Below are 288,358 nucleotides of genomic sequence, written 5' to 3' on the forward strand. Positions count from 1 at the left end.
GAAACATGACAGACCGCGGTGCAACTACGGTTCGAGAGAAACCGCTTGCCAGTAAAATTATATTCTTCTTGACAGAAAAAGTTTGGTATAGGCAACACCAAGTGACTAAAATTGTGCGTGATATCTACAATTTCTATTCGACTACAATGCCGCTTAGTCGACGAGAAATTTCATGTATGAGCCCTGTGATCGTGCTTCATTTCCAAAGGTGCATATACTGTCATTTACTCGCTCGGCGCAATGTTTTATGACTGAGTCACGAGTTTTGTTGCATTCGCTGCCCACTAGGGCTGTGGTTATAAGAAAAGAAATCTATTTACATTAAAGAAATCAATTCTGGGGTTTTACGTGCCAAAACCATGATATGAATATATGAGCTGCGGCGTATTGGAGGACTGTGGAATAATTTTGGCCACCTGGTTTCTTCAACGTGCATCTAAATCTAACTATACACGAGCGCTTTTGCATTTCGGCCCCATTGAAACGCCGCCAGGATCGAATCAGCGACCTGGAACTTGGAAGCGCGACACGATAGCCACTAAGCTAACACATCTGGTGGTCGCGTAGAAGATACATTAAATATATAACGTCTGTTGCCCTCCTAATGCTGGCATCAATAAATCTAACACTAGCATGAAAAACACATAGTAATGGTACAGCGCCGTGCCAAGCGAGCACGCAGTCTCAGCGCGAGTAAATTCGTGAAAAAAATAAGCTATTTTAGCCGGAGCGTTGCAGACGACAAAGGCCAGTGCGCCGTCTGACGTCACCGGAGCGCCGTTCGCAGCTCCGCCATCGGTCGCGCACGAGGCCAATAGCGAATGTGCTCGCCATCGCGCAAACCTCGGACGCCGCGCATTCGCTTTCCGTTCATCCACCTGGCGCCACGTTTAGAGAACATTGCCACCTCTCCAACGTCCTTCTCTGTACCGCAGTACTGAAATATCGCAGAAAAACGAAATTTGCACGCCGCGAGCAGTGAAAATCAAACACCTGCGACTTCGGGAACACGGCCACTTCCATCTGTCGACTGCTGCAGTCTGGCTGCCACAGAACATTGAGTCTGAAAGCTCGCAGGTAAGCGCCGAACTGCTTCGGCCAATCTCAGTACACGTTCATAGTTTCCGTATAACTGACCGCCCTTACATGAAATTAGAGGCTAGAGGGCACTTTACCAATACCAACAGGTGTCACTGGCAACCATCTTAATTTGTTTCAGCAACCGCTTATCAAGCGCATTGTTTACAATGGATGCAGCGACTCGTGCGCACAAGCAGCGTAACTGCCTAATGCGTCCATGTTAAGCACTAACGACGCACTAACTGCAGCACTATCGCTGCAGTTTTATTCGCTAATACTCGTTCGTCTTCCTTCTTTCTGGGGTTTTACGCGCCAAAACCAGTTCTGATTAAGAGGCACGCCGCAGTGGAGGGCTCCGCATTAATTTTGACCACTTGGGGTTCTTTAACGTGCACTACAACGCTAGCACACGGGCGTTTTTGCATTTGGTCTCCATCGCAGTGCGACCGCCGCGGCCGGGATTCGATCCCGCAACCTCGTGCTCAGCAGCGCAACGCCTTAGCTAACTGAGAAACCGCGGTGGGTTTACTCGTTTGTCCTTGAAGTGCAAACTATATAAGCGTAGGGTGTTTTTCTCCTTTTATTTTTATACCATACAGATTTTTTTATGAAAGGCTATAAGCGCAGCTAACGTGGAGCTTTTGCAGAGGTGTTCCTAGAGGGGTGGACATACTTTACCGCTAATAACGTAAGCTTCAGGAAACCAATTAACGAAAGTTTGCTAATTACCTTTTTTGTTAGTGCCTTAGGGGCAGTTGTATAGGTACATGGCGAATTTGAAGGCAGTCACATTTTGATGCACACTCATTCTTTTTTTAAGATCTTGAATATTGCACCTAGTTCGAAATATTTATCATCGAATTTCAACGGTGAATCCCGGCAATATCCAAACCGGGTGCCGCGGCGGCCCCGCTATCATATTAGACCAAAACGTCCCGTCACGACAAGCGTGAGAAAGTTGGAAACAACGTCTCGGCAAGTCGCGGCACCTACTGATGCGGCACGCCTTATACTTGGGGCTCTATTCTGCACATTCCGCCATTTACTTCGAGGCGTGACGTAGGCGCGACGCTTACAAAATGGCGCTGATGGCCCCGATTTGCTTTCGTAACCTGACGCAAATTTGACGTTTTGCCTAAGAAAGTGAATTGAAGGCACTGAACCTAACATTCCTGATAAAGCAAAACAGTTTTCGTCCCCAGTAAAAATAAAGCATCTGACTCAAAACGTACTATTATTCCGTCAAAAACTCTTCTCGCTTCCATCGTCTACTGCGTCCAAGCCATCGTCTGCTTCTTTAGGTATGATGCGTGTCCCACGAGAAACGGAGTGAGTCGTCGTATATTGGCGCCCACGCGCTTGTTTTCTACCTTGAGACAACATACGCGACCAGCCAGCGCTGATGAGCACACCCTCTAGGCCGCGTTATCGCTATCTCGTGAAACGCAAGCGACTCAGTTCGACTCGTCTGGCTGAGAGGCGGCCGAATATCATCGATAGCGTTGCAAGCGCCAGCGAATATCATCCGCTTGCGCGACGCAAGCGCCGGCACTGCATCTCTTGTTCCCTTCGCTGCTTACTCGTACCGCGAGAGGATACGACAGGAAACTTCAAGGCGCCGCCTTGCGTACATTTCTTTTTATAAATTAAAAATCCGCCGTTGTCAGCCTCTGATGACCCGAAAAGTCGATAATCTTCATTACGCTACAAACCCAGCAGTGTAAAGTGCAAAAAGTCGCAGAAAGCTTGCTATGTTCCACCAATACTATTTCAACTCAACGAGTTTTTAATAAAAATAATGGTCCAAAACACAAATGTCAACACCTCCCAAGAGCTATGCAAATGCTATGAGCGCGCGTTATGAACAAAAGATTTTCACGGCCACAAACGACGGGGAAATTGCGGCAGTACGCATGCCTCTCTGCCGCCATTGCATATGGCCGCTCATTAGCATAATTCGCGCGGCACGTCGCACCACAAATTATGGCGGAAAATCTCTGCAATGGCGGCCCAGCGCAACGTCACGCAAACGTCAAATTGACGATTACGACACAGCTCTTCCTGTGACGCTCCTCACGCCATATTCCTTCAGCCAATTAGCAAGCCGACATGGTGGCTATCTTGGACCGCCAACACATATTCGAGAAATTGCACATGCTTTGCACGGGCTTCTGCACGCAACCGTCCACTTTCCTTTTAAAGCGCTAAAGTCGCAATATTATAGTTGCCAAGGGCCAGAAAAAAACTATTAGTCGATAAAATTTGCAGCTCCACGTCACGTTTCGTCATTTTGATGAAAACGCAAAATTGCATTTTGCAAAACTTCCGTATTCCGGCACAAATTTCAAAGCTCGTGACCTCTCGACCGCCAATCAGATAGTCAACATGGCGGATAATGGCGGCCGTGCAGCCGCGCCGTGCGCGTCGAGAATAGAGTAATTGACAAGCATATCCCGCTCTGTGTCGGCTCAGGATTTGCCGCGGCATTTTATCACTCAAACTTCACCCCGCACTTTATTACAGGGCGTTTCCGTCTGACGCGCAGCAGGACGCGCTCAGTCTCGATATTGCCTGGATTTGATCTTCAATTTCGATGATCATCATCTCAAGTTATGGGCGCGATATTTTTTATTTCTAAAAAAATGGGTAGGCCATAAATTGTGATGCCCTACAAGTTTTCGATATAAACAACTGCCTTCAAAATAATAATAAAGAGTTAATTAACAAGTTTTATTTATATTAGTCTTTTCAGAGGAACCTAAACAGCGGCAAAGCGTTTTCGCCTCGCTGTAGAACTCGTATGCGAAGACGACACGTGTCGTATAGTCATTGCCTTTTTATTAAAAAAATGTGTATTGTCTAAGAAAAAACTGCCTGTATGCTACTCGTGGCCTCCACCGAACAAAGAGATTACTTCACGTGATATACCCAACTCTGAATCAACAGTTTTTTTTTTTTTTTCATATCTCCTAGACGATTCCAAATTTTCTTCATTTGCCTCCTGTTTTAGTGTCGCACACCATCTCCACCGGGTCCTCCCCATTCAAAAACCACCCTCTTCAGCGAGCAGTGTCTTTTTGCGTATACATTTAGCAATTTGGAGGACGCTTAAACTTCGCCTTTAAGAGTGGAACGCGATAGCTTTCAAAGATCCCCGACTACTTCTCACACTTCCCGGCAACTTCAGCTTATGTAATCATAATATTTACCGGGAAGCGCTGGCGGCGAACGCTATGCACGAAGGCGAGATTTCTAGTAGAAACACGGCTTCTTGCGTGGGCCGATCTTCTATTCTTGTTTCGCACTTTTAATATTTCAGTCTGAGAAGATTACACATAAAAGGCGTACGCTGTCGGTGTTTTGTTTCATGACATTTGTTTGTGGGCTGTCATTCTCAAAATTCCGAGGAATGATATTGTAAAGAATGTAAGACAAGGTGTGAGCAACTTTAGTGATAGAAGAGCTTTAGTGCCGTATGGAATATATATATAGGGCAATTTTCGCTCACGGGACGCCAACGCCAGCTACGGCACCGACACCATAACGCCGACACCATATTTTCTGCGACATGGGGCCCTTAACGCTACGTCGCGTTAATACGCCATTAACATTTCATCGGCTCAAGCGCACCAGGTGTAATGCGTGTCTTTCACTCAATGAATTATGGTGCGTGCGCAAGGTGAACTACCTCGTATTCGCGAGAATGTCTTACCCTGGAATTGTCCGTGCGATTAATATACAGTAATGAGAACGCAGCCTCGACCAACAGCCACCGCCCGCGTTGACGGGCCACGCTGATCAGCTCAGCCCTGGACGAACAACCCTGGGCAATCCAGCGAGCCGAGGAGGCGGCTATAGGAGGCAAGACCTCCTGGCCGACACCTAGGCGGGAGCCCAGTCCACAAACACGCCGGATATGAAATAAAGTTTTTCTGTCTGTCTGCAATTGCCTGTAAGAGCAAATACCAACCAATCTTGATGCTGAACATATAATTAGCGAAGGCCACCAAGCAACGACAAAGATCACTTACGAACTAAAAGCTTTGTGGATTCGGCCACTGGGAGAATAGCTTACAACATGTGAGGCTAGACATGCCTGCAAAAAAAATTAAATTATGGGGTTTTACGTGCCAAAACCACGATCTGATTATGAGGCACGCCGTAATGGGGGACTCCGGAAATTTTGACCACCTGGGGTTCTTTAACGTGCACCTAAATCTAAGTACACGGGTGTTCTCGCATTTCGCCCCCATCGAAATGCGGCCGCCGTGGCCGGGATTCGATCCCGCGACCTCACATGCCTGCAATAACGACCGCCTGTGATAAGAGTACACAATTACTAAACGCGGCGTTGGCCCCCAAAACGTTTACATTGAGAAATTCACAGGCTCCCGGTGAAGAGGTGGCTTCTATTCGGGCTACCCACCGCGGTGAAGTAATGCTACCCACCTCATGTTAACTAGCCCTTTCATTTTGTTAACTAAAGCGATGTCTCAATCGCGTCTTTTTCAATTGTACCCTTGCTGCACTGCTGTTTCTGCACCTCAATAATAAGCCAACATGTCGTTGGTGCAGATTCATATCTCGAATGACTCCGCACGGCGCAATGCCAGCTCACATTGTAGTGATCGTACTACCGCTAAATACACGTGACGTCGCCAAATAACCGCCGCGAATATTGCCTCATGAAGAGCAATTGGAAAATTGTTAATGGAAATGGGGTACCATCGTCAAAGATGTCGACGAAAGCATGGGCGAATACAAGCGCTGGCTGCAGGCGCTGCACCACCGATGCAATTCCGCTGCGGTCGTCGAAGAACTGCCCCTCCCGCTAGTGCTTTCTCAATTTTAAATTATCTTATATAGTGACCTGCTTGGTGAACGTACAAAGCTAAAGTCTTGCCAACATTCGATTATTTCTTTTTCTCGAATGTTACTGAGGAGGGCAGCCACGTGATATATTTGAAGGCGGAGCAGTGCCGCCCAAGGTAGATGGCCACTGGCGGCAAAGGCAGATTTAGTCGTCTGCGGCGTAAACATTGCCCACATACGCTGCAAAAGAAAATAACAAAAATAAAATTACTACGAAATGCACACTGCAAAGGAATTCAGTTGGCAATCAAAAATTCGGCAGACACACTTAAGAGTGCTTAAGTGTGGGAATGCGGAAGCATATTACAGTCCTTTAGTGCAATAGGCCACACCTTTGGTCACGCAGATAGCTGCAACGTGACGTGTGCAATGACGCACGCACTAGGCACACCTTTAGTCAGCCAGAACCATATGAGAGCCACCGTGGCGTCGGCGAAGCGTCTAGCAACCCGGATGCTCGGGTTAGATTCCCAGACCGAAATGTACCAAATTTTCTTTTCGGAGCCATCAAGTTGCATTGTTTACAGGAACCTCCCTGTGAAATGTGACGTCAATCTGACCATTTCTGATGTGTTTTTACTCTTTGCGCAGTCGGCCATTTTTGGTAGTATATACATCGATCGGTCACGAGGCCGCCGGCGACTGATTTTTGCATAATGGGGCAGATATTGCTTTCGCATTGAACAGTACTCTGCGTGGTTAGTCTGTTTAGACCGCAGCAAGCTTTAATGACTTCACAAACATGAGTCAAATTATTCTGCGAGAATCCAACAGCAATACCATATGCAGCAGCTAACAGAATTCCTTGCGCCGAACTTTTTTTGTTTTTCAGTAACCACAGTCTGTAGGCGACAGCGTGCTCGGCGCAAACATTTAATTTTTCGTTCAGTGTCGTAATACGTTGCTAATTAAGGGAGTGTTCAGCTGTGTGAGTAAAATGCGTATGAAAAAAAAAACGTTCAGTGAGGTCCCATATCAATTGCTAAGACAACTTTGATGGCGAAAGCTTTAATGCGTTGACGTCATTTCATTTGCGATTGTTTGCTTATGTTGATTAATTTATTTAATAACTAATAAGTTAGTTGTAATTTGGTTTAATTGTATTGTCACTTGCTGTTACGGAGTACTTGATCATTATTAGTATGTACTGCTCTTTGGAACTCCTAATTAGTCTTAATTTGGCGTGACCAGTCTTATCACGGAGTCTCGAATTGATGTTAAGTAGTCTATTACTGTTCGCAACCATTAATTACATTTAAATATTCTTAATTGTTCTTAGTTACTTTGTAATTCACCTTAGCACGCTTTAATAAAGGTGTCATATGATGTCCGTGTATTGGTCTTGTTAATTACCCTAATTACTTTTAATTAGTCGTTGGGACTCTTGAATTACTCTTAATTATTTTTAGCTACTTGGTGCTGAATTCACTTTTACATGCTTTTTTGAACGGTAGAGGTGTAGTATGCCGCTTTTTGCTACCGCAAGTGTTATCGACGACGGTCACATTCCGCGACTAATGAGCCATTTAAGCCTTTCGCTTAAATAGGCGCCGATGCCCATTAACGCGCACACACGAGCGCTTATGCTCCATCGCGTGCACACACGCGCACACAGCGTTTCAGAGACCGCATCTGCACAGCTCCGCATATGACAACGCTAAAAGGCACCCAATGCTATTTTTTCGGAACAAGGCAACACCTATTTAGATGCACTGGGGAGCGAGGCGAGCTTGCTAGGGAGACCGCGCATGCGCAGACCCTGGCACTACTTTCTCACTGGCGCGCTACGCCGACGAAAGGCCACCGGTCCGGCGTTCCGAGTTATTGTGTGGGCACGTGTACATAAAACCTGAAATAAAGGCGCGCAGGAATATTTTTAAGCCCTACATGCAGTTACTTTCAACAGGCGCATCATCTCAATTCCTTAGGACCGGTAGCAGAAGGGCCGGGCGTCGGTGTGCACAGATCTAGTGAATTTTTTTCGAAAAAATTCACCGACGATTACAATACTCCCTATTGTGAAATTTGAGCGCAGCTATGTACGTGTTTTCATTTCGCGATATACTGAGGCAAAGAATTTTAGAGACATGTAGCACATGTAGACACGTAGACATGTAGACATGTAGACATCGGCAATCATCGAAGATCGGATCGGCGGGTCAAGCGCGTCGGCTTTTATACATGACTCGTCGAAGGTTCAAGTGTAATCGCTGGCGCTGCTTGACTTCCAGAAAGTCGCGCATACAATCAGATTACAAAACAATCGCAAACCATCACAATCGAAACAAGCGCGAACGAGACCAAACCAAGCAAACCAAACAAACACGAGCGAGAGCTGACGCGAGCAGACGATAGTACGAAACGAGCGGTCCGGCTGACACAAGATACGAGTACGCATCGAGCGGTCGGGCGAGTCCGCATGAAGCCAGTTTCCCGCGAGCACGTCCCTGAAGGGGCCGCTCTCATTGGTCTCCGCCGTTCGCGGCTCGCGTCTTTCATCTTTCGCTGTTGTGCTCGTTCGCTCGGTTACGCCGCCGACGCTAGCCGCCGGAACGGGCCATTAGGAGCTGCGCTCTAATAATACAAGGCCGCTCCACCACTGTCATATCAACAAACGTATGGGTTAAAAAAAAGTTATAATCACCTAAAGCGGTCGTTGCGGGTTTTGTTGAAATATTTGAGATCGTTATTCCACGAGAAATGCTATAATACATTTCTTTAGACACGGTATTTCTTGAGCGCTTTCATGGCCTTAATTATTGACCCTTTTCGCGGCAATCCCGTGGGCGCTGCCATGTTTGATCACGTGGCCACGCGTCCATTGCTTGACTCAACTGCCTCCGTTGCCTCCTTGTTTACAATGGAAGTGTATGACACCGGCGCGGCTTAGAAAACCTCTGTTTTCAGAGATATCATAGACGGTGACTAGGTGGACGACATGAAGCTTTGATCACAGCTTCAGAGAACATGCAAAAGGCACTTTCGGAGCTGATTAAGCTATGTCCAAAGGGCGCAAGCAGCGTATATGGTGCTTGTTCTAAAAGCAGGGCTAAAAATGTATTCCAAGCTATCCAAACATTCCGCTCATGAATTCAGTCAGGATTAGTGTGTTCTTTAGTTTGTAGGATTAGTTTGTTCTTTATTCGGCAAGTATTTTGAAGCAGTGGCTTGTCAGTTTCTGACTCAGTGAAGTTCTTCGGTGCGGCCACTGGTTACTTTCTGCCTAATCGCTCGCGGTTGTGCTCAGTTCCTATAGATTTGTTCTTGCTGCGCACAAGGATTGAAACGTAGCTGTTTTGTACATTGTAACACCTTGTAGCAAATATATATATATATATATATATATATATATATATATATATATATATTACAGCTAGTAACTCGCTTACTCTTGTGGATCGTCACGAAACATTCATCTTCGAGCATTCATGCGCCATCGGTGTAGTCCGTCATTTATTATGCGTATACAGTGCACATATATTCAAGTGTGCGCCCATTCACTTATTCTTGATAAGTCGGCGATTGGGACAGATGTGTATAGATAACGTGCGCGAAACTTACTATGACAGGAAGCGGCGCTACTCCCTTTATCATTGTTTAACGAGTGGTACTCACTCTTGCCGACGTTCTGGGAATGAAGCCCTTTCTTTGAAGGTTAGCGATACAAGGCTGGCGGATGAGCAAATTTCCGCATCCTCGAGGAAAGCCGTACATCTCGAAGTGCCGGTAACGCGTTCGGACAGTTGCAGCAGCGGTCCGCGAACTTGGCCACACAGATTCATTCCATTCCTTAACATACCAGTCACTATTTTTGCAGCCAACTACTGCACACGTCTTCAATCCACATGATTCAATCTAGCATGATTGAAGCACAGCGTGTTAGCGAAAACTCAGTTGCATTTCCGACAGCTGATCGCGCAGAAGCAAGGTAGAAGCGGTAATGGTTTCGTATTCGTGCGAGGTCGCTGAGGAGAGGTATGGCGCGCCGCCGTGAGCGCCATCTCGTTTCTCTAAAACAAACTGCTCCGCGAAAAGGGTCAATAACAAGCGAAGAGGGGATAAATAACTATATCCTTGAGGGGGGTTTTTTTAATGCTCTATGACTCGTAAACGTGATCCCCAACAATCCCTAGATTCCGACATGCCTACAGCACTCCACTTTCCAGCGAATGGAGGCCGCGATGGCGAAGTGGCTCTGTAGTGTACTGCGGCCGCACCGAAGAAGAGGAGGGCTGTCCTCGAGCGGTTCCACCACAGCCGTGTAAACCTTCAGACGCCCCACAGATATCGCGTGACAGCACGCACCCTGCAGCTCGGTGTCGCGAGAGCACACGCCCTTTGAATCGGCGGTGAAGGTCTGACCGCCACCGGCCGCCACGAAAGCGGGTGAAAGAGCCAAAGAAGATGTTGCCTTTAACGCGTATCGCGTGCAGGTATAGTGCACCAATCTACAAACCGTTCAATAAAGTTTCACAGAACCTGTTTCCTCACAGCTGCAGTACCTTTCACGGTTACGAACTCCGCAAAAGGTTACGCACGTCTAGTACCAATATTTTGGGGTTTTTTGATGGAGAAATAAGTTTCTGCTATGCCGGATGTGGGCCTCGAATGATTCATTATCGTTGCCGTATCCAGCCCATGCTAAAAGCTGCCAGACTCACTAAATGAAAGGCCCCATGACAGAAGCAGCTGCTATCCGCAGGAACTGTTGTGAAAATAGCCGCGTCTAGCTGACGTGAACAAAAATTCCTCCCTGATTATCGCGCGAATGTCGCTGCGTTTCATCCTCGCAGTGGCCTAGCCACGCGATGAAGAATCCGCAAATGGGACAGCGGATGCATTTGCGCAGCTGTGACATTTTGAGTTTTTCCAGGGACACTACAGTCGCCTGCCATGCTCTAGATATCGCCCCAAGGCGCGCTGAACTACCATTCAACAAGCTCTTTGTGAGAGTTGCTTAGCAAGATCAAAACTAAAATCGACGTTTCAGAGTTTCTACTATAATGTCCATACAGAAATTTCTGTTTCGGTTGCAGCACATGGGTGTAAAGCTGCCGAACATTGAGAGGGGACATTTTTTTAGAGCACTAGACACAATTAAACTGCTAATTATGTGTGTATGTTTGCTTCTTAGCAAACGTCCTTAGTGTGCTCTATCAGCGTCTCTAGTATCCTTGTCATCCGCCAAAAGGGACTGCGGAGAGAAGCCTCGGGGTGGCGTGTCCACCTGGATGAATTAACGGGCCGGTGTTGCAGGAAAAGGGCTGTTTTACTGCACCATCCTGGTGGTGGTAAGCCGCGCCAACTCCTATCAAACAAATTCTGCAGTCATTGTTATAAACTGGGACAATATATCCTTCTCGAAGAATCACATTCGCGCATATGACATCACGTTCCGCGGCTAGCCTGGCTACTTGACTAAGCTAGCCTAAGCGTTTGAGGCGAAAGACATGCTCATCATGAACAAAAAAAACAAAAACAATACGGTAGACCCCATTGTCACAATGACTGTGAACGGTAATGCGTTTAGCATTGAATCGACATGGCGGCACAGCATAATTCCACCGCTGAAACAAGTTATGTGGGACGTGTGTATACGGTAGCAGAACTCCTTTCGCGCCTCGATGATGGTGACGACTATGTTGATAATTTATTGGCATCGCAGTGGGAACCTGGCGGTGACAAATAGTCACCTAGCCTGCTTGTTTTAATCAGATATACTGCACATTTTTTTTCGTTCTAGCAGTTTTGTATACATCTTCATAATGTTTTCTTTTTCCTCCGAACTTCTCTATCTACCTTATATCGCTACCTATGCCTGTAACGGTTCCGATCGTATCAATTTCTTCCCTGCTTTACTTCCACCAATACCCTAAACGTGTCTTGCTTATCTCGACAGCTGACCGGTTGATGCTTCCGTCCACTTTAAATCAAAGCGCATCTGTAAGGTGCACGTTACCTCCGGATTTCACCGGGTAAATACTTCGCATTCCAGTAGGGCGGTGCTGAGGGGTCTCCGGATTTTTGCTGCAGCATACACATCCCTCAACTTGTTGCGAATATTTGCTCCGGTATGCTTTAAATGCGTAAACTTTTCTATTCTTACCCAACGAGAAAGCGTCCGTCCGTCCCTCCCGTTAAACGATCGCTTCCAAGATTGCACCCGCAGCAGCGAGCGACTGTACCTTCGCGCTGCCTGTCGCTTCGACGCGAACGAGGCGGCGAGAACACAGCGCTCACGGAGCTCTCCGCAAATGCCGCACTCTGCCCGCTTTGGAGATCGCTTTCAATACATGGACCCGCGCGTCTCTCTCGAACTCCCCGCCACGGCTACTGGAGGTGGGGAGTTCGATCCCCGCCGCCGGACACCCACTGGTATTCAAATGGGTACAAGCAGCCCTCAGGCCTGGCGTCCGGCAGTGGAGAGGTGCGTGTGCTTGGGAAGAGGCCTGCAACCCCGCTGAGGGTGTACATATGTACATACGTTGCCTTGGGTCTGCGATAAGCCAACCTGACTGCCTGCGAGCGCCAGTCTGCGAGCGCACCTGACTGACTGAGCGGCTGATGGCGACTCCCCCTATAAAAATGGGCCGGTTCTCACTTAAATCCTTTCGGCGACTCCTCGTCGGCAGCAACCAGGTGGGGGCGGGCGCTGACGTCGAGGAGCCCACATTCATCTTTCGTTGCGGAGAAGGATTGGCGCTGCACGACGTCACCCGCGTCGCATTGCTGTTTCGTCGCGGGATAAGTCTAGGTGCTCAGAAGAACGCAAGGAGGGGGGGGGGGGGGGGGGGTGAAAGCGTGAAAGAAGCCCGCGAATACACGCAAAATTTCCGCGCGGCTGGCCGCTCGAGGCATTTAGCGTGTATTCGCGGGCTCCTTTCACGCTCGGAAAAAAAAAACACTTTTACGCAGCACGTATTGCGCAACAGAAAGCTGTATCGGGAGCTTGGGCCATTACGTATGTGCTTGTTGAATTCTCACCTAGCGAATATCATGGGCCAGTGGTTATGTGCACGAGTTGGCATCTTGCTGCTGGTTGCTGGCCGGCCTAGTAGACAACTTCAGTCACTGGGAATATGCCACTATAGGTATGTGCCAGAACCGACATCTTCGGCGCTGCGTATGTGATATTGGTATGTGCGCATTCTTGGGAAATCCCCCAGAAATAATGTTCTAAGTTGACACAGGGGCTATATAACCTTACGTATATTAGAGCGATAGCGCCCCACGCACAACAACCTACTCGTGTCGAGTGCGTTCGCTTGATGGAGAGCTATTGCAACGAAGCTGCAGCTGCAGGATACTATGGAGTGTAAACTGGGGCACCCGTGGAAAAATCATATTCCAGAGAGGCGAATTACATGTCGCTTAACAGCGCCCATTTTATTGTGAGAAGAACAGACCTCCGCCGTAGCTAAAGCGTTGTCCTCCTGAGCGCATGGTCTCGGGTTCGAATGCATACAGCGACTACATCGGAATGTGGCAGCAGAATAAATGAGCCCAGGTAATTGAAATTCGGACCAGTCAACCACTGTGTCTCTCATAGCCCAATGTGCTACTTTGGGATGCTAAACCCATCGACACGGATAGATGTAACAGAAGATACCAACTCGCCCAACTATCCAGTCTTATGAAGATGTAGAGCACGATTAAATACGGCGCGAATAACGAAAAAATAAGAAGCCCATAGAAAGAGCGCGCCGATCACTCTGCTGTCTGCTCTCGTCCTCATTGACAGCGAGTGACAGCGAGTGTCCGCAGTCATCGAGTGAGATGTGATCATGTTTGCCTGTGCGCGCGTGACACCATGCTTCTTAGTGTAGTTAGTAAGCGAATGTTTTCAAGTTTATACGGCCAATAAAACTACTATCCTTACATCGTGTCATCATCATCATCATCAGCCTATTCATGTCCACTGCAGGACGAAGGCCTCTCCATATGATCTCCACTTACCCCTGTCTTGCGCTAGAGGATTCCAACTAGCGCCTGCAAATTTCCTAACTTCATCACCCCACCTAGTTTTCTGCCGTTCTAGACTGCGCTTCCCTTCTCTTGGTATCCATTCTGTGACTCTAATGGTCCACCGGTTATCCATCCTGCGCATTACATGGCATTACGTGGTTGGCTGAAGTCAAGTGTTGCCCTGATTTTATTGGATATTATCTTGGTGAATATCTTATGCAATACCGAAAGCAAGCTAACGGGCCTATAATTCTTCAATTCTTTAACGTCTCCCTTCTTATCAATGAGTATAATGTTGGCGTTCTTCCAGTTTTCTGGTACATTTGAAGTCGTGAGGCATTGCGTATAAAGGGCCTCAAACTTTTCAAGCATGTTATCTCCTCCATCTTTTATTAAATCGACTGTTATTCAATCTTCTCCAGCAGCTTTTCCCCTGGTCATGTCTTGCAAGGCCCTTCTAACTTCATCGCTAGTTATAGAAGGAGCCTCCGTATCCTGTTCATCACTACTTCGAATGAAAGTAGCTTGGCTGCTCTGGGTACTGTACAGGTCAGTATAGGATTCTTCCACTGTTTTTACTATGTCATCGAAATTGCTGATGATATTACCCTGCTTATCTTCCAGAGCATACATTTTGCCTTGTCCTATGCCAAGTTTTCTTTTCACTGATTTCATGCTGCGTCCATATTTTACTGCTTCCTCAATCTTTTCCACGTTATAATTTCGGATATCCCTTACTTTCTTTTTATTGATCAGTTTCGACAGTTCTGCGAATTCTATCTGATCTCTTGAGTTAGACACTTTCATATTTTGCCGTTTCTTTATTAGGTCCTTTGTTACTTGGAAGAGCTAAACTACTGGTTGCCTTGGTGCCTTACCTCCCACTTCAATTGCTGCTTCCGAGATCAGCCTACTTGCGGTTTCATTCATTACATCTATGTTGTCCTCATCTTCCTGTTCTAAAGCTGCATATTTGTTTGCGAGAACCAGCCTGAATTGGTCTGCTTTTACCCTAACTGCGTCTAGGTTGACCTGTTTCTTCTTGACTAATTTTATTCTTTCTTTCTTCAAATTGAGGGAAATCCTAGACCTTACTAACCTATGGTCACTGCACTTTACCCTGCCTAACACTTCTACATCATGAACTATGCTGGGATCGGCAGAGAGTATGAAATCTATTTCATTCTTTGTTTCTCCATTAGGGCTTTTCCAGGTCCACTTCCTGTTGCTGCGCTTCTTGAAGAAGGTATTCATTATTCGGAGCCTATTCCTTTCCGCCAATTCGACCAACATCTCTCCTCTAGTGTTCCTCGAACCGATGCCGTAGTTGCTAAATGCTTGCTCACCAGCCTGCTTTTTCCCTACTTTTGCACTGAAGTCGCCCATGACTTCAGTGTACTGAGTTTGCACCTTTCTCATTGCTAATTCAACATCTTCATAAAACTGTTCTATTTCTTCATCATCGTGACTAGAGGTTGGGGCGTAGGCTTGTACTACCTTCATTCTATACCTCCTATTCAGCTTTATTACGACGATTGCTACCTTCTCATTAATCCTGTAGAATTCATCAATGTTACCCGCTATGTCGTTATGGATTAGGAATCCTACTCCAAATTCTCTCTTATCTGGAAGACCTCTGTAGCAAAGGACGTGGCCGTTAGTCAGCACTGTATAAGCCTCACCATTCTCCTAACCTCACTAAGGCCAATAATATCCCAGGCAATACCTGATAATTCTTCAAATAGCCCTGCTATGCTAGCCTCACTCGATAGGGTGCGCGTGTTAAACGTTGCCAGGGTCATTTTCCAGTGGCGACCTGTCCGGACCCAGACATTCTTAGCACCCTCTGCCGCGTCGCAGATCTGACCACTACCTTGGCCAGTTGCTTCACGGCAGCTGGGGACTGAGGGCCATGGATTAATTATTAGAGTCATGGGCCGACTTCGTGCAGCTGTCTTTTAATTTGCTATCGCAATCGATGTTTCTCATTTCGGGTGAAACTGTGACTTTTTTTTTTCCTAATTTATATTCGACGTGCCAATTCAGCTCGTCTGACAACAATGCTGACGGCAATATGGGTTCAACTGTGCCAACTAAACTGGACTATACCCCAAATATAAAGTGTTTTTGGTCGTGATTTGAACTTTTGAGGCATTTTATTGACCCTGGTACGAGGTGAGGCATAAAGGGCATCTTCGTTCTGTGTGTCGAAAATTTTCACTAGCTTCATGAGATTTTTTTTTTCAAATGTCGTAAACGAATCGAAAAAAGTAATTAATTATAAGTGCGTGTGGCCTGATGTCCAAAGTAGTTGTAATGACTTTCTGGGAAATGACAGCGACAGGACAAGCGCTTGCCTTATGACAGTTACTTAAGCACGGTCTGTTCTTACACTTTAGAATACACTCCCGATGAGTTCAATGTTTATCACGGCGAAAGCTAAATAATTTAACCGCCAATGCTGTTATCAGCGGGCAGATGACATTTGCTGTGGTTCTGCACGTGTTCCGGGTTCTCCGTCAATAAGCACTCTTGTTGAACCCTAGGCATGTGTTTGTCTACAACCGTTTGTTCTCTCTCTGCTTTGTTTCAGAAATGGAGTGGTCTGACCTAATCATTCCGACTTTAGTTAGCCTCGTATTGTACTTCGTCTGGTATTCCCAACTCGGCAAGAAGCGCATTCCGCCTGGTTCCCGGCTACCCCCTTCTCCGCCAGCTAAACCGCTGATCGGTCACATCGAGTACCTCCGGCCCGACTTCTGCGCTACGACGGCAATCGAATGGGCTCGAATGTACGGTTCTACCTACAGGTGAGCAGAGAACGCATCATGACCCGCCGCTGTAGCTCAGTGGCTGTGGCGCTGGCTGCAGAGCGCAAGGTCGCGGGTACGAACCCTGCCACGGTAGCCGCATTCCGATAGGGGCACAATGCCAAAATGCTCGTGTACCGTAATCCAGAGTTCCAGCTACGGCATGCCTCAAAAAGTTAGGTCGGGGTTTTGGTTATGGGCACATTCGTAATTCATACTGAAAACTATTGACAGTGCGAAACGACACGAACGACACAGAAAACATACACGGACAAGCGCCGACTATCAACAGATAACTTTATTGAAAGTACACATATAAATAAGCCATGATGGACGCGACAAGAAACGAAAGATGACGCTGTAAAGACACACCTGGCAGGAAATGATCATATCAATCCATTGTATCATATCAAACACTAAAGAAAGATGGCAAGGTAATCTATCTCCGACTTAGTCAGCGCTTGTCGGTGTATCTTTTATGTGTCGTTCGTATCCTTTCGTGCTGTCAATAGTCTCAGTGTGGTTATCGTATGCAAAACCCCAGATTTCAATTTTTTTTAACTAGAACTTGCTAGAACTTGCAAGTTCCGGGGGAGAAGGAAAAGACGAAATAGGTTAAGTGAAGGTGAATTGTTTATTACATCACAGTAGAGATGAAACAGTCAATTAGTCTTAGACACCAGGATTTGCATAATTATTAATCATTCAATTAAATTACATTCTGTAATCGACTTCTCAGTTACCAGCCGAAGTCCCCATGTGCATGTCTAATGACCGATTCAAGCTGATCATCGAACACGCCATCAAATAATCACTAATTCATGTACGCATCGCATGTATTGCCCTGACATGGAGCCTTTGAGATACGAAAGAAATTATGTAAGGGAGCATGTTCCAAGTGCAGAATCATTGCCAGGAAGCGCTCAAAGCAGTTGAGAATTCTTGGAACATTGAGAATACAAACAGTTTCGGGGCATCTCAATCCAAAGGGTGTCAAAAAAATTAGCAGTGGCTTAGCTCGGCTATGCCAGGATATACGTAGCGTGAGCTAAGTTGGCCACATCGTTCAGAAACGGTAGACGTGGTGGCATGGGTGGGTAACGATACGCATTGGTAACGCTAAAGAGTGAAATCTTCTGCTTAACGAAAAAGTTCTTGCATATTGTACAAACCCGCGCCACGGTTTCACCCCACTCAGGCGGCGCCGCTAAACTCAACGCTTCACGCATGGCACTACTTACCGGCGTCAAGTCTTTCATGTGCCACAGTCTTTCACACACGTCGCACACATATCCAAACGGATTGTTTACGAAGTCCGTCTCGAAGGTCCGAGTCGCACTGGCGCTTTCGCTAAGTTTCACCGTATGGCAAGTCAACCGGCGATCCTTGACGTCATCGACGGCGTCTTGTTGCTGCTGCTGAGATGGTAGGGCACGTCGCTCGGCCTCCTGGCGACGCCGCTTTGCTAGACGTTCCTCCCTTTGCTCCGGTGTCTCCGCAGCACGTTTAGCCTTCTCCTGTCCATTCTTCCTACGCTCAACCGCTACTTGCCAGGCAACTACTTCGGGATCCGATGGGTTAAGCTTCTCCGCTCTTCTGCGCCGCTGAGCAGCAATTTCGCTCTCCTTCTCCATGGCTATACCACACTGGCAAACGCCCAGCGCAGACGCCGGGCCCAGCGCCAACGCCGGGCAAACGCCCGGCGCGCCAGCTGTGCGCTGTGTGACGTCACTGCTCCGCGCACATGCGCACCATGGCTCTCCACGAGCCGCGCGAAACTGCTCAACTTCAGCCAGTGTAGCTCACGCCACAAAATACATTGGTTTTCCACATATTCACCCTGTGGTGCGGAAAGGCAATGAATCAAGAAAATTATGAGCGGAACGCCGATGCTCTTCGCAGCAATTTCCCACAGAGGCATCTCAAACCTAGTGCGTTTTTACTGATACCTATTAGGTGTACGTGCGATGAACAGCCAGTGACTTCTGTTCCACATTTGTAGCAAGTTTCTGAAGCAAACAGTTTTAAAATTTGCTAACTTCAGTCAGATAAACAATTAATCAATGATTATTAGGAGTGCTCGCATAGCAAAATTTCTGAATCGAATTGGATACGAATATTCGAGAGAAATGACCTCTAAGCGTCGAATCGCATGTTGAATATTTACAAGTCCTAAACAAAGTGAAATTTAAAGGTACCATGGAGTCTGGCAAAAAAAGAAGGCTTCTTTAGATTATTTCATGCAGGTATAATGCCGTTATCAGCTTTCAGCTCAATCGAGAAGCTTGAAAACAATAAACAAGGGAAGGTTGTAGCATCTGGTGCACAATGACAGTAATAAAACAAAGCAACAGCACGCAACTAGATGCACGTATTAGAGTGTAGTGCTCGTTTAAAGGAGCTATGTGCAATACTACAGCACCACACATCGTTTTAGAGGAATTCATACGTGGTAAGACTGGCCAAACAATAAATTGATTTGCCTAAATCGAGGCAGCAAACCTGTAGGCTGACTGAGGTGATACACGCATTATTTAACAAGTGGAAATGATTGCCCATAAGCGCACATACGTTTGCGCGGGGACTGGTGCGTCTACACAACACCGGTTCTCCTAAATTCTTTCTTCCTTTAGACTGCAAGAGCTGCTGTTTTTCCTTTATAGCGTTCGAACGAAACAAATATACGAAAACTTCGAATAATGAGTTCTTCAATAGAATACGAATCGAAAAGCGACGACTCTTCAGTTTGTATTCAAAATTTCATATATTCGCAAACCCCTTGTGACTATCGAAATTGTTTTCAGTGTTCACCGACGCAAATTACAAGCCACCGTAGAAAATTACCTTTTTATTTCTGCTTTACTGGTGTTTTACGAAATACTTAAAGCCTTCGCGTAGGCATCTAGTACTTTGAGAAAATTGTCAGGATGAAAACGACTTGGCACCAGAAAGCATCGATTCTGTGGAAGCCCATGTTTACCCCTGCACTCATCACTCTGCGATTGAATTAATTAGAGCACAAAACTGTATCTCTGTGACTATACTCGCGCGGGTACGACGCTTTAATGCCGTGTCTTATGCCCTATGTTGCTCCAGTTCGCGTTGACCGTGGCAGTGTCACGCCCCATCCAAAGCTAACATATTCTCATCTACTTATAACGTTCTCGTGCGGTTCGGGCTGCAACTAGACCATAGCTTTCAGCCATGTGGTAGAGTCAGATATCAATCGCACCCACCTATGAAGTAGACAAGAGAATCATTAACTTCACTCAAGCTGGTATTTATACCCGCACCTCATTCTGTATGCTGATTTCCTTAAAATTTAATTCAGTTAAAGAAAAAGCTCAAAAAAATATGCGGAACGTGTTATATCGCAAGACTCTAATGTGGGTGTTGTTGATGATGAATCGTTTTAGCAATATTCGAGCTTTCAAATGATAGCAAAGATAAGAAATTACGAGACGTTTTGCCTGTTAAGATGTCTAAGAGACAGAGAGATGCTTTCTCTGCGCGCTGTCTATGCAGAGAAGTGCGAAGATTGGCTTAAGAGACGTGCCTGTAACCAGCTGTTCCATGCTGAGGATGGCGTTAGGCATGAACTGGAGAAACAGGGAAGATAAGGCGACTTAAGCACATTCTTCCAGGCAGGTTGTGGTTGTCTACATTATTTTCAGAACCGTAACATTAACATGAACAAATTTCGGACAAGAGTGTACACTGTGATGAAAAAAAATTTGCGCAGCTTCACTGACCTAACGCCGTGGAGCTGGTGGCTTCAATTTGGCTTTTACTTCCCGATGAGTCTCTTCGCACCGTTGCCGCGACGCCGCCTCCCTCAATCGAAACTCGGGGTCTTCGGATCTTCGCCGTCGCTTAGCCTCGGCTTCCCTTGCTCGGAACTCTGGGTCGGCACGTCGTCGTTGGGCCCAAGCTCGAGCAGCTTTTCGTTGTCTTTCCTGCCGCGCCGCTTCTTCTTCCCGATACAGTTGCTTCTTCGTCCTCACCATACGCGTCGCCGAACGTCGGAATGCTCTGCGCCGACAGTACACGCTTCTATACTGCTCGGTAGACCCCCCCTCCAACCCCTCCAACCCCCCCCCCCCCCCCCCCCGCTATCTCTCCCCGGAAAGCGTCGCGCCGCCGCTACGCCGCTGTCTTTCTCTCTCCTTGGCTACTCACACCTGTCGCTCGGCACGCGCTCTCCCTCTCTCATCCTCGCCACTCTCCGACCACCTGTGGCTGGCGCGCGCTTCGCAAAACTGATCAACGCTAGGCACGGTTCAACCTCGGCCTTAAACAGCGCCGCTGTTAAAAGTCCAGAACCCCACTTACTGCATGATGTTCAGGAAGATAATTCAGCATGAAATAACGCGGTAATTACAACGACGTGGTGAACTTCGTCTTCACACCTCCAAACAATCTCTACTCACAGAAACGATTCATATTATTCTGCGGCATAATTTCAGGCGATTACCAAGGCACTATTGAAGATAATCCCCTAAATGAATCAAAGCAACACCCGCCGCGGTGGCTCAGTCAGCTAAGGCGTTGCGCTGCTGAGCACGAGATCGCGGGATCGAATCCCAGCCGCGGCGGCCGCATGTATATGGAGGAGAAACGCAAAAACGCCCGTGTGCTTGCGTTGTAGTCAACGTTAAAGAACCCCGGGTGGTAAAAATTAATCTGGAGCCCTCCACTACGGCGTGCCTCCTAATCAGAACTGGTTTTGGCACGTAAAACCCCAGAAAGAAGAAGAATCAAAGCGACCGTATAGCAGGTATACAGGGTGTCCCAGCTAACGTTAGCTAAGCTCTTAAAATTAAAGTGTAGACTATACGAGGACGCAACCAAGGATATTGTGTCAGCAGTGACGTACTAGCACCAGGAGGATGTTTTTTTTTTCATAATTGAACTGTCGATAATTAGATTAGAACAATTAACGAACTTTCTTATTACTAAATTGAGGACGCGAATTTTGATAGAAAAGTAATAATTGTGTTTTAAAACAGCCCATTCAGATGTTTTCAGTGTCCAATGTCTCGCGTAATTTTTTATTTCCCCCGCGTTTATAAGAAAAGGCGCGAAATACGAAAATAGCGGTATGACTGCGCGTCCGCGCACCGCGACACCAGTTGTCCCGGGCGTTACTCGGAAGAACTAACTCTGCTCAATGCCTGGCTCGGCTGACACGTGAACGTGGTGAGGCAGCGGTATTGGCGTTGGTCATCGCGTACTGCGAGGTGCTTTTCCACGTGAAGCGCGAAGCCAATTCACTGTGCAGCGGCATTGAAGAGGAGCGCAAAGGCATTGAGCGGAGTTAATTCTTCCGAATAACGTCTCGGACCGCTGGTGTCGCGGCGCGCATACACCTAATCATGCGGCCTATTTTCATATTTCGCGTGTTTTTCTTATAACGCGGAAAAATATTTTCGTGAGGCATAGCACACTCAAAACATCTGAATAGAGGGTTTTATAACGCAGTTATTAGTTTTCTATAAAAATTCTTGCCCTAAATTCAGTAATTAAGAGTTCGTTAAATAATCTGATTTAAATATCGATAGTTCCATTATGAAAACAATTATCCTGGTGTGGTACGCCACTGCTGACAAAATACCATTGGTTGCGTCCTCGTATATTTTGTAGCGAGAGCTACATTGGCCGTATTCTCGCCGGGTGGTGGCTGCACCGCGAGCTGAGCCATTGCCTAGCAACCGCCGCAGCTGGCAGCACCACTGGCCGCACCATCTGGCATGACGTCAGAAGAGGAGCCGCTGAAACCGCGTTGCAACAACAGAGGAGGAGCCGGCGTTGCATCGTATATATAGTAGGGGCAGCTCGGTGGGATTCGGCGGCAGATAAAGAAAGTCGGCAGATATATATAGATATGGAAAGGAGAGACTGAAAGAAGCCAGGCTTCGTCGTCGGAACGAAACCAAGAGGAGGCAGCGAGCCGAGGAGACGGAGGAAGAACGAGCCGCACGCCTCGAGAAGCGTCGTAAGTACGAAGCGGCCAGGCGAGTGGATTCAGATGAGGATAGCACCCGAAACGTGTTCAAGTCACTGATGACAACCCCTTATCCTCCCGCCTTACCGACCATCGGGCCGTCTTTGTGGCAATTGAGAAACAAGAAGATGAAGACTTTCAAAATAAATGCGTTACACTTTAGAAATGTCTAGTCTTTAATGTAACCATAACTTAACGAGAGGTAACAACCAAACCAAAACACTCAGACGTACGAAGCTAAACTATAAAGATGTAACCGTAGAGAGAACCAAGCTAAATAATAAGATTAACCGTACCTCTCACTACGCACACCCAGGCATAACTGAGTTAAGCCACAGCCAATTTTTATATCTTATATTTATGAGTTGGCTAACGTTGGCTGGGACACCCTGTATTATTAGCTGACTTAGTCTTACGAGTGAACGATGCTTGAACAAAGAAGCAATAAAGGTGACACCTGCTCCATCTTTCAGGATCAGAACGGGATTGACCGAGATGGTCATCGTGAATGACTTTGATGCCATAGTGAAACTCTTTGCTAAGGATGAGCTCCTGTACCGCTCCAAGGACTGGCGCCTCTACGGACTTTCTGTCGGATGTAAGTAAACGCAAACTATTTCGACACAAAATTAATTTGCACTAGCATAGCTACAATTCTAAATCCGCAAGGTGGGGAACGTTTCGAGAAGGGGAAATATCGTAATCCATGCGAAATTTGCACGAAGCTGCCAAGAAAACCGCGAGTTTCTCAGAAACAACATTACCTTGATTTTGTCCAGCTACGTGTCATTTGCACATTTTAATATCTTGGTGCATGACATTTGGGACACCCTGTATACATATCGAACAAGGGGAAGGGGAAGGGCCCGATTTTTGTTAGTGACAATCGCATGAAACCAACAGCTAGACAAGGAAACGAAGGAGAGCATAGTCTGAGTTCTTCGTTCTAAATTGAAATCTAGAAATGATAAAGTAAAAAAAATGAAAGTTTAGAAGAAAGAAACTTGCTGCAGGCGGGATCCGAACCCACGTCCTCGCGTTATATTCTACATTGTTTTGCTTCATTACGTCAGTGTTTGCTGTGGACCAGCTTTCTCGCGGTGTACACAAGGCTTTCGTCACTCGTATCCCGTGCAGATCCGATCTCGCTGGAGGGAGACGAGTGGGTCGAAAACCGCAGGTTCTGCCTCCAGGCGCTCAGAGATATCGGCTTCGCGAAGCCCACCATACAGAACGACATTCTGGTAAGGACAGACCCTTGCTCACGCTGATTTCGAATCAACAAAAAAAAATACGGCAGGAATTCCCTACTGGGAAATTGTCATATACTGCGTAGCATTTTTTGCAATCATGACTTATGAAGCCTATATGCTATAACCCTTGAAACCAAGACTGCCGTATTTTCAGAAATAAGCAACTGCAAAGAATACCACGCACACTGTGACGATCTCTCCAGTAAACTCATCTTTACTACCAATCTTGTGTTTGCTAAATGAAAGCAATGTTGCTGTAGTACTTTTTTTTTCTCGCAAAATTTGTCCGCCGACACGCTCGCCTTAGTTCCAACGCGTCCTCTCCAGAAGCTTCTCCCCGTTGTTGTGTACGTAATTCTCTGATGACTTGCGTTATTCGCTCGTTCCTTGTCCGCGCAAGCTGTCGCCTGCGTTCTAAATGCGACTCGGCAAGGCCAATTCGAAACGCGCCAAGCGTCTCAACGCGCTGGCTTGCGCGCGAGGAATTCATGAGGGTGTTCTACGCCGCTTGTCGATGCGTGCCTCCTTGGCGTATATGTTTTGATTATGCACAATGCAAAATTCTCGAAAGAACACTTAAAAAAGATTTAGACATCACACAATACACAATTCGTTTCTTACATTTTAAAGATCCCTGTGACCCACCATATGGCATGTTCATAGTACTTGGTCTACATAGTCTTTGGCGCAGTAGAATGTGTGACAGGCACGCTGAACCACCGCGAAGCACTCGGTCGTTTTTTCGGGAGTCTGCTGCCTACGTTCGTAGTGTGTACGCTGCTCAAGAAACAGCGCCGGACTGGATGCCTTTATTGGACGCGTGCACATGCTTGCCTGACTTTTGAATATATACCTGTAGCGCCTTGTTTCTTGTGTTGCTGAAGATGCTGCTCCCATGTAATAAAGAAAAAAAAAAGCCTCCGTGGCGTAATGGTTTCAATGCAGGTTTCAATATCGTGCTTCTGTACTTGACGTCGTGTGTTGATGGGGCTTCACACCCTCCCCCCCCCCCCCCCCCCCGGAATTTTTCCGTGCTGGCATGCACCGCCGACTAAAACAACCAACGGCACGGGGAATCATTCTGGATTTTGTCTACAATGTTTTTTTCACGCTCGAAAAGACATTTCGGCACGAACATTGCGAACTGGGGCTCGATTTCGTGGCAACTGCCTTGCACCTGGAGTCGCATAACGCAAGGAGCCCCATCCGAGCACAAACTTTCAACAGCTTTTCGATAGCGAGCGGGCGCATTGTGGCACCTCGCAGCGGCCGCCGAATCCTCAGAGCGCATGGATTTCAATTCCGAAACTTTATGGGTATAAAGTTCTCATAATCTTTTGACGCGAATGGTGCACTGACATTTGCAAAGGCGTGCTTTAGATTTTCAATTCTGGAACTTTATGGGTTTAATGTTCTTATTAACTTGGGCCAACATGCGCGCAATGGAGCCCTCTTGTCCTAGCCGTTCCAGAAATAGAAGCATGCGTTCGCAATCTTCCACAGAGACGAAAATACTAAATATCACCGTGACTGTCAGCTGGCAGCTGATAATTTTCTCCAAAAATTTTCAGGAAGCGCGCCCAATGTGATCGATCAGCTGAACCAGGGCAGGAAAAGTAAAATAAGAGAGAACAGAAGAAAGTTAACGGCCCATTATTGAGGCAGTTCTTTTTTGCGGGCGACAAGGTCTGGCTCTCAGTGGCTATAGGGACAGTGGATTTAAACAAAGCCCCCGCTGAAAATACTGGTATTTTCAGAGCGCATCTTCGCATACAAGCTTATTGTGGACATACATATCCGAAGAGCCATTTGGAAAGTTGCCCCAGTAATGCCTCGTATTTAAGCCTGCAGATGTATACAAAACCAAATTATAGAAATTTGTAGTCAAGTTATCAAAGAAAGCCTAGATGCAAAAGTAAAGGCTGCAGGCTGCTCCACCATACTTGCTCGCGAAACGACACATATTGCTGGAATCGAACAGCTTACTGCCTGTGCAAGGTACCTAAACAAGGATGCCAACGTCATCGAAGGAGTGCTTTTAGGTTTTAGCACCGTAATAGATGCCCTCTCTCATTCCGACTGCAGGTTCTATGTAATTGTGTACAAACTGCTGCAGATTCTAGTCACCCTTCCAGTGACGACTGCCAGCGCAGAGAGAAAATTTTTAACATGAGAAGACTAAAAAACTACTTGCGCTCTAGAATGTCTGAGGAACGTACGGTTAGGCTGGCGCTTCTTACGCCCAGAGAGGTCGGCATCAACGTGTCCGAAGTCATTGACCGCTTCGCTAAACTTCCCCGCCTAGTGAAGTTTGTCCTTTAGCTAGAGAAGCAGCAAATATCAATGCAAGCAAAAAACTCTGCTCCTTCAGGTCCATAAACTCGTAATTATGAAAACGTATGACTGTTCATTAGCTTTTAAAACCGCAGAAATTTTCACCGTTTATTTTAACAGTTAGCATCATGATCAAAATTATCGTGTGAATACGAAAATTACGAGGACATCAATAACCAATTTTGACCGACCTTGCTCACTGAAAGCCCGGCCCACGCGGCGTTTCCCAATACACTCGGATATTGGGTAGTTCAACTTGCCGCATCATCTGTGGCTTTCGTTTGGCCTTTTCTTTCCTTTTTAGCTACCTGTTTTTACTTATTTTTTGAACCGAAGCAATACCCTTCTTTAATTTCGGGTGCAGAATATTTGTTGCTGCTCTGCAGGCAGTTAAAAAATTACACATTTTCGTACTGATTTCTGCATTATTCTTCTATTATTCTACCCATATGGTGCTGTCGAGACCGCCGCATGCCCCAAGTACATACCACGATTTCTGCGATCATAGTTTTGTTCTCGCCTGGATCGTCTGTCTTTCTATGCGTAAAGTTTACTATCCGTAACTGCGCAACATGTTTATTTGTTTTGTTTGACGCATTATATTTATATACAGTGACGTCTGCTTAAATACGTAGATTTATTGTTCACTTATACGTATATTTAAATATCTTATAGCGAGGTTTTATGTATATAAGCAGTGAACTTTGTTTCCAGCGACACTTTTGCTATCCTCTATCAAGTTGTATATTCGCATTTGAATATTCCATTCTATCTTCGCATTTCGAATGTATATTTTGCAGAACACCTGCTTTTTAGATGTACTCACTGTTGCGACTATAATCATCGTGTAATTACAATACACGACTGGTAACAGCTGCTCCAGCGCAATCTATTGCAAGGAAGGGCAGCGTCATTGAGGTTTTTCCCTGGGCGTTGCATATGTACTAAAATGTAAACAAGATTCCTGAATGACAAATATTCATCAAAACATTTGTCCTAACTTGTTCATTTCATGGCCTTTACGTTTTTCATATCAGCTGCATGCACTGCTTTGCTGGTTTCGAACTGATATAGTTCTAAAGTTGTGTAACATTTTCTTTACTTAATAAATAGACAGAAAAAACGCGCAAGCAATGATACCAGTTACTTTGTGCCATTATTTTTGGTCATTTACGAATATATTCTTTTATGAAAAAATAAGAACTTTACTTGACAGTAATGCGTTTGCAGCATCTAATATACAATGGCAATGGCAATGCAGTTATTATTCATGTAATTGATCCCTCGACAAATTCTATAAGGAGGAGGCCTTGCTGGAACGTGAGCCCCCCCCCCCCCCCCCCCCGAACAAAATTTCTGGCTACGCCACTGATATATGCGCTAGCCATCACTACCATGCTGGCTGAGCAAATTCGCGTCGGAGCTTCGTGCGCCCACAAGTAGGCGGCTGTAAGCGTACATAAGTTAGTGTATTCACCGAAATTAAAGCCTAGATGCCGGTACGAGTTTTTTTTTTTTCTGGGGGGGGGGGGGGGGGGGGGAGGGGGTGCGGAACGGAAGGACAAACGGAACGGAGCAGAAAATTACTCCGGGCACCAAGCCAAAGAACGCTACGCATTAAAAACGTTGAACTTACAGCGCATATGGGGTGTGTGTCAGACAAGGTTGAACCGAAATTTCTGAATGTGGCGCAGCGATACAGATGCGCTTACCGTGACTAGGGGGTTTCCCTCTCATCTGATTTCTAAGCGAGCGTCATGTACTAGACCATTACAACAAACTCTTTCAGGCTCTAGGTCTTCTACCATGGACACAAAATTGCTGCACACCATAAACAAACAAAAAAAAACTTGCGATTTCCTCTTTTGTTTTCCTTTTGTCGAAACATTCTGTCTTATACCGGGCGCTTTGCGGTACTAGCGGCTAGAAGTTGGAGTGGCGCCCACTCGTAAGTGACGTCAAGAGGATACCGCTCGCTTTGCTGCTGCGTGCGCTCGTTCGCACGTAGTATTGAGTGCGCCAGTCATAAATCCTGAAGAAAGTTACAGCGTTTTTCTGTTGACACGCCTAAACTTCAGTTTGCTTTTCGGAACCATGTGACTCGTGACAATTTGTGGCCTGGACATCGCTAGTTACGTATAGTTGAAGGAGTCTGCTGCTCTTGCAATGCGGAGATGTGCCATGTCTGTCCATACATATTGTCGGAATAGAGTGCTTGAGAATTAGGCGTGCAAAATTTTGTTTGATGTGGCGCTCAAAACATAAGCATTCCCATATTACTTATTTATGGCAAACACTGAACTTTATAAAGAGCAAGAATCTTGATAATTAGTGTCAACATCACAAACTCGTATGTAAGATGGATACTGCATGCGAAGCTTTAATCAAATTTCTTATTGCCTTGGTGAGTTTCTTTAGTCACTGAAATAATGCGTAAAAAGAATCGCTAGTCACACATTTCTATAAACGAATTTGCTCCCTTTGACGGTTCTCCATAACATTCAATCACAAAAAAAAACATTGTTCGTGGCTATTAACACGGCTGCGCGGCGTATACAATATATACTCCACAAATTTCTTAAAAGTAATCGCTTGAAAGAAACGTTTTGTGATTAAGATCAAAAGCCAAGCCGGTAAAGCGATGCCATGTTTCATTGTGGCCTGCAGCAGCCTTCATTCGATGACATGGCACACTCCTGCCGCCAGGAACCAAGTGATTGTCCGTACGCTAGCGAAATCTACTCGTAAGCTACAACTTCGAATTGAAACCATCAAACGGCCTTTTAAATACGCCTATTAGAGTGCCTACAATTTACTCGAGGCACTACAGCGCAGCCTATGCTGCCTCTAACAGTAAACTAAATTGTCTTGTGCAGCTAGGTATCTCGAGGTAGCGGGATCGAATCCCGGCCGCGGCGGACCGCACTTCGATGGAGGCGAAATGCAAAAACGCCCGTGTGCTTGCGTTGTAGTGCACGTTAAAGAACCCCAGGTGGTGAAAATTGTCCACTACCCCAGGTGGTGAGTCCTCCACTACGGCGTGCCTCATACTCAGAACTGGTTTTGGCACGTAAAACCCCAGAAAGAAGAAGAAGAAGAAGAACATACATGGTTCAAATGCAAAGTTAGAGCCCTTCGTCACTACATCAAATCAGTACGTGCAGCGTCGCGCCGAGCTTTTCTTTCTCGTTTGTTTATTTAAACATTTACTTTTACCCTTGACTCACGAATTATCTGTCGCCGTCGGGACGTCACACAGTCAATCACGGCTGTGCGGCCTCGTTCAAACATATTGCACATACAAAGTGCTTCATCTAAGACCACGTCCACAGCCTGGTCAAACTTGGAGAGTGGCGTTATCGCGACAATATTACTGAAACGACGCTCACTCACCGATTTCTGGCAGTGTAGCACGGTGTACGTCAATGTCGTGATTAACGTGGCTCTTCTAACGCATTGTTTTGTTCATTATCGGTAGTTTGGAGGCGCAGTCCAATTATAACAAACTCCTTGCAATATAGCGTACACATTGCGTGCAACAAAGGTGTTCGTTATATCCAGGCTCCACTGTATAGTGTATCAGCTTCACCTTGTTCAGCTCATTGCTCATTCCTCAGTGGCTCCAAATGAATTTAATTGTAGGGCATCTTTATTATAGCTAACGCTGAACAAAGCAAGCTAGCAGCGAGTATTGCTTCAAACAGTTTGCCACGTTTCTTTTCCCGGTTCAACCAGGACGAGTGTCATCGCCTCATTGAGCGCATATCGGAATCGAACGGCCGTCCGATCGCCATCGAAGAGCTGATTTTGCCCAGCGTTTCGAACAATGCCGTCGCGCCCGTCTTTGGAGAGAGTTACCCCTTCGACCACCCGAAACGCAAGTGGCTGGACGACACGCTGCGGAAGCTCGCTGTCGCCGTCAACACGACCCGCCGAATCACGCCCTTGGGCTTCCTCAAGGGCCCATTCCTGAACACACTTGCGTTTCCCGGAAGAAAGAACATCGAGAAGCACTTTCGAGCTTTGGGTGACTTTACGAGGTGCGTATGTGGGTTGCAAGCCATCTTTAAACGTTGCCGAAACTGCTCAGAAACGTTGGCGACTATGGTCTGTCTTATTAGAATGTGCAGCTTATCAAGATGAAAATGAAACTCACATGGACAAAATTTGTCTTATACCACTTTAGGGTACCGTGGGTTATTCTTCTGTGCAGCGTCAGCCTTTCAACTTATTGTTTGCTTATCTTCGGAACGTTCACTTGTTCGACAAGCTCTAGGAAATGCTTCAAACGCATTACAATAAGGGAAACGTTCCACCTTTTGGTTCCCTCCTTTTTTTTCTGTCCTCTTTACTTTTCTTTCACCCTCTCTCTCTTTCTATCTCTCCCTCTGAAAGCAATTTTCAATCTCTCATCCCTTTTCTCACGCAGAGTAACATGTAGAGCATGGCGGCACACACGCCGGCAGAAATCTCTGTGTTTCGATAAAGGGTTTTGTGTTTCACTCACTCGAATGCATCAACACGACACTCCAATACATTATTATGTATTGTCTGGAAGAGATATATCTTATTTCTATTAAAGAATGACGTAGGTGGAAGCCCCCAGGCCAGAACCTCGCTGGGGCAGTTTTTCAGGCCAGAGCTGGTGAAACGATGGAATAGAGTGATGAAGAGGTAAGGTAAAATAATGTGGAGGAACAGGCGAGGGGAACCACTGTCATATAGGATGAGCTGGTAGTTGGGTTAGACCCCCCAATGACAGACAGGTGGAGGTTCATCGGCGAAAGTGCGGAAGTGTAGGCGGTTTGAAGAGTGTCAAAAGCTCAGCTAAGCCTTAGAACGTCATGGCACGCGGGAGAAAAAGAGATAAAAAGAGGTGCATTTATTGGATTCCACCCCCTGTCCGAGGCCTCTGAGTATTGGGGACGTTGTAAAGGACAACTGGAGAAGGCACTGAGGGTACAAGGTTGATGGCATCGTCTCTTCACTGGGGTGGATCCAATTCTTTTTGTAAAGTCGGTTGGGGCAGGGGGGTCTATCCCGCCTCAGGAAGCTGGATAGTCCTACACTGAAGGGTGTAAAGTATGAAGTGTACGCAGTTGGTTCCGAGATGTGGGCAACCTGGCGTAATGTTTCACAGGCGAAATGATTACCCTGTTATTTCCCTTCAAGGAAAGCAAAGCAGACGACGGTACTCTCAGAGAGATAGACACGAGATCTGCGCCCATGTGGCATCTTTTTCTTTTTTTTCTTTTTTTTTTGTGCGTTCTTCAATAACTGCACATCGATGGAAAGTGTCGTGCTCTTGTGTCCTTTTTGTTTCCGTTCCTTGAGCTCTTTTACCAAATATGTTCAGGCAACAACTAAACCGTGGCTAAAAACCATTTTCATGTACATCCTTTCATTATGTTATTAGATCCTCGGATTGCACGGCACTTAATAACTACTAAGAGTGCCGCTATCTCCAATGAATAGATGTACCATCTGTTCCAAAAACGTACAACCCAGGGCAGCTCTTGTCGCTTTGTAATCGGTCTAATGTGGCCGCTAACAGCCTTTCTTGGCACATTATCAACTTGCTCGGCGGGCCTTTCCGCTACCACATCCTAAACTCACCAGACCACAATCGTCGGCCTTTCGCATGCACCAAACGGGGTCGTTCCCCTCCAGGGGCCGATTCAGTCACTTCGCGCCTAATGTAGAACCCCACTGTCCAGACTGTGGGGAGGCATACTGCTCTTTATCTCATATTATCTGGCAATGCCCTGCGTTACGCAGCTTATCGCTTACAACTCTAACGGACTGGGATGCAGCCCTTAAGAGCGGCGACCTCTCAGAGCAACTACGGGCTGTCCAGAGGGCCTGCGACAGGGCGGAGGACCACGATCTTCCGACCCCGACGTGGGTGCGGCCCGCAACGGCTACGGGGACTCTCTGAAAAGGGAGGTACCCTAAAGCGGTTCCTCGGGACCACCAATAAAGTTCTTTGTCTGTCTGTCAGCCTTTATGGTACAATATACATATGCTCAGATGCAGCCGCAGACCTCTAAATTCAATAGACAAGCTGCAGAGCGTGACGTCACGAAGATGTGACGGTATCGCCGCCGCATCCGTGCAGGTAAGAAAAAAAAGAAAGTCACTGTAATTTATTTGTCTGAGCTTTCTCCGAAGGCAAGATTAATATGCCTGGCCGAGTTCTCAATAGTTCCTCGGCAAATATTATTGCTCAAAACGACGAGCAATGAAGAAGCATAGTCGTGTCAACGCATATACTAGTCATCGAATCATTTTGCCTATGATGGCTGTTTGTTTAGAAGCGCGCAGCTTGCCTATACAAGCACGTCAATGCTGGCCGCCGTAGCTTCGACACAAGACCGTAACTGAAATTCGATCATCAGCAAACTACACCTATCCCTCCCTCCTCCCCCCGCTCCCTCTTTCTTTTCTTTTTTGTTGTCGTTGTCTCTTTTTTAACAGACCTACACGATAGCTCACGCTTAGCAGGTAGCGTCATAAGCAAAACGTTACTCGCAGTCATGCCTTGTTGTGCCGATGTATTTATTTCTGAAATAAAGAAAAGACAGTAACTGTTCCGTTTTTCTTCCCTTAGAAATGAGATCTATGCTCGGAAACACTCCATTAATAAACCATCGTCCAAGACGCTTATCGACGCATACCTGGCAAAGATGGAAGAACGGAAAAGCGATCCGGAATCTAAGTTCAGTGGTGAGTGGCGATGATCATTTAAGTGTACCCATGTCTGCGTTATCGACTCCTCCTTTATTTATTTATTTTTTTCATGCTTGCGTGCGACTCGATCACCAAGCGACACACAAAATGTACGACTTAATGTCGCACACGAAACCGGCCACCCAGTGCAGTTTTCTTCTTTAGTCCGGCAACACTATTCTGATGACTAGACCTCATGACAAGAACATTCTCCTAATACACTCACCTATATTGTGTATGTTTTTATCGTAGAATTCAAATTCTTCTCACATCAACATTTCGGAATGCAAAGGCACTTGCTAACAGTTATAAATGAAGTCAACTGCGTTGAGAAATACGAAGATTCTTGCAACAGCTACACTCTTTAACAAACCCAGAAGCAATTACTAACGTAAGTTGGTAACTGTCAATCATGCACGTATATCTGGGGCCCGTGTTAGCAAAAAAACTGTTGCGCTACCGTTGCTCGCAAGAGCATTTGTCGGCCAATCCTGATTCTGCACATATTATTAGCGAAGGCGATCAGCCAATGGTAAGGAGCACTCAAGAACGAAAATGTTTGGGAATTCGGGCCTCTAGGTTATCAGTAATGTTCAGACAATAACGGTAAGATAAGGTTAGTTGAAAAAACTAGGTTGGCAAGCTCGTTGCACGAACACGGAGCGGCTTCGCTAAAACTCGTAGCAAGTGCAATGCGCATATACTGCGCAATTCTTCATCAAAATATAACCGAACCACGCCTGAGCGCACAAAATACGATGTAAAGGGTCGACCACATCTAAGGTGAACACCTCATTAGTATTCACGCCGGTAAAACTACCGCGTTTATTTTACTTCACGAGTGAAATGTTCGTTATACGATGTGTAATCATAGTGTCAATAAACACAATAACGATTTTTTCGAATTATGTACTGAACATCAGCTTCCATAATGTCTTGAATACTAATGAGGCGTTCACCTTAGATGTGGTCGACCCTGTACGTCATCGCAATACATCATCGTGGGTCACCACAGCAACCATCGAAACAGTGATTGGGATAGTCTGTCCATTGTATTGTATTTAGTCTGCACATTGTATTTGTCGGACGAATTATGCACATTTCTTGTGTTCACGAAAACGGCACAGAGCTTTTTAACTCCCCATAAATAACGAAATAGTACGTTAAAACAAAGCGCCCTAAAATTACCATTTTACGGAATAAGCGACCGTAGTCGTACCGGTTAGCTGCATTTAGGAACTGAACATCCAAATTGATTATGGGTATCTTGTGCTTTCCTGGAGGTTATTGTAAAGTTAGTTGGATAGAAAGAGGTATGAAACAAAGAAGTTTCTACACTTTCATTACCCTTTTTTTTTCTTTACTAGGGTATGCGCTTCGATACCGTTCCAGCTCTTTTATTTCCTAGCACGCAAAAACTAGCTTACCTTGGTTAGTTCTAGTGGGGTATGCGTCCTCTGCATATGTTTTAGGAGTATCGCTGTGTACTTATTTTGTTCGCCTTTTACAGCGAAGCTGTTAAGGGCTAGGTTCCAGGACATCGCGTCCGCGTGTAGAAAAAAAGCTATCATCATCAGCATTTCGGCTACATGTGCGTCGCAGTTTGGCTCCATGTGCCTGGCGGTTTCCCGCCAGTTGTGCCTCAGCACAGGTTTCAAAACGGATGACTAACATGACTGATAAGTCATGACATCAATAACATCACACGCTCGTCAGTTACGTCACGATTAACGATATTAAAATCACGTGTGGCGCGTGCCCGCATTCGATATGCTGGTATATATGCCAGGGATATGCGGGTATGAGCCTGGTACAAGTACGAAAGAAAGAAGGAAGGAAGGAAAGAAAGAAAGAAAAAATTAGTAGTCCTATCTATCCCCACACCATCATTGGATTTCGCCCTCACCTTTCTACTCAAGACGCTATGTTGCAGCTCAAACATAAAGTACTAAACGACCGTTCCCGTAACACGAAAGCCATCCTCGGACTCGACCTCACTCAAGCCTTTGACAGCATTTCCCATGAAGCTATCCTTGACCAGGTCACCCACCTCCACCTGGGAGAACGATCCTACAATTACATCCGTGACTTCCTCTGCAATCGCACAGCCACCCTCTCGGCCGGGGATTTACGATCAGACCAGCTTCCCCTTGGCAGCAAAGGCTCAGTTATCTCTCCCATGCTTTTTAACTTAGTCATAATTGGCCTTGCCCAGCAACTACAACGAGTCGACAATATCAACCATACCATCTACGCCGATGACATTACCATCTGGGCGTACCGAGGCAGCGATGGTCAAGTGGAGTCAGCCCTACAAACGGCGATTGACACGGTTGAAGCCTATCTCCAAGGGACCGGACTGCGCTGTTCGCCGGCTAAATCAGAGCTTCTTCTCTACAAGCCCATTCAGCGGGGACGCCCTCCAAAACACCAATCTGAGCACCGACCCTGTGACTCTTATCACCTTACGCCTTCAAGATGGCAGTCCTATACCACACGTCCCTAGTATCCGGGTCCTCGGTCTCACCATCTGTATACCAACGGCTCCAATGCCTTGGCTCTCAACAAGATCTGCGCCCAAACTCAAAACACCCTACGGCTTCTTAAACGCATCTCCAACCGACGAGGAGGACTCAAAGAAGAAAGCCTTCTCCGCCTCGTGCAGTCCTTTGTCATATGCCACATCACCTACGTTGCTGCGTACCTCAACTGGTACCGGGCTGAACAAAACAAGCTCGACACCCTCATACGAGGAGTCTACAAGCAAGCACTTGGCCTCCCGTATTACACCAGTACTGAACTCTTCAACCAACTAGGAGTTCACAACACCCTTGCCGAACTCATTGAAGCACAACAACGCTCTCAGCTTGAACGGCTCACTCTTACTGAAACGGGACGCTTTATTCTATCTACGCTTGGCTTTACTTACCATCAGCAGCAGGGCCCCAAACAATCGATCCCGACTGACATCCGTAGCTGGATCCCTACAGACCCTATTCCTAGAAATATGCACCCTGAATATAACAGGGCCCGGCGCCAAGCTCGGGCCGGAGCAATCATAAAAGTCTTTGCTCGTGTACCTGGCGTTACATTTGTTGATGCAGCCCAATATTCCCATGGCACACGATTTGTGGCCGTCGCTACACGCGATGGAGTCCTACACCACGCCTCCAGCGTCATTACCCCCACTGCCGAAACGGCTGAAGAAGTGGCCATCGCCCTGGCCACTCTAGATCCCGCCTGTCACACCATCGTGTGTGACTCTCGCTCAGCCGTCACTAACTTCAGCAAAGGCCGTATTTCTCCTCAAGCTCTTCGTATCCTCCGCCAGGCACCACACTCTAAAGAAAGCATGATCTCCCTGACATGGATCCCGGCCCACGCGGGCACTGTCCACCCACACCTCCCCAACCTTAACGAGGTAACCCACTCCATTGCGCGAGGACTCCATTGCGCGAGGACGCCGGAGACAATGGAGACGAGTTGGACACCAGGGACAGTCTGACTACTTACAACGATCTCGTTAAGGCATTTTACCTTAGTCGCCGAACCTTCCCCCCACCTCACCCCAAGTTCAGCCGGGCGCAGGCTACCACCCTGCGTCTGCTACAAACAAATACGTACCCTTCACCCGCCCGCCTCCACCTTATATTCCCTGAAGTTTACAATACCCCCAACTGCCGGTGCTGTGGCACTCACCCGGCTACGCTTCCGCATATGCTGTGGGAGTGCCCAGCACAGTACACACAAATTAACACCACGACCCTCTCGTCGAGGTTGCGTGAGGCTCTGCGGAGCTCCGCCCTCGACGACCAAACCTGGGCGACCCAGCACGCCCGTGAGGCGGCGGCGAGGCAAGCCCTCGACGTCCCCTCATCGGAGGCTTAGGCCCGGCCATCTTAAAGTACTGGTTCCGAAATAAATGTTTATTCCTCCTCCTCCTCCTTCCCCTGTCGAGGAAATGGGGGTAAGCGAAGCTTGTCTAGAGCTTTTTGGGTGTTCCTCCGAACGAATTGCACTGACGAGTACACGTTGTGCTCGAACTATAGCCGGTCACACGCACTGCTGCTGGCTTCGAAGTTCCGGTTGACAAACTCGCATTGAAACCTGGCCGTCGCACCGCGGAAGTTGGCGCAAGCGTTGCCGAGGCGTGCACCATCGTTGTCGGGTTCCTGGAGCGCTAGACGACGCTGATGTTAGGCCTCAACATCGCGCTCCCTCAACTCGGGGTCCACGGCTCTTCGCATACGTTTCGCCTGTGCTTCGGAAGCCCTCACGCCAGAATCGGCACGTCGACGACGAGCCCTTTCCCGAACGCGTTCATTCTGAATATATTTTCATGGAATTTCTTCAAAATTAATCCTGTCCGTTACGTAAGACAACAAATGGCTCATACCCCCTTAAGCAATGGCTCATACCCCCGTAAACGCGTCCTCCCCATTACGACGACAGAAGTGAAATTCTACGCTGGAATGATTAGCGGCAACGCAGCCAGCTGTGGAAGCAGACGACGACGACAAACGTGGGAGCAGTGGCACGAGCGCGTGCCGACCACCTGTGCAGCTCTGAGAGCAGCTGGTTTATTTAGCGTTACATCGCCAGCGCAGGCTAGTGAAATTCTACGCTGGAATGATTAGCGGCAACGCAGCCAGCTGTGGAAGCAGACGACGACGACAAACGTGGGAGCAGTGGCACGAGCGCGTGCCGACATCCTGTGCAGCTCTGAGAGCAGCTGGTTTATTTAGCGTTACATCGCCAGCGCAGGCTAGCGTATACAAGCTTCGCTTGGAAAAGAAAGAAGGAAGGTAAGAAATAAATCATGTGTGGCTCATACCCGCGTTGGATATGTGGGTATGAGCCGCCGAGACCAGCAGCGGGAGAGATCTCACAGGATCCTGACGCTGTCATGTAGTGTGCCGCGGCTATGAACGCTGTGGCTCATACGCTAGTCTATGACGATGGGGCGGACTTGGCGCAGCAAACGCACTACTTGGCCATCGCGCCTGGTGAAAACAAGACGCCAGTGTCCTTGCTCTTTGACGAACATGCCGAAGACGCTCAATATAGTCAACAATGATAATATATAAATTCACTACATCAATTTTCACTATAGTGAAAATTATAGTGTTACAGTGCTAAACTATCGTGCTGTATACAGCAGACCCACCATAGTCACAGCTTCGCTGGCTTCCATCTTCACAGTAGTGGATGGGCTCTGAATTTTTTTTTCAGTTTCTACATTATATTAACACGAAAGTGTTTTATGCCGGGGTCCACCAAGACTTCACTGACGTATTTCCGTCACGGAAATACGTCATAGAACATAATACAAAGAAAGAAACCAGAAGAAAAAGTTCCACAAACATGCAAAATTTGGAAATCGAACCCACGACCTCTCGGTCCGCGACGATAGATCGCCGAGCGTTTAACCCATTGCGCCACAAACGCATTTGCAGAGAGCTACACAGACGCGCCTTATATATCTAACACTCCTCCGTGTACCCGCGCTCTTGCTCGGGGCGGTGCCGCCGCCTACGAGCAGAAAAGAGAAGTACTGCATTATGACACTAACGCGCACCGACAGTGAACACTTCGGTGGTCTCAGCACTACGACGCCTCGATGCCAGCATTCGAAGGGACGCTGGCATCAAGAAGCACTACCAACGCCACCTAGGTGGCGTTCACCGTACTCAGCACAGTGGAGGCGTCTGTGGCGTCTGTAGTTTTGTTGCTTCATGTTTCATCCCGACCAGACGGGCTTCCGTCGAACCCTCGATTTCATCAGCACAGCGGAGCGTGGCCTCCGCAATTAGCTCTGAAAATGTTTCTGAAGTTGATCGCGGAGGCTGCAATTACGACGCGCTGTACGCGCTGATTTGACTCGGTGACGATTCAGTTACGTGCTTTGTCTTGCGCGTTGTATTAGTGTGTCAGTTACGTGCTTCGTCTTTCGCGTTGTGCTAGCGTGTGCAGCGTAGTGCAGCTTCCCTATGCACGACGGTTGCTCATGGTCATCGACGTTGGTAGTCGTGATGGAGGAGACGTGCCACCAGGCGTCAGCGTGGGTGCATCAACGCCTAAGGGCGCTTTAGCCACAAAACACCAATAGACATTATATATCAATGTGCAATAAACATTACACTACTTCTGTGAAGACACGTTTCACTTTCGTGTTCTATACCGATTCCTATATAAGAGGGATCAACCACATTTTTTGTGTGTGTGTGTGTGTGTGTGTGTGTGTGTGTGTGTGTGTGTGTGTGTGTGTGTGTGTGTGTGTGTGTGTGTGTGCGTGTGTGCGTGTGTGCGTGTGCGTGTGCGTGTGCGTGTGTGTGTGTGTGTGTGTGTGTGTGTGTGTGTGTGTGTGTGTGTGTGTGTGTGTGTGTGTGTGTGTGTGTGTGTGTGTGTGTGTGTGTGTGTGTGTGTGTTTAATAGACTCGATAACCAGAAAGCATACTAAAATTTGCAGTGTTCGTTCAGCACAATAATTGTAGGTTGGGAATCCTTACTCGTACAGTATCCTCACTGTATAGCGTTCATCCACTTACACTGTGCTTTAGTTTACGCCGCTCCTCCTTAACCTAGATCGATGTATTCTAACCCTTTGTGCCCTTGTACATTCGGTTTCGTGCAGTGGAGAACCTGATGAGCACCGCGATCGGCTTCTTCCAGGCCGGATCGGCGGGTGTCCCAACGTACATGCATTGGCACATGATCAATTTCGCTCTGCGAGCCGACACGCTACAGGCGCAGGTGCAGGCCGAGATCGATCACGTGGTCGGCTCGCTCAGGCGTCCCACGTGGGAAGATAGGCACAAGATGCCCCTCACCATGGCCGTCATATGGGAGATGCTGCGTTGGAAGAGCATCACGCCGCTCAGCGCACCAAGGAGGTATACAAAGCGAGTGCGCCTTGCTTACATAGGTATATGCTGAATTCGAATGGAAGATTCGGAGCTCGTCCGGGTCAAAACGCTCTGCTCATTTTGGAGCAAATATGTCCCAATGGTAGATCAAGAGCGAATCTTGATCTGAGACTGCCCGGCCGAGCAGCCCAGAGCGCTCCGCCGAAATCGACGGATTCGACCGTGAGTCTGCGTGATAGTTCCTTGAGCGGCTCTTGACTGAAATCGTCCCTGTAGCATAGAGTAATATGCCTGTAGCAGAAGATACCACACAGCACACGAGCGCTTCTTCGTTTTGCTGCAGCGATGGACAATGATTCAGGTCATTGTATTTCTATACTAAAGTCGCGACTCGCGAAGAAGCCTAGTTAGTGTAAACATTTAAGCGCGCAGTGTTGTAAGGCAAGCTCTGTGCGTGTTATAGGTTTTGATGCCGCGCGTTTAAGAACTACATGGTAACAAAATGGCGAGTCGGGCGAATTGGTAAGAATGCATGACTGAAAAAGAACTGAAAGGAAAACAAAGATGTGAGAACGCAAGTAGGCCATCCGAGCGCAGCCGGCTCGACTACACCATTATTGGCCGGGGAGGAGAGAGAGAGAAATTTATTTACAGAAAGGTAGAGAGGTCAGAGGATTATATGTAACAGTTTAGATATTGCAGATATTGTTGCTGTGCATTCGACCCACGGAGAGTAACGTTTCGGTTAAGCGACAAGGCAACATGGTTTTCGCAGTCGTTGAAGGGTACAGCCAGAATGCGTAGAGCGTTGAAACGCCTACCTTAGGATTTGTGATAAAATTCTGTTAGAGTTTGACAACACAATACGGCTAACGTTTCAAATTTTTACAATGGAAGAGGCCTTTTTCAAGCTTTTCGTTACCATTCTCTTTTTTGTGCGTGTGTGTGTGCGTAGAAAAATGAAAAGGCAGGCTTCTTCGGGGAAGGCTTTTCGGAAACCCCATATGCACAGGCAAAAGTAATGAAAAAAAAATTATGCATTTCTATTGTAGTTGTTGTTTAAGTAAGCTTTGTGTCTAACTGTTCGCTTATTAGTAGCAATTTCTTGCACAGGGCCGAAGTGGATTTCACCTGCGACGGCTTTTTCTATCCTGCTGGAATCACGGTGATGGCAAATTACTGGGCCGTTCAAAACGATCCCAGCGTGTATCCTAACCCGGAGAAATTCGACCCGAGTCGCTTTATGAACGACGACGGTTCAGCGACTTGTGAGCTGCCTAAGCGCCTTCTTTCATTTTCGTTGGGTACGTATCACTTGAGCGCGGAAATTACGTACGTTTCACAGGGACAGAAATATGACGACGGATTGACGACGGCTGCCGTCAGCGTACACAGAATCGGCAGCACAATATGATCTGGGTTTCGTAATTGCCGGAGTTCGTTTGACACATTCTGGCAGTCGTTGGGCAGTCGGCGCTAGCCTGCTTTGTTACTATTGAGGCCTCTACACCCTCTGCGTTTTCTGCAGTGACAAGAACAACCGGTTAACTGCATCTTCAACATGAGGCCTCAAGCACGCTCCGAATGTGTTCGCAGTGGGCTACAGATGTCCTTTTTCTTTCGTACATGTTACTTTGCTGCTCCATCGATTTTCACAATCTATATAGCAACGTCAGCACTATATACCGAGCAGTACCTTATATGTGGCCGTTGCAAAGGTCCATAAATTCTAAAGATTTCGTAAGTGCGATAACCTTAGCTTTTACCAAACTCGAGAACACAGAAAGGAGCGCGCAACGACCAATTGAACAAAGGATGGTGGGTGCAACGTTAAAGAGAGAGTTAACGCATTACAGACTTGACAACGAACCAGGTGTTGTTGATATTGTAGGTGGGATTAAGACAAAAACGTTGAGCTGGGCTGGCCGTATGATGCATCCGGTCTATTATAGCAATGAGTGCGAAGGAAAGGGAAACGCAGTAGATGACGGCAGGGGATTAAGTATAGCAAGATAATATTCGGAAATTTGCAGGCGCCGGGATAATCCCACTGACGCACGACAGCGGTAATGGAGACCACTGCAGGGGCATTTTCCCTGCAGAGAAGATGAAAGGTGATGATGGTGATATTTTAAAATGATAAAGCACGTTAACAGCAGTTCCACGTTGTTTCTATGTACTATACATCAGGCTAAATCAGCAGTTGCATGTCATTCTCTCATCGTTGCATCTATTAGCTGCGAAATCTTGCTTTCTTTAGACGTTGCAACTTCGCAGTCCCTGACTGGTGTAAACAAGAAGTATATGAGCCTTAGATAAGTGAATTACCTTAGTGCTTATTCTCAGACTTCCTTTTTGACGGGCACGGCTCCCTTACTACATTCCCACTAACAAATCGCTACGTCTTTCTGGTGCCCTTCTATAAACCTTGCTACCAACAGTTATAACGCCGACATTATAATCGACCTCGTAACATATTACTCGTATTTTTTAGAATAATAATGAAAAAATACGCTACAAGCTCTTAACAATTGCTTATCTTGGATATGCCCACATCATCATCATCATCATCAGCCTGTATTTATGTCCACTGCAGGACGAAGGCCTCTTCCTGTGATCTCCAATTACCCCTGTCATGCGCTAGCCCGACTCCAACTTGCGCCACCCAAATTTCCTAACTTCACCTCACCTAGTTATCTGCCGTCCTCGACTGCGCTTCCCTTCTCTTGGTATCCATTCCGTAACTCTAATGGTCCACCGGTTATCAATCCTACGCATTACATGGCCTGCCCAGCTCCATTTCTTCCGCTCATTGTCAACTAGAATATCGGCTATCCCCACATAACCTACGCTAAAGGCAAATTCACATTTCCGACGGGGTTATGGTCCTTTTCGCGTTTTTGCTGACACGCTGTCGGCATTGTAAGTTCTGTCTATGCTTTCATTACCGGCTTTTATAAAATAAATACGGTTGTTTGTGTCACTGCTGCTGTTTTTATTTCATGCAGTGTACGAGATTGATAGCCTACCAATCTCTTTATCTTTTTTTTTAATGTTCTTCACCTTCCAGGAAAGCGCAAGTGTCCCGCGGAGACGCAAGCCATCATGGTGATATTCCTGTACATCGCTTACATACTGCAGCGCTTCCGAGTGCTGCCCGAAGAAGGAGTCACTATTGACCTGGGTGATGCAAACAATCGCCTTCCCACCAAGACTAAATACCGGCTCCGATTTATTCCCAGGAGACAGTAACTCACCGTGACATAAAAAAAAAGAACTACAGCTTTATCAATCCGGCACTCCTGAATTGTTGTGCAGCACCGTTCCACGTTGCCAGCAAACTTACCAGGCCCTTTTAGAAGCAGCCGCGTGCGTGTACTCATATGAAACCAGCGCGTGTAACTTGTACGTGCTTTCCTTTCCCTTCCTTCCACTTTGCGGGTGCAGGCTGCCACTGCCTCGCCGAGTATTCAGCAACTTGGGCCACTGAGCATGTGCCCGAACAGACAACTTGGGACCCTGGATATGTGAACATCCTCGCCCAATCCTCAAGAATGCGTATGCAGCACCTGGGTAGACACGCCCCAATAAACATCCAGACCAAGAGGCAATAAGTGAAGAAGTCGGCAAAAGAAGGAGCCGAATGTGGAAACGCAAGCTAATTGAACGAAATGGAACAAGAGGAATCAACATCAACATCCAGAGTGTGCATTGAGCGAGGAGCGCTAAACGACATGGAAGTGATGAAGAAGCACAAGTGAACGAAGACAGTTCAGTAAACATCAAAGAAAGCTTCGCTTATCGCTGATTGTCCACATATGCGTAGGATCCATTCATTTGTTTCTTTGTTCGTTCCTTTTTTTCTTTTATTCCTTAGCTTTGTATCCTCTGTATCCCCTGTATAATTCTGGGGCCGAATTCACAAAGCTTTTCGTTCGCAAGTGCTGCTTGCCATTGGCCACCCGCCTTCGCTAATGATATGTCCAACGCCACGATTGGCTGACACCTGCTTATTCCGCCACAGTTTTAGCGTAAGAACGTTTTTGTGAATCCAACCCCTGTGTCCTAAAGCGAAAAAATAGCAGTCATTGCCACTCTGGGGTCATTAGGCCTCGATTTTATATTTTAACATGGGTATTAATTGGGCGAGGGTACTGAACAAGGGTACTGGGCGCATGACCAGAGCTGACTCCTCCTTGTCCAGCTGGCACCCAGTTGCTATGTTCTTCTCGAAAGCTTTCTAGAAAGAGGACAACTTTCGTCCGCAAGGTCCGGAGCATTCTAGCACCGGGAGTAGTACTGGCACGACACACTCTACCCAGCGTTCAACAACACTAGTGCTCCTATTCGTTTAGTTATTTATGACAAAGGCTGCATACTGCTCCATTGCCGCGCTATGCTTAATGTTCAGATATGCTTCGTACAAAACTACGGTGTCTGTTTCCATTCAACTTTGCGTAGCAAGCATTTCGTGCCTGTGTTGACGAAGTTCCTTAGTAAGGTAGAAGAAAAAAAAAGTTACCATGTCTAAATGTACTATGGGCAGTGCTCTAGTACATTAACGTGATAACAGTAAAGTTTCACATCGTCAGCAGATGATTATGATGATGTTAGCTAATGGCGGGCCCTTTGAATAAGCAGTGAGGACCAATAATAACCTAGCTGCATGAGCTGAATATGTGTTAATATACATATAGTAATCTTGCATGATATCTACGTCTGCTTTATCTTGTTAAGTTAGCCATGCCTCTAACGATCCTGTTCCCAACCCTTCCATGACATTTCTTATTACCATTATTCCTATTAACTCTTGCTGAACTCCATAGCTGGCCAACTTCTAGAAGAAGGACGTTCTCATCAGCTTCAGCAACTATTGAAGTTCCTCCTGGAGTTTTGTATTGTCGTAAGTTCGTAGTGTGGAACAAGGTCAGGGGCAATCTGATGCCGAGCCCAACTGTTTTATGAAACTGCGCTGTTTGTCTTACTGAACTTCGTGATTACAAATGTGATAAGCCGATGAAAAGGAATTCACCTATTGGAGTGGGTAAACAGCTGAAAGGGGAGCTTTTCAGGTGTCCACAAATGCCGAAGAACATGGACGATAGGAAACAAAGGAATCCATGGAAGAACATTCAAATGGTGGTTAGCACCGGAGAGAGTATGTACGGTTTCTATCATTCCCATAACGGTTCCCCATATAACCTCTATAACCATAAAGGTTATCGCCGTAACAATGCTGAAGACCATCATCATTAGTGACCAGCACTACGAGAGCAAGCTTGGGGTTCCTATTGTTATTCAGTTATATGTCAATACATTTATTTTCGTAATCCCTGCCACACTGCATTGTGTACTTCTCGCTGAAATGATAATGTTACTGCATTATGTGTTTACGAATGTTGTTATATTCCTGTACGTATATGGCTGGCAGTCGTATATCATGTGTCGGCTTCGCTAATAGGTCTTACCAACGTTCAAAATGGCTCTCTTGGAACTCAACTAAATCTGATTAGAAAGCTCACCACGGGTCCTATTTTCAAATTACGAGTACATTGTAACGTTCGCGTATAATTCGTTTCGAAATGAATGACATCGCCGAATATCCACCATTTTACCTTTTGTATGGTTGCTAACCCACGTTGCCCATTGGCACCGTCCTGCCTTCCGCGCCGTGTATAGTGCTACTGAACACGGTCATGACGTCATCGATCGGGCTCACATGGCTCACCAGATCGCCCGATATCGTCTCTCCACGCAGCAGGATTTGCAAAAAGTCCGTTGTGACCACCCGCATCGAAACGTTGAGTTCTTTTCAGGCTCTTGGGTACTTCTTTGGTCACCATGTCGCCGTGTCGGCCTGTCCCAGAAACTTCTGTCGCACTACATAGGAGCCTACAAAATCTTGCGCTAAGTTGAAAGCGTTAATAAGTTCAATCTCACCAAGTTTTCGCCGAGACGGCGATTCGGCTTTCGGGGGTTCTGTTACCGGTTGATGAAGGAAGAAGACAAGGCCCTTGGGGTACGGCCTGGTGTGCGTACGTTTTGGTGAGCCATCTTAACTTTGTCTGTACGTTGCCTCTAAGTACACCGTATATATTTTCTGCATCCCCGTAATAATACTGAATATTTATTTAGCCATTCTTGTACAATTCCGTTCCTCTCTTTTGTCATTGCTTTCCAACCGTGTACTTGTTTTTACTACTTACTTATAGGATATTTTACCATATACCAGATCTCATCCCAATCATTGTTTAAATTCATTTTGTTTGGTGTTCTGAATAAAACTATCTATAAAAAGCCAATTTTCTCCTTGTTTTCATATTTCCGTTATTTGTAATCTGCAGGTGATTTTGTCAATACTTACCATGTTCTTTGCTATTTGAATGATTTGATATTGTACTTAGCGTAAAATTTGTAAAAAAAATCTGTTTATTAAGTTGAATAAATACGTTGGTATTGTCTGTGCTTTGACACATTGTTAACAAACTGTCACTTAAGATTTGAGAAAGTCGCATTTTTCACTAATAACGCTTTGCACTGATCCCCCTCAAAACTTTTGCCGCACTCTAGCCGTACTTAACAGCATTACTTCTGCTATATTTGTCTACGTACTAGGAACAGCATAAACTGCTCTTTATTTATTTATTTATTTATTTATTTATTTATTTATTTATTTATTTATTTATTTATTTATTTATTTATTTATTTATTTATTATTTATTTATTTATTTATTTATTTATTTATTTATTTATTTATTTATTTATTTAGAAAATACTGCCAGTCTGTATGTGAGACTTTAGGCAGGAGGGGGCGATACATTAGAGGAAACAGTACAGAAAATTTAGGTGCCTAAAAGGAGCACTGTGAAATGAGAACAAAACGCAATTGAAAAGGGACCAGTCCTTTAGCACAAAAAGCCCTAATAAGATACAAAGTAAAATAAATTAATAAAATACTACAGCAACAGAAAATACAACTTACATAGTACAATAAGTAGTGGCGAAACAGATATAGGTACCGTACAGAAACAATACCTCGAATAGCGGGTACAAAATTGCTTCAGATTATGATGAGAAACAAAATGGGCGGCAAATGTCACCTAAAACGATAATAAGGCAGAGTGAAATAGGGAAAACGTGCACGATGGCAGGTCTATCACACAAAACTCACAACAAAATCTAATCACGAATGAAATATTCTAGTGTAAGAATGACATTTCATAATTTCTGAACCATTAATGCATAAGCTGCAGCGTATTGTTTCCTTCCCCTTCGTTACGTGATACGCTTGATTTTTTTCGAAGGGTGGTACGACGACATGCCGCATATATTACCCGGCGGCTGCGTGTATTTGAAACATTCACGACTAAATAGGCACAGGGGCACACTGCGTAATAAAAAGTACTATACGCTTTTTTTTTTGCCCGAGCTTCCCCACACTTAATTAAAAGTAAATCAAAGTCTGAGTTTCCACGGGCCATATAACCACGATCTCAGTAAGAAACACGCCTTGGCGGAGGACCCCGGAAACATTTTGACCAACCGGTGTTCTTTAACGTCACCGAATACTCGATACACGATGTTCTTGCCCTCCTCCGCCCCCATCGGAATGCGGCAGGTGGGCTCGGGATTGAACCCCTGACCTCGTAACCAGCAGCGCAACGCCATAACCACTCAGCCACCGAAGTGAGTCCACAACACGTCAAGAAAGAAACATCTATTAAGGTAGTAAGGATTACAATCCCTGGATATGACTGCTTTCTTTACCAGGTAGCCACATTGTCCTCTTGACGTTCGTCCGCCATGTTCTTCCAGACTGCCTCGGGAAGAGCGTTAAAGTACACACGTTCGGGTCGTCCACAGCCGTATCACGTGGAGCAATATATATATATATATATATATATATATATTGTAATGAAGACTAATGCCCGGCGCTGCAGCCACATCGACAGTCATCCGGGAAGCACGAGCTAGAGATTGCCTGAGCTGCTCTGGTTGAGACACGCTGCATGCGAATGCTGCCCGCTGCTCTCTTGTCCTGTGTTCGCATTAGATTCTGGTGGAGTTGTTGCGGTTTCCCCCAAACTAGAATTACGCACCCGAACTCTGCCGTCCGTCATGCCTGACGACCCCAGCCCGACATCCCCACCGGTTACTCCAGCCATCGTATGTATGTGCCGGTGCCCAGCGTCAGCGGGATCCTGACATCTTCAGCGGTACCGATGAGAAAGACGTTGAAGATTGGCTGGAATCGTATGAACGCGCCAGCAACACTAACAAATAGGACGACACCCACAAGCTCAACAACGCGATGTTCTATCTATCGGGCGTCGCCAAGCTGTGGTTTCGAAACCACGAAGCCGATCTCCGCACGTGGGCTCGCTTCAAAACCAGCATCGCAGACGTTTTCGGCCGCCCTGGCGTGCGCAAGCTTCGCGCTGAACAACGCCTACGCAGCCGATCCCAGCAAACTGGTGAAACGTTCACCAGCTACATAGAGGACATCGTCGACCTCTGCCGGCGTGTCAACCCGACGATGGCGGAGGTGGACAAGGTACGTCACATCATGAAGGGCATTTCCGACGATGCCTTTCATATGCTGCTGTCAAAAAGCCCTGACACAGTTTCTCAGGTCATTGAGCTTTGCCAGAGTTTCGAAGAGCTCTGCAGGCAACGTCTTCTCACACGGCGCCCACCTGTGTCCGATGACAGCCTCGCGAGCGTGGCCGTGGCTCCTGACATGGACTCCCTGCTTTGTCAGATTAAAGAGTTCGTCCGTGCTGAGGTCGCTCGCCAGCTTTCTCTGCTATCCTCAGCCACGTCACCACCCTCGCCTTTGCCGACCAACCTTCGCCAGGTCATCCAAGAGCAATTAAGTTTGCGCAGCTCTCCCTTCTGCCCGCGAGACTCCACCGGCGCCGACTCCCGTTGCTTTTCCCCGAGGTGACTGCACCTCTAAGCTATGCCGAGGCTCTCGCGCGGCCACCACCTCAGACCTTTGCGCCATTCCTATCAGCCGTGCCACTGCGTCCAGCCCCTCACTTCGTTCAGCCGCGGTACCCACACAGCAGTGGACAATGGCGCACTCTTGACAACCGCCCAATATGTTTTGCGTGTGGTCTACCTGGCCACATTGCACAATTTTGCCGTCGCCGCCCAACATCCTACCACCGTAGCTTCGACACCGAACCATACGGTTCACCAAACACGTCGTCCTCCGTGCCTCAGAACCCTGGCCAGATGTCTTCTTACTCGGACCACCGCCCTCTTGTTGACCGGCGTTCGCCATCGCCCCGACGTCGCTCGCTTTCGCCGATGCGTCGTCGTCCTTCTACGCCGCAACGGGAAAACTAATCGCCGCAGTTCCAGAGGCGAGAACTGCGTCACCCCGAACTTCTCCGACGAATGTTATTGATGTATATGTGGACGGCGTCGCTGCACTCGCCCTCGTTGACACTGGTGCCGCAGTTTCAGTTATTAGTGCCACACTTTGCCGTTTGCTCAGGAAAGTTACGACGCCACTGTCAAACGTATCCCTTCTGTACTGCCAGCGCAGACCGCATCACGCCTGCAGCTGCGTGTACTGCTCGTGTTGTGATCAACGGCCTCCTCTACATCGTCGAATTTTTGGTGCTGTGTTCTTGTTCCCACGATCTTATTTTGGGCTGGGACTTCCTTTCCGCTAATAAGGCCATCATCGACTGTTCTCGTGCTGAGGTGGAATTTCACACGCTGTGCGACACCCCGCTCCTTGACGCTCGTGAATCTGAAGATAAAGTTTTTGTTGCCGAAGACGTTACAATTCCACCGCACTCTTCTGCCCTAGCCACAGTGTCATGCAACATTGTTGCTGATGCCAGCGCACTTTTTACGCCATCCGCCATTTTCGCTCGTCGCAAATGTTCCCCGCTGCCTTTTGCTGTTTTGGACGTTCATGCCGGCGCCAGCAGACTGCTCGTCTCCAACCGATTGTCCTGTCCTCTCACTTTGCTTCGTGGGGATTGCGTTGGCCGCGTTCAGTGTGTCGACCCTGCTGCCATCATTGACATGCCAACTGGTTCCATCGCCACTCATGAGGTCGCCGGAATGACCTGTAACCCCGCGCAGGAGCCGACTTCACCCGATGTTCTACATAGCTCCATCGCCGACACGTTGACCGTTTCCCAACGCGCCCAGCTTCTACGCCTTCTGGACAAGTTCCGTTCGTCTTTCGACTGCCAGCACGTTCCCTTGTGCCGCACGTCAACTGTTTGTCATCAGCATCGACACGGGTACTAGTGCGCCACTGCGACAAAGACCCTATCGTGTATCCGCGACAGAGCGCCGTGTCATCGACGACCAAGTAGCTAACATGCTGAAGCGTGGCGTCATTCAGCCTTCGGATAGCACCTGGGCATCTCCCGTTGTCCTTGTTAAGAAGAAGGACGGGTCGATTCGATTCTGTGTCGATTACCGTCGTCTTAACAAAATAACTCGTAAAGATGTTTACCCTCTTCCGATAATTGACGACGCCCTTGAGTGTCTCCAAGGCGCGGAGTTCTTCTCTTCTATCGACTAACGTAGCGGCTATTGGCAAGTCCCCATGGCACCCGAAGACCAACCTAAAACGGCATTTGTAACACCAGATGGCCTATATGAGTTTCGTGTCATGCCTTTCGGGCTTTGCAACACCCCAGCCACATTTGAGCGTATGATGGACTACCTTTTGCGTGGTCTCAAGTGGAAAACGGGCCTGTGCTACTTAGATGATGTGGTTATTTTTTCGCCCGATTTTCCCACCCATCTCTGTAGGCTGGAGGAAGTGTTACAGTGCCTAACTGCCGCCGGCCTTCAGCTCAACCTGAAGAAATGCCACTTTGGCGCAAGTCAGCTCACCATCCTTGGCCATGTCGTATCTAGACACGGTATTCTTCCTGACGCCGCCAAGCTACGTGCAGTTGCTGATTTTCCCAAACCTTCCTCCGTACGAGAACTTCGAAGCTTCCTTGGCCTCTGTTCTTACTTTCGCCGCTTCATTCGGAATTTTGCGTCCATCACCGCTCCCTTGAATCAGCGTCTACGGAGCGACTTGAACAATTACGCCTGGTCCCCTGCCGGTGACGATGCCTTCTAAGAGTTGCGTCGTCTATTAACATCGCCGCCTATACTGCGTCACTTCGACCCGAGTGCTCCGATCGAAGTACACGCCGACGCCAGCGGTGTTGGGCTCGACGCTGTGCTCGCGCAGCGCAAATCTGGGTTCAACGAGTACGTCGTTGGGAGGGAGGGGAGCGTTGCTGGTGCTGCTGCATGTCCAAGTTTATACAGCTGATAAAACTACTATCCTTACTTCATACAGCTCTCTACTAATTTGCTATTGTAATTGATGCTTCGCCCTTCGGGTGAAACTGTTTGACACGTGCGTCTTCCAGAGACGCCGGCCACGCGCTCTCAGCGTGGCTGTAAAACGACAAAGCAAGCAGTATAGTTGCACCCTAACGCTCCGCTCAAACGGCTTCGTAGCGGAGCGTGGGCAGCGCTCTTCGTTCCGCTGCCGATGTGAGCGTTGTGCGCAGGCGTTTCACATGCGCCTTGTCGTGGTCATCGAGTCTCTCTCCATGTCGGTCTGCCTACGCCGCAGCACACCTGCTTACTTACTAAGCTCTTGTTTACTACAATTCATATTGCTACCAAAGCCACTCACCTTACTTCATAACAGATTGCTATGTGTTGCTATCGCATTCATTGCTTCGCCCTTAGGGCGAAACTGTGACAATTTTTTTTAACGCGATAGCGTTTAGGGCCCCGTGTCGCAGAAAATCCGGCGTCGGCAACCGGCGTGTGACCGCGGGTGGCGGAGAAAATCATCCAACCACATCGACCGCGCAGGCCCTCCACGTGGTGCAAGGTTTTGATGAACAAAAATTGAATTTATCACAGTGAAATCCGTCAAAAAAATTGCAAAGTACGACTTTACCATTCGGCATCGGATTCGCCGTCGGATTTTTTACCAATCGGCGTCCGATTTTAATTTGAATGTACGAGAAAACTTAATTCTGCTGCGAGTAAACTCAAACACAAACCCCTTTTCCCACATTTCTACCAGACCTGCGCGCGTCGGGGTAATAGCAAACAATTAATAAAAAATGGAGGAAAGGGAGGCGACGTTTAGCTGCGGCACCAAGTGCCTATTTATATCAGAGGCTCCGGCAACAGTCACCAGCGCCGCACGCATTTTGTGCGAACGCGGGCAAAACGCCGGCGGCGTCGACAACAGTTCTGCGTGTTGCCGGTGCTGCTGCATGTCCAAGTTTATACAGCTGATAAAGCTACTATCATTACTCCGTATAGCTCTCTACAAATTTGCTATCGCAATTGATGCTTCGCCTTCAAGGTGAAACTGCGACAACTTTTTTGTTTTAACAGCGGAGCTGTTTAAGCTCTTCATTGCGCTGCGTAGTGCGAAAAAAACTGCTCCTGGCGATGACGTCACGGTGCGTTACCTAGCAACCACCTCGCGGAGCGGCGTGTGCTTCACCTCCTCTCCGTGCCGTGCACGCGTTGCTTGACATGGGACGTTAAGGAGAGGGATAGAGAGCATATACGCGTGGCGCGCGCTATGCTCGGGAGAGAGAAAGAGAAAATGAGAACGAGAGAGAGAAATTGTAGCAGCACCAACGAGGCAACGCGCAGAGCTGCTGCCGACGCCGTCCGCGTTTCCCCGTTTCCCCACGTTCACGTCGAACGCGCGCGGTGTCCGTGACTGCAGCAGGCGCCTCTGGAACGCGGCTCGGCAGGTTTCGACCAGCCACGCCCCTGCAAGTGTGGAGGCGCAGCTTGGCCGTGACGTTACCAGGGAGATAAAGTTCGGAGCCGCCGTGACCAGCAACAACTGGTGCGGCGGGCCCGGGAGACAGCAAGAGCCGCAGGAGCCCTGGACTCAGGGCACCTCCCAACACAAGCAGGAAGACGCCTGCTTGTTGTTGTTTTTTTTTTCTTAATAAACGTTTTTCCTCCTCCTCTCATCCTCGGAGCCGCCGCGATGGCGGCAGAACTCTCGTTGACTCTGTGGCGAGTACATGTAGCCTTGACATGGGACGACCAAAGAAGATCCGGACACCCGAAGAAGAAGCCGCTCATCTTGAAGCGCGTCCCGCGGCTAAGCGAGAATGAGCGCGTCGGCGGCGAGCTGGTTCGGAATACCGTACCTAGCAGCATTTAGCATTTCCTAGCAAAACTTACCCAAGCCTAGTAAAACCTGAAAGAAGCTAAGTCAATCAGCTCCGCTGTTTACTCCAGCCTTACACCACTAGTGCAAGCTGCCCACATTTTTGGGTATAGATAGGCGTATATGAACGCTTATTCTACAGCTTTGGAATGGCCGATAAGAGAGAGAGAGCTGATTGTGAAGAGGAAGAGGCGCCATTTTCTGCAACTCTTTAGGGAGCACAACTCAGCATCTTGGGGAAAGGGACGGGGATATAAGGAAGAAAGAAGAGAGAAGGTCGAGGCGGTCACAGAGCCCTTGGCTGTTAGCGGTATCCAGACGGCTCATTCACAAGTTACACGACAGCCCCGTGTCCTCCAGGAACGTGAGAAGGTGTCTGAAGGCGGAGCTATGGTGCCGGCCGGGGAACAGCAGTTGCGATGCCGAGACCGAAGGGAGCCCCAGGCGTCGAAATTACGCGTAGAGAGAAGCCCTCTCTTTGGAGAAAGCGGGGCAGAAATAAAGTAAATGCTGGATTGTTTCGGTCTCACCGCGCGCTGAGCAAACCGGGGATAGAGTCGGGACTTTGCTGTACCTCGGGAATGCCGTCCAGGAGCCGCCAATAGAGAGTCACAGCACGAGAGACCACTCCTGCCTTCTGAGGACGGGGGAGGGGGTTGAATCAACCGCTGGGGACGCGTCGATCCGGGTGAAGCACAGTGAGGTGCCGCTGTGACAGTCGTAAACGCCAGGCAACCACCGAACGCCGGCTATGCACCCGCACTTAATGAGACGTGCAGCGCCAGTCAAACAAAAGCAGAGTGATAAAAGCTTTAAACTACCAACAAAGGTGCTCAATCCATACACGTTTTACCCGCCGCAGTGACTGAGTGGTTATGGCGTTCTGCTGCTAAGGAGGTCGCCAGTTGAATTCGCATGGAGCAACGACTGTGTTCCGACGGGCACGAAATGAAAAAAAAAAAAAAAAAAACAGTGGTGTATTTGTGCTAGGTGCGCACTCAAAAACTACAAGTGGTCTGCAAAACAACTCGCACTCACCCACCCCGTTTTTTTTTTTTTTTTTTTTTTTTTTTTTTGTCTAAGGTGTCTCCACCCCCCCTCCCCCCCCCCCCCCCCAGGTGCTGCTTTATGGCGTTAACTGCACCCACAATAGTCCGAATCTCGATGTTCGAATACTTTTGTGCAGCTGCAATGTTTGCAAAAGATCTGTTTCATTGTCGCTAAGCAAATTTAATAAAAAAAGAAGTTCAACAATATACTGTCTTCGCTAGTGGCACAGTCGCTAAGCTTGGCTCTAAGAGCGGCGCCGGGCTTCGGACAAACACGCTGTCCCGAAGCACGCTGCAAGATGTTTCTCAAAGAGGCATCGTCCCCAGTTACACTCACGTTAGGCATAGAAGCGAAGCACAAGACTTACATAGATTGCTACGAAGAGCCTTTGCTAAGACCTAACCATTTCGTCTATATGTATAGGACGCGCCGCATGTCAGTTCACTTGCAGTAAAGTTTCACCACATTTCTTTGTCCAACGTACCTAAATGTACATACAAACGCTGTAATACGCAAACTTATCCCAATCCCGAAGAAGAAATGAATGTGGCTGCTATTTTTCTTCTCGCCTATATAAATTCAGAATGCTGAGACAACCGCTCAACAACCAATTTGGTCTTCGCGACAACCATTGGCAATTTCAAGCAACGGGGCTTCAGCTAGAGTACGCAAAGAAGTGATACAAGTAACGCTCAGAACCATTCAACATTTTGACATCTTCACTTTACCGACCTTATGCAAGTGCTATCTGGGTACATTATGCCATTGTTCGCGCGCTAATATAGAGGAGCGCTTATTGGTCCGTCTGTTGGGCACTGTCTCGAGTTACCACTCTGGTCGGCGAAAAAAGGAAGGCACCGGAACGCCGGACCGTCCACATCGTCGACGCCTGAGGGCGGACGAAAGGCTGTGTTTCTCGTCGACCCATTATCGGCTGGGAATCCGAAACTATGGCCCTCTTTTCAGCCTCCAAAGAGCTAGTTTCCATAGAGGTTGCGGCAGCGCTTGCCGACGCTGCGGCTCCTCCGGGATCGTTTGGCTGAAGTTCGTTAGCGCCATTGGTCGTCCGATCCCGGCCACAAGCTTCTTGTGCTGGCGAGGAACGGCCCTGCAGCTCAGCCACGTTTGCTGCTTCGTTTGTCCCGTCAGAGCGTGGTAGAGTGGCGGCATCTGCAATAGCGACATCGAAGTTGACTCGTCTTGGTTCGAGAACAACGGGTCGTTCCGATGGCACTGACAACAGGCAAGGTGAAGGCTGGTCAGACGGCGTGGTTCTAGAGCTAGTGGAGTCCTGAGGGACGCGTTCGTGCCATCCGCCGAGCAGGGACATCATCTTTGATTTCACAGTGCGTTTCCCCGATGTGGCCATCACGGTTTGTTCGTCTGAGCCGCCGGTCTGATCCAAGCCGTCAGGGGGCAAGAAGAGTGGCCTCGACGAATTGAACAGGACACCTCGGGTCGGCTTTCCCGCCGAAATCTCGATTGGGCTGACTTTTTGGGCCACTGCGATGAAAACATGCTCTCGTAAGAGAATTTTTCTCTCAAAAATGTTGGAATCACCTACTCAAACAAAAAGAGCAATTATTAGCTGCACGCGTTACGAGGGAGAAAAAAAAGTTCTTGCAGAACTCACATGCTCTAGGAATTTATTTAAGCGAAACTTCTATTTGCGTCTGCAAAAAAAAAAAAAAAGCTGTTCTTGTCCATTTGCAACTATAGAGTTTACAAAACGCCTCGCCCGGTATAAACTTGTGGTGTTCAAAAATACAAATCCCATGCATAATGACGCAGGAATGACGATGATCCCAAGCAACCACGTATATCCGTGGGACGTCCGCCACAAGTCCGAATGTCCATCCTTCTAAATATCCATCACGGATGTCCATCGGACGTACAAGAAATGTTCATATCCCGTTCGGATGGCTAGAGAACATCCGATCCGGATGTCCGGGGGATGCATATGCTGTTTTGAACGTCCCCTGGCTGTACATAAATGGGCATGCCTAGGACTTAAGTCAGGACATGGATCAATGTCCTCATATGAAGAGAATATAGGTGGAAATTTTAAAGGTTCGTACTTCATTTTACATTTTCATGTTTCTGCACTCTATCGAACACATAATCTGAGATATTTTGCAACGCAAAATGAGTAGCTGACACATCCTTGCAACTCAAGGTGACAGTTATGAGCAGATTTTAATATTTGGGCAAACCCACTGTAGCATGAAGCAGAAAAGATCTCAAAGGCTATGCTTTCACTGGCTGCATGAGCGATAAATCATAAACGCCGTGTAGTGGTAGACAATCTCTAAGTCTATACTTTTGCTATAATATTGTTATTTGAATTCAGCGGGAGTGATTTCTCAGCCCTAAACACGTCATAGACGTTTGGTTTTCAGGCACCACTTATTCTCAAAACAAGTAGTTATTTCACTGCCTAATTTTGATGTGTTAGAAAGCATTGGCAACGCATGCTGTTCGACGACAGTGTCCTGCAGCGATCCAATCCAAGTTGCAGCCATCGTCCCATTATTTTAATGGCGGCGAAGCGCCGGCGCACTGTCGGTTTGTTTCCCATCTTCACAGCCTGCCCGAAGTCACCTACTCAGCTATTGAGGTATGACAGCGACATCTTTCTCTATTTGAGCAATTGGAGTATTTGTACGTGTTTTGTTAACAGGTGCCAACAAGCCCTAAAGTGAGGGGAAAGCCATCCACGCGAAAGACTTCAGATCTCGGATCTTCGGATCTCGCACCGGCAACTAGTAGTCAATAGCCGGAGAAATGGCAAATCCGGGATGGTGCAGCGGTGCATGTACAGTCAACCACAAAAGTTTGCGAACCACGCGAGCGCGTGGCCAAGAGCCTCTTCGCGACACTTCCGCTACGTCACCAGCGATCGACAGCAGCGCTACGTTGAAGACGCATCCCTCCTTAAATCTATGGCCTGTCTATTTTCGCACTGTGCGCAAATATTTTCTACCTATCTCTTTCAACGTGACGCGCTCTTTGTTAGCCAGGGCTACTTGCTTATATTTTGAGAGCAGAATATCAGTACAAGTAATCAGACAGCGTATTCTTCGGCTGTTATCAGTTCTATTTTCGCGTAGCCACGCTGTTTTTTTTTTTTTTGTTTTGTTTTCGTGAGTGCGTGAGTGAGCGGTGAGGCAGCCATGGGACACAGATGCTCAGTCAGTAGGCAGAATTTTTCCGTTCCTCCCCCATCGCTAAGTGACAGTAGCGGCCGGGATTTGATCGCCTGCGCCCAGGTTTTGCTGCGCAAAGCCCGAACCACCGCGCTGCTATAGTGGTTACATTTAGAAAAATAAGAAATAATCGGGTGCGATGACTCTTTTTATAACCCTTTGCGACACGGCGTCCTCGTTTGGGGACTCGAACTTCGGAGGCGCGTCCCACGCCACGTGTTTCTTCAAATGACCTAAAACTCAGTGTGCACATTCGTGTCCGCTTCCTGATGGGACAACTAGCGGTCAGTTAACTTCATTGTCCTGCGTATTGCTGCAGATGATCACTTTGCTGGAGACACTACCATGTTAGACAATCGTTCGACGTGCCGCGTTCCAAGACCAACGTCAAGAGTATTTTTTTTTCTCCGGTCGACACGAATACAACCGAAAAAGCAAGTGTGCATGCGTTTCGGGCCTAATAGTTGATTCTTTTTATGCAAGCATTGAAGCTGACGGATTTCAGAATAATTAGATAATGAGTTATACGCTAATTAATTTTTTTTACTGAAACTCGCACAAAACAGCACATTGCTTCGTCTTCTTTCTTGGAATGTAATAGTGAGCGTCTTGAAATGATGCCATGCGCATTTGACGCATTTGCAGACAGTGCATCATAATTCGTGTCTGAAGGGGATGAATTTATTCACAAGACAATTACAGAAGTGTCATGAAACATAGGTCTCTCAATGATCTAGTAGGAAGTGAAATGTCCGCCGTTTTCTAGCACCTTATTGATGCGTGTGGGCATCGACTCGTACAAAGATTCAGTAATCTCCGGTCGACCGCGCAGGCTTTCCCATTCTTGTGCGATCGCTTGCCACAGCGTATCGGCCGTGCGGCCGCGGTTGGCTCGTGTGGACAGCCGTTTCTTCAACATGCCCCAGACATTTTCTATGGGATTCAAGTCGGCGCCACATGGAGGCCACTCAAGCTGGCAAACAGCATGTTCTTCTAGCAATGACTGGACGATACGTGCTTTATGGATCGGGTTGCGGTCGTGTTGAAAAAAATAGCAGCCGTCGCTGAAGGGACCGTCCAGCGCATACGGAACGAGGTGGCTAGTGATGACGTCGCAGTACCGTGACGCAGTGAAGGGCCCTTCCAGACGCACAAGGGGACCAAGGCCATCTTTGCTGATTGCTCCCCACACGCTCACGGAACACCGTCCACTGGATAGAACACTCTGTGTGTAATTAGGCAGATATCTGCAAGAAATAGCATACAATTGGGTTCCAGCGGCGCGTCTAAAAATGTTGTGATTCCTCTTGCGTATGAACTTTATAATGCTGTTATAGAGTTGCAATAGAAAACGTGCAAACATCATTAGATAGTACTGAAAGACCCACTGGCAGCTTTTAATTAGCTTCAGAGTAAGTAGTACTATGAAACAATCGTTAATGTTTTCAACATAATACCACTACAGAAAAATCTCGTAATGTCCAAAAGCTCATTTTACGTGAAACATGTTGTGATGCAGAATTAGCTTCGTGAATTAACTGCCAATACACTGTAACCACACCTGCAGTTTAGTGGACGCCAAACCCGCTTCCGTTGGTCCCAGCGCGTGGAAAAAGTTGACTCGTCGCTAAAGATGACATCGCCCCATTTCTCTGTTGTCCAATCTTTCATTGCTGTAGCGAACATGAGTCGTTCTTGTAGCTGGCTGTCTGAGAGGCAGGGCTTCTGTGCTGCTACGAAAGACTGCAGGCCAAGCTCACTCAGCCTTCTTCTTACAGTCTCAGACGATACCGTGAGCGAGAGCGCTTCTCGGATATACTCTGCACTTTGAAAAGGATCAGCCACGATGGCGGCCGTAATCAGGCCGTCCTCTTCCTCAGTCGTGGCCCTTGGACGCCCACTGCGCTCCATATCTGTGAATCTGTCATCGTCGCGGAAAGCTTGAATAATCCTATTCACGGCAGTCCGGCTCCTGTTGGTTCGGCGGCAGATTTCGCGCTGAGGTATTCCCTCTATAAATAAACGCACAATGTGCCTTCTTTCGTCAAGTGGAACACGCAGCGGCATCTTTCTAAATAGGCAATCACCACGTGGCCTGAAGCAAGTCTACTACGTTTTCAGCGACTGATGCGAAGATGCGCCTATGTGTGAAAGAAAATTTTCTATGCATCCGCTTTTTCTTTATTTTTGATGACAGTGAAACACCTCCCTACCCTTTCTCTCAAGACGCAGAAGCAGCAACACTCATTGGACCAAGATGCTGCCAACCAAAGTGCGCCAGTAAACGTCGCGTAAAAAAATCGTCGCAGCGCTTCGTGAAACTTATCTACCCACTGGCACACCAGTCGACAAAGGTTGCAGTGATTGCTCCGATACTGCTATCAAGCCAGATATGTGGCGGTCTTATCGCAGACAGCGCTCTGCGTCAACACAACGAACTAACAATGTCATGCACGGGAATAAAAAATTAACAGGCAGGCGAGTACCAAGAGGGCTCATATCCGGGAGAGCGCCCCTGTCGCCGCTAGGTGGCGTACCGCTAGGTGGCGCGGATAGGCAGTCTGGCACGCGCTCGCGTGGTCCGCAAACTTTTGTGGTTGACTGTACGCCACACACATGCGTTAACATGTGTTGTCGTCCTATCCGTGCGAATGTTTGTATGCCTTGCGATGTTTGCCGTTGTACAGAGGCTACATCAGAATTCAATGCGGATGATTCTAGCATGACGTGAACCCCGACCTCGGGCTCGGCAGCAGTGTGCTGTAGTCGCTCACTAGCGCAGTGGGTTTTAAAGATCCTTATGGGATTAACTTGGAATATATTTATGTTTAAACAGGTAAAAATCACTCACTATTCTGCTTCACTAATCGCAAGTACTGGCTATACTGTTATAAAAATTCAATTGTGGTGGACGTTTCTGCGATAATTATGGATATGTGTAATGGTTGTTTAAAGATATTGTACTTGCAGCCAAATCACTCAAAGTTCGCCAGTCAAGTGTAATGTACCTAATGCTTTTCTTTCCAAGCTGCTAAGTGAAAAAAAAAATTCCTGTATGCATAATAATAAATATTAAATATTGGTAAACAATACATGTATTCCTCGAACTAGCTGAAGTGGCAGTGCTTTCTGTGTTGAAACTTTCCATTTCAAAGAGTTCGCAGGTGCGTCACATTTTATCTTTTTCACATCTTTGCAAATGCATTCTATTTTTGACATGTTGTATACAACTGTGTTTGAATGATATCTTACATTATTTTGTGTAGACTATTGTTTATGTCTGTATTAAGTAATCTGGTTTAATCAGCGCAAAACGAGACTAAGGACGGCAAAGAAGTTGGGATGAAGACAGTGTTCGTTTTCGTCCCACCTTTTTTGCCGTCCTCTGTCTAGCCCGTTCTCAAAGCTTGCTGTAATAGATAAGCCTTGATGCTTCCACTTCGACTACGCATTTTGCTGTCTCTTTGTGGTTTCCGCTGCACGTCTTTTTCTTGCTTGTGAGTTTTTTTTTTATTCTAAAGCATGTGACTATAATGAATCCTCGTATGGTTTGACAGTACGAAAAAGTAAAATAATTATTATTATCACATGAGACTTCATTTAGTTGTCTTTCACACCTTTGTTAGACTGTTTATAACATGTTGAAATGGGTTTCTGTTCTTGCTTTTTGTCTTCGCGCTGTTCTAACTTCAGTCATATCTAGATCTGCAAGTTTCCTTTATATCCGCATATATATTTGTTGCTATGAGCAGTATTCATCTGTGCTTTGTAGACTTTTTAACATAAGGTGGCAGTATATGATTTGTCTTTTGCAGCTGGTGTGGGCACTTTTTTTTTTTTTTGCAGCAGCAGCAGCAGCAAGAGCGGCTGCAGTAGAATGCATTGAAGCACCCGACCGGTTGTTATATAACATTGGTTGGGTGCTTGAATGCATTCCACTATGCTGATTCAAGGTGTACCTTTGACTTAAAAATCTTCTTTCACTTTTGCTGACGGAAAGTGGCCCATCGAGCTACAGTGCTTTTACTGAAGTCGTCGTGGGTCCAAAATGGTCGTGTGTAGCAATACTTTCCAGTTCGAAGTGAATGAGAATGACGTCGAGTATAAGCAGATGGTTCAATTAAAATGCATATCAGCGTCCGCGTTTAACTTTTATTCACTTTTTTCCTTTACCGCTGCGGGACACAATAGACCAGACAAAAAAAAAAGCGCGTACGAAATTTGGACAACGTCCCTGAAGCGGTTGCGCTGAAACACTCTGTGCTACAAATACTGCATAGCGCTGGAGAAAAGTAGCCGCTTACACTGCTCCGGCTGGCGCTCAGCTGGCCACTCGAGATCGTGGCCTTCGTCGGCAACCATGGGTTCTGGGGGAAGGACCAGGCGGCGCGGATCGTAACTGGCAGTGTCTTCGAAGTGTTTCATGTGCCGCCGGCCCGATCCGACTCCGAGCTCTGCAATCTGCATCGCCTCGAAGCTGACTGAGGAGGGGAACCGCTGCGAGCGTGAGCTGCTTGCCGCTGGTATCTCAGCGTTCGACGAAGACTGGTGCCAGATGTACGAGACGCGCCCCAGGTTGGGCACCATGTGCATGGCGCAGCCGGTCTGCAAACGGGGCAGGAGGTAGGAGGGAGATTTCAATGAGAGCTGGAGACGTTAGGCTGGCGAAATGCCTGGCATGATACTCCAGATGATTAGGGCGAAGGATGAAATTAAGAATTTCCGGTTAAGTTAAGCGCGAAAACAATTATTTATGAAAGAAGAAACAAGACAAGCGAGAAAGAAAGAAAACGACACACTCTAATAAAGGTACTTGTGCTTCAGTAACACTAACTTCTGCTTCATTAACAAAGGTGAAGTCAGTTCCGTCATGTAGTATGGACAAGCACTACACTGACACATATTTTTTTTTCCGGCGAATGAAGTCCCAGGCCCTCTATAACCATAGGAAAAAAGAATGTTTCCAGCATCTGAACGCCCTAAATACTTTACTGTAATACTTTATTTTTTTAACGAGTATCGCTTTCAATAGCGGCCTGGAGGGTTTATTAATCATGGCGTCACGATGCAAGTTAGTTCGCACCGTGCCTGCGATTCTTATGGCTGCCACACACAAGCGCAGCCAATAGATATGCGTGCTGCACTATTCTTAGATCTTTCTATGAACAACGTTATCACGCATAGCCTTATTGTTACAGGACGTCAGTAAATTTAACTCTCTCATGACGTCGCGACGATGTCGATGATGCCAGACCTGGCATTTTGAGAAAAAATATAGTGTCACATTAAAGTATCTTGTAAGTGCTTCCCAAACGTCACACTTGCTAAGTATCATCCTTCTACATGCGAGACGCGTGTAGTAAAGTATCTGCAACTTCGAAAATACGTGTCAGTACTCCTTCGAGCCCTGTGTCTCGAAAAAAAAAAGGCATACGCGTCTTTGTCGCTCGCAGAACAAGGACGGTGTTTCACCTATGGTCAAAAACCATCCGGGAGTTCATGGCCTGTTACTCGACGGATGCTTAACGAACTTTTTCAGTTATTTCTTGAGGTAATAAACCACTTGCATGTGCACATTACCGGTGTCCAATGTATTAATGTACATATTACAGGTATTACAGGTGTCCAAGTGCATGTGTGGCACATATGGGAGGACATATGGCTTGAATGGTCATATTGGTGGCCATTGCGCTGGTTCTTTCCAAACCTTAATTTCCATACCTAAGAATGAGTTCTTGTGGCTCCCGAGGCATTTTGTAAATTTCTTGCGACTCTCAAGCTACCCCATGGCAAACATGTTCTTCAATATGCGCATTCTATTCCTACAAAATTTTATCGCCGCCCCATATATCTTTGGCAACAAATGTATTAAATTTTCCAGAAGCTCTGCTATGAGCGTCCGTTAGCACGACTTTATAATTCTGTGTCGATCCACTACATCAGTAAGTTTTTCAAGGAGCGTAAACCTACAGACCTAATCTGCATATAATCTTGCAACATTTGAAGTCTGTCTGCCCATTCGTGATTTCGCGGTGCTTCTTTGAACCCTACAAAATGCTTCTACAAGATATTAACAAAGATTTTATCATTTCCCGCAGATAACCAAATTAACCCACATACTCATCACTTTCCCTTCACATCACCCACAATGCACCAATCAACGAGCAGCAGTTCTCCAGCTATCAATGCAGACGCTTGGCAGACGTGCTGAGAAGCCTTTAGTGGGACACTTTTCAAGGCATCTATAGTTGTTAACAACTAGGTCGTAACACCTGTACCCAGTTGTCTGCATCTGCATGCGAATGCATCTAGTCTTAACATCGAGCAGAATCTGTTGAGACAACTAGATGTTATGCAATGGATTAATCACCATGCGGACCACATCACAACTATTACGTCAGGAAATGACACAAGCACGGCTGACACACCAGTGTCCTGTCTTTTGGATACTCAACAACTATGTCCTTTGCCGCCTCGTCACTATTATGTCATATTTCTTCCGGTGCATGTGTCTCGTGTTCACTTTTTGTACGCCTTTGTTTTACGTGCCCTTTATGGTGCCGAGAGAAAGTGTTTCGCTGCCCGGAAAGAACGTCACCATTTAAAATGATGAGGCTTAGCCTCTGAAAGCTACACCCTGACAGTAAGGGACGTTCTACAGTCGCAGAGATAGAGAGTATATTACGCGGGCTTTCGGCTGGGCTTGTCACCAGGTGTTTGCAACTCTGTACGCCAAGCGGAGAATGTGCTCTAACCGTGGTCGAAATATCTTTCAGGCTGCTAGGGGCCAAAATGATTCCCCCACTCTCCACCAATGGTGACGAGTTGAAAGGGCGAGCAGTCCCAAGGGCGGCTGAAGCAAAAGAAAAAGAAAATCAGTTGACAGTCGGGATTCACGCCATCGAGACGTCTCTCTCTCTCCTCCGTGCGTACTCGCGTCCCAACAGTGGGGACCCGGACGAGGCTTAACGACAACCACATATCGACGCCATGGAGACTACACCCGACGCACCAGCCATCTCCGCCGTCGACATTAAGCTACCGCCATTTTGGACAGCCGACTCGGAACTCTGGTTCCTGCAAATGGAATTGCAATTCGCCGCCCGACGCATTACTGCCGACCAGACAAAGTACCACCACGTGGTCGGCAGCCTTCCACCTACAACAGCGAGCGAAGTACGAGATCTACTGGTCGCTCCGCCTGCAGTGAACGCGTACACAACGCTCAAGCAACTGCTCATCAGCCGCCTCACGCCATCAGAGCCTCAGTGACTGAAACAGCTGCTACACGGCGCTGAGCTCGGCGACCGGACCCCTAGCCAATTGTTGCGCCACATGCAACAGCTGCTCGGCACGACGACCACCGACGTGGACAGCAGGCTGCTTCGGGAGCTCTTCCTGCAACGGCTCCCCACAAACGTGCGGATGGTCCTCGCCTCGGCATGCCGACAAACAGCTTTCTCAGCTCGCATTCCGCAGTGTGTTATGGTCGATGCCTCCGACACAGCCGTCGGGGCTGTCTTACAGCAGCTCGTCGATGGAATCTGGCGCCCGACATCGTTTTTCTCGAGGAAGCTAACCCCGCCTGAGCGCCGCTACAGTACTTCCGGGAGAGAACTGCTGGCCATGTACGCGGCCATCCGACATTTTCGCCACTTCCTGGAAGGCGGAGAATTCTTCGTCCTTACTGACCACAAACCGCTTACCTACGCCCTACGTTCGCTAAGCTCCGACGGTGGCATGCACACAGCGCGGGAATTGCGCCACATGTCATATATATCTGAATTCACGACAGACATCCGCCACGTCAAGGGGGGCGACAACGAGGTGGCAGATGCGCTTTCCCGGAACCCTATAAATGTCATTGTATCCACACAGCAGGTTGCTCTCTCCACTTTGGCAGCAGCTCAACGTGAAGACGACGAGCTAAAGAGCCTGTTGACCGCAACCACTGCCCTGAAGCTGCAGTGGCTGCCAATTCCAGGATCCCAAGACAGAATTTGCTGTCTTGGGATCCTGGAATTGGCAGCCACATAAGTATCGGCAATGCTCGCCCGTTTGTGCCTTCCAACCTCCGTCGCCACGTGTTTCAATCGCTGCACAGACTCTCTCATCCAGGGATTAGAGCCACACAGAGACTGGTGACAGCAAAGTTTGTCTGGCTATGCATTAATCGTGACTTCCGGCTCTGGGCACGTGAATGTGTAGCCTGCCAGCGTTCCAAGATACAGCGACATACCTTGACAGCACTAGGAGCACTCCCAACCCCGGACTCCCGATTTGATCATCTTCACCTGGACATTGTTGGCCCACTACCACCCTGCCACGGACAAACTTATCTGCTGACATGCGTGGATAGATTCACCCGTTAGGTGGAGGCCATCCCTATCGTGGACATCACCACTGAAACGGTTGCCAGTGCCTTCCTGTACCATTGGGTTGCCCGCTTCAGGGTGCCTTCCACGATCACAACGGACCGTGGCCGGCAGTTCGAATCCGCCCTCTTCACTAGCATCACTCAGCTCATCGGTGCCACTCGCATACGTACAACGGCGTACCAACCCATGAGTAATGGCATGGTGGAACGTTTTCACCGTCAGCTTAAGGCAGCGTTCACAGCAACCGAACAACACAGCTGGGTAGAGGCGCTCCCGCTCGTCCTTTTCGGCATACGGTCCACTCTAAAAGCAGACATTGGCTGCAGGGCCGCTGAGCTGGTCTATGGCATGACACTCAGGCTGCCAGGGGAGTTCTTTGTGCACGGCTCAGACGAGACACCTACGGCGTAAAGTGGTTGCGCACTTCGTCTACGCGATATGATGAGTAAACTTCGTGCTGTGCCCCCGCGGTATCCAGGGACGCGGGCTGTACATGTCGACCCGCGTCTCACATCGTACCCATACGTGTTTGTGCGACATGACACTGTCCACCACCATATGATGGACCGTTTAAGGTCCTCCGCCGTGGGGACAAGCATGTCACCATCGATAAATGCGGCCGCCAAGAGGTTGTGTCGCTTGACCGTGTCAAGCCAGCACACATGGACAGTGACGCCGCCGCGGTGTCTCCGCCAAGAGAGCCGCCGCCTTCGCCAGGGCCCCCAGCTGCAGCGCAAGCTCCAGAGGTGCCCACGCGACGTACGCAAAGTGGACGGTGCTCAAGAGCCCCTACTCGCCTGGACCTTTGATCACTCCGTTCGGCAACTCACTAAGGGGGGAGTGCTGTAGTGGCCGCGAGAGGGCCACAACGTGCAGGCAACGGTGAGCAGCGAGCGCAGCTCCGAAACCTTTCTAACCACCATGCCGGTTGCACCCCGCGCCCCCGTGTCCTCCACTCTCCGCCAATGGTGATGAGTGGAAAGGGTGAGCAGCCCCAAGGGTGGCTGAAGCAAAAGAAAAATAAAATCAGTTGACAGTTGGGATTCACGCCGTCGAGACGTCTCTCTCCTCCGCGCGTACTCGCGTCCCAACAGTACAGATTTCGACCATGATAGCAGTGTGTTTATCACGCGCAGTGGACCCGCCACGGTGAAGATCCCGTATAGTCGCAGAGGGCTGAGGATTAACCTCGACCTTGCGTGGTTGTTGAACATACATCTATGGCGTTTTACAGCGTAAGCTGTCATGGGCTCATTCCAATAGCCGTTCCGGTTTGCGATGTCGCCGCCGCCACCACCATTGGACGACCCAAGCCTCCGCCAGTATGGTGGCGCCATCTAGTTAAGGTGCCTGCAAACGTAGCGTGCGCAGGCGCAGACGATGAGATGCGATTCAGACAAAGCGCGCAATCAACGCGATTCCGATGGGAGACTTGCGCCACGTATTCTGGATACCTCTTCCAGCGGCAGTGCCTCTTCGATACAGGTTATGGCGTCTCCTCGCTAGGTACGAACCGCTGCTGAAGAAGCAAATCGTACAGCTACGTGCGCGGCTACAACCAGGCATCATCGGGCTCAGCAGACTGCTGTACAGAGAGCATTGCAAGCCGCAGCTCACCATCGACGCCGGGTGGACAGTTCAGATCATTCTCGTTAAAAGGAGGCGAAGAGACTTTGTCGCGAAGACCCTGGTGTGTGCTGAAATCGGAGCTACCCTTGAGCCGCTCCACCAGCTTACGCTGTGACTATGCTGCGTGTGCCGCGCAGGCCTATGACTTTTTGCATTCAGCTCCTGTTGAAACATGGTAGCCACAGCGCGGAAGCGAATCCGCTTACTGGCGTCGTAACCCACCACTTACTTTCTCGTCGGTCGCAGGAAAAACTAACTCGTACTGTCAAAACAAAGGTCGCCCGCCGTTTACTCTGTCAGAATTATTGTCCGTACATCTAACTCACTTTAATAGTTTGTTTTCGAATCCATTTAATAAAGTGTGTCCCACCGGCATATTTCCAGTCTCGTTTGAAAACCCATACTTGTTTGTTTAGCTGGTTGGGAATGTAACATTTTGCGGGTTGGGAATGAAACAGCACATCGCAAACTTCTGTGGGTCATGTGGCACCACTTAAGCTGTGTAATTAACATATAAGTGCTCCTGAGTTGAATAATTAACTACAAGACATAGTTTCAGTAATACGAGTGTCTGTCCGCCATTTAAGGGTATCCTTCGCGAACATTTCTTCTTCTCCTTTTTACTATATGTCTACCTATTCCTTCGTGTACTGCAGATGCCGTTTGCATCAATGAAAAAAAGCCGGCAGACCCCACCCACGCCCTGTGGAAATCGATGTTACGCGAAGAAGAGTGCGGGGACCCTACCAAGTTAACAAAACGACCATGAGAGCACCAAGACGTGGGCGGCTGTTTCATGACATTCACGTTATCAGTCCTCAGAAATCCCTTTAGCAACGCCTAGGAGACCTTAAGGCGAAAGCCTTAGCCGTGTTCATGACTATGACTTCGACCATTAGCATTTAGCCTTTTCCTTCACTTAGTACCACATCCGAACCCATTCCATTGGTTTTTGAGTTTTAATCTTTTTCGCTGAGTCATTGTCATTTTGCTGAGTCATGCTCATGTCTGTGACTTCTACCACCATCCTTTAGTGATTCCTTCACTTAGTAGCTACGTCCAACCCCATTTCAGTGGTTTTTGAGTGTTAATTTTTTTTTGCTGAGTCATTGTCATTTTGCTGAGTCATGTTCATGTCTGTGACTTCTACCATTATCCTTTAGTGTTTCCTTCACTTAGTACCGACGTCAGAACCCATTTCAGTGGTTTTTGAGTGTTGATTTTTTTTCGGTGAGTCATTGTCATTTTTGCTGAGTCATGCTTATGACTATGACTTCTACCATTATCCTTTAGTGTTTCTTTCACTTAGTACCCACGTCAGAAGCCATTTCAGTGGTTTTCGAGTGTTAATGTTTTTCTCACTGGGTCATTGTCATTTTTGCTGAGTCATGCTCGTGACTATGACTTCTAGCATCCTCAAGTGTGTCCTTCACATTGTACCCACGTCAGAACCCATTTCAGTGGTTTTTGAGTGTTAATCTTTTTTTTCGCTGGGTCATTGTCATTTTAAGCGGCTGTTTCATGACCTAGATGACACGCACGTCACGACATTCATGTCATGTCCTATCATTTATGTTCGTCATGCACTGTTGTCATACTAGGCCAATTTTGGCACCAACCAAGTTAACGAAACGGCCATGAGAGCACCAAGATGTAGGCAGATGTTTCATGACCTACATGACACACGTGTCATGATATTCATGTCATGACCTATCATTTATGTTCGTCATTCACTCTTGTCACACTATGCCAATTTTGATAAATACCAAGTTAACGAAACGACCATGAGAGCACCAAGACGTAGGCGGCTAGATAGATAGATAGATAGATAGATAGATAGATAGATAGATAGATAGATAGATAGATAGATAGATAGATAGATAGATAGATAGATAGATAGATAGATAGATAGATAGATAGATAGATAGATAGATAGATAGATAGATAGATAGATAGATAGATAGATAGATAGATAGATAGAAACTGTCAAAGTGGCAAATGTTCGCCAAGAAATGCTTCGCATTTAATAACACACCTAGCATTTCTGACACCAAATTACCCACAGAGTAGTCCACACTCCAACTGATCTCAATATTAAAGCCAAGACAACGCCGATACTTTATCCTCAAGCTTTACATGAGACGAAGCGATCATTGATTTTACTATTTATTTTTAGCTGTCTCGCCAGAAAGCAAGTTGCGCGAGTGAATTGAGATGCAAGCGGGCGGACTAGTTGCTGCCATGTTGCTGCACAATCACGCTGTCACCGGCGGAGGTACCAGTATAGAGGCTCAGCGCGGATTTCCGGGTGACAAGCGAAATTTTCTTTGTGGCCAAAACCAGTGACGCGACAAGCGACAGTGACGTGTACATGGCCCTCCGCGACGACAAAAGTTGTCGCTCATCGCCTTAAAATCGCGTGCCACGCCAGGTGGTCGAAATTTGAAGCTCCCCGCTGCGGCGCCTTTCATTAGCCCGTGCGTTGCTTCGCGACGTCAAACTCCGTAGCTTTAGTTGCATAGAACAGCGGGAATGCGCCTGCCATATGCCGAAACCAAAATATCTGAGGAGGTCTAGGCACCTGTCAGTAGGTGCACCTCATTGTGCACATGAGTGTAAGTGAGGGCATAGCCTGCAAAAATATTGGTGGATTAATATGCGTGAGTTATCCATTGGTACTGCCGATCTATGAGGTCATATTGAAAACGAATACCTCGTGCTATCGCTCCACGGTGAGGTAAGAAAAACTATTAGGAAGGAGCGCGCCTAGCGTTCATAAGCCAACCACCTCTGAAGCCGCTCCCTCATCATTTCACTTTTCCGGAAACTCTGTGCTGTGTTCTACTCGCTGGCCGCTGAGTCGTGCTCCCTAAAGTGCTGCAGAAAATAGCGACTCTTCCTCTTCACAACCACAATCCCCCTATCTATACTCGCTGGAGTGAATCGAGGAAGGTCATTTCTATTTTTATTAGTCGAGAACCACTAAGGAGGAGGCAATATCACCTGCACGTGTGGGTCCTCGTGGCCCGTCGGGGCACATAGCTCTGCCGGGTCGTACAGCGCGGCCGGTTGCACGCCCCCGCTGGCCACTGATGAGGCACCACAGGTACTGCCTAGACTTCGAGACTTGGCGCGTCCGCTGGCGCGCTGGCGCCCGGGACCGGGGGTGGGCTCTGCGGTGCGAGCATCAGAGCGAGTCCTCGCCAGGCGACTCAAAGCACTAACATCGGCTAGTACCACGTTCACCATCATTGCAATGAACTGTTTTAAAGCACGGAGCTGCATAAAGTTTCGTACCGAAATTACCAGAGGGTAATCTGGCGGTTTAGTATACAGCACAAGCTCCACCCACAAAAACGCAGTGCATCCGCTCTTCGCCTCTGAAAGAGAGCAGAGTCAGCTAGAATCCGATCACAGCTTAATGCATTTGCTCTGCTATTCTACATGCTAGGCTATAATCATAAAATAAAGGTTTTTTTGTTTCAAGCTAAGATATTTACTTTGGCAGAGCAATGATGTCAGATTCACCCACAAAATATGCAAGGACGCTCATGTTAACTCCTAAAACCAGTGACACACACAGATCTTCATGCGAAAACATCCTTTTAACGCCAGGGCATTAGGTGAGTCTAATTGACTGACGCATCTATGCGAGCTTTAGTTCTTAATATTGTCACCGACTGTTGGTCCTCGAGGACACGCCATGGCTCCTGGAGATCTGCTGAAATCTCTCCGTGACGTAGAAAGCGACACCACGCGATACCGGCTCCTAAGGGCTCGGCAACTCCAGCGGTTCAGCCACGGTTAATTCTGAGTGCTTGCATGTTCTGAGTGTTGTATGTGTGGCGTCTTGGCTGCAAAACAACCTAGCGCGTACATCCCAGTCTGGTGTGCAGGGAAGCGAAGGCTGTTGGCGAGCGAGCGACCTGATGCTTTAATATTGGCTATTCAGTTCGCATGATCTTTCGTAAAAGTAGTTAGAGTACTTTTGCCGCAATAACAGTACTGTTCATATATCATTCGTCCAGGAAGTGCGGTTTGCCAATTTTGCCAGAATTATCGCGGGGCGATGATTTATCATAGCTGTCAGATGGGCATGTAGGTAAACGTTCATGGTGGAAAAAGTGCTACTAAAACGTATACTTACCAAAAACACAGGACAAAGCGCTTTTTTTTTTTCTGAGGAGAAGGCGTTCTTAACAAATGGAAAAGGGCGCTTTGTCCCGGGTTCTTGCTAAGTCTCCGTTTCGGTAGTGCTTTTTTCCATCGCGATTATTTATGATTGGTCTATTATATTGCTACACGCGTGTGGTATTTGATTGTTTGACCGAGGCGCGCGGGCGCCATCACTCGAGAAAAGAAGAGGAAGAACGAGCTGGGCTCGCGCGGTGAACCTAACCGGTCAGCGCTGCAACCGCTGTTGTAAATACAACCTGTAAATAGTTGCCCGTCTTACTGACTCGTTCTTCGCGTAACATCGTGGTGGAGGTGGAACGTTCCCCGTCCTCGCCACGGAGCTCCTAAGCGGCCGCACCGTCGTCTTCTCAGCCATGGCTTCCGATGGAAACACCCCGTCGCCACCTACACCTGCGGCGCCTACCACAACGTACGTTACGGTTCCTAGTCTCCGTGATCCTGGGACATTCTCCGCCCAAAATGGCGTTGACGTCGACGACTGGCTCAGCATGTATGAGCGTGTTAGCCGAAGCCACCACTGGGACCCTACCATCATGCTTGCCAATGTGATATATTATCTGGACGGGACATCGCTTGTCTGGTTTCGCACCCATGAGGTTGAGATATCCAGCTGGGACCCTTTCAAAGAGAGGCTTCGCGACCTCTTTGGCAACCCGTCAGGTCGCCTGGAAATTCAACTGCTTACATTTTTGTCTCCTCAATCCGCGCTTCCGCCGTGGGCGCGCATTCAATTAGCATAAATCTGTGCGCAGGGTATTTTGACGGATGTAATCTCAAACGAGCGCGCTGCAAGCCGTGTGTACATTGCTTGCTCGACCCTTACGCTCATCATATTGTTACGTTTTCGGTGACTTCATCAGCCAAGCATCTCGCTGCCGCTTTGTTTTGAGGTACGCGTGAAAACTCACGCCGGGCTCGGCTGAATACGTCCGGCACTGCGACTCCGAGCACTAAACCATGCTGTAAGAGTGGGCAAGTAAATTGATGCCTTTGGAATGAAACAAGTTACCTAAATGCATAAATGCATAATTCATGTTTAACCAATTACCCACTCCCCTCTGTAATTCGATTGGCCCTGAGGGAATAATAAGTAAGTAAATAAATAAATAAATAAATAAATAAATAAATAAATAAATAAATAAATAAATAAATAAATAAATAAAACCCTATAATCAAGGTTTCAATCGCCCTGCCAGAGAGCTGCGTTGACTGTGGCAAAGGCAGCAAAGGTGGAGAAGGCGCGAACGCGAGTCACGTGATGTCACTTTCTACGTCACAGCAATGGCAGCGCCGGTCTCTCCAGTGGCCAATAGTGTTTCTGGGAGCTGCAAGCATGGCGGTTCAGCTAGCATGGCAATGGATGACGATTGACTTGCCCTAAACTTCGTCCTTCTGGCTTGAAACGACGTTGTGGCTTAAAAAGTGATCACTTTCTACGAAATATTGCGCTATGCACGCGACAATTCGCGTGCATAGCGAATGCCTTCGCGTAGAGTCTTACTGCCTTCTGCGTTCAGAAAAATACTATTGCTTAGACATTTAGGCCAATAAAGGCAGGTAAAGCGTAGTAAGTAAATCCGCAAGAACGTCTGCAGCCACAAGCACGAAGATTAGACAAATCTATACACTGGCCATCATTTCCAGGGTGGTTGAACGACCGCAACGCCGGAGTTCGCTCTAGGGAATTTAGTATGTAACTCTGTGGAGCAGTATAAGGGGCTTCCCAGCCGTGTGGCACCCGCCCCGCGTGCCACATTCGAGGAGAGGACGAGGGGATTGCATCGAGTTGCTATTGAAGACGATCGAAAATCCAGATGCTCGTCACGGCACTAAGGCGGCAGCTTGGGTTGGTGATGCATTGCAAGCAGTAGACGTAGCACGATGCACGTGAGCACAAAAGAAGTGGGTCGTGTCGATTCTCTTTTTAACACGAAAGAGTTTTATGCAGGGGTCCACCATCAACTTGCTGTAGCGGATATGACGTCGGCGCGAACGCGTAAGATAAGCTCTCTCTTGACTAGGGACCCTACATGCAAAACAGCGTTGCATGTAGGCTCCCTACTCTTGACAGGATGGCGCAGCCATCTAGAAAAGGTGAAGCGAATTACCGCATCACGACACTAACGAGCGCCGACAGGGAGCGCTTCAGTAGACTCAGCGCAGCGGAGGCTCCGACGCAGTGTAGGCCTTCTGCTGAGGTGACGACGCAGTTTCCGCACATGGTTTGCGTTTCGCGTCCGATTAGCGCGTGACACCTCGTCGCCTACGGAGTGCAACTTCAACATACATCAGCAGTGACCACACGCCGCCTACTGCTTCTCTTGCGATGGCATCAACTAAGAAAACTGCTGCGCTAAGCGGCGCAGAAAGGCAAGCGACGTCGACGGGCGAATCTCGCTTCGGTCCGGCAAGAGGCACGCCAGCGTGAAGCAGAACGCCTTCGCGCGTTTGCGACGCACGCTGCGAACTCTGCCTCTTGCATTCCTGAAGCTGAGCACGTCGCAACTGCACTGGCTGCCCAAGACACTACGGAGCCAGACCAGAATGCTCGGACCTTCTCCGAAGCGACTCGGCAGCAGGACGCCACGCGCCAAGCAAACCTGCAACACCGTCGCCGACCCACAAATCGTGCGCCTTTTGCGGCAGCGGACCGTGAGTTCACGAAACAAACATGCAACATCTTCTGCGAAAGCGCGTTTCACTTTCGTGTTCTACCGATTCCTTGAAACAGGGATCCACCATATCTCTTTTGTCATCTTCAGCATCGCGCTATCTATAGTGCTCTTCCAAAAATCGCACTTCCAACTTGGTGTCATCATTCAATTCCTCTGGCACTCTTTAAAGATACCTGGAATCCAAAATGAAACTACCCGCACCTTGTGGCGGAAACATTTTGTGGGGAAGTCCTGGGTTCAAGCTCTGGCTCTCCTGCCTCCTGTTAGTCCAGTATACGCCGCATTCCGGCCTCTTTTTTGACCACAATGTCGCCGCTATCGTCCTACATAGCGCGCTTCGCGGCAACAGTTCTCGTAATTTCGACATTTTCTTTGCAATACAAAAACGCTCATTTAAATCGTTTACAGCGCTTGCCTATTGAGAACACTTGTGTTTCTCTCGTACTTGAATAGGTTCTATCATACTGGGTAACCGCTGAAGCTCGCTCAGAGCCGGGACGTCATGATGTTGAGCAGAAAACCCAAACATTCAAGCGGGAGGCAGGCGATAGGCAAGGACCAGTTGTTTAGTTATGGCTTCCATGTTCCTATCACTCTGCGCGTTGCAACAGAAGCAAAGATCCCACTACATAGCTCCGAGCTTACAAGCTCTGTCCTGATATCTAGCAACTATCCATTTCATTTTCTATTGTTCGTTCTTTATTGTCACGTCATCCAGAGTGGCTGATCCCAAAAATAACGGCCTCGGGAGACGATGATCTGGCTATAACCCATTATGTCGAACTTGATACGCAAGAACACCCGATGTACTCGCTGATTGGCTGACGGCAGGTGCGGCTTCCACTGCAGTGCCACGTTGTGCAACACAGTGCAGATATCTTCTAGAGCCTTGCGTCACACGACATGCTATCAGCTATAAGCAGGCGGATTCTCCATGTTAAACCTATTCGGTGCAGAAAAAAAGCGGGCATGGGCCAAGCGTCGCCGCCGCACCGGGGGTCTTACTCTCAGAATGCGAGACTGTGGACCATCCTTGAGTACGCGATTTGGTCATAAGCTCTGCGTGAGTTGAGCATCACTGTCACACCCTCTCCCTTTCGGTACATCAGAAATGAAACCCACCGTTCGACGTGGCAATGGATCGCCGGGTGTTCGGAGTGAACCACCCGAGAAGCGAGCGTGACTCGGCACCGCTGCGTCGACTCTGGCGACCGTCGCTGGGCGCGTGGTGCGACCGGGGTCTGCTCGCGGGGCGCCTTTTGAACTGGAACCACCGCCACGGGTTGCGCGGATCCAACACCGAGTTGGTTGACAGGTCGGGCGACAGCACCGGGGTGGCCTCGGCCTCCTCCTCCAGCTTCGACAGGTAGCTCAGGTAGAAGCACACCAGCACCAGCGCCTGCCCCATCCCGAAAAGTCACTGTTCATTGGGGACATGCTCTATTCTTGCACCTGTGGCAACAGTAGAGCCTGCCAGTACGTCGAAAACATCAGTTCAAGCAATTGAACAAATATATGCACAATTATTGCGGCCATGCAGTGGTCCTGTAGGCGTAGTGCGCGCCGACGGACGTGCCGCTGGTGACGGATTTGCTAAGTGGAATCGGGAAAGGAGGCAGCCGTCCGCCGTAGTTTTCTGCGTTGTCGCTCATATTTCTCTGTTTGAGCCACATTTTTCGAGCAAAATAGGCAACAGCCGTCGCATAAGTGTGGTGGCGTAATCGTCAAGTATACCGAAGAACAATTCTTGCATAGTGAGGTGCTCAAATACTTGCAAAAACTTCCCGGAGACACGGTTCTAATCATTTCATCCGAGGCCGCATGGACGGCAGCAACCACATTAATGAATCGCAATAGTACGGCGGGAAATTTCTTGGTCTCACGGTTTCTTTTGTCATTACACAGCTAAGCAACGACGTTGATCACGGCAACCCATGTTTCAGTTCGGTTTGTCGGCATCCAACATTCAGGTTATAGGTATTTCGCTTAGCTTCTGAATGCCGTTTGCCTCATTTACCGTTTGCCACTTCTTTACCGTGGTGTTCTAGCTATGGTGCACGACCGTGCGAGTGCATCGTGTTGTGTGTTAAAGCTGCTAAGCCTTGCTAGGACAGATTGTATTTACTTTATGCGGCTCGGTAAATCGTCGCACCAGCTGTCACGCAGATCATGTTTCTGTATCTGTTTTATGCGTGTCTTCGTGCTTGTCATATACATATATTCTAAGGAAGTAGCCTCAGGGGGGGGGGGGGGGGGGTTTAACCCCCCCCCCCTTTTGGTTAACCCTCTTTTTTTTCCTTGCGCCTTTGAGTACTGCAACGAAGATGTACGTAAGACGGGCAACCGTCTGCACACTCGCAAACTTGCGCAGAAAGCGCATTTTTTGACAATATCCTGTGAAGAAATTGAAATTAGTGCTGTTTAGATGGTATTGACAAACTAAGGCAAAAGCTCAACATCCCCCCCCCCCCCCCCTGGCAGAGATCCTGGGTGCGCTACTGCCCCAGCTGGTCAAAATTAAACCGGAGTCCTCACTATAGCATGCCTCATAATCAGATTGTGGTTCTGAAACGTAACCCCCCCCCCCCCAAAAAAAAAAAAAACATTTTTTTTTCTTTTGCTCACTAGCTCAAAATTGCCGCGAGACTGGCCGCTCGAGGCACTTTGCGTGCATTCGCGGGCTTCTTTCACGCTCGGAAAAACACTTTTACGTAACACGTATGTGCAACGGAAAGCTGTATCGAAAGTTTTTTATGTTGCTCTACAATTTTCTCATTTAAAGTTTTCATCTAATTATACTATTCGAGAAGTTGAATAATTCATTAAGGCTGATTATGTAATTAGGCGGAATGCAAAAATAATCTGAGTATCTCCAAGCGACGTCAACCATTACCTTGGTTCTGTCCAGCTACGTGGCATTTGCATATTTTAAATCTTCGTGCATGATAGTTGGGACACCCTGTAAATATTATAGAAAGTAGAAAGTTATCTATCAAGAAAGGGGTCAGGCAAGGAGACACAATCTCTCCAATGCTATTCACTGCATGCTTAGAAGTATTCAAGCTCTTAGACTGGGAAGGCTTAGGAGTGAGGATCAACGGCGAATATCTCAGCAACCTTCGGTTTGCAGATGACATTGTCCTATTCAGCAACAATGGGGACGAAATAGAACAAATGATTGAGGACCTTAACCGAGAAAGTGAAAGAGTGGGGTTGAAGATTAATATGCAGAAGACAAAAGATAATACTCAATAGCCTGTCAAGGAAACAAGAATTCAGAATCGCCAGTCAGCCTCTAGAGTCTGTGAAGGAGTACGTATATCTAGTTCAATTACTAACAGGGGACCCTGATCATGAGAAAGAATTTTACAGAATAAAATTGGGTTGGAGTGCATACGGCAGGCATTGCCAAATCCTGACTGGGAGCTTACCACTGTCGTTGAAAAGAAAGGTGTACAATCATTGCATTCTACCGGTGCTAGCATATGGGGCGCAAACTTGGGGGTTAACAAAGAAGCTCGAGAACAAGTTGGGGACCGCACGAAGAGCGATGGAACGAAAAATGTTAGGCCTAACGTTAAGAGACAGGAAGAGATCGGTGTGGGTTAGAGAGCCACCGGGGATAGCCGATATTCTAGTTGACATTAAGCGGAAGAAATGGGGCTGGGCAGGCCATGTAATGCGTAGGATGGATAACCGGTGGACCATTAGAGTTACAGAATGTATTCCAAGAAAAGGGAAGCGCACTCGAGGACGACAGAAAACTAGGTGGGGTGATGAAGTTAGGAAATTTGCAGGCGCAAGTTGGAATAGGCTAGCGCAAGACAGGGGTAATTGGAGATGGCAGGCAGAGGCCTTCGTCCTGCAGTAGACTTAAATACAGGCTTATTATGATGATGATGATGACGATATATATATATATATATATATATATATATATATATATAGTGCAACTGATAGTGGTTTGCTCTGGACCTACATCCGTTTCTCTTCCCACCTCGAACAGGCAGGACGTGTGTCGAGTAAGCTTCTGAACAACACTTCGCAATGGGGTTCAATATCGTGCATCCGGGACCTCATAGAGGTGCGACCTAATGGTAAAGTATTTCTGTCGTATGTACTGCTAAATCTTCTCTGATTTGTTTTAAGTACGGGGTTATCACCGCACCTCGTGTTTGTGGAGCTTAAAGCACTCTGTGTTTTATCACAATTACTAGGCAAGTTCATTATAACAGCTTTATTCTTTCCGCCCGAGGGAATAGTCCATATAGTGTGGTTGCTTGGGAAATGTGTTATAAAAGAGATAACTCAAAGCAAGGATTGCTGTTGGCTGCTGCATATAGTATTGCTGTTCCACTTTTGCTGAAAAATTCGCGTCATGTTTGCGAAAGCTTTATACCTTGATGCTTATAAAATAATATATTATAAAATGATGCTTATATGATTGTAAAATAAAAGTTACCTCGCGTAAATACCTCGTTCGACAAGGCTTACGACGTCATCGAAGCTGTTTTTCTAGGCTGTAATTCGTATTTGTTGGTTCACTAGTGACGTTTTACCGGCTCGATCCATGTTGAGGACCGCTCAATGTTTCTACCGGCGGCGGCAGTGAAAGCTTTCGGCGTGGTTCTGCAGAGCAGCCTCTGTGAGTGATGAATCATAACTAAGAACAGCCAGCAAACAGACCCCTAGTACTTTCGATCAATGGTGTGCGAACTCTCTTACACAGCTACGGCTATCTTTGATGTATCAGTTGCTCAGGCTGGCATACCTCTGCAGATTATTTTCCTATGATTTTTTTTTAGGTTGACAGCGTGTTTAGCCTCTGCAGACGGCTCACCTGGAGAAACTGTCGTTGCTTGCGCAAGAAACCAAACTGTCGACGTAGATAGTGTTTATGTGTCACATGACTGTGGCTCGCTGCATTATTGTAAACACCATGATGTAGGGGGTTAAAGGTCCTTCAAGCCGCTCCTGTGGCTTTTCTTTCTTAGCTCCCCCATTTTTATGGAAACAAGAAAACAAGGAACAAAGAAAGACATAAAGAAACAACAAGAATTTAACGGCCCCAGTGATCATCCCAGGTTTCGCAAGTGTACGCTGTGGCTGGATTTTCCCCTGTAACTGAGCGTAACTGCGGTCCATCTCAAATGCGATATAGAGTCAGGGACGAAAGTTTCCAGCACATAGTGTTTCGCGACAAATGCAAATATCTGCTGTGTTGGAGCATGACTCTTCTAATCTAAGGTATCAATATACACTCCCATGATCAAAGCTATATATACGGATCACAGGATCGCCGAAAAAAACAGAATTTTTAGTAATCAACTTACATAAACTGAAAGTGACGAATGCACTAGAAAGTTCGCAATGCAGTCCTCTATTTGAAGTTACGTTTACAGGCAGAGAAAAAAAAATCAGCATTGTCGCGCAATTTCTGTTCTGCATGTTTTTGCTCATTGGTGGACGTCTCCAGAACTATATTACAGATTGAAACATTCCATTCAAGTTTACGTGCGGCTTCACAGGGATGCAGCTTTTTCGCAAATCCCCCCTGCTCTGTAACGTTTTGTGGCCGACTGTTAAAGATATCACCGAAGGAACACACCGTACGAGGTCACTTGTTTTTTGCGTTCACGTCGTAGTTTTCATGTGCATTTCCTTTCGTAAACACACACAATTCACAAACCATGAACTCAGACTTTACTTAGGCACTGTTCTATACTTACCCTCACGCTTGCTACCGCTGTGACGAACACGAGAACACTCCAAACATACCGGTCCTGTAACGATGTAACAGGCAGGTTATGTTAGGTTAGGTTAGTTAGGTTGGTTTAGGTTAGGCTAGGTTAGGAAGCACGCAGTGTTTCCTCTTTCGTCAGTGCATCTGCATTTTGATGTCACACTATAATTATTCGGCTGAAAGGTGGTGCTGCAAGCAAAACAAGTTTAACGCACTCGTGCCTCGACACCGCTCGCTTTCTGGATCGAGATAAGGGAACACTGTCAACTTCCTCCACGTTGGCCTTGGAGCCAATCAGAGAGGACGTGGCCGCCTGTGAGCCATCAGAACTGACAATCAGACGGAATTTGACAATGTCCATAACACTGCTCCTCGTTGATTACGCAGTTGCATGTGCGCCACATAAAGAAAAGAAAAAAGAGAGAGAAAGGAGAGGGGGGGGGGGGGGGGGCAGGTGAGACTGTCGTGGACAATTCCGCCATATTGTCAGGTCTGATTGGCTTTCAGGGTGGTTGAACCTGTTCTGATTGGCTGAAACTTCAAACATCGCGGACCATAAAAATAACATACAGCAGTTTCCTAAAACATTACTAGAGGAAACTCTAAGTGTTTGCAGGAACCGCAAACATGGAACTTCTTCCAGCATGAGAATGATGTGTTTGCTAAATTTTGTCCATTTTGGCTTCAAATGGCTTTGCGAATTTGCAAACGGATCATATTCAACACAATGTTATAGAGTTGGATAACTCTGCGAGTCGATGTGAGCATTGAAAGTTGTTTTAGAAAAATGCAATTATTTACTTAAGCTCATTTATCAGAGTGGCGTGGAATCGGTGGCTTCGTCGGCGGAAAAGCAGAAGTCGCTTGAGTGACCGTGTCGTTGAGAACGATAGCGTCCAAGGGCGCGGTTCGTAGCGGTGGCATGATCCCCTCAGGAGCGGGGAAGTTAAACTTGCCTTTGATCAGAAATTCGGCAAATTCATGTATATAAACGTCTTAAGATGAAGCTTTCTTCCCCCCCCCCCTCCCCGCTTCTCCACCCGCCCTTATTTACGTGGATGGCTGTCGGACAGAGCAAGCAGGACCAATTTGCGAGGCAGTGTAATCAAAGGTGGTCATTTGGTGGGCCGATCCTGATAACAGTCCACGATATGCGTCCTCGAAAAAGTTTCATTGAGGTTTGTAGTGGACGCCAATCTTTAAGGCAGGGCGACGCTACTTCATCCATATGCATCATAGCACTGACCAACAGAGCTAACCAAAGCGTGTCCCAAGCAGCATGTCCGTAGAGACGTGAGGGCTCGAAAAAATGTATTTATAATTTGGGGGGGTGGGGGCGAAACAGTTTTTCGTTGTTTTTTCCTAGGCCGTATAGACCTACACAATGTTTGTAAACAGCGGTAGGCACCGTCGATATATTTTAGGCTCTATAGCGACGTCGCGTAGGCTCCGCCCACGTTCGCCGCCATCGCTTGGACGCGCAGATGGCGCATTTTTTTAATGCGAAGCATTTCTTGCCGGCGGCTCTGTCCGTCATTCCCGCGGCGTCCCACACCCCCACAGCGCATGCGCGTCCCCTCCCCCTCTCTCTCCTCTCCCACGCTCCCCCCCCTTTCTCTCCTCTAGGAATCCGGAGCGGCGCGCACGACAGGTGGTGCGACAGCTGCATACTCCGCTGGGGGCGCCACGGTAGTTCCGCGGTATGAAAATGACGGAGCGCACGTGCCTCATTCTCTCTCCTGTGCAGCGCCGCAATGAGCGCTCGGGCCGCTGCCGCGAAACCATCTCCCGCTCAAGCTAACCATCTCCCCGCTGCTTCGCATCCACACAAAGTTCCCTTTAGCGGGAGATGGAGTAATTTTTAATGGGGTGGGGGTGGGGGAGCTAAAACAACGATTTCATTGTGAAGCACACAGTAGTGGGGGCACCGGATTAAGTTTGACTACGTCGAGGTTCTTTACTGTGCACCCAGTGCATGTTCTTGCATTTCACCCCCATCGGGATACGGCCGAACGAGACGCTAGGCCTAGCTCGCTGGCCGCCGCAGTGACGGCCGACAGCGCTTGCGACCTGGCCTGCTGCTCATCATCATAGTGCACTTATTTTTGACAACACGATTAACGTGGGCTTAAACGAATTGGTTTTGTCGGTGTCGTTGGTGCGAATAGCAAACGAAACGTAGTACTTGCAAGCCAGCCGAGCCGCCTCGCTGAGACGGCCGGTGCTTGGTTTCCGTCTGCGAGACGAAATGCCGTCGTATTGTTGCTCCCAATCGCGCCAGTGGTTTAGTACTGGGCGCTGCTCTACGAAACACGCGCAAATTCGAGATATTTTTTTCTATTAAGCACTATTTCATGTTGAGAACAAGCTGTAGCCGATTTCTACGTCGCCGTGAGCGATGATAGAAGCGATCGCCTCGGTGATGGGACCGGCGAGGTACCGGCCCTACGGCGACGCCGCCTGTGTAGGCCCGCGCAATGTGAGCTAGCTGTTGTACGCGGCCGTCCGATCGCTCGAACTCTGTACTAACACTGTAGATTTTGTTTCGCGCTCGAAATTTAATTGACACGTTTAGGCGCGTTTATGACATACACACTGCAATAAACGCAGCTGTGACCATGCTGCCTGCGTATGTGAACGTGTGATAGGATATATACACTGCTGGTGGCTCAATTCTTTGAGATGAAAACGAATTCGAATGTGACGCGCTTTGTGGGGCATCTGCTCGCTCGACCTACATTCAAGGCTAATCCTAATATAGTTTTCCCACAGTGCGGCAAGAAATTTCAATGACACGCTAATAACGATCCTAAGATCGTATATATAGGTTGACTAATGCCCGCCAATCAAAATAAAAGAGGAACTTAACGGTTACGAAATGTTTTGCGCATAATGGATGATCTGGTATCAGAATCCAACTTTCGCTTTTTACCGCGGCGCCCATTGCTTGCGACGGTTTTCATCAACAGGAAACCTATGAAAACTTCAGCCTCTTGCGTATTTCGACGCAACTCAGCTCGTCCACATACTGCGTTTCTTTCATTGTAAAATCATAAAATAAAGACCTCACAAATGGAACCGCACAACAACCCGCGAAAACCAGCGGCTGCTGTGGTAGGCGCTACACGGGCGGCGGCTCGGCGGCGGAATGCCTACCAAGCGAAACTAAATTCCGACGACAGCGCCACCGCATTTTCGTGACGTAGCGCCGTGGTGTAGGTCTATAAAGTAAAAAAAAAAAGATTGATGTTTACCCAATAAAATGGAGTGCATTGACGTAAATCGTGCGAAAGTAACCTCTCACATTGTGTGACATATTCAGGTGCCATGTTTCCTTCAGTTTGTGTAACATTTTCACTGACGGTGGGGGGCTGCATTTCCATCGTATGCTGCTCAGCAAGGCAACCTCGACATGCTTACATATCGAGGAATACAGGGTCCGACCTTTTACTAATGAAAAACGACACTTACCAGTCTAGGTAAGGCTTTCATTCGCAATAAACAGGAAAAACCGACCTTCCAATCTACGTCAGATGCCTTGCCTGGTCTGTCTGAGTGAGTGCGCAGAACGGAATATGCCGTTGTCTTAACCTACCGCTAAAGTGCACGCCAGCCGAGAGCTTGGCAATTCAGTGCAGCATTCTTGAATAGCTGCTCTGTGCTTGTGTTTCTTGGTCCAGAGTAAGCGCACTATCCTATAGTAATTCCAACTGATTTTCCCAGTGATGTCACGAAAGCGCCATCCCACTCCTGCCGCCGCCCCTGTGTCTTTAAAAATTATTCTGCCAGTAGCTTTTGTCGGCAACAAAACAGCTTGACTTGGCTATCTGTTTCATCCAAACAAGAAAAGCATCCACAGAAATTGCTTCTTTTCCTAGTCTCTAAATTTCGATGCAAGCCTTGGTGCTGGCGTATTCCAAGATGGTGGGCTGTCCGCCAGAACAGCTCAAACTGACGCTGTTTTCTAGAGCAACAATATGGAGGTGTTGCTTCCGACAAATTCATTCACCAAATTTTCTATCAGGAGGGCAATTTCAACTCTTAAATATACATTAAAGAGAAATGTTAGGCAGTATTAGTACATTGCGATTCGCAAATGGCAAGAGGTCCCCTTTTTTTTCCGCGGGAAGTAAGGCAGAAAGAACGCAAAAACTAAATCTGGAGGGCGCCTTAAATTCCCCGAACTGGCTCGCCAAGATGTCACGGATTTTGAGAACGTTTGCATAAATTTGTAGTTAACTGTTTTTCACTAAAAAGTACTACAATATACATGGTACCTTTGAATAAAACAAAGGCTGAACCTAGAATCTTTGGCGAATTCATCTGATGCCGAAAACGGCCCATATACTAGAACAAACTTTGAGCTCGTCGCGTCACATTTACATGCGCCTCTGTGACTCGACATAAATTCAGAAAAGGAAGTTTGCCATCCATTTCTTTCCATTATTTACCAAACATTTTCGCACTAAATGAATAAAAGTTGTTTTATAAGAATAGCGCATCATTGTGAACTGGTCTCAAGTCAGTCGCACAAGAGAATCTATATTTATATCTGTTCTATTCCCACTATTTCCGTACGTCTAAATGCACCCACATAGTTGACCTATAGTTCTTGCCATAGCGAGCCCGCAACATGTAATTGAGCTCGTGGCGTCTGCAATTCCAAAAACTCAACTTCCAGAAGTGTATAGACAGTACACCAGCCTACCCTCCCTAATAGGGTAAGAAAGCGCATAGATTCCATGGTCGGTATATAGATGAGAATTCTGAAAGCTACTACGAATCTCCGAGCAAATAAAAAAGGTGTTCATTTCTTATTAAATCTTAACATCCTGCCGCAACTTTCGAAAATGTGTCCTTGCGTGCACTCTCGTCTACTGTTAATATTACTTCCGTGTGTTAAAACATTCTAGGATATTTTTGCTGTCTTTCCAACATTTCTGGGCAAAATAACTGTTCTTTAAGTTTTTCCTTTTTTTGTGCGCTCAAAATTTCCGCAAAATTACTTCTCTAAACACAGCAGAGCTACCGAGAAGCTATTGCTTGACTTTGGCAATCATCCTGCGATGGTTCCTGCTCAATTTCCTTTCTTGTCCCCTTCTCTCCTCTTTGTGGATGTTGGCTGCTGCTGCTTTGCCAACAACTCGGCACTGAAACTCGGCATTGACACGAGGTATATGAGCATCCTCTGTCAACCCCCCAGAATGGTTATATGTCACCGGGTGCTCGAACAGACATACAAAACAAGAGGCACGGAATGAAGACGTCGCCAACGTTAATTAATGCGAAGCATGCTTTGCACATTCTTGGCACTTTGCGGTAAGTAGGTAGGTAAACAGGTGGGTTTCTTGATTGATGTGTAGTTTTTATTGGCGCAAGGGCCAGATATGGCCAAAGAGCGCCATGTACGTAGTGATGAGTAATCAATGAATGGTTTGTTAATAGATTAAGAAATTAGTTAAGAATGGTGGATAAATGGGGCTGTAAAGGGGCCTAAAATCAATCACTAAGATGTTTAGAATATAAATATACTAAAATTATCGCAATGATTTGTGATGTGCGCTATGATCATAAAATATTTGCGATGAAGAATAGTTAGCAGGACCTGGAGGTGACAGCAGCACTAGTACCTCACAGAGCCCTTGGGGGCAAGGACTGGTAGGCACGTGCTTACAATTGTGCTTGTATTGCAGCTGCAACCTCCAAGAGGAGGTCGTGCTACAAGTATCCGGGCCAAATGACTTTTAAGATGTTGGTTTCAGCTAAAAATTTCAGTACTGTTTGAAATTCAAAAAGCGGTTCATTGCTCAGAAAAAATGCAGGGTGTAAAGGTAAGTGGTGACGATATGCGAAACGGAAGTACTTTTTCCTCTCTGCTTCTACTTCAGGGCACTCAAGAAGAACATGGAGGACTGTAAGACTATCGCCACACTTTGTACATGACGGAGGATCACTTCCATTCAGTAGGAAAGAGTGAGTGCCGTAAGTATGCCCTATTCTTAATCTACAGAGCTAGGAGCACTTCTTTGTGTCTTGCTGTTCTCTCAGATATCCAGTTTCCTAATTTTGGTTTTATGGTGTGCAGTTTATTTAATACTTCATCATCCCACTGGCTTTGCCAATACTTCCTCAACTTATGGCGTAAGAAGGGCTTGAGGTCTGTAGCTGGTATGGGTTTATTTACGTCTGTCTCACTAAAAGTAACTAACGAAGCATTTTCATCAGCAGCTACATTGCCTTTTATTCCTCTGTGGCCAGGTATCCAACATAAGACAATGCTTTGGTTTTGCACATATGCTGAGCATATTGAGGTGTATATCTCATTAAATACAGAGTTTGTGTGTCTTCGGAAGCTCATTAGGGCTTTTACAACACATAATGAGTCTGTGAATATGATAGCCTTATTGAGATTAGTCTGCTTGATATGCTTTACCGCTGAAAGTATTGCGTAAGCTTCAGCTGTGAAAATACAGGTGGGTTTCTCTCTCACCTCGTTTTAATAAAAAAAAATCAAAGCCCCTTTTTAAAGAAAGGTGGTTGAACGCGAAGCTTTCTCTCATGCAAACTGAATCAAAGTCAAAGCCCAAAGCCACCGAACACGCAACGAACCCAAGAAGTGCTGAGCGACCAGATGCGATCCATACGTGATTTGATTGCTTGTTTATAATTGTATTTTTTGAACTTTGAAGTTTAATGAAGACACATTTCGTTAAGTTGCGTAACCTTTATTTTAGATCCTGTAGCCGTTGATTGCGCGCACACACTCATACTTTCACGGACGACTCTACACTTGCACAGTACTGCCTTGTGACCGCTGTGGTAGACGGTCAGAGGCTCTGCCGTTGCCGATACACGGGATCGGTCCTTACGGCCGGGCACGATCGCGCTCGCGCTTACGTTCGCGCACGGCAGCCTCTTCTGCCGTGCGCTGCACCCGCGGCCTACCCATGGTGACGGCCGGGAATGCATTGCGTGACGCGCGTCTACAGTTCGTCTGGGTAGCGTGGCGTTGCAGTTCTCATTGTTCTTATCGGTACAACTGCGAATGTAAACTGTAGTGTTCTACGATACTTATGTCATGCACCATTGTTCTATTGTGTGCGCAGATGCGCAGCCGTTGTTCTGTTGCTTGCGCAGATGCGCAGATAGTTCCATTGTGTAGGTTGGCTTTCCTGCAGTGCGTTTTCGGCGCTCTCGGACGAATCAGTGAGAAATAGAAAGCTTCGCTTTAAAAGAACATAATGTGTGAGCTACGAAGAAATCAAACCTCTCCCACGGAGCACAGCAGCCCGGTGCTGTAAACTCTAGACCATGATCGCACGCATACTTTACTCGTTCCAAAAGGCAGCCAGCTCTTCAAACGGACAGTGTGTGCACCATCGTGCCACTTTCTCGTCTAATTTCTTTGTGACAGCTCGCGGTTTGAGGCGGTGTGCTAGATTGCACTACCTCCGAAACGGGCCCACTTTCTCCAGCCCTTTCCTCGTATCACTTTACGCACTTTCGCAGCTTCCTCGTAGCAGTCACGGACACGTTTGCGCTCGCCACACACACACACACGCACACGCACACACACACACACACGCACACGCACACACACACACACACACACACACACACACACACACACACACACACACACACACACACACGGCGCACACGCACGCACACACGCACGCACGCACACATACACACACACACACACACACACACACACACACACACACACACACACAACAATTCAATTTACAAAAACGCGTTGGTTCATTTGGTAACAGTTTGCAGTGCCCCAAGCAATGCTGGATAGCCAGGTACCTGCAAAATGCTTCGCAAAACAGTGCGTGAGATCTGTACATTTTGTTTCTCTCCTTTTTGGTGCGTCTGTGATCATCACTCACCTGCTCGTGCGGTTTATGAGCATCGTTGACCGCAAACACACTTGGTCCCCTCACAGTGCCGTTGGTCGAATCACCAGCGTCACGAAGTTCCTGAGAATAAGATCGCAGAGTGCATTGAGGAGTGAATTCAAATTGCACATAATGAAGGCGGATAGCATGTACTCACAGCGCTGTATCTGTAATACACTTGAATGCACGCAGCGATCCAGCAGAGGAAGATGGTGACGGCGTTCCAGGCGATGAACATTTTCAATATTCCGATGATACTCTGTGCAAGAAGTGTTAATGTGGTTACACGCAACTCATTTGAAGACAAAGGAGTTGCGAAGGGTGCACGTGAAAGCAGAAAAGTCTTATCAAAGACCGGACAAACACTAAAGACAAGCACTGAATGCTGCTGACGATTAAACACTTCCACGCCGTGTACTATGTGTTTTAATGACATTTTTCATCAATTGAGTGTTTTGTTTGGCTTCAGTACACTGGCGCATCGAGAACGCAAGGGGTGGGGTTGGAGGGAAAGGGGGGGGGGGGGGGGGTCAGATTAACTATAGTATAACAGATTAACTATAGCTATAGCTTTCTCCCATATAAGAAAAGAGTGTTCACCTCCTCGGCAACATCATCAATGAAGACGTGGCCTCACGGTCACGTTCAGTGCACTGAAGGGATGTGCCTTCTCTTTTGCAACGACACCCTGCCACGCCTTTCTTATTATACTTTTTTCCACAAGATTAGCATTCTCTTCCTACTTCAGCCGTTTTGAACCTATCTATCTACTGTCTCTCTATCAGTATCTCTCTATCTATCAGTCTATCTGTCTATCTAGTCTGTTGCGCCGACCCAAAGCAATGCCGTCGTGGTCGTTTCATAGTCGTCCTTCCAGTTTCGTGATTTGACTAGTCATGCCATCGTCGCCGTACCTTCCACGCCAATGCAGTGGTCTAATAGCTTTCTAATAGCTCGGGCCTAGATGTAAGTGCTCGCGGTCGAGATGTCCTTATGGTCTTTACATCGTCGTCATTCGTGCTTCGTCATCCGACTCTCGTCACGCCAGCATCATCATACATTCGTCGTCATCCCACTGCCCTCATGTCGTCGTTATACGATCGTCACCATTCGGGAATCGTCTTCTCATTATCTTCATACCATCGTAGTAATACCGCCTTTGTCGTTCCATCGACGTCACTGCATTATCGTCATAAAGTGGTCGTCATGCCACCATACTCACGAAAGCCCTTGGCAAGTGAACGCCACGGCAAAGTGGGACAATACCCAAGTATGTCGCATGTAGCCGAAGCAATCAAAATTTCAGAATGACAACTACGGATGTTAAATAAACTTAACTTCAGAAATACCATGCGTAGCTGTATAGCTCGAGTGCTAATCACATTACCATCGACAGTCATCATGAGATGAGTTCTGCCGTAATTTGTTTTGTAATTGGTTCACAGAAAATGACGTAATATGTCCATCACATTTCCAAGTCAACCTGCAAAGAGTTTGTTAACATGATGGCAGGTAATTAATGCATAGGAGATGGATTGTTATGAAGATAAGATAAACTCAATGTTGATCTTTCATTGTTGATTCCACACCTCATATTGGCTAGCTTTCCGTAATTCGCCGGTGCATGTTGCATGGTGATGTCCACCAAAGATTCATTGGGTTTGTTCCAAGTGAATCTCAGACTTGTGAATATCTGGTAACAACCGTGTGTTCTCTTCGAGATAACGCCATTTCAATCGACAGCTGCCGAGGCTAATCCTACGATAATGCCAGCACCATGGCTAGAGTGTACTAAACTCTAAACATGTTAGGAAACACAAGGGCCTACAGGCGCAAATAAAGAAGGACCCATTGGATATTTATGTACCCTGCTGCGGTCACTCTTTAAACCTGGTTGGTGCTTGGAGTGTAAACTGTTGTGTGGAGAAAGTCAATCTTCGTTAACCTCTGTTTGAAGTGGTATGTGTTCTTTTCCGCCTCGCCAAAGCTATGGAACTCGTTTTTGAAGAGCCTCTAACAACATAGAAAGCTTTCTGTTCTGAAATGTTTGTCAAATACAAGGCGGTCCCGCAATGCCGAGTTGTGCATTTCCGACGCATAGAAGATTTTGTTCATACTATCTGGCTCAACATGAACGAGAAACTGGGAACACCCGTGTCGAGGCACGATCTCTCCTCAAAAGTTGTGGAAGCTCGAAAGTGCTTCATCGCAACTTTGTGAACCAATATTTCGGAGCGGTTTGACAACATCAGGCAGTGTCGCGATTCAGAAGCCTGGCTTAGATGTTTCCACGGCTGTTGCCTTCCTAAATTTTATAGACACCCATGTCGGCTATAACAGCCCATGCTTTCATACCTTCGCGCTGAGTAACATTTTTTTTAATAAAGGGCAAAGGCACTGAGTGTCCATAAGCGTTATCAGTCCTTTGCTAGAAAGTTCAGTTTTTGTAAGCTCAGTGCTTCGCAGTGTTCAGCAAGCAGGCTGACGAATTAGTCGAAATGCACAGAGTCAACCTTGCGTCGACATTTTCTGCGGAGGTCGCACACTTTTATCACTACCTCCTCCTCGTGACCTCATGAAAATGTAGAAACAAACACACATTTAAGGCAATTTTTTTTCTAATGCCTTTATTGTGCTTGTAATATAGTTGAGTATTCTAGTCTGGAACTGTGAGCCCGAAAGCCCATTTTCAAAGCTTTGCGTGATTCAGAATCACCTGTGCTCCACCCTCGGCGGGAGGAAGCTGCACTCTCTAGACATTATAATATATATGCACGTCGAAAGCCCCCTCCCTATGCGCATTTTTCGAAGTTAAATTTGTTTGTGCTTCCCGATATTCTGATAACCTTATTTTTCGTATGTGAATAAAATCAAGTGCCACGAGGCTGCTGTTTATTCTGGGATTCTTAAGCGCTAAAAACACAGGTACGGACATAAGAACGACAACACATAGCGCCATGTGTTTTCAGATATGGCCTTGTCTTTTTAGTGCTATTTATGATCCAAGTCTGGGGGCCCATCCCCTCCTCCCCAGAGACATGCCGGCACTTCAGCGGCTGACAGTATTGTGTGTGCAGTGGTAGTGTTTTTTTAAGACGCGAAAGTATATGCTTCACGGCGGAAGAATGAAGTGCTTCGTCTGTCCCTGCTTGATTCTTACTTCAAGTATTTGTTTCATCCCATAAAAACAATGTTAAGTACGCCATTTAAATGTTTCGCTACTAGCATCTGTCTGGTCACCCAAAAATATTTCAGAAGAGGGCCACTTTTTTTTATATACTTACGCGACCTTCGGAATCTGCATGCGTGCACTCTTTCTGAAAGTTGAAAACAAAGTAAACCTTTTTGGACCTGTCTCTCCACTGAATGAATACCGTGCTCATGTTCAATAGCATCTGAGCCAAACCCCCAACAACTGAATTAGTTGTACAAGATGAATCGGACATTTATAATATCACCTCCCAAGAAAGTATTGAGGCAAAAGTACCCCTGCAGTATCACTAAAAATTCAAGAAAGTAGCTCGTTAATTTTGAGAAACTCCAACGTTACGAGTGAAATTGATAAACACATAGTGAAAACAAAAGTTCACTTACCAATAACTAAATTTGTAAGTATTACAGTAGTTATTGTTACAATAATCTTGTGACACCTGAGACAGATTTCGGTTGTCGCCCGCTGCTTAGCTGGATACTATTTTCAGTTTTTTCTGTCGCACTGGCCATTAATTAACCGTATAGTTATCTTACGTGCACTTTCCTCCCAATAGGTGACGTGCTTCGACTCGATAGCATATTTACGATGCCAAATTTCTTCAAAGTGCGCTTGAAATATAGCATCTTGTGCAGAGTGCATAAGTGAGCGGGTTACATTAACGTGTTGGACAAGTGCTTTGTTTACAGCACGTCAATCCGTTATGTAATCGTCTTTCTTGTAGAGAAGGAGAAGCAGTTTCGACACACAAAAAAAGAGGGAAAGGCGTACGCACAAAATAAATGCTGAATATGAGGATGACGTCACTGGCTGCGTTTGTGAAGACCACGATGTTGTACACAGTGTTGACCGCCTGTTCTCCTGCAAGAGCGGAGAGAAAGCGAGGGTTGCGAATACCAGACAATGGGGTTTGACATCCCACAGCAACTCGCGGACAATGAGTGCTAATTTTGACTAGTTGATTTGAAGATTGCATTCTGAAAAACATTCTGGCAGTCACAGCTCCAAGTTGAGTGCGACGGGACGCGGGGCATTGTTGTTGGGTGACAAGAAGGGTTCTCCAGAATCGTGATAATTTGCTTGAGTGAAACAGCGACCGCAATTGTGACGTGTGCGCGAACTGGTAGTATGTGCAGCGGCAATGACACAATGATGTTGAATATTATTTTTGATTACATTGAAGTGAAATTCGTTTGCTCCGTTTGGGTGGCGTAGGGTTCACGTTCGGAGAACCGTTTTCATTCCAGTATAGACAGCATGCACTTCAGGCGTTTGAGGCGCGCAACGACGACAAACGGCGTCGGCACACTTACGCTCACATTCCTCGCATTCGGCTGGGGTCAGAAGCTTCTTAGGACGAGGCATTCGTGGGGCAGTACACTGGAACATCTGGCTGCTCTGCTTGAGGAAACGAAACCTTGTGGCGTGGCTTCAATTCCGCCCAGCAGCGGATAAATTCTAAATGATTTTTTTATTAATTTAAGAGCGCCGTGAGATATGTCACAATAGAACGGGTCAGACAGATGTCAGACGGTCAGAGAGATGGCAGGAACAATCAATACTCGTCGAAGGACCTGCCGCGCTTTTCAGGGAAGCCGAGAGCGGAGAGAAGCGGAGACTGCACAACCTCCGAGGTCGTCCCACATTTCTTTTTTTTTTTTTAGACAGCACAATCTTCGGGATCAGCCCACGAAATGGGCTAGACAGATGGCAGATGATAGGAAACACCGCGCTACACTGCTACAATCGACAAGAATGCTTCGCTGTAAAAACATCGCAGTAAAGAGGATACTGGAAGATAACGCCCGTGTTGTCATCTATACCGTAGTCCTATTCGTCGGCTCTGTTTTTACAAAATGTCAATAAGACACGTTGTAGTGAGGGCATTCGGATTAATTTTGAGCACCTAGGGTTCTTAATTATGCCCCCGAAGTAGGACACAAATGCGCTTTTGCATTCCTCCTCCCTCTGAATTCAGGTGCCGCGGCCAGGAATCGAACTAGAGTTTTTTTTTTTTTTTTTTTTTTTTTATGGAATTTTGGGGATCGATGAGCTAGAACCATAATATGACTATAAGGCACGCCGTATAGTGGGGGACTCCTAATTAATTTGACCACCTGTAGTTCTTTAACGTGAACCTAAATATAAGTGCACGAGCGTCTTTCTTTTTCTTCTTTCTTTTTTTTCGCCCCTATCGAAATGCGGCCGCCACGGCCGGTGTCGCACCCACGACCACGAGATCAGCAGTTCGACGCTATAGCCACTGGGCTACATACCATGGTGAGTATCCAACATGAGACTTCTTTCTCAGCAACACAACGCCACCGCCGTTGAGCCAAACAGTTCAGTTAACTGAGAAAAGTATCACAAAAGCAGCTTGATCCAACTGTGTAGAAAGCGCTGATGTCTTAGCGCTCACACTTCGTCGATGCGCTTACGGCGCATTTCGTTGGAGTGCTAGTTTTACGCGTACCAAGTAGGCATTGCGTACATATTGGTGAAAGTCGTAACGACAGCATGGTAAACTCCCAAAGCTTGCAATTATTGCCAAAATTTTAATAAACTGTAGTGAAGCCGAATGCCCGGCGCTGCATCCACATCGCCAGTCATCCAGGAAGCGCGAGCTAGAGATTGCCTGAGCTGCTCTGGTTGAGACACGCTGCGAACGCTGCCCGCGGCTCTCTTGTCCTGTGTTCGCATTAGATTCTGGTGGAGGTGCTGCGGTTTCCCCCAACCTGGAATTACGCACCCGAACTCTGCCGTCCGTCATGCGTGACGACCCCAGCCCGACATCCCCACCGGTTACTCCAGCCATCGTATGTGCCGGTGCCCAGCGTCAGCGGGATCCTGATATCTTCAGCGGCACCGATGAGAAAGACGTTGAAGATTGGCTGGAATCGTATGAACGCGCCAGCAACACTAACAAATGGGACGACACCCACAAGCTCAACAACGCGATATTCTATCTATCGGGCGTCGCCAAGCTGTGGTTTCGAAACCACGAAGCCGATCTCCGCACGTGGGCTCACTTCAAAACCAGCATCGTAGACGTTTTCGGACGCCCTGGCGTGCGCAAGCTTCGCGCTGAACAACGCCTACGCAGCCGATCCCAGCAAACTGGTGAAACGTTCACCAGCTACATAGAGGACATCGTCGACCTCTGCCGGCGTGTCAACCCGACGATGGCGGAGGTGGACAAGGTACGTCACATCATGAAGGGCCTTTCCGACGATGCTTTTCGTATGCTGCTGTCAAAAAGCCCTGACACAGTTTCTCAGATCATTGAGCTTTGCCAGAGTTTCGAAGAGCTCTGCAGGCAGCGTCTTCTCACACGGCGCCCACCTGTGTCCGATGACAGCCTCGCGAGCGTGGCCGTGGATCCTGACATGGACTCCCTGCTTTGCCAGATTAAAGAGTTCGTCCGTGCCGAGGTCGCTCGCCAGCTTTCGCTGCTGTCCTCAGCCACGTCACCACCCTCGCCTTTGCAGGCCAACCTTCGCCAGGTCATCCAAGAGCAAGTTTGCGCAGCTCTCCCTTCTGCCCGCGAGACTCCACCGACCGCATCACCGACCGCATCACGCCTGCAGCTGCGTGTACTGCTCGTGTTGTGATCAACGGCCTCCTCTACATTGTCGAATTTTTGGTGCTGTGTTCTTGTTCCCACGATCTTATTTTGGGCTGGGACTTCCTTTCCGCTAATAAGGCCCTCATCGACTGTTCTCGTGCTGAGGTGGAATTTTAAACGCTGTGTGACGCCCCACTCCTTGACGCTCGTGAACCTGAACATAAAGTTTTTGTTGCCGAAGACGTTACAATTCCACCGCACTCTTCTGCCCTAGCCACAGTGTCATGCAACATTGTTGCTGATGCCAGCGCACTTTTTACGCCATCCGCCATTTTCGCTCGTCCCAAATGTTCCCCGCTGCCTTTTGCTGTTTTGGACGTTCATGCCGGCGTCAGCAGACTGCTCGTCTCCAACCGATTGTCCTGTCCTCTCACTTTGCTTCGCGGGGAGTGCGGTGGCCGCGTCCAGTGTGTCGACCCTGCTGCCATCATTGACATGACAACTGGTTCCATCGCCACTCATGAGGTCGCTGGAATGACCTGTAACCCCGCGCAGGAGCCGTGTACATGTTTGTACATTGACACGTGTACATGGTTATCTTTTACCGGTGACCGCTTTTCACCGACTAAAGTTTCCGAAGTTTCTCGGACGTTATCGAGGCTTCTATCCGTTGTCTGTTGTCACCGACGCTTACGTAATCTGATTGTATGACCACCGCAAATTGTCTAGAACTTTATGGAAGACACGCGGGCACCAGGGAATAGTCTAGAACCTTCGATGACTCATGTATAAAAGCCGACGCGTTTCGCCGCTGGTCAGATTTTCAACGATCGCCGACTGTGTTCGCCGCTATCGTTGTGCTTCGAGTGCAACTTGCTTTTGTGGGCACAGGTTCGCCCAATAAAGAATCAGTTTCGTCATTCACAGTTTTACGACTGTTTTCTTCACTGTCACTACTACGTGACACTATGGTATAGCGGGGGCCACTACCGCAGCAGACAGCAGAGAGAGCGCTCCTTCTGGAAGTTTATCCAGTCTCCATGTACACTTCTGCGCTTCAGTGACCCTTGTGTATCCTACAGTATCACCTAACTATTGCATATGGGGATCCTTAAGAGCTCTTAGGCGTTCGTTTTCAGCTGATGTTCTTGATGCATGCTTACAAAAAGTTTGCGCAGACCTGCGAATGTTCATGAAAACGAACGTTTCTTTTTGGGCGGTGGCTGAGAGGCTTTAATATCTTCAATCATTTATTTTATTTTATCGCTGGCCTGTGGAGGGGATGAGAACAATTATAGTCACTATTTGTGAGCTACAAACGACGCTGTGAATGTAGCTGAAAGTCTGTAACAGCTACAACCGCTGTAAAGAGCATTCACTCGTTAATATGAGACGCAACAGGAACAAGAAGTCTTACCTTGTGCTTGATGCCGCCCGATTTTATCGAATCCCCAATCGTTGGACACCGCGAAGAGGACGGCGCAGTTGTAGCACTGGAAATAAGTGAGATGCACACAGCGCACAAGTTGCGGGAGCGCTGTTATATGATTTTCCGAAATGCGGTTGGTTGACGTCGATTAACCTTCACGTCTATAGGCTTCATATTCCTACATAAGTAAAACGGGAGCAGGAGGAGGAGCTCGCTTTCAGCGATTATGGTGAGTGACAGATCAATAGAGAGAAAGAACGAAAGGCAGTGAGGTCAACTAGACATTGTTCGATTACACTACACGTGGGGAATAGGACAGTGGTGAACAGTGTCTACAGACTACTGCAGAAGACATCATGTGGCTTTATGTGAAATTAATAGATAGATAGATAGATAGATAGATAGATAGATAGATAGATAGATAGATAGATAGATAGATAGATAGATAGATAGATAGATAGATAGATAGATAGATAGATAGATAGATAGATAGATAGATAGATAGATAGATAGATAGATAGATAGATAGATAGATAGATAGATAGATAGATAGATAGATAGATAGATAGATAGATAGATAGATAGATAGATAGATAGATAGATAGATAGATAGATAGATAGATTTTCAAAGCGATGCCTCCCGCGCAAGCAGGTCGTACGTACTTACCAAGCAGCCACTGGTGACCAGTAAAACCACCCTCGAACTCCGACCGACTTTTCTTGACGACATCCTCTCCTCTGGAGTGACAGCCATGCAGCTTGATGGGCTGCCGATGCTTGCCCGATGCATCATCCCGTAAATGTTCCGTAGGTACACCTTGTCCTTGATCCTGAGTGAAATGGCGCACCGCGACGGCAATATATAGCTTCTTCTTCTACTTCTTCCTCAGAACAGCCGCCGCTTGCCTGCAACACAGTCGATTTTTGCTTCGGTTTCACGCCTATATGGCATTCACCTCGACCAGGTTATGGGACTCCATCATCGAAAAAGTGTTTTTACTTGTTTCGCGCGCTTTTCCGCGGGCATGGAAAAAAAAAACTTTTGTATAGCACGTATTGAGCAACAGAAAGGTGGATCGGGAACTTTTCAGGATGGTCTATCATTTTTTTTTCATTGACACCTTTGTAGAATATTTCTGTAGTTGATTAATTAATAATAACTAATGATGTGATTAAGCAAACACAAAAAAGTAGCCTGAGAGAGAGAGAGAGAGAAACAACTTTTTTTTAAATAAAAATCGTGCTTGGTTACTGTGGGTGGAGCCCCTCTGCCAGGGCCCCACTGGCTATTGCGGCGCGCCGGGCCTGGTCGAGGGTCGCCAATTGGCTTCCCAAGTCCAGTTCGGAGAGTCGCGCCTGAGTGTGTCGTTAAGTAGCGGCGAGACGGCGTCTGCCGGACGCTGCGTGCATTGGTAAGGGATGTGTTCTAGTGTCGGGGTGGAGTCGTATACCACGGACATCTGTCACTGTGTTTGTGGGGAAACATTGTGTGGAGTCTATGTAAGTGCGGATAGGTGTTTGTCTGTATTCGGCGCCAGTCCCTCGCCTGTCGCCTGTTGAGCTTGGGGTGAGGTGGAGCTTTGGTTCGTCTTCCTAGTCGTTGTGCCTCAAGTATGTCTCTCGGTGTGGCGTCCGTTAGAGCGGTGTATGTATCGCGGCTCGGCCTGTTATACTTCGAGCCTGGCGATCCGCCCGATCGTTGCCTTCCACTCCGGTGTGCGCGGGCCACCAGTTTATCCCGTGGTATAGTAGCCTGACTTGCTCCAGTCCAGGCGACAGCAAACATTACCTTGGTTCTATCCTGCTACGTGGCAATCGCATATTTTGGGTGCACCTATAAATACGAGTACACGAGCGTTTTTGCATTTCGCCTTCGTCAAAACGCGGCTGCGGTCAGGATCGAACCCGCGACCTCGAGCAACGCTATGGCCACAAAACTACCGTGGCGGGTACGAAAGTTGATTTGATGGGCGGCCGATTCCATAGTGTCGTCTAGACGCTGCGGTGCTTTATTGTGGCTTTGCGTCCGCACGCCGTATACGTCAGTTGTCCGCTTGACAAATTTGCACCGTGTTTATTATTTTTTTTTCTTAGAAATAGTAGAACCCTGCCGTAGTGTACGTACCTTGAATTTAAATGTATCCCTACAGTTGGGCCGCAACTGCTTCCGTGTCTGGTAGTAGCGTTTGCTTGCCTTCTTATACGTCGCCTTACCCCCCCCCCCCCCCTCCCTTATGTAGGCGAGCTGCGAGCGAAGAGTGGTTAGGTTGTTATTCACTCGTTTCATGACTGTGTCGGTTCCACCTGCCTCCTCTCTATCATTCTATCTACCTACCCTCTGGACTGCTGCACGTTAGTACAAGGGTAAGCGCTGCAGTTTCTGCAATGTTTGTGTGGGAGCTAGGTCACGGATAATTACAGTGGCGACGGGATGAAAAGGTCCAAACGAGTTTCTCGCGTCGCCTTTCCTCTCTCCGCGCTCCTGTCATGCATATGCACGTTCTGAACCAGATCACAACGTGGTGTGCAAGACCGCGACAGCAGCGGCAGTGGGAAGCCGTAGGAAGAGGCAAATAAATCTTCGATTTAAAAACACCGTGCAAGATACAAAGTTAAGACCTGCGGTGTTCGGTAGTCGGGCTCTGACGACCGAACACCATAGGTCTTAAAATTGTTCTTGCACCGTGCTTTTCTTCTTATTTTTTTGAACCGATTGGCTAACGTTAGCTGGGACGCAGGGTATATGCACCTTGCATCGTTCTTTTGTGTCTGATCTCGTTCGCTATCGTCAACATGCATTTCTTTCGTGACCGCGGCTAGCCTGCCGAATGCCTATCCGCCCAACTCCGTCCAGCACATGCAGTGGCTCGAACCAAGCAAGTCGGTGAAGCTGTAATCAAAGGCTATTTTCGCATTCACCTGGAAGACTGCTCTTGTTTAACGACTCGATCGATCCTCGTGACCACGGCGCAGTATATTTCCTTCCCTTCGGTCCCTTATCTAAAACAGGCGAATGAGCCACTGCCATTTGAATAAACATAAAACACTACTTTATTATTTTTTATGAGTAGATAATTTTTAGTCTGTTATGGTTGTTCACAACGTCGCAAGCCATCGCCACCAGTGGATTGAAAAGGAGGTTCGTGATGTTGCAGGACGCCAGCTAGATGACAGGGACACATCTTCTCCCTTTGTCTCTTGAACATACAAGACTACTAACCATGCCTGCAAGACTAATACCGCCTAATAACATTACCGTTGTCATCACCGCCACCACCAATACTTTCAGTTGCACATTCTTGCGCAATTTCGCCACTACTGCCGCGCATGTTTTATGACGCCTCCGTTGCTAGACATTGCAGTCATAAACGGCGTTCAGCAAGCGGCGCTCACATGACAGTTCATCGGGAGAAATTAGATCACACTGGCGTATCCGATGGTCTGACGCGGTGACATTAGTCCCGCAATGGTAAGGACCAACATGTGATCACGGCTCGAGTGCTTAATTAATTTCACTTTATCATGTATTCTTTATCATGAATATATCTCGGGATCGTATGAGGCACAGGGTAGGAAGAACTAGATGAAAACCGCTCTTTGGGAAGAGGAGGCAAAAAAAATGTCACAGTTTCGCCCTAAGGGCGAAGCAATGAATGCGATAGCAACACAGCAATGTCATACGAAGTAAGGTGAGCGGCTTTGGTATAGCAATATGAATTGTAGTAAACATGAGCTGATTAAGTAAGCAGGTGTGCTGCGGCGTAAGTAGACCGACACGAAGAGAGACTCGATGACCACGAGAAGGCGCGTGTGAAACGGTGGTGTTGATGAGAAGCGCTTCCCGTGGGCAGCGCGTGCGAAGGGACACACCTGTAGCGCTGCACTGCCGATCCGGGCAGCATTGCATGTGTAGCGTGCGTTGGAAAATGTGGCCCGACAATATATTACTAACTGAATGAACAAGCGTGGTGTGAGCGCGCACAAACAAACACGAGTAGATCACACTGAATGACTGCAGACAACGACTGTCAAAACGCTGGCAGCAAGCATACGCCGCAGCGGGCGAAGGTACGTGCGGTCTATCGCTTCAACGGAAACTGAGCGGCGAATGCACGGCGCATAAAGGTCAGAGCCGTGTGGAGATAAGAGACGGTGCGGACGAGCGACGAGCGCGGTTGTTGGCAGAGTAGAAGTGCCCCCCCCCCCCCGCTCCCTCCGGCGCTGGCTTCCTGCTTCCTTGCTTGCGCGTGGGAGATGAGTGCGTTCGCTCTCCGTGATAGGGCGCGTCCCCGCACGCTGCCTCTGGGGCACACGGCGCGCGGCGAAGATTTTATCTATAGGGAACCTCACGGCGACGACGACGGCGACGCCGACGGCAGAAATCCGGTTGAAGTGTCCATACAATTGCTATCGCAATAATATATGAAAGCGATAGCGTTCCATCCGCGTCGAGCGCGACCGCTTGATAGATAGCCATTGCGACGACGAATATATCCATCGCAGCGTCGTCGCCAGGCGACACAGGGTGTCCAAAGAGAAGCGCAAGGAGCCCGAGTGCACTACACACCTCATGCGTTATGTCACTCCCCGTGCCTCGTGGCTTCGTTCAGTGAGCCCTCTTACCATCTCCATGCCTCGCCTAAAGAAACTGCTTACCGCTCATGAGTTCGAAGAACGCAAGCACCACTGCGTGCCGCTTCGCTTGGAGCTTGCAGCACCGGGCCGGCGAAAACGGACAAAGATCACAATTATCATCTTATCGTATCAACATATACCATCACAAATTGATGACCGTCGCTAGAGCACAATTTTCCGGAGTCCCCCACTACGGCGTGCTTCATAATCAGATCGTGGTCTTGGCACGTACAATCCCACAAATTTTTTTCGCTAGAGCACAATTAGTACCGCAACGCACGCCTAATGCGGAGGTTGTGGGTTCGTCTCCCATCAGTGAAAAGTTATCTTTTCGTCCACTTTCATTGTCCATTTTCTTCACTACTCTGTACAATTTCAATTTCAACCACAGCTCATTACCCTATGCTTTCCTTGGCTTCACTGCCTGTTGGCTTTATGTGGTCGTGACACCCATAATACTAAAGATTTCCAATCGCATTAACGTCGCCAATTTAATTTTTTAATGAAGGCTTTCCCAATCGCCGAGATGAAGCGAGTGAAATGTGGTGAGGCTATGGGGCGAGGAGGCAAGCCACTTTCCCGCAGTAGGGTGCCTCGATGTCCCCCTCGCCCGCCGCGGAGCGGCGGGCGAGGTGGACATCGAGGCACCCTATCCTGCCTAAGGTCCCTCCATAATTTAATCCCGCCGTAGGGTGCCTCGATGCCAGCGCCGCCGTTCAGGGTGGTGCCAACCTTTGACCGCCCCCGCGCCGCCGCTTTCTCGCTGCGACGCCATATTGTGTCACAGCGAGCCGTTGCGATTGCTTGGTGCCGGTGCTGAGTTCGAGGCACAGTGCGCGCGGATGCTTCGCGGACGCTTCTACTTGCTAGACAGTGTTCAGCCGCATGACTGACAAGCTATCAAGTGCATCATGTCGACATGACGGGCTGTTGTGTTCTCAAGTGCGCCGGATCGACGCGTAAAGGACTGCGTTGTTTTCGCTTCCCCCGGGACCCAGAGCGACGGAAGAGATGGGAAGCCCAAGTAAAGCGCGATCACTGGAAGGCAACGGATAACTCCTGCATTTGCGAGGTAAGTGTCAAGAATGTTTAGACTACCGCACCGTGTTTTTCATTTAAATAAGAAAGTATTCTCTGATCCTCGCTCACGTGCCTACGTTCGCTCACGAACTAAGTAAGGACTGCACCGATGCTGTCTGAGTAGCGTATGGTTTGCGAGCGCGCGTCGCATAGGCTTTTTTCGTTTTGATGGGCGCAGTCTGTACCCTACATTAGCTACGAATCGTCACGTAAGCCACCTATTTTCCTTTTTCACGGGAAGCACACATCGTGTGTGTCTCTTGTTTCTTTTCTTTTTTTGCTTTTTTCGGTACTGGTGATTTGGGACTAAATAACGCAGTGCTCCGTCTGGGGAGAGCGGCTGTTTTGTACGTGGTAAGCGAAACATTGTGATTTTCTCTGATTTCTCAGGAGATATCTTGCGGACCTCAGGGTGTTACGTTACATAGCTGATTTTTTAGACTTGTACATATTTGTAGCGTGGTGATCGTAAGCCGATGGTCATTCGTGCTCATTCCCGATCGTAGTGGGTACTGTGACGGTCTTTAAATGCCTGTGCACGGTATGCCCAGGTGTAGTAGAGATAAGGGGCATCATGGGACCAAAATGTTTCGGCGCTTTCTGGCATGGTGTCTGTTGTAGCCTGTGCATTTCTTCGAAACGTGTGAAGCGAGGTAATACAGCATTGCTTCTGCTAAAATTTATTTTTAAGCACTGTAATGGGTTCTCTGTATTTACAAGGCAACTTTTCATATCAATAATCACTTTTGTTGTTTTACCTGTACTTAGAAACACTTTGAAGAGGACCAGTACGAGGGAAATCGACAGGATGGGCGCCGTCTGTTAAAGTCAACAGCCCTACATCATCATGGACTATATTTTCGAAGTGAAAAACATTGCTAATCTGTATTTGACTGTCTTAGTTTCATTTACGGTTTTTGTACGTGATATGTATGCAGTGTTGTTTATTTTTTCAATGTAGTTATCAGTGTTCTAATGGTTATTTATGAAATGTTCTGTACTCGCCATCGATGTGTTTGGCTGATGCGACGTATTCGATGGTACCTGATGTATGTATTCTGGCTGGATATCTTGATTAATATTACCCGCGGTTGCGTTTTCTTGTTTGCATTCTTGTTTTCGATTTATATTGTGTGTAATAAGGTTGATGTACTCACTTGAACACACCCCCCCCCCCCATGTAATGAATAAATAAAAAAAAAAAACTCTCTTTATCCCGAATTGTGTGTCGAGCCTACCTTGCGAATTAATTTTTTTATCTCGTCTTTCAACATAACCTTCAGGCGCCACACAGTACATATAATTTTTCATGTACATATCTCTTTCATGATTGATTGTACTAGACATTATAAGTAAATGTATTTTGTGCATCGTTTGATTTCTTGTGTGTACTACGCAAGATTGACAAAGACAAGTTACGTTACATTTTTCTCTACAGCACTAACTAAACCTTATTTTCACATCGCAGTTACTTTTACACCAGCTTAATCCTGTCAGCACACAGTTTTGTGGGCAAAAAAAGCAAGAATTGCGCGTAGATATCGTCAAATAATTGCAACGAACGCGAAGAGCACGCGCAACGCAAGGGAAACTAACCGCCGTGCGCGAGTGGCTGGCTACGGTAAAGGAGGCGTGACGTGTAAACCAAAATACAACAGCGAAAAAGAAAAACTTCCACAAACAGGGGGTCGCAAACCTTATATACCAAGCATCGAAGCGCAAAAAAAAAAAAAATAGTGCGTATTTTAAACATACACACGGCATATTAAATGTGATTGAATTAGGCAACTTGGGGCATGTTCCCGGCGCCATACATTTACGTCTTCGACCTTCGACGAGTTAACGGCTATTGGTTATAAAGATATGCAGATTGGACACCGATAAAAAAATCCTCATCAAGGCAAAGCACTTGGAAGCGCGCCGCGAGTAACACTTTATGAACGCAAGCGTAGCTGAGTCTCAGCTCGTGTGACACAATATGGCGGCGCCAGCGGGGTTGTCTCCACCCTGGACGGCGGCGCTGGGCATCGAGGCACCCTAATCCCGCCGCCTCGCCGAGCGCCCTCAAGCGACATTCCTACCCCGCCTTCTTCCATAAGAGCATGGAAGAAGAGAGCCGAGGCCCACGTGACGTTTACGTCACCACTCACACCGGCTCCATTTTAGCACCCCTTTTCAATACACCTCTCCTGGGGCACGTCACACCGCACCGGCGACGTCACAGAGTGACGTCATCGGCGCACGTGCGGTGACCCTGGTTGGCAAAAAACTGCCGTTTCTGCGTGGTGCAGTTGCGCAGTAGTTGGGCGCCGCGTGTTTTTATTTATTCTATTTTTTTTTTTTTTTATTTTTTTACGTGAACCTCCACAATTCTCTTGCCAGCCAGATTAGCAGTAATGTGTCGGAGAACATCAGCGTATGGTAAACTGCGTGATGAAAATGTGGCGACGCTGGCCTTTTTTACTTGCGAGCGTGAACCACGTGGTGGTGGTCTGTGGTGGATTGTGCGATGAAGAATATCGGCTTTGGCATCGATGTGTGCCACATTTGTTGCGGTAAAGTGTGCGGCGAGAACAGCGACGGTATCGGCTTACCTTTGCGTAGGGAAACGGGCCACAGTGTGTGTGTGTGTGCGTGCGTGCGTGCGTGCTACTCGATCAGCAATACATCTCGCTTACGAGACTGTGGAGGCGTGTTGCGTGTAATAAGGCCAGTCGTAGTGATCAGGCTCCGATAGAACTTCATGACCCATAATTATTGAACGGGTGAGAATGAATGAGACACGATGATTAGTGAGCGCATGTATTTAGGGACCATCCGCGCTGTGTGCAGAAAAAGAAGTTTGAAAAAAACAAAACTTCGTTTGAGCATAATTTATCGACTGAGAGGTATGAATACAAATGAGCTCCTACGATGTTATGACCACTGCCGAAGCTGCGTGTATACATTTAACCACGGAGAATGCCCAAAAGGCAAACCACTGAAATTATCGCGATTTAACGCAGATCTCACGGGTGCTAATAAAATTGACCTTTTTTTTCACTATTGGTGTATCGTCCTTCATGGTATGGACATTATGCCGTGATGATGCACATAAACATGCAAAAGTTGGATTTTGTAAAGTTGAGAGCCGCAAAGGAGGCAGCCGACACACAGCGAAGTTAGCGCGCAACGAATTATGTACTTCTGTAAGATTTTGCTTTGTACATTCACCTGACCGAGACTAATAATTAAAATTAAATTATGGTGTTTCCTAAGCTGCACAGTGCCTTATGGGGGACAGTGTAACGAAAGGCCCCGGATTAATTTTGTTCACCTCGGGTATCTTATCATGCTCCTAAAGCAGGGTAATACATTTTTCTGCATTTCTCCCTCATCTGAGTTTAGGTGGCGCTACTTTGTACGACTCCACTAAGCTGTCGTGTAGTTGTAGACGAAGTTCATTTTGTATATCGTTTAAAGCTACAGTGTAAATGGGGCGCAAATCAGTGCATTCACGACAATGTTCGAAGACCAAATTTGTGTTCGAAGACCAGTCATTTATCCTAGTATCACTTTGCCACCACGAAAATGTGCATCATCTGTGATAAAATGTTCGTTTTCGAGGAGTAATACATTTTTGTGGATGTTTGATCTACGGAAGAGGCGCACTTTTACGAAATCACCACACGCTGACTTAAGGGAACCATGCACTCGGCAACAACGCTACGTTGTTGAACTGGTGAAACGGGGACGATTATACTTCCTAAGCACAGTTCATAAATGCTGTCACTTCGAAAAATCGCAATTTGCCGGACTTACGATCGCGGCAGTTGATATACAAGCAGCGCTCTTATGGAGAGAGAACCGGTCGCACGAACGTTTTTTGCCAACCAGCGCCCGCTTTGGCGGCGTGGCAGAGGGGGGGGGTCCCTGCAGCGACGTCACGCTGTTTGCAAACGGGAAGAGGTCTATTGCTGCGCGACGCATTTCCAGAAGCAGTTTTGCACGCTCTGCGTTTCACGGGAGTCCTTCACACTGCTGCTGGCTATTTGTGTGCAGTAGGCGCTGTGTCATCTCTGCAGGCGGGAGGAATGACTCCTCCATGAAAACATGAAAGGCGCAAAGGCTTTTGTTTGAATTTCCAGTTGTACCCACGGCGTACATAGGCTGTAATACTTTGCAGACACGATTGTCACCGCCTATCTGTTCACAGTGCCGAATGTTAGTGGGAAGTGCGTTTCAGTGAGCAATGCATGTAGTGCATGTATGCAACCGGAACTTTTCGGTGCATCTCTCCCTAGATATGCTACCGCATGTAAAATTGTATCCTGCTTGATCCCTTTGTATGGATTAGGTTTGGACATCAGTGGAATCTTTCCGGGAAAACGATACGAATGCTGTTGCCATAGTCTCCTATAATCTTTACCAATGCATTCCTCTAACCCTTGCATCCTCTTTCACCTCCCCCCAGCTTTAAATTCATCGCAGTTTCCAATGCATAAGTGCTGTTTCTGTTTACTGTAGATTGTGATGGCATGTGTTTGTTACATAAAATTTAGGAAAAATATAATCGGTGCATATCAGCCTTCTTGGCTACTTAAAAGCACCATCCAAATGTGATGAATGACCTGCTACATTCCCATAGCCAAAGTTCAAGCCACAGTTTTCAATCCCAGGTTGCATGCCTTAGCTCCAAAATATTTCAACCTTCCTGCGGAAACTGGCATCCTTGTACCCTTGCTCAGAAGCATACTGCTAAACATTATGCAGTACATTGAAGGCCAAGGCTCGTGTCAGTAATGAGAGCTCGCTACATGTTCCAGAGAAGGGCACACCCAATGTACATTACTAAACCTTCTATGAAACATTCAGTCAGCGTTGGATGACAGGGCAGAATCAGCGGCAGACAACGAAGGAGCGCTTCTTCTGGTACACCATTCTGGTTGGCTGACACAACCCATAGCTTTTATTTTAGTAGAACATTAGAAGCTACAGGCATACGTAGTACATCCCACCACGTCCATAAACAGTTACATGTTCTCTGATGCCTGGTGAGGTCGGCCATTGCGAGGACAACTACAGCGTGTTACTGTGTGTAACTTACCAAATGTGTGGAGATGAGCGAAATACTACATTGCAGCAATTTGCCATTCCACTGCCTAAGAGTAGGATATGTGAATGAAAATAGCCTGCCTGCATTATAGTTAATCTAGAAATGGACAGCTGTGAGGAACTGTGATCACAAGAGCCAATGACACAACCTATTTCAATGCAAGGGTCCACTGCCTTGGCTAAGGACAGACACCAGGATGTATCACGGTAGTGATTTGGATTTGAAAAGGCTATGCTGTTACATAAAATGCAGCAATTGTCACTCGCACACACAAGGCTGTCTTCCTTCATCCTGTATTTGAGTGCCACAATTTTGTGACCATGAATTACTAAACCGATAGTATATTTCACATCTGCTCATTTGCAAGATTACTGAATGGATGGTCAAAATGAAATAAAGCATGGCATGCATACTAATGTATCTATCAGTGTGACATGAAGAAGGGTGATGATGAGCAAGCCGGTCTAACACAAGACAGTAGTTTTCAAGACAGTCATATTTTTTTAGAAATGTATGTTGCACCCCCAAAACCCCTAATCTTCTCAGAAGCCTGGTACAATGTGCCCCTTTTTCTTTAGCCGCTTCATCTTGGTCTGAAGCTTGGCTTGCTTGCGTGCCTTGATGTTGTCCCGACGTTTCTGCTGGCGTTCTTCCTGACGTTGCTTGACGTGCTCAGTGCGAGACTCCCACTTCTTGCGGCTCTGCTGCCGGCGCTTCTCGTGCCGTTTCAGCGTCGCCTTCAGCAGCTCAGGGTCATCCCTCACCTGCAAATGCAGAGAGACCTTTTTTTTAGGTTCCTGATATAGGTGGAGCAGTGCCATGCACACCAACATACTGGACCGCTAAATAGTACTGTTTAGCATAGAGGAATAACCATTTATTCGCACAATGTCCGTCAACAGCATACAGTATTTTCAAGAATTCAACCCGAGATAAATCATCGCCTTTAACAATGTAATGCCGACATTCTTTTCTAAAAATGTTATGTACAGTATTTATCCAAAAAGTCGCAAAATAAGGAAATGAAGTGGAATCTACAAGCATTAACCTTATGCTAGCGTGGCTTGTGCTAGTATGTAGCCAAACGTGTAAAAGCTGGTGCCTACATTCTAAATGTCTGTGTCATTTTCCCCCAGTCAAAGCCTGATCAGTTTTGTTTGAAGTACCAGACAGGCATTGCCTGCCACACTTATTGACCAGGTATTGCTCTCTCGCAGTCTGCCTCTACAAGTCTGATTCTTTTACATTTGTTTACTATTGTTCAATGAACCGATTTTTAAGGTAAATAATGTTCCATTCAACTGAAAGGCACCCATGCATGTTTAAACACTTTACAAATTCAAATTAATTTTGCATGATGTTTCACTGGGACTGAATATACAGAAGACAGGTGCTCTAGGCTATTTAGGTGTCTACATTATTAGACTCTAAAATAATTTCTAGAAGTTGTAATAAAATGTTCAGTGCACCCCTAAGGCATTTAATGCACTAAAGCATCATGAACTGAGGCAAAGCAGAGGCCCGATTGAGCCAGGAAAGACAGCAAGATGATTCTTTCAAACATGCAAAAAGTCGAGAGCTATCTTTGCTAGTTCTGTACTGTGGAAGTAAGCTATGTACAATCCTACAACATGCATGCAAGATGAAACAATTTTTTTCCTCAAATAACTGTCAAGTGTGAAAAAAGTATGTGTTTAGAATTGGCAACTGAAGGCGAAGGCCAGAAAAACTAGGAATTATGGCTATAGTGGTGAAGTTAGATGCTGCCACTGTAACAGCACGTTTCTCTATGGCCTGCTAATATGTACATTATTAAACACAGAAAATAGCCCTAATCTGATTTTTTACAGTGAAGCTGTTAAGGGCTAGGTTCCCCAGGATCTTGTCCACGTGTAGAAAAAAACTATCATCAACATTTCCTTGAGCGTCGTAGTCTTCCACAGATGGTTCGTTGGCGCCCTTCCGTTTGCACTCATGCCGTTGGGATGCCGTGCCGAGCACGTGATCCAAAGGAACGCAGAACAACAAAATGACACGTAGAACAATTTCAGCTCCATGTGCATGGCAGTTTCCCGCCAGTTGTGCCTTAGCACAGGTGTCAACACGGATGATGGATGAGCCATTGTTACACTTCTCGCCACCGCCGAATGCCTCTTTCACAAGTGTCGCATTACTCGACAGTGGCACATCCCACCAATCATTGTGCCCCTTTGTCTCGTGACGTAGAGATTGCGGTAGCGCTGTTATCAGCAGTTGCCCTTTGGACTCACTATGGGACGCACGCTCGTTTAACAACATCTTCCAGGATCCTGACGATGACGTGCAGTGTGCCGTGGCTATGAATGCTGTCGCTCATACACTAGTCTATGACAGTGGGGCGGACTTGTCACAGCAAATGTACTACTTGGCCATTGCACCGGGCAAAAACAAGACACCGGTGTCGTTGCTCTTTGACGAACATGCCAAGACGCTCAATATAGTCAATAATGATAATATATAAATTCACTATAGAAATATTCACTATAACAGACCCACCATAGACACAGCTTCGCTAGCTTCCATCTTCATAGTAGTGGAAGGCCCCCGATTTTTTTTTAGATTGGTATTATGGCTCTGGCATTGAAACCATACACTTAGTCTGAAAACAACTTCTAATTGTTTGCTTTTAAACCTTTTAGGCTGCACATAACATTTTCATCTAATGTCATTGAATTTTCATACATAGCAGCTGACAAAGGACACAGAAATTGTCATTTATTGGAAGATACTGAAAAAGGCCACTTATAATACGAACCCAGACATGCTATTATAAAGGGCAATATTTGGTCTGTGAAAATGAGCTCAAAATGGCCTTAATTGCGAGTGGTAACTGGAACTGAGCATGCAGTCTCTGCTATTACAGTCAGACTGCACCACATTCAAGTTCACTGTACACCGCTGTTGCAAGTGGAGATGGCCTAGCGTGCACTGTGAGCCTTTACTTTCAGCAGCCTTCATCAGCACCACTCTATGCACTTCATTCGTTGTTAGTTTTGCTGCCCTAAACCGGCCATGAAAAAATACAGCTGCACACATGTCAGAAAATGGTGCCAGTTTTGTGCTCAGTGACACTGACGACAGGCTTCTCTCACTCCGCAATGTCTTGAATTTGAAACTGCCACTGGATGAATAAAAACAAGACTTCAATAAGTTTAGGACCCAAATATAACATGAGAAGCAAATGTAATGAGCCAACATCTCGAAAAGAAACTTGCAGTAATATGCAGGTTTTTACAGCGTAGTAAATTACTTCTGCCACGTGAGCGAAGTATGCAAGATGTTGTTCAAGCCGATGGACCCCCTTTGACCCCTAAAATAAAAGTTTCTAGAGGCTGAGCCACTAGGCTCGCAGAAACCGGTCTTAATGAAGTTTTTGGAAGCAAGAGATCAACTGGGGCAATATTCTCAGTCGATCCCTCTAGGGGATATAGGTAAACACTTTGGTGAGATTTCACGAGACCAGCACTGGGCGTGTCAACATATCTGGCACAGTGCCAGGAATGCGCAGAGCCAAGAACACTGTCACCTGTAGATGCCGATGCATTAAGTGCTAGTGATGTGAAATCACATGAAAGTGATTGTATTTCTGAAAGTGACAGATAAGAAAACTGCACACGGAGACACCTGCCACATCACTGATAATAAAAAACAAACATTTAGCCACCCACCTTGATCCCCTCAGCCCTGTCCAGAGCCCTGTGCCACTTCTGCTTCTCCTGCGCCTTTTTCGCACGCTCTGGGTCAAGTTCCTCAAGGTTCTTCATCTTTTCTGCCTTCACCTCCAGTTGATGGACGAGCTTTTTCTTCTCAACTTTGGGACGCGCATCGGTCCCTGCTGCTGAGCCTGCCAGCTCAAACTTGCTGTACACCATGTGGCTGTCGCGGTTGAAGACTGGCGCTGCCTGGGGGGTCTTTTCTGCTTTCTTGTTGCTCGCAGCGGGTAGGGTGTCTTGAGTTGGCTTGTGTCGCTTGTTCTGGGTTGGCTTGGCAGCTGGCTTGGCAGCTGGTTTGGTGGCTTTGCGCTCCCCTCCTGCTGGTCTTTTTCCTGTGACAATGACCACCATGCAAACATGTCAAGCCATTATGCAAGTAGACACATGGTGTGTTTCGTGAAAGCGTGGGTGGCTGCTTTCATCAAAGAGAAGATTGTAAGCTTTAGGAGAGTTTGCCGTTGGGCTAGTTAGTACTACATGATGCTACGTAAGAACAAAACAGCGCAAAAAGTGAGACAAGCACAAGCATGTCTAGTCACATATGCACAGCCTATTGCGAAAAAGTAAAAGCCATTTGGACATTGCCAGCAATCATCAAGAGGCCTTTGGCTTTTTTCAATAGCTTGTACCGTTCTCAATGAATGAAATGTTATATAAGAGCACATGGCTATCAGTACACTTTGTGCTCTTCTTTCAAATGCTGGGAATATTTTTCTTCTTTCTGGGGTTGTACGTGCCAAAACCAGTTCTGATTATGAGGCACGATGTAGTGGAGGGCTCCGGATTAATTTTGACCACCTGGGGTTCTTTAACGTGCACTACAATGCAAGCACACGGGCTTTTGGCAAGCATTTTACACAAATGTGAACGTTGCTGTGATAATAACATTTTTCATTATGTATGTCCTGAAGCATAAAGTATTCCCTGAAAATCAAGCAATAATCTGAGAGTCGGATGTTTACTGCATTTTGACATGCTGAGTGTCCAAAGCTAAAATTATTCCACTTAATTTGTTCAGCAGAGTACATACATGGCCACACATTTTATTACACTACATTTCTGGTTTAAATGAGTAGAGTTCCAATTCAATGTTCAAGTTTCAATTGATTCAATGTTTGTCCTTTAAGGCATGGAGGACATGACATACCACATGTTATGTGCCTTCCTGACTCCATGTCCAACCCTACTGCTATTTCTAGGACAGTCTTTCTTCTAACCTATACATCACACAATGGCAACAACAAGAGTGATCTCCTCACCTCTTAGAGCCTCAATCTTGTGGCTGAGCCGCTGTCGGAGCTCATCCAGAGAACTGGCCCGATCCAGTGCAGCCGAATGTAGGCTCGATTCTGCAAGAGAGTGTTGTGTATACACACATTGATCAGGGCACACACTTTAACTAAAGGCACTTGGTGTCACCCATAAAGGACGAGAGAGAGAGAGAAATAACTTTATCTTGCCCAAAATGTGGTTAGAGGAGGGGGTAATGACTAGAAGCCTCCCCCGTGCCCCCTTTAGACGGCGGCCGGCAGCCCCTGGGCCGCGGTGGTGTCTTCAGCCATTTGGACAACTCTTGCTTGAACATCCGGGTTCGAGCTGAGCAGCACGATCTCCCATTGCTCCTCATCGCTTATTATTAAACTTGGTTGTTGTGTTTTTGACCAGTTATTGTTATTATATTGTTTCTTTGGGCATGCCCAGATTATGTGTTGAAGATCTGCTCGGTTGTTACGCTTACATATGTCTGTGAATACGTCTGGGTGATAGTGACTGAAGTCAATGGGGTTGGGGAATGTGTTGGTTTGTATTAGCCGCCAAGCCACCGATTGCCACTTATTTAACGAGCAATGTGCTGCCGGGTATCTAGGCCTGGCTAGCCTGTAATGATCTATGATTTGCCTAAAGGAACCAGCCTATTTCTGCCCGACCGGCAGATTGTGAATGCATCTGTGTTGGTGACGTCGTCTCGGTCTGCGAAATCTCGATCCGCATCATGCGCATTCACGTTGCCTGGCAGGCCAGGGTATTTAGGAGGAGAAACTTCACACTAGCAGCAGTGTGAACAGACACCAAGAAAACATCTTGGGATGGGAAATGTGGAGAGCTGCATAAGCGGGGCATTTCAGAAAATATTTCCATGAAAACTCGGCCACACAAAGATCTGCCATCTTGTATCTCTCATGATTGAAAGCCTTTCCTTTTGCATGAAGAAGCCCCGACTCAAAACTACGACTACAATTTTCAGCAACTTATTATTCATGCTGATTACTACTTTATTTGGCACGAGGTAGGTTGCCACCAAAAACTGCTTTACATAAGATGCGTGCCTCAGTGAATAAAGCATGGCGTGAATGAGTGGCTGATGGTACATTTTGCGCTATCCACAGCTCTCCACTACAGTATCTCACATAGACTGTGCGTTGTTTTGAAATATCAAACTACATTAATCAATCTCTTTTCATATGCCAAGAACCTTTTTGTTCACAAGAATTTCAAAGCTAGAGGTGGGAGTGTCATTGTGGCAAGTATGTTTCTTACTATGCACATCCAGGGCTTAAAGGTTCCCTTCAGTGGAGTGGAGGCCCTCATAGAGTGGCCACTAGTATAGCGTGCACACGCACACACACGCTCATATATACAGTTAAATCTCGTTATTTTGAACACGCTTAATTTGAACTTCTGGTTTATTCGAACTGATGCTGTGGTCCCATCAAAGTTGTGTGTGTTCCTATGGGCGAGAACGCCCGATAATTCGAACGCAAAAGCATTTGCGATGGTTAATTCGAACATACGGCGCACCGACAATGCTCTCAGTGGCGCGCCAAATCACGCGGCGGCGCCTCCGACCCGCATTGCTCCGACACCGCCGCAGAGCGAAATCTTAGGAGAGACCCCACAACACTGTGTGGAAATAAAGAAAACGAAAAAAAAAATTATGTGGTGGAAATTTCACTCTCAAATGGCAAGGTTACCGTTTCACCGTCGCGCCGGAACACGCGTGTACGTGCCCACGTCTCAGCCAACGCAGCGGCTGCGGCCAACTTCCCGATAATGGCAGAAAACGAAACTTCAGGGAGCAGGCTAAGCTGGCGTCAGGCTGGCGGGAGCGACGGCGCCGGGCGCGCACTGAGACAGTCGAAGGTGAGGGAGCTTCGAGGGAGTTGCGAGGGGAGCCACCGAAGCCACTGCCACCGAGCGACGGCGCTGCCAAGGCCAAATCCGCTTCTCTGCCACCCTCCTCCCTCACCTTCGACGTTCTCTGTGCAGGCCCGTCGCCGTGCCGTCCACTCCCTGAAGTTTCATTTTCTGCCGTTATCGGGAAGCGAGCGTTGGCCGGCGTGGGCAGTTTCGTGGCCCTCGCTCGCGATGTGCTTGCGCGCCGCATTTTACGACTCGCACCGTTCATACATCGTGCATGAATACTTCAAAAATAAGACCTTTTTTTAATACGAACTTCTTTTAATTCGAACAAATTTTCGGGCCCCTTCGTGTTAAAATTATCGAGATTCGACTGTATATATATATATATTCGATTCTGGAATGCCCTTCCTGATTCCATCGTCGCCGAAAAAAATTCTGACAATTTTTGCCAGCTCACCATCTCACATTTCATTGCGTAATCTCAACAAAAAGGCGTGTCCCCTACTTCTCATGTTTCCTCATGATATGCCTTCTGTTAGCTTTCTCGTTTATGGGATCACTTTGCTCTTTTTCTTGTATTACTATGTTTCTTTTTTTTTTCTCTGATTATAATGTCACCAGTCCAATATATTTTTATGCAATACTGATGTAATCCTTCCGTTTATGGGTCCATTGTCATTTTTTTGTTGTAGTTGCTATTTTGGATTCTTATATATACAACATTGAATTGCCTATTGTGATGCGAACTGTAGTATTTGTTTTATACTTCAATAAGCCTGTCACTTCTACAATTATTTTTGTGTAATCATCCAGCATACAAAGGAAATCATGAATATCCATTATTATTATGCCAATTAATCGTGTATGTACATTATGTACCAATTATGCATGCTGTTTTCCTTTTGTGATGCCCCTCTTACCCAATGCCTCTCACGAGGCCTGTGAGGACTTTTTAAATAAATAAATGAACATATTGTCTTACAACATTGTTTGTAAATAGCCCAGGATAAATAGCCCAGAAAGTGGATGGGAAAACGGTGCTGCAGTAGCTCAATTGGTAAAAGCATCCCACGTGTAATGCGAACATGTGGGATCGTTCCCCACGTGCGACAAGTTGTTTTTTCATCCACTTTCATTTCCATTAGTTTATCATTTTCTCCAATTCAATTAGTGAGTACAAGTAATTTCCCTTATGTTGTCCTTGGTGTCTGTGTTTGTTGGCTTCTTATGATATATATATATACACACCAATGAAGCATTGAATCACAGGATCCGGCAGGGAAACAGGCCCACAAATAGAAGCACGTAGGAAAAACACCAGGATTTTACTGACATTTTGGCCGGGAACCAGCCTTCACTCCGACGGAGGACGGTCCCGACTCGCTGTCAGAACAATGGCAGAGCAGCAGCAGCGGCGAACGAATGCTTGATGCAGCCTTAATGCATCTTCGAAACTTGAGATTATGCAAATTTCTACACAAGGCATGCGAGACCAGAGTAATGTGAAGCGAGAACATGACTGAATGTGATTCTATGTGGCAGTTGGTTTCGTCACAACTCTCACAGGCCACAGAAGTTACGTTTGGGACATTCACTTTTTGTTTACGTCATTGGCGCTGAAAAGGCCCCCTTCAAGCAATGTAGTGAAGCAAACTTTGTCTAGAATGAAATAAATTTCTATGCGTGTTCTGCAAATAAATACATTATTCTGGGCGTATATTGGGCATTTATGTAATGTGCTAATTCAATCAAGCACTTAAATAAAATTGCATTTTGGAAACGTTTTGTTCATAAATAGCTCAGGGCGCAAAGGATTAAATATTTGTGATCGCAAAGCAAACAAGTGTAGCAGCAACACAGAACATTAGTTGCCTTGCTTCATAGACAACCTCAGGCAATGTTGTGGTTTCGCACCTACTTACCTACAAAAGTGAACAAAATGCATGCGTCTTTGGTATACCATAGCACTCATATTGCACAACTAAACGAATGATAATTAACTGGCAACATAAGGAAACCAAGGTGAACCTCCACAATTCACGAGCAGGTAGCTTCACACTCGGGTGACTCATTAAAACAGTATGCTGTGCCAAGAATCTTAGTCGAACAAGGGTGGTAACCGTCATGTGCAGTGCCTTGGGGAAATGCATGCAGCAGTACGACAATACCTGCTTTCCTGTTTTTGCTCTTGTCACATCAATCAATTATTTGCAATTAAATCATTAATCAAAAAATTTGGATTGACTCGCACAGTGCACTACTGGTAATAAAATCACCTTCAGCACTTATCGAATGGGTTACGCAGTGCTACAGTTGACCTACCGAGGGGGGGCCGAGCCCCTCAAAAAATGGAGAAGGGGCCAGCCCCCCCTGACTTGACACCCTGTATGTCCCAGAACTAAATGTTTTGTAGTAGAGACCCCATGAAAGAAAGGGATGAAAGACAACGAAATGGTTGGCTGTAGTCAGGGGGATGTGTCATTCTGCTTAAAATACAATGGTGGATTTGCAAACATGAGAGAATTAAAATGTCATGCAACACTCAAAATCTAAAGAGAAGTTCTGCAAAATCAGCGAGTAATTGATCACTCACTGGCTTTCCGGGGTTTCTTGCTTTTCGGTTCACCAGCCTGCAGTAGCTGACTGACAGTCTGGAAAAGGCCTGGGTCCAGCCGCGCCATTTTGTGTGCCTTCTTGACGCCCGAGCCTTGAAAGGAACACCCAGTCAATGCTTGCATTAATTCAGGCTCCGGAGGCTCACACGACTTTGTTTCAATTATTACAAGTCCGGTTAATCAAAATTCGAACGAGATACAACCCATGACAAACCTGTGACATACATAAACACGTGTACACCCATGATTAAAAGTATGCGAACCAGGTGTTCTAAGAAAAAAAAATTGTTGAAGAGGCACTTAGCTTGCTACAGTGCTTTGCATGTGAAGTTTCCGCAGTAAGTCACACTTAGCCCGATCTGCTTTCCCCGTATACCCATTCCCCCAAGTAGGACTCCAGTCATCCCAGTATTTTCTATATCTCTTTCCTAAGAGTGGCTTGTTGGGTGAGTTGATACTTTGTAAGGGTGTGCCAGCAAACGGAAAGGATAACTGGAAAAATTTGTGAGGCAAGACACAGAAAAAGGAACTGGAAGAGTGCTGATACACTTCCTGTTCCTTTTTCTGTCTTTCCTCATTTTATTCTAGATATCCTTTCCGTCTGCTGGCACACCCATACAAAATCTCCTTTTCCTTAAACCCTGGCATGTAACCTGAAGTTCAAGCTTAGCACTGCAAATATTGCAGGACACTTGTTAGTTTTAGGCTGTCAGTGCCAAGTTGTCAAGAAATATTTTGTTTTTCTGTGGAACTCCGGGCATACATACTGTTGATTGTGCTTGCATATGCAAGACATTCTTGTACATTTTCTTTAATACGAAATCTTAAATATAATTTTGTGCACGCACATGCACACACATGTGTCACATCATGCTGGGGCAAACTACACAAAACATGTTTTATAGTGAAAGCTACATGGGATGTAGCTCTAAGCATTGGAATGTTATCAATGGTATCGAGATATATTGTCCTGTCTGCAAAACATTGTTAGTTGCACTTGGAACGCACATTCCAGGATCAATATACACAACGGTTCACATGGTTCAGCAGCAGCATTTTTTGTCTTTTTGACATTAGAAGCATGTCACAATTTGGAAGCAGCTCATCAATCTATCCACAATTAGAAGTGTTGTGCTTATTGCGCTACACAAATAATAACGTGAAATGAAGCTTGATAAAGTTGTCACAAATATTTGCTGAAGATGAACAAGCCCATTCTGTCTGCTCATTTTTGGCGATCACTGTTTCGTTTCCATGGCTGTACATTACAGGGACACTAAAGAGAAAAATTACTTTACCTGTGTTAGTAAATTACCCTCCTACAATATCAAAAGTGCCACTCTAACCATGAGAAGAGGCTTGGTAAGCCAGTAAAGGCGCAAGAAGGAAAGACAGGTGGCGACGCCACCTCGAAGTTCTCGCACTTGCTCGCGGTGACGTCACGGATATTTACGGCGCCCACTAGGTCTAATTAATTGTTTATGGATTAAAATTAACTGTATACATGATATTCTAAAGGAGGCAAAGATTTAACATGACAAGTTTCGGAAACCTTTACTGAGCCTGCGCGGCCCTAATACGGATAAGCACTGACATCTGTGACGTCACATTGACGTATCGGCGTTGGAGTTTCGGCGCGAAATTGAAAAAAAAAAATGAGACATTAACCTCATTTTCGCGAAATTAACGAAAATAGGTTTCAAAGACTGGCTGAGATGCGGCGTACCCGCAAGTGGCAGACCCACGAGTGTAATACTACTCTAAAGTGCTTTACTGTCCCTTTAAATTTAAATTCGATTTCACTGCTTACACCACCTCATACGGACGAATGGCGCGTCCAGGTGCGCTCCGAAGAACGGTTGGACTGCGGCAGCACTCACAATTGGTTCGTTGCGCTGCTGAGCACGAGATCGCGGGACCAAATCCCGGCCGCGGCGGCCGCATTTCGATGGAGGCGAAATGCAAAAACGCCCGTGTGCTTGCGTTGTAGTGCACGTTAAAGAACCCCAGGTGGTCAAAATTAATCCGGAGCCCTCCACTACAGCGTGCCTCATAATAAGAACTGGTTTTGGCACGTAAAACCACAGAAAGAAGAACACAATTGGTTGATAACAAACCGCTCAATGCGCGACAATGCAGGAATTTAGAAACCAGATGTCGAATTTCGTAACGGCACCTGCGTCAATTTAGCAACATTCGATCTCCTCAGCACTCCGACTGCTAATTAAGAACGTCATCGGTAAATATCGTGAGAGCTGCAAAATGACAGCACAGTAAGCATCTCCGCAAGTGAGGAAAACCCGACAGGGCGCGCGAAAACGATGTGCCTTTCTCCGATACCAGTTTACGTTTCCTCCAGGGTGGATCTTAGAAAAAACATCGCAACACAACAAACAAGTCACGCTAGCGAAACACTACCTTGTACCCGGTTGGCCACTTTCGAGTTGATCTCTTCGGTCAATGCCTCCACGGTGTCAGAGTCGAAGTAGTACTTCGGAGGCACCGTGTCAATCAGCCGAAGCATGTAATCGTCCTCGGCCATCAGTCGGCTGCGCAATGAATCTCCACGCGATCGCTCAGATTCGTTCATGGTCGGTTCGATTACCGCGTCGTGGAGACCACCACCACGCGTAAATTTCAATCAATGGGCCGCGCCATCTTGCAATAGGCTCGCAGATAAATAGTAACAGTTTTTGTTTCAATTACTTAAATATAAAAGGTATTGTTAGTGCTATAAATGTTTGAACTATAAAATTATTATTTATTTTGTATTACTCGAAGCTTCTTATTTTTTATTTAATTGGGCAGCCTCTTATTTTGTCATTATGATTGGCTGCGATCCGAAAATTAAATGCCGACTCTTTTGTCAGCTGTGCGGCTGTCCTGCGCTAGCCTGGTACCTCTAACACTTGTTGCCGCCTGAGCACCGTCCCGACGCCTGCCAGCAAGGTAAATACGGCGGAATGTCATCTATTAAGGTGCGACATATCGAGGACGATGGTCAGGCGTGACAAAGCGTTGCCACGTTTGAGAGAGGCAGGAATTTGCGACGAGTTGGGAGTCGTACGGCGCTAGCTCTCACCCATTTCGTGAGCGTGTCGTCGTGGAAACCTCGTTACCGGGTATTTTCAGGCCGCGGCGAATTTACACGCTTAAATAAAGGAATCAGTGGTTATGTGTGGTCGCTGTCTCCCGTGGTTGTCGGGCGAAGCTGACGACGAAAGCCGTGCTTTGCACGCAAAGCCGAGCAGGTTTTTTTTCTTAGTTTTTTTTCGTAAAATAAGTAGATCTCGGTGGTCATTTAGCGAGTTGGCAGCTTGATTTCTCCGTTGAATTCTCTGTGTTCACGGCGCGATCTTGTTTTTTTTTTTTTATTAATTTCACGAAAAAAGAAGTGTTGCGGGCATGCTTCCCCCTACATGCTTGTAACAGCGGGGAAAAAAAGACGAAAAAAAAAAAAAAAACTCGTGGGCGTGTCGTCAGGCTGTGGACACCGTCTACCTGTGTGGCCAATCCCCTTCGTGGGTATGTGCAATGTTCTACAGGACTCCTCATCGCCCATGTGCCTGGTCGATGCTTAGAGGGAGCGCTGTGTTGGGACAAATGCCCTCGCGCGTCACTTTTCCTACTCTAGAAAACCATATTTCGGGATCTCGGCGTGTCACAGCTAGACATAACCACGATCCTATAATTTGTCCAGGGGTATGCTATGAAAGGAGTGATAAAGCAACTTATTTTATGTACTATGTCTTGGCTCAGGAACTGGTGACCCTACGCAACAACCGCGGCTATTCGAAACGGTCCTATCCATTATTATCTCTCCCTCAAGACTTATCTCAGTGTTTTTATTCCTCTCATATTGACGCGTGTGCTCTAGGCAGACGACAACGACGATGGGGACATTAACGGACTCTGTCTAGTGGGTCAGTGAGATTTTGGCTGACGACGAAGAAGACGCGTCTCTGTTCTGTTTTGCTTGCGCGGGTTGTCCTGCTGTTCTTCAAGAACGTCTCCCTGACTTCTCTTGGCATTGTACCGCAACAGTGGTGGAGGTGCTGGGTATTGACCATGCCTGATGCTCCAGACTCCCTCTGGGAGCCATTCATCTACGTCGGATGCATTGTCACCAGTTACAACCCCCGTACATCGCTTCAGTCGTCGACTGCTAGGCCTTGCCCCGGAGTTCTCCCCTCTTCAACCACCTCTTTCCAGGAGCTCCACACATCTGGCAATGGCTGAAACCAGCCCACCGCAAGCACCCCAATGTAGTCGGTCTCCAACTCAACCACAGGTAACCGTTCTTCATCCGTTGGTTCCCGGTCACCATCGCGGTGCGGCCTTCAAGGACATTGAAGACTGGCTTGACAAGTACGAGCGCGTCGCACAGATGAACCAGTGGACTGAGCAGCAAAAGCTCTCGCATGTCTATTTCGCACTTGACGACAGTGGCCGTACTTGGTACGAGAACCGCGAAGCTAGCCTGATGACATGGCATGACTTTCGGCAGAAAACCACCGATACGTTTGCAAGTGCTGACCGACGCGGCCGCGCCCAGCAGTTGATGGAGCTACAGGTGCAACAACCCAATGAGTCGGTCACAATGTTTGCCGAAGACATGGCCCATCTCTTTCGTAGAGCCGACCCGAACATGACCGAGTATAGGAAGTTATGCTACCTCATGCGAGGTGTAAAAGAGCAGTTGTTCGCAGGGCTTGTGCGGAATCCACCAGTCACCATCGCTGATTTTATCAAAGAGGCTACGGCTATTGAGCGGGCCCTTCATCAACGATGCAGGCAGTACGATCGCCTGCCCACCAGCGCTGCAATTAATGATGCCGCATTGACTCCAGAGTATCAGAGCTTCTTGTGTGTATTGATCAGAGAGCTCGTCAGAGTAGTTCACCGGATCCTGACACCACACTGGATAGCCCCGTTGCATGAATTGCCGAAGTGGTGCGCGACGAAATCAGGCAGGCGTTACCGGCAGCCGATCTTCCCGACCACCAGCGTCCCATGAGTTACGCCGCCGCTGTCCGATGTTCCCCACCCGTTACAACCAGCCTCCGAGAGCCCCTTCTTGGTCACCGCCGCAAGAGGAGACATTGAGGCGCGCGCTCGTGATGCCGATGCAGTCATACCACCAGCCGTCATTCGCTGCGCCTTGGACCACGTCGCAAAACGACCCTACGAGACGGCCACAATTTCGGAGATCCGACTCGTGGCGCACCACCAATACCCACCCTCTCTGTTTTAACTGCTAGAGCGCTGGCCATATTTCGTGCCATTGCTGGCATCGTGACACATCATTTTGACCTCTTCGTCCGTGGTCTGATGGTCGACGTGCAAAGGGTGAATCCTTGCTACGCCACGAAAATGCTGCTTTTCAGGGACCTCCCATAGTGCACCCGCATGACGAATCCGTGCCCAATGATCGGACCGATTTCAGCCGTCGGGCGCGCTCTCCAACCCCTCCATGCTAGATGCCTGCTGGGCGTAGTTTTGTTGACCTTCAAGGCCGAAGGTCGCCCAGCCCTCACCGGGAAAACTGAAGATGGTGACCTCTGGGGGTAAAGTTGCAGGCCCGCCGCAAGACAATAAAAAGCCCCCAACTCGCCTGCTGCAGAACGCCGAGAAGCCGATAACCACCGACCTCGAAGAAATTGTGAGTGCCGACCTTGATGTTTTCGTGGATGGGCAGCCAGGGGATGTATTCAAAAACGTTCCACTTCGGCAATATCTCTTTTTCGCTTTCAGGTGCGCGATGATTGGCTGTTTTAGCAAAATTGTATGAGCTGATTGGCTGGTTGAGCCCGACGTCAGTTCAATTTTGCTCAGCCAGCCAATCGGCGCCCGCCTGAAAGCGACAAAGAAATATTGCCGGGGGAAGTGGAATGTTTCAGAATACGGCCCCAGTGACAGCATTAGTCGACACTGGTTCTGACTTCTCTATAATAAGTCAGGAACTCGCCCTCCACCTACGGAAAGTAAAGACGCCATGGACGGGGCCTCACATAAGGACAGCAGGTGGCCAATTACTGACGCCTACTGGAAGATGTACTGCAAGAATTAACATTGAAGATTCTTCTTTCGTGGCCACTTTCATCGTTCTTCCTGCGTGCTGTAAAGATTTGATTTTTGGAATGGATTTCCTAAGGCAATATGGCGCCGTAATTAATGTACAGGGTCGTCCACTCTTGGGGTGAACACGGCTCCGCGTGGCCGTGCTCCGCGCAGCGCCGGTGCCTCCGGCGCGGCCGCGCATCGAAGCAAATCGGCGCAGGCGCACGGGGGCCTAGGGGAGGTGCTTCGCGTCGTCTGCTACAACGCTGGCACGCGCCGCTCTGGCTTTGCAGTGGAATACACGGCGCAACATTTGAAGAACACCTCGAACGGCTTGAAGTGGTTCTGCAGTCCATAAGATCCGCCGGCCTCACCCTGAAGCCAGAGACGTGCCACTTTGGCTTTGCGTAACTGCAGTTTCTTGGTCACGTCGTCAGCCACGCCAGTTTCTGCTCGGATCCTGAAAAAATTACCGCCGTCGCACAGTTTCTCGTACCGTCTGACAAAAAGGCTGTCCGGAGGTTTCTCGGCCTCCGCGCCTATTACCGGCAGTTTATTGCACTTTGCTTGCATTGCGTCACCGTTAACTCTCCTCACGAGAGACGATGCTGCTTTTGTATGAAGAGCAAGGTGCATTTAACGTCTTGCGGCAACGTCTCCATACACCTCCAGTGCTTGCCCACTTTGATGGGACCATTCCTACATTGCTTCACACAGGTTGCCAGCAATGTTGGCTTGGGAGCTGTTCTTGTGCAGTGGCAGGAGGACACGGAAAGAGTGATTGCCTACGCAAGCAGAACACTCTCACGCACAGAGGCTAATTATTCCACGACTGAGAAAGGTGGCCTTGCCGTGGTATGGGCGGTTATGAAATTTCGCCCATATTTGTATGGCCGCCCTTTCAATGTTCTCAGCGAGCATCATTCATCTTGGTTGACGAACCTTAAAGATCCGTCTGAACGATTGGCACGTTGGAGCCTAAGGCTACTAGAGTTTGACATGACGGTCATGTACAAGTCGGGAAAGCGACATACGGATTTTGACTGCCTGTCTCGATCGCCGATAGAGTCTGCTTCTCCATTGGGGGGGGGGGGGGGGGGGGAAGAAGAAGATATAGCATTTCTTTGTGTTCTGAACACAGCTGCCATCAACAATGGGACGACACAGAGTTGCTTGTACTAATCAATTACTTAGAGGGAAGGTCTGCGAAAGCACCTAGAGTGTTCCCAAGAGGACTGTCATCATTTTGTTTACAGGCCAAAGTCCTTTAGAAAAGAAACTTTTCTTCGACCGGGTCCCCCTATCTGCTCATCATTCCTGCAGCTCTTTGCTCGGCAGTACTTCAAACCTGTCACAACGAGGTGACTTCTGGTCACTTAGGCTGCACGCAAACATTGAGCAGAGTGCGGCAAAGCTACTACTGGCCGAGACTTGCCACGGCCGTGAAACATCACGTTCGCACTTGTCTCGACTGCCAGAGGTGCAAGTCACCTCCAACGAAACCAGCCGGCCTCCTACAACCTGTCCAGGTTCCTCGAACACCGTTTGATCAAATTGGAATGGATATCTTGGACCTACTTCTACTGCAGGGAATCGCTTTGTTCTCGTTGCAACCTACTATCTGACACATTATGCTGAAACAAAGGCCATCCAGATAGGCACAGCAGCCGAGGTGGCGCGCTTTTTCATTGACAATGTCGTGTTGCGACACGGAGCCACAAGCATCATAATCACCAACAGAGGAACCGCATTCACGGCTGCACTTTTAGATATATCTTGTGCTGCTAAGTTTAACTGCTCATTGGAAGTCGACCGCCTACCATTCACAAACCAACGGACTGAGAGAGCGCCTAAACAAAACGATTGAAGACATGCTTTCAATGTACGTGGATGTCGAACATAAAAATTGGGAGGATGCTTAAGCTTCGCTTTTAAGAGTGGAACGCGATAGCATTCAAAGATCCCTGACTGCTACTCATGGTTCTCGACGACTGCAGCTTATGCAACCGTAATGGTTACTGGCAAACACTGGTGGCGAACGCTATGCACATAGGCAAGCTTTCTGGTGGAAACACAGCCTCTTGCAGGGGCCGATCCCGGAAATAATGCACAACCGCGCCAAAGAAATTACATCATTTTTGAGGTTTCCGTATTTGTTTCGCACTTTTAATATTTCAGTCTTAGAAGATTTAACATAAAAGGCATGCGCTGTGGGTGTTTTGTTTTATGACATTTGTTTGTGGATTGTCATTCTCAAAATTCTGAGGAATAGCTTTGCCAAGAATGCAAGACAAGGTATGAGCAACATTAATGATAGAATGGTGTGACATACCTAAATGTGGTTGGGGACGATTTTCTCGGCCGCGGGCGCCAATGCCGACACCGAATTTTCTGCGACACGGGGCCCCAAACGCTATCACGTTAAAATTGGGATGACATCCTCCCTTATATCACGTTTGCGTACAACCCGGTGAAACAAGAGACAACGCGCATGACTCCGTTCACCCTTGTTCATGGCTGGGATGTACGAACGATGTTGGATGCAATGCTTCCACACGAATTTGACGACATGGACGCCAGGGGGGGGGTGTGTTTACGCAACGCACCGAAGAGGCTCGGCAGCTCGCGCGCTTGCAGATCTGCCAGCAGCAAGACTATGACGCAGGCCGCTATGATGCTCACTGTAGAACCGTAACCTATGAAGTCAGTGACGGAGTGTAGGTTTGGACACCCATACGGAAACGAGGCCTCTCCGAGAAGCTGTTACAGCGATACTTCGGCCCATATCGAGTATTGCGGCGACTCAGTGATGTCACCTACGAGGTCGTCCCCGATAGTCCGAACTGTACGCGGCGCCGTCCACACCGTCCTGAACTTGTGCATGTTGTACACATGAAATCATTGAGCGAATGACTATGTGAGAGACCCTCACTTCCGGAAGTGACATTTCTGGGATAGCATCGGGACGATGCTCTTCTTGGGAGGGACAAATGACGCGTGTGCTCTAGGCAGACAACAACAACGATGGGAACATTAACGGACTCCGTCTAGTGGGTCAGTGGGATTTTGGCTGACGGCGAAGGAGACATGTCTCTGTTCTGTTTTGCTTGAACATGTTGTCCTGCTGTTCTTGAAGAATGTCTCCCTGTCTTCTCTTGGTGCTGTACCACGACAATATTCAAAATAAACAAATATTCGTCGACCTCGAATACCGAATTCTCGAATCTAATCGCAAGGGACTATTCGGTTCGTATTCGAAATTTTGAATATTTGCACCCCCCCAAAATAAAGGTGATCCTAGTGAGTGAACCAGTGGATGATGCCAGGATTATTGTACCTGCGATCCAGTTTAATACAAATCAAACATCTTGTAAATAATGAGACTATATATTACAGTCAACTATTAGGACACACATGCATGCATTCAGCTGCTAGAAAACAAATATCATTTGAAGCTAGGTCACAAAAATAGAGAACCTTGCTGCCAGTGTCAACATGGAAGCTGTTTCCACGCTTGTATTTTGTGACAACTTAAGTGTTCTTCATGCATGCCACATTTACATGACACCATGACCACATTGTTGCTATAATGACCCTTACCTCTGATGAGAATTATATGGAATAAACAATAAGGTCACTCCTGCTGTGAGAAGCTCCTGCAGAGAGAATGTTGAAGGAATACCTTATAGATTGAAACAGATTAAAGGGGCCCTGAACCAATTTTTATCAAAGTGAAGAAAGACATTTGAAGTGAAAATAGGCTATTTCAGAAATACTTTGCCGCAAAGGGTACTTCAATGCGTTCAGCAGAAGTGCAGTTATTGGCAATCAAACACGGCCTCCGCTGTGCTCCCCTTCCTCCTTCAATGCCTTGCGCTGCGAAGGCTATGAACGGGGCCACGGTCACATTTCGAAGGCTCCGTCTTCGAAATGTCACCGTGGCGCACAGTTCAAATTTAATTTTGGATGTTAACGTAGACGCCAGGACTTCCGACTTTGATGCCTACGATGCACTAAATGTAAGCCAAATGTGATTGTCCGCAGCGAGTTAGCGTAAACGCCACGACTTCAAATTTTGGTGCCTTCGACGCACTGAACGTAAGCAAAACGCGGTTGTCTTCAGCGAGCCGCAGTGCGCTTAGCCAGTAGACTCCTGGCGGCACCCCGCGGTGGCCACGGTATAGCCGACCGCAGTGACCAATAGCAGCCGCGTATTGGAATGTGCTTTATTACGTAATAAACCACACAGACTCATCCTGGCTTCTGTTGAAACGAGAGCATTTGAGAGAAAGGTAACTTCGCGCTCCGCTTGCAAGCTCCACGTACCGCCTACAACAGCAAAACTTTACTGAGATGTTCACAGCAGCGTATGCTACCCGCGGACTAAGCCTGAAGGGTGGTTCAAGGCCCCTTTAATGGTTGGTCATTAGTATCCCTTCATTGCAGTGCCAGATGTTTTCGGGCTCATGAGAAAGAAATATCAAATGCTGTAAAAAACGTATGCATTTGCAGTACTCTTGAAAATGCTCAATTGTTGCACTTCTTCCCTTGAATATTGTTGGTGACCTCAATACGTTTGGAATCTAGTTACAGATTAAAGCTTTAACGCTTTGCGGTCCGTTGTCGGGCCCGACAACGCAACACGGCCGTAGCATTCCGCTGTCGGGCACCGCCCGACAAGGGTGTTCGGGGGTTAAATTTCGCGGTTTTTCTCACGGCGATTCATGCGCATTCTTTGTACACATGATGCACCATCTCTTGAGGGATAATAAACTTTGTTGAAGTTTACTTCTTTTTGCACTAGGCACGGCTTCTGGATATCAGAGCGTCCTCACTTGCGCGCACAACCACACGTTCGCGCGGTTCGCTGACAAGCATGACCGCATTTTCACCACGTGCGTTTTACGTTGCTGCACTTAGTGAAAGCTTCTAGGGGTTTCCATTGTCAATAGCTTTATTTTGAGGCGCACACAGCTGCAGAATCATGGTGAGAAAGAACAGCAACACCTGCAGTACCGCCGCAACCTCATCCTACAGCCGGTGGGTGACGTGAGGGCTAGAGCCAAAAAGCGAGGCCTGTCTGCGCGGAAGGAGTGCGACGAAAGGCTAGATAGGAGGAGCCATTTCATCTACAAGATCCCAGGCCGAAGCAGTAAGGACTGTGCCACTTGTAGCGATCTAAAAACAAACGGAGGCAGGAGGGAAACTGTTTTTCTGCAAAACCTGCAGTAACAACACTGGCCTGCACCCAGGAGAATGCTTCGAGCGGTATCACACGCTGCTCAAATATCGGTAGAGGAGTTGCCTGCAGAATGCAAGAGAAAAAAATAAATATCCTGTGAGTTTTTCTTCCCCAGTTGGTGGTTTTGTTAGCGGCGCCACAAACTGGCAAAATAGTTTCAGACCGGAACAGCCGGAAAGTGGGTAAAAGTTTCGGACTGCAAAGGGTTAAAAGTCCGCAAGCCAATAGTATTCAGACCTACAGTGTGTGTTCATAATATCTCGAATAGAATGTGCTATTTCCAAGCTAGCATTGGAAGCTAATACTTGTGGCTTCTTCCTGGCATGCTCCTTTTTATAATACTGCATGCTCCTGACATGCATATTGATTCCTTCTCGATATCATGTGAGCAATTCAGTGGCATAAATGTAAACCTTCCTTGTAATGTTTGTGCTGTAATTTTGCATCTGTCGCTCTTCTGGAGCTGACATTCATTCTATAATTAAGAACATTAGTATAGGTGAGGATGGTTTTTATTGGAGGAAGGCAATTAGGCTGCTTAATTGCGAGCATGCAGGAGTATTAATTTGCCCAGGAATTGATGACTTTTCTAAACGGCTTGCTGAACAAGATCATTCTGCAAGATTTCTTCTTTAACGACTGCACGATTACATTTTCTTTTATGTAGGGATGCGGAACTTCCCTTTTACTGTGGTCTGAGAAAAAAATCCAACGAACAACTGTTGGCTTTTACGAGAGCTTAGTTTTTCATCCGTTAGGCGAGAAATCATTGCATTGCTTTCACCCTCAATCACCTTAAAAGCATTTATCGTCAGGAATCCCATCTGTACGCTGTTAGCACGACGTAAAACTTAATTTGCGTTGAATGAAACACCCCCAGCATTTGAATATTTAAGCTAATCAAGCCTTGGTTGGTTGTTGATTGAAATGCTATTGAAATATCTATGGATGAAGGGCAAGGGTTCCTCTAATTGGCTGCCTTAGAGAATGTTACTGTTGCAACCCACGCTGCAGGCATTTTGCATTCTCTTAAATGTGCTTGCCATTCGCTCAACTGTTCACTTGCTACTGATTCAAATGTTTGATTTGATGGTTATTTGACAGTGTTTTCGAGATGTCTGGGAGCCATCCCTGTATCGAAATTTGGAGAGCTTCAAAATACTATAGACAAAGCAAGGGACGCACAACATAAGTGCCCCCTTGTGATGTGCACGCACGGCTGCAAGTTAGCAAAAAAAAAAAAGCTGCATCGCTTTTATTTTTTCTCTTCACCTAAAATTTACTTATTCTTAAACTTTGTCTTCACAAATTGAGACCTTAGAGGAAAAAGATTGTTTGTAGACAGTGCAGACAAAAATGGGACCAAATGTATGCATAGGGGTGTGACAGTAAATGCCACCTGCTCTAGTGAAGACAAATTCTTTATGGATTGAAGAAATGGTCGAAGAAAGGGGCACTTTTTCTTGGCGACACATTAGTAGCTGTGGCAGATTATCAGGAAGTATTTATATAGCAATATGCTTTTTCAAGTTTAACTGATGGGCTATCCCATTGGTAACATTAGGATGCATGTTGTGATTGTGAAGTTGAAGCAGTTCTCCGAGCATATAAGCCTTGTTGTGGGAATCCTGAGGCTAGCATGAGTTTCTGTATATATTTGTCTCCAAAATGTGCTATATGATGAATACATCAGTGTTCCTCTTGACTTTGTTCTCCAGTGTACGAGAAAGGCCTTCTTGGGAAATGTTGTTTGGTACAATTTATTTCACCAGACACTTCAGCAACATTTCAGAAATTTTTAAGCTTTGTTGCAGTGCTAGAATTTGTTTGTAAATTATTTGTACAGTTCACGCAATTCCGGCAAGGCAGGTGGATTTCTCTAATGCCAAAATGTTTGGGAACCCCTGCTTTAACAAATGCAGTTTGCAAGAACTGCGATATCTGTTCTTGGCGCAGAGTTACGGATGTCAACTTCGTGCTTCAATTTTTTTTTTTTTTAACTTGCCAATTTTGGAGAATTCTTTGTTAAAAAATTTTTCAGGCACTAAATAAAAAAAATTCTGTTTCTTAGAGTCACTGTAATTTAACTTTTCCTCTCAAATATGACAAACTTCATTCACGTTGGTTTAGCAGTTGTTTCATTAAAGCATTTCTGCTTTTTACTTGTGTTTGAATACTCAGTAGAGAAACTGAGTAAATTGAATTTTTTGGTTGCCTAATGTGGCTTCAATTCCCTGCAGTGTGCAGAGTATTGCTACACACACGACTACTTTACTGTAGACAATACCATGTTTGACGGAAGGTTCGACATGCCATGTTCTGTCAGAACAGTGGTGAAGCAATAGTTTTCTTCATCCTAATGCCTGTGGCCTCTATTTCACTTTTGCATGTTTTTTGAGCTGGTACATCATTGACTTTTATGGTGAAATGTGGCATAAATTACTGTGCATTAAATCAAGGTTTAATTGCTCTGTAGTTATGAGTACTCACAAGAAAATGCACAGGGGATAATCCTACCACTTTGACATTTTTTCAGTTGAGTCGGCAGTTCCTTGGAATAAGATTATGTAACTTGTGGGGTCTCACACGTGCTCTTGGGACAAAGGAACGACAACACAGTAGTGCAAACAATGAAAAGGGCATGTATTGCACCTTTCATACACTTTGGCATGCTAGCCGAATTACTACCCATAGAACATTCACGTGGGCGCGCGACAAATCAAGGAAGTCCGACTCACCGCGACTGGATAGTGAGCGAATATGTTCGCCCCATGCTATGACACCATCGCCTAGTCGTTCACGTGTATGGTCACGCAAACGGTGGCGCGTTCGAACAATCCGTGTTCGTCCATACCGGTGTCCTGCTCCTAGCCTCGCTAGACGGTCCCGCAAAGCGGGCTGGCACACGTGCGAAGCGTTGGTGCATGTCCGTCGCCGATCCCAACCCGAAGAGGCAGCGCCTTCGACCTTTTGCTCCCAAGTCACCCCGCCGTTCAGTAGCGTTAGCATCGCGACACTCGTGCTATCTGTCGCAATACGCCGCAACCACTACGACCGCCGCCGGCGCTTGGCCACGCGGAGAAGCCGGATTACAGGAGACGCGAGCTATGCGGGGAAAACATCAGGGGACGGGTGAGAGTTGCGCATCCCACAAACTTTGGCACCTTCATCGACATTCTATCATAGTTTGTGACTGAAGGAGATATGGAAATAGTAGTCAAACCTTGATATAACAAACACAGACATAACAAAGTAAATATAAAATATTTCTCACTAATATCGGTGTGTAGCGAATATATGCTTATAATGAATGCCGAATATATAGCAAATTATTGAACCTTGTTGTAACCAGGTTCAACTGTTAAAATAAAAATTAAAAGATAACCACTCTGTCCAGCCCTGCAGTTCGCCTCAGAAACAAGCAGTCTGCGGTCAATGTTCACTGTTGCGTGCAGGTCTCCTTGGCAATGGGCAGCAGCCTCAGCGACAGCCTGATTCGGCTTCGGCGCTTCCTTCGCACGGGCCTTGAGGGCGGCCGCTACCACGCCGGCGGAGTGGGCGGAGCTGGGGCCAAGTTTTCGAGCGAGTCTGCACCGACAGTTCATGCGATGGTTGAGGGACCGATGGCCTACTTGGTGATAGAGCAGCTGCGCCTCGTTCTGCAATCCAATCAGAATTCTCATTGGCAGTCAGCATGCCCGGAGGCCATAGCATATTCGCTGGCACTCTGTGCAGCCTCGGACCATCGACCGACCAAGGCAGCTGCTTACACGTTTTTCCCGGAGGCAAGCACTCTCTGCAAAATCCTTGTTCTTTCAAAAATGTGTTTGTAGGCAGCTGCGGAGGACCAAGCTGGCTACTGCTTCAGTGTGTGTGTTTCCGTTACATCGTTATCACGAAGGAGCATCGTAGAAAAAGAAGTAAAGTAGTTTTTGCAACTAGAATTTGGCAGCTGGGGGGGTACTTGCGTATGTTTTGATATACTTGGTATGCTGGCCTCATAGTAATACAAGGTTCAATGGCCTCTCCAGTAGTTCCAAGCTTAGATAAGAGAGAGGGAACTAGTATGGTTCCATCGGAGAAGTGCGAAGCAGGGCCATAATTTGCCTCATTTGCATGCCTTGTAATCAGATCGTGGTTCTGGAACAGAAAACCAGAGAATTTATTTTATACCTCGCACTAAAACCTTGCTGTCCACTGAAAAGATGAAACGAAATCTCTTAATTCAGCTGTAATAAATGTACTTCTTGTTTAAAAAGGAACGCTACTTTGTTGTCTGTTATATTAGCATTACTGCTGTTTTCATTGCAGGTTACATGTGAAGAAAGTAATGTCAAAAGCAGAACTACCTTTTCACCAGCAAGGTTGAATGGTGAAACAGCTAGAAGCCGCTCTCATTGAATGGTAGCATATGCAAGTACTTTAACAGAGCAGCTGTTAAGTTCCAATGCGGTTCTTGTGTGGTGGTGGCAGTAAAGACCAGTGAAAGCCAATGAAAGCCTGCAATCGCTATAAAGTGTCAATCAAAAAACTACCAGTGATGCAGCCTGCATCAGAGCCCAGAGGCGGCCATAGGACCAGCGCATCGGCGAATATGCGCATCCGGATGCTGGCGTCGCTAATGAGCTATCGCTAAGAGCATCCAGCAACACAGCCCTTCCAGGAAATTGGAATGGACATACTAGACGCCGGCATTAGTAGAGCTGGTGCAGCATAAATCTTGGGTGTAGTGAAGGAATTTGACCGGATATAGCAAAGCGGGGGTGTTTGCGAAGTCTTGTGTAGATGTTTGGGCACTGGCGAAACAGACCGCTAGTATTTCCTCGGGGTGGGTGGGAGGACTCTCTCATACTGATTCTCTATGTTTGATGTGTGAGTGGCTAAGATTGGCATACAAGTGCAAAAGTTTTTTTTTTCATACTTGTTTGCTAAAAGTGCCATCAGCTCATGCTGGGAAGTAGTACCAGTACTGCCTGAATAGGAACTGCACAGAAATTGAATTGGAAATTTGGCTTGGTCAGTAAAAGGATCAGAGTGTATAAAACTGGTCGGCACATGCTTGTCTACATTATGCACAAACATTTGAGCAGTGCTGAATGCCTGACCAGCACGACTATTGTGTCGACAAAGCTGATTTCGGCTTCTCTCATATGCTTCCTTACATTCGGTATTACGCTCGCATATCTTGGTTTCGAACGTATGACTCACAAACACTGATGTGGCCACAGTTCTCCAAAAACTTTTTTTTTTTTGCAGTTTTCCAAAAGTTTATCTCTGTCCATTTAAAGGGACACTTAGTAAATCGCCCTTCTACAATGCCAGTAAAGCCACACTTGCCGTGAGAAGAGGCCTAATAAGCCAGTAAAGAACAAAAACTAAAGGCGTGTGGCAACACCGCCTTGAAATTCCCACATCGTAGATTTTGATGCCGATGGCTCAGCCTCCATTAACGTTTTATCAGTAAAGATAAATATTGACTATAGTGTATTCTAAGAGACAAAGACAGAGCTTGGCAAGTTCCAAGAACTTCCACTGAGCTCCAACATCCCAAATACGGAAAAAATACTTTCAAATCTGTGGCAAAACACTGACGCACTGTTGCTGGTGTTTCGGTGTGAAATTTTAAAAAAATTGAACTTTGACCTTCATTTTATTTTCTAACAATTGGCTTATCACCTGTGAAGTTCACAAAAATAGTTCTAGAAGAAGACTGTTGTCATAAAATTATTAAGAGTTTCTCTTTAGTGTGCCTTTTATTCTTTGCACTTGGCGGTGTTATTCCAAGCTCTGTCATATTCCATCATGTTGACATTTTGAATGAGGCATAGCTGCCCTCTGAGCCAATCAGAGCTGGGAAAATGGCTCACTGGACAATATAGCAGAATTCGGCAATGTCCGGAATAGCCATAGAATTTCTTACGAAAATTGCTAAACGGATCTCAAGTGTGGCAGTTCAGGCACCATGTGAATATTGCACAGTGTGATACATGGATTTGTCTGAACTTTATTCTTCTTGCTTCAAACAGCTTTGTGACTTTGCGAATTCACCATTTTGAACAAAGTATTGCATTGGACATGCAATGAATCACGATGATTATGCAAATGTCCAGAAACTTACTGCCGTCATGCATTTAGAGGAATACAATTGCATGATAACTTAGAAAGATAGAGCGTAATAAGTAATGCCGCAAGCTTGAAGATTCAAGAAATCTATGTACTACCCAGAATTCCCAAGGTAGTGGAACAAACAATTGCAGTGCCAAAGTTCTCTTTTCGAATTCTTGTAGGAAACTTTACGAGAATACCTGCCACGTGAGATCTCGGCTCATTGGCCTCTTTACGTCCCACCTCTGCTGGAACATGGCCATCGCATCTGAGAACTAAACATGTGATTTTCTGCTCAGCAACAGTCTGCACTGCCCCAGTGATGATGTGGCAGGTGGTGCAAGAGCCACATAGGCTGCAGTCATGAGCCTGTTACTTACCCTGTACTCACAAACCGGTCCAGACTGGTATCTGACAGCCACTTGTTCACCTGCAGGTGTGCAAGCCCCCTACTCTGCTTTTTGCGGTTACCCGCTATCTGGAGCAGGTGAGCGAGGGGACGGGCTGGGGCCGCGCCCACCGCCGAGCTGTGGCCCACTGGTACTCGGCTATAGAGTACAGCAATGCCCGGGAGCTGGCAGTGCAGACAACGCGTGTAGTGCGGCGCCACCGGTGGACGCACGCCGATCTGCTGCGGCTTGCACATGTAAGACCAACCCAGCAGAAGCCAGGTATGCAGCTCGCCCTTCATTTTCTTTTGAGCCAAAATGGGCTACATTTGACAAATTTGGTGGTCTGCATCACTGGCACACTCAAGTTTCAAAGAGCATGGTGTTGTCTCGTTTCAACTAGCTCATTTCGACTAGCTCATTTCGTTTCGATGAGTAACAGGTTGCATATGGGGTTTTTCAGTCCATTGGTTTTTGACGGTTCGCCTGCGGTTGTCACAAACTTGGATTGACCTTATTCCACTGCCGCAATGTACAGTCGCAGTCTTGACGCACTAAACGCTGAGCTTATGCAACTCCTGTGCTTCAGTTTCTGTGGTGATTTTAGTGCATGCTATATGTACTCTGAGCAAAAATCAAAATCTTTGATGAGAGATGGCATCTCCTTAACCCTTTAAGTTGGCGCCAAGAAAAAAATCCCAAAATGCATTCAGAAAATGAATTTCTTTTATGTTGCACGTATGGATAGCAATTGTTTTGAAGATTCAAAATATATATAACATGGGTGTAGTGAATTCACAACTTGTATCTGAGAATACGAAATGTTGACCAGAAATTCAGTTGATAGGATTTCAGTTCTGTCTTAACCGCTCAATGCTACAGGTACATTTTAGAGCGAACATTTGTTGACAAAGGGTTGCAAATGCGAAAAGTCGAAGTTCTTGGGTAGTGGTATTGGAGGATTAGAATGTTGCTTTCGTATGAGAGATCTGAAAACAGTACAAGTCAGTCTCGCACGACACTCCTTGCACCGGAAAAGCGTATTTCTTTGCAGACTTTATTGCTAGTGTTGCTCCAACCTTTGAAACAGACAGCACACCGCTTTGTAGGACGTTATTTACCTGCCGTGTATGGGATAAAGTTTATAATTTGCGGTGCCCTCAGATGAGTAATGTCTGCTTTTAAAGAATGTGCATCTTTTAGGGGGCAGCAACACGCGACTGACAGCTGTCATTTTTTAAATCTCTGCCGAACGAACAAAGTCCATAGGCCCCCTAGCAGCCAGACTGAGAACTCGCCAGAATGTCAAAATGGATCGGACGAACACGGCCGGTTACTGCCACTTAGAATGAGCGCCCAAACGCGTGGACGAGACACTCATCCTTGGCACTTTCTGGAAGAAAAAGTGTAACAGAGTAGCACTTGTCCACGGCACTTAAGGCCCAACCGCATGCACGCGATATTCAAGCGACAGCGACAAGCGACGCGACAGGCACACCCTGTCGCGCTGTCGTGTCGCGGTGTGGAGCAACCACATGAACGCGACATCGCGAAAAAGAGTAGCGACGGATTTACATTGTTGTGCGAATAATTGTTATCTTGCGCGCATAAAGAAATCTCAATTTTATCAAAAGGTCAATGTTTTTTATCTAGACCTAGCTAAAATATGCTATCATCCCCAGTGAAAATCCGTCCCATGCATCCCCAGTGGAGCTCCGTCCCATGCCGCCAGTGTAAGGTGCCGTGGCGCCATCTGTTGAGTAAAACTTAAAACACTTTCTCGGCTCTCGGTGGTGTCTCAGGCCTAACAGCGTCAAAACAAAACAACCGATCTCAATAATAACGACAAGAGAGCGCCGATACTTAGTCTTCAGCTAGCGATGAGGTGAAGCGATGACTGATTGTACTATTTATTTTTTGCTGTCACAGCAGAGAGCAAGTTGCAAGAGCGAATTCAGATCGAAGCGGGCAGACTGATTGCTGCCATGTTGTTGTGCAATCGCTGTCCCCAGCGGATGTCGTCGCGCTGACTTCCGGGCGACAAGCGATATTTTCTGGCTGGCCAGAAACCGGCGACACGACCAGCGACAGCGACGGATAGCCCTCCGCGACGACAAAACCTGTCGCTCGTCGCCGTCGCTTGTCGCTGTCGCTCGAAAATCGCGTGCATGCGGTTGGGCCTTTAAAGGGTTACACGACAACCCTGGAAATTTTTTCATCATGTCAGAAAAGTTTTCATTATAGATTATTCTACTCCTGCTTAAGACAGACAGCTTATTTCTTGTGAAGATGCAGAAGTAACTTGAAATAAGCAGACACCACCATTGAAGTAACGGTCCCGTGTAGTAGCAGCCGGTTAGCCTGCTGAAAAGCGTCCGCTTCTTGCTTTGTCCACTTCCACCTGCTATTCTTGTCAAGCAGCCTATATACAAGGGTTCCAGGGTGTGTGCTGCTCCATGCAAGAATCTATTGTAGGAGTTCAGAGCTCCAAGGAAAGCTTGCAATTCCTTTTTGGACCGTGACTCTGGTGCATCATGCAGAGCCTTGACCTTGTCATTTGTTGGTTGCATACCTGCCCCCCTCGAGACCCTGAAGCAGCTCTTCTATGTACAGTCATTGACAAATTTTTCGGACTCCGAAAATTCGGACTCGTTGGATATTCCAGACTTTATAAATGCACCGTCAGGGTTTTCATAGAGCTAATGCATTTTTGCAACCGATTTTTCGGACGAATTTAGGCCCAGATGTTAGATTTTATGGACTAAACTGCTCGTTTTGAGCCATACTACCCGATCGTGGAGGCCTCCATGTTGGATTTTCCACTGGTTTGCCCAGGATTGGCTTCCAGTGGCCCGCTTTATAGCCTCCAAGATTGAAAGGCGCACGCTGCACGTGCCATCCTCTGGTCTCAGAGGCCATGCCCGTTTAAGGTGCGGTTACTATTTTGCACATTGTGTGTTCACAGAGCAGATGTGTCTCGGAGACATCGCATCTTTGTGTGTGGTCGTGCAGCTTCGCATTTGTGTAATTGGCACCACCTCCTTTGCCTTCGTGAGAGCGAATTAACGGGGCTCGTTTCTTCGATCTCCATGGTCTCCAGCAACGGGGATCGCCAACACCATGAAGGTCTTGTTGTCTGTATGCGGAGACGACGTCAGTCTTGCGCAAATCCAAGCAAGTTCGATCGCCTTCAAGTTTAGAGTGAGGCAGGGCATTATTAGATTTTTTTTATGCTACTCTAAGCCTAATAAATTTTATTTTTGGGGGTGAACAAGTTTCTCGGACTGTTCGATTTTTCGGACTATTTCTCGGTCCCCACGAGGTCCGAAAGATCGGTCGGCAACTGTACCACTAAAATATAGCAACAGCGACAGCTACGTCGAACTGTAGGTGCATTATTCGGAAGAGTCCTCAGTGCGTTAACATTGTCAAAAGTCAGCTGTTTCTTTGTCAACGAGCTGCTGGCATGCTTGATCAAAATCAAGCTTGGACAATTGGAACAGCCAGCTTTGCAAAGACTTCCTCTGGCGTAGCTAGAGTAGGTGTCCAAGCAGGTGATGGGATTCAAACTACTCTTGTAGTCCCCCCAAATTCTTATACTGCCATGCTTTTTGTCAACGAGGGCTATCGGGGGGGGGCCCACTGTGAATGTCGGACAGGCTCAAGCGTACCTTGCCCAATACTGTATGTTAATTCAGGGCCTTATCCACCTGTGGCAGCAGGGCAAAACGAACAGACCAGGGCTTGCAAAATCTGGGTTGTACATTTGGTTGCATTTTTACTCATAGAGATTGCCCTTGGCTCTTTCCCAGAAGAGGTTGGAAAACCTTTGAGTGCTTTTTCAGCACCAGTGACGGAGGGGCTCTGGCTCATCATGTTCATTCCCAGTTGATGAACCTTCTGCTCGATCCCAAGAGCCTTAAACCAGTTGTGACATAGCAAGCTCATGCTTGCTCCCTTGACCACAACAAGACATCAATGCTTTTGCTTGCCACTGTAGTGTTGACTTGGACTGTTACTGAGCCTAGCACCACGTTCAGTTCTTGCTGGCTATAGGTACGAAGTCACAACTCTCATAACTGTAGCTTATGCTTGAACACCTGCAGTCTGCACATAATTCCCTCGTTGAGAACGGAACACCCAGCTCTCGGAATCGACTTCCATCTAGATCGGTTGCCCATTAACTTCTGTGACGTGGAATGCAGGCTCTTCAGCTGTTGTCTGGAAAACACCGTATATGTCCGTCGCCCCGTCATCGTGGCATTGACTAGCTTGTCTGCTGTCACCTGTCCGGCGCGTTGCCAAAGAACACTGAGCCTTCCAAGGACAAGTTTTCACGATGTGTCCACGCTGCTTGCAATAGTAGCATTGCACATGCTGAAATGAACATGTATCAGGCGCGTGACACCCTCCGCAGCGAAAACACTTGCTGCTAGGCTGCTGATTGCCGTCTTGCTCAGGCACCCTATCTCGCTTCGCCGCCGTTGCCTTCTGAACGAGGCAAGGCTCGGCCGGTGCCGCCATCTGAATCTTTTCGGTTTCCCAGTGGGCAATGTTCCACTGCTATTGCTTTGTGCTGAGCCACTACTAAGGTTAACTCAGGCTCGGAAAGGAGGCGTCACTGCAAGGTGTAATCGCGGAGGCTGCAGGCCAACCTGTCATGCTGTTCAAGGTCGAGCCGAAGTTGCAGAGCTCCGACAGTCGACAAAGCCCAGTGATGTACAGTAAAAGCTCGATGATACGAATCTCACGGGGTCACGAAAAATATTCGTATTAGCCGAAAATCGTATCATCGAAACACAATTAAAACTACTGTCGAATCTCGATAATTCGAACTCGAAGGGGCCCGAAAATTTGTTCGAATTAAAAGGACGTATTTTTGAAGTATTCGTGCACCATAGCACGATGCACGAACGGTGCGAGTCGGGAAATATCGCGGCGCGCAAGCGCATAGCAAGCTCGGGCCACGAACTGCTCACGCCGGCTAACGGTCGCTTCCCGATAACGACAGAAAACGAAGCTTCAGGGAGCGAGCGGGCGGCGCGGCACACGGGTGCGCGCGGAGACCGTCGAAGGTGAGGGAGGAGGGCGGCAGGGAAGCGGATTTGGCCGCGTCAACTCTGCCGCTTCGGTGGCTCCCCTCGCCCTCCCTCTCAACTCCCTCGTAGCTCTAGCTCTCACCTTCGACTCCGTGCGCACATCTCCGTGGCACATCTCCGTGCGCGCCCGCCGCCGTGCTGGCGCCAGCTTATTTTAGCCACCCCCTGAAGTTTCGTTTTCTGCCGTTATCGGGAAGCGAGCGGGCGTGGGCAGTTTCGTTGGCCCGACTGCGCCTCCGCCGCTGCTTCCCTCTGTGCTGCTGCCGCAGCGGCGCGATGCGGGAAACGGCGACCTTGTAATTTGAGAGAGAAGGAAATTCTCCGTCCGCTTTCTCTTGGGATCCTCATCGACCTTTCGAAGAATGTCTAATTTCTCTTTAAAGGAGAGTGCTTTCCGCTTGCGAGACATAGCTCGCTGCGACTAGGCAAAATGGCGCAAACACGAAGAACGCGGCCCGAAGCGCAGCAGCCACTCCATCTGACGGCTCGCAGAAAAGGAGGAAAAGTACAAGAGCACCAAAAGCGCCACCGCTTAAAAACTCTTCGCGCCCAGTTGCGGAGTCCGCGCTGTCCGGCGCCGCGCCCTCCGCACCAAAAGAGAAGGAGAGAAAGCGCGTGACTGCACGCTGTTCTCTTTCGCGGCCGTCGGTGGGGCGGCGTTTATTCGTATCAACCGACGCAGGCTGAAAATTGATTCGTAACAACCGTTCTCTAGCACGTTGCAAAGTAATGGGGCTCGGCCGGGACCACAGAAAAATTCGTATCATCTGGAAATTCGTATTAGCCGTGATCGTATCATCGAGCTTTTACTGTAGTCAGCAATGCTCTCGCCTGGCCGCTTGTCGAGTTTGCCAAACGGGGTCCGTTGCACTATGGTGGACAGCTTGGGGTGCAAGTGCGCCAATAGCTTTGTGATGATGTCCTTGTAATTTGTGGCTGATGGCAGGTCCAGTGAACAAAGAGAACGGGTGACGGTGTATGTCGCTGGCTTGCACGCCATGCATAACACAGCATGTTTCTTCTCCTCCATCGTTACATCATTTGCTGCGAATATGAACTTGAGCCTCTCAATGGTACAAGGGCCACTCTGTGTCACTGGTGCCTGGTGCAAACTCCCCCACAATGCCTAACGTCGACAGCATCGTTGCTGCCATCTCAGTGGTTCCTTCAATTGCTTTAACCTCATTGCCATTATTATAACTTTTATTAGCGAAGCCCACTGGCTTATTGGCGCACATAAGTTACATTATTACAGCAACACTCAGCATGGTGCACAGCCCGCACAGAAATGGCTGTCCCAGTTAGCTTATGCTATGTATACAGTCAACATCTGATTTTTTTGTACTCCCTAGGGGCCACGAGAACGTCCGAAAGATCGGGCAGTCTGAAAAAATGAATGCATGCCTTTTACTGCCCCCAAGGACTCAAATCGCCACAGGCACATCCGAAATAGTTCTAAAAGCCTGCCAGTAAACTTAATAGGTGTATCCGTGCTCCTACTGTGATAGGAGATGGTGGGTACACGCGTGTATAGATAAGGAATGCATACCGTGTCCCGTAACAATTGCCCCTTCCCACTCTCGGTATGCTTCACCGCAGTACTTTGTGTATGTTTTACCGCGTAACGCTGCTGTATTGAGGCGAAGCTGACTTTTGGAACCCGGTATTATGCATCGCGTCGTGCTTTCCGAGCTTCGAAGCCATTCGCGAAAGATTACAGAGGCGGAGTTGGTGCCATTGGTAAACGCAGCGTATTGTTTCAGTGAAGAACACGGCACTGAGCAGCAAGAAGCTTGGTAGCGTACATCGATGTAGCTAGGCGTAGCGTTGCCGCGGTGGTGGCTACGGCTGCCAGTGGATCTGTGTGCGAGAGCGCCAGTTCGAGGCGGCGAGATAATCAAAATGGCAGCGGTGGTGGCTTCGATTAATGCCGTTTTAGACCTACGGTAATGGCAAAAAGTCCAGAAAATCGGACGGTGAAGGTTTTTTGCGTCCGAAATTTCGGATGTTCTTATACATTGACTCTATGGGGTACGTGGCGGTACTACGAACGCGTCCGAATTATCAAGCTTGTCTGAAAAAAAGCGGGCGTCCGGAAAATCTGTCGTTGACTGTACTCCATCCCCCGTTGCCAGCATGTCCAGGCAGGCATGGTTGCCAACACAACACTCAGGTACATGTCGTTGCCGGACCCAACAGTTTGACAACTGCTCATTTAGAGCTCTGAAAGTAGAGAGTTTTATCTTATCAAGGAATACCAGGTTAATGGAGAGGTGGACCGCAGCAACAAATCTGGTAATGCCGCCTTGTGGTACAGAGTTTAAACAGAGAGGACACAAAGCCATTATTGCAGTGACGTACCATATTCTACTTAACTATTGGTGCAAACCGCGAGTAGTGACATAATCATTAGCATGCAATCCTTTTATGATTTTCCTTGACACTAATACTGACGCAACATAAAAATGAGTTTCAATGTGTTGTGATTGAACCAGGTTGTCGCTACCTGCATGGTTACTGCCATTCATGGCTCCAGTAGCCCAGTATTTCATAAAGGTCAATTCGTTTACAGACAAGCGAAAGCTTTCTATTGCCTAGTACACTGCCATTGTGCACATGTGCTGTCTGTCTGTAATGCAAGTTTTTTTGCAGTGGGTCACTTCTTGGAACTACCCCTGCCCCTGCACTTTATTTTTTCTTTTTTGTTGTTTTTTTCTCCTTGGTGGCTTTGTGTTTCTCCACATTAGTCTCAGAGCTCCGTGTGTTTTACTGGTTGGTTCACTTGAGCTCCATGGTTTCCCATGGTTTGCTTCTTTACCTTTTGTTTCTTCTGCTGCGAGCCCTCGTGCTTGGCTCTTCGTCATCGTCCTTTCCCAAGCACCGTGCCTATGTATGCGCATGCAGTCGTCTTTATTTTCTTCTCACCAAACACTGCACTTGGCCTCTTGCACTTCACTCATCACACTGTCATTGGGTGTGATGCAGGTTCGCACAACTCGAAGCTTGTAGAAACCACTAAAAATTTTGAGATCAGCAAAATCACGAAAATATAAGGCCACTGGCCGCGCATAGACCAGGCCTTCCCAAAATGCTGACCAGTAATATTTTCGGTCACTTTCACGTGCATCAGAACCAGACACGTCAGCGTCTATGCGCAGTGACATTACTGACACTGTGCCAAGACAGCATGCTTGGGACAGACGATTGATCCTAATGCAATATTTGAAGCTAGTCATCTGAACACAATCGCTTCCAGACATCCATAAAGCTGATGCTGCTGCTTTCTGCATCGTAATGAATTCCAGGCAAATTCACTTCAAAAACTGAAACTGAACTGCATAAACGTGCAATTGTCATGTCTTTAGCAGACGCCTACTAATGATGCGGCATTTACGCTTCACCGTGGCGCAAGCATGAAGCGAGCATCCTTATTATGCCGTGATCTTGCTTAAATCTTGTGGACTTGCGTGCTGGGTTCTTTCCGGCCCAGCGCTTGGGCTGATCATGCCTGCTCAAGAGTTCATGCCAAGAGATCCTGCCTGCTCAAGGTCACGATTAGCCCTTTCAGGCACCAACAAATTCTGTTGATTTAAAACTTTTTCAAAATCATAAAAATTGTACAGCTGCAAAATTGATTAAGGATTTTGAATTCTTCAGTGTGTTTTGTCATGTTTAGAGAATGTGGGTTCGACACGAAAACTTGTACAGGAAAATCAGATACGAGAACGTCAACTATTTCATGTCTAGCAGGCTTGAAAAATACCTATCCAGCCACTTGAATATTGTGCCGGGTGCAACGAATTGTGAAAAACAATGGAATAATTGAAACCCGCTGCATACGACATACTCACACCGAGTAAAAATCTCCAACCGTCTGCATTCCCACTCGTTTTACTAAAGCATTTTGCATGTGTTATTCAAGCTTGCAGCACATTTCGAATATCAGAAGTAGTTTTAAGATGTATGTGACACATTTTAAATGTCATGACTTTCGTCAGTGCCTTTGCTCTTGATGCACAACCTTGGCGTACACAATTGTGTACACAGTGCCTCAAAGGGTCAATATGCCTTGACCCCATTGATGCGTCACTGACAGCATCCTAAATGAGAAGGGGGAAAAAAAGACTGGCTCCCAGATCGCCGCTGCTGCGTGAGGCCACAACAAGCAGTTGAGCAAGTGCGCATGCAAGTGTTGATAGACAGAAGAACGGGAAAAGATAAGCGGGGGAGCGATTCCCTGCACCGCCTCTGGCTTAGCTACTGAGCTGCTGCCAGGTGAAAACCAAGTGCAAGTGACGCTACCAATGCTACCCCATTGCGTTTCCCCTAGTATTTTCAAAGAATTCAATATATCTGGAGTCCGGCGCGAAAAAATTGCCATAGAAGAGGTGAGAAGCACATGGGTTGACACCCCGGCCGGAAAAAAAATTTCAGTTTAACTAATATTTCAAGATATCAGAGCGAGTTAACGAGGTTTTACCTGTACATACCTGCATATTAATGGGTGTTCTGTGCGTGCACAAGGAGTGTGAAAGGTAATAAAGGTTGTCATCTATCCAAAATAGCATGGAGCAACGTAAGAAGCCCATACGATACCTCAGAAGTAAGGCTTTTCAGTTTCAAGTGAAGGAGTTCTTACCTTTCCTGAAGCTTCCTTCACCTTGCGGCCTTCCACAGAACTGATTTGCTTATGCACGAAAAGCATCCCCTTTCTGTTCATGCTAGCGCTTGCATAGTTTACAAAGTGCCAGTTGAAATCGAATGGGAAAATTTTCTGCTGTGTGGCATTTTGGCAGGTGTCGACGTGCTGCTCCGCTACCTGACGCGCGGCCTTCCAGCAGCCATCAAGATGGTGGAAGAGAGGGAAGCAGAAGGAGGCAGCGTGGAGGATGAGGCTCGGGACGTCCTGGCCTACCTGCAGGCAGTGCACGAGGTGCGGCACACCAAAGATGAACAGGTGGCGGCCCGCCTCATGGAAGAGCACCAGCTCGCCCTAGAGCATGTGCCCTCACACCTGCTCGGCTCCAAGGAGGTATGCGGCATCGCCCTTCACGTTGGTGCCATTGCTGTGAAAGCTGAATTTAACTAAACGTTTCTGAAGCAATGCAGCTACTACTTAATGAACCACTACTTAATGTAGTGGTTCCAATTCCCCAACACATATTCATAGAGACTAACGCACTGAAAACCTCAAAACAAGAAAGTAAACTCATGTGTTCCCCGATTTAGTGAAGTTTTGGGAATATGGGGAAATTGGGGAGAAAATAAGGTTTTATGCCATGTTTTAGTTCAGGTGACAAACACCATATACCTATTGAGGTATGCCGCTCCCATGGAGGGACACAAGACAAACTCAGCAGGCACGCTGCCTATTGGTGATTTCCATTGACAGATTCTGAGCAGTAGACCAACTTGTTGGGTGAGCACCCCTTTCTGGCTTAGCTCTTTTGTTGCCGCACGTATGGAAATTTGATGACAACTGTTCTACACAGTGTTATGCGCTTCTATTGGAATTCTTCTATTAACAACATCATGAACCCTTTGAAATGATGACTGAACTTTAGCTATTTGGCAGATTTTACATTTTTTGGCAAATTGGGGAGTATGGAAAAAAAAACTTCAACTAGAGGTATTGTTGACATTGGCCTCCGGTGCTCCTTGCACTTCTTTTTTTTTTTATTTATTTATTACAAAAATCCGCATTCGCTCCAAGAGCATTACAGCGGGGGGGGGGGGGGGGGGGGATATAGACATATTTATACATTTGTGGATGCAAACACAGTGTCACACAAGCGAAACAAGGCTTTACAAGCAGGTAAATAAAGGCAATAGATCGCTAGTATCTAGGTATGATACCCGTATAAACAAAACAAGTACATAAGTACAGTACAGAAAACAAAACAAGTACAAGATCAGGTAACAGCAGCGCTATAGAGCTTGAACACACTTATAACACTGAGAATTAGATGCGATGCTTACAACATTTTTAGGAAGCCTGTTCCACTCAGATGCCGTTCGTCGAAAAAATGAATACTTCAGCAAATTGCCTCTGGAAGTTGTCTCCCAAACTTTAAAAGCATGGTCGCGGCGATTCGAAATGTAATGTAGTGCGAGCATGTAGTTCATTTTGTCTATGCCAGAGCGCCCATGGAAAATATTATGAAAGAACTTCAGCCTAAGATACCGTCTACGATCGCTCAAAGTCTGCAGTTGCAATCTGGTCTTCATAGCGGTGACGCTACTTGTGCGGCGAGAGTCACCGACTATGTACCTGGCTGCTTGATTTTGTACGCGCTCCAGCAAATATATCATGTTCTGTTGATAAGGATCCCAGAGTACAGTCGCGTAGTCGAGAATAGGACGAACGTATGACGTGTACAGGACCTTTTTCACGCCTTCAGGGCACGCATGGAAAGCGCGAGCAAAAAATGCAAGGGTTCTGTTGGCTTTATTTGTGGTTTTTATTATGTGTTCATTCTATGGACAGGGTATCCATAAAGTATATACCAAGGTACTTGGCCTCCTTTACATGCGGTAAACTGACATTGTTGATAACATAGGAGCTTGGCGAGTCTAGCTTTTTTCTCGAGAAACGAATGTAATTGCATTTCGTAGTGTTTAGAGCCATGCGCCAGGTACTACACCATTCAGAAATTTTATTCAGATCAGATTGAAGAATTTCGATATCAGCTGGAGTGTCAATTGAGCGATAAACAACGCAGTCATCTGCATACAACCGTATTTTCGAAGTGATTCCTTCTGATATGTCATTGATGAAGATTAAGAACATCAAGGCGCCTAACACCGATCCTTGCGGTACGTCAGACGTGACAGGAACTGATGATGATTTCGAACCGTTGACAATGGTAAGCTGACTACGAGAAGAAAGGTAGCTTTCCAGCCATTTAAACACATTTTCAGGAAGACCAAGGTGGGCTATCTTGTAGGATAAGCAACGATGACTGACTTGGTCGAACGCTTTTCTGAAGTCTAAGAACACGCAATCCACCACGGATCCTTTATCAATCGCGGACACAAGGTCGAAATGGAATTCAACCAGTTGTGTCTCACAGGAGAAGCCCTGGCGAAATCCATGCTGGTTCTGGAAAAAATGGCTGTGCTCACTGAGATGTTTAGCTATGTTGCTATACAAAATATGCTCCAATATTTTTGATGCTTCGCATAACAGAGAAATTGGGCGGCAATGTTCAACATTATTTTTAGATCCTTCTTTATGAACCGGTACAACGTTTGCAACTTTCCATTCGTCTGGAACTGTTGCCATTTTCAGTGAAAGTGTGAACAGACGATGGAGAAGGCGACTCATGGGGCGTGCACATTCCTTCAAAACGCGGTTAGGTATCATGTCTGGCCCGTTTGCTTTGCTGGGCTTTATAGCGCTCAGGAGGTGGAAGATTCCTTCTTCAGAGAGCGAAATTGCATCCATCGGTTGCATTACTTGGTGAACATCTGGCAAAACGGCACTATCTCCGGGCGAGTCTGCCTGAAACACTGATTTGAAGTAATTATTTAGGACGACAGCTTTGTGTTCATTGTCCGTAATAGTTCCGTCCACCGTAAGAAGATGCGGTATACCTATATCTTCTTTACAATTACTCTGAATAAATTTCCAAATTGATTTGCTGTTATTTTTTATGGACTCTTCCATACCCTCAAAAAAAGTTTTTTTGGCTTGACGAATTTTGCTCTTGAAAGACTACTGAAGTCCGGAAATTTTATTTAGGATGGCAACTGATTTGACCTTGCGAAAACGAACGAATAAGCGGCGCGTTTTATTAATAATGCTGCGAATTTCACGCGTCATCCATGGTTTGTCCCTTCGTCTCTTAGAGCTAAGTATTTTCGATGGGATGTGTTGCTCAATCAAAGTTAGGACTTTCGATCTCAGAAGCAACCATGCATCGCTGACGTCATGACGACTGCATTTTGCGTCAAACGTGGGGTAAAAAAGGCCTAGCTCATCTCGGATTGCGCCGTAATTGCCTTGATTGTAGAAATACACTTTTCTTTGAGACAGCTTACATTTATGCCGATGCGGATACTTGAGAGAAGATATAACTATTTCAGGCGCGGATCCAGGGGGGATGTCCGGATGTCCTGACCCCCCCCTCAGATTTCTGCATCGCCCCCTCGCTGACAGGGGGATGGCCCTGTAGCAAAAAAAAAAAAGAAATGTGGCCACCAGCATTCTTCAAAAGTATTTTTCACGAGTACCAGTGGTATCAGCCATGTAGAAGTAAAGCTAGCTCATTCACAAGCTTAGTTGTATTTCGTAGGAGTGTGGTGTCGCGAAGTTGCCGTAGTTCTTTTTTCTCATGAACACCTTGGACCTCCTGGCACCTGCCGTGAAGTTCACAATTTAATTAAATAATTTTCAGGTCCCATGGACTTTATTAAATTGAGGTTTAATTGTAGTGCTTCTTTGTGTAACAGTGTCTGGGGCTATTCAATGAAGCACACATACTTGGAACAGCAATTCATGTTGGTTTTGTAATGTAGCTGAGCACTCTTGTAGATACAGAAGAACACTTCGGCATAGTGCGGTGCACAGTCAGCACCGGTAAAATGTCAGTGCAGATTGTGCTGCCACCGCACAGCTGTCAGGGAACATTCTCTTGAAGCATAGCGGGGCTGTGAATCGCAGTAACAGCTCAAGCATCCTACTGTACTCTACTGCCTATAATCTTAGTTTATTGACTGTGGGTACTTGTAAGAACATGAAGATGTGTCTGTGACAATCGCTTTGGCAAGCCAAACTCCTTTCGAAAAGGTCTGTGCTTTCATTATTTGAAATTATGAGAGGCTGAACTTGTCACCAACAAAAAGGACATCATTTGTGACTCTGGAAGAAAACCTGGTTCCATCTTCCCTATGAGCAGGCAGGAACAGTTGTTCAGACTGCAGTAATTACTTGCTTGTTGCCAGTTGCAGTAACCGACACTAAGTTGTTGGAAAGCTAGTGCTGCTGCTAAAGAAATATTGCCATAGCTATGCATGATTTTTGGCTCCCTTTAATACACATGCGCCATATTATTAATTCAAACTAAATCTTGTTCTCTTCCTCAGTCAAAATGTCAAGCCCTCTTTTTCCTTTGACTCAACTCGCTGAACCTGTCAATGTCCCGTGATCCCACCAGTTTTACTGCACAAAGCAATAATGTCCTACGAAAGTGAGTTAGAGCATAACACTGCATTGCATAGCACTGTTCTGCAACGCACAAGTGTAAGGCACTTTGAATGAGCATTAAACTAAAGTAAATGAAGTATCATTGTGCCGTTGTTATGATCATTGCTGCCATACTGCTCTTTGTTGTGGAGTCACGGTTGTGCCTTCATGAATGCACAATTACAATTGCCCATATGTGGCGCCCATGAAACTTTGAACTGCTCCTTCACTTTCGTTTAGTTGAAACAAGCGAGAGCAGTTATACTTAGTCAACAGCCTTGTTCAGTAAATGACTTAAAGGCACACGAAATAGAAAAATAGGTTGAGCTGTATTAGAAAGTTATGCTTCTGAAATAGCAAAAAAGCCAGTCTTACCACAAGACGAGGCTTGGTAAGCCCAGAAAACACGCACGAACGAAAGACGGCTGGCAATGCCGTCTTGACGTTCCCGCGCCAGCTCACCTTTATATCATGAAATTTGACAGTTTGCTCATGTCTAGTTAATTGCCCATCAGTAAATATGGACTACATTGCATCCGAAACAAGCCACAGACTGAACTTGGCAAGCTTCAAGAACTTTACAATACCATAACAGCCATGGTGGTGTCATACTGACATACCAGCTCTGGGGTTTCAGCACAAAGAGAAACAGAAAATGAAAGCTTGCTTTTAACTTGTTTTTGGTTTTTTCTTCTGTTAGTCGAGCTCACTTCACAAAGTTAACAAAAACAGTTTTGGAAGAATACTTAATGTAGGACTGACTGTCGAGCTAGTTGGTTCATGATCGGCACCACTTCCATATGCTCCTTGTCTTGTCCCGTGTGGTAGCACTTTTTTTTTTTTGTCAGAATACCTTTAGTGTTTTTCTTTTATGACCCTATAATGATGCAAGAGGCCTTTTACTTTCTGTTGCCTGTGGCAGGTGTGGATGTACCTGGTGCGCCATATGCCCCTGCATGAATTGGTGGCACAGGTGCCGCGGTTGTCAAGGGCAGGACTGCTGGCACGAGGTCCCCTAGTGGGGGCGCTGCGGGAGCGTCTACAGTCAGCCTGTGAGGTGGACCCCCCTCAGTTGGGACCTCTGGAGACGTATGCCCTCAAGCGCAACCTGGAGGCTGGACGCCCCAAGCACCACAACCACCACCACCGATCGTCGTCATCGCACCAGCTGGATGATGTTGTGGCTGCCCTTCATGAGTATTCGTACAGGGTGAGTGTCACAATGTCGACAGTGCAGTGCCATGGTACGCAGGAAAAAAAGAAATTTCTCAATACATCGCGATGCTTTGCCGACCAGCTCAATGGCGAAAAAAAATCGGGACATGTGTGTGATAGTGGAAAGCATGTCTCGGATTAAGGCGTGGGTCTTGCACCGCGGATGTCCTGCAAAGAAAGTTATGACACCTTCACCACTGCGAGCGCTAATCAGTCACGAGATGACAAGAATTGCAGCTTCTGCACTGCTTTTGTACAAAATAGAAATAGGATTCTCTGATTCATTCAGTAAATAAAAGCTTGTTGATGCAGTAAGCATTTGTTTATTGTTCTCTTCATACCCTCAATAATTTGACATTCAGTTAATTCGGACATTCTTTGCGGTCCCTTAAGTCCAAATTAACAAGTTTTACAGTCAACGACCGATAATTCGGACTTCATGGGAAATATAAGTAAGTCCGAACTATCGAATGTCCGAAAAAAAAACGAATGTGACCGTAAAAGATCATTTTATTTACGTTTTAATGCCCCTGTGCAAGATAGAAGTGGTCGATTCGTTGCTGCACACACTTCCGCTTACATGCAACCAAGTACGCCTATGTTTCTGCCGGTTTTCTGTTGTCGTTGTACGCTGATGCAAGGACTGCAAAGGCTTGAGTCAGATCCGCACGGCACATCATCATCCAAGTTAGAGTCGCAGTTTGACGGTGGGAGAACTTGCTCATTTATTTCGTCTTTGTTCACTTCGGCACACAACACCGCGCTGTCGACGTCTGGAAATTCTTCAAATGTAACGGCGGCAGGAATTGGCACACTGCAGCCTAGCAGGTCATTAATGATGTCCGCATTTGAGCTCGTTGTCCTTGGCGGCAGTTCAGGCTCTTCAGTTGCGGAGTCGGGGTCATTCAGACTGCAACTCAAGACTCATTCAGAGTCAGACTGCGAGGGGACCGTTGGTGCCATTTGACGCGGCCTGTCAATAACTAGAATAGGATTCTCTGATTCATTCAGTAAATAAAAGCTTGTTGATGCAGTAAGCTTTGTGTATTGTCTCTTCTACCCTCAATAATTTGACATTCAGTTAATTCGGACATTCTTTTCGGAATATCAGTTGTCTTTGCACATTAAGTCTACGGGACCATTGGCGGTGCCGCGAAGCTGTCCGAATTACCGAGCATGTCTGGATTATCGGTGTCCGATTTATCGGTGTCGGCGACTGTAACAGCGAAGCTGTTTAAGCCGATGGTTAGTCTGGGCAGCGTGCGCAGGAGAACCTCGCCGAGTGATGACGTCGCTCCGCATCGCCTAGCAACGCCGAGCCTCGCAACAGCTGTGTAGGTGGAGCTAAGCCATGACGTTATCATGCCGAGCTCCCGCATAGCTGTGTTACCACAGCTCTGGTAGGCGGAGCTAAGACGTTACGTCTCTGCGATGGTCCTCATAATCATAGCTTCGCGTCTCCACTGCGGCAACAGAATGCCCCACATCTCCGCGCCGAGCACGTCGCCGTGAGAATGGGGCGACTGAAGAAGTGCGTTACTCCCGAAGAAGAGGAAGCGTGGCGCGAAAACCGTCGTGCCGCTACTCGAGAGCAGGATGAGATGACTTCGGACCAACCCCGAGTATCGCGCCGGTTAAGTGGCGGCGAAACGTCAGCAATTTGCAGAAGATTCAGTGTTACGAGATCATGTTACCAAGCAAAAGCGTGTGTGCAGCCAGAAGCGTCGACAAAATGATCCGGGCCTGCGACTTCGCCGATCCGAGATAAAGCTAGAAGGGACCGACAGCGAAGCTGTTTGCACAGTCTTCGCACCTCTAGTGGGAAGCTGCCCCCATTTTTTACTGTATCAGCAAAATAATTAGCTGTCGTGTCTGTGCAAAAAGAACAAAAGCACGATGTCTCCGACAGGCCAGCAAAGGGTCTCCTAACAACTGTTATGGCCCGTGAGTGGCTTGCTGTCAGTGTTGCCATTTTAGTGATTTTGTTGCTCGATTTAGCGACTTTCTTGTCTGTTTAGCAACCGGCGACATTTTAGAAACTTCGAAGTTACGAAGGTTCCTTCAAAAATGGCTTCATAGGACCCACCTTATTATTCAAAAACTGCAAGTAAGCAGCCCAAATTGGCTGTCGGCGTGTGGGCTCTGTGACCATGATGAAGCAACGGTTGTCTTTGCATTGTCTTCAGTAAATTAATTTACTAAGACTCAGTGCAAAAAAATCCGAGGACATGTAAGCACTTTTACGAGTTGGGAATGTGAAGGCATTAATGTCCAATTGAACACCGCTGAGCGGTCTTTTGAGTTATGGACACCTCGCGGGCAAGCGAGCACGTGGAGACTCGTCACCCGTTTTGATTTGGCTTTACCAAGGCGCAGTTAGAATGCAGGTGAGAGCTTGTGCGGACAAGGAACGCATGGATAACACAAGCAACCAGCAATGCGTGAAACCACGTCTGCAGGCGGCATCTGCATCACCGTAGTTGCTCCGTCGAGGCGCACTGGTTACATGGCATTGTGGCAATGCCCTCTCCCCTCACGCAACACTTGGCGTCCTACTGCAACATCAGGTGTTCCGATTCACCTGCTCTGCTTTGTCGAGGCGCGCTCATGATGTGGCGTCGCAACCAATGGGAACTTAGGTGCCGTTTCACTGCTACAGATGCCGCCAGCTTTTTCACTCAATGGGCCAGTTGATGCTTTCGCATCAATAAAGTGTATGGTGGCATTTATAATGCAGAAGATGCATGATCGGACAGATCAGGTATAGAAAGGCATAGATATTGGACTGGCAGGGCTCATTCACACGAATATGCATGCAACGCTTCAGTTTCTCATGGCTATTAGACAAATCAATACTGCACGGAGCTTACAGGTGGATCAAGGCACAGAAGCACAGTATTTGACCCACCACAGCAGGTCTAGACCGCCTTTGGGGGTCTGGTATACTAGAGGCACGCTCTAGACCGGCCGTGGACCTATAAATATTGCATAATTTTTATCGCCGTGTTAACAACATATGACAAAGGGTGCGGCAAGAAATTTTGTTCACCTTTCATGAGCGCCAAGAACTAAAAAATTCACAGGGATAATGTGGTCCAAGTGCCATAATTTTAGTGAAAAATATTGTGCTACCCGTGATTTTTTTTATCGTCCTAGCTTTTGTAACCTTACAATCTTAACGTAAACACAGTATTTCAGCTTGCCTCTTTCAATGTTATGTAGATATATTAGTAACTTAATACAGTGGAATCTCGATGATACGAATCTCACGGGGTCATGAAAAATATTCGTATTAGCCAAAATTCGTATCATCGAAACACAATTAAAACTAACTAAATTATGGGGGGATGAGGGGATCAGATCGCAAAAATCGGGAGAAAAATTGATTTTTGAAAACCACGCGTTTCGGTATCTGCAACGCCTAATCTACGCTGTATCAAAATGGTTTGGCTGAAAACGCACTAAAAGTGGCCGAAAAAGATTTATTCGTCAGTGCGCAGGGCGAGAAAACGGCTTTAAATCGCGCCAGATCACCGCAATTCACGGAGACATATCTCATATTTCCCGCCACCGAGCGCCGCCATCTTGGTATCGTTCGAAAGCTCAAAGTTTCGCCGTTCCGCTTCTCAATTCGTCCGTTGTCGCCATCTTGTAACAAACGCGCAAACTCAAAAGAAGCGCGGGTCTGCAATAGCTGGTCAAACGGGCCCTCCGATGAAAGCGGGCCTCCGATTGGCTGCCGTGCTGAAAGGCGTCTCTCCATTGGTTGCTGCTGTGGCAGGGGCAAGATGGCAACCGCAGTTGTCTGCTTCGTAAACCACGCTGGCGTCTTCACTTGACACGCGGAATTCGGATTACTGAGAGCTCCCAGGTTAGTGATGGATCGTCGCTCGTTGGAGAATAAATTTTGGACGAAGCACGCCTTTGGAATACGGAAGCGCAAGCCTCCTACGGCAAGAAAAATACGGCGATTAGCGGGAGAAGCGGAGGAGCACCCGACTGAACGTGCCGCGCTACCTTTCACCTGTGTGACTCCAGCAGCGAAACCGACAATCGCCCTGTGCCATCGGCACCGATAACGCAGTCGACGGAAGACGCGCCAACGGATACTCCCGAGCCTCGGCGTACCGCCGCGCGATTCAGCCGAGATCGTATCTCGGTCGACTAGCTCGCTGCGACTAGGCAAAATGGCGCAAACGCAAAGAACGCGGCCCGAAGCACAGCAGCCACTCCATCCGATGGGCGGCCGCCGAAAAGGAGGAAAAGCACAAAAGCAACAAAGGCGCCACCGCTTCAAACTCTTCGCGCCCAGTCGCGGCCTCTGTGCTGTCCGGCGTCACGTCCGCGCCTCCGAACCAAAAGAGAAAGGGAGAAAACGCGTGACTTCGCGCCGTTCTCTTTCGCGGCCGTCGGTGGGGCGGCGTTTATTCGTATCAACCAACGCGGGTCGAAAATCGATTCGTAACAACCGTACTCTAGCACGTTGCAAAGTAATGGGGCTCGGCCGGGACCACGGAAAAATTCGTATCATCCGGAAACTCGTATTAGCCGTGATCGTATCATCGAGATTCCACTGTAGTCCTATAAACCCTGCCGGTGAACATAGTTTATTCGCCGTCTGTGCAGACACTATAGACAAACATGGAAAACGTTGGTCGATGATTTATGCCATGTTATTATATTATAGTTTTCCAAAATGCCTGCGATATTCAAAATTTACTCAACAGATTTAGCAACAATTTTAGCAACCTTGAGGCAAGACTTAAAGCAGAAATTTAAGCGACTTTTTGTCTTGGTTTAGCGACATGAGCCAAAAAAAGTATGCGATCACTGCTTGCTGTGCCTACATGGTGCATGAACAATGCTAAATTAAAGATGTGCTTTTTGTCATTGATATGCTACCACGATACTGACGTTATCATGCATTATTAGTACATTGGGCTTACAGGCTGCGGACCAGCTAAGCCAGTCCACTGGCAAAAATCTGTATTGTCAAGTCACTCTTGCCAAGTATTTGACATTTTTGCTACGAGAATACATACTTAGAGCTGCAGAGCGAACAAATATTCACTTCACTGTAGTTGATACTGTTCCTGCACTTTTGGTTTGTTTACAGCAGTAGATCCTCATTCAAGTAAAGAATTTCCTATACGGTCGAACAATGTATGTTATAACGAAGTCGCATCCGACATGAATACAGTCAAACCTCGATATAACAAACCTCGATTTAACGAAATTCGCAATGTAACGAACTACAGTCGAATCTCAATAATTCGAACTCGAAGGGGCCCGAAAATTTGTTCGAATTAAAAGAAGTTCGAATTAAAGGAAGGACGTATTTTTGAAGTATTCGATAGCACAATGCACGAACGGTGCGAGTCGTGAAATATCGCGGCGCGCAAGCGCATAGCCAACACAACCGCCCACGCTGGCCAACGCTCGGTTCCCGATAATGGCAGAAAACGAAACTTCTGGGAGCAGACAGTGCCGGCATGGCGACGGGTGCGCGCAGACCGTCGGAGGTGAGGGAGGAGGGCGGCAGGGAAGCGGATTTGACCTCGGCAACTCCGCCACTTCGGTGGCAGTGACTTCGTGGCTCCCCTCGCCCTCTCTCTCAACTCCCTCGCAGCTCCCTCACCTTCGTCTGTCTCCGTGCGTGCCCGCCTGCCGGTACAGCCGGCCCGGCGCAGATTAGCCTGCTCCCTGCAGTTTCGTATTCTGGCGTTATCGGGAAGCTAGCGTTGCCGGCGTGGGTGTCGGCGCCGCCGGTCCAGCGGGCCCGGCGCCAGCTTAGCCCCGCTCCCTGAAGTTTCGTTTCTGCCATTATCAGGAAGCAAGCCTTTTGCCGGCGTGGGCAGTTTCGTTGGCTGGACAATCCGCCGCTGCATTAAGGGGTCTCTCCTATGCTTTTGCTCTATGGCAGTGCAGAGCAATGCCGGTCGGAGGTGCCACCGCATTATTTGGCGCGCTGCTGAGAGCATTGTTGGTCCGCGGCATGTTCGAATTAGCCGTAGCAAATGCTTTCGCGTTCAAACAACCGAGCATTTTCGCCCATTGAAATACACATAACTTTGACTGGATCACAGCGTCAGTTCGAATCACGGAGTAAGATAAGACAGGAGCGCCGACTCCGCTCGTCTGGAAGGGACACATTCTGCAACGCCGGCTCCTGCTTCACAGCGTGTTCACCAGACGGCGCTACGAATGAAGAAAAACTTTGCAGCGGAGAGGAGCAAAGGCGCGGGGGCTCTCTCGCGGCACCTGCTTGTCAGCTGCTCCGCACACGCCCTGACGCCTGTAGCGCGCATAGCTCTTGCGGTTCACGGAGTGACGTTAGCAGGAGAAACAAGTCATGTATCATTTTATTTAATTTATTTTATACAGGCCAAATGCAGGGCATTTGTCAGGTGGCCTACATGGAACTTTACAAGGCACAGGAACAGAAAATAAACAAATTACGGAAACTAAGACGGAAAGAAAAGCTATAGCAAATGGTAAGGCGATATAACGGCAGTTCGGGTGGTGTCAAGCAATGACAGACGACAACGAAAAGAAGTTTTTATGGAAAAGCTGACATTTATCACTCTTTTTTATCTGAGCACACATCAAGTGCTAAGATGCTTCACTTGCTTCTTTGTTTCTCGCGCTGCTTTTCGTGTCGCCCGGTTCTCTTGCGAGCAGAATCGCCACATTCTCATTAAACATAATAATTGGGAAGTCCTGCCGGTGTTTCCTGCTTATTATTTCACAAGAGAAGCTCTGATTATGTGTCTGCATAACTGGGGGAATCATCTCGAAGGCAAGGCTGAGAATTTACAGAGTAGCCAGACGGTATTTACACTGGCTAACCTCCTTGTCGTTCTTTCCCTTTCTCTCTCTCTAAATTACGGCATGTCTCTGGACAAGGAAAGGCACCTGCACTGTGTGTAGTTGTAGACAAATTTAAATTGGGCTCCTCTCGTCCTTCCGCATTGGCGTCTTCTGGTTCCTCCTGGCATTCAGCATCATTGAGCTACGCCAGGCTTCCCTAAACAAATTGAAGGAATGGCTCCGCTTCGAAGTCAAGGCACTTTCTTTACATCTAGTAGGACATCGCCTTTGTCTTTGCTGAAGTAACTATCAAAAATAAGCTGCTGCTCGAAGTATCGCGCACATATTTTGTCCATTGCTTTAAGCGCTCACTTATTTCAGGAATTTTTTGACGACCACTGGTGCAGTAGTTGAAGATCAGATGGCGATGCGAAGAGCGAAAACTTCTCGCGTCCTTTACCATAACCAGATTTACAGCTGGGAACAAAACACTGTCCTGTTGCTCAGTCTCTTCATGCACAAGTGTCAAGATACCTTGTTCCGTCAGGCATGAATAAACATACTGCAGACATGGTAAACAAAGCCAGGAAGTCGAAAATTTCGCACCTTCGCTTCCGCGCAGACGTAGAGGAGTGAAAAACAAGTACTTCTGTTGTCTTTTTGTACAGCATCATTTATCGTCTGTTTCCTCTAAAGACATCTGAAAATGTTTCGTATGCGTGCATAAAAGCACTACCGCGTGTTTATTTGCGCTTTTATTATTTGTGCGCATATATTTTTTGTGTTTGATTGCTGTCAAATTGAGACGGCCGAGGGTCCAGGTTTGTAGCAGACATGCTCTGCGGGTGCCGCGCTGCCCATTCTGCGCCGCCGTCGCCGCCGGTCTCCGCCACTCAGCGCATGCGCACATGGTAGCAAGCTGTTGAGTGTTTTCCACGCGCCTCGACAGATGCCGCTATGCGATGTACAGTAAAAGCTCGTTAATTCGAATTTCGCGGGGACGTCCAATGAGTTCGAATTAAACCGAAATTCGAACTAACGAAATTCATTGAAAAAACAGCAGGAATTGAGACCGGGTTGTTGGAAAATCACTCAAAATATTTACTTGCGAAAATAATCCGTGATCACTGTCTGTTTCTCTTCTTTGAATGCGATCGCCATAGCCTTGTTTTCCAACGCGCGAACGTGGCAGAAAGCATCCTCTGCATCTTCCTCGAAGCTGAAGAATAGACGCGCGACACGCATAGCCTCCATTAATTCCAAAGCTGAGGGCCGCGTGGGTGCATCATCCTCTTCGTCATCCGCACCTACATCGACGACGGGCGCTTCTCCACCAGTCACCTGCGCGATGATATCATCGTCGGTGATTGTGCCGCAGACCGCTGCACAGCGATCTGCATCGACGTAGTCGTCGAAGGTCACGTCCTCCAGCGCATCCCGCAATCCGGTAGGAATGACCACGGCCTCGCGCTCGTCGGGCTCGCAAGCTGTGCCCTCATTGGTCACACAAAAGCCACTGTGGCGGAAGCAATTGGCAACAGTTGTTGCCGTGACTTGATCCCAGGCCCGCACCAACATATGCAAGGCCGTGAGCAGCGTCACATCGTAGCGACACGGCACTGAACGACTTCGTAGCTCTGACGTACACGAGCCCTAGCGACTGAATGTGCGGCACACAAAGGACACGGAGACTACGCAGACACGTCGGGCACGAACCATCACACGATGCGAAGAGTGAGCGCAATGACGACAGAGACGCCGCTGCGCTCGCGCCATCTATCGTTGAGCCTTGAAAGCTTGCGGCGGCAGTATAAAATACCACCACGCAGCGGCGCGCAGTTCGAATTATCGATAGAGGAGCCGATGCGCAGCGTGAACTAACGAGTTGGTTAAGCCATAGACGCCTATATATTGTGGCCGGACCATGACCATCAGTTCGAATTAACCCGAAAGTTCGAATTAATGAGGTGCGAATTAACGAGCTTTCACTGTATAATTTGCGTTGCACGGTTTGTCCCGAGCGAATGCGTTGCGCGGCGGCGGAGTCGGCGCTCCTGTCTATCTTACTCCGTGGTTCGAATTAACCGTGTTCGAATTAACGAGATTCGACTGTATTTTTATTTCCCCATTTTAGTTCTATTGAATTAACAAAACTTCTATATAACGAAATTCTCATTAAAAGTTTTTCGATGCAAGTACAACTTCGTTATATTGAGGCTTGACTGTATATCGTCGTAGTGGAGTTCAGCATTGTTTGTGCGGGCGGCTACATGTAAGGGCCGTGTGGGGAGGTCAGAAGAGATGCGTGGTTCGACACCAAGGCGGCGGCGGAGAGTTATAGCCGTTGGGGGTGGCGGGGGAGCTGCAGTTATTGCGGAGCGCGTAAGCGGGTTCACTGTGAGTCGGGGCTTCCAGCGTTCAGTTTGTGGAATGTTAGGAACGGGTTGGCGTTTCATCTCAGCGTTGTTACCAGTTTGTTGCGGGTCGGAGATTATTCCGCTGCTGCTGCCAATTTGTTGAGACTCGGGTAGCGTTTAGGCCGGTGATCCTTCAGCCAAAGGGATGAGTACGTCCGGGAGTAAGAGCGAGAGAAAAAAGGGTTTATTTTACATATTTACAGTGGCTCCAAATATCGAAGCCCACTCCATGGGGGAGCACTTTGAAAGTCTCAGCTCACTACATGTCTGAGCACATATCGGAACACGTCAGGACACACCAATGCACGCAAGGTGTCTCCTTATAAAACATCGGTCTTCCCTAGTTGACCCGACTAAGGAATCAGATGACCTTGATGCGGCCAATCAGACGGGCCGTCTTGTTCCCTGAACTCCGCCTCTAATGTTGCACCTTCGAAGCAAGGACGAGGCAATCCGGAAACAGGGGGTCGACACTCCTTCCACGAAAGTCGGTGACCTGTTTCTTGCCCTCCGACGGTCATCTTGCCAGGGTCGGGAGAATGGCGTTCACACTAATCCCCGCGTCTAACGAAGGGTGGCGCTTGTGGTCGGTTGCTTCTAGGTGAGCTTTGTCCGAACGTCGCATGCCACTGTCGGGCCGCGTCGCCAAGTAGGCGGCCGCTGATGAAGGGGGTGGAATCGGGGGAAGCACTCAAAGAATGCGCACTGCCGAGTTGGGGCGCTTGTTTGTCTGTCTCGTCGGTGTCTGGCACTGTCGCCGTCTGAGCGACGCTCATGAAAGGGCCTGCCTCGATGGGAAACAATGAAAGAATGCGCCCGGCCGATACGGGACGCAACAGAAAGCAGTGCCGTGGCTTTGAAGCCAACCCCTCATCGCTGGACCACACCCATTACGAGACATTCCGCGAATGGACCAGATGCTCCAGTGTGCGTGGGAGTGTTTTCTTTGGGCGACTGTGTCTTGCGGGGTGGTGAGATAAGAAACTAATTGCACTGCAAAGGATTTGTGGCAACGGCCTTGACATATTGGAACTCCATATAGTGTCACCTTGGAACCCCGTTGTGTGCACACTGCGCGCACCATAGTGTGATTGGACGAACGATGGGGCGAGGGTGATGTTGGGGATGCATTTAGGTGCGTGCAGCGCCGTTGGACCCGGGGATTCGGTGGATATTTGGCTAAAAAAAAGTAGACCAAAATCGTAAACTGATTGTAACTTTTGACTCATAGTCTTGATGTCTGTGTAAATAGTTTCCTTCTATTGCTTGCTATTCGATCTTAGTAAACAATTAACCCCTTGCAATCAGCGTCACCGCCTTTCCTACTGTAATGTGACTTATCGACATCCACAACACCTTCAATTTTCCCTCACCGACATCGAGGCGAATATCAACTTTGTTATATCTGATATTCATTAAAGCATATACTGTAGAACCCCTCTATACGTTTTCCACGGGACTGTGAGAGAAAAGACGTGATACCTGGGAAATGTGTTATGCAAACATGCTATTAAAATCACACGAACAAGCTACAGTAAAACCTTGGTAATTCGGCCCTCATTAATTCGGAAAATGTAATAATTGGACTCGTCTTCAGATCCCGGCAGACGTATTGTCACGTAGTAGTGACTCTGAAGTAAACAGTCGTAAAACTGTGTATGACGAAACTTATTCTTTATTGGGCGAACCTTTGCCCACAAAAGCAAGCTACGCTCGAAGCACAACAAAAGCGGCGAACACAGTCGGCGATCGTCGAAATCTGATCAGTGGCGAAACGCGTCGGCTTTTATAAGTGAGTCATCGAAAGTTCCAGATTAATCCCTGGTGCCCGCGTCTCTTCCAGAAAGTTCTAGATAGCTCGCGTCGCTCATACAATCAGATTACATGAGCGTCGGTGACCACAGACGACGGATAGAAGCATCGATAACGTTCCAGAAGCTTCCGATGCAGGCGCGTCCTGCGCCGAGCGATAATGTTTAACATTTGTTAGCCGGTGGAAAGCGGCTGCTGGTGAAAGATAAACATGTATACCCTCCCCTTAAAAAGCATCGTCCTGATGCTACAAACACGAAAGCGAAAACAGAACCACGCGTAATAAAAAAAAGACAACAAAAAACAATAACAAAGTAACAAAGTACCTAAGTTCATCAGCGAGCGTAGAAAGGCTTAAGACGCACCACATGGATGACTTCAGGTTGTGCCCGGCGCCGCTGTGATTGCGAAATGCCGTCTGGCACGCCCTCATAGTCCAGTGCGCCAATACGTCGGATGATCTTATATGGTCCGAAATAGCAACGTAACAGTTTCTTGCTAAGTCCTCGTCTGCGTATCGGAGTCCAGACCCAAACACGGTCGCCGGGCTGGTACTCGACGTAGCGTCGTCGAAGATTGTAGTGTCAGCTGTCGGTCCTTTGCTGGTTCTTGATGCGCAGGCGGGCGAGCTGTCGACCTTCTTCGGCACGCTGCAAATAAGTGGCAATGTCGAGATTTTCTTAGTCGGCGACGTCCGGTAGCATGGCGTCAAGCGTTGCTGTCTGGTTCCTTCCGTAGACGAGGTTGAACGGCGCCATGTGCGTCGTTTCTTGCATGGCCATGTTGTATGCGAAGGTCACGTACGGAAGGATGGCATCCCATGTCTTGTGTTCGACGTCGACGTACATTGCCAGCATGTTGGCGATGGTCTTATTTAGGCGCTCGGCGATGGCTTGTCCGGCGATGGCTCACGGACCGGCCCCGGGCTGGGCCAGTGTATGGTCTGCGCTGCGGCGACAGGTAGCGTCCCGGTGATGGCGAACGCGAAGGACGTCGGGGTCCCCACTGCGTTCCGGCGATGTAATCGGCGATATGACGTGGCCGCTCGCCAAGCCGTGGACGTGGTGCGTTAACGGTGAACCCTCGTAGGCCCATCTCGCGGTATGGGCATCAGCGGTATACATGGCCGGCTTCCCCGCAGTGATAGCAGAGCGGGCGGTGGTCGGGGGCTCGCCAAATGTCCGTCTTTCTCGGGTAGCTACGCTGGGTGACAGGCGGGCGTGCTGGCGGCGGCGGCGCGGCGGTGGACGACGGAACTGCGGCGTTACGGGGCTCTGGCGCGAGCGAGGAGGGGGGCCTTGACGACGGGCGACAGCGGCGTAGGTAAGTGCTTCCGGCTGGGGTTGCGGCGATTGAGGCTGCACATCGGGATCTCCAAGTGAGCATTGAACTTCTTCTTTGTCAATGTCGGCGATAGATGCCACTTGAGGCTGCGACCTGGGAAAGAGCTTCTGCAGCTCCTCGCGAACGACCGCTCTGATTGTCTCGCGCAGGTCGTCGGAACCTAGGGCTTGAGCATCGGCGTGGTTGGTCAGGGCACGGCGGTTGTACTGCCTGGCACGCATTTCAAGCGTCTTCTCTATCGTTGTGGCCTCCGAAACAAATTCTGCGACAGTCTTGGGCGGGTTGCGCATCAGTCCGGCAAATAGTTGCTCTTTGACGCCCCCGCATCAAGAACCAAATTTTCTTTTCCTCAGACATGTCGGGGTCGGCGTGGCGGAAGAGGCGAGTCATCTCCTCTGTGAAGATCGCGATGTTTTCTTTCGGCAATTGCACTCTGGTTTCTATGAGAACCTCTGCCCTCTCCTTTCGTACGACACTCGTGAAGGTTCTCACGAAGTTCTCACGAAAAAGGTCCCACGTCTCCAGGCTGGCCTCTCTGTTCTCAAACCAGGTCCAAGCAGTGTCATCCAACGAAAAATAGACATGCGGTAGCTTGTAGTCGTCGCTCCATTTGTTGGACGTCGCAGTCCTCTCGTATGTGTCCAGCCAGGTTTCAGGGTCTTCAGCCGATGATCCACGGAAGGTCGGTGGCTCCCGAGGTTGTTGCAGCAGGATGGGGGACACTGGGGCTGTCATTGGGGTCGTTGACTTGGCCTTGATCGCTGTGGTCTTCTCGGGAAGAAGTCCGTACTCCGGCAGAAGTCCTTGCTGCCTACGGCTAGCTCGCTGGTCCTTGGCGCCGTTGATGTTGTCCTCCGGTTTCGGGATTGGATCGTGGCTTTGCGGGGGCATTCGATTCATGAACGCACTAGCACCTCCACCAGATGTCACGTAGTAGTGACGCTGAAGTAAACAGTCATAAAACTGTGTATGACGAAACTTATTCTTTATTGGGTGAACCTGTGCCCACAAAAGCAAGCTACGCTCGAAGCACAACGAAAGCGGCAAACACAGTCGGCGATCGTCGAAATCTGATCAATGGCGAAACGCGTCGGCTTTTATAAGCGAGTCATCAAAAGTTCCAGATTAATCCCTGGTGCCCGCTTCTCTTCCAGAAAGTTCGAGATAGTTCGCGTCGCTCATACAATCAGATTACATGGGCGTCAGTGACCACAGACGACGGATAGAAGCATCAATAACGTTCCAGAAGCTTCCGATGCAGGCGCGTCCTGCGCCGAGCGATAACGTTTAACATTTGTTAGCCGGTGGAAAGCGGCCACCGGTGAAAGATAAACATGTATATGCGTCAGTATGCATTATTTAATCGAATTAAACTCTCTTTCCTTTGGATGTACAGTCAGCGTCCGATTTTTCGGACTCCCTAGAGGCCGCGACAGCGTCGGAAAGATCGGGCAGTTCGAAAAATCGAATGCATGCGTTTTACTGCCACAAAAGGCTCAAATCGCCACAGGCACGGCTGAAGTAGCTCTAAAGACCTGCAAGTACACTTATTAGGCATATTTGTGCTGGTACTGTGATAGGAGACGGTGGGTGCACACGGGTATAATTAAGGGGAACATACCTTGTCCCATGACAATTGCCCTTTCCCACTCTAGGTATGCTTCACTCCAATACTTTTTGTATCTTCACCGCGTAACACTGCGGTATGAGGCGAAGCTGACTTATGGGAACCGGCATTATGCACCACGTCGTGCTTCGAAGCTTGAGAAGCACGGTTGTTTGCGGTGACGTGGTAGTGGTACGTGCTCACGTTGGTTTCGATGGGAATTCAGGGCGCAGGCTCCTTTCCCAAGCGTATCACCCCTGAAGGAAGCCGAACGCCAGGCTGGGGTACGCTTGTACCCTTTTGAACCAGTGGGTGCCCGGCAGCAGTGGGAATCAAACCCACAGCCTCCCGCAGCCGAGGCGGGCGTTCTACCACTAGGCCACGGTGACGGTTGTTTGCGTCTTGAAATTTCAGACGTTCTTATACATTGACTCTATAGGGTACATGGCGGTGCCGCGAAGGTGTCCGAAATACCGGGCATGTCTGAAAAATCAGTCGCTCACTGTACAGTATAGACCACTTATAACGTAACCGCTTTTAGTGCAGGGTTGGATATAGTACGGTCTTTTCAGACTCCCGTTAATTTTCCCATAGCACTCCATGTATACGCATACCGCTTACAGTGCAGCCGCGTGAGACACTCTGGCGTTTTCTACTCTGCCAACCAATGCATTCGCGCCTGTGCCGGCTGTCGATGTTGTAGCGCGCACCACACGGCTCTGACCTTTGTATGCGCTGTGCTTACGCCGCTCAGTTTCCGTTGAAGCGATAGACCGCACGAACCTGCGCTCGCTGCAGCGGCCGCGTTTCCCCACGCCCGCGTTTTGACAGTGGTTGTAAGTGAATGTGTCAAGTTTCTGCAGCCGATAAAACTACTATCCCTACTCCTTATAGCTCTCTACTAATTATCACAATTGATGCTTCGCCTTTTGGGCGAAACTGAGACATTTTTTTTAAAATAAAATCGGCAAGAAAACACTTATTTATTTACTTGTTACAGCACCTGAGGCCGAAAAAACTGTTCAGTGCATCATTGAACGGTATTCCGCTTACGCAGAACCAAATCTGCTTGAATTTGGGCAAGCGTCACGTCCTCACTAAAGCACGACGAAAGCACCGCGAGGGCTTGCGCAAGGTCCCCATTCGTTAGCCCCACAGCACACGGTACGCTCTCCTCAGAGTCAGTCATCTTCCAAGGGCGCAAGTACTTGATTAACGATTTCCTCCTCTTTGAGTTCGGCACAGGACATTGCGGCACGGTTTACACCAGCGAAATTTCAAAAGTTCTCTGTGGCTGGAATCAGCACGCCGCTGCTTCGCAAATCTTCAAACAGCTCGTCTCCGCTCACATTCGGCATAGTAGCTGGCAGTTCAGGTGCAGGGTCCTGCGTTCCAACATCTCACTCAACGCCGGCAACAAATCCTGCGTGGCGGAAATAGCGGTGGATTGTGCCTGCCGTCAGTGCCTTCCAGGCATTGGCAACAATGTGAATGGCTGACAACAAATCCACACTGTAACGGTTGCCACTGTCGATGGACAGGACTATGCAATGTAGCAGGCGTGATCGGTACAACACTTTCAGGTTCTTTACCATGCCCCGATCCATTGGATGCAAGACGCTCATGATGTTTGGTGGCAAAAATTCGATTTCAATTGCCTTCAAGTTATTGATTAGGCCATGGGCACTGCAGTTGTCAATAGAAAGCAGCACCTTGCACTTTTGTGCCTCAAACCTTTTATCCAGCCCGCGCACGTAGCCTTCGAACAACTGTTGTGTAATCTAGGCTTTAAGGCCGAACTGCATGCACGCGATATGCAAGCGACAGTGACAAGCGACGCGACAAGCACACGCTGTCGGGCTGTAGTGTCACGGCGTGAAGCAACAACACGAACGGGACATCGCGAAAAGAGTAGCGACGGATTTACATTGTTGTACGAATAAATGTTATCGTGCGCGTGTAAAGAAATCTCAATTTTATCAAAAGGTCAACGTTTTATCTAGATCTAGCTAAAATATGCTATCATCAATCCCCAGTGGAAATCCGTCCCATGCTGCCAGCGTAAAATGCCGTGGTGCCATCTGTTGAGTAAAACTTAACACTTTCTAGGCTCACGGTGGCGTCTCAGGCCTAACGGCATCAAAACAAACGACCGATCTTAATAATAACGACAAGAGAGCGCCGATACTTAGTCCTCAGCTAGCAGTGAGGTGAAGCGATGACTGACTGTACTATTTATTTTTTGCTTTCACAGCAGAGAGCAAGTTGCAAGAGCGAATTCAGGTCAAAGCGGGCAGAATGATTGCTGCCATGTTGTTGCGCAATCACTGTTCCCAGCAGATATCGTCACGCTGACTTCCGGGTGACAAGCGATATTTTCTGGCTGGCCAGAAACCGGAGGCGCGACCAGCGACAGCGACGGATCGCCCTCTGCGACGGCAAAGCCTGTCGCTCGTCGCCGTCGCTCAGAAATCGCGTGCATGCGGTTGCGCCTTTAGTGTTCTATTTGTACCACACGGGCACACTTATATGCCTTTAAAACAACTTGGGTTTCTGGACTTTCCTATAACCAAAAGCAGTAGGTTTTCAGTTCCGGATATGTTTGTGCCTAAAAGAATGGTAACCCTTTCCTTGCTATGCTGCCCACTATGGCAAGGATTTCCGGAAACAGCAAGCGTCTTCTCTGGCAGAAGCTTCTAAAACAGTCCGTCTCATCACAGTTGAAGACGTCGTCCGGCGAGTAGCGGTGGAGCAAGGTCTGCAGCTTGTCAGTGCAGTACAGTAAAACCCCGGTGATACGAACCCGGCTGGTACGAATTTCGGTGTGATACGAATTCGTAACATTCCCCAGCCGAAATACAGTGCTCACAATACGAAAAAAATCGGCTGTTCCGAACGTGTTGCCGCGCCGCTACGGATCATACGAACGCGTGAGCAACAGCGGCGGTGGCCGAGCCAGCGGGGCCACCGGCACAGACAAGCCGGCACAGCGGGATCTGGGCGGGATCCATAGTCGCCAAGTAACCGACTACGTCATGCGGCTGCGCAATCTCTCATTGGTCCCCACGTCGAGCGGACCGGACCACATCACAGCCTAGCCGATGCTTAGCGAGAAATCAGACGAGGACCAATATGCTGCAACGACGACCGCGGCGCAGCCCCGACAGCCAAAACGCTTCCTGCACTCGACTTGCTCAGGCGTTCAGTGGCATGCGAAAATATTCGCAAGATCACGTGCGCGCACTTATACTCCTTTCAGAAGGCGATCGGTGACGATTCGGACAAGAAGAAAATGTCCCGTTCATACGTTTTTCAAGGGACCACAAAAAAAAAGAGAGAGAGAAAAAATCTGCAGTTTCGCCCGAAAGGTGAAGCAACGAAAACGCAGCAGCAGTACCGAGCGAATTGGCCTTTGCGCTGTCTCTCGCTTCAACGCGAACTAAACGTCGAAGAAGGCACAGCGTATACGAAGCTACTGGCACTAGGCGCACTTTGTCAACATCGCAGATCATTTTGACGATAAGGTCCGCGCGGGCGCGCTGTGCGCACATCGCAGATAGATTTTCAGGATACGGCAGTAACGGCACCCGTGCGGGTGCGTCGTATCTGCAATGTGCCGGTCGCTTGCTGCAACGCATCGGTCGCTTGTTGCAATGTACAAGCTGGCTGCACAGATAAATTTACGTGACCGCCACATTCAAACGCAACATAACATGCCAGTACATTATAGATTGGCGAAGTGTCACGGGGAACGCCCGGTTATTCGAACGCGAAAGCATTTGCGATGGTTAATTCGAACATACCGCGCACCGACAATGCTCTCAGCAGCGTGCCAAATTACGTGGCGGCGCCTCCGACCGGCATTGCTCCGACACCGCCAGAGAACAAAAGCTTAGGCGAAACCCCTCAACACCATGCGGAAAAAAAAAGAAAGAAAGAACCACAGCGTCGCGCCAAGGTTGCCGTTTCTGCGTGGCGCTGGAACACGCGTGTACGTGCCGACGTCTCAGCCAACGCTGCGGCTGCAGCACAGAGGGAAGCAACGGCGGAGGCCCAGTTCGGCCAACGCTCGCTTCAACGGCAGAAATCGAAACTTCAGGGAGCGGGCTAAGCGGCGCCGGGCCGGCAGAAGCGGCGGACATGCACGGAGACAGTCGAAGGTGAGGGGGCTACGAGGGTGTTGAGAGGAAGGGCGAGGGGAGCCACCGAAATGAGATTGCGAGGCCAAATCCGCTTCCCTGCCGCCCTCCTCCCTCACCTGTGACGGTCCCCGCGCGCGCCCTTCGCTGTGTCGCCTCTTCCTCTTCACAACCACAATCTCTCTCTGTCGCCGTGCCTGCGCCGCCCGCTCCCTGAAGTTTCGTTTTCTGCCATTATCGCAAAGCGAGCGCGGGCAGTTTCGTGGCCCTCGCTCGATATGTGCTTGCGCGCCGCGGTATTTCACGAATCGCACCGTTCGTACGTCGTGCTATGGTGCACGAATATTTCAAAAATAAGTCCTTTTATTTCGAACAAATTTTTGGGCCCCTTCGAGTTCGAATTATCGAACTTCGACTATACATGGAAGTCAATGAGATTTAGGTCGGGACCGCGAAAACGCGACGTAGCAGCCGGGAAAACGCAGCAGCGAGGAAGGTATCAATGGGATTCCACTATTAGAAATTCTTTCTCGTCAAAATAAATTCATTTTTCTTGATATTGTGCATGTTTTGATGATACAAATTTCGGGTGATACGAATATTTCACGTGACCCTGCGAGATTTGTATCACCGAGGTTTTACTGTAATTCGCAGCCAACGTGTTATCCACGTTCGTCACACATTTTCTTGAGGGCGAGGTCATATCACTTCTTAAAGTTGCAGAGCCAGCCGTCGCTAAACTTGAAGCCTTTGATTCCCGTACAAAGCGCGAGGGTCTTGGCCTTCTGCTTCAGCAGGTCATCAAATATGGGAATGCGCCACGCAACCATGGTGCCTAGCCAGATATTCAGAGCCTCTTCAAGTTTGGGCTATGTGCCTTGATGGAGGTTTTTCTTCTGGGCCGTAGCACATTTCTCAGTTGCTCCAAGAATCTTAGCTTTGTTCTTGATGTAGCCCGAGATAGTCTGCTTCGAAATGCCGAATTCCCGAGCTACCTCAATCTGTGACTGGCCGTTCTGTACGAGCTGTACGACAGCAGCTTTCTGCACCATTGTCATCGTCTTGTACTTGCAGCGCTTCGTCACCGGCGTTAGCTGCGAAGCTGGAGTTAGCGCCATGCTCTGCTTCTTGTAGATATGCACGATACTACCTACTGTCGAAGTTGATCGAAGTAGCCTACTGCAGCGACAACCTCCTGGTTAAAACATAGTTAACACAGGTGATACAACCCACGGAATGGTGACTGATGCAACATTCAACACAACAAAGCATAAAAGCGGTGACGGAACCAGAAAACGATGGTGATTCGAATGACCTACTGACCTCAGAAATTTGAGCCTGTTTGAGAATCTCTGAGGTTCTACTTCACTGGCATTGGTGTTGGTTGGCAACAGCCACAATAACAAAGTTTGGCGCAGACTGAGTCGTAAAAATCAAATGGTGAGCCCTAAATGGTCCGAAATTTTTGTCATTGTTATGCATGGCGTCATGGGGAGAACAGCTGTGCCGCAAAAAAGTACAAATTAGCAAGCATGTCCGAATTTTCGGTCATTCACTGTACAAAGGTGTCGATGAGCCCTTTGCTGGGACCACGCTTTAGTGACATTATACCTGGGAAAATGTATGAACGAGGAACGTATCAGCAGGGTTCTACCCTATATATTTGTTACATGCTTATCGGCGAGAGCCACCTTAGATTTACTTGATTATATCCGATAATTTGTTATATCCTTCTTCATTACATCGAGGTTCGAGAGCCACCTTAGATTTACTTGATTATATCCGATAATTTGTTATATCCTTCTTCATTACATCGAGGTTCGACTGTATCCATGGTCATTACATCGACATTTGGCTGCAATGCAGTAAATAAATGTTCAATCGTCGGCTTAGGGTTAGCCAGGTGAGGTTGTGTCTGTCTCGCTAATGCCTGTCAACTCCATGAAATTTTCCTGAGGATTTACGAATTTGGACTCGGTCTATGATTTCATAAAGAGCAGTGTGCGGGGGAGCCTACCAAGTTAGCAAAACGACTATGAGAGCACCAACACATAGGTGGCTGTTTCATGACCTACACGACATGAATGTCATGACATTCATGTCGTGAGTCCTCGGGAGTCCCTTTAGCTACGCCGAAGAGACCTTGTAGGGTGGGTAGGTAGGTAGGTGGGTACTGTCAAAGTGGCAAATGTTCGCCAAGAAATGCTTCGCATTTAATATTGCATCAAGTTTTACAAAAATATATCCTGTTCGCGAAAAGTTTTAAAGTTCTTTAAAGATGGAGTGTCGCAAGATTGCAAAAACTGTATACACAAAACAAAATTTGTGATGGTGCCTTCGACGCCCTGTTATTACAGCGCAAGATGTCGTGTACCAGAGGGGTACTTGCTTTGAGCAAATTTATTCAGAGGAGTTCTTAAAGCTTGCGAGATTGGCTATACCAGAGTCACCAAGAAAGTAACTGTGATCTAAAAACAATGCATTGCTTTTCATTCTTGGCTGTTATTCTTAGTTTGTTGTTGTTCGTAGTGTAGCGTCTAAAGGTAATCATTGTAAATCAAGTGCATGTGTATCCCACGAAAGGTGTGAGCTCAGGGCAAAGTCTTAAAAAATTGTGTGTCTGCTCCCTCCCCCTCTTTGTCATTTACACGGGATTTTTACAATGTTCACAGATTTGTAGGTGTGATTACTGCAGCAAGAGATTCTCTTGATGCAGGCAGTGCCACCAATAGGAAGGCGCTACCTAGTGGCTGTGGATGTCCGTGGCCCCATGACCCATGGGCGCGCCCGTGGTCTTGATGGGCTGACGCCTGCAGAGGTGTCCGCACTGCTTCTACGAGCACTGGTACGCTCAAGGGACGTGATCACCGCAGTGGCCTTCTCCGCAAGGGGCCTAACACCACTCGAGTTGGACGGCCAGATGAGTTTGGCCGACATCAGCCAACGCTTGCGCGAGGTAGGCAAGAGGAAAGGAATAGATAAGAGGCGGCATTTTAGTGGTAGTAGTCAGTTCTTCACGGGAATTACTAGAGGAAACCCGAGTGCTGCGATCATGCGGCTACCATGGGAATAATAAGTGGTAGACAGGTTTGTCTTGCCTTCGGGCTTATGGCTTCAGACATCCTTGTGGCAACATTTATTACGCATTACGCTTCCAAATTGCATGTAAAGGGCCCCAAACTTTTCAAGCATATTGTCTGCTCCATCTTTGATTAAATCAACTGTAATTTGATCTCCTCCTGCTGCCTTTCCACAGTACATTTGAAGTCGTAAGGCATTGCGGCCCTTTATAGGCAATGCCTCATGACTTCAAGTGTACCAGAGAGCTGGAAGGATGCCAAGATTATGCTAAATCACAAGAAAGGAGACGTTAAAGAAATGGAAGAATTATAGGCCCGTTAGCTTGTTTTCAGTATTGTATAAAATATTCATCAAGATAATTTCCAATAATATTGGCGCAACACTTCAATCAACCAAGAGAACAGACGGGCTTCAGGAAGGGACATTCAACAGTAAATTACAACCATGTCATCAATCAGGTAATTGAGAATTCTGCGAAATGCAATCAACCCCTCCAATTGCTTTTATAGACTATGAAAAAGCATTTGATTCTGTAGAGATACCAGCAGTCATAAAGGCATTGCGTAATCAAGGAGTAAAGGAGGCATGCGTGAATATCTTCAAATATCTACAAAGATTCCACAGCTACCGTGGTTCTCCACTAGAAAAGTAGAAAGTTACCTATCAAGAAAGGGGTCAGGCAAGGAGATACAATCTCTCCAATGCTGTTCACTGCATGCTTAGAAGAAGTATTCAAGCTATTAGACTGGGAAGGCTTAGGAGTGAGGATCAACAGTGAATATCTCAACAACCTTGGGTTTGCAGATGACATTGTCCTGTTCAACAACACTGGGGTTGAATTGCAACAAATGATTGAGGATCTTAATAGAGAAAGTCTAAGAGTAGGGTTGAAGATTAATATGCAGTAGGCAAAGATAATGTGCAATAGCCTGGCAAGGGAACATAAAGTCATGGTCGCCAGTCAGCCTCTAGAGAATGTGCAGTGGTGTGTTTATCTAGACCAATTACTCACAGGGGACCCTGATCATGAGAAGGAAACTTGCAGAAGAATATGGGTTGGGGCACATACGGCAGGCATTAGCAAATCTTGGCTGGGAGCTTACCACTGTCATTGAAAAGAAAAGTGTACAATCATTGCTTTCTACCAGTGTTAACATATGAACGTTAAAGGGGCCCTGAACCACCCCTCAGGCTCGGCGAAATAACATAGTCCGCAGGTAGCATACGCTGCTGTGAACATCTCAGCCAAGTTTTGCTGTCATACGTGGTTCATGGAGCCCTCAAGTGGAGCACGAAGTCACCTTTCTCTCAAAGGCTCTCTTTTCAACAGAAGCCATGATCCTCACTTTTTTCTAGAAGCTTTATTTCGTAATAAAGTGGATTTCCATACACAGCTGCTATTGGTAGCTGAGGTAGGCTACGTAGCGTATATACCGCGGCCGCCACAGGGTGTCGCCATGAGTCCACTGGCTTGATGATACGAATCTCACGGGGTCACGAAAAATATTCGTATTAGCCGAAATTCGTATCATCGAAACACAATTAAAACTACTGTCGAATCTCGATAATTCGAACTCGAAGGGGCCTGAAAATTTGTTCGAACTAAAAGGACGTGTTTTTGAAGTATTCGTGCACCATAGCACGATGCACGAACGGTGCGAGTCGTGAAATATCGCGGCGCGTAAGCGCATAGCAAGCGCGGGCCACGAAACTGCCCACGCCGGCTAACGGTCGCTTCCCGATAACGACAGAAAACGAAGCTTCAGGGAGCGAGCGGGCGGCGCCGGCACACGGGTGCGCGCGGAGACCGTCGAAGGTGAGGGAGGAGGGCGGCAGGGAAGCGGATTTGGCTGCGTCAACTCCGCCGCTTCGGTGGCTCCCCTCGCCCTCCCTCTCAACTCCCTCGTAGCTCTCTCACCTTCGACTCCGTGCGCGCCCGCCGCCGTGCTGGCGCCAGCTTATTTTAGCCGCCCCCTGAAGTTTCGTTTTCTGCCGTTATTGGGAAGCGAGCGTTTGCGGGCGTGGCAGTTTCGTTGGCCCGACTGTGCCTCTGCCGCTGCTTCCCTCTGCGCTGCTGCCACAGCGTGCATGCAAGGTCAACATGTGACTAGAAAATAGAGGAGAAGGGTTCACTGCCATTTTATCCGCGTGGCTGAGACGTCGGCACTAGTGTGTGCTAGAATACGGTTGTCTAGAACACTCTAGTCGGCACGTACACGCTTGTTCCGGCGCGATGCAGAAACGGCGACCTTGCAATTTGAGAGAGAAGGAAATTTCCGGCGCGGGTTCTTTTTTTTTTTTTTTCTCCCCGTTCCTTCGCGCGCGGCATTGAGGGGTCTCTCCTGAGCTTTTGCTCTATGGCGGTGTCAGAGCAATGCCGGTCGGAGGCGCCGCCGCGTGATTTGGCGCGCTGCTAATGGCATTGTCGGTGCGCGGTATGTTCGAAATAAGCGTGTTCGAATTTGCTTGCTTCGCATTGACGTTGAACAAAAGCACGTTTTTCATGATAGTCTCGCTGTGCAACAATTGTGCTCAGTGTTGACGTTGCGAGGCCTAGCTCCTTAGCAAACTCCGTCCGCTTCCTCTTGGGATTCTCATCGACCTTTCGAAGAATGTCTAATTTCTCTTGTACCCATAGACCACCCCACATATCACTATCATATTTTTATACTATATATCGTTTTACGCTACTACGATAGCGATTGATTTTAGGCCACTTTACAGCCATGTTACATCCTATCATTGCAACTAATCAATCAGCGCTTAACACAACATTATCAGTCATGACGCTCTTTGGCCATACCTGGCCCTTGCGCCACAAAAAACCACATATCATCATCATCATCTCTTTAAAGGAGAGTGCTTTCCGCTTGCGAGACATAGCTCGCTGCGACTAGGCAAAATGGCGCAAACACGAAGAACGCGGCCCGAAGCACAGCAGCCACTCCATCTGACGGCTCGCAGAAAAGGAGGAAAAGTACAAAAGCACCAAAAGCGCCACCGCTTCAAACTCTTCGCGCCCAGTCGCGGAGTCCGCACTGTCCGGCGCCGCGCCTCTGCACCAAAAGAGAAGGAGAGAAAGCGCGTGACTGCGCGCTGTTCTCTTTCGCGGCCGTCGGTGGGGCGGCGTTTATTCATATCAACCGACGCAGGCTGAAAATCGATTCGTAACAACCGTTCTCTAGCACGTTGCAAAGTAATGGGGCTCGGCAGGGACCACAGAAAAATTCGTATCATCCGGAAATTCGTATTAGCCGTGATCGTATCATCGAGCTTTTACTGTATTTCTGAAATAGCCTATTTTCACTTCAAGTGCCTTTCTCCACTTCGATAAAAAGTGGTTCAGGGCCCTTCTAAGAGACAGGAAGAGAGTGGTGTCGTCAGAGCAAAGAGGGATAGCCGATATTCTAGTTGACATTAACTCTTTCCCTACCATGGGGAAAATAAGTGTGTTTTGTATGTTACGGCAGATGTGTTTTCTGAAGAAACTACTGCACTCAATATTAATTGTAATAGATAAACAGCATAAAAGTTTTATTAACAAAATGTATGTAATAAAAAAGACGTAAATTGTTAAAATCAAGATTGTGCGATAAAATTGAACAAAGTTTGTAAAGACACGCTTGTATTTACTAACCAAAAATGTTATGAAAATTATGAGATATACGAAATGCATTGCCATCTATTAGGCACTATCTCCGAAAAAAATGTAATTTTTTATTGAACAGGTGTCGCGCTACAAAAATTTAACTGCAAGCACTACAGTTTGGCGTGCCGGGCTACGGCCATCGATGTTCCGGGCTGGTTTGCGTCACCGTCGCTTCCAGGCTCAAAGTTTGACGAAAAGTCAGCGTCCTCTGACTCGCTACTGTTCGATGTATCGATAAGATCCAGCCGCAGAGGCAGCGGAATCACGATATCTGTGATCTCCCAAAGCGCGTGCGTCGTTCTTGGAGCCGGACATTTTTGCGTTCTGCTTTGACGATCACGAAACTTTGCAGCGCGTTTAAAAATCACCGTCTGGCGGCGAAAAAGCAAACTGCTTAGAAAACAAAATTATAGTTCCTCCTCTTTCACGTCCCATGGCACAGTGTGTCCGTGAGCGGTGCGGACGGTCTTAAAGGGAAACTGAACAGGTTTTAGATTTCTAAAAAGTGACGTTTTACTGAAGAGCAGACACTTGAAATCCCCAGTACGAAGTTTTTTTTTTATCATACAAGTAGCGGCTGTGTAATTAAGAATTAAATTCGCAGCTATGCTCCGACCACCGCGGCTCGCGGAGTCGGCCCGCGGTGGCAGCAGAAGGGGAAAGCTAGTGGAAATGACGTCAATATAGGGGTCCCGGGCGCCCGCGCGGAAATCGTGTGCAGGTTTTGTGTGTCAATCATGTTGTATCCGTGGCCTTTATCGCAAATGATCAAGATCTCCACCCTGCGTTTCCGGCTTACGCTTCAAAGGACTGTTAACGCAAGGAGAACTCCGTCTAAGAAGCATACAGTGTCACCATGCCGTCCTTTTGCGCTGCCTACGGCTGTACGAGCACCGGCAGCCGAGACGACGTTATCTTTGTGGATGACAGCGGTGAAACAAAGTAATTTCAAGCCTTCAAGAACCACTCTTCTCTGTTTAAAACATTTTCGGGACAGTGATTACCATCAGAGTTTATCGCTGATGCGTGCAATAGGAATTCCGGTGAAATCTGCTCGACTAAGGCCAGGCGTGGTGCCATCGATCTTCGCTCATAAACGGAATGAATCGCCGCCACCGAGAGCAGCCTTCGCAAAAATACGAAAGCATGAGGTAAGATGTCGAATGTAGGAGCTTATGCCGCATGTAGAAAAAAATGCAAGTTGTTTTTCTGGGTAATCGCCATCTGTTTCTCATTCTGTTACTTATATCTCCGTTTCTCGCTTCTGTCGTTGGCGATGCTTTCCCTGAAGAGTTCCGAATCTGGGCCTGTATTTTGTGGAATGTCTCTGATTTATATAATAAAGAACGCGTCCTCAATGGTCGGTGGTCCGTCGCATGCTATTTGAGGTCGTGGAGACGATAACCGAGGCTGTGACGGACGGCCTAAATTTACACAGACAAGTTTCGTGAATGCGGCCCAGACGTGGGACTCGCCATGCGAATGTGTCAACCAAAATTGTGACTATGGCCTGAGAATGGGCGTTGCGAGTATTATACAGCTGTCACGTGGCCCACTTTTGATCTCGATAATGCCCGATCCGGATCGAATTTCTCGGTCGAGATTCGCTTCTTAGCGCAAACTGCGCGAGGGAGCCAATCGCAGTCGAGAATTTCGATCCAGATTGGGCTTGATCGCGATCAAAAGTGGTTGTGTGACACCTCCGTAGGCAAGACCATGTGCAAGAATTTCGTTTACTCCCTGGCAGTATAAACATTATTCTTTTATTTCCATTGCACTGTAGTGGATGCAGGAACACCTGTCGCAACAGAAATATACGTCAGGTGGAAAAGACACCTAAAATAAAGTTTCATTATCACGCCAGGCATCCAGCCGCACTCGGATACCTAAGTGCCCATGCGCCTAATGAATGCTTACATCACTTACTTTAAGGAAAGCGGTGGATTGTTCAAAGGCTTGAAGCGACAGGGGTGGGCTCTTATCTCTGATCGTTTCAACACAATCGGAAATCGAGGGCCAAAAAGCATAAAATATAACTACAGTAAACTGTATAGCTATGCATAACGTGCAGTGGTACACTTTTTGTTTTTCGTCAAATTCCCGCACGACATTGCAAGCAGCCCAAGCACGCCTTTGGGGCGTCGAATGCTGCTTCTAGCGCCGTGGGTTACAGCTATACTGCAAAAATAAAAAAAATTCACTTTCGTGCGGCGTATATTTTTCTGGCACTTCTGCACCTTGTATTGTTATCTTAGTAACTTCGTAACTGCAAAATGCACTGTGCTAACAGTGCGTCTCCGCATTCGCTGCAAGATCGAATAACGCCATGATTGCACGCATTGTTTGTTGCGGTCAGAGCACAACAGAAGGCATCTTTGTACCTAATATCTACACTGAATTAAATTATATTGCAAGTACAATAATTTCCATGCGATGTGTACCTTCAGGGCACTTCGGCAGTTGCATTTTATTACTTGTAAACCAGCAACAGTAGAATGCACTGTGTACAAAACGAGTCTCTCTTTCCGTATTCTCTGTTATAAGGACGCCCGGTATGAAGATAATACAATCTCACTCTGACTGCTAAGGCTATATAAGCATGGTACAGCTTCAGAAAAACTTACGAATACATACCAGGCGATACTTCCAACGCGGGTAAATGTCGCAATTAGGTCCTCGGATCCGGTGGGCTCCATTCCAGCTTCCGCGCTGGCTATCGCGCTCGCGCTTGGTGTAGGTGTTTCTCGTTGTCGGGCCACTGGTTCAAACGCGTATGGTGTCGCGCAAATCACCCCTTACCCTAAGTGATCAAAATTATCCATAACAGTGACTGAACTGCGCGAAATCGTGTGGGAGGTAGTCGCCGTACCTGGTCAGAAGCTGTCACGTTGCGGCGGGCTCTCGTGGACCCATGGATTGACGTCACGGTGCGCTCCACCAATCATCGATGCGAGCCAGACTCGCTGCGCGCCGCTCAGCCACAGCTCGGAGTTTTTTTGCTAATAACGCATTTTTGGTTGCGCCATGTTAAATTTTCTTGTCGATTTTCGTCTTCAGGTTGTTCAAAAGTAACAAATGGTGCTTATAACTCGATTTTTTTGGAAACATGTTCAGTTTCCCTTTAAAAGCGGCGTTTCAGACCATCGATAGAGGGCTAACAATGCCCAATGGGCGCGGTACGGAAGGAGTTAAGAGAAAAGAATGGAGATGGGCAGGCCATGTAATGCGTAGGGCAGATAATCGGTGGACCATTAAAGCTATGGAATGAGTGCCAAGGGAAGGGAAGCGCAGTCGAGGAGGGCAGAAAATTAGTTGGGGATTGAAAAATTTCCAGGTGCAAGGCTCTCATTGTTCTCATATACACTAGCACGAGAATTCCCTCTAGTAATTTCTTGTATGAAACTGCCATATTTGCACAAATATACAGTATAGAGCACTTATAATGTAACCGCTTATAGTGCGGGACCAGATATAGTACGGTCTTTTCAGACTCCTGTTAATTTTCCCATAGCACTTCATGTATACATGTATTGCTTATAGTGCAGTTGCAGGAGACGAAATACCGGTTACAGTGCAGCTGCCGGCGCGTCTCGCGCCGTCGGGCGTGTTCCAACAATGCTGGCACATGAATAGCTCCGCTCATATTTTTCGCCCGGCGCACCAAGCCACGCCCGCTACGCATCCCAGCATTCCTTGCGAGGAGCGGGCAGAATGATGCAGTGGCGGGAGCGCTCGACAGGACGTCCATCGCTGCGGCTTTCTGCGCATTAGCAAGCATGGTGTCTCGCACGCACAAGCAAACATGAACACATCTCACTCGATGACCGTGGAAACTTGCTGTCAGAACCCTATGGTGAGGAAGTGCAGCAGCAGCAGTGAGCAAATTGACCTTCATGCTGCCGCTCGCATCAAAGTGAACTAAGCCGTGAAAACACAGTGCACGGTGGACTGTGCTCCCATCGCAGATGGCTTTCAAGATACAGCGGCCCCTGTGGGTAGGCATGCGCGCTCAGAGTAAACGCACCCGCCCCCCCCTCGCGCCTTGCGTGCGATTGGAGACAGTGTGCTTCCTTCCCGCTTTCCTCGCACGCTTTCACTCGCACATACAGCATACAGCGCGTGGCGACGATTTTATTGCCCTTGAACTTTATACGGAACCTCGCGGCAACAGCTACGGCAACTAGAAATGCACCTGGAATGTCCATGTAATTGCTATCACAATAAAATCGTTTTTGTTATAGTGCGGATATTCACGACTCCGGTGACTTGTGTTATAAGCGATCTACACTGTAGCGGAATTTTTTTTTTTTTTTGAAATTTGGGGAATATAATGCATCTCGCAATATATTCAGGTTCAGGACGTAAATATGATGACATTCTTATTTTGTTTTTCTGGTGCTTCAAACTGCAGTGAGCTAAACCACTAGGCACCACCATCATCGCTACCGCATACTGAGCCATGTTCGATTGTGCCGCGAGCATTTCTGAAGTGCTGCCCACCCAATAATCTCGGTGGCATGGGGGACGACGCTGTTCTCACTCACATTGTCAAAGACATCAGCAGTGATGAGTAAATTCTGCAGGCACTTGTCCTTTCACTGTATTTTGCATTGGCAGTTCAAGGTAACAATGAATAAAGTGCCCTGCGGGCATCCTCATTTATACGTTGTTTCCTGTTTCTTTGCGGCATCACTTCATGTCATAATCATAATGTTTTATCGTTTTAAAGCGAAGCTTTTTACCTTTACCAGCCAAGGGTTCTGTCGTGTCCGTCGTTGTAATCAAAAAACGATCCCGACGAACCGCTAACAATTGCAGGTATAGCAGTATAGCTTACTTGAATTCAGGCATTCAGTGTACAACCAAGCACTCGTTTTTGCGAGAAAAACCACAAAAACAAGCTTCAAAGTGATGAGCCAACATGATGGATGATAAGGGCTGCGGGCAAACAACGGAAACAGGCTTGGCGCAGTCTGTAAGATTAGATTGCAGCTGTTGCAAAGCTTATGCAGCTGCTTGAAAGAGGGTTGACGTCATTCGAAACCCTTCCAGCCTAGTAACTGCTTCGGTTCATTTTCTAGACTACCCCACTATGGGTAGACCACGGAAAGAGTTAGCACTCGTGTGCTTCACCAATGCAAAACAACCAACCACCATTCGCGGAACGTGCATTGATTTAACCTTGGTGAAGAATGTAACTACAGTGAAAACTGAAAATTTGAGTGTATATCACACCGATCATAAAGCAGTAGTGAACATTGTTGTGAAGTAAATAATAATAAAGGCCGTGGTTAAAGTTACGTTGTAGTGTGTGAAATATCAAGTGCGCCGCAGTCACCGTGAGGGTGGCGTAAAAAGCTTCTCTTTCCAACCACCTTCACAGGGTGGATTGGCGGGCAATTTTTTGTTTTTTCTTTTTCTGAGAGACTCCAAAGTCCACACACCCCGTGTGGGACGCCTTCATCACAGTTACACCCTCGTGCACCTCTCTCTCGTCTCCTTTATACCCCTCAGACGTCAGTGCTATCGGTGAAGTTGACTCGTATTTCGGAGTGGTGGAAGAAAGACGAGAGAGAGGCGCACGAGGCTGGCGATGTGGCAAATTTGTGCCATGCAGATGAGTGCAGCAACTCACATTTTTTATTGCAATAGCAATGAAATGGACACTCCAAGCAGATTTCCGCTGTCGGCGCCGTGAGGTTCCATATAAAGTCCAAGGGCAATAAAATCGTCACCGTGCGCCGTATGTGCGAGTGAAAGCGCGCAAGGGACGCGCGCTTTCACAGAGTGAACACACGGCGGAGAGCAAAAGCGACCGTCGCGCGAAAGGCCGTGGGGAATGGGAGGGAGGGAGGGAGGGAGGGAGGGAGGGAGGGAGGGAGGGAGGGAGGGAGGGAGGGAGGGAGGGAGGGAGGGGGGGGGGTGGCATCGTGCTGCGGCACCAAGGGCGCAAGGGGAACTGGGGACTCAGTCACGCACGCTAAAGGAGGAAAGCGGGAAGGCAACGCGGGAGGGAGGGGTTGCGTCTTCTACTCTGCCCGCAACTGCACACTTGTACTTTAAGGCTGCGGCCTGTCGCCCGCACCGTATCTTGAAAGCGATCTGCAGACGGCTCATAGCTTTGTATGCACTGTGCTTTCCCCGCTCAGTTTCTGTTCAAGCGATAGACCGCACGAACCTTCGCTCACTGCTGCTGGCACGCTTGCTCACGCCAGCATTTTCGGAGCGGTTGTCTGCGGTCGTTGAGTAGCATCTATTCATGTTTGCTTGTGCGCACTGACACCATGCTTGTTAATTCAGTTAGTAAGCAAATGTGTCCAAGTTTATACAGCCGATAAAGCTACTATCCTTACTTCGTTAGCTCTCTGCTAATTAGCTATCGTAATTGATCTTTGCCTTTCGGGCGAAACTGCGACTTCTTTTTTCATCATTTTGTGACACAGAAACCCTAGTGGACGGATTTAATTGTTATAGCTAATAATGCAGCATTGGAACATTGTAGCAAGCGGTTTATTTGACTATAGAACACCAGAAAAGTTCACAATGCCATGGCTGCTCATGTTACATTCGAGTGTATCGTTAAAACCAGTAATGCCATAAGTGGGTTTGACTGCACTCCTTTCTGTCTAATAAAATGTTTCGATGTTTGTCCCCTCTGCCTTTTTTTTTCGTGCAACCTGATTATCCATTACAACAATGGAATCTTCTTGACACTTGAATATTGTTGACTGGGTTCAACTGTACTGACATGACATTTTCAACTTGTCTTTTCTATGTTTACTGCGTGAATTGAAGGTCCAAGCCCCCTAAAACCTAGAAAAAATACTGCTGAGCATGAGAGCAACCTTAGTTATTTGGTGAACCAGTTTCGGTTTCAATTCCCAGGAGGTAAATGCATCATGACGTTATGACACACTGGCTTGGTTTGTTCCTGCGAGCGCTGTGGCTGTCATTGTGAGCGCAACCAGAAAAAAAAAGTTGTGGAAGTCTTGTTTATTTTTTTCTATTTATAACGTCGTCATACATACATAGAAGGGGAACCAAGGGGCCCGATTTTTGTTAGTTGCAATCATATGAAACCAACAAACAATGACACCAAGGAAAGCATTGGGTCAATTACTTCTTTTAATGACATTACAGTAATTAAATTAATAAAGGAAATTTACCCTATGTTTTCTTTAATTTCATTGTTTGTTGGCCTTATATGATTTTCATCATACGTAGCCTTATTGCTACATATTTGCTCTGTGTCACGACATCATGAAGCCAGGTCCAGCATTTCAAGGTGTGCTTTCTTAAATTAGAATGTCTTTAATGTCTTTTTACTGTTTCCATGTTATCATGATGTCATGACGCCAAACAAAATAAGGCTGGGTGTGATGTTGTTTCTCATAAAATTTAAACAGCACTGCATGTGGTTCTTCTAGCTGCTGTCATACATGGTAGCCGCAGCGATCACAGCCAACGAAGTGACCCTGAGTATCTTGACGTCATGATGCACTCACCTCCTGGGTGTACCGAAAGTGAAACCAGTTCGTGGAAAACAACTGCCACAGTAAATTATTCAACGTGCTCCGACACTCGCCAGTACTTAGTGCAGAAAGTATGCAGATCTCACGTAGTGTGGGAGTCAGTTATGCGAAGCATTTTGCAGGCGGTGGCATTGACTCTGTGGCGGCACACCTCAACCAGCTCCCTGACTTTCTCGATGACTTTAAGCAGGTGCTCATTGTGGGTCTTGTTCATGCTGAGGGTCGGAAAGAGTGTGGGCTTGCCTAGCTTATCGGTCATTGCAAACGCGTTCCTCTGCACCCCAGTAGTAACATCCTGAAGCGTATGTCGCGCAAGCTTGCCGTGGCCCTCCACATTTCAGATCCTTTTACACAAAAGGCAAATCACAGTGAACCTGGCAATGTAACGGTGTGGATGGCGCCTGTTCTTTACGGTCAGCACCGGCTATGTGTATTGCTGTGATCTAGTCTCGTGATGCACGGCTCTTTCGTCTGTCGTCCTTATTGGCCTTATGATAACACAACTGCCGTAAAGTTGGTTTAGCCCTTCTTATTTTCTAAAAACTGGGAAGAAAATATTTCTACGCAATAAATAAGATTGCTGCAAAACATAGGTCCACTGTTAAACTGAGAACCTCAATGGTATTTAGTACAACAGAACATCACTGATTTATAGTTTCAGAGAGAAAAATAAAATAAAAACGACTTGATTCTATTCGTACAGAAATTCTATTGATAAAAAGAAATATTTTACAGGCCTTCATATACTAGAACTGAGCTGTAACCAGTGCTAGCGTACTAATTTGGTGTTCCCTTTAATAAGAGTAGACCAAGAGATTATCTTGATTTCTATGTGCCTCAGTTACTGATAGCTTGTAACATTCTGTTTATGCAATGATGGGAGACTCCCGAGCATGTGTACCACTGTATTTTCTTGCCCAAAATTTGTAAGCATTAAATTTTGTGAAAAGTTTTCGGATATTCAATTCAATATCCGGATTTTTTTTTTATTTGATTGGATATTAGATTCGAATATCTACTATTCCGTATTGACATACCGCTAGAAAATATGCTTCTGCAAATACACAATCGGTGGTGGAACTACCTTGGAACTCGTCAGCTTCGTGTTACTGTGCACATCCGACTGGAGAAAGTGGAGCGTGCACGGGTATGTCAGTGACATGGCGAGACAGAAGCACGGAAACATACCAGTATGTCAGTGAAACAGGAAGGGTTGAGCTGTTCAAGTAAGAGACATATGTTGTCAGGAGGACTACACTGACACCATCAATTGTAGTGTCTGCATCTCCTCATTGTGCCTTGTCTGTTCTTGCACTGCTCACATGAGTCAGGACAAGTCAAAAAATGTCATGTCAATAGTCCTGCAGGCTTGGGGCAGCTGCCTTTACAACTCCGATGCTGCCAAACATGATTGAGGTGCACGATAATGGATTACTCGTACTTGCAGACACCCATGGGCCCGGTGGATTTGTCGCTTCCGCTGCGGTGGGCCTGTGAGCAAAAGCAGGTATTTGACCTGGTGGTGGTGTGCACCGACAACCAGACCCAGAGCTGGTCCGTCCATCCTGCTCAGGCCCTGAAGGAGTACCGGGAGAGCTGCAACTTTCGTGGTATCAAGTGAGTGCCAACTACCTGCTGCAACTTCTTAATCGAGCATGTTTTATCTCGGTGGTAATACACTTGTGCAACTTGCCACCCAAATCTTCCTTTTGCTGGTAGGTGTCACTTACAAGACCAACTGCAATGAAATGTTGGACTGCACCAAGAAGTCTAGTTTCAGGTTGTGTGTATATTAGAGCAGCTTTTGTGCAAAATTTTACATTTTAAGTACAGTTGATCCCCAATGTATCAAACTAGGATACATCGAACAGTTGTAAAATCCCATTCAAAATCCCGTGCAAAAGTTTAGCATTGTACTATGCGTATATTGAATTCTCGTTCACCGCCACATTCGATATATCGAACGCTGCGGCACACCACGCCCCTGCAAATGCGCTTATCCTAAGAGACTCGATCACTCTCGCGTCGTTGGAAATATTTAATGGCACCCTAGCGCCCTATTGAAAGTAGACACCGCTACGTCAGTCTGGTAATGTTGATGCTCCTTGAAGCTGTATTTCATTTGCGTAAACCAACAAGCTACTGAGGAGCTTTGCATTTCTACTTACGTACATCAGGGCTTTCCAATTGCTGGGGCCTCCCTTATGAGAGCATTGCTTTAAGGGCGATTTGACACGACAAACTTGAATCGCCACTTCAGTTTGCAGACCAAGTGTGTAAGTTTGTGAACTGTGCTATACGCCTCGTCATCGCTTCTCATGTGCCATGCACCTTGCAGGTTCGCAGTGTGTGCCATGTGCAGCCAGGGCTTCTCGCTGGCACCTCCTGACGATCTGGGCATGCTGTACATCGCAGGCTGTGACTTCCGCACCATTCACCTGATACAGGATTTTGCTGCAGGCGTCTTCTGAGCTCCCGTCCTTTCCTTTCCCGTTTCATCATAGCTTCGAGTTCATCTCCTGGTGAGGGTCTGGCCCTGAGCGGAGTAGATACAGTAGAACCCCGCTGTTACGTTTTTCACGGGACCGTAAAAAAAACGTAAGAGCCGGGAAACGCAAGAGCCAGGAAACAGGAAAAATTGAGAAATGGGAGTTTGAACTGCACACAACATTAATTCTTACGTGCGACAAAAAGTAGTTTCGCCCGACAGCCGAAGTATCGATTGCGATGAGCTATACAAAGTAAGAATAGCAGTTTTATAGTCTGTATAAACTTGTAAACATTCGGTTATTAACTAATTAACAAACATGGTGTCAGCGCCCACAGGCAAACATGAACACATCACACTCGATGAGCGCGGACACGCGCAGTTAAGCGCCGCTGCAGAAGCGAGCGAAGTGACCTTCGTGCTGTTGTCTATCGCTTCAACCCAGAGAACACGCAGCACGCACAAAGCCACGAGCCGCCGACGCACCTACACTGCATAGAATCTGCCCCTACGCAGATCGCTTTCAAGATACGGCCCGCGGGACCGCGCGCCGCCGCGCAGTATGATGCCATAGCACAACGCTGCCCGCTATCCCCCCCCCCTCGCTGGTGCCACGAGCCGCCGACGCACCTACACTGCGTAGAATCTGCCCCACGCAGATCGCTTTCAAGATACGGCCCGCGGGAACGCGCGCCGCCGTGCAGTATGGGCTCCGTACAGTCAACAGGCGGCGCTGCTGCGCAGCAGCGGTGGCGCGATGCTCAGCGTCGCATGTGGCGGGCGGCGCAAAACTGGGAAGGGGGGAAGACAGCGAGATTTCGGAACTACGTATACACGCCTCCGAAAGCCGCACGTATATCCGTGATCCGCCTTCTTTTTTTGTGCGTGTGTGTACGTGAAAGTACAAGCGTGGCCCTCTGTGATGTCACAAATAGTTTTTGCGGGGTTCAGACCTATTAAAGGAATAGACGATTACTTTCACGGTGCAGCGTTAACCAGCGGAGACAAGCTGTACGCTGCTTCGCATGTTGCTTGTGTGAAAGAAGTGGACGGCGTGGACGTTGACGCGAAGTGCCGTTCGCAACAGGGAAAGCAAGTATATATATACGATGTCATCCTTCACGTTAGTAAAGCTTACTGTTATACTAAAATTGAAGTCACTAAACTGGCACCCTGAAAACGTTGTAGTTGATCGATTTTTAATCGACGCCTCACTGTTGGCAATGCATGCCTCATTTCGCTCCGGCGCGTTGTACGCCGCAGCCTATCATTTGATGCCCCTGTCACACTGTTACTTTAGATTGTCATACAGCTCGATCTGGACCGCGTGCAGCTACACGCTCACTCGTAGGTTGTCGTCAGCACAGTCATGTCGAGTGAGCTAAACGATTCGGATTGTTGGATCGTGTGGCAGTGACCATGCTATCCTCGTTGACTCGTTTGGGACCCAGTCGGAGGCACCTGCTGCGCTGATAAACGAGATTTATTAACTAGGCGATCTTAATTTACATGACGCGAATGTTCGTTTTTCATCATGTACAATGATCGAGGCTCATTAAGCCCCTTTCACAAGATACGATTTCGCTTGCGAATTCCTTTCCTTGCATACGCACTTTGCTTTTACAATGATACATCGCAAATGTATATCACAAGAAAAATCGCACCATGTGAAACCGCGCCTCTCAAGCGCCAGCGGCCGAAACGAGGATCGTCGAATCAGTGCTCGCCAGCACAAAATAGGCTTCCTTGGCATAAAATATTGCTCATCGCACATGCCAGTGCTATGCTGATCATACCGAATGCTAAGACAACGGCAAGCAGTCGTCAAATCAGCAAAGTCGTGACAAATTTCTTTTAAATGTTCAGCAGCTGGCCATGGCCGCTGGCGTCGCGCAACGATCTGTGAAACGCGCATGTGTAGCACGCTTTACAGAACAACACCTTCTCATAAATATCAAAGAAGCTGACTTACTTTACTCTCCTCACAGCTGCGATCCATTTCTTTCGCCGTTCGATCTCATAAGACTTGCCAGGAAACCTGTACAACTTTATCCCGGGCTGGCCTTCGTGGTTGTGACAGCCCTTTACGCAGCAGTATCGCCGGTTCCACTTGCCTTTTTTTTTTTTTTCACCTCCGACGCTTGCCGATGAAGCGCATGCCATTGCACCGTCGCAAGACGTATAAAAAAAAATAAGGAGGCTGGTGAACAAAGCAAAACGGCTTCAACCGTGGCCGAGACGAAATGTAGCGCGCGGGAAAGAATTCTCATCGAGCCGGCCGAGCTGCGGCGCCCACTTCCCAACACTGTTGCGTCGCTGCGCCAGATGGCGCCAGAGCAGCCGCAAACTCGACTGTACGGAGCACAACGCTGCCCGCTATCCCCCCCCCCCCCCCCCCCCCCCCCCCCCCCCCCCCCTTGCTCCCTCGCTGGTGCCTCGCGCAACGGAAGGAGGCGCGCTTCCTCCTTGCTTTTCCTTCGCGCGCGAGACGCGGTCATCGGTTCCCCTCGCACGCTTTCACTCTCACATTCAGCATACGGCCGCGCGGCTTCCCTCGCAAGCTTTCACTCGCACATACAGCATAGGCGCGCGGCACGCTTTCACACGCACATACAGCATACGGCACGCGGCGACGTATGCTGTATGTGCGAGTGAAAGCGTGCGAGGGGAGCCGACGACTGCGTCTCGCGCGCGAAAGAAAGCATACGGCGCGCGGCGACGGCGTTATCGCCCTTGGACTTTATACGGAACATCTATGAGCCAAAACCAATTTTAAGGCCGCAACGCGTCATAGACATCATCTTTAGATAGCAAAAGCGGATATCAAAGGCCATACTTTTGCTGGCGGAAACCGAAAATACGTAATAAATGTCGCCCCCAGCACTTTGGGCGGCCAATGCAATCGTCAAGCAACCAAGCCAAGCGACATGAAAAGTCAAAATGGCCGCTCGGGCCGGCGCGGTCTGGCAGTTCGCAACGTATGATGCGGGAAGGGTCCCACAGTTGCGACGTAACAGCGGGGTTACCAATGCATTGGGTTCTATGGGAGCTGTGCCGGGACCGGTCGAAAACGACGTAACAGCCGGGAAAACGCAGCACCCGGGAACGTAACAGCGGGGTTCTACTGTATTCAAAGAATTTTATCTCTTAAATCTTTTGCTGTCTTTTGCTTGCCATTTATGGTTCGATTGCCTGCATGCATTAGAGGAGTGTTAACTCCTTAGCTCGACGACCTCAGCTTATCATGAGTGATTGTCACTTTCAAGCTTATGACAAGCCCTCCTCAAAATGTACATGGTGGTAGACATTCTACCTTCATGGCTTTTGCTGAATTAAATTTCCCACAATATTTGCAGACATAATTCTGTGTTCTAACCATGTTATTGAAGCATATCATGTCAGAAAATGAGCCGTTATGGTGGGAAAGGAAAGTACCCTTAAAGAGTAAAGGGCACCCCCAAAAAAATGCTGGAGAAAATTTCACGGTGAATTTCACATTCTTCAATGGCTTCACTTCCGTGCAGTAATTACTTAGTCGGGGAGGCAAACCTTAATTAAGCATGCAGGCCTATCGGGCAAATATGAACAGAAATAAGTCATGTTAGTAGTCGCAGCTTATAGAACCGCAGGAGATCTAAATAATTCCGGAGCCCTTCACTACAGCATCTCTCAGCCCATGTGTTGCTTTGGCACATTAAATCCCACTATATCATTTTTGGCCAACTATGGTTCGAACTTGGGAGAATTCAGGTTCCGAACCCCGGCTAACTAGTCCATGGCCACTTGTTGTTCTCTTGCACTTCCTCTTCTGCCTCTTTCATGGTTGCGATGTCGCTACTGTTGTTTGGCAAGCAGGCTTACGGGGCCCAAGTTCCAACAACGCCTGTCCCCAATTATTTTGCTTCCTTACTCAATCTCATCTTAACAGGAAAATCTGAACAAGACAGCAGTCCAAGCTTGTTCCCTGTGCCCCTCCGCAGCACTTCCCTTGGCAGGCACTCCTATGGCCCCGTCAGAAAGGCACGGTTCTGGTGTCGTCTCCTACCTGAACGGCAAGAGCAACTTCTGATGACATAGCCGTTCTGTTGCTGACCCAAGCGCAAAATGGGCACGTAACTTCGTCCTCACATTTTTTCCTTCCTTCTGTCATTCCGCATGGTACGAGTCCTGACAAATGTTTATCGAATGGCGAAAGCACTGAGATGGTAACAAAAAGCTTGACGAGCAGGCAACACAGCAGTGCGTGCTTGTTGTGCCATTCTTTAGAATGTTGTAGACTTCTTAATTAATCCCAGTAAGACTGGTTGTTCTCAGGAAAATGGAGGCTTGGAAGTGATCGTCATTGGCTGGAGCAAGTGTTTTGGCAAGGTTACGCGCCTTCATCAGGCCACAAAACATAAATACTGCCATAAATGTACATAAATGCTGCCAAGAAGACTGCTAACACATTGCATTGGATTTTTTTGGCTTTTCATTATGCGATACCAGTGCTAGGTAACGAGACACGAGACGAGACGTGTCGTATCACATTTGTTTTGCGTCCCGTTTCCTAGCTCTGGTATCGGATAACTGCCACGAAAAGCAGTTCTTGCCCTCATGAAGATAGGTCCCCTTGTCGAAATGTTTGCTCTAGCTGGCTTTCCTTGTTTTCTTATTGTTAACCATTCTCTTCTTCATGCATTAGTTGCTCTGAAGGCGTTTACTCAGTTTGGGAATTGTGTGGATCGCGATCACCTTCTCTACTACAAGGCATGGGAGCCACAAAGCAAACTCTCGGCATCAGCTCGATAGATGTCTTTCAGTAAAAGCATCAAGAGAAATACAAAATGAGGCAAAAAACAATGAAGAAGGAAGCATAAGGAGAAATCATTGCCAATCTGATTGCGATGAATACAAGTGAAACATGTACATCACTTAATGTAACCTAGCTTGCGGGTTCCAAGTTTGCATGTAAGTACAGTACAGACCACTTATAACGTAACCGCTTATAGTGCAGGACCGGTTATAGTGCGGTCTTTTCAGACTCCCGTTAATTTTCCCATAGCACTCCATGTATACACGTATCGCTTATAGTGCAGTTGCGGGAAACAAAATACCGGTTACAGTGCGGCTGCCTGGGAGTACGGAAGTCAGCGGAGACGGCGGAGACGGCGAACGCTCCCCTCAAACGAGCGCCCCAAGGAGTGCCCGAGGAAGAAAGAGAGACAAAGTGGAGGAGAAGGGCACGTGGTGCGAACGAACATCCAGTGAGGCTGAAACCAGAATCTTGAGTGCGAGTCGAGTCATGAAATATCACGGCGTGCATAGCGAGCGAGGACCACGAAGCGGCCAACCCTCGCTTCACGATAACGGCAGTAAACGAAACTTCAGCGAGCGAGCGGGCGGCGCCGGCACGGCACGGCGAAGGGCACATGCGGAGACCGTGGAATGTGAGGGAGGAGGGGTGTCAGGGAAGCGGATTTCGCCTCGGCAACTCCACCGCTTCGGTGGCTCCCCTCGCCCTCCCTCGTAGCTCCCTCACTTTCGACTGTCATCGTGCGCGCCCGCCGCCATGCAAGCAACGCCGCTACAGACGGCCCAGCGCCAGCTCCCCGAAGTTTCGTTTTCTGCCGTTTTCGGGAAGCGGGCGTTTGCCGGCGTCGGCAGTTTCGGGCAGCGCCGTTGCTTCCCTCTGCACCGTAGCCGCAGCGTGCAAGGTCAACACGCGACTAGAAAGTAGAGAAAGCATAAAGGAGAAAGCAGGGTTCACTGCCATTTTCTACGCGTGGCTACGGTAGCGTGGCTGAGACGTCGGCACGTACACGCATGTTCCGGCGCAACGCAGAATCGGTGACCTTGCCATTTGAGAGACGGTGGAATTTCCGCCGCGTTTTTTTTTCTCTTTTTTTTTGTTTTTGTTTTGTTCGCGCGCGACATTGAAGGGTCTCTCCTAAGCTTTTACTCTATGGCGGTGCCGGAGCAATGCCGGTCGGAGGCGCCGCTGCGTGATTTGGTTCGAATTAACGAGATTCAACTGTAAATTGAATGCAACCGGTCTAGCCACATTCCTCGACTGTCGCATACGCGTGGCGGCTCGGTGCACATGTTTTGCATATGTGCTGGCCTTGAAAATTGTTGGTTTGGTTATAGTGCGGTACCGCTTATAGTGCGGATATTTGCGACTCTGGCAACTTACGTTATAAGCGGTCTACACTGCAGCTCTTATTTTTCAGTAGCGTCTACCTGAAACATGGCCTTGGTGCAGCCACTATAAATGCTGACTTTTGTTTGATGTGTCCTGCCATGATCAAAGGAAGAAGACCTGCTTGGTGTTTAAAATGAGAAAGAGGAGTTTAGAGGAAGTTCCATAACAGAAAAAATTTCTATGCAGCTGAATGTAGCACTGGCACAAAGGGACCCATTGAAGAGGGCTTGCTTGACATACATGCAATTGCTTGACATACACAAATATATTGGTCCATCTAGTAACACTCTGCAGAACCACGAATGGTGCTGGATAACCAGCTGCCTACAAAATGCTTCACATAGCATTTCCACAGCACATGACATGTGCATTTCTTTTTTGTTTCATTAAAATTTATGCCAGTCATACTACTTTTACTAGAAATCTATGCTTGACGTGAAGCGATTCAAGAAGCGAAATCTGTAAATGAATGCCAGTAAGTTCAATGAAAAATGCACTATGACTGAGCTTGACGCAACCATGGCTGTTCTGCAGAGTTCTGCTATATTTACCCGAATAGTGACTCTGCATTAGCAGAAAGTTGTACATGCACACTCCACCCCTTCCTACCCCTCGACCCATAATGATCTAAGGCATGTGTGTCGCTACACAATGGTTCAGTGACATGCAGTTACTGAAATTGCAAGTCATGGAATCGTTGTGGGAGTGCACTACCTGTGGAATTGCAAGACCTGGTGAAATTTTCAATGTGGTTGCCATGTGCCAAACTTGCTTGTAGCGCCAGCCTACATTTAAAATGACATTGCACTTTTGAACCGATACTAGTAATCGCTCTGCTTGATAACCCAGAAAATGAGATGGCATCTGCATTACAAGTTTGTTATGCTCTTACACGTCTACACAGTAAGTCAGAATTGTACGCGAGTGTGGCACGATCACATTTCACCAGGGTTTGACCCCTTGTAGCCTCACATAACCAGAACCTTGTTTGCTGTGTAGAAACACATTATTACTTTGAATGACAAAGGCTCTCATAGATGGTGAAATCTTTGTAGAAGCTTTGTGCCTACTTGCAATTTCACTGGACATCACGTGGCGTATGTCCCATTGGCTGGTACGCGTGCGGACTGCAATCCAAGCATCGTGTAATGATCTTGTGTGTACTGTCCAGAAATTGTCACGCTTCCAGTTTGTATTGTGTTGTTCACAGAACTGCTACACTCGCAAGAAATGTTTACACCTTTTGGGCTGTATCTCGTCCCCAAACAATAATTGTCATCTGTCTTGCTTGCGTTTCCTTTCTTGAAAACTCTGCTCTTGCTACTTTCTTATCAAGAATGCTATGTCACGCTGATAACGCGCATGTTGTTCATGACCTGGAAGTACCAGGTGTGCAGTATTAAAGAAAAGAAAGACATGCAAGATAGCTGGCAATTATTGCTTGGGGACGAGATAAACTCCAAAGGGGTGCAAACTTACAGTGTACACTTAAAAAAGTTTGCACCCTTTGGGGCTTATCTTTTCCCACAACAATAATCGTCATCTGCTTTGCTTGCATTTTCATTCTTGAAAACTCTGCGCTTGCTACTTTCCTGTCGGTAATGGTATTTCATGCTGATGACCCACATGTCGTTCATGGCCTGGAAGTACCGAGCATGCAGGGTTGAAGAAAGGAAAGACACACAAGACAGTGATGATTATTGTTACGGGACAAGATAGGCCCCAAACGGTGGAAACTTTAAGAGTGTAGCCTCGTGAATGCCGCATGAATATTTGGTTACCTTTAATTCCGCGCGTACTGTTCACTTGCTGTTTTTGCTTATCTTTTGACTCATTTGAGAGTCTCTTCATTGTGTGGCTATTATCCATACGCTCCTTTGTTTACTTGCTGGTGTCAGATTTTTTTTTTTTTTTTTTTTGCAACCCAGGGGAAGAAGATTTTTGGTATACCAGGGATGAACACGGTGTAGACTAATGCAGCTTACCACTGCTGCCACGTTTTCACGACATGAGCAGCGCCACCTGTTGCGATGTCTGCAGAGAAGTGCACTTCACACTGTCATGCAATAACCATGCAGTATATCATGAGCCCTTACGGGTAGTAATATTAGTGCGAAAGCAGTCATATTCAAACTGACATGAACGGCGATGAAGGATACTAACTCCGATTCTTTTGGGTGGCCTCTGCGTTTATTTGTGAGATGTGACAGCACAGAAAGTGTAGCCTAGTGACATCTGCAGCAGATGGCGCTACTCGTGGTTTATGATATGGCAGTGCCCTGTCGTGGTGCTCTGGTGTTCAGAAAGCTATACATATTCATGTAGTGCATAATGTCTCTGTATTCTTTGCATGTGTTATTTATTATGGTTTTAGTGCGATGCATGCAATCTTCTGTCGCATTTTGATGGGTTTTGCATCATAGTGTTTCCTGTTTATACATACATATATATTCTCTCCTCGTGTGTTTGTTATGGGTGTTGAATCGAGCCCTTGCCGTGTCAACCATTATTTGCACTGGCAAATGCCCATATTATGAACTTGGCTGAACTGTTTTAGCTGAGTGTTTTTCTGGTTTGTTTATTGCTGTTTCGAATGCCATTTGCTGGAATGAATTGGCCTGCACTGCAATGGAAGGGTATGCGAAATAGCTTACAAAGAGAAACCCCACTGCTCCTTAACTTTGTTACACATCTTGCATTTTGCCTGAGGTTGTTTTAATGAAATTGCCCATTGAGCCATTGTTTACGTTTGGCATGCATTTCGAACTGATCTTGCGAAAAGGGTAACATGATTTCGATGCGTGCAAGAGCACGTCAGGACTTATGGTGCGATTTCTGACCGACAGTTGCCTATCGAAGCAAGATAATATGCAAAATGTCAGCTGTCGGTACTCTGTTGAATATTGCGCATCCAGCCATCTATCTCTTGAAAGTCACATATTAATCCGATGGCTTGCTGTAGTGCCCAAAGCAGCGTTTTGTTCTGCATACATGTATACAGCGTGAGCAGACAAAGGACCCGTTTTGCGGTAGTCTTGTTGTCGTAGCCTTCATCTTTGTCAGCTTGTGCTACAGCTCGCCCACTAGCCCAAAGAAATTTTGCTAGCTGTGATGTTCTGCATGCTCTCATGAACAGAGCAGAAGCCATGCACTATGACTGAGCATGGCTTGCATGCACATCTGAACCAACCAGGTGCACAAGCAGGCAGCCGGGACATTAGACTCGGTGTTAAGTGATCATTGCAAATACAATATCTAAAGCAATTATCTTTAACATATTGTTGCTTGATTGACAAACGTGGAGAAGCAAGAAGAAAAAAAAACATGGCATTCTGAAGTTGATGTTGGGAATCATTGCAGCTACATACAGTCGAACCCGAATACTTATATCAAATCTGAAGGAGATCACAAAAAAGTTTGATATATAGGTATTTCGATATATAAAATAAAAATTGTATACAAAAGCTTTCAAGGGGATTTTACTGCTGTTCATTGTACACAATAATTCGTTATATGTAGGTTTGATATATCCGGGTTTGACTGTAATTGCTTTAATATTTGGTCATCATTGTAGTAGCTTGTATTTCGCTGCTGTTACAAATTAATTTAGACTGTGCTAGAGTTTTACAATGTAGAGATCCTTTTAAAAACAGTTTCACGTAGCACTACAAGTTTTAAACTTTGCTGTCTTGCAAATGTTTTAGTTCTTAAACTGTTTGGTATTTTATGAATATTTCAGTGTATTCTGGCCTGATATTTCATTAATGCTGTTGTATGGCATAGGCATATAGATAACAAGCTGTTCTTTTTTTCTAAGGCAGCATTGATTAGCAGTGTGTTTCGTTGCTTAGAATTATGATACTGGTACTGTAAGCTCAGACAGGTTGTAAGTATGCATGAACAGTCTGTGGCTAAAGTGGCAACATTTTTTATGCCAAGTTTGCATGCTTAAAGGGACACTAAATATGACATCATGCTTGATTTGAGGATCACCTTCCTGAAGTAGCGAACAGGACTTTCATTGAAATCAGAAGTATGGAATGCCAGAACACAACATACAGTAGACACCCTATTAAACAGAAGATCTTTGCAAAGCTTTTAACATTATTGGAAGGTACAGTGGCATATGATGTTACTCTACACAGCACAAGGACATGGTTTTGGTTCCTGGCTGCCTGGGCTGCATTTCTCTAAAGCTGGAATGCAAAAATGCTCATTTACTTTAGCACATCAATAAACACAAATAGCCTCTGAATAAACAAGTGTGTGCGATCCCTTAACTGGTAAATTAATATTTCATAAACATCCATGCTCTTATTACACTTTCGTTGGCATATTCTTACCACACAGGAGATAGTATACTGAACTCATCATGATAGTCAGGTGAGTGACACGCACCACACGTACACCGTATGAAACGACAATGCATTCTTTAATGTTTTCCTCATTCTGTAGTCGCATCGAGCACTAGTTAAGCATGCAGTCCCCACTGATAAGGTGACAGAGTTGCAGGTCATCAAAATAGATCGATATGCTTCCTACAACATCCCTCTGTGCAGCGTTGGGACTCCAAATGCCGTTAATTAATCAGTCTTATTGAAAGTGCAGCTGAACAGAAGTGTATTAATGAATCTGTGGGAACTACCATATTTACTCGATTGTAACGCGCCCTCGATTGTAACAGCGGTTCCGTGACGACAAAAAAAAATGTCCTTTACAGTACCGCGCACCTCATGCTTTCAAACAGAAGTAAAACTTTCTCTCATTTGAAAAAACAGATTTCCTCCCGATGCACTGAAGTTGCGATAAATAAAAATTTTGCAGTTTCGCCCGAAAGGCGAAGCATCGAATGCAATAGCAAATTAGTAGACCGTTATACGAAGTAAGGATAGCAGTTTTATCGGCCGTATAAAGTTGCAAACATTCGCTTACTAAATAAATTAACAAGCACGGTGTCACGCGCGCACGAGCAAACATGAACACATCTCGCTCGTTGACCACAGAAACGAACTGTCAAAACGCTTGAGTGACGAAGCGCGGCAAGCGAATTAACCTTTGCGCTATCATGCCTCTCGCTTAAATGCGACCTATAAGCGGCAAAAACACGGCGCTACGGCGGACTTTCGCCATCGCAGATTGCTTTCAAGATAGGGCCAAGGCGATCGTATCACCGAAGTGGATAGTCGCAGATTACGTCCTGCTTCAGTCCACTGAAACCGTTCCGCATTGCTTTGCTGGCGAAAATCCTCTCCTTCTGTTTGCGCCAGTCCCGAACCCAAGTTTCTGATTCTCCGAACGCCCGTGATGTAGCCCGATTTCCGTCCGTCTCTGCACACATGATCACTTTCCTTTTAAATGCGGCATCCTGATGAACTCGGTACTTCATGCTGATAGAGCGGATGCAGAGAACGTGAAGACAGACGGTAGACTATTGCCTAAGCCCGTGTACTGCAGCACATGGAGGAAGCTACATACGGTAGACTAGGCTCGAGAGCAGCTAGGCTCGACGTGCGTGCAAGGCGGCCATTTTGAAATGCCGACAGCTATATGGCGACACAGATTTAGGGTCGTACTGGATTCTAACGCGCATGCAATTTTTGGACCTGTTTTATCGGGAAAAAAGTGCACGTTAGATTCTAGTAAATATGGTAAATGAAGACCACCATTGCTAGTCACCTTATCGGAGAAATGAGCTCACCAACGTTCATTTTGAAGGGTGTAAGAAACGTTGATTCAGCACCTTCTTAAAATTTGTGAAGCAGCATCCTTTGATGTAACAAGATAGTGCCAACAATTGGTTAGGGCAGTTAATGGTTTCTAAAGAAAATCTATCAACCAACTTTTGCAGGACTGTATTTGCGCATTCTCCATGTCACCAATTGGCTACTATTTAGCAATTACAAAAAAAATGATGTCACAAAAAGCAGGTTTTTGATTCTTTCAGGGGTGGCACCGGTTCAGCCCTGCATTTACATAATTTTCTTGGTTACGAAAGTTTTCTTCACAGTAGAAGTGATTAAACAATTGGTGTTGAAAGTCCTGAAACAGCAGACTTCTGTGACAGACTCCGTAGTGGTGATCTCTCAGTTACCTTCAACCAACTGGAGTTCTTCAAAATGCGCCCAAATCACAGTACAAAGGCATTTTTGCATTCCACCCTCATCAAAATGCAAATGCACAGTAGCTGAAAATCGAACCCAGAACCTTCCGCTTGGCAGCAGGACATCACATAGTCACTGAGGTTCCCTGGCAGGTTTTGGTAAAATTAAGGCTTCCGACATATTGGGGCAGTAATCCATCATTTCCCCTTGATGTGTTCTTTCTTAGCGTCCCTTTAACATGTGCAAGTCTGTCGTGGCAAAGTACAAAAGACTAACACACATCTACCAGCCTCTGTCTAGGACCAAAGTTGTTCTTCTCCTCAGCTGTAATTCTGCACACTCTTGAAGTCAGATTTAGCTTTGTCATTCTGTAGCGTAAACAGTTTGCAAAGTATGGTGCCTGTGGTGTGCTTGTTCGAGACCCCCACTTTAAGCATCGACCAAAGGTGTAGGGTCAAAGTGTTCCTCCTGCAGCGGTATATATGTATATGTACATATATATATATACTATTCTGGATAATAAAATGCTTTCTTGCCATATGGTTCCGCACGTGTACATTCTTCCGTGATACTTAGAGGAATACCAACACGTACCATAGATGTCATAGAAGTGCTACCACACACTTCTCGTAAGTGAGAGGATGACACTTTGTAAGTAAGACAGTTGGTGAAACATAAGACATAATTTGATAGTAAAGTTGGTCTTAAAATGCTGGACCTGGTGTTATCAACATTATCATTATGCCATGACACAGCTAAATTTTCTGATGTGTAGCAATAAGGCTAGGTATGGTGACGTTTCTCATTAAAATGTGAAGAGAGTGCACGTATTCCTTCTGGCTGCGCTCACGTGTGGCAGCCGCAGCAATTGCAGGAGCAAAGCAAGCCAGCATATCACAACATCATGGCTGAAACAGTGCTGGTTTTTCTAGCTCGCGAAACTGGCACAAACTGCAAGTAGCAGAAATTGCAACATCCATGTGATGTCGCGGGATTCCCAAATAGTCCACGCCAAATGACCAAGAGCAGCTGCAGCGGCAAGTCCAACGCTTTGCCTCGGCTTTGTTTCTCCATGGCTGTGCGTTTGCGTTTTGTGCAGAAAACCATACCGCCGTTCGTCGGGTGCCGTTTTACTCATCGACAGCACTAAAAGGTGGTGATGGCTATACAACAGCACCACTACCCGCTCGGGGGCGGGCAGATTGAATTGGACTAAAGGTATGCAGACCCACCAGATACAATTCTTTTTCGTAAAGTAAGTATTTTCTTAGCTGCCAGGTTTCTGGAATGGTATTTTAACAGTCCATGTCGACTTTGTACTTGCCTTTAGTGTCCCTTGGGGGGAATGCGCGACTCTCACGCGTCCCCTGATGTTGTTTTCCACGCATAGCTCACGTCTCCTGTAGTCTGGCTTCTCCGCATGGCTAAGCCCCGGCGGCGGTCGTAGTGGTTGCGGCGCATTGCGAGAGATGGCGCAAGTGTTGCGATGCTAACGCCACCGAACGGCAGAGTGACTTGAGAGAAAAAGGTCGAAGGCGCTTCCTGATCAGGTTGGGATCGGGGAGCAATGCGGACATCCCGCACGTGCGCTGATCCACGCTTTACGAGACCATCTTGCGTGGCTAGGAGCAGGGCACTGGTATGGACGAACACGGATCGTTCGAACGCGCTACCGTTCGCATGACCGTACATGTGAACGACTAGGCGATGATGTCGTAGCTTGGGGCGAACATATTCGCTAGCTATCCGGTTGCGGTGAGTCGGACTTCCTTGATTTGTCGCACACCCATGTGAATGTTCTATGCATAGTAATTCGGCTAGCGTGTATTAATGTATGAAAGGTGCAATAAATGCCCTTTTGATTGTTTGCACTACTGTGTTGTCGTTCCTTTGTCCCAAGAGTGCGTGTGAGACCCCACATCTGGCGCCCAACGTAGGGCCTCTTGGGGCATCGGACGATAATTTTAAGTTTTGCTCGGTTTGAGACAACCTTTGTTTCAACCGAAGCGTAGTCCTAGTGTGGATTATGATCGCTAGTGTTGGCGGCGTGCTTTTTTGAGCGAGGCGACAGTTGCTGTAGCGTGTTTGAACTTTTCAACATGCTAAGCAGTTTTGCGAGTGTTTTGTTGAAGTACACTCGTCGGTACGAGAGCCACGTGGTCTGCATCCTGGGAGAGCGAGGCGTAGCGCCTGCGGAGCATTGGTAAGCTTGAACCGAGTGAGTACGGAAACCTCGTAGGTGGTCCGAATTTCTTATGTAAATAGCTTCTTCTATCTCTTTGACTTCGGAAGTCGCGGCTCAGGGAGCTAGATGGCCGTGGGCCATGGGTGTCGCAACGGGCTGACTGGTATTGCGGCCTGGCACCGGGCGCTCCGACACCATCTGGGACGGTGGGCAACGGTGGGCGCTGTCAACTCGGATGCTGTGTGCACCGAGCGGGGTAGGACCACCTCACAGAGCTAACGTCTCCACGCGGCTGCCTGTTGTGCCCATTTTGGGTAGTGATTTTTTTTTTTGATGCCGGTTGTTGTCAAAGTAGTGACGCCTTAGGCCTAAGGTTTTACAAAGCCGCCTGCTGCACATTGAGGGACACAACCTGGTGGACCGTGGTGTTGAGGTGTCGCACCTTGCTTCCCTCGTTAGTTCGCCTCGCACGAATTGAAATTACTCCTTTGACTCAAGAAAGTAAGCTTGTTCACGTGAATTTAGCATCTGAAATGCCGCCCGAAATTTTGCTAGCCGAATTGAACATTGTACCACGTGGGCGATGCGTATGCCGAGTTCCTCACCCTTGCACTACTTTAGTGCTTGTCGAGTGCGCTGAGTGTACGCAGCGTGAGCGGAGTCACCCCTGGTTTGCTGTTACCTGCACATCGTCAGCGCTGCTGCCCCGGACTACAATCGAGCTACCCTAGGCGATGGACATGCCTGTGGCCAGTTCAGCGCAGCGACTTCGGCAGCCGCCTATGTCTGGCTCGCAACCCTCAGCGGCTGGGAAAAGAGCCGGCGGCAGTCACCAACGGCTACTGCGGCTCTCGCCAGCAGGGCGCGTCGGCGCGAGCGACGCAACATGCGTGCCGACTTCTGCGTCGCCGTTTCCGGAGTCCTGTGCTGGAGTCGTGCCATTGAATCTGCAGAGGTGGTGCTGTGACCAACGGACGTCAGCGGTGAACCTCAGAGACAATGTCGCCTCGCATGTTGTGGATAACGTGTGGACATTTCCTCGGCGCGGCCACTGTCGCATGTACTAACTTTTGTTCGCAACGCGCGTGTTGATAGACCTTGTGACATGTTTCGCCGGAGTATGTGTAGTGATTTAAGGTTCGGGGGAAGTGGGGATGCGCGACTCTCGCGCGTCCCCTGATGTTGTTTTCCCCGCATAGCTCGCATCTCCTGTAGTCCGGCTTCTTCGCGTGGCTAAGCGCTGGCGGCGGTCATAGTGGTTGCGGCGCATTGCGAGAGATGGCGCAAGTGTTGCGATGCTAACGCCACCGAACGGCGGGGTGACTTGGGAGAAAAAGGTCGAAGGCGCTTCCTCTTCGGGTTGGGGTCAGTGAGCGATGCGGACGTCCCGCGCGTGCGCCGATCCACGCTTCGCGAGATCGTCTTGCGTGGCTAGGAGCAGGGCACCGGTATGGAGGAACGCGGATCGTTCTAACGCGCTACCGTTCACGTGACCGTACATGTGAACTGACTAGGCGATGGTGTCATAGCATGGGGCGAACACATTTGCTCGGTATCCGGTCGCGGTGAGCTGGACTTCCTTGATTTGTCGCGCATCCGTGTTAATGTTCTATGCATAGTAATTCGGCTAGCTTGTATTAGTGTATGAAAGGTGCAATAAATGCCCTTTTGATTGTTTAAACTACTGTGTTGTCGTTCCTTTGTCCCAAGAGTGCGTGTGAGACCCCACACCCTTTCAGCCCAATTTGTATTGCATATCAGCTGCAGTATATAGCAGCAAGACAGTTTAACATAAAAAACATCATTGGCAGACTGTCGCATGTTTCACAATTTCTTTGCTGTGTTGCTGCAATATAGCAGGCATACTTTCCACACACATGAATCACTACTTCGTCAACACGAAATACTTTGCCCATCTTGGAAGCATGCTGCTCTTGGTAAAGTAAGATTGTGCAATTATAAAATGAATTACCATAGCTACTTGACCTAGTGTGCATATCTTGATACATCAACCATTTTGGCCGCATGAAAGAAAGATGCCACAGAACTACAGACGCCTACATCCAAGGAAGTGTCACAGATGTTTTCTTTCACAATTCTGTTTTTTCTACATTTTTGTTTAACACATGGCAAAGAGAGGAGAGCGTGTTGTGTGCACTGAGCAGAATTTTCACATCTGCTTTCGTTATAACCTTCAACACGTAGGTAACCTCGCGTACATGCAGAACAACTATGCCATAACGGGTTCGTTCTCTAGTCTTCCTTTCATCGCCATTTCCTGGTGACCAATGACCATTCTGCAGTGGACGGCCAAGATGACATTTGAAACTCGACTTGCTGTAGCTTCTGCTCTTGGAACTTTAATATAATCGTCACCCGAAAGCCACCTGACAAATTGTTGCCCCAGTATAAAGACATATGCGTCCAACAGTTTTTTTACTCAACATTGTCCACAGTGGTGTTTAAATGCTCGCTTGTGTCAATTTAGCTGCAAAATATACCAATACATAGAGCTCTGGAACTAGTATGGTGTCATCGTGAAGAGAAGCACTGCAGAGTGCCAGCATTCGTTTTTTCCATAGAGCTTCCTACAATAATTACTAGAGGGAACTTTGGTGATGCGATCATTCAGTCACCGTGGAAACGATAATTAGTATACATGAATTTATCTGATCTTCATGCTGGTGGCTTCAGATGTTCATGTGACCATGTTTATCGCGCTTTATCTGCCTTCATTGGCTTAAATTTCAAAGCAAACTATACTTTTCTAAATGCAAAAGGCAACAAGACTCTGCAAATGTGCATAATCGCTACAAATTGCAGTGGTTCCACCTGTAGATGTGGCAAAATTTAAATGCGTCAAGCGTCTCAACGCGCTGGCTTCCTCGCGCAAAATTCCTAATGGTATTCTATGCCCCTTGTCAATGCATGCATCCGTGGCATAATGGTTTCAAAATTCAGCTTCTGTGCTAGAGGCCCTGTGTTCGATTCCTGCTGTTGGACAATTTTATTCATGCTTGCTTAATGAAAACACGGCACCTTGTTGCAAATGATCAGGGCCGGTATTTTGTAGCGATGCCTTTCATGTAATAATGCCTTTTCGCGCTTTGTCAGTGGTCGGAGCAACGGTCCGCTCGCATAATCAACGGGATCAGCCAGCCGCGAGCGGTGGATGATAAGACTAGAGTAGAATAAGTCATAATGCCTCGCTACAAAATCGTGGCCCAGTTATAAAAATGATCGGAAAGTCCCAAAGCCGTTTAAAGCCATATGGATTAAGTTCATGCAAATCCATGTACTTCCCATAATTCTCATACTGGCTGAAGCACCCTGCTTGCTGATCCCGTAGGCACTTGCACCACAGTTCCTTCTAGTAATCGTGAAACTCTATGGCTTTATTTACATATGCTTCTCTCCGGGCAAAGGGCTTAAAAAAATTTGGGGGATGGTTAAGCTTCACCTTTAAGAGTGGAACGCAATAGCATTTAAAGATCCCCGAATGCTTGTCAGGTTTCCCGGCAACTGCAGCTTTCTTTTTTTCTCCACCTTCGCCTCTGTGCGCTGCTACCCTTATACGCTGCCGTAAAGCCCCTATATATAAAAAGTAGTGACACTCTCCTCCTCCGCCTTCCCTCCTCCTCGTTTCTCCCTCTTTCGCGCTCCTTTTTTGACCGTTTCACCACCTACACCACTTGAAACACGTGCACTTGTTTATCTTTCACCGCTGATCAGATTCGACGATCGCCGACTGTGTTAGCCCCGCTATCGTTGTGCTCCTCGCCAGTCGGTAGACGCTTCTTGGGCGAAAATGGCGATGGAGCATGATCGTAAACAAATGCAGCCAGCGCACGGCGGCACGACGGTCCACGTGAAGCCATTAGGCCAATACCGACGCAGCGTCAGCCTCGGACAGGGTGTGTGAGGAGGCAGCGGCATTCTTCAAAGCGTGACGCTACTTTTTATATATAGGGGCTTTATGCTGCCGAGGAGGCGAGCGCCATCTGGATGGTGTTTACGCAAGTAACCTACCCGGGCACGCCACTGTTGGCATGGTGGAAATGCTGCAAAAGGGGTTTGTGTTCCAGTTCCCTTGTAACAGAATTGTGTTTTCTCGTACATTCAAATTACAATCCAACGCTACCATGTCTCTAGGTTGTGGTTAAGTCGTGCTTTACGATTATTCTGATGGATTTTAATTTGAGAAATTCAGTTTTGGTCACTGACGCTTCTGCACCACCCGGACGGACTGCGTGGTTGGGGTGGTTTGGGATGATTTTCTCCGCCACGGACACAGACGCTGACACCGGATTTTCTGCGACACGGGGCCCTTAATGCTATCTCTCCGCCTTATATATAGATAGTCCCTTCCACTGCCTACATTGCACACTAACCACTGGATTTCCAACAGGTACAGCTGCATTTTCCAGCCACACAGAAGGTGGGTACTACACTGTTTGCTGTGTCTGCCAGCAGTTTCCTACACACTCAAGTAATCTTAAGTACACATTAGCAGCCTGGAGTCTGTTTCTTTAGTGGCTCCCTATTCATCACAAGCTCATCTGCCACTAAATGTCTGCAAGACCACCCAGTACCCAGGATAACTCGGCTGGACAGAACGTGTACAGAAGTGGCTTATGTAGATATATACAACTTGGAAAAAAAAATGACGGTCTTTTTAGCATACGCCAAAGAGGATGAAGGCAAAAAAGCCTGCACGCTCAAGAGACATTCATTAAATTATTTGACATTGTCATTATAGTGCGTTCTTACTTCTTATTGTTTTTTCCGACTGAAGGTCACGGATTCGAGTGCCTTAATTGACGCTACTTTAACTGTACCTTAACTAACCTTGATTCAGTAGAGATACCAGCAGTCATAGAGGCATTGCGTACTCAAGGAATACAGGAGGCATACGTGAATATCTTAGCAAACATCTACAAGGATTCCACAGCTACCTTGGTTCTCCACAAGAAAAGTAGAAACTTACCTATCAAGAAAGGGGTCAGGCAAGGAGACACAATCTCTCCAATGCTATTCACTGCATGCTTAGAAGAAGTATTCAAGCTCTTAGACTGGGAAGGCTTAGGAGTGAGGATCAACGGCAAATATCTCGGCAACCTTCGGTTTGCAGATGACATTGTCCTATTCAGCAACAATGGAGATGAATTACAACAAATGATCGAGGACCTTAATCGAGAAAGTGTAAGAATTGGGTTGAAGATGAATATGCAGAAGACAAAGATAATGTTCAATAGCCTGGCAAGGGAACAAGAATTCAGGATCGCCAGTCAGCCTCTAGAGTCTGTAAAGGAGTACGTTTATCTAGGTCAATTACTCACAGGAGACCCCGATCACGAGAAAGAAATTTACAGAAGAATAAAATTGGGTTGGAGTGCATATGGCAGGCATTACCAAATCCTGACTGGGAGCTTACCACTGTCGTTGAAAAGAAAAGTGTACAACCATTGCATTCTACCGGTGCTAACATATGGGGCAGAAACTTGGAGGTTAACAAAGAAGCTCGAGAACAAGTTAAGGACCGCACAAAGAGCGATGGAACGAAAAATCTTAGGACTAACGTTAAGAGACAGGAAGAGAGCGGTGTGGATTGGAGAACAAACAGGGATAGCCGATATTCTAGTTGACATTAAGCGGAAGAAATGGAGCTGGGCAGGCCATGTAATGCGTAGGATGGATAACCGGTGGACCATTAGGGTTACAGAATGGATACCAAGAGAAGGGAAGCGCAGTCGAGGTCGGCAGAAAACCAGATGGGATGATGAAGTTAGGAAATTTGCAGGCGCAAGTTGGAATACGCTAGTGCAAGACAGGGGTAATTGGAGATCGCAGGGAGAGGCCTTCGTCCTGCAGTGGACATAAAAATATAGGCTGATGATGATGATAACTAACCTCACCCTAATTAACACCAAAGGTCATGGGTTCGACTCCCACCAAAAGTCGGGGGTTTGAATGTCTTAACTTCGCCTTAACGCTAAAGGTGGTGGGTTCAACTACCACATAAGCTCGAGGTTTCCTCCAACCAAAGGTCGTGGGTTCGAATGCCTGAATTAACTCTTATCTTAACACTATGACGACGGTGGCCCGCGCAACATCAATATTGTTGCGTGAGCGTTGCTTGTTTGACCCGCGCACCATCAGAATTGTTGCGTGAGGCGTGAGCATTGCTTGGTTACTTACAGAACACGACGACGGTGACCCACGCACCATCACAATTGTTGTGTGAGCGTTTGCATATAGGTAAGACACAATGCCGGGTCGGTGTAGTAAGTGAATTACTACACCAAGTCGCCATCGTGTATGATTTTGCTTCGATGACATGGTTTTCGCTCAAGGACGTTGAAGGTCGACTGAACGATGAGGCATTAAAAGGCATTTGCCTTTAAAAATGTGGCAGTTTCGCTCGAAGGGCACAGTATTGACGGCGACAGCAAGGTTTACCGTTCCGCTAGAACACCTTGGACTATGTTCTGACTATATGTGGGTGCAACATATTGGTGTGGAGCAGCACACAAGGAAACTCTTGCTAGCAAAAGAAACAGCCTACCAGGTCTTGCAACGTGACAAGCACCGCCAGTGGCTTTGCACCTCAATGGTGCACGAGACGACACCGACAATAAACCATTGGTGTTAGTCAGCATCCAGTGAAATACTATTAGATAACATTGGCTTGACGTTTACTGCTCAGACCAGCGCATACACACAGCAGCTCAGCGGAAACTCTAGTGGTTAGATTGTTAGTGCACACAACGCTCATGCCAGCGGCACAACACCGTCCTTGCTTGAGCCGGGAAGCGTGAAATTTTTGCAACGTATTGCACATTTGTAGGTCTTGCAACTCCGATGAGCGCTAGTTTGTTTTATAAATTATTCCTACCAAGGCATAGTGAGCTCTATCAGATGCGATCATTCCTGCTCAGAGGGGCATGGTGCAAGTACTAAATGAACTTTCAAAGCGATTCAATATCTTGATCCTTGAAAGGATCTGCATGGTGTGGCGATTGCTTCAAGAATAGGGGACCACTGTGTGATCCCCTCTTGCCTATTCCGATGTGAGGGCCTTCAGGCACATTCAAGATGTATGTCTCAGCTTTTTGCCTGGAGGACCCCCAACAATGTTTGTTGGAAATAGTCATTGTCATCCCATGACCACTTTCGTGATATCCATTTATAGCCTGAGGACTACCTCTGTGTTGAGTAGCAGGTCAATGGAATAGTGCCTGATGAGACACAATGCAGCACATGAGGTGGGAATGCCGCAATTTTGTTGCAATTTTTGGAGTTGATAAATCATTTTAGAGCAAATTGGAGATGTTAATTTCAAATTTCGGCGCAGTCTGAAGCACACAAATTTGTTAATTTTAGCATTATTAAAATTAAGTGGAGTAACAGTCGCAAAACCTTGCATTCTGCAGCATTGAAAAAGTGTTGAAAAGCAGCCTAAAGGCATTTGTCATACTATTTTTGTATTAAGTGCTAGCAAAGTGGCTAAAGGTGTTTTCTAAAAAGTTGTGAAGAAGCTGGGGTTAGTGGACATCAGTTTTATTCAGACATCTTTAGGTAATGTGACAGCAACTAGCTCAAACCAAGATTCTGCAGGTGACTGACCTCACTTTGAAGTTTATTGTTTTCCATAACATTTGTAGAAGTCAACACACTTCACGCACGAACCGCGTTCTCAGGACTGCATTGGCAATATCTGAAGATGACGTGGCACAAATTGGCTGTGTGAGATTGGGTGACTACATTTCTAGTTTCTATTGATTTCTCTCAACCTAGTGGTCGGCTCAAGCTTTGGTAGCTGCTTTGGCCCTCAGGATTGTGTTCTAGACAAGCGTGTTGACCTCTGTACAAAGTAATGATCAGCCCCCATAAGCATAAGTGCTTGTGTGCACGGCTGCGCAGTACAAAGCATTGTACAGGCGTAATGCGTAAGCCTTATGCGCCAGCTATTCCCATGCCCGTGATTCATTAACAGCCGCATATCGCCGCCTTGGAATCCCCACGGACAACGCCGTTTTCCTATTCCCGCGCGGACATGCATCTATAACCAAGCGAGCTTTCACAGCTCTGCTTGAGTTTTTTGAGTCCACAAACCTTTACACACGGATATAAGCCCATTTTTGCTACTTCTTCATCCCTTATTTGGGGTCTTGCCACTCTACTCTTTTCACTCCTCTCTATTATTCCCATTAACCCTTCCCTGTGCAGTACTGTTGAGGTGACCTCTTAGCGAGAGACAGTTACAGTACTGCACTTTTATTTTGTCCTTATATAAAAGCCACTTACTACTAAAACATCTCAATCTTGTCAGATGCAATAAAGGAAAAAAGAAGAAATTAGAACAATCATCTACTAAAACGGCAGGAAGATACAGCAAATGCCAATCACTAGACTCGCTGGAAGCACCTAGACAATTTGAGTTCACACTGAGTGATTGGGTGTAAGCTCCCTGAATAAGCTAACGGGAGCAACATTCCTCCTCTTGGGCTATCCTTTTCAGAGTCCCGTCACCGCTCACCCTTTCATAAGGTTGCACTTTTTTTATTGCAGCACAGCAATGCAATCAATGCAATCTCAGGATTTGTGGTTACTGCCATCGTGGCCGCTCGCACCGGTGCGAGTGAAAACAAAAAATTTAGAAAACAAGAGTAGTCTGTCACCGTTACAGCGAATTGCATTGCACAGCGTGTTCCATTCCTGAGATAAGCTATACTTTGAATCCCGCATTGCTACAGAAGACAGATGCATGTAACCATCGTTGTTCTGGATGAAACAGAAGAATATTGCATCTGGTAAGTATCTAGGCATAGACCTGCAAAAAAAAAAAGGTTTCACACAAAACTGAAAGCAAGTTTCAGTGTACAGGTATTACCTTTGTCCTTGCTGTTGGCCAAGGTATCATTAATGCAATGGGCAGACCAAGGTCATGGTTATGTTCACCAGTCATGGCACATGTTGCCTTGCTGGTGCTGACAATAAGAACAATTTTGCCAGAATAAAACCAGTGAAAGTTTATGTACATTTATTATGAACATTTTTTCACTCCAAGCACATTGAAGGACAGCTCCAGTTTTGAGAACCACACCCGAAACACTCTTCACAAAAAGCCGCCTATTGCCACATCAGCTTTGAGCGAAGTGCCACTGCCAACTATAGGGGATCCCTCCAGTTCACAATGCTTGCTCGCTGGACACTGTGGCTCCTCAAGTAGGCAGTACACATGCCTTTGAATGCGCTCATGCGAGGCTTCACGTCATTAACAGAACCAATTTATATGGGGATTGCAACTGCTTATAGTGAATGCTTGCCTAATCTGGGCGGCACATTGCTCAATGGCTCAAGGAATGGCACAGTCTAGTTTGACCAGCTAGTCTGGAATGCACCGTTCTTTCAGCGCCAGACATAGCTGCTTCACTTCCTCCACAACAGTGGGACCCCTGCCACAGTGTGGACATCTAAAGGCCATCCCCATTTTCCTGCCGCTTTTCCCGTGCTTCTGTCCAGGCTTTTGCTATTGTGCGCTTCATTCCAATGATGAGGTCTAAAGTCCATCCCCATTTTCCTGCTGCTTTTCCCGTGCTTCTGTCCAGGCTTTTGCTATTGTGCGCTTCATTTCGTCATCGCCTTCGTCGTACAACTGCTTCATCATGTTCATCAACGATGAGCCCGGGTCGCTGCCATCCACTAAATCCGGCTTTGGAGCCCTGCATGAATAGAAATCAATGTCACATTTGCGGCTTCGGTGTGTTGTGTAATTGAGCAGAACACACTGTTTCAATGGAATCCCTGAAAGTATAAATGAAGGCACTGGGCCTACAGTTTGGCACATGTCGACTGGTAACAGATTTCCATTTCATTTCTATCACAACTTCAATGCAGTAATGTGGTGCGCAAGCGCACAAGTTTCAACCCTTACTAATGATGCAGATGACTGAGTCCAAGCTATAACATTCCCTGAATTATGCCTGCGGAAATTTACATAAGAGAAGATGCATTCTTCAACTCGACACTGCTAAAGGAGCTTCTGCATGTGCATTTGGTGTCTCAGTTTCGTTCAAAAAGTTGGATTGTCATTGTGGGCTCTCACAACTGGTGGCACAGTCACTGACCGATTTTTTTCAGACCTGCTAGGCTGCTCGAACATCGATTAAACCAGCGTATAATGGCTACCGATATTCCAGGCACTGCACATTATCTCGCTCCATTTTTCTAAAGTGGTGGCCATCAACTAATTAGCTGCAATATTGGGTTGTTGCCCATATCCTCACTTTCATTGCCTAGGCAATTTCACAGCTTTTCAAGTGCCACTCTGTGAAGAGATCTTCAATTTAGTGCCAAACTGTAATTTTGGACTTCAGCTTGCAATAAAACTGATGCTAGGTAGCCCTTTTCAATGTCGCTGTGTTGGAATTTTTTCAAATTTCACCGCCACCCATCGAGAAGTTGTTGCGAGGAACTTGTAACTACAGTAAAACCTTGTTAATTCGGATTTCACAGGACCGAAAAAAAAATGTCCGAATGTCGAATTATCGAGGGTACCAAGAAAATAACCAAATGCTTACTACGTCAACACGCTTTTATTAAAATATTTACTGACTGAATCTGTTTCTATTTTGCACAAACGCAATGCGAAAGCTGCAATTCTCATCTCGTGACTGATTAGCGCTCGCAGCGGCGAAGGTCTCTCGAACTTCCTTCACAGCGCGACCGCAGCGTTCGTCTTCATCTGAGACACGTTTTTCACTACTGCACGCACATCCCGATTATTTTTTCGCCCGTGTCGCCAGGTCGCCACCTATCGCGATGTCGATGGTGCTCTTTGTCCTCGACAGCACTGCACTGAGTAAAAACAAAACTATTGTTTGCCGCAATCGCGGCCGCTGTCAACGCGATCACGCACAGCGACCTTGCAGTTCTGAAGGCACACGGCCGACTTACGTGAGTGAAATGAAACTTTTTGCCGCAAACTGCTGCGGACAAAACCGCAGTTGCTATCGACGCGATCATGGATGGCGACTACGCAGTTTTGAAGGCATGCGGCCAACGCGGTCTATGCGCGCCAGCAAGCGCAAGAATAAAGGCTTTCAATGCTCAAATAGGCACGAAGCGTTTTGGCGTTGCTGTCATTCCCATACGATTTCCACCGATGGCTATGGCGGTGCGAACTCCGTCGCTTCGTTTCGGTGGACGCTAACACCGTTATGGCTAGTTTGCGTCGCTCCAAGTTCGCCGAGCTCCGAGTTGTCCGAATTAACCGCTGTGTGGCCAAATACGTCCAAATTAACGAGTTTCATTACATTAAATAATGCATATGCCTGCCGGGGCCAAAGGACGTGTTTCCGAATTAATGAGGTTTTACCATACTATGTTTGTAGTACTAGTAAAGCTCAGTGGCAATCAGGCATGTGAGCACAACACATGGGCAATTGGTAGCACCACAGCAGAGAGTTTTAGTATGTCTGGTATTCTGATATACACAATGGCTTTTGCGTAATATTGGGTTACTGGATCCTCGTAGCGACATCTTGTGATGCTTCATCTAACGACAATGCCTTTGAGCAAGGGTTCTCAAGCATGTTGGTCCCAGGGAACCCTGCTAAGCTTCATCAAGTGCCAACGACCCGGTAAGCTTCAAGTGGTAAGATGTTGGCAGACAGACTAAAACTATCTAGTAAGTACCTCTAAAGTTTGCCCATTTACTAGATGAAATTATGAAACCTCGCATAAGGGCAAAGAGCTTCAAATTGAACTCGCACAACATATTGATTCCCAGCATCTTGCAATAAAGGTAGCATGCACTTTACGGCAGCATGACACAAACACAAATGGCAAAGGCCCTGTGGCCTGTAAATTTCAAAATTTCAAGTAGATATTAATTCACTGAGGCACAACACTGAATAGCAATAAATTCCACTCATTCATACATTTTCTTTTTAACTACGGTTGACACGAAAGGTGTTCAGACACTTCCATGTTCAAGAAATCAGCCAGCAACTTTAGTATTCGAATACAGTAAAAGCTCGATGATAGGAATCTCGCGGGGTCACGAAAAATATTCGTATTAGCCGAAGTTTGTATCATCGAAACACAATTAAAACTACTGTCGAATCTCGATAATTCGAACTCGAAGGGGCCCGAAAATTTGTTCGAATTAAAAGGACGTATTTTTGAAGTATTCGTGCACCATAGCACGATGCACGAACGGTGCGAGTCGTGAAATATCGCGGCGCGCAAGCGCATAGCAAGCGCGGGCCACGAAACTGCCCACGCCGGCTAACGGTCGCTTCCCAATAACGACAGAAAACGAAGCTTCAGGGAGCGAGCGGGCGGCGCCGGCACACGGGTGCGCGCGGAGACCGTCGAAGGTGAGGGAGGAGGGCGCGCCAGGGAAGCGGATTTGGCCGCGTCAACTCCGCCGCTTCGGTGGCTCCCCTCGCCCTCCCTCTCAACTCCCTCGTAGCTCTCACCTTCGACTCCGTGCGCACATCTCCGTGCGTGCCCGCCGCCGTGCTGGCGCCAGCTTATTTTAGCCGCCCCCTGAAGTTTCGTTTTCTGCCGTTATCGGGAAGCGAGCGTTTGCGGGCGTGGCAGTTTCGTTGACCCGACTGTGCCTCCGCCGCTGCTTCCCTCTGCGCTGCTGCCGCAGCGTGCAAGGTCAACATGTGACTAGAAAATAGAGAAGGGTTCACTGCCATTTTATCCGCGTGGCTGAGACGTCGGCACTATTGTGTGCTAGAATACGGTTGTCTAGAACACTCTAGTCGGCACGTACACGCTTGTTCCGGCGCGATGCAGAAACGGCGACCTTGCAATTTGAGAGAGGGTGATATTTCCGCCGCGGGTTTTTTTTTTTTTTTTTTTTCGTTCCTTCGCGCACGGCATTGAGGGGTCTCTCTGAGCTTTTGCTCTATGGCGGTGTCGGAGCAATGCCGGTCGGAGGCGCCGCCGCGTGATTTGGCGTGCTGCTATAAGCATTGTCGGTGCGCGGTATGTTCGAAATAAGCGCGTTCGAATTCGCTTGCTTCGCGTTGACGTTGAACGAAAACACGTTTTTCATGATGGTCTCGCTGTGCAACAATTGTGCTCAGTGTTGACGTTGCGAGGCCTAGCTCCTTAGCCAACTCCGTCCGCTTCCTCTTGGGATCCTCATCGACCTTTCGAAGAATGTCTAATTTCTCTTTAAAGGAGAGTGCTTTCCGCTTGCGAGACATAGCTCGCTGCGACTAGGCAAAATGGCGCAAACACGAAGAACGCGGCCCGAAGCGCAGCAGCCACTCCATCTGACGGCTCGCAGAAAAGGAGGAGAAGTACAAAAGCACCAAAAGCGCCACCGCTTCAAACTCTTCGCGCCCAGTCGCGGAGTCCGCGCTGTCCGGCGCTGCGCCTCCGCACCAAAAGAGAAGGAGAGAAAGCGCGTGAATGCTGCGCTGTTCTCTTTCGCGGCCGTCGGTGGGGCGGCGTTTATTCATATCAACCAACGCAGGCTGAAAATCGATTCGTAAAAACCGTTCTCTAGCACGTTGCAAAGTAATGGGGCTCGGCCAGGACCACAGAAAAATTCGTATCATCCGGAAATTTGTATTAGCCGTGATCGTATCATCGAGCTTTTACTGTACACTGAAAGTGCCCCAGCCACTCGCTGGTTGCAGTAATGGCATCACTGAGTTCTTCTAGCACAAGTGAAAGTTCAATATTACTTTCTTCTTAATTAACGACAGGCATGCTACAAACTTGGGAAGAGGACCTTTCGCCGTCTTTTAAAAACAAAATGCGATGCAACATACTCCTGTTACTCACTTTGGTTCCTTTGCCTTTTTCTCGAGTTCATTGATGTCCGACCACTTGTCCGCAGATGTCTTTCGAAGGAACACTACCACCATGTCGGTCTTCACCTGAAGGAGGAAGCAATAATTTCATGAGCGCGATGTAACATGCTGTTACAACTTCCCATGAAAAGTAATCTGCTGCAACATACTGATCATGATCAATGCACTGAAAGCACCACACGCTACGAAACAAGAAAAGGCACACTTCCCATGGTTTCAAACTTGTCCAGGAAGCCCTGGGCAATGCTACAGCTGCATCTTACGGGGCGAGATGAACTGACATGGTGCGTTGTAAGAACTAATGTGTTATAGAAGCAGGCACGACGCACATATCGGGCACATGAGACAACACACAACGCAACATGAACAATGGCAAAAGCTAGCGTGTATCTTCATTTATTCCCATGCCTTTATATGTGCAGAAGGAACTGATGACATAACACATCATTCGCAATTTGCACACTGCCAGGTATTCACGCCTAAGCTTTTTAGGTAAACTGTGTATGGCGCAGATTTTCAACATATAAGCTTAAAGCCCTTAGTGCAAGGCAGGAGGTGCAACTGACAAGTGCATGCAACTGCATTTAAATTTAAATGCCCATGTGAGTGATGCCATATTTGTTTCTTCTTCCAATTTTGTAAGTCTCTTGGCTTTAGAGTAGTGTCACCATTATGGTGACACTACATTATGACAACCATATCTCTCACCTTGTGGTAGCTGGAGTCAGGAACAATGTCATTCATGAGGCTGGTGATGAGCAGCTGATGATTCCGACCGGCCAAAGCACTGACCTCAAGTTCTAACCGCCTATGAAAAAGAGATTGGTATGATTATTCCCGTGCACTGCAGTCACATGTACAACATAATAGTATCGTGGTATATCAAAAGCTGACAACCATCTCGTACGAAGGTAAGCGAGTTTTTCACTCACCGGATGATGGACTGTTTTAGCTGCAGCACATTTCAAATGACAGACCTGGCTCTTTCTTTGCCCAATTTGAGCGTATGATTGTAAAATCGCCCATACTATTACAGATGCTCCTTAGGCCCATTTCCGTCTAATGATCATCTACTTCCACCACACTTATGCCACTACAGAAGGACCACCGCTTGTCCTCATCTGTTTCATGTGTCTTAGTCCAAATTATTTGTGCTTAGTTTTCCAGTCAACTATGCCACTAACCATGGCAACATTAGAGCCCTCCCATGTAGTATTCAGACATCTTTCACAAGTGCAAAGGCTTCGAGCTGAGCTTTAAAGAACACCACTCGATTCACTTAGTAACTGGTTAAGTTTTACATGTCATGAAGAAAGGGAAAGTAAGGAAATTACTGCTGACCACGCTGTAAATGTCTAGTTACATCTGCTGACACCTGAATGACGGTCAGCAGTGGAAGTGAGGAGATAGAATAAGGGGAGAAGGAAACTATTTACACAATGGACAATGAGGTCAACCAATGCACATTAAATACTTCTTTTTTTTTCAGGTGCTTCATGAGGCAGTGTTTGTTAAAAAAGAATTGCTTCTCCTATCATACCCATGGAACTTCAACTATTACAGAACATGCTTCCAAGTATCCAAACGCCCAATGAAACACTAGACTTCAGGTGCTGCTGCTGTAAGTGTACTCACCGTGTGCCAAATATAGATTTGATGCTCTCTGGGGGCAGTTCATGCACTCCGGGCAACGTTATATACAGCTTGACAAACTTGTCCGACTGGTCCCAAGCTGCAATGCAATGAGTGAGATTGAAGCTATTTGGAGGCTTTGCAATTCGATCGCATGGTGAACAGGTTTCCAATGCTTCCATGTTAGGGAAAGGCACTGACATGTCAGGAAATCTAAGCAACAAAGAAATGTGAAATGGGATGAACAAGTAAGCTCACTAAAGACTGCTTACTGCCAGGGAGATGCTCAACAAAACACAGCCTTTATATGTTGATACCAGATAAATTTATACCAGTGTCATACAAGCACTTCTGATGATGATCGAGCCCAAATGGTATCAAATTTCTCGACCACTATTGGCTTCCTTCCGCAGCTTGTGCAAAGGAGCCCATTGTGCTAGAAAGTCAATCCCATCCTGCTCAATCGCGATAGAAATGCAGTGTGTGACACCCGTATTACACATGCAAAGTAGGCACAAGCATGCATACCTGTCACTGACGTGTCATCTCCTGCACAAGATATAATACAGCATGAAGAATCATGAGAACATTTGGACATCGCATCCCAAAACGTGTTGCATTGTCAAGCTGTAGAGATGAACTTATGGTTGTGCTGTACTATACATAGAAGTGCACCCTTTTCTATGCGATTTATCATACTACTCAGCTTCTGCTTGTTGAACAAGACAAGTACATTTGCAACTTTGTTGTGTGAGTGGTGTGTCCCACTGAGGAACTTTTAAGTTAGCCAGCTTGCAACTGCCAAATGGCAGCTTTCGCTTTTGGGGACTAAAGATAAGGGACTAATTCCTGGTGTGATGGCACCACAGAAAGTAAATGAGGTGGGAAGGAGCCTTTCTTGGTCTGTTCACCACAGCAATGTTGGCACATATATAAACAACATACTTAATCTGTATAAAGAGGTTTCACATTGTTTCATCTGAAATGCAATTTGTAGGTTGTACACTTCGTCCTGTGTCTTCATTTCAGCCCGTCCGGAGAGCTAAATTAGAGCAACCCATATACCTGCAAGTACCAAGTACCAAGAGAGGTGATGAGAGAAATGAGCTTGTCTCATAGTTCCTAAGGGAATATTGTGCATGCAAGCCTACCATAGTCTTTGATCTTGGTTGTGAAAGTGGTGTTGCGCGACTGCTGCGAGGTGGCATGCCTGGCTTCTGCACAGGGAGCTGCGACAGCTTCTAGCCGCTCCCGCTCGCGGATCAGTTCTGTCTCAAGCTTGCGAACCTCAATGGACAGGAGCTGCTGTACCCGACTGCGTTGGGCACTTGCCTCCAAAGCACGCAGCTCCACGAGGTCCTGCTCCAGCTGCAAGCAAGAACATGTAGACAGTCAGGCCAGCATTGTTGGGATTAAGCACAACACATTACGATTTCAAGCATGCCTGCTTGCATCCTTCGCAAGAAAGAAGCCAAGACAATGAAGATGTTGATCTGTATTTTTTGGTGCCTGTATTGTCGTTAAATAGCGTGCGGTACAGCCATGTGATCTTTCAGCATGGAAGCTGTAGATGAATGGAATAAAGATGATCATGTAAACGGTCTTCTGCCAAAAGTGTCACTCTATTCAAATAGCTGGGGTGAGAACGTCGCTGCCAGTGGCGTAGTCAGGGGATGAAACACTGGGCACGTGACCCCCTCCCGAAAAAACATTTTTCTGACTACGCCACGCTTGCTGCACATAAGAGGGCTTCTGCTGTGGAAATGCAGCAGTGATACGAGGCAGACGTGCCACGACGCGACAGAACCAGTCCAAAATATGTGTACAACGTTCATGTACAGCCATACGGTGAACGGTGTTTTCATTAATGCGCATAACTCTCCAGAGTTATTAGTTGTAACGCAAGAAACAATGGGTGCACTGCGGGTAGGCGGAAATGTGATGCTGCACGAAGTCCTGTTTGCGTTGAATATGAACGACGGCGCGCGTAAAACTGCTCTGGTAGAGTAATTATGTGGCTATATAAGAATGTTTATCGCATCGAAAGAAGTAATGCGATGTACAAAGCATGAAGGCGAAGTGTAGTACAAATGTTGCTAGCGCGTGGAATTCCAACGGCATAACCTTTCGTACGGTCCAGCACACTGAAGTCTGATTTACATGTTGGGTAAAGTGTTTTGTGAGGGATGAAAGCAAGCGGGGCTAGAACGAAAATCCAGGATATCCATGCGCGAGCAGCACAAACTGCGACTAAACGCGCGCACACGTTTTCCACGCATGCAGTCATCGCGGCTTTTGTAAATGTTCACTCGTAGGGTGAACACCACAAGCGATCGCTGTAGGGGAATTGACTATGGCCACTTACCTCGTCGAGTTTTGGCATTTTAATCGCAATATACGGCAGCGATACAAAGATACCAAAAATGGCTTGATCACGCCGTCGCGATTTTATTCACTCCAGAATGAGTTCTAGAATCTGCTAGAATGCGCCGCACAGTTGTCACTCCCTGCGTTTTCCTAGAGGGCGCTAGTGATCAGTTATCGTGCAAGATGCTTGCAAGCACATTAAACAAAATTGTGCAGCGTTTCAGAGCGTAGCATAACCATTTTAGTACACATTAGCGTGGCTGATATTGATAGTGGTTCAGAGAGAGGAAATAAAGATGCTATTTTCTGCTGCCCAGAAGGGAGCACGGCTCAGCATCAGAGAGGAAGAGACGACTCTCCGACTAGCAGAAGCCAGTGGGACATAGCACTGAGAACAACGAAAGGGAATTGTAACCACGGCTGTTCGTTCAGCCATGCCTTGCTTGTGATAGTAGGACGAGTCATGCCATATCAACAAACTATCAGTCATACTTTCGAACACGGTGCTTTGGATATTGCGAGACTGCGAGAACTTGTGCCTGTTCACCCGACTAACATCAGCAGCGACATCGCGGCCAAGAAAGAGCCTGAAAGTGAACAGATACGCGCTCAATTTAAATGTCTTTCATTTCTCTCATTGAGTGAACCATATTCCCTAGTTTCCTGCCGATGATTGCTTACCATAGGCGCCGACTACGAGAGGGCTCCGGGGCTCGAGCCCCCTCCGGAGTTTTCCCAAAGAAAAGAGGGGGGGGGGGGGGGGCAGAGCCTCTCCCTCCGCCCGTAAAGTGCCATTACCGGAGTTCTGTTACCCACATAATTTGAGGATTCTTTTGCGTTGCCTCTACCTTTTCACTTTTGTTGTGGCTAAAAGCTTTCGGTATGGCATCATTGTTGGCGCGGACGTGCACGGCTTTTAATTTATACTTTCGCTTTATTTCGGCACATACTGACAATAGGAGGACAGGCGCATTAGAAGCACCAACAGCGGCTACCTCATCCTTGTTTCCTCACTTCAACATGATACCCTTCAACATGATATATATATATATATATATATATATATATATATAATTTCCGCTGAGAACTCCATGCACAGACACAATATATTTAAATATATACACAGGACAAAGTTTATTAGAGTTCTTAAAGAGAAGGAGGTAGGCAACTAAATGGATAGCCTATGCCTAGAGAATGAATACGTTGATGTATGTTCACCTCACTTCAAATTACTTTCCGTGCTTTTTTGACCCTAACAAAAACCTGCAGACTTCGGCAGTCTTCTATCAACGGCGTGTGAAAAAGCACGTGAGTGATATTTGTATCTCCTCCCAGTAGGCAATGCTAACGACTGGCGACAAAAAAAAAAAAAAAAAAAAAAAAAGCTCTTCTAATTATTTACAACATTTACGCATCAGGGATGGAAACATCGCCTCTTGCATGCAGAGGCCAGAAATACGCGGTGTTTCAGCAAACACTTTCAAAAAAATTTTAGAGGTTGCGTGTGGCAGATACCACAATTCTAGTTCATGAGTTGGTCTACTCGAAGAGGCGGACATTACTTGCACAAAGAATTGAAATACATATTTGACTAATTTACAAAAATTCACCAATTAGGTTTTTAACATATCAACTTATGGCCCATGTTGCAATTTACAAATTCTAGCCATGGAGTTCGCAAGGCGGATGCACTAGGAACTAATTCTCAGGATGGCACCAGTTTCGAGATATTAATTCCCGAACATTGCGGAGACATGCATTGGCGTACGATTTACTTTTGTGCTAAACGGCCGTGGTTGCTTAGTGGCAATGGTGTTGGACTGCTAAGCATAAGGTCGCGGGATCAAATCACGGCCACGGCGGCTGCATTTCGATGGGGGCGAAATGCTAGAACACCCGTATACTTAGATTTAGGTGCATGTTAAGAACCCCAGGTGGTCTAAATTATTCCAGAGTCCCCCACCACGACGTGCCTCATAATCAGATCGTGGTTTTGGCACGTAAAACCCCATAATTTATATATCTATTCATACTTTTGTGCTTCGATGCATAAAACGACGTTTTCTTCTTTCTGGGGTTTTACGTGCCAAAACCAGTTCTGATTATGAGGCACGCCGTAGTGGAGGGCTCCGGATTAATTTCGACCACCTGGGGTTCTTTAACGTGCACTACAACGCAAGCACACGGGCGTTTTTGCATTTCGCCTCCATCGAAATGCGGCCGCCGGGGCCGGGATTCGATCCCGCGACCTCGTGCTCAGCAGCGCAACGCCTTAGCTGACTGAGCCACCCCGGCGGGTAAAACGACGTTTTGTTAAGAAAGTGATTGGCACGCCAATGCCGTTCTCCGCAAACTTAGAAAATTAATATCTCGACACTGGTGTCAGCCTGAGAATTAGTTCCAAGTTGATCCGAACTCCACGGCTAGAATTTGTAAATTGCAAAATTGGCTATAAGGTAATTAGCTAAAAACATAATTGGTTAATTTTTTTAAGCAGTCGATTTTTGTGCAAGTAATTTCCGCCTCTTCGAGTAGACGAGCTAATGAACTAGAATTGTGCTATCTGCCACAGACAACCTTTAAATTTTTTTAACGTGTTCGCTGAAACACCTTGCATATAGAATTCACTCAGTAGCCGAAGTGATGCCAAGCCGGATTCACTCAAAATCAGAATAAATAGAAGTCTAGAAGTCATGCGCAGCAGCGCTTATCATCATCATCATCATCATCATCATCATCATCAGCCTATATTTATGTCCACTGCAGGACGAAGGTCTCTCCCTGCGATCTCCAATTACCCCTGTCTTGCGCTAGCGTATTCCAACTTGCGCCTGCGAATTTCCTAACCACATCATCCCACCTGACTTTCTGCCGTCCTCGACTGCGCTTCCCTTCTCTTGGTATCCATTCTGTAACCCTAATGGTCCACCGGTTATCCATCCTACGCATTACATGGCCTGCCCAGCTCCATTTCTTCCGCTTAATGTCAACTAGAATATCGTCTACCCCCGTTTGTTCTCTGATGCACACCGCTCTCTTCCTGTATCTTAACGTTAGTCCTAAGATTTTTCGTTCCATCGCTCTTTGTGCGGTCCTTAACTTGTTCTCGAGCTTCTTTGTTAACCTCCAAGTTTCTGCCCCGTATGTTAGCACCGGTAGAATGCAATGATTGTACACTTTTCTTTTCAACGACAGTGGTAAGCTCCCAGTCAGGATTTGGCAATGCCTGCCGTATGCACTCCAACCTAATTTTATTCTTCTGTAAATTTCTTTCTCATGATCAGGGTCCCCTGTGAGTAATTGACCTAGATAAACATATTCCTTTACAGAATGGTGGCGTGGAGTAGAGGTAGAACACCCGACTTCAAATCTGAAGGTCGTAAGTTCGAATCCTGCTCCATTCCACTACATTTTCAGGCATGGAGTGGTGCCTGACACCGGCAAAGAAAAAAAAATACATATTGCCGAGAGCTAGTGGGGCTATACTAGTTCAGGTGCAACCAAACTAGGCAGGCCCACTAAGCTTCATCAAAGTCACTCCCTCACCAGAACAGGAATTGGCCTCCCTGGTGCAGTATTCGGCCACTACCTCCCTCATGACTCCGACAATTAACCCATGGCCCTCAGTTCCCAGTGGCTGCGGAGCACCTGACCAAGGCGGCGGTCAGACCTGCTACGCGGCAGAGGGTGCTAAGAATCTCTGGGTCAAGGCAGGCCGCAGCGCTTATACTCGGACTCAAAGTACTAAAAAAATATAAAAAAGAGTGCAGTTTGGCCGGGAGCGAAGTAGAAGACAATTACACGAAGGAAGATTCTTACCGTGTAAATCCGTGTAAGGATCGCACCTGTGTAAGGGCCGCATCCATTGGACAGCCAATATTAGAAAGAAAAAAAAAAAAAAGACATCCAACCGAGAAGCAATCGCGTTCCAAGCGCTGATTCTGATCCGGCTCAACAACAAATTGTCGCGCGCAGCGTACTTTCGCGCGTCGCTACTGGATGTCGAGAGGAGGCGATCGCGTAGGTTTACGGCGGATTTCATACTTGTAGTTGGAAAAATGAGGTCAGATGGCCCGGTCCCATGAAAGGCTCGCCAAAATCGCGACAGAAAAGTGTAGTCCTTACACGAGTCTATACGTTAGTTATAGTGGCCATATAAATTGTAGTAAACATTCACCTAAAATTAAAAAAGTAAGCATAGTGGACATAGTAAGCACGGACCATGTAAACCTGTAAATACCTCACTGGATGATCTCGAGGATTCGCTTTCACAACGCAAGAATTGTGAAGAACGCCGGCAGCGGAGGCGAACGGTTCGTACAGCCGCGCAATTCACCGCAACTCTGAAAATTAGATTCCTCAACATTATCTGCCTATTTTTATGTCCACTACTGACGGCCTCTGTGAGTGATCTGCGATGACCTCTGTCTCATAACTCTGCAACACTAGGGGCGCAGAAAGACAGCCCGGCAAGGAAGACAACACGCATAAAGTTAGCAGGCATCCCTGGTCGCCCTTTATCATTGCACCCACCAATGATTACCAACAATTAGATATGGCACGCGGCCCCCATAAGCGTCAGCCGCGCACAGTCATTCACAGCTACGGCAGGGCTAGAGGAGAAGACGCATGCTCTCCTCCCCATTCGCGTCTGATTACGTGACCTATATACAACTAACCCGAATATTGAGCGCGTGGTAAATAATGCCATCAAGCCGCCATCCTTTTCGGCTCACTGTTACGTGCTTTTTCCCGCACCCACAGTGTATGGGTCGCTCATGTATACGGCTTTTGGATTTAATGCGAAACATCACGGCGACGAGAACTGCGACAATTTGCCTGAAGTGTCGATATAATTGCTTTCGCCATAAAACGCGAAATAGAAAATTGTTAGCAAAAAGTGTGTAATATATATATATATATATATATATATATATATATATATATATATATATATATATATACATGGGTAAGTTTAGGAAAGCTGGTCGGGCTCCAGCCGTAATCCCCCCCACACTATTTAACATCTGTATGATTGGTCTTTCCGAGAGGTTGGCATGCGTTGAGGACGTCAAGCACATCATCTACGCCGACGACATTACCATCTGGTGCGCCGGGGGATGCGAGGGCAGAGTCGAAGAAGCCATGCAGGAGGCGATCGACGTGATCGAGGAGTATCTCCGCCCCACCGGACTTCGGTGCTCCCCCGCCAAGTCGGAGCTTCTGCTTTACAGAAAAGAGAAGGGAAGAAGACCCAACGATTGGAAGCCAGTCTCCGAAAGCAGCATCTGTCTTCACACTTGTGATGGAGGGGTGATACCCAGGGTCGACGTCATTCGGGTCCTGGGCATGTTTGTCGAATACAACGGCGGGAACGGAACGGCTCTCCGCAAGATCATCGCAAAGACGGACAACGCCTTCCGCCTCGTTCGCAGAATCGCAAACAGACACAGATGCATGAAGGAAGCCAATCTCCTCACCCTTATCAACGCCTTCGTATTATGCCACTTCACGTACACGATTTTTATGCACAACTGGCTCAGAGCGGAGCGAGACAAGCTCAATGCTCTCATCCGAAAAGTAGTGAAAAGGGCTCTCGGGCTACCCATGAGGACCCATACTGAAGATCTCCTCAAGCTGGGGGTACACAACACCGCCGAGGAGTTGCCGAAGCCCAAGAACGCGCGCAACTCGCTCGCCTGACCACCACAGAGGCAGGTAAACGCATCCTCGAAGAGCTGGGTTACCCTCCTGTGGTATCTTCGAGGGTCAGTACCCCGATCCCTAGGTGCATTCGAGACAAGTTCGAAGTGGCCCCCGTGCCTCGAAACGTCCATCCCGTCCACAACGAGGGCAGACGCAAGGCGAGAGGAGTAGCAATTCTGAAAAAGATATATCAACAAGGCATCAGAGCACGCTTCGTCGACGCCGCGGAGTACAGCGATGGAAAGACCTTTGCCGTCGTCGTGGTCGACTCCAGTGGCAAGCTTTCCAATAGCGCTTCAATTCGCACTTCAGACCCCGAAGTCGCCGAGCAAGCCGCCATCGCCCTCGCCCTGCTAGGCGGTCGTGGGTCTGAGATCTACAGCGATTCCAAAACGGCAGTTAGGGCTTTTCAGAAGGGTCGCATCGCCGAGCAGGCTGCTCGTCTTCTTAGCGTCTCCAATCCGGATGCTCTCACGCATCATGCGATTCACTGGATTCCCGCTCACGTAGGGTCGGTCGAGGGTGCTCCCCCGAACCTCAATGAGTCTGCTCACGAGGCTGCGCGCGACCTCACCGACCGCGCTTCCTCTGTAAGGAGAGCCGACACCCCTCCCCCCTACGGCCACAGGGATGCTCCCGCTACTCACAACGAGGTGACAAAATTTTTTTACATGTTCAGAAGGGTCTTTCCACCCCCTCATCCCAAATTGAATAGGGCGCAAGCTGTTTCGCTTAGACTTTTACAGACCGGCACATATCCGTGTCTGGCCGTTCTGCACGAAGTTTACCCTGACGTATATCGCGACGACGCCTGCCCGTCCTGCGGGCAGACCTCCACTCTAGCACACATGCTCTGGGAGTGCGGGTCGAGATACCCCAAGTTCAGAAAAGATGAGTGGGACTCGCTTCTGTGTAGCCCCGCTCTAGACAAGCAAATCCTGGCTGTCCGGCGTGCCCGCGACCGGGCCGGTGGGCTAGACCTGCCGGTCCCGACGTGGGACTAGCCGGGTGCGCGACGAGTTCGCGTCCTCGCCGGACCTGTAATAAAAGTTATTTCACTCACTCACTCACTCATGAGTCATTGCTTAATTAGCGGTGCATCACTGCATGCTTCGCACCTCCCCAGGTTTCAGGTTAGTGGAGCGGCATTTCGCTCATTGGGTCATTTGACACTTAGGCATAAAATTTAATTCACCGCTCAAACCGAGCCTACGACTTAACTCGTGCTAACTGCAATAACTAATAAAAAATGAAACAGTAAGAAAGGCCTTCATAATGGCCAAATTACTGAGGGAGTTAAAGAAAAAGAAATGATGGTTTCGCAATACTTCATGGTAAAAGACATCATCAAGCTTGTCATAAAATAATACTAGTGAGGGCTTGCCCGCACGGCGTTTTTTTTTCTCTTTTTTACACGATTTCATCTCAGTGGTATTATAGTGTTCGCGGGAAAGTGCGTTAAATTCTGCGGCGTTCGCAAAACACTCATAATTATCCAGAGCGCTTCCATACGCAGTGTACTGCAAAGGCCGTAATTAACCCGCATGATATGAACTTCGCCGATATGCATCGCGCATACAATGCCCCTTATTTTCCCGAAATTAAACAAGCTGACTCGTTTAGTATACACCGCGAGGGCACCGGAGAAGCATACTATGAACCTCGTGTAACGCATCAAAAATAAGGAGAGAACGAAGGCTCAGTAATTACTTACAAAACTCATAATTAAGCCATAAACATTAAACTTTCCCCACAGGTCTCCGCCATCACCCATCACCCACGCATCACCCATTGGATGCCCCATGTTCCCTTTAAATTGTATTTTCGTGACACGTCGACTTTCAGGTCGGACATTGGGCAAAATTCTTACGCGGTTCACGAAACACGCTTGAAAAGCTCTGGCACGCCTGCATAAATTATTTACCGCAAAGGGTGTAAATCCCCTACGCAGTTCAAAAATTCTGTAATGCCACTTATGTAACATGGCTCCTATATTCTCTGCATGCATATAGAATAGATGCCATTTTTGGTTCTACATGTATACCTCCGTAGAGGCGATATACAAAACGCTGGAAAAGCTTCCCCGCTTTTTTATTTGTAGACTACTTGTTTTTAAACATTATTATTATTATTATTATTATTATTATTATTATTATTATTATTATTATTATTATTATTATTATTATTATTATTATTATTATTATTATTATTATTATTATTATTATTATTCGCTTACTTGACTCTAGAGGGGCAGAAGTCCAAGCAGTCGCGGATTGTTTTGCAGCCCATTTCTCTTCCTTATATAAAGATGCAGGTTTCAACGCTGGTGTCAGTCAGCAGCACACGATGGTTCCTACATCTAGTGCGGTGTTGTTTGATGAAGAGCTTGTCCACGAATGCCTTAGGCGCTTGAAGCCTTCCCTATCCTGCGGCCCTGACGGCATCCCCTCCGCAATTCTAAAAGCTTACGGCAGTATATTTGCTCCAGTATTGACATCTATATTTAATAACTCTTTGACTACTTCCACTTTCCCTCACATGTGGAAAACTGCTCGTGTTTTTCCTGTATTTAAGTCTGGATGTAAATCAGATGTGTCGAATTATCGCCCAATTTCTCTTCTCTGTGCTACATCCAAGATTTTTGAGCTTGCTCTTCACAACATATTGTCTTTTACTGTGAAGAACTCGCTCATTCCGAATCAGCATGGATTTCTGACCGGCCGCTCCACTATCACAAATCTCGCAAGTTTCATGACACAGATCTCCACGCCGGTACTTCAAAGGGGGCAAGTTGACACCATTTACTGTGATCTCAGCAAGGCTTTTGATGTAGTCAGCCACTCGCTGCTTCTGATCAAGCTTACGAACCTTGATGTTGACTCGTCAGTTGTGAATCTCTTGCGCAGTTATCTTCTTGATAGATCGTGTTATATTAACGTCAATGGCCAAACGTCGTCTTCTTACTTGGTAACTAGCGGCGTCCCTCAAGGGTCAGTATTAGGACCACTCCTTTTTTTAATTTTTATTAATGACGTTCTTTCTGTTATTCGGAACTCTTCTTTCCTTCTATATGCCGATGACATCAAGATTTTTAAGAAAATTCACACTGTTGATGACTGTCGCGCCCTGCAGTCTGACCTGTTTTCCTTTTCTAAATGGTGCAAGGATAATAACCTTACCTTGAATGCTGCTAAGACCAAAGTCATGACTTTCACACGCAAAACAGCAAGTATTTCTTTTTCTTATTCGATAGATTCTGTGCCGTTGTATAAGGTCTGCGAGATCAATGATCTTGGTGTACTTTTTGATGCAACCTTACACTTTTCGGCTCACACTAATCGTGTTGCAATGCGGGGTATGCGCTCTCTTGGTTCTGTATGCAGACTATCGCGGGAATTCAAGTCTCCTACACCGTTCCGCAAATTATACACAACCATCTGTCTTCCTCAACTCGAATATGCGTCGGTCGTCTGGAACGGCTCTTCTAGATCCAACAGTGACATTATAGATCGTGTCCAGAAAAAGTTTCTAAGCATATATAATCACCGCTTTGCAAACCTGGACATTGCACCCTGTACTAGCACTGTTGGATTGTCATTGCCTTCACTTCGCGACCGACGTAATCGCGCTGACCTTCTGTTTCTCTTTAAACTCCTTCACGGTAACCTCACGTGTCCCGAACTTCTCAGCTGTGTCATGTTCCGCATCCCACGCAAGATCACCAGAGAACATAGACCTTTCCATGTTCCTGCCTGTCATCACGAACACTCAACTGTCCACAGAATACAGAATCTTTATAACGCTTACTTTCGTGAACTTGATATCTTTCATAACTCCTTGCCATCGTTCTTTTCCGAGCTTTGCCTGGTATTATAATATCATGTATTGTTCAAGTGCCCTTCTCCTCCTTTTTCTTTTGTATTTAATTTGCGCTTTGTTGTCGGTACTCTCTTCTTTTCACAATTTTTATTTTTATTCATTTATTGTTTAATGATTTTTCCCTGAGTGTCTTTTTTTGGTTGTAATGTATGCGTGCGCCAGCACTCAGACCTTAGGGTTGTTCCTGGGCACGTTAAATAAACATGATTGATTGATTGATTGATTGATTATTATTATTATTATTATTATTATTATTATTATTATCACAATATTGTTACTTATTATTATTTCACATACTTATTTTCACATATTGTTCAACTTCCCTTCTCCTTTTTATTATGTATGCATTTTGCGCCTTCGGTTACATGTATGTACACTTTTCTTTTCAAGATTGTTATTTTTTATTCAATGTTTTTTTTTTTTCACTGATACTCCCCTGCTGTATTTCTTTTTCTATGTATACGTGCGCCAGCACCTAGATCTCACGGTTGTTCCTGGGCACGATAAATAAATGATTGATTGATTGATTGATTGATTGATTATTATTCATTTCTTCTCATAATTTCTTGTCCACCAGAAATTGGTCCCTGGTCACAGATAAAACCAATGTTGATGACCAAACAGATCAGTTTACGGAGCTTGTTTTGAGCGGTATGCGCCAATACATTCCTCACTACAGTCCTAGGCGCTCTAAATATCCCCACTGGTTCTCATCTGAACTTATAATTGCCCTAAAGCATAAAGATCGCGCGCACCGTAAATCCAGAATTCCTGTGCCTAATGAGTGGAGAGAAGAATTCCGCTTTTTTCGAACTCTCTGCAAACGCCTCTATATAGCGGGATCATGACTCATATATTGCATTCTAGGAGAAGAGCACCTCCGACCAGCCGGCGGAATTTTGGAAGTATATCCACAAGCGTACTAGTAATCGCGGAGAGTGTTTTCGCCTGCTCGACTCTAGTGGTGTAGAAGTCCAAGCAGTCGCGGATTGTTTGGCTGCCCATTTCTCCTCCTTATATAAACCTTCAGCTTTCACCGCTGGTGTCAGTCAGCAGCACACAACGGCTCCTACATCTAGTCCTGTGTTGTTTGATGCAAAGCTGATCAGCGAATGCCTTAAGCGCTTGAAGCCTTCCCTATCTTGCGGTCCTGATGGCATCCCTTACACAATCTTAAAAGTGTACGGCGGTATATTTGCCCCAGTTTTGACATCTATATTTAATAGCGCTCTGAATACTTTCACTTTCCCTCGCATGTGGAAAACTGCTCGTGTTTTTCCTGTATTAAGTCTGGCTGTAAAACCGATGTCTCAAATTATTGCCCGATTTCTCTTCTCTGTGCCACGTCTAAGGTTTTTGAGCTTGCTCTTCACAATGTGCTGTCTTGTACTGTGAAGACACATTGATTCTGAATCAGCATGGATTCTTCACCGGCCGCTCCACTATCACAAATCTCGCAAGCTTCATGACACATGTCTCCGCGCCGGTACTTTGGGGGCAAGTAGACACCATATATTGCGACCTTAGTAAATCTTTTGATGTGGTAAGCCACTCACTGCTTCTCATCAAGCTTACGCACTTTGGTGTTGACTCATCAATTGTAAATCTCTTGCGGAGTTATCTTATTGGTAGATCATGTTTTGTTAACGTCAACGGCCAAACGTCTTCTTCGTACATGGTAACCAGCGGCGTTCCTCAAGGATCAGTGTTAGGACCACTGCTTTTTTTATTTTTATTAATGACGGTCTTTCCGCCATTCGGTATTCTTCATTCCTTCTATATGCCGATGACATAAATATTTTTAAGGCAATTCACACTGTCGGTGACTGTCGCATCCTGCAGTCTGACCTGCTTTCTTTTTCTGAATGGTGCACCTCACCTTGAATGCTGCTAAGACCAAAGTCATGACTTTCACCCGCAAAACAGCAAGCATTTCTTTTTCTTATTCAGTAGATTCTGTACCATTGTGTAAGGTCCGTGAGATCAATGATCTCGGTGTACTTTTTGATACAGCCTTACACTTTTCAGCTCACACTAAACGCGTTGCAATGCGGGGCATGCGCACTCTTGGCTCTGCAGACTGTAGAGAGAATTCAGTTCTCCTACACCGTTCCGCAAGTTGTACACAACAATCTGTCTTCCTCAATTCGAATACGCGTCGGTCGTCTGGAACGGCATTTCTAGATCCAACAGTGACATTATAGATCGGGTCCAGAAAAAGTTTCTAAGCATATATCATCACCGCTTTACTAACACGGACTCTGGGCCCTGCTCTAGCACTGTTGGATTATGGCCATTGCCCTTACTTCGCTGCCGACGTAATCACGCTGACCTGCTTTTCCTTTTCACACTCCTTCACGGTATCCTCATGTGCCCCGAACTCCTCAGTTGTATCAAGTTGCGTATTCCGCACAAGATCACCAGAGAACACAGACCTTTCCATGTTGCTGCCTGTCACCACCAACACTCAACCGTCCACAGAATACAGAGTCTTTATAACGCCCACTTTCATGACCTTGATATTTTATTGCGATAGCAATTATATGGACACTCAAAAGCAGATTTCTGCCGTCGGCGTCACCGTCGCCGTCGCCGTCGCCGTCGCCGTCGCCGTGAGGTTCCGTATGACGTCATTTAGAGAAGAAATCGTCGCCGCGCGCCGAACGCTGTATGTGCGAGTGAAATGGCGCGAGGGGCGCGTCTTTCACGGGGAGTGAACGCACGGCAGAGAACAAACGTGCGTTCTGCGCCGTGCTCGCTTAAGGGCTGCAGAAGTAGGCGTCTCTTTTCTCCTTTACAATCACCATATATGTAGAGCAAACGTGCCTTCTTCCGAAGCGCGAGAGGCCGTGGGGGAGGGGGAGGGAAGGGAGGCGACGTTTAGCTGCGGCATGAAGTGCCTATTTATATCAGAGGCTCCGGCAACAGTCACCAACGCCGCACGCATTTTGAGCGAACGCGGGCAAAACGCCGATGGCGTCGACAACAGTTCTGCGTGTTGCCGATGCTGCTGCATGTCCAAGTTTATACAGCTGATAAAGCTAATATCATTACTCCGTATAGCTCTCTACAAGTTTGCTATCGCAATTGATGCCTCGCCTTTCAGGTAAAACTGCGACAACTTTTTTCACAACTCTCTCTCTCTTTGTTCTGCTCTGAGCTTTCCGTTGTTGTGTCTTAGTTTCAGATATTGTTCAACTTCCCTTCTCCTCCTTTTATTGCGATAGCAATTATATGGACACTCAAAAGCAGATTTCTGCCGTCGGCGTCGCCGTCGCCGTCGCCGTCGCCGTGAGGTTCCGTATGACGTCATTTGGAGATGAAATCGTCGCCGCGCGCCGAACGCTGTATGTGCGAGTGAAAGGGCGCGAGGGGCGCGTCTTTCACGGGGAGTGAACGCACGGCGGAGAACAAACGCGCGTTCTGCGCCGTGCTCGCTTAAGGGCTGCAGAAGTAGGCGTCTCTTTTCTCCTTTACAATCACCATATATGTAGAGCAAACGTGCCTTCTTCCGAAGCGCGAGAGGCCGTGGGGGAGGGGGAGGGAAGGGAGGCGACGTTTAGCTGCGGCATGAAGTGCCTATTTATATCAGAGGCTCCGGCAACAGTCACCAACGCCGCACGCATTTTGAGCGAACGCGGGCAAAACGCCGATGGCGTCGACAACAGTTCTGCGTGTTGCCGATGCTGCTGCATGTCCAAGTTTATACAGCTGATAAAGCTAATATCATTACTCCGTATAGCTCTCTACAAGTTTGCTATCGCAATTGATGCCTCGCCTTTCAGGTAAAACTGCGACAACTTTTTTCACAACTCTCTCTCTCTTTGTTCTGCTCTGAGCTTTCCGTTGTTGTGTCTTAGTTTCAGATATTGTTCAACTTCCCTTCTCCTCCTTTTATTGCGATAGCAATTATATGGACACTCAAAAGCAGATTTCTGCCGTCGGCGTCGCCGTCGCCGTCGCCGTCGCCGTCGCCGTCGCCGTGAGGTTCCGTATGACGTCATTTGGAGATGAAATCGTCGCCGCGCGCCGAACGCTGTATGTGCGAGTGAAAGGGCGCGAGGGGCGCGTCTTTCACGGGGAGTGAACGCACGGCGGAGAACAAACGCGCGTTCTGCGCCGTGCTCGCTTAAGGGCTGCAGAAGTAGGCGTCTCTTTTCTCCTTTACAATCACCATATATGTAGAGCAAACGCGCCTTCTTCTGACGCACGAAAGGCCGTGAGAGGGGGGGGGGGGGGCAGGGAAGGGAGGCGACGTTTAGCTGCGGCACCAAGTGCCTATTTATATCAGAGGCTCCGGCAACAGTCACCAACGCCGCACGCATTTTGTGCGAACGCGGGCAAAGCGCCGATGGCGTCGACAACAGTGCTGTGTGTTGCCGGTGCTGCTGCATGTCCAAGTTTGTACAGCGGATAAAACTACTATCCTTACTCCGTATAGCTCTCTACTAAGTTGCTATCGCAATTGATGCTTCGCCTTTCGGGTGAAACTGCGACAACTTTTTATTATGTATGCATTTTGCGCCTATACGGTTACATGTATGTACACTTTTTTTTTCAAGATTTTTATTTTTTATTCATTTTTTACTCATATTCTCCTGCTGTATTTCTTTTTCTATGTGTACGTGCGCCAGCACCTAGACCTCACGGTTGTTCCTGGGCACGATAAATAAATGATTTATTATTATTATTATTATTATTATTATTATTATTATTATTATTATTATTATTATTATTATTATTATTATTATTATTAAAAAAGAGCAGGAAATCTAGGGACATTAGTTCGGGCAAGCATGAAGCTCTCACATAAACACACCTGGAAGCAAACGACCTGAGAATATCCTGCTGAGGATGTTGCTCGGATATTAGGTTCGCGATAAGTCCAACTGTAGATGTGTCTAAAATTCATCCTGGGCATGGTGCTGTGGACGTCCTTAGTACGTTCAGTAAAAAGCTAGGACGTTCGGGTCTTTTCGGGACATCCACGGAATGTTTTGTGTTGTTTTGGTATGGAAGAGAGAGGCAGTAACGAATGCGACAAAAAATGTACGCGGATTAATAATCTTACACATGCAGGACCACCAGATCAAAGCCCGTCTTGTACGCTTTGATCCGGCGACCATGACACAAGGTTAATGAACGCAACCTTTGCTTTGCCGCATGGCCAGAGTTTGTGTACAGTGGTGGAGCAGAACAATCTTAGAGGCGAAGTGTACGGTGAAGCGATCATGTCCCGATGCTTCATTAGAAGGCTGCCTGCGATATAAAACGCTTCAAGGTTCCCTAATCATGGTATACAATGACCGGAACGTCTGCAACAGATGTCTACCTGATACTGTATATGAAGCGCTTCACCCCCGACTCCCTTTCACGTAGATGTCATTAATCTTCTAGCGTGTCTGAATTCCAGTAACCGCGCCGGTGTCGACTGTTAAACAGCACACACACCTGCGCGAGAGCCTGAGAGCCGCTATACGTGGGAAAGCTATTCGAAGAAGTAGGTCGTTAATAAAGGTTGGCTGCATAATTGCGAACGGTTATTGTCGTGCGCATGCGTACACTGCATCCGCTTTCGGCCTTGCGTCCGGCGCGCGCGTTTCGAGGAGATCCAACAAAGACGCTCGTTGTTACGTGTATTCAACTCCAAAACATCGACACCTCCTCTGTCCTCCGTTAATGGGCGTTGCGCTGCTGGGCCACTTAATAGGGCTCAATATCGCGCGCGGTTGTTAGCGAGAACTCCTTTGGGGGTCGCTGCTCTCGAAAATTGCTCACTTGCATGTAGGCTCCCGAAAATTGCTGCCCTTCGCTCCGCTGCTGTCTGACTGGTCCGGCTCTTAGGGTTGCGCAAGCAGCTGATTTTTCTTACTTTCTTTCTTTCTTTTTTTCGCGCATACGGAATGTATAGGTGTGCAGCAGAGCCCTCTAAGAGAACGCGAGTGTTTCGCTTAGTAGCGTTGGGTGCTACGTACCTGACGTTGACTCGTCTTGTTCTTCAGCTATGACGCAAATCCCAACAAGGCAAAGGCCAAGAATCATAACGGTCTTCGTGTTGTTGAGATTATGCAATGTAGTTTCCACATAAGTATATAGCTGTGACAGAATGAAGAAACGCTAGACTATATATTTTTTTTTTCATGCGCACACTCGTGAGCAATGAACGAACAATATCATAGGCTACATCGAATGTCGTGTGCAGTCAAACCTCACATGTGCGTACGTCGTGAGGACATTTCTCTCCCAAACTCCTTGGTTTAGCACTCTTACATTCTAAATGAATGTCGAGCATGCAAAGTTGGGTATTTCTTTTCGTATTACTGATGGGGGAAGGTCTCGCTTCTTTGTTCCCTAACTGCCCGCACTGCAGCTGCGGGCAGTTTTCCATTGGCAGGACGCGGAGTGTGCCATGTGCCAGCATATATATATATATATATATATATATATATATATATATATATATATATATATATAGTTCACAAAATAGAAGCACGTAGGAAAAACATAACAGGACTTTACTGACGTTTCGGCCGGGGTCCGGCCTTCATCAAGAGGCCGGACCCCGGCCGAAACGACAGTAAAGTCCTGTTATGTTTTTTCTACGTGCTTCTATTTTTTGTACTTCTGTACCGGCTCCTGCGATTCCTTGCTTCACTGATTTATATATATATATATATATATATATATATATATATATATATATATATATATATATATCACACCATAAGAAGCCTTGCCGCGCGACTGGCCACTCGAGGCACTTTGCGTGTATTCGCGGGCTTCTTTCACGCACGGAAAAACACATTTATGTGGCACGTATTGAGCAACACAAAGCTGTATCGGGAGTTTTTCATGCTGCGCTACAACTTTCTCATTGACACTTTGATATTTAGGACATTACTTCACGAGTTAGATAATTAATTACATTTACCTAATTAAATCTCAGTAACGAGAAAATTACTAGCGGCTACTCCACTGTACTGGAAACAATACGCACTAGGTTTGCTTCGCGTAACGCCGTTCCTCTTTTTTAAAATCGTGCTGCGTGATAGCTGGGGCACCCTGTATATATATATATATATATATATATATATATATATATTGTCACGGGATGTTCTTGCAAGTCCACAGGGCGTCTGACTGATGTACAAGAAGACGGAGCAGTCTCAGCTGGACACCGATCGAGCGCGCACTCCTAGTTCGTCGACTTCCTCTTTCACACTTTACCGTGCCAGTACCGATAATCTCCAGTACAATCACCCCCCGCACAGAAAGAAGCCATCCTGGCGACCTAGGGAAAAGACAGCATCGGCGGGTCGTAACACGGTTTAAGCCGTGCTACATGAACTATTTCGCGCCCTCGGCAACGGCGATCAGAAGACGGCGCGAGCGGCTCGATGACATAGTTCACAGGTGATGCTTGCTGCAGTACGCGGTAGGGACCGTGGTAGTTGGACAAAAACTTAGTGGATTGGCCGGGGGAAGTAGCCGGGACCCGAAGCCAAACAAGCATTCCGGGAGAATAGCGGGCACTAGGAGCGGATGCGTCATGGCGAGATTTTTGGCGCCACTGATCTTGGGTGGTGAACGAGCGGGCTAGTTGGCGACATTCTTCAGCATAAGCAGCTGCTTCTGAAACAGGTGTCACTTCAGAAGCGTCAGGACGGTAGGTGAGAATGGTGTCCAAGAGGCAGGAAGGTTCTCGGCCATAGAGAAGAAAGAAAGGAGAGAAGCCGGTGGTAGTTTGCGGGGCAGAGTTATAGGCGTAAGTGACAAAAGGAAGAACCCGGTCCCAATTGGAGTGATCGCCAGACACATACATGGCAAGCATGTCGCCAAGCGTACGATTGAAACGTTCCGTCATGCCGTTAGTTTGTGGATGGTAGGCGGAAGCGGTGCGATGAACGATGTTGCACTCCTTTAGCAGGGCCGCGATGACATTGGAGAGAAAGACGCGCCCACGGTCACTTAATAATTCACGTGGAGCACCGTGTCGCAGAATGAGGTTGCGAAGAAGGAAGGAAGCGACGTCTTTCGCGGTGGACGCTGGCAGCGCAGATGTTTCGGCGTACCGTGTGAGGTGGTCTACGGCAACAATGATCCACCGGTTACCGTCCGGAGTGCTTGGAAGAGGGCCGTAAAGATCAATTCCAACACGGTCGAATGGTCGAGCAGGGCAGGGTAAAGGTTGTAGGGGACCTGCAGAACTCTGAGGAGGGGTCTTGCGGCGTTGACACGTTGCACATGAACGGACGTACTGGCGAACGAATCTGTACATGCCTCGCTAGTAGAATCGAAGACGAAGACGGGAATACGTTTTGAAGACGCCGGCGTGGCCACATTGGGGGTCATCGTGGAAAGCGGCGCAGATGTGTGAGCGCAGGTGACTGGGGATAACGAGCAGCCATCGACGGCCGTCGGTGAGGTAATTCCGTCGATACAAAAGGTCGTCGCGGATGGCAAAGTGGTGTGCTTGACGACGCACGGCGCGTGAGAGAGACGCAGGTGAGCGGTGAGACAGGAAGTCCAGCAGTAGAGAGATCCAGGGATCTTTACGCTGCTCGGCCGGCATGTCGTTGAAGCTAAGAGCTGACAAATCGCAGGTGGGAGGCAAGGAGCAAACGGAGGCAGGAGGTAGCGGAGAACGGGATAGGGCGTCTGCATCTGAATGTTTGCGTCCAGAGCGATAAATGACACGTATGTCATACTCTTGAAGCCGTAAGGCCCAACGAGCGAGGCGGCCACTGGGATCTTTCAAGGACGATAACCAGCATAAGGCATGGTGATCAGTGACAACGTCAAACTGACGGCCGTAAAGATAAGTACGAAATTTGCTGATTGCCCAAACAATCGCCAAACATTCTTTTTCCGTCACAGAATAGTTGGATTCTGCCTTCGTTAGGGTGCGGCTGGCATATGCGACAACGTACTCGTCAAAGCTATCTTTGCGTTGGGCGAGAATGGCGCCAAGTCCGACACCGCTAGCATCCGTATGTATCTCAGTAGGCGCATTGGGGTCGAAGTGGCGCAGTACTGGAGGGGACGTGAGGAGCCGGCGGAGCCTCATAAATGATTCGTCACACTCCGAGTTCCAAGCCGACAGGTCTGACGAGCCATTAAGAAGCTGCGTCAAGGGAGCGATGATCGAGGCAAAATTACGAATGAAACGCCGGAAATAGGAAGACAAACCGATGAAGCTCCGTAGTTCCTTTAGAGTAGTGGGCTTGGGGTACTCAGCAACGGCGCGAAGTTTGGCAGGATCAGGCAGAATTCCCTCTTTGGAGACGACGTGGCCTAGGATCGTAAGCTTACGGGCACCAAAATGACATTTTTTCAAATTGAGTTGCAACCCAGCTGACGTGAGACAGGCAAGAACTTGCTCAAGGCGGGCGAGATGCGTATCGAAATCGGTAGAAAAGACCACAATGTCGTCTAAGTAGCAAAGGCATGTGTGCCATTTAAGACCCCTGAGAATAGCGTCCATCATTCTCTCGAAAGTTGCAGGTGCGTTGCAAAGGCCGAAAGGCATTACATTGAACTCGTATAATCCATCAGGAGTTACAAAAGCCGTTTTTGGGCGGTCGGCTTCAGCCATCGGCACTTGCCAGTACCCGGAGCGCAGATCCAGTGAAGAGAAGAACTCAGCTCCCTGTAGGCAATCCAGGGCGTCGTCGATGCGTGGTAGGGGATAAACATCCTTGCGGGTAATCTTGTTGAGTCGGCGGTAATCGACGCAAAACCTGATTGAGCCATCCTTTTTCCGCACCAGCACGACTGGAGACGCCCAAGGACTGTGGGAGGGCTGGATCACACCTCGTTTCAGCATGTCGTCAACGTGTTCGTCAATGACACGACGTTCGGCTGCGGAAACACGGTATGGACGTTGGCGCAGCGGAGCATGGTGACCGGTGTCAATACGGTGAACAACCGCTGTCGTGCGCCCCAAGGAAGGTTGGCCGAGGTCGAAAGAAGCACGAAAACGTTCAAGAAGTTCAACAACTTCACTGCGTTGAGTGGGCGTAAGCGCGTCGTCGATGGTATGCAAGAAAACGTCGGGGAAACGCGAGGCTGGTGCGGTAGCAGAAGTGATGGCACCGATAGGCAGTGGCGAGCTATCGGAAGAAAGGTCAAATGGACTAATGACGTCAACAGTGTCTAGACGCCCCACACATTCACCGTGTAAGAGAGTTGAAGGACATGGAAATGGGTTGCACGCATAAATGGCAGCGGAACCATCGGCGAGTGTGACGACAGCAAACGGGAGTAGAAGGTTCCGTCGACGCGCACAATCTTCAGATGGTGTAAAAAGAGCTGTCGTGGCGGGGGCAGAGTCACAAGAGACGGGCACCAAGGCGGCAGAAAAAGAAGCGATAATGACGTCAGCGGTGACGATCACTTTAGGAGAACGTTTCGGGAGGTCGACGGTAGTGTCACGGAACGGAGACAAAGCCAGCTGCGCGCGAGCGCAGTCGACAACAGCATGATGTGCGGAAAGGAAGTCCCAACCCAGAATAACGTCATGCGAAGCACGGCATAGAACGACGAATTCTACAAAATATAGTTCATCCTGAATCATAACACGAGCCGTACATGCGGCCGAAGGTTTGACTTGCTGCGAGCTTGCCGTGCGTAGGGAAATATCTGGTACAGGAATCGTTACTTTCTTGAGTTTGCGGCAGAGGTCTTCACTTATGACAGAAACGGCAGCCCCCGTATCGACAAGAGCTGTTGTCGCGACGCTTTCCACAAATACGGCGATTTCGTTAGAAGGAGAAAGACGAGGTCTTGAAAATTTCGACGATGGCGCAGTTCTTGCCTCGGGAACGGCGGCTGTCAGTTTTCCTCCTGACCAGAGCTGGAACGGCGAAGCATGGGTGAAAGGGAACGGCGGCGAGGGGAAAGAGAGCGACGAGAGTTGAAGGCGGCGCGACGAGAATACAAGTCTGAGGGATCAGGGATAGAACGATGTGAAGGCTCTTGGGGAAGGTAGCCGAGGTTCGGCACGTCACGACGAAAATAATGTCCACGGCGGCGACAGAAACGCGCAACATGTCCCGGAATACCGCACGCAAAACAGATAGGGCGGTTGTCCGGAGTACGCCAAGGGTTAAGAGAAGGTCCGGAAGGCGATAAGGGCACGTGGACCGGGCGTACCGGAAGTGGCGACGAGTAGAAACTAGCGGCGGGTCGGGAGGTAGTAGGCATCGGTGGCGGAGGAGGTCGGCTGAGAGCGGCAGCGTAAGTCAGAGGCGCAGTCACAGGCGGCGGTGGAGAGGGAGGTGGGAGCGCCTCAGAAACTTGTGCTTGGATGACACGACGGAGCGATGGTTCTAGCGTGGAAGCAGGCTCAGCAACACACGCTACAAGAGAGAGCTGGCGAGCCACTTCTTCCCGAATGTATTGTTGAATCTGCGGCAGCAAGCCAGAGTGATCAGCGCCAAGGCATCCAGGCTCCAAGGCCGAGAGGTCCGCGGACTGCACACTGGTGCGACGGGTGGAAAGGCGCTGCTTGCGCAGCTCGTCGAAGCTTTGACAGAGCTCAATTACTTGTGCAACTGTCGTAGGGTTCTTGGCCACGAGCATATGGAAGGCATCGTCGTCTATGCCTTTCATAATGTGCCTTATCTTATCGGCTTCGGTCATGGACGCATTCACGCGCTTACAGAGGTCGATGACGTCCTCAATGTAGCTCGTGAAGGTTTCACCGCTTTGTTGAGCGCGACCACGCAAACGGTGTTCAGCACGGAGTCTGCGCACAGCGGGACGGCCGAAGACCGAAGTGAGGGTCTCGGTGAAAGCTGACCAGGTTCGAAATTCGGCTTCGTGGTTTCTAAACCACAGATGTGCCACATCAGTCAGATAAAAGATGGCGTTGGTCAGCTTGTCGCGATCAGACCACTTGTTATGCGCGCTAACGCGGTCATACTCTGCAAGCCAGTCCTCCACGTCGTGATCGTCGGTGCCGCTGAAGATGGCAGGGTCGCGCTGACGTACCGCACCAGAACACACAACAGCCGGGGGGGCGGGAGCGGATTGCGAAGGGCCGGCGTCGTCGGTCATTGTGGCCGCAGATGGCAACGTACGGCTGCGGAGCTCCAGGTCGGGGAAAACGTTTACCCAGCACCTCCACCAAATGTCACGGGATGTTCTTGCAAGTCCACAGGGCGTCTGACTGATGTACAAGAAGACGGAGCAGTCTCAGCTGGACACCGATCGAGCGCGCACTCCTAGTTCGTCGACTTCCTCTTTCACACTTTACCGTGCCAGTACCGATAATCTCCAGTACAATATATATATATATATATATATATATATATATATATATATATATATATATATATATATATATAACTTGGCCTCGGGCGTTTTGTTGAGTTTTCCAGTGTTCATCCGGTAGTGCCCACTTTTTAAAGGGGGGGATGGCCTACTTTGTCCTCCCACGTTAAGCGGGGGGGGGGGGGGGGGGAAGCAAGTGCCCCACCCCCCGGTAGATACGCCTATGCCTTGGGGAAAAAAAGAGCAATGCAGGGGAAAAACCATGAAAAAAAGAGCAATGCGTTCAGACTTTCAGAAGATGTATAGGTCGGTAGGACTTTAAATATTTGCTGCAAGAGGCCGCGGCAAGAGCGTCCTTTCGCCAGTCAAGGGAACCACGGTCTTCGTAGGGACGACCATCTTTTGCGGTCTGGAGGAGGCACCCAACGCAACATTGCATTTGCCCTGTAATTTTAACGCAAATAGCGTTCTTGGCATTGCGAGACCAGTTTCTTTTCGGCTATCTAACCTAACAAAATACACGGGGCGATCCCGAAGATATAGCGCAAATATGTAGACCCATCCGGAACTTTGTGCAGTGTAAAACTTTATCGCGGGCATGTGTCACTAGGTGCGTGCCGCTCTTCGATGACCCTCTTAGGTCACCGGGCATGCACGGCCTTCACGGCGGCACCGCTGGATGGCACAGCGTGTAAACAGTGAGGCGCGAGAGAGGATTCCGGATGCAGCACACGCCTCATACATATACAAGACGCGTTTCGGCAATTCGCATGCTTGGATTGTCATTCGCCGTGTGGACGGGCAGTCGGCGGCGCGCATCGAAATCTACACGGCGGCGCTTCGCTGTGAGCGATTTGGGCCGAAGTTTTGGCAAAGGAAACGTGCTGACTGCAGTGAACTGCTGATCTATTGCGCTCCAGTGCCACATTCTTGCACCAAACGCGCACTGAACATTCCTACTGTACATCAAAAGAGTGAAAAACGCAGTTCATTTTCCTGTATACATCCATGATGCTTTTTGTTCGTTTCAGCTTGCGTTCACATTATTCTGTTGGCTCTCCTGTTGTGAAACTGAACTTTCTGCTATTCTTGAACTGGTTATACAAATACCTGTATAATACTGTGCATTGAAGTTAAAACATGTAGTTCTTGTGATTCTACTTCACCGCTTGTCCGCATATACATACTTACCTATCACTTCTTTTTCGGCTCTCAGTCAAATACGAGATAGTTAAGTTAAATAAGATACGCCACTATGAGTGACAGCGCAGTGGCAGGATCGCCATGTACGTTACTTCACACATGTTTCTGTTTTGTGTTCGTTTTGTGTTCGCTGTAACAGTAAAAACGTAGCATTTTAGCGCAGTGATTTTTTAAAAATGATTACGGGCATGAGAATGGTGCAAGTAATTTTCAATTATCTTAAGAGCCGACGTCATATACGTTGTTTTCTGTATTTGAGAAAATAATGCCGCTACCTTCCATCGTACTAACACCACGTTAAAGAGCATCTTATATTAGCTACCAGCAACTTTGTTTTACGATGTCCTGCGTCTAGAAACTGCAATGTTACATGTGGTCATCTTGCATTTCGCTTCTCTTTCGTATCAGATAATCAAAGTATCATAGCACAAAAATTCACTTACGAGGGAAAATGATTTCTGCGTAGTGGGATATCGACATAATAGAAAGGTACGTCAGGAACAGCTAAGTGTGGTCACGTGCGTAACCACGACAGTCGTGTTATACGCCTAAGATCAATTTTATGCGGCTACAATATGAGCGCTTAAGATTTTCTTTCCTACTGCTGGGTGATCTCATGCCACCTAGTTCATGTTTCGGGGTATGACGAACATCGAGGAATGATCAAAACATCGCTACAGGGAATCGCTACAAGTTCAGGTGACGCAGCGACCATTCAATTTGTTTGAAACGACGCCAAGTGTTTTTCTGTGAAGTGCTTGAATCACAATGCAGCAATAAAATTTGAATGATTATGACGAACGGAGGGGCACGATGATTACACATCGCACGTGAGCTCGACACGTGCAGTCACTGATTATATTGCAGCGCAGACTACTGAGCAAAGCCAAATAAGTCTACATCGTCAAAAATAATGCATACTACCATTTACGACTGCGCTACAACCACGCAGCAATAAACAGACTTTAAGGGATATGTGTGCCGTACGCGCACATGTGAACAAGTAGCGGCTAGCAGGCGACGCTAAGCGCTATCCACACTAATGTGGTTCAACCAATGTCCGCCAGGCGGCGACTCCGTTCTATCTCGCGGCCAATATAGCAAAGCTCCCGTAGCACGCCATGGCGCGCACAATTTAAAGACAGAACTACGAGAGCGAAAAGTTTGGCACGCTGGTAATGTAGAATAATTGAAAACCGCTGCCGTGTCCCCTTTCTCCTCGTGCTTGTTTCTTATAAACAGCGCCATACCCCTCTCAAATGGACGCACTTAGTGGCATTCATCCCTTGTCTGGCTATGGCGTTCTGCTGGTGAACAAGGGGTCGCAAGTTTGATTTCGAGCTACGGTTGCTGCATTTCGATCAGGGCGAAATGCAAAAAAAAAAAAAGAAAAAAAAACTCGGTGCTCGAATGACCCATTGAGCGAAATGCAGCACCACCAACGTGAAACCTGGGGTGGTTCGAAGCATGCAGTGATGCACCGCTAATGGGCTCATACTGGCTTAATTAAGCAATGGCTCATAACCCCGTAAACTTGGCCTCCCCATTACGACGACAGCAAAGAAGTGAAATTCTACGCTGGAATGATGAGCGGCAACGCAGCCAGCTGTGGAAGCAGACGACGACGACGAACGCGGGAGCAGTGGCACGAGCGCGTGCCGAGCGCGAGCACGAGCCGCTTGCTTGCCGTGACTGTATACGACGACGACGTCGATTACGACAGGAGAGGCCGACAGCCCGGGCGCATAAATGGTGCTTCGCACCTAAAAATAATTCGTGTGCTTGGCTTTAGGTGGACGTTAAGGTACCCCTAGGTGGTCAATATTAATGAGTTTTAGATCAGGGGAACGCAAGCGTTGGGGCCCCCTAGCGGCCCCAACGCTTGCGTCCCCCTAATTTAAATCTCGCTATTAGAGATTTTTCGATTAGGGGGTCGCAAGCGTAGGGGCCCGCTAGCGCTAGGGGCCGCGGTACTGCGCACGCGCAGTGCCGCGGCCCCAAGCGCTAGCGGGCCCCTACGCGGAACATTTGCATCCATGTTCATGTGTGTGTGTGTGTGTGTGTGTGTGTGTGTGTGTGTGTGTGTGTGTGTGTGTGTGTGTGTGTGTGTGTGTGTGTGTGTGTGTGTGTGTGTGTGTGTGTGTGTGTGTGTGTGTGTGTGTGTGTGTGTGTGTGTGTGTGTGTGTGTGTGTGTGTGTGTGTGTGTGTGTGTGTGTGTGTGTGTGTGTGTGTGTGTGTGTGTGTGTGTGTGTGTGGTGTGTGTGTGTGTGTGTGTGTGTGTGTGTGTGTGTGTGTGGTGTGTGTGTGTGTGTGTGTGGTGTGTGTGTGTGTGTGTGGTGTGTTGTGTGTGTGTGTGTGTGGTGTGTGTGTGTGTGTGTGTGTGTGTGTGTGTGTGTGTGTGTGTGTGTGTGTGTGTGTGTGTGTGTGTGTGTGTGTGTGTGTGTGTGTGTGTGTGTGTGTGTGTGTGTGTGTGTGTGTGTGTGTGTGTGTGTGTGTGTGTGTGTGTGTGTGTGTGTGTGTGTGTGTGTGTGTGTGTGTGTGTGTGTGTGTGTTTTCTACCTAATTATCTCCACAGGCAACCTATCTGTGTGTTTAACAAGAGGAACACGCAGCGCCACGAAATGTCGTGCTCGAGCTCTATGCGCGCCGCAACCGAACCTGACGCCTTTCTTCGTCGGCATAAGGCAGCAGCAGCGGCGTCGTCTCACGCTTCGTGATGCTTCTGTGTCCACGCTGCTCGTCCATATACGCAAGGCCACCCCTACAATATTAATACACAGAACCGAGCCTTCAACTCTTATCACGTTAGCGGAACTTTACGTGTAGGCCATAAAGAAGTATACCTTGCGCGTTCATTCGCCCGAACGACTGTGTGGACCGTCACCGCGCAGTCATAGAGTCGGGCATGCAATCTTACCGCAGGCGCGGGCAATAATGCGGTTTACGATGCCGAGTCTCTCGGTGGTACCAAACAATGGTCACATTAGGAACATCCCTTGACCCGGTAGCACGCTCTGTTAGGCGTTCCGCAGGTTTCCATTAGGAACACGGCCAACGCTCTTCCTCGTTTTTTGCTCGATAGGTTGGATTGCGTTTGGGCTGCGTCACTCATTCATGAAGAATTTCAGAGGGTAAACTGTGGGGACTTTGGCATAGTGCATTCTTCAGCTTTACCTCATGTAAAGCTGCTGACTGCATTCGGATGCCAAGGGAAGTTAAACTGTACGGGGCCAACGGGAAAACGAAAACGAAAGAAATGTTTACTCAACATTGTTTTGGCGCAATAGATGACACACACGCGCGCACTGTGAGATTGCGCTGCTACAAGTGTGATTGACGAGAAGACATTAAACATCATGTACAGGTGTTCTAGTTAACTAAATCACACATGAAATATCAACTGATGTCACAGAACTCTGTAAATAAATAAATAAATAAATAAATAAATAAATAAATAAATAAATAAATAAATAAATAAATAAATAAATAAATAAATAAATTTTGTAAAACGAGGCGGACATTGTCAGTTTAGCGAAAGCAGCAGGAAGGAAGGAAATAAAAAAATTCTTACGTGAAACTTTCTTCACCTAGCAGATTTTCGCTGAAGTTATTAACTATTGATATCTCTCAAAATTATAGCGCTTCGAGAATTACTGATCAATTCGGCCTCGGCCTGCCATCTGCTAGTATCCTCGTTAGTTCGGGTTTCCCGCCGTGGTCGTTAGTTCGTTAACTCAGATGTTAGAGGGACTGTAAAAATACTGCTAAAAAAAAAAAGATTATGAGAATGCAGCGAATCTCCCAGTAACCACAGACATTCGAAATTGAGGTCCATTAATCAGCGTTTTATGCAAGGGCTGGATTTTTTTCTCCGCATTACAGTTCCCCTTGCCTAAAGTAAGTTCATTGTTCTCGCCCCTTTTAACATTATTTTTTTTATTGCTTCCGTAAAACGCTTCTCGCTAGATTTTTATCAACTTTCTAAAATAAATTGTTGCGAATATTCTTTACTTATAATTGGGGTTAGAAATGTCTGGTATCTACGGAGTAATCGCTGATCCAAGCGGTGACTATCTGCATTGCCTTCTACAAAAAGCAATAATTTGAATTGCGCTTTACTCGAAGGAATAACAACATTCCACATATTTGCTGTCAGCTTTGGGCACTCAATATACAAAATATCCCGCAACCTTCGCGCCAAGAACAAACGAAGAATTATATACCCTAAGTTACAAATGGCGGGAAGAGAAACGAGTCATGAGCGGAAGAATGTTGCGTGTCACTGGCTTCATCCGCCTGCGGGTCACGGGGGATGCCCGAAGCGTCGTTTTCCCTTCTCCACTTCTCCTTTCTCTCTCTTTCTTTTCTTTTCCCTCTGTTTTTATACGACTGCGCGTCTCATCTTGCTCTCCTAACCCTTCTTCTTTCTATGTTTTTTTTTTTTTCCCTTATCCGTGCGCGGCGCATTAATCTCTCCAGGAAACTGCCCTTCCGCGCTTATATAATAGGTTTATTCACCTTCATCGTCTCTCCCGTATTCTCATGCCGGTGTAATCATCAACAGTAAAGCACTGCATGCCACTATAGCGCCACGCCAGACCCAGAGGCACCATTCTCGCCGAGCTGGCCAGAAACGTGAGAGCGGTCCGGGCCGCCACATTCGCCAGATCCCATTTCCCCTTCGCTTTCGCTTTTTCTTTTTCTGGTCGTCTCCGTCACAGCGGGGTACCGGCGGGCAGCGGCACAGTGGCGAAGGCAAGTGGCGCATCTGACCCCGAACCGAGCGGTCGCTGCCTCCCGTTTCGTGGAAGCAGCTTCGCGGCCGCTCGCATTCCGGACACCACTCCCCCCAGCTACTCCCCCCTTCTTTTCGTGCCACATTGTCCGGTCGCTTATTTGCCCAATGATCTCAAGTGCGGCCGGCCGAGTGCGATTATGTCGCTAGGGGAAGCACAGACCATTACCGCGCGACCCCCCCTTCAACCTGTATCTTTTGTTTGATTTTTCCTCGTGAATCCTCCCGGCATCGGTAGACGTTAAACGGAATAAATGCGAAGTGAACAACGTTCGTCACCAACTAGAACAACGTTTTGTTGTTGTTGTTGTTGAGCGGGGGGATTCCCCCAAGCATCCGTAGCTTACTCGGCTTCCTCCTCGGGGCTTTTTGTGCGCAAGCGGATGTAGCCTGGTAAAACTGCCGGCACTTGACTGCCATGAGCGCCACATACTTGAGGCGAGTCGTCATCCTCTCCCACTCATCGGCTAATTCATTGTAGGCGGTTGAAGTGGGCGCGAGAACAACCGCCGACGAGAGCGAGGTATTATTTTACAAACGGCTCTTTGTTCAACAAGCTAGATGGCGACTCGGGCTGTTCGGTTAATATTTATATTAGAAAGAACTTGGAAGCGCAATGTGCTCTTGCGCTTCGAGATATTTCTTTTGTGGCTCTTCGTCCGAGCCGTCGTCGCTGGTAGCACGTCATTTGTTGCTTAACAGTTGGGAAATTCCATGAAAATGTGGATCCTTCTGCGCTCTTTCTCATCGCGCATCAAGGTCTCGCGTACTCGGTTATGTGCACTGCAATCGATAAGGATAAGAACACCATGTCATCCGCCACACTGCAAGAAGTGTGCGCTTCAGAGGCGCAGCATGACCTATCTTGCGTAATCATGCTCAACGTTTATAGAAAAGTATCTATAAACGTTGATCACGCTGGCGGGCGGGTAGATAATGCCAGCAACCAGTCGAGGAGACAAACGTTGGCCTGTGTGAAGTCATTCGCATACACAGGGCTTGCGTAAAAGAGAAATGGGTCCGTGAGCAATCGCGCTGGACCGTTGATGGTGAACAGGCCGGTCCCTGAGATGCGTGCAGTGCTGGGTGCTGTGTCTAATGCTCGGTGGCTTCATTCCCTGATACGCCGACGCGCAACGCAACTCCACTGCAATCCCACTTTGAAGCCTCGTTGATGCTGTATATGACCAATACGGAATATCAGGGCATGATTGCATGATGTGTAGCAAACCGCATTCTCCCAGCTCGGTAACCTTCATTCATATTCCCTTTCTTTCTCTGCCTGGACGTCGACGAGATCAAAAAATCACCAGCGCTTCCCCTGTCGAGAAAATGGGGGTAAGCGAAGCTTGTCGTGTGTGTACCTGACCTACTCCTTTTCCTTCCCTTTCCTACGTCGACGGCGAGCTCTTTTCCCAAGCGAGTTCGCGGCGCCGTTCATCAAACGCAGCCTGCTCCTCGGCAGAAGGCACCACGCGCGGCCTTTCCATCCTTCCGCCGAGACTTATCTGAGGCTCCCTTCCGAGCCTCGGCTTCGTAAGCCCTCGTCTCGGGATTCAGGGCTCATCGCTGACGGCGAGCCTCGGCTACGGAAGCCCTCATGGTCGGGTCGGCACGTCGACGGCGAGTCCTTTCTCGAGCGAGTTCGCGGAGTCGTTCATAAAATGCAGCCTGCTCCTCGACAGAACGCACCACGCGTGGCCTTCCCATTCCTTCGCCGAGACTGATCTGAGAAGAGGAAAGACCAGCAGAGTGCGCGCGCGAACACCCTTTCCTTCCCTTTCCCTCCCCGCGACACGCCAAACGACCCTGATTGGCCGCGCGCGTCACGTAATCCGGCGCCGGCGCAGCTGGAACAGCTGCTCTACTCTGGGAACACCTGGGTTTTTTAGCATGACACCACCACCCCAACAGCCGACACTTGTGAGGCAATACAAACTTCGCTTGAAAAAGTTTGCAGCGTAGCAAAGGAATGCAGCATGTTGGGTCAAACGCTTGGACATGTTCGAACAGATTGTACCGACAGAAATCATGGGGAAATGCATTTTAGAGTGCGTGTGTTTCAGCGCCATTTAGAAAGCACCCCGCAACTCCAGAATTCAAAGCCGTAAAAACAACAAGAAACCTACAAAGGGAAGTTTATTGATGTACTAATAACGATAACAGCACGGGTGACCGTAAATTGGAAAACCGTGTACGCTAATACTTATAGGCAAAACAAACAAGTGTTCCGTCCGTCCGTCCGTCCGCACCCCGTCACTGCGAAGCATTATAGCGATAGATTCCCATGCTGATTCATACATTGGGCAGGGCATGTATAGTTTAATTCTGACCTACATGGTAGTGCGAGTGGTTGCCCCGCAGTTCTACGTAATAAAACAGTGAATCACGGCATAAAACCTGCGCATATGATAATGCATCATAGGTATTTCGAAGGCAGAGAGAACTCTTAGTTGAATGGGTGAGCGGTATGGGACGGGAAATGAAGGACAATATGCAGGAACGCAGCTCAGAGCCGCGCGTCATCATTTGCGGTTTATTTCACTGCAAAGCCAGCATGTGCCACGCGCTCTCGCGAGCAGCACTTCGTTATTCTACTTTCTGAAGGCGCCTGTTCTCCGGCGGACGTCAACATTTTTGGGTACACAACTTGTCTTCTGACCAGGCCCGCAGCCAGGGAGGGGGTGTTCTCCAGCAGAGCTCCCGCCACCCCGTTGTGTACCGAAACTTTCCAACAGCTGCTCACCATGTGCAAGGCTGAGCAGATTTTTCCGTGCCCATGTCCTACGGCGCTGAGTACATTGGCCGAACGTCTCTTATTTTTGGCTCTAAGTAACGCTGTTTTACTTTTATTGATGAAGTGTATTGAGACGAATTGTCCGTATAAAGATATTATACTATTACGAAGATTCATCTCAAAGCTAAAAATATAAAACTATTAATCAAATAGTATTTAAAAATTCACATAATTTACATACTGCGACTTTTACCGAAAATAATTACTGAAAAATAGGTGTTTTCCTCCAATTGTCAAGGCCTTCAGCAAGTGTCCCCCCCGCCCGAAAAAAAAAAAATCCTGGTTACGGGCCTGCTTCTGACGGAGCCTTAGGTAGGTTATTAAGGCCACCTATGGTTATTAAGGCCTGATATGCCACATCGTTCAGTCGACCTTCAACGTCCTAGAGCGAAAACCGTGCCGTCGCCGCGAAATCGTGCACGACGATCCGGTGTAGTAATTCACTTACTACTACACCGACCCGGCATCGTGTCTTACCTATATGCAAACGCTCACGCAACAATTGTGATGGTGTGCGGGCCACCGTCGTCATCGTCTTCTATGAGCGAGCAAGCAACGTTCGCTCAGAGAGAGAGAGAGAGAGAGAGAGTAACATTAGCACCCGCCAAAAGGGTGACATGGCCCCGAGGCGCAGCTCGGTCCCAGTAATGTCCTACAATTCTGACGGTGCGTGGGTCAAGCAAGCAACGCTCACGCATCAATTTTGATGGTGTGCGGGTCACCGTCGTCGTCGTGTCAATTAAGATAGAGTTAATTCAGGCACTCGAACCCACGACCCTCGGTGGGAGTCGAACACTCGAGCTTATATGGAGGTCGAACCCGCCATCTTTGGCGTTAACGCGAAGTTAATTAAGGCACAGGTAATTAAAATATAGTTAGTTAAGGCACTCGAACCCACGACCTTTGGTGGGAGTCGCACCCTCAACCTCTGGTGTTAATTACGGCGAGGTTAATTAAAGCGCCGTTAATTAAAGTAGCGTCAATTAAGGCACTCGAACACCGCGACCTCTGATCGAAAAAAAAAACAAGTAATAAGAAGTAACGACGCATTCGAATGAGAATTTCAAGTAATTTAATTACTGTCTCTTGAGACCGCAGGCTTTCGCCTTCACCCTCTTTGGCAGTATGCTAAAGTGACTGTCGATTCTTGATGTCAGAATAGTGACATGTAAAATTACTCTAATGGCGCCTAAGCGAGCTCTGACAGCGGAAGAGATTGAATTGCGTAAGCGTCGTCGTCTTTGCATCTCTGCGAAGAGCGAAGAGGAGCGTAACCAGACAAGTAAAGCGAGAACGAGAGCGTGCCCTCACTGCTCTGAGAAATGAGGAGGAGAGGCAATGGCAATCGCAAGCGAGACGTGCAAGCACTTAAACGCGTGTCGGCTATACATCAACCCTTGCCGTACTCCCCCTATCTTACGCAGATCCAGGATCACGTGGGACGTGCGTAATATAGTGTTAAGAAACATTTATTCACATGCGTTGTGCGGGGAAATGTTTTGCATTACCATAAACGCCCACATTGCGTGGGGTCTCCGAACATTTTGTGAAAAAGGCGCATGAAACTAACGACGAGCTAGAGAAGAGCGCCTTTTCGCTCACTATATATGGTCCCTTACGCTTACTTTACTAATCCTTCCACATGCTTCGCAGCAAGCTTGTTTAAGGCGGGGTAGGCAACAACAACGCAGGCCTAACTTCCAAACTTGACGAAGCTTGGCCTGACTGAAAGGCAATTGCATATGCTCCAGTACAATATCTCAATAGCTCATCGAGAAGGCATTGAGGTTGTCGCCAGTGCATGCACGTCACAGCTCGCAGCGCTGCTTTCCTTTGTATCACGTCGCTGCTCGGCAACGCAATCCACGCTGAGCTGCTTTCATTGCCAGCGAGCGTCTGTTCGAAAGGACTAATACAAGGGCAAGAACTGCTCGAAACAATCTAAAGAACACGTCTTTGGACTCTGCAGTAGTAACGATGGCATGCACGCACTGCGTCACACACTCTCCTAATATAGCTATAGTCTTATTGGGCAAGTAGAGGCACATTTAAATAAAGCTTTTCGTGAGAGCTCGCACCAGTCCCGGAGGCGCACGCTTCTGAAGGAGCGGTTAGCCAACGGTATCCGTTTCATGCATAGCATGCAACGCTGTGGAAGCTAGCAAGACTCCGTGCGGTAGCTGCGTTCGCAACAAGAAATAGTCTGCATGGTGTTTGTACCAGCAATTATATGAATCTGTTCTATATTTAGGCTCAATTATAAATGAAAAAAAAAAAGAATGTGAATCCTTACAAATTACCCAAGTGGTCGGGTTATACGGCTTTTAATACATTTTTTAAATCGCTTTGCTTTTCGTTCTTTTCCCTTTCAAATTTTTCATTTGCGACCCGCCGCGGCATGCAGGCTCACGTACCGGGTGGTATACAGGCTCGCGCTGCTCGCGAGATCACGTGTGACCACTATACCCTTGAACACGAAACGCGCGTAGTGATACTTCGATGACCGAACTTCTTGCGTAACTGCCACAGCGTTGCACGCCAACTATGAAGAGGAGTATAAGGCCAACAAGTCACTGTGTTCGTTTGGCAGTGGTCTGTATAGACCAGCGGCTAAAGCGTCACGCGTGACTCAAGGTTGGATATGAAGCCGACCACATGGGTGTAAAGCGTACTGAAACTGCATACAAATGACGCGTTAGCAATGACACCCCTTTTTTGACACCTGAGCCCGCGTAGCCAGCTATGAGCCTCTAATTCGGCCATCGTGTATGACTCGCTACGTTGAGCAGTGCTTGCCACTTGCACTGCTCGAGATATACAACCTCGAGATGGGGCGACTCGTGATCCGGTCCAGATGGGAGGGAGCTAATTTGTTGCGCGGAAGGGGGCCTTGGTCCGAAGTCGTCCTGCTCATCCTGTGTGCCGGGGCATGTGGTGGGCGAGCTATGGACTCTCTCCACGAGTGAGAGCCGCGCATGGTCTCAGCGCTGGTGGTGGCAATGACCGGGAACGCCCAGTTCCCCTCCACCCGACATCGTCTGCAGCCAGTCTAGCAGCCGTTGCACCCTTGGGTCACGCTCTTGTACGGCTGTAATTACATGGTGTGCCCGCGCGTCTGCCGCCCTGGTCGGCGTGGGTAATCACGAAAGCTTCGGTTTTCATCTCGAGCGCTGCAACACGCAGTTCTGGTAATAAGATGCGCAGATCTCGCCGAGGCCGCGCACGCAGTGGAGGCTGAGAGGCATGTGGAACGTGATACAGTGCACACGGCGAATGCTTGGGTTCTGTCAACGGGTATATAAAACATACACCGTGTAGGTCTACAGTGTGTCTGTAGTGGTCGAGTTGCCGGCTGCGGAGTGCGCTAAGCGTCCGCAGCGTGGATTCCAGATCTGTCTGTGCTATAGCGCATGGACCGAGTATGTGACATGACCATGCGTGATCTTGTTGCGGCGTCGGCCTGTATTTTTGTTACAGCGGAGATGTTTAAGGTCGAGATTGATCCCTACGGAGCGATGGCGTTCGCAGTTTTCAGCGAAGAGGAGAGAATTTGAAATGAGGAGAGGAGATGCAGAGAGAGAAAGAAAGAGAGGCAGACAGACAGAGAGCGAGAGAAATGAAGAAAACGAAAACTTTCCTGGCGAGGCGAGATTCTAACCAGGGTACCCACGGTCCGAAGGCGAGCGTCATAACCACTAGGCATACACCCACGCTTGCGGAGCATGCATTTATGGGAACCATGTGATTGCGTTGTACCGACGATTGTAACACAACCTGCTATGGGCGAGAGAAAGAGAAAATGATGATGATGATAAGTGGTTCTTGAGGGAAAGGGAAAGGTTGGCGCTATCTTCTGCAGCCCTTGAGGGAGCACGGCTCAGCGCCAAAAAAATGAGAGCGAGAGAAAAAGACGACGAGAGAGAAAGAGAGAGAGGCGGGATTTGAACCCGGGTACTCATGGTCCGAAGGCGAGCGTCATACTCACTATACGCTGTACACCTACGCTTGCAGAGCTCCCCTGTTTGATCAGATTTCGCAAGCGTGAAACTGGCTTAAACTTTTTTTTTTCTTTTTTTTTTTTTTTTAAGGAGAAGCTGTTGGCCTCTAGTTGGTCGGGATTTTTCGTGTCCGCGTACGTGGTGCTCACCTAAAAATGTGGGCCGATCCCGGAGACAATGCAAAGAAGCGGGAAACGCACAGTGTGCTGCTTCTCCAAGAGGCATCACATGACGTCTTCAGGTGACATCATCACTTGACGAAGACTTCATCGCGCGACGTCACGTTTGACGTGATGATGTCATCACGCGACATTTGGTGGGATCACGTCATCACGCGACGTTTGAGGTGAAGTGACGACGTAATCACGTTTCGCAATTATATCAAACGTGACGTCACCACTTGGTCACACGAGTTTTGGTACCATCGGATGTTAACGCCAGATTTTTCGCTTCATGGGCCGTATAATGATTTCTTATTTATAAAGAATACCCCGCTCAGCAGTTGTACATATAGTTGCCGTTTTCCACAGCTTTGAGGGACATTCACTTTCGCAGGGCCGAGTTGGCGAGTCTTTTTTTTTTTTTTCGTGAAAGAGGGGTCAGTCAGCCACAAAGGCTGACTGACCACTCTAGGGAAGTGTGATTCACATGGCACTTCAGTATGTTAACCTGCCGCGGTAGCTTAGCGGCTTTGGTGTTGCACTGCCAAGCACGAGGTCCCGGGATGATATCGGCCGGCCGCACTTCGATCGGGACGAAATACAAAAAAGCCCGTGTCCCGCGCATTGGGGGCGCGTCAAAGATCCCCTGGTGGTCAAAATTATTACAAAGTCCCCCCCACTATATACGGGCGTGCCTCACAATCAAATTGTGGTCTTGGCCAGTAAAACGCCAGAATTCAATTCAATTCACTGTGCTCTACTATAGTGACAATGGCGAAACCTACTATAGGAGAAATAATTTCGCAAATCAAGGATCGGGGGAAAAAAAAGCGAGTATATATTACCTGCACCAACCTCCTTGGCCAACGCCCTTTCGGGCGTTGGCCAAGGAGGTATAGTAGGTCTTCTGAGCAATGCTAATGCTATACAGGGTGTTTGACTTGGGCCAAACATAAAAAAAAAATGCTACGTAGCTGGACAGAACTAAGGTAATGTTGATTGCCGTCGCTTGAGATACTCAGATTATTATTTGCATCCCGCCTAATGAGATAATTAGTCCTAAATAATTTTTCAATTATTACAATTAGATGACAAGTGTCAACGAGAAAATTGTAGAGCGACATGAAAAACTACCGATACAGCTTTCTGTTGCTTCTCTCTATCTCTCTCTCTCTCTCTCTCTCTCTCTATATATATATATATATATATATATATATATATATATATATATATATATATACATACGTGCTCCATAAAGATGTTTTTCCGAGCGTGAAAGAAGCCCGCGAATACACGCAAAGTGCGTCGATCGGCCAGTGGCGCCCAGCGGCGCATGCGGCGCCCGCCTCGCGCTGTTTTTGCCCACGGACACGACGAAATCACTGGGAGGTAGAGATATACAGCTTCGCTGTCAAAAAGGTGACGTAGAATACCGAACGGTTAGCTTGTTTAGAACATCGATCACGTTGATTGCAGAAAGATTTTGGTGCTGTTGGGGGTCTATAACATGCGCAAAAAATGGTCGTTCTCCAGAGAAGAATGAGGTCATAATTCTTTCAGCAAAAAAGAAAAAAAGAAATGTACGATTGCTTCAGACACCTTCCTACTTCCTTGTCGATTTAGCTTCAGTAAAGTTTCTTTCTCTCTCCTCATTCCGTAATCGCTATGTGCCTGTCATCGGCATACGCGTCTGTGCGGAGCGAGGCGGAGTTAGGAACTCGTGTGTCAACTTGAAATACGCCTCGACACCGGCCATGAAGAAAGCGGAGGCCCCCGAAAATTCAAATGACTTCTCTTGTGTGCTCGGCTTACCCACTTTCCGGTGTGTCCCTTGCATGGGAGGTGAAATGTCCGAGTATATTGCCCTAATGATGGCTATTATAAATGCTGTAATTATTGAGAATAGTCCCTCTTTACTATTTCCCTTCCCCGCTCTGTGCTTTCTCGTATTCCTGTTCCCTCTCCATTGCGCCACCCCCACTCACTGGCCAATCTTCAGATGTCAGCCGCCGCCGGCGTGGCCAGCAGAATTGTCCTTTCTTTCCTTCTTGCAGCAACCACAAATATACTCGCTTCTTTCACAATCCAACGCGAGCTGACGTGGACGCGTAGCCCCCAAGCGCGTACGCCGCACCTTTCGCGCATTTGTTCTTGGCGCGACGACGAAGACGTTTCGTGCGTGTCCGTGCGTGGGGGAAAGGATCGCCCCCCATGAGTCGAGGACTCCGGGTTAATTTTGACCACCCCGGGTTCCTTGACGTGCACCTAAAGCGCAGTATACAGAGCGTTTCCGCAGCAGTCCCCGTCAGAGTGCGACCACTGCGGATGGGGATCGAACCCGTGAGTGGAGTTTAGTGTTGTTTGTGCGGGCGGCGCTACATGGAGAAGTGGCAGTTGTCAAAGGATGCGCACAGCCCGCCAGCAAGCTAATAGATGAGCCGTGGTTTACGGAGAGCGCGTAGGGTTGGCTAACTGAGGCGGGACTTCCGCCATTCGGTTCGCGGAAGCAGTGCCGTTGCTTCGAAGTCAACCCATCGCCTCTTGACCGCACCCCTATATGCCGAAACTTTCCGCGAACGGGTCAGATGCCCCAACGAGTGTGAAAGTGCTTTCATTCGGGGTCTGTGTCTTGAAAGGTGGTGAGACAAGAGGCCCACTGCACAGCAAGGATTTGTGGCAATGACGCGCTCGAGACACTTTCACTCCAGGCAGTGTCACCCCGGAGCCCCGTTGTGTGCCCACTACACACACCGAAGTGTGATTGGACAAACGATAGGGCGAGATGACGCGCAGGGCCGTTGCTGCCGTGGGTTTGGTGGAAATTCGGCTAAGATTGAAAGAAGACCAAAATTGTGACATTATTGTAACTTTTGACTCGTAGTGTTTAGATGTCTGTGTAAATAGTTTCTATTCTATCGTTTGCGGCTTATTCCATGTTAATGAACAGTTAAACCCTTGCAGTCAGCGTAACAACCTTGCCTACTGTAATGTGACCTCAAGACATCCACAGCACCTTCAACATTGCCTCATCGACATCGAGGCGAATATCAACTCCGTGACTTCGTGCTCGGCAGCGGAACGCCATCACGTCTGAGTCACCGCGCCAGGCATTTCCTCTTTTCGTTCTTCTGGGTAAATACGTCATTGCGCCGATCCCTATAGTCTCTCATACACTGGCTCTGAACGGAGATAACGCAGCGCATGTGTCATCTACATTATTTTTCTGCTGTCCTGTGTATGCTGTTTCGAAATTTCGACTTCCAATATCTCAACTCCGTACCATTGAGCGGTTGTTATTGGTATATTGGCACGAAAGAAAGAAATACTGTCAATGCTTCAGAATATCGGAGAGAAAATAGAAATTGCCGTAGGCCACCGGCCAGCGCTGCGAAGAATAATTGAACATTCACTTAACTCAAGGTCGCGCGCGTCTGCAAAAGGAGTCGCCGATGCGATCAGCTGCCAGCCACTTGCGCAACTTGTCTCAGTCGCCGGGTTGCACCGAGGCCACGTTGAATCGGGCGAACCGCTCTGGTTGCGACACATTGTGCGCAGTCGCACTCTCCGGTCTGCTGGCGCAACAGTCACGTGCCGAGAAAGGTTAAGTAAGGTCGGTGACGTCACAGGCACCTCATGCGGAACAACTTTTGCCGCGTGAACCGACCTTGGCCCCTATCTGAGGAAGACAATTGCGTTATGCGATATTTCTCTTCACGTAAGCTCGGCACGCAAGCTGACATCGCGCTCGCTCGGAATCCGCGCTTCACAATAGACGTTGAACGATCCAATTAGATTTTCCTCGGCGCAGCCGCAATGTGCCCCAGACTGTTATATAAGCGTCATTGAGCACCTGCTAGAAAGCACTGCGCTTTAAACCCACTCGGAACAATCCGAGGAGTACGTTTTCTGCTGAAGCATGCGATCGCGAATTTTGTAAGACACGATACAAGGAAGGGGGGGGGGGGGGGGGGGGGGGGGCGTACAGAAGACAATTAGTTCATCGGCAGGGACTAACATGGCGCACACGCAAGCCTCGCCGCCAATCGCAGCGTCGTATCAAAGAATTGGAACTCATTTTCAAATATACGCATGCGCATACAGACATTTTATAGAAGTTACAAGTTTATATATACATAGGCAAAAACAAATAGACGATAGCAATACAACTGCAAGAAGGAATTAAGAGGTGAGCGAATATAAAGTTTCTGAATACGGATCGAATACGCATAGTAAGTACCGAATAACCAATCGAATAGTTAAACGCAGACGCATATAATTACAGCAGGAATTATTATTGAGGTATAATCAGGTATCGCACATGTGTCGACGAGTGCAATAAGGGCAGCTAACTACCAGGGACAAAGGAGCAGTTTTAAACACAAGATCACTAATTATCATGAAAAAATGCACCAGTAACTTCTAAAAAACTTTAGGGCTTGGTTACAAAACAAGCTTTTCAATCAAGAATGGCTGATGTGTGACTAGCCTTTCAAAAACGCTAAATGAACTGTTGCTGAAAAAAAAAAAAAGAATCAGAAGTCGTGGAAAAAATTATGCAGGTCCAACGCACATGATGGAATCTATGTGAAGCGAAGATCTTGTGAAGCGAGTAATTAAAATGCTATAAGACTGTCCATTTAATCCGTGAGTCTCTGACGTAAACGAAAGTGGCCCACGCGTAAATTCTCGCGTGCATACCCGCGCTGAGATATGTGACGATTTTTATATTGATCGGCATTTCCTCATTTCTTCTTATTTATTGTAAGTGTGCCGGGCCCCTTCTTGACCAGTCCCCCGTTGTGGGTATGCGCCACATTATGGACATCATCACTATAATCAACACGCGCACACGCCTCTTGGCCGATCCCCCATTGTGGGTATGTGCCATATTATGGATATCATAATCATCCTCAACACGACGAGATCATCTGAAATGGCTAGCTGGCGTTGTCACGATACGTACCGCCCGCTCCTTGGCCAATCCCCCATTGTGAGTATGTGCGATAGCATGGCAATCATCATTCCATCCAGTGCACGGAAAAGGTCTTCGGCGTGCTGCACGCGGGTGCCTATAGTGTAATGTATACGAAGCAGCTAGGTGCATGCTCATGTCCGCAGCAGTCTAGCGCACTTTTTGGCAACGCGGAGGAGCTCTCGTTGGAAAGGTCGTTATATAGCAGGGATCGCCTGACAGTGTCTTTCAAATAGCCACGAAAGAGTCTGCCACATTCTTCAAGAGCCGCGCTAAGCACGATTGCTTCACACTTTGTTGTTGTTCACGGTAAGGAACACTGGTATATGTAGTTTCCAATAACAGTAGAAGCAAAAATCGTGAAGATTGCCTACTCCGACAGAAAGGCATCCGCCGTGCTAAACTGGTCGTATTTCTGTCGTATATAGCTAAACTGACCGAGTAACACTGTGTATATCTTCTTGTGCTCTATTTTAACTTAATGCGTGTAGCCATGTATATAGCAGACTCAAGCAAACTTGCCCAGTGACAAGTATTATTAGGTACATTTTCTGACGGCCCAATGGAAAGATATACACGTGAAATGAGTGGCAAATTAGCTTTGTTTATGAGCACGGATCTCCTAGCGGCTGGCGCACGCTGGGCTAACACGGATGGAAAAGAACAACAACGACGACTACAACAACAACAACGGCAACAACAACGGCAAACGTTAACGACAATGACGACAACAACTACGATGACAAGAACTACAAGAACAACCACGGAAGACAACACACGCGTCTGGGCTGGTGGAAAACAATTCCACGAGGTTGGCGGTGTTTCCTGGCATTCACCTTTACCACTAGTGACTACATTGTTTGTCTCGGAAGATTACGTTTCTCTGCAAACGTTCCGCGAGCGAAAGAGGGGTGTTTCCGGCCATTTCCGATGCTAATTAATGGTACATGCGACATTGTTTTTCACCACCGCGCTGCTTCGGTGCGTCCAGGTATCGGAGACCTAGTGACAACCGACGCCTTCGTCCTGGGCAGCCTATATAAGTTTCTATCGCTATTTTTTTTTTTTTTGGGGGGGGGGGGGGGGGGGGCGTTGCACGTATGATGGTCCGAGTGTGGAAAGTGAAAAGAGAGAGAGAGAAAAAGGGAAAAGGCAGGGCGGTTAACCAGAAGCAAGTTTCCAGTTCGCTACTCTGCACGTGAATTGGCGAAAGGAAGGTTAGAAAGAAGGGAGCTAGAATGAAGTGGAGTTCACAGTTGCACATATACCCAGCTCACTTGTGACCGAGTGCAACGTCCGCAGCTGGTGGAACCGTATCATTGGCAAATGCACGCCGGCAACTGGTCCGCCTGAGCACAGAACGTCTTGAATGTCTGAGCCTCTCTATAGTCGACCGCCATGGTTTAGAGTTGAAACAGTGCTTACGTTGGTTTTGCATATGACTGTTCTACGGCGACAGGCAAACGGGCAAGACCCGGAAGAAACGAAATGAACAGAATGCACAACAAAATTTGGAAGTCTGTGACAGAAATGCAAGGAACACAATGAGGGTTGGCCAGTGCATATCATAAGAAGGCAGAGGTTACCTTGCGGGGCTCCGATACAAGCGGTTATGATTCTAGGAAGAAGATTAAAACACGACTGCACGCGCAACTCGGGAACCTTCACGCATAAAAAAGGATCCACAACCTTTATACGTAATTCCGGGATGTCTTTCATCGGGACAGTGAGCGTAACTTTCTTTGTTGCACTGCTCATTGCTTTCTCAGAGGTGTCCTTGAGGCTGCTGAGCTCATGCATGGGAGCCTTGTGACTCGGACCAAGAAGTTAGACAAAACAAAGTTTGTTTAACTTTCTTAGTGTATTCGTTATGTGTATTCGTTACGTGCATTCTTTAACTAAGTTAGTTTCTTACAGTGTAACTCCATTAGTTAGTGTATTCGCGTCAGTTGGCCCAGCTTTAGCCGCTCTAATAGGCTCTTGTTACGCAACCATTGGCACGAGACCCCCAGGATCTGCCCCCGTGCACGTGCAGACACTAGAGCTGCGTGCAGACTTCGCTCGCTGACTGGCACATACCCAGCAAACCAGCTGCTTGTGATTTCATTGTTTTCGCTTCCTTTCATTCACCCGGGAAGCGAAGAGCCGGCCGGGATCTGCCGACCTTGGCCGCCCGAGGCCAGCAGCATCGTCAATGGCCGCTCTTACCAACCTCTACGTTGTGACGTCACTTGGCAGCGAACGTCGGCTGCCCCGCGGCGTCGATGACGCAACTGGGGTCTTGCTGCGCTGTCCAACAGCTACGCTGCGTTTCACGTGCGCCATAGTGGGGTCTATTATAGCGCTTAAACCGCCGCGCACTATGAATCAAACCCTCGCTGGCTCGGATTACTCACCGGCTTTGATCGCTCCGCGTCCGCATGCGCCGTTGGGATGCATTCTCGCTTGAGCGATGGTATGCTACGCTGAAAGAAGTTCATGTTTCCATCGATTTACTTACATCTTCGGTGTGCTCTCCTCTGCCACCTCCCCTCGAAACTTTGAAAGATCACCTCACACTCATTTTTATTTGCTTTTCTTACTTTCTTTAGTTCTTTCCTTCGCTCTTTCTTTTTTTATTGCACGATCACCAAATACCGATTACCAAACCGTTCTGTCCGGTCGGTTACTGGGAAAAAGTTGCCAGGTGGTAGCGGCGATGGTGTGATAACGATATAGCGATGGCGCTTCTGCTAAAGCATTCGCTTGTGCGGTGTGTAAAACGATGTATACGCGGTCTCACGTAAGCGTAGAGCAGGTAATTGTATGATAACCCTTGTCTCTTTGTAAACAATCAAGGAACTAAGAAAAGTAACTACGTAGCTAACTCTCAAGAGACAGGAAATTTGCATAGACGCGAAACGGAGTAGCTGAAGGCGTACTGCTTCCAACCTCTCCGGTTGCTTTTTTCTTTCTTTCTTTGGTTCTTTCCTTCGCTCTTTCTTTTTTTATTGCACGATCACCAAATACCGATTACCAAATCCTAACTATACCTATACAGGAACAGATATGCATATCGTCAGACAACCCACGGCGTTTTGTGTGGTCACATTAGGTACCTGTTCTTGTCCTTTTATCGCACTATACTCATTTACACTCTACGACAGAGCGAGGAGTTCTAACTCACGACTTGGCAGATTGACTACATATACTCGTATACACATTTCGTTTGCACGAGATAATGGAAAACAATAGGGACACATCTAACAGACAGTTATAAAGTGCCAAGAAAGAAAAAATGCCTACCTATGTCCTCGGTCGGCTAAGCGTTAGCTTTCTCGCCGGTGGCTGTAGCTTAAGGGATTTTCGCCCTTGCAATGTTCTAATTTGAATGAAACACAAGAAAAGTTGACACTACACGTAGGTGCTGCTGCTTTAAAAAGAAAAAAAGAAAATAATGGCGCACACGAGCGCTATTGCATTCCACCCCCATCAGAATGCGGACGTCGCGATTGAATCCGTGACCTCGACCTTAGCAGCATAACGCAATAGCGACTATTATATACCGCGGCGGGCGTTGCTGCTTTCAGTCTCAGACGTGTGAAATGCTCATCGGCTGCAATTTCTGCGCAAGGCTCTAGTTCGTCAGGTCTTGTCGTCTCAGATAACGTGTGACGACGTTCGAAGGGGGCAAGTTGTGGCTAAGACTATGGCGCGACTCGACCTTACCATCAAACTATGCGAGTGCCATGGCACGACCGTATGTTTGTGAAGTACAGACGCATGTCTAATTAAACCAGTACTATCGATATTTTAAATTTATCTTTTTTTGTCGTTTTGCTTTAATGAGGCAGCAACAGCAGCTTTAGGATACGCAAAGCAGTGGGATTACGTGGGATGAGAACTGAAGCAAAAGAAACTTCATCGCTGAGGAGTTGCTGCGTGCAGTATTTACAGTACAGTATCTTCACCGCACTATACTCTGTCATGAGACGAAGCTGCAGCACAAAGAGAAAGCGGTGTTCGTGGGGTGCACCCAACTTAAGAATTCTCTATTGCTAACTAGACGGAAATAAATCACTGCAATAAACGTTCTGAATTGTCACTGTATTCACCATATCCCGTATTTTTGATCAGCACGAATTGTACATCACAAAATTTGCACAGTACGAAATTTGCACTTGTATACATGATCCAAGTAACATTTTCACCCATTTCCACAAATTAAAAAGCATTTCTGTATAAAGAAAATTCACAATTATTAGAAGGTTAAAGCAACAGGAATCTTTTTATCCTGTCTTCAAGTGCTCCACGTCCGGAATTTCTTCGTGGGTCGCTTCAGTTCACAACTTTGTCTTCTTTCTGGAGTTTTACGTGCGAAAACCAGTTCTAATTATGAGGCATGCCGTAGTGGAGGGCTCCGGATTAATTTTGACCACCTGGGGTTATTTAACGTGCACTACAACGCAAGCACACGGGAGTTTTTGCATTTCGCCTCCATCGAAATGTGGCCGCCGCGGCCGGGATTCGATCCCATGATCTCGTGCTCTGTAGCACAACGCCTTAGCTGACTGAGCCACCGCGGCGAGTTTCAGTTCACAACTTATAGCTGAGTATGTACACGGCTCGGAATTATACCCCACGAATATTTCTGTACATTTCGCTCTCGTTAAGCGCCGGAAGTTCCTTAGCCGATTATCGGCTACAGACCATTCTTAAGTTAAGCGTAAACACAGCGACTGATTTTATAAAGTAATCCAAACTCTGTTTTACGGCGTACATGCTTTCACTTTTTGCTTCGTCTTCATTGACTGCAGGCGCACAGCGCTACGCCTACACCATTATCTCCACCGTTCCATCTACTTGCCAGCTTTTGGATGTCCTAGCTAACACCTGCCATGCGTGCAAGTGACGCGAGCTTACCCTAGAAAAGCTGGCAGGTGGCCGGCTATGTAGCGATAACGGTATAGCGGTGACGCTATTTGCTAAGCCAATCTAACATAACCGGATACGTAACGAAAACCGATCCAACCTGCTGCAGCTGGCAGTGTCGTTTTGAGACACTTACACACATGCCTCATACACCAGCTTCCTACACGTATATAGTATATATATATGGAGCATGCATATATGCTTCCTATACGTATATTACCGGTGGTTCTGTAAGCAGCTGCGCGTATTCATCGCAGCCGTCGTCGCTTGCTGTCTTCTATAGAGAAGGACGCCCACTCGGTCGGTCGAGTCAGCGTGTAAAAACCACGACACCTGCAGTGGAGACAGGCCATGCGGAATTCCGATTAACTCATACGCGCCTTTCTGTACCGTGGTATTCAGACGCGCAGCAGGCAGGTCCTGTTCTGGCTCTCGGGCATCACTGGCAGAGCTCCAAGGCGATCGCGACTACACACGCCCATTTGTGAGAAACATTGCAGTCAAGCTCTGTCGCCTGTAGCTGAGGTGGCACATACGGTAGACATTCTTTCGTACTTAGTAGTTCGACGAGGAAACTTCTTTCCTTATTGAATTCATAAAGTACTACTCACATGACATGTTCGACTTCTCTTGCCTTAAATTGAGGTCATCGACCTCCAAACTCGAGAAAGAAATACTGGAAAGCTTCGCGCCGCCCTAAGTAATTTGCTATAACCTTTTTTTTTTTAAAGCGAGTTTAGATTTTGTTTCCCAGGAGGTATATGTGTCATGACACATGTACATCCTGGGAAACAAAAGCGACGAAAAGCGCAGGGGTCAAGCGGGTTCCTCTTGTCTGTCTCCGGACTGCAGGTGAACATAGCTTAATAATGCCACAAGCAGAGATGTCCGTGCTTTTCGCATACTCGCATTTTTTCTTCAAGCTGCATATTGGCTTTCAAGTATTTTCCTAATATTTTGTGTGTGTTTTTTTTTCTAATGGTCAGTTTTTGTACCACATTTTTTTTGTATACTTATGTCATAAAATAGACCAAGTTACTACTTTCTCGCGTTTGTACAAATTCAGGACATGTACAAACGGAACAGAATTGCTGCCGTATCCGTCATTTCGCACTTTCGCCGTTCATAAATTGTCGGACGGACGCTGTCTTATTGAATGCGTCGACTGCTCTAGCGAAGAGTGCGTCAGGTTCCGTTAAAGATAAAATGCGCAACAAACTTCCTCGAGACGCGTCGATGGAGTGACGCACAGAAGCGCATGACGATCCTTCGAATCATTTCCGGCTTCTGCCAGTCGCAGTTCTCCTGACCCAAGTTTTACAGCGAAGCTGATTGAGAGGAACTCTTTCTTCCGTCGGCGGCAGCCGGCGTGCGACGGTGTGGTCGATATCAAATGTGAAGGCAGCGCAACGTGTGTGGAGCCCTGATATGCTTTGAAAGGCAATGATCAATGATTATCAAATAAATTTTGCCTTGCTGATATCTCGTTCAAACGCAGCCTGCGTGGAAGCTGTGACTAAGAAGATAAGGAAAGGCAGACTTTACTGAAAAAAAAAAAAAGACAGAACGAAAGAATGTGTACAGAGTAACAAACAAAATAAAAGTCTTTTTTTTTCAGAAAAGTGCGTTACAAGTGTTATAAACGTGTATAATGTTGTATTTGATTGACATAGGTAATCGTAATGAGTTGAAAGGACAAGTAAATTGTAAAGCGTCTGCTACAAGTTTATAAGATTGTATAATGCTATGTGCGATTCTGTTATAAGAACATGTAAATTTTAATATGTTATGGGATTCAATAAACTTACCCTTTTGACAGCCTGCAGCCACGAACGCACTCGAACGCAGCCGAAACTGCTGCTATACGTTCGAGCGAACACGCGAGCCAGCAGACAGATGACGAGTGGTGCTTTCGAATAGTGTGAGAAGTCGCTTACATGCAGCTTCGCGGTCTTTGATGAATCGGTTGTTAGATTGGCATGCATCTGTGAAGCACTTCCGCGAGGAAGATTTCTGCTTCGGCGTCGAGGCTGCGATGTTCGGCGAGTAGCAGAAAGCGCGCACGGAGGCGCTCGCATGCGCGCGCTGCCCGGCTTATGTCATGAGGCTTTGGTCCATGAACATTGTTGATGCTAGGTACTGGGAAGTTCACCAGAATGGAAATAAAACGGTAAGAAGCACATTCAAAAAAGGTATGGCATATGGTCATGTTTGTGTTAGCACTAAACAACTGTACTGGATGAAAATTGGGGCAAATGGACCGAAAAAGGGACGGCGCTGCGTGTCGGTCGTCCCATCTTGTGTATACCAGTGCTTTGCTATATGCACTTGATCCCAATTCAATACGACTGGCCAACCAGCCTACATCGCCACCGTCGCCGGCACAGCACCGGGAAATTGCTCGCTGAGAAGACAGATAAGCAAACAGTGCGACGCAACTTGTGAAATAATGATAGTGAAATGTCCAAGAATTTCTAAAAAAATTAAGAGCCCTTCCCCTGTCGAGAAAATGGGTGTAAGCGAAGCTTGTGGCAAGACGACGCTGTCTCAGGCGTTCTGCTTCGTTTGCCCTAAACTCAGGGTCGGTGGCTTTTCGCTGACGTTAGGCCTTAACATCGCGCTCCCGCAACTCGGGGTCCGAGTCTCTTCGCTGACGTTTCGCCTGGGCTTCGGAAGCCCTTACACTAGAATCGGCACGTCGACGACGAGCCCTTTCCCGAGTGAGTTCGCGGCGCCGTTGCTCGAACGCAGCCTGCTCCTTGGCGGAACGCACCACGCGGGGCCTTCCCATCCGAGCGCCGAAACTGATCGGAGGCGAGGGACTGCTAATTGGTTCGTTGTGAGAACGGAAGGTTGGCGCTATCTTCTGCAGCCCTTGAGGGAACACGGCTCAGCGCCAAGATGCGAGGGAAGCCCGGCAGAGCGCGCGCCAACCTCCTTTCCTTCCCTTTCCCTCCCCGTGACGCACCAAATGACGCTGATTAGTCGCGCGCATCACGTGGTCCGGCGCCTGCGCAGCTTTCCCCTCCCCTGCTCTACTCTGAGCAGCCCAGTTTCCTTTCTTTCCTTCTCTCTTTCTTGTCCCTGGCTCATACCCACATATCCAATGCGGGTATGTGCCATGCGTGATTTTATTATGTCTAATCGTTACGTAACTGACGAGCATGTGATGTTATTGATGTCATGACCTATCAGTCATGTTAGTAATACATTCGTGCCCTTCCATGCCAATTTTGGTATATACCAAGTGAATGAGATGCGAGTTTTCGACAGGTTTTCGATAGTGTTTTAGCGTGACATCACCACAACGACCACCACCGCCACCGCCGACACTTTTGAGGCAATACAAGCTTCGCTTGAAAATGTCGCAGTTTCGCCCGAAAGGCGAAGCATCGATTGCGATAGCAAACTATTAGACAGCTATGCGAAGTAAGGATATTAGTTTTGTCGGCCGTATAAACTTGCAAATATTCGCTTACTAACTAAATTAGCAAGCACGGTGTGATGCGCGCACAGGTAAACATGAACGCATCTTCCTCGATGACCGCGGAAACTCTCTATCAAAACGCTGGCGTGAGGAAGCGCGGCGGAGTAGCGAGGGAATTGCCCTTCGTGCTGCCTCTCGCTTCAACGCGAACTATGTGTTGAAAGCAATACACATACGAAGCTACCAGCATTCGGCGCACTTTGTACACAATGCAGATCGCTTGGAAGATGAGGCTCGCGCGACCGCGCACTTTGTCCACATAGCAGATCGCTTTCAAGATATGGGCGCCCACGCAGCGTACGCAGCAGCCGCCGGTAGTGGCAGGCTAAGTCCCAGTTTGACCTTGGCTGAGCTTGAAGGCTGAGCCGACGCAAGTTGGAATCAGCTAGCGCAAGACAGGGGTAATTGGAGATCACAGCGAGAGGCCTTCGTCCTGCAGTGGACATAAATATGGGCTGATGATGATGATGGTGATGATGATGAGCTTGAAGGTCGGATTTACGGAACCAGACGTTTTCTGGGCTTGTACCTGGAGTAGTAGAGCTATCGCTCTAAAAACGAAGGTTTTCTTGCGAACTTCGCCGGGTTTCATGAGCGTGGCTGCGGCCTGGCTGTCCCTTTGCCAAATAGGCCAACCAATCACAGAGGAGTATGCGCGCTGCGCGTGCCGGCGGATTCCTTGCAGCACCACCAGATGGCGCTCGCTTCCGCGCAGCGGCGGCGCCGGCCGCACGGCGAAAATGAAAAAAGAACCAGAAATATCGCCTTCGCGCATGCGCGGCTGCAGGGCAATAAGGAAGCAAACACTTCTTGCGGATAGAATGGATTCGAAGTCGCGCTACGTACGTATGCGCATGTTGCTTCTATAACCGTGATGCGTTCAAGGCGTCTGTCGTACTCGCTAGTCGTCAGCAACTATGCTTAACAAAGGCTCGGTATAATTTCTACGTGCCCGAGCTTGTGTGCGTGTGCGTGCGTGCGTGCGTGCACTACGTGTTTCGGACTCTTTATGCACTCACATAATACTTCGCTGTATATAGATTCCAACTCGTTTGATCTGCTGCATTTTATAATTGAGGGTATTTAAGTGTTACTGACTGAATCTAAATATACTAAGGAAACCGCGAGGCGAACCGGTCCTTGAGGCGTTCGTCGCTTGCTGTCGACAGAAAAGCACAGCTTTGAGAAAAGTGCGCGTACTTTTCCGTGACAGTGAAAGAACGAACTGCTCTGCGGGGTGTCCATTCAGCGGCATTCGTAAAGAGTTCGCCGCCCGTCAAAGTTGTTTTGACCCCTCCTAGTCGGCAGCATTGAAGGATTATCTGCTTCTCAAATGACTTTGCGAGGATAGGGCCGGCGACCGCGGCCCTACAAGTGACGTTGACAGAAGCGCAGTTCAGAGACTCCGGGGGCGGAGTACGACCGAACGCATTGTGAGGGCGTTCACACTGCGCCGACCAGGCGCATATCAGGAGGTGTATGTGTGTGTGTGTGTGTGTGTGTGTGTGTGTGTGTGTGTGTGTGTGTGTGTGTGTGTGTGTGTGTGTGTGTGTGTGTGTGTGTGCGTGTGTGTGTGTGTGTGTGTGTGTGTGTGTGTGTGTGTGTGTGTGTGTGTGTGTCAGCGGTGAAGAGTTGCAGTCAAGTACTTTAGTGGTACCATTGGTATAACCCTTCACTGAAGTTCTCTATAGTCACACGTCGTTATTATCAAGAGAGAGAAGCACCTTAGTTCTTAATGAATCTTAGCCCGTGTGTGTCATAATGTACGTGGAGTCTCAGGGACATAACGCACATTCCGATTCAAGGAAAAAATTCCTAGACCAGTCGCAGTGTTCAGCACTGTATACATTCAAGAACTAGCAGCCCGCATTAAAGCGACAGTAAAGAGTAAACAATTTTTTTTCACCTGTACTGTAAATTGTACCTTTCTACAATACCACAGAAAGTCCCTCTTACTGCGAGAAGATGCTTGGTAAACCGGAAACGATGGACGAACGGAAAACCAATGGCGACGCCGCATTGAAATTTATGCACCAACTCACCGTGACGTCATGACTTTTGACAACGTCTGCTCGAGCCTAGTTTGTTTTGTTTTTTGCTTTCGTTTTTTTTTTCTATTGTTTTCAGTATAGATCGAATGCATTGTATTCTAGAAGAGCTGAAGACTAAACTTGGAAAGTTTCAAGAACTATTACTGAGCCACATGGGCCCAAACAATACATTAAAATCTATGACGTCACACTGAGGTGCCGGCCGGCAGTGGCGTTCCGGCGCGGAATTGGTAAAGTGAAACTTTGAACTTCCCCTTCTCTTCTAATAATATACATCTCACCGCGAAGCTAACGAAGTTCGAGGTTTACGTAATATACTTTACCAGTCTAAATTGATTCATTTGTTTCTTTTAGTGTCCATTTAAGGGCGTGTCAGGCAAGATGGCTTGCAAGACGTGTGTGGTTTTCACAATGAAGGGCGGAGTTAGAAATTTATACCTTGCATATGCATAGAAAAAAAAAAAAGAAAGGCTTTAGTGAGTGACGCCTCACAGCGCAGGAAATTGAGAGGTAAAGGTTGTACGTCGTGAAATAAAGCAAACAATTGCGTAACTTGCACTTCAGCGGCAATACAAGAATAATCGTAGGCCGCTTACGCATTTTTGTTCCCGGAAATCAGCGCATGTTGACGAGCAATAATAGGCGCTGTATGGTCGTCCTCTCTTTTCTCTCTCTCTCTCTGTCTGTCTACCGCGTAGACGATCAATTTCCAGTTTGGCGGCACCAGGGCGCACGCCTTCCCGTGGGAACTGGTCGCCGTATACCTGGAGATGCGGCACCCATGCATACATCGGCCGATGCCAAAAGGCTGGAACCGCACGTTCCCACCAAGAAGCGCCGCCTGTATATATTGGGTATCACGCGTCGTCTGGCATCAGAAATGCAGCCCTCGCGCGATGCCAGACAATGCCGACTCGCTAGAAGAAAAAAAAAGAAATACAGAAGAGAAGAGAAGTAAATAAGACTCCAGGAAGTCTAATGCGCTGTCGAGCGATAAGGCTGATTTTTTGCAGTTTTGTTTTCTAAATACTTTTGGCTCCAAGTATTGGCTTGGAGGGAAACATGGTTCCGCAACCACGTGTTCACGTACGCGTATGTAAGGATATAAGTAAAGTGACACAGTTATTACAGATATTACATGGATATCATAGTTACAATAGACGTAGTTACATAGAGTGGGAACCGTGGGGTTTGGGCGACACGTCATAAATGATACAGCTTATACAGAGCGCGAATTTCAGGCCGGTATGACGGCTTCCTCAAGCGTTTGTCAAGTTTATAAGTACAAACGCTTTAAATGTTGCGTATATACCGAAGAGCTCGTCACAGTTACACGGCGCCTCATTGCAGTCAAGAGTTCGACGAAAGTCTTGCACAAAATGCTTTCAAAATTTTCCCGCTTCGCGAAAGCTTCGTTGAAGGCGAAGCACAGTGATGAGGTTTTGCTAGTTCGACCATATACTTGGCTGTCAAATCAAACTCACAGATTTCCTCAGATACGCATGAAGCGCCTCAAGGTGCCCGAGTGCTTATCGCATTTATTGGGCCCATTAATCTGGCATATTGGATATGACCATCTGGATAAATGCGTTATATAGGCTGAAAACTTTGTATCCTGTGGTCTTAAGCGCGTTTGGAATTGCTGTGTGAGATCTATCTATAGTGACAGTGACTACATTGTTTACTCAGTAATGTTGCTAACTCTACCGTTATCAACTGCAGTTATGACAAAGCATTAATGACGTGACGATGTAGGTAGTAAGTACTACGACCTTCTGTTTTTTTTTTCTTCTTTTTTTTAAGAGTGTATACGAGAGTAGCATAGCGCAGCATCTTTGCTGGTACTTGCCCGGCGTGTATATATATCGTGGGTCAGAAATTCCGCCTTTCAAGCGGTGAACGTCAGTTTTACGAAAGATCGAAATCGGCCAAGATAAGACGTTCACGGGGGGTTACGACGCCGACACAGTTTCGAGGTCTCCGAGGGTCTCCGACGGCCATCGTGCCAGGATAAAACACAAAGTGGAAACAAAACACAGGGAGAACTGCGGTAGTAGTTCTACCGTGAGTCCTACGGCGAGCGTAGGTTGGATGGGACTCGAAAGAAGTTTCTCTACTAAAGTAAATTGCTGGCTCATACTTTTCTATAGGACTACCGCGTACAAGTTATTTCCTTCCGCGCTGTCCAGTTAATGTGCTCCATTTGAGAAAACTACCTTAAAATATCCGCCACCATATCTCCGCGACGTTTTAGAGTGCAGCGATGTCTGCGCGATTAATTAATAATTGACGGCAATTCTCCCGGAAAGCACGGAAAGATTGTAGCTTTTAATGCGCAAGAAGCGTTGTACAACACTCGAAATCACCGTAAAATTTGTGACGTCGCATAGTGTCGGTTGCATATCGCTTGTAGTGGGAAATAAGAAATGTTTCGATTGAATTTCCTCGCGTACGACAGCAGGTCCCTTCTCGGGAAAAAGTGGAGAGGCTGTCTTATTCTCTCTCTCTCTCTCTGTCACTCTGTGAAGCTTTTTCCGCACAGGTGACATAATAAGTGTTTTCGGTAGCACAACACGATCACAAATAAGTATGAACTGATATGTAGTAGTGTCGCTACTTCCTAGTTAATACTGATAGCTCAAAGGGCATTGTCTTGCTATGAAGCCCGAAGCTGTCTGCCTGAGAACAAAAGCATACCAGAGCAAATATGTGCCACAGGATGAGATATGTCTGTGCTCTAAAATAAAAAAAAATTAAACAAGAAAAGAGAGAAAAAAAAAAAAAGAGGGCAGGGTAGCGTCTCGGCACATCGTAGTGGAGTGCCAGTAAATGCACCCAGCGAGACCCGTAGGAAATGTATATCTTCGAGACGCGTTGGGATTCATAGAAGATGGAATGATTCACTGGGTCAGCAGTCGAGTAAGTAAGAGACGTTTAGAGTATTAGTGGGAAAAAGAAGAAAAAAAAAAGAAAAGCAGGGAAGAGATTTCCAGAACCGGAGTCACTGCAAGTGTAGGTAACGGTATACACAATACAGTGATAGAGGTTCTACATGCGAAAGTCAAGATCGCGATGACATAGGACAAACGGCTAGATTGCGATAGATGTAGTAAAACCTGATTAAATGAACCAGGCTAGGTGACCGTCTCCGCACCGTTACAAAGGGGATGCCAATAAACATCATCATCCTCCGATCATCTTGATACAACGATTCACTGATTGTTGCAGTGAAAAGGCGCATGTCCTGTCATTTCTCTACTCCTACAGGGGGCTCGTGTTGTGGCGCTACACCGAATGAAGCTATGAATGCGCTTCAACTAGCCCATTCTTTCTGTCCTTTTGTAGCGGTTGTATACCTTCGGGCTCCATCACGGCGCGTGGTGAATAGCGTAGCAACGGCGAAACGCCCGAAACGTTGGCCGCTGTGGTTGGGCGGCCACTGGGGAACCGCTTCTCTTGGCAAGCAGCAGCAGCAGCAGCAGCACGTCCCCCTTTCCGGCCGTGGGTTCGGCGAGGGTCCTATCTTGTTTCCCATGTGTGCGTTTCCGCGGCCCACTTTTCCGCCCTCCAAACCTCGCGCGCTTAGAGACACAGCGGAGGGAGCTAACGCGTGCAACGACCCGGCCTTGTCGCTACACTACGTCGGAAGCTGTGTGTGTGTGTGCATTTTTCATTTGTATAGCTGCCTGCCCCCCCCCCCCTCCCCCCCTTTAGTTGCCTTCCGCGCGAGAGATCGACTTTCCGAAGCCGGAGTTGAGACCGAGCCACGCTTCGAAAGAAGTGGCGAACTGCGCGCAAACTGGCCATGTGCACTTCAGCGTGAGAGTCGTTAACGCTTCTGCGGAACCAAAGTGGGGCCAGATGACGGCGGAAGCTGCCGACAACGAAAACAGTCGATCGTTATCAGCCTGAACAACGGCGCTTCTCTCAAGTTGTCCAAACAGACACGCTCTTGGGTTCGAAGCGTGCAGTTGTTGAAGGGAGATTAGACGAAGGAGGATAATGTGCTGCGACAGTGTCGCTTCTGAGAGGCGTGAGCGATTAACGGCGATAATTCGAGTGTCTCAAACGAGTGCCTAATTCGCAAGTAAACTGATAATCTGGAAGAAAGTCATTGCGTTGTAAATGCAGTAGTTCGCAATAAATAATGATGGTGCGCGGACATATTGCCTTCGTGGGTTTCGAAAGATATGATTCCTTGGAAATTTATAAAGCGTAATAGATAACTTCACGAGAACGCCTGAAGCCACAATTTAGCACGGAGGTTAAACAAATATAGGAAACTACCCGTCATTCCAATGGTAGATGAGCGATCGGAGTGCCAGACACTAGTTTTTGTAGGAAACTCTAAGGCTGCAGGTACAGAAGCAAGTGCAAACTCAATATCCCTGTCATAAGCGTTTCCGAAGAGCTGACGCTTAATTCCTTCAGGAAAAGCCCGTGCTTTCCCCCCTTCCCAAGCGCGCACTTTACATTCACCTTACCACGAGTACGTCATTTCTTCGTCTATTTCTCTATTTTATCACAGACTCGGTTCATGCATGCCTATAGGTCACGTTCAACCGTGTGCCTATTACATTTTAAAGGGTAATCACGTCACTGAAAGCAGGCACGTGAATCGCTGTCATTCGTCACTCAAGAGTTGCGTGTGTTTACATGGCTCAGATGAAAGAGAGAGAAAAAAAATCATTAATACAGTTAAATCTCAAGTTAAGGAAGTCGACGGCGCCCGAGAATCGTTTCGTGAAATTGAAAAACCTCGTAAAATCTAAAACACTTCCGATACTCATGTGAATAACTTTATAATTATTTAGGAGCAACAAATATGTATTTTTCTTTCTGCGTATGCACTTATCGTAGACGACGAAACCGTTGAGCGCGTTTTATGTTCCTTCCGGAGCGGCAAGCCATCTTAACAGGTCGGTGGCGTCTGTTAACTGAACTGAAACCTGGCGTACCGATATTTCCCCATGTATCACTATTATCCACCCGCCCTGTCCAAACTTCGTTACATCAGGTGACTGAATTACCGAAGTTAAGCATCGAGCACCGAAGTTAAGCATCGAGGTTTTCAACGCATTATAGACTCATATGAATATGTGTCGAGGAATTGAAAGCACTTTTTCGTAAAACTAGGAGCCGAACTCGCAAAGGTTTTCTTTCTTAAGTGCTCTTATACCATTGGCCTGCCGCCTTCGATAATGATATCTACAACACCAGGATTGGCTAGAAACTGATCTTACTAACAACCTATAGCGTAATAAGCTTTTTGTGTATATGTGTGTGTGAATACGTATCCTGATTTTCCTAAATCGTTGATGTTACTGGATTTATCTTTCCCATGGCTTAGTTGCTATAGCGACCATCAAACTGCGGCGTGCATCCAGCGGTCGGGTTTAGTACGCGTCATGCAGCATACTGCAACCGTTGCACCCGGTCACATTTAGTTCGCACTTCTCTTTTTCAGTTAAACATCAGCTGCTTCAAAAGGGTGAATCTTTAACGACTGCACTCAAGAAGGGGCATCGTGAAGCAACAAAAAAGTGACTGCGTGTCATTTCTACGACGTGCATTCGCTCGGAGTGCAGTCAGTTACTCCTCCAGTGCAGTTCGGGGCTGACGGCACCCTCATGAGGCCTGGTAGCCTTCCGATAGCCTTGTCTGTCGACGTTAATTGTCCGCTGATCTCCGGTGCTATGGAGCGCCCTGGCAGTCTTCTAGGCAACTTTACCGGTGCATCACAGTTTCAGGCTGTGGATGTATCCCCTTTGTTTACTTTCAACTAAAGTTACAGCGAAGATTTACCGGCCCGAGAATGTAGGGAAATATACATTTCAGGCTGTGATGTATCCCCTTTGTTTACTTTCAACTAAAGTTACAGCGAAGATTTACCGGCCTGAGAATGTCAGGAAATCGGAATAAGTAAAACTAATAAATGAGAGCGAAAAAAAAAATTAAGAAAACGAATGAACGAGAGAAAAGAGGCCAAGGAGCGGGGATACGTAACATGCAGCTTATTCTCTTATATTTCGCTGTGGCCACAAGATCGATAACGTTTCCGACATCTTACTGTAACTCCAGTACTTAAAAAAACGTCCTGCCTAGAGCGAGTCTGGTATAGAAGGTCATGAGCGTCCCACAGACTTTAGACCAAACAAGAAAAGTTCGATAAACGACACCTAACTCTAAACAAAATTAGTTCGACTGTCGCCGATAACCCAGTTGCGGTAAGGGCTTAGTGCACTGTCGAGTATTTTTTTTTTTTTTTTTTATTGTCTCGATGCTCTATATAGAGGGCCTGCGGGATCGCTAATGCCGTATATCTGTGCACGCAAGCCGTGTTCCTTTGTAGCTGAGTGCTTGGGGGAGTGCTGTGCTGATACAGACCTACGACAGTGAGAGAGAGGTGACAGTTGACAATTGACAAGAACTTTATTGAAAGGTCCTGAGGAAAAAGATTGGGGGGGAGCCGAAGGCACCCCAGTCAAGTTGGTGGCTCCGCATATGACGGAACCGGGAGGTGGTGGCTCTCGGCGCCGTCGCGGGCCCTCTGGACGGCCTGTCGTTGATGCGTGCAGTCCGCGATTTGCAGTATAGGGCGTCCCACTTGGACTTGTCGCGAACATCAGAGCCCGCGTTGAACGGGCACAGCCAGAGCACATGATCGAAAGAGCAGTACTCGTGCCCACATTTGAAGCACGATTACGTGAAGTCGGAATCTATCCGATTGAGCGATGACAGACAGTAAAATTTTGTGCGGTATAGAAGCTTACGGCAGCAGCAGAACTAGTGTACCGAATTTCACCAGAAATGCTATAACGTGAACCGGCCAGGGCACTAATGGACGCACACCGGCAGCTTCGATCGGAGCCACGCACGTGGTTTACCTATAGTGAATATAACGTAACATTTAAAGTCGTAGTTTCGCTATAACGTAGACATACCGCGCTTAGATATACATATCAACCAACTGCTGGGTAAAGCTTCGTTCGTGGCCACTCCTGTCTGTATTGAGCTGCCCCGGGTATACCTAGACAGCTTCGAACTGGCTTTGGGATCGTCCTCCGGCCCGACGCCATGCTGGGCCTTCGCTGTGTAGCAACTATAGCCACAGACGCTTATAAGAATGGCGTCACACAGTAAATAACAACAACTACTCTACAGCCATTTTTGTTTGTTTGCGAGCCAAACCTGTTTACAGGTCCCTTTAAATGCACAGGGGTCTCGTCCGAAGGGGCGCCCGCCAGGTCGATTATTTCTCTGGTTCGGCGAACTGATAATTAACTTCCAGGAGGAGGGAGAGGTGCTTTGAATGGGGAGGAGAGGGGTCCGGGGGAAATCCTGAAGCTGGAGCAGCAAGTTGCCAGGATAACTCGGAGGTCAGCTTATGGTTTGCTTCTTGTAGTTATTCGATCGTTAGTGAACGTACGTGCGTGCCTCTCTTAAACGTGAACTGAATGCGAGACAAGCTTGGTTACTCACACCCGTCTGGGCCCCGCCCCCTATTCCTGAGCAGTGCCTGTCAGATTGCGTTATTTATAGTCGATTCGGAGTTTAGATAATAAATATTCTGCTACGCTCTGAAGCCTGCGGCATCTCGTCAATTTAAACTCTTGAAGGCGCGAGCCGAAGAAAAGGCTCTGGGCATCTGTCGCTTGAGCTACGTGGCTCAAGACACTCTAAAGAACCGGCACAAGCGGATGCATTGGAGCTGCGACTCTTCGCGCACTTAGCTGTTCCGGACAATATCTTCGACCTATGGAAAATATTTAAAAAACGTGGAGTACGAGCACGCGTAAGCTTCGCCTTTAAGAGTGGAACGCGATAGCGTTATTGGACGCCGTTGACGTCGAGACCGACACCGTATTTTCTGCTTAGAACTACAGAAAGCTGAGCTGGTTGATAAGGATTCATAATGCAAAAAAATGTAAGGCGTGCAGACAGGGACACAAGAGAAGAGAGGTGGTCAACAGGAACACCGACTGTCAGCTGAAGGAAGCACTGAGGCGAAAAAAGAAAGAAGACACAACTCATGCGTATGCTCTGGAATGGTAGCACCACGTGTCAATCGGGGCTACACGTGCCCGTCTACGTGAGAGATAACTGTTGAGGCATTTGATCCCTTCCTTATGTAGGTAATCGAAGGCTGACTCATGCACGCACTTCCACCATTATCCGTGTCCGTGTCTGCACGCCTTACCTTTTTTTTTTTGCATTATTTTCTGCGACATGGGACCCGATCAAAATTTAGAAAGTCTTGGTTTTCAACATTCCCCTCAATGTTGCCTAGAACCAAAGTACAGTGAAAAACCATCAGAATAGGAGGACGCCTAAGCTTCGCCTTTAAGAGTGGAACGCGATAGCAGTGGCTGCTTATCAGGCTTTTTTCTCGTATATTCAAATTACAATCCGACGTTATCATGCCTGTAGGTTGTGGTTAAGTCGTACTTTACGATTTTTCTGACGGATTTTACTTTGAGAAATTCAATTTTTGTTCACTAACGCCTTGCGCCACGCGAAGGGCACGCCCGGCCGGGCTGGTTCGGGTTGATGTGGTTCGGCATGATTATTTCCGCCAGACGCCGATGCTTACGCCGATGCTTACGCCGACGCCGACACCGACACCGACGCCGGATTTTCTGCGACACGGGGCCCTTCACGCTATCGCGTTAATGTACCGTAAGGTTTCGAACATAAGCCGATAATTTGTTTCCAGAAACGTTCAAATTTGGAGCCGAAATTCGTCTTGAAGCTTTTCGAGAGAGAGAGAGAGAGAGAGGGGGAAAGAAAGAGAAAAAGAAGGGATGAACTGTATTTACAAATGGTTATTTGCAAGAAATAATCTCCAAAGCCTGCAGTGAAAGACATCGCCGGTATATTTGCATGATTTCTGGACAGTACTAAGCGCCTCCATTAAAAAACACTCCCAATACTGATACCATGGCCGTTATAACAGCTCCTGTTATCAATAAAGTCGGCAGATGCCTTCTCAAACTGTGAGCTGCAATCGGCTGTACTGATGCACCGACCACAGCTTTCGAGGTTCCTTCTCGATATATGGTGAGGCATAACTATCCTCTCTCTCTCTCTCCTTACAATATTAGTGTCGAAATTAGCCGTCACATTTCAGCTACATTATGTTCCAGTTGTATCAGTTCTTGCATTGCATTACCTGCTTCACATATGCACCATATATCTGCAGTATTTTTCATTTACTGCTCTTGTCACAGCTACCTGAGTTTATATTCGCATTACTGTGTTTTTTCACTACTTCTTGCTCTCCGTGTATTGTGTGATGTTTTTTTTTTTCTCTTTTTTTTTGCTACATCACGAGGAGTACACAAGGTGTATTTTGACCATGGTTTTTCCGTCTGCAGCATACTCCAATGAGCGATATCTCAACAACAGCGTACGACTAGCTATGATGTGATGCTGCAGACGCGGAATTTAATTGCTTCAATCAGCGTCCAAGAACACCCCCACACAACGAAGCAGTTTGGCAGAACGCTTCTTAATTCGGCGGTGCAACTACCGGCGGCTGCACGGAGTCACGGACGCGTGTTTGTCGTCACTAAGACGACGACGTGGCTGACGGTATACTGCGAAGCCCTACTGCATATCGCAAGCCCGTTGAAATCGTCACACAGGTTTAGCGATATTGCGCGCCTCTCTTCCGAAACACAACTTAGTTGCGCAGACCGCGAAAAAGAACTTTAATTGCATGTCAGACAGACATCCGTCTGCCCTGTGTACACTTATTCCACTTTCGCAGCTGCGCGCTGCCCCCCCCCCCCCCCTCTTTTTTTTTCCCTGTTTTTTTTTTTTCTTTTTTTTTCGCATGAGTTGCCATGTTGCATAAAGTTCTGGTGTAACCTGTATATACGACTACACCTGGAGTACTTGGAGGTCCTGTGAGCGCAATGAGCCTTTCGCAAAACTTTTCTGATTCTCGCTAACCTAAACGAAGGGATACACGTCGCTATGTACATGCACATGTCATACTGTCATTAGGTTGACTCAGCCTGTTGCTACACGCCGTTTTCCGTGCTCCAGACCGCATGGCGCCCGTGTGACGATTTCGTTTAGCATTGACGAAGTATAACACGCACAAAGACTAACACGAAGTCAAAAACGCGACCGATTTATTCATTGAGTTTGCCTACCAAAGCCTGCACGCCGACTTTGCAGGAAAGACGGATTAGAATAATTTCGCATTGCGGTTTTCGTTTATCGGTATATGCTGAAACCTCAAGTAAACGGAAGCTTTTCCATTCTGTTTGGAGCGGGATGCGGCCGTCCCATCCCAGGAGTCGGACCCACAACCAGCTGCAAAACGCCAAAGACGAAGAGAAAGACAACAACAACAACAACAACAACAACAACAACAACAACAACAACAACAACAACAACAACAACAACAACAACAACAACAACAACAACAACAACAACAACAACAACAACAACAACAACAACAACAACAGAAGCGTACGCATTTGGGATGGTTGGTTCATGACTTGAGCGGAAACAGCTCAAAATAACAGCACCGTTGTCTGTCCCTCTTTCATGTCCTATTATTTTGCACGATTTCGCTCAACAAGTCAGTCGAAGGGCGCAACTATAGGGAGATTTACGATGTGATAAATGTTGGCATAATTTTGCGCTGTTCCACCACCGCAAAGGCAGAGAAATTGATTCGTGGTTGAGAAAGTCCTTGCTTCCTTGAATTTTCCTGTTTGGTTCGACTGCGTGCTCGAGATGACGTAGGTTTTGTTATAGCAGCTGTTTGAAAGTTCGTAACAGCTAGGTCTTTAAAAGAAGCAATGCCAAACCGAGGTAAGGCAAGTTAATTGCTCGGTTTAATTATTTGATTGTTTGTTTGATTGATTGATTGATTATTTGACTGATTGATCCTAATGTCCCAAATGTGCACAGAGACCCAGAAGAGACGCCGCAGAGTAGGGCTAACGATTAACTTAAGCGACACGGAGTTCTTTAACGTGAACGCATGCGGGCGGTACCCGAGCGATCTTCGTTCTGCCCACATGAGAATTCGGCGAGCGTGTTGCCGACGTTGTTCGGGGTCCGAACACACGACCTGGTGCAACAGGTCACCACAACCATCGATCTACCACGGCTGGTCGCGAAGTTTTTTTGGGCCACACCCGAGATGCTGTGTCTTCGACTGGTGAAGACCTTCATTACGCAACCTTTTATATTTTGGCATCTATGCGTCAAAAAAAAAAAAAAAAAATACAACGACTGGTAGTCGTTCCGGAAGGAGAGAGAAATACGATGACTCGCGGCTAAAATCTCTTGCCGCTCTTCAGCTCACCTTTGCGGCCAAGATTATTGTTCCCTGCACTCGTAAGAACAGTGTATACCGTATACGTCGTGTACGAAGGGTCCAGCGATGTTGCTCGACTAGACCAGCCCAAATCATATATAGGTAACATCAAAAGAGATGTAACCGGAAAGACGACGATATGCATACTAGAGAAGATGGCTGTGACCGGCAGTCTAGCGGAAGTTCAAAGAAAAATACAGTTGGACAGGTCATGTAGAGGCCTACAGAACGTAGAACCGGTGGTATATCACAGCAGCAGAATGAGTCCCAAATGCGTAAACACGCTCGAGGAAGGTCAGACAATTTACGTTGTATGATGGGATTATAAAACTTGCACGCATCGGATCCAGTCAGTTGACGGTACACAGGGGCAAGTGGAGATCGCACGGGAAAGTCCTTCGTCTTGTAACGAACATAAATAGGCTGATCATGACGGAACAATACGAATATTGCCGACAGATCCGAAATACTATAGGGACGAGTTTAGGGAGTGAATCGCCTTTGTTATTGATGTCCTGTCTTTTTTTTTTTTTTTAGGGGGGGGGGGGGGGGGGACTCTTACTTGTATGAGTGTTTGCGCTTCTTATTATCATTTTCCTTTATTTTAAGCAAGGTTATTTCTTTATTTTTAGTGTGAGCATGGAGATGAGAGGGAGTCACCGGGGGCGTATTGCTTATAGCCTTTCCAGTTTGGCCCCGGTTAACCTTACCTACGTATAGATTATCACTATGAGAGTTGGATTATTAGGACCAATGCAACCTATGTAAATGCTTTCTTCTGCCACGACTATGCATTTCCGCAGGAACGGCTTTAGAAGTACCCGTATAAGATGCTGCAAGTGTTTCCAGTGTTAAAGTGTCTCTGGAAGCGAGCATGGTCACGTGACTCACGCCGAGAAGCGCGGCCACGTAAGAAGGGAAGGTTTTCCAGAGAAGCGCAAAGTAAGTCAGACATGCGGTATTCTCTCTTTAAAGCACGCATTCCCTGAACACGAAAAGTAGGATACGGACGCTTACGGACACCACTCTTCCCGTAAACATTTGCATGATTGAATGACCTCTGTGAAGACAATTGTCCACTAAATATAGCGTTTGGAAATCCTTTCCAGCCTCTATGGTTTGGCTCTCAACTGACGTTCTCTTTAATACATGGCTACTGAGAGTGGACAGATCTATACGAGATTTTTTTCTCTCTCTCTCTCTTACCTGTCTCCCTAGCTACACGTGCTTGGACACGTGCAGTCGAACCCTACGTGTAACACATGTATCGCGTCGCTTCAAAGCTGCGCACACACTTGTCGCTCCATCGCAAGCTCTCCGCGCGGATTACGCCAGCATGTTAGTCACTTTGCTTTCCGGGTACCCTGCACAAGGCTCGCGGCGCTGCCGCCGAAGTGGTGACGTCATGACGCACGCTTGCCGGCCTGCCTCGTTTCTACGCGTCGAACTGTGGTCTATGAGGAAAGCGCTCGCCCGCCGAAGCTGAACAAAACGAAATTGGACGGCAGGACAGAAGCGGACATCACATTCCGCGCTATGCATCAAAGGAATGTAGGAATTTGTATTCGGAGTAGTCACCTGACCCTATGCCCTGAAATAAAAGCATGGGAGAAAGTGGGAGAGAGAGTACCATGCATGGCTTAACCGCTCTGCACGGCTGCGCTGCCCGCGAATTTCCCGCCATTTCTCTCTCTATCTCTTACAGTTTTTAACACCCACATGCACGCATGCGCAAAACGCGATACGCAATGTCTCGCTGTCTTGTGCACAGCGAACGGAAAAGGTGCAGCTGGCACCACGTGATGACGTGAACATTTTTAATTGAGAAAAAGCGTGCGCACCGAACCGAAGTACGCCTGCCTCTGTCCTTAGTAAATGTTTTCTTTCTTTGTAAAAGCATTTGTTCTTCGCCGGGTCCCAGCACAACAGGCACCTGTATGAAATTTCTCTCTATTCTGGTGATTTCCTTTGTTCGGGGCAAAGCGCTTCGTTCGTGTTCTATACCGGGTGTTTCAGCGAACACTTTCAAAATTTGTTTAAAACTGCCTGTGGCAGATAGCACAATTCGAGTCCATGAGCTGGTCTACTCGAAGAGGCGGACATTACTTGCACAAAAAATTGAAATGCATAAGCGACTAATTAACAAAAATTCACTAATTAAGTTTTTAACAAATTACGTTAGGGCACATATTGCATATTACAAATTCTAGCCGGGGAGTTCGCAAGGCGGATTTACTTGCAACGAATTCTCAGGGTGACACCAGTTTCGAGTTATTAGTTCCCATAACTTTGCGGAGAAATGCATTGGCGTTCCAGTTAATTTTGTGCTTCAATTCATAAAACGACATTTTGTTAAGAATGTAAGTGGAACTACAGTGCATTTTTGCCGCAAGTTTGGCAGCGCATATCTCGTAAATGGTGTCATACACACAATTCTTTTCAAGTGGATATGCCTTGCAGTCTCACCCGCTAGAATTTGTAAATTGCAATATGTGCAATAAGGTAATTATTTAAAAACTTAATTAGTGAATTTTTGTTAATTAGTCGATTATGCATTTCATTTTTATGTCTAAGTAATGCCCGCCTCTTCGACTAGCTCGTGGACTAGAATTGTGCTATCTGCCACAGGCAATTAAAAAAAAACAATAAAAAAATGAAAGTATTCGCTGAACCACCATTCGCTGAACCATCCTCTATACCGGTATATGTGGGATGTTCCGGAACCGGATTCACTGTTGCGAGAGAAAGGCAAACTTATCGCCCTTCTCTATCGCAACCCTTGGACGGAACCAAGGGGCGGACTGCACCGCAGCTCAAAAGTGGAATGATGAGCTTGAAGAAAACAACTTTTGGACCTGATAATCGAAAAGGCGTCGCCAACGCTATTCGCTCCAGATTCATAGCTTGAAAGGCTGTGCGTTGAAGACACAGTCTACACTGGACTCTGCGTTACCATTTTTGTTCCTCTTATGTTTTGTGTCTTCTACGCCTAACCTTTCAAATCATGAACTCTTACCAACTTTACCAACTCGCTGATCTTTCTGCCATTATAACACTGTGCGGTTCGCCGCACGACTGACTCGGTGCCGTTGTCAGATGGGAAGGGGACTTGGCACCCGTAGGTACCACGCCCCAGAGCGTTCATGTACTCAACAACCCAGATAACCTGAGAATTAGATACAAGCTCCGCCCACACAACCGAAGTGCTTCTACTCTTTGCGTCTCCGCGCTCCAGAATTGGGGGCGAGGAGTTACGGAGTCGCCATCTGTCGGAAGCGCCTCGCTTGCGTAGTATGAGGGATGACGCGGCGCGCGCATCATAGGTTTGGCTGTCGGCACTCAATAAAAACATCACGCGGGAGCCTTCCTCCATGGCCATTTCTGTAAGTACTCTCCAAACGAGGGATCTTTCTTAGTGTCCAAATAATCACCTTGGGCAAACAGAAAGCGCAGAATGTATTTTACAGGCACTATATTTTTACCGAATACGTGCAGTGAACGCCCATTGCGCGCGGTCGACACGATGGAGTCCCCCGAACCAACGTCTTGCGTGTAAGGTGGGGAATCGCCGAGAGCAGGCTATGTGAAATATGTTCATATACTGTGCTGGTCCGTATAACCAAATGGAGCATAACAGAATGAGCCTCAATGCAGCGATCGCACGGGTTCGCAGGGACCGACTGTGCGTCTGTATGCATGTCCACGCTGCAAGCACATTTTCGCACCAGGCCGTGAGCTTTAGGACGCAGCATATGAAAATTTGACAGTGCACAAGCAACCGTTGTTGCGTGGACGCCATCAGAGCTGTTCAAACATAATTTCGTTATAACTAGGTACTTCGACGCTTTACGGCGACTCGCCATGTGCCATCGCGACGGTTCAATCACTGTTTTTTTTTCTTCTAAATTCTTGGACGTTTCAATATCGTTATTTCTCAAGTTGCGTCGTACTGGATGTTTATCGGTCTCCTGAGGGAGGAATTTCCCCGCTGCTTCTTTTTGTTAATCCAGTACATTCATTGTTTGGTGCTAACACAAACATGAGCATATGCCATGCCTTTTTTTAATGTGATTTTTACCGTTCTCTTTCCATTCTGGTGAACTTCACAGTATCTATAGAATCAACAAGTTCATAGTCCAAATCTTCGTGGCATTAACCGGGCAGCGCGCGCGGGCGAGCTTCTCAGTGTGCGCTTTCTGATACTCACCCAAGTTGTGGCCGATGGCTGTTTGCCTGTTCTAAGTTTCGCAATCCAAGCTACACGCAGCTTCTTGGCCTGCGGGTACGTATGAAGGCCGACACCGGGCTCAGTTGCGTACGCGTCCGGCACTGTGGTACCGAGCAATATAGCCTACCATGTCGGACGCCTTCAAAGGCAGCCACTGTATATTATAGTGGTTTCAAGTGCTGTCAAGCAGGCACCCGAAGCGGGAAAACATCCCCACTTAATCAGAACCGTAGCACAGGCGGGGACTAAACTTTCGTTTTCAGCTCGCTTCGGCGCTTCCGAAGCAGACGACGCGGCCGCTGTGTCCACGTGATCCCTCATACTACGTCACGCCGACGGTGGCGCCAGCTTTTCCAGTGGTGGAGCTCGCCCCCAATATAGTTCCTGAGAGACGCCGATGCTGAAAGAAGTGCGCACCTCAAGCGTGACATCACTAAATTGAGCGAACCTATAGTTGGTTGGCTCATCTATACAAACTATATGTTTGAGTTGGAGATAGGTGTACTTGCCACTTCCTTTTTATGTTGTCTTGGGTAAACTGCGAAACTTGCGTAATGACATTACGTAAGTTTACAGCAGGTTACATAAGTTTCCGAGGCGCTGACCTAAGGATCATTCCACGTCCATCGAAATCTCCGCAAGCGTAGTTTGTTCGTTATTGTTTTCCTTTTCTTTCTTTAATTCTTTCTTTTTTTCTTATTATTTTTCACTCCGCCATCATCGGATGGCAGCCGGCACGGTCTGGAAACGAACGTGTAGCCTTCTGCTGTGCAGTGAAACAACCTTCAGCGTTTTTACTTGCGACGTTCTAAAGACGTCAGGAAGATCGTGGTGGTGAAAGGTATCCATGTCTTCACCAGTTTTGGATGTGTCTAGAGCCGCGGGTGGCAGCATTTCCCTGCTAAGCTACGCTACAGGTAGAAACTCGGGGTCTAAAAACGCTTTTGAAACCACCAGTCGTAAATTTGCCAGGGCACGACAAACAGGAGAAGAGGCAGCTTAAGCAGGTAAAGGTTTGGCGGGAGCATTGCGATATAGTTTTGAAGAAGACAGGGAGCAGTGGGGTCGGTGCATAATGACCTGCAGTGCAGCGGGTGTTGCACTCGGCGTAGCTAATTAGCTCATCGTGAGGCACAAATAACGAGGAGGGCGTATAGAATGAAGACAAAGAACCGTCACAACCTCTACGCATGCAGGCGTCGTTTCTTCATCTCAGGCAAGCGCTTTTTGTCTGACCTGTCCCCTCTGACACAAGTTACATAATGTCACCTGTTGTCATGACACAAACTATTGCAACCTGCGTCGTGCCATTGGGATATACACGTGCACTTTGCTTTGTTCGCATAGACTGCCAATTCCCCAAATTTCTTCCCGTGGTCCGGGTCGTTTACTGCTTCACAAGGGTGACGAGAGATCGAAACCGAAACTAATGACTCTTGGCTATTTGACCGCTGCAAGCGGCACGTGTGACGCAGAGGCGGCAGCCTGTGACGTCGTCTCTGCTGCCTGGAAGAGTTGCTTCTCCTAGCAGGGCGCCTGGGCATTCGTTTTCAGCTGCTTTCGCGTCGTAGATCGCTGTAACACTTTTCAGAGACAATCACCACTGCTCCATGTTTGCAAATGCTAAGCCTGGTAAGGAACAACATACGAATCGCAGCGGTGCTCTTGTAGCCAGCTTATGAGGGTAGAGTCCAAGCTGCCATCACTTTGAGAACGACTTATTGCGTAATTGGCTTAGCATGTAGACTTAGCGAGTTTATCTGCGGCTTTCAGTGTCGAAGGCAGGGTGCTCGCGGAGAACTAGCGGTCGATGTGGTCAAGCGATGTGGCTGCTGTGCGGGACGGTATCCACCGCGCGTACCGTTTTGAGGAAGAATGCATTGGCTGTCGTAATATTATGGCTTTTGTTATATTGCGTGCTCCGAAATCTTTTGGCTAATAGAAAATACACAAAGGATAATTATCTCAAGAGACAGAAAGTAAACATGTGACTAATTCACAATAGTAAAGCCTACAAGCTGCGCTGTAAACGTGCGCTTGCTCGTTATAAGGATACTCGTTCGAGTCGTGGAGTTCTTTACGCTAGCTGAATTCAACCAGGAGCCTATTGGGTACGCTGGTTCAAGGCGCTGTTGCTTTCCTAATAGCTTCGTCGCACTGAAAAGACCAAATATTTTCTATACAGAGGCAAAAGAAACACAGAAAAAAGGAACGCTTCAGTCCGCTCACTAAAGAACCTCGATTACAGCTTTTGTTTTCGAAAACACTCGAAATAACCTTTCGATACGTCGTGCCCAACATTCCTGGCCGTTGCTACGCGCCTGCATACTACGCCGCGTGTCGGTTCACATCACGTATAGCGCAGCTACACTCAATTTTCCAACAGCGAACGAGCAGATGCTGAAATCATGAGCGCCATTGCAACAGGTATCAAAGCGCTTTTCGGCAAACTGCTTCGACAGCTTGGAAGCAAGAGACATGAAAGCAAATAAACTAGTGCGCTGGCAGGCGTCGTTTCTTCATTTACTGTTTTGCCACTTATCAATTTACGCAAGACGACGATACGCGTCCGTATTGCTTGTGTTACTAGTTACCAATGTACTCACTAGGCCACCACACTTGCCTTATCAGACTTAGGCTCATCAACGATTCTGACAAAATACGGCAGCGTGACAGCGACACCAAAACAAACAACGCCCAGAACGGTCCCACCCTAAAGAGGCAACGCAGTGACAGCCGCCCGGAATTTCTTCGACTCGGCGAGTGCTCTCCTTCGCCCCGACCTTGGCTACGCATCGCTTGACTCGGAGACGCGACGCATTCTTTTAACGAACGGCGCCGAGACGATGCGACGATGAAGACGAGTTGCCGCACCGACAAGCCGACGGAAGCCATCGTCGCACGTGCAATCGTGGCTCTGGGCGCGTTTTGTCCGGCCGTTTCCAAGTGACGAAATCGACCCGCGCTTTTTGGTAGCGGCGGCCACACGACGAGCGGGCGGCAACGAGCCATCGGCAAGCAAGGCCCCCAGCGCGGGGAAACCGCTGCAAGTTGGTGGACGACCCCTCCGCTCCGCCTGCCCTCCCCGCCGCCGCCAAGCCGCGCAGTCGGAGGCGACGCCATTTCCAGAGAAGAGGAGAGAGAGTGCACCAGATTGTCGTGGCATCCTCCCAGCAAACTTCCCCCCCAACCCCCCAAAAGCCCCCCCCCCCATTTGCCCTCCTCGCGAGGGTCGGGGGAACCCCGCTGACAAGAAAGGTTCCGTCCGTCTCTCGAGCCATCCTCCTCCCGACAACAGCCTTTCTGTATGTTCTCACGAGAGAGGAGGAAGCGGGCAACGCGCTTGGGACGCGCAAAAGTTCAAAACGAGGCGCGCTTCTCTCCCAAACTCGATTGGTCCTCGCTGGTCACGTGGGCCGCCGGAGAGCGTTACGGTTGGTTGCGTGCAGGGTACGCTGCGCGCCGACGTTCCAACTTCTCCGCTGCTCGCCGGCGAGGCCGTTCTCTTTTGACAGCTGCGTCGCTGCGGCGTACAGCGGTCTGCGTAGTGCGCGGAAGGGAGAGCCTCGTTTCGCCTTTTTGTCTGGCTGCCGGCGGCGAGCGTACTTTGTGTGCGTCGCCGCGCCGCTTCAGCAACGAACGAAACAACCGTGTTTTTCTTTTTTTAACCGGTCGCCTCCGAAAACGAAGTTGTCGCCGCCATGGATAAAATATTCGGAGGACTCAAGAGTCTCATCAAGATCGAGACGATCGTCACCGACAACCATGTGTTTAGGTTGCACTACAAGGTGACGTGCGCGCTCCTCATCGCCTTTAGCATCCTGGTCACGAGTCGGCAGTACATCGGCGACCCCATCGACTGCATTAGCAAGGACAGCGTGCCCACGCGAGTGTTGGACACCTTCTGTTGGATCCACTCGACGTTCAGCGTCAAGGATGCCTGGAACAAGAAGGTTGGCGTCCAAGTACCTTACCCCGGCGTGGACAAGTACACTCCGGGCGAGCAGCGAGTGTACCACGGCTATTATCAGTGGGTGTGCTTCGTGCTGTTCTTGCAAGCGGTGTTGTTCTACGTGCCCCGCTACTTGTGGCTCGCCTGCGAGGGCAACAAGATCAGCACGCTCGTGCTTGACCTCAACTCTCCCATACTGTGCGACGACAAGCGCAAGGGCAGCCGCAAGCTTCTGGTGGAGTACTTCATGAACAACATCGGTCACCACAAGATGTACACTTTCTACTATTTCCTCTGCGAGATCCTCAACTTCGTCAACGTCATCGGCCAGATCTACCTCATGGACGACTTCCTGGGCGGAGAATTCTCGACATACGGCACCAAGGTCCTCGAGTTCACCGATTGGGATTGGTCAGTGCGCTTCGACCCCATGATCAAGGTCTTCCCGAGACTGACGAAGTGTACCTTCCACATGTACGGTTCGTCCGGCGACGTGCAGAAGCACGACGCCATGTGCATCCTGCCCATCAACATCATCAACGAGAAGATCTACGTGTTCCTCTGGTTCTGGTTCGTCATACTCGCAGTGCTCTCCGGTCTCGTGATTGTGTACCGCTCGGTGCTGTTCATCTGGGCTCCGGCCAGGTTTCACGTGCTCAAGTCCCGGGCGCGCCTGACGAACGTCACCTACCTGGAACGCGTGCTGGATCGCTGTAAAGTGGGCGAGTGGTTCCTGCTCGACTTGCTCGCCAAAAACCTAGACCCCGTCCACTACAGGGACCTTATCTCAGACCTGGAGAAGCACTTGGAAGGCAAGAGCCTCGAGCTCGTCTGATTACCCACTCTTTTCGTTGTGGTGTCTTCTAGTGTCCGCGGACTTTCTGCATTCATATCAAGCGGTTTTTGTACGATATCGCGGTAGGTAGCCTGTGCAGTTTTCCATCTTCAGCAGTCATGAAAGTTTTTCCCATTGCTGTTTTTTTACTTGGAACCGTGCCTAAACAACAAATGCAAAAGGGATAACTCCGGCGCACGGCTTGAACGCCGGCAGCGTTTCCGAACGAAGCACTCGAAAGCATTTGTTGAAACGACCAGTTTGAGCTACGGCAGCGGTCGATAGCGTAAACGAGCATTTCGGAAACAAAGCTTTGGAGGTTAGCGTGTCGCAACAGGAAGGGGAGGATGGTTGTTCCGCCTCAGTTGAAACTCGACCTTGCTCACAGGGAAGTAAGTCGCGACCCACAAGTTGTAATGTGCGCACGAACGCGGTAGTGTCGCGTCGCCCTTTTCCAGTGCCTTATGCATTCGCTCACCCTGGCCTCGTTGACAGTGCGGCAACGCGATACCGTATATCCGACCGCGCTCTCGGGGCTGCATCCCGTCGTCGCCATTGGGAGCTCACCTGACACTGCCAGGCGGAGATCGATATACGAGGCAACAACGGTGCTCGGCGCCGCGGGCTCGGTTTTCCATGGCGCCGAAACGTCCCGCCTCCGCCGCGTCGCTTTTGGGGCGCGAGCTCGCGTTCGTTGCAGCGCCCGTTTGGAACGTTGTTCGTTTAGTGCCCGGAGAAATTTTCTGTTAGAAAAGAAAGTGGTGAGCACAGAGCTCGCCTGAGCATGTGGATAGGTTCGCAAATTCATTGCGCTAGTCGTTCTTTCGCGCGCTATTCGAGCGGT

At 47.5% G+C, this 288,358-nt stretch overlaps 7 protein-coding genes across 9 annotated transcripts in view; 3 read left to right on the forward strand and 4 right to left on the reverse strand.

Annotated features, from left to right (window-relative positions):
• Positions 1 to 885: 885 nt before the first annotated feature.
• On the forward strand, positions 886 to 46,215 carry LOC119461547 (cytochrome P450 2F3-like). 2 transcript variants are annotated; one of them, XM_037722889.2, is made up of 9 exons: positions 886 to 1,077; positions 16,511 to 16,727; positions 23,205 to 23,329; positions 23,869 to 23,975; positions 30,054 to 30,358; positions 32,929 to 33,044; positions 39,682 to 39,940; positions 41,027 to 41,217; positions 42,984 to 46,215. In XM_037722889.2, the coding sequence occupies exons 2-9, from the start codon at positions 16,513 to 16,515 to the stop codon at positions 43,163 to 43,165; spliced, it is 1,500 nt and encodes a 499-aa protein (XP_037578817.1). In that variant the 5' UTR covers positions 886 to 1,077; positions 16,511 to 16,512; the 3' UTR covers positions 43,166 to 46,215. The 2 variants fall into 2 exon arrangements, with proteins under 2 accessions (XP_037578817.1, XP_049529158.1); XM_049673201.1 differs by lacking the exon at positions 41,027 to 41,217.
• An 8,688-nt stretch (positions 46,216 to 54,903) lies between these two features.
• Positions 54,904 to 70,632, reverse strand: LOC119462264 (uncharacterized). The gene is made up of 3 exons (XM_037723607.2): positions 70,387 to 70,632; positions 61,681 to 61,981; positions 54,904 to 55,673 (listed from the first exon to the last, which is right to left on the reverse strand). Exons 1-3 carry the CDS (start codon positions 70,630 to 70,632, stop codon positions 54,964 to 54,966), a joined length of 1,257 nt encoding a protein of 418 aa, XP_037579535.1. The 3' UTR covers positions 54,904 to 54,963.
• Positions 70,633 to 87,955: 17,323 nt separating this feature from the next.
• On the reverse strand, positions 87,956 to 96,937 carry LOC119462748 (uncharacterized). Of its 2 annotated transcripts, XM_037724028.2 has the most exons (5): positions 96,778 to 96,937; positions 96,099 to 96,174; positions 91,892 to 91,977; positions 91,190 to 91,222; positions 87,956 to 88,164 (listed from the first exon to the last, which is right to left on the reverse strand). In XM_037724028.2, exons 1-5 carry the CDS (start codon positions 96,901 to 96,903, stop codon positions 88,024 to 88,026), a joined length of 462 nt encoding a protein of 153 aa, XP_037579956.1. In that variant the 5' UTR covers positions 96,904 to 96,937; the 3' UTR covers positions 87,956 to 88,023. The 2 variants fall into 2 exon arrangements, with proteins under 2 accessions (XP_037579956.1, XP_037579957.1); XM_037724029.2 differs by lacking the exon at positions 91,190 to 91,222.
• A 9,808-nt stretch (positions 96,938 to 106,745) lies between these two features.
• On the reverse strand, positions 106,746 to 119,103 carry LOC119461548 (surfeit locus protein 6). The gene is made up of 5 exons (XM_037722890.2): positions 118,847 to 119,103; positions 116,407 to 116,520; positions 111,932 to 112,021; positions 110,628 to 111,004; positions 106,746 to 107,684 (listed from the first exon to the last, which is right to left on the reverse strand). Exons 1-5 carry the CDS (start codon positions 119,016 to 119,018, stop codon positions 107,463 to 107,465), a joined length of 975 nt encoding a protein of 324 aa, XP_037578818.1. The 5' UTR covers positions 119,019 to 119,103; the 3' UTR covers positions 106,746 to 107,462.
• Positions 119,104 to 119,232: 129 nt separating this feature from the next.
• LOC119461549 (RNA-binding protein Ro60-like) lies at positions 119,233 to 197,428 on the forward strand. Its single transcript, XM_037722891.2, has 9 exons — positions 119,233 to 119,377; positions 131,186 to 131,515; positions 134,272 to 134,506; positions 144,120 to 144,355; positions 149,433 to 149,720; positions 170,570 to 170,809; positions 183,563 to 183,732; positions 184,454 to 184,637; positions 188,532 to 197,428. The coding sequence occupies exons 2-8, from the start codon at positions 131,198 to 131,200 to the stop codon at positions 184,584 to 184,586; spliced, it is 1,620 nt and encodes a 539-aa protein (XP_037578819.1). The 5' UTR covers positions 119,233 to 119,377; positions 131,186 to 131,197; the 3' UTR covers positions 184,587 to 184,637; positions 188,532 to 197,428.
• A 10,671-nt stretch (positions 197,429 to 208,099) lies between these two features.
• LOC119461550 (calcyclin-binding protein) lies at positions 208,100 to 217,055 on the reverse strand. Its single transcript, XM_037722892.2, has 6 exons — positions 216,918 to 217,055; positions 215,704 to 215,920; positions 214,556 to 214,652; positions 213,629 to 213,728; positions 212,892 to 212,986; positions 208,100 to 208,798 (listed from the first exon to the last, which is right to left on the reverse strand). The coding sequence occupies exons 1-6, from the start codon at positions 216,933 to 216,935 to the stop codon at positions 208,636 to 208,638; spliced, it is 690 nt and encodes a 229-aa protein (XP_037578820.1). The 5' UTR covers positions 216,936 to 217,055; the 3' UTR covers positions 208,100 to 208,635.
• Positions 217,056 to 286,048: 68,993 nt separating this feature from the next.
• Positions 286,049 to 288,358, forward strand: part of LOC119461551 (innexin inx2) — an 8,562-nt gene continuing 6,252 nt past the window's right edge. Inside the window, exon 1 of the mRNA XM_037722895.2 lies at positions 286,049 to 288,358. This exon is cut by the window's right edge and continues 6,252 nt beyond it. Within this exon, the coding sequence (XP_037578823.1) occupies positions 286,429 to 287,514 (1,086 nt within the window). The 5' untranslated portion in view covers positions 286,049 to 286,428 and the 3' untranslated portion in view covers positions 287,515 to 288,358.

The sequence above is a fragment of the Dermacentor silvarum genome, chromosome 8 (genome assembly GCF_013339745.2).
Source record: "Dermacentor silvarum isolate Dsil-2018 chromosome 8, BIME_Dsil_1.4, whole genome shotgun sequence".
NCBI lineage: Eukaryota > Metazoa > Arthropoda > Arachnida > Ixodida > Ixodidae > Dermacentor > Dermacentor silvarum.

Excerpts from the sequence above, each read along its gene's own strand:
- LOC119461547 (XM_037722889.2), top strand. The coding sequence starts at position 16,513 with ATGGAGTGGTCTGACCTAATCATTCCGACTTTAGTTAGCCTCGTATTG. Across the intron at positions 16,728-23,204 it reads ATGTACGGTTCTACCTACAG|GATCAGAACGGGATTGACCG; the intron begins GTGAGCAGAGAA and ends TCCATCTTTCAG. Across the intron at positions 33,045-39,681 it reads TCCGGAATCTAAGTTCAGTG|TGGAGAACCTGATGAGCACC; the intron begins GTGAGTGGCGAT and ends GGTTTCGTGCAG.
- LOC119462264 (XM_037723607.2), bottom strand. The coding sequence starts at position 70,632 with ATGGTGAACGTGGTACTAGCCGATGTTAGTGCTTTGAGTCGCCTGGCG. Across the intron at positions 61,982-70,386 it reads ACGAGGACCCACACGTGCAG|ACCGGCTGCGCCATGCACAT; the intron begins GTGATATTGCCT and ends CCCCGTTTGCAG. Across the intron at positions 55,674-61,680 it reads TGAGCGCCAGCCGGAGCAGT|TGGCCCAAAAAGTCAGCCCA; the intron begins GTAAGCGGCTAC and ends TTTTCATCGCAG.
- LOC119462748 (XM_037724028.2), bottom strand. The coding sequence starts at position 96,903 with ATGATGCATCGGGCAAGCATCGGCAGCCCATCAAGCTGCATGGCTGTC. Across the intron at positions 96,175-96,777 it reads TGGTCACCAGTGGCTGCTTG|TGCTACAACTGCGCCGTCCT; the intron begins GTAAGTACGTAC and ends ACTTATTTCCAG. Across the intron at positions 88,165-91,189 it reads ATGCAGATTCCGAAGGTCGC|AGTATCATCGGAATATTGAA; the intron begins GTAAGTATATAA and ends CTTCTTGCACAG.
- LOC119461548 (XM_037722890.2), bottom strand. The coding sequence starts at position 119,018 with ATGAACGAATCTGAGCGATCGCGTGGAGATTCATTGCGCAGCCGACTG. Across the intron at positions 112,022-116,406 it reads CAAGAAACCCCGGAAAGCCA|AATCGAGCCTACATTCGGCT; the intron begins GTGAGTGATCAA and ends ACTCTCTTGCAG. Across the intron at positions 111,005-111,931 it reads CAAGATTGAGGCTCTAAGAG|GAAAAAGACCAGCAGGAGGG; the intron begins GTGAGGAGATCA and ends TCATTGTCACAG.
- LOC119461549 (XM_037722891.2), top strand. The coding sequence starts at position 131,198 with ATGGGCAGCAGCCTCAGCGACAGCCTGATTCGGCTTCGGCGCTTCCTT. Across the intron at positions 149,721-170,569 it reads TTCATGAGTATTCGTACAGG|GCAGTGCCACCAATAGGAAG; the intron begins GTGAGTGTCACA and ends CTCTTGATGCAG. Across the intron at positions 170,810-183,562 it reads TCAGCCAACGCTTGCGCGAG|ACACCCATGGGCCCGGTGGA; the intron begins GTAGGCAAGAGG and ends TCGTACTTGCAG.
- LOC119461550 (XM_037722892.2), bottom strand. Across the intron at positions 214,653-215,703 it reads AACCAAGATCAAAGACTATG|CTTGGGACCAGTCGGACAAG; the intron begins GTAGGCTTGCAT and ends ATTGCATTGCAG. Across the intron at positions 208,799-212,891 it reads AAAAAGGCAAAGGAACCAAA|GGCTCCAAAGCCGGATTTAG; the intron begins GTGAGTAACAGG and ends CTATTCATGCAG.